The following is a 288,358-nucleotide window of genomic DNA, read 5'->3' on the forward strand; positions in this document are numbered from 1 at the left end:
CTTGCCCATCCTGCCTTGGTTTCTTCACTGCCTCACTAATCCTGATTTATATCTGTGTACAGAAGAGCAGAACCAGCCTTCCTAGTTGGTCACAGTCATTTTTTAGCTTAGTCCTATGATTTTTGATCAGCTTCTCCTTGAGCTAAATGATGATCTGCTGCTGCTGTCTGAGTCTATAATTACAGCGGCCTTTAAGATGCCAGACTAGAGAAACAACAGTAAGTGCTGCTGAGGAGGCAGATGGTACACAGACCCTGTATGTCAGGCTTTGTCTCTCTCTCTGATGGCCTGTTTGGGCTCTGGGTGGAAAGTCCTCCCATGGACAACTCCATAGTACCAAAAGAGAAATACACAGCTGCCTTTCAAGGGATGGATCCAAGCTGACCTGCAGCTGGGCAAAAATGTCCTGACAAATTATGCCTCAGTGAACAGTCTTCCTGCCAGGTCATGGAGGGGCAGATAAAATAAATTGGTCTCCTGGCAAGTGCTGCTCAGATCTGGCCACCTGATCCCAGCCTATCTCCTCTTCTCTCTGTGGTGTTTAGCACACCAGTGTGTGCTCAAAAATGCCACTTAGCAGCGACAGAGCCCACTGCAAGCAGGAAAAATGGAGCTGAGATCCTCTGAAATTAAGGTTTGCAAGGAAGAGCTGAAGAGGCAACATGAACATAGGAGGAAGCGCTCAACATCAAAGGGTTGAAGGGGTTGAGAGGTTTTGCTCTGTTAAGAAGAAGGTGAAAAAAGCTAATGAGAAAAGGAGCAAACATTCTGGAAGGAGAGGGAAGAGACCAGTAGTATGGGGGGAGAAGAAGGAGGAAAATGCAAATTAACTAAAGTGCAAAGAAACATACCTGTGGTAGGTGGACACAGGTGACTGAGGAGGAAGCAAAACTCTTATTGTGTTTTCTCTGCTCTACCAGGAGGGCATGGCTGCTAGAGCTCCTGCTCAAACAACATCCTTGGAGTCACCCACCTGCTCCTCCAGGAGGTACTGATCCTGAGCTTATACTGTGGGACACCATGGTGCTGAAAAAACATTAAGTGCTTAAAATGGTGATACAAGACAAATAGATACTTATCCCTGTGTAGGAAAGCGAATACTGCCTAAATATTAAATCATGTTTTGGTTTACAATAGTTTAATGGTGTTAAAGCATCTAATACATGGTCACCAAAAAAAGAAATCAGCATTTCAAAGCTATAAATTATTCTGGTTGATTCCCACCCACTCCCCTTAGATAAAAGTAACTGTCTGACAACAAGCTCCCTCAAACAATTCAGCCCATGATAGTCTCATTACAAGCTAACATATTCTCTCACATGTCTGAACCAAACCACTGAGAAGGTAATAAGTGATCATTCATAGATGCAGACTGGTAGCTAATAGCATCCTCACTTACCTTCTAAACACTGAGCACAGTTAAAATAAATTCAGGATGTATGCATGTGGAAAACTCGATTGTAGCCGCATCAGAGATGAACCAAAAAGGGAAGCATTCAGAATTGCTAGCATAAAATCCAAATAATGACATGTAATAGATGTCAGCCTGAGAGGACAACGCATGCCCTGTAATCATCTTAAAGGGACTTTGCCAATGTGTGTGGTGTGTTTGGGGCCCACACCCCAGTACATATATGTAATTCTGTCCAAGTAGATGTACTTTACAAGTGAGCACTGAATCTAGGTAGGAAAGCCTGTCCCAGTGAGGTCTCAGGAGCTGTGTGTTGTTTCCTTTTCTAGAAATATCTGAGTTTCAGTCCCTGTTTTGTTACTGGAGAAGAAAGCCAATGCATCTACTGGATAGGAAGAGTATGATGGAAAGCCAAATAAAGGTGGATGTGCCACTCTGTGTTCCTCTACTGAGGCTCTCAAGGCTTCCAGGGCCCACTTCAACAGATAAATATTTTAAAGGTCCATTTCCTAAAAATATTTTTAAAAAACAAACAGGTGAAGAAAGGCCTATTTACACCTTGCGGACTCCTTAGGATAGTGGTGGATGTTTCAAGTCACTGACATTTTGGAAACTAGCTCTTCAAATTTGTCACGCTTGACCTGTGATGGCTTCTTCGCACAGGAGAGCAGCACAGACATGGTGTGGGTGCGTTACATGGGTACAGCCCCAGGTGGCCAGACAAAACAGGAGAGCTGTCACAAGTTCTGCAGTGCATGGAAATGGCGATTTTATGGACAATACTATATGGTGATTTATTAAAAGCTGTGATCCTCCAGCAGCTTTTACTATATCATCATAAACCAACACTCCTGTATAGTACATTAAGCTGAGTAATTCTGTAGGTGCTTGACTAAGGCTGGCAAAAGTATATTTAAGGTCGTGTCATGTGGGCTGGTGAGCTGAAGATGTCATTACTCTAAACTCATCAAGAGAGGGGGGAAAAGCCACCTGATCTGTGCAACATGGATGTTTTGCAGGGCAAAGGAATCTGGTACGGAAGGGAAAATCCAGCTGTCGGCTACACTGGTCAGTGCCAGTGGCTTACACACCTGGAGTGACTCCAGCACCAGTGAAAATAATGGCAGAATTTGTCTCTCTGAGCTTAATAATTAGGGCAGGTAGTTAGAGTTCATTGGTTCCTGCCCCTACTCTGCTACTGACTTGCTGTGAGACATTTGGGTTGTAGCTTGACCTCTTTATGCCCTAATTTTCCCTTCAATAGCATGGGAATACTAGCTGTTCTGTTGAGGTGTTGTGATGCTCAGTTAACCGAGGGAACATGCCAAGCGCGTTAAAGCCAGTAAAAACAGTATTCAGAGTGCAGCATCATTAGTAGGATGTATGCAAGTCTGCATTTTGGGAAATGTTTAAATTCCACCTCTTAAAGATCCTTTGCAAATGGAACTTGCAAAAAAGCAGGGCAAGCACTGCTAACACAGCTTTGCCACACACTGTCAAGTGCTTATAAACTCTATTTATAGCTACAGTTAAAGATTCAGATATGCAAGTACTCCATTAAAAGACCACATTAATGAGCCCTTAGAGAAAATATCTCACAAAGCCTTTTGAGCTCGTAACTGCTCAGTTGTGCAGGGCTTCTTGCTTGTTAACATTCATAAAATATAAATACTGTATACTAAACACCAGCACTTTGTGGATTGCAATGACTTATCTCACCATCAACCATGTAACTTGTGTGAGTGGAGAGGCAGCAGCAGTGTTGGTGGGGCTGTCAGTCTGCACCAGTCACTCGCATGCTGCCTTGTCTGGGGGCCTTTCTTTCCAGTGCGAAACCGAGTGTCAGGTTGACTCACAGGTCAGTATCTGTGAGTATAATTTTGGAGAACAATCAAACCTATTAGCTGAGAGTAGCAGAGCTGGGCCTTCTTGCAGCTGTAGCTCCAGACCGTGGCAGATATTCAGAGCAAAATCTAATAGATAAAAATCACAGGAGATACTTTTTTTTTTGTTTGCTTTGACATAAGCTAGCTGATGAGAAGTGTCATGTGAGAGAGAAGAATGTTGCTGTATTTGATTTGTCATTATTTCCCCATTTTCCTTTCCTGTCTGCAATTATGCAGTTCCCATTTTCTCATTCTCTCCTCTCACAGAATTCCACTTTTTAGGTTGTGAAGGATGCTCTCATCTGAATGTTTTTGATATATGTTTTATCTGCAATTGCTTTATCAAGTCTGCATTGTGTAAACAAACATCATTTGAGCCCATTTAAGAATAATTCTCTGTAACCTTTAATACTGCATTTCCATCCATCCACGAGCTGCAAAGCACTTGAGCACTTGAGCAGACCATTTCTGATTTTGTATCTGGCTCTCCACAGGCTGAAGAAACTGAGGTAGGGAAAGATGAAATTACTTGGATGGTATTTGCTGACACTTGTTACTAACTAATCTATGTCCTTTTCTTTGTGCTTTTGGTCGTGTTGCCTTCCAAACAGAAGGTTCCCTCCTGGAAGGAACACTTCTGCTCCCGTAATGAAAAATAAGGACAGCAGGCTTTAAAAAGCTTCAGGGCAGTTCTTACTGTTCAAATGTGTCATTGATTTCAATAGTGCATTAGCAGGCTTGTTAAGCAGGATCTAGAGTGCTTAGCTTTATTTTATGGTGGTGAGTACCTGATTGTTCAAAATATTAGCATCTTATTATAACAGCAAAACAGCTAGTGCTATAAACTGCCTGGTGCTGTGACTGTTGCATGATTACAGAGCGCCTGATAAAACAGGCCAAATTACCAATCAGTTAGTGATGTAGGTGAAGGCAGGGCTGTGACACCATGGCGGACTTCCCTCTTGCTGCTCCTCCTCATTAATTTCCCTTTATCTGCCTCTGGCTGTCAGCAGAGTGTTGCTGCCTGTCCCACCTCCTGTGCAGGATGTCCTGCTGAATCCCTCACCCTGAGCACCACCTCATTTCTACCCCATCTGTAGGTGAGATTCAGATGTTCCTGTGCCAATAACCTGGGAGACATCAATCAAAATCCCATGGCCCGAGGGTGACTTGCTACGCTGGGAGACCTGAGTGGGCTTCCCCTGGCCTGGCCTGGGGAGCTGGCCCCATGTGGAGATAGCTGGTGGTCCTGGTCTCAGGGTGGTCAACGGCGATGGAGTCAGTGCCTCAGCTGGCCAGATGGACATCTCTGTTAGGGTGAGGTTAATCTCTTTCTTGACTCCACTGACTGTGCTGACTGATCTCCACTAACTAAAAGGGGAGCACGATCCCTGATTTTCAGATTCCTGTTCAAATGTGTGACAAAGCCTTATGGTGTGGAACAGCTTTAACAGCAAAGCTGGAGAGAAATTTGGTCCAGAGTGCCTGTCCTGTTTGTCCCCCCACACGTTGTCAGATAAACCCCTCATGGAGCTGTGGATGAGAAAGCCACCAGGAACAGGCTGTATCCTGACTTCAGGATTTTGGTCAGCCACGGGTGGCCTGCAGCCCTGAACCTGAGCACCCGAAGGCATGGCTGGGGTGGGCTTCCCCTTCCGTCTGTTTTGGCAGAAAGCATGCATCATCTTCAGGGAGCGGCCAGGAGAGCAAGGGCTGGGGAGATGGTAGCAGGTGGGACAGACACATTGCTGTCTTGGCACCAGTGGGGGTTTTATATCTGGGCAGAAATGGCTCTGTGGGGTTTCAGCAGGGGAAGCATTAGCATCTGCAAGTCTTACGGTCTTCCAGGAGCAGCTGGCAATGGAGCAGGGGGCTGGGGGCTTGGGGCTTACAACAGCGGCTGCCTCTTACATCGGCTGGGGATTGAGTGTTCAGGAGGGTCATCCCTCGTTTTTTGCATCTGTGTGGAAAACAAATTCCAGCTGTTGAGGAATGAAATACTTTAAACCCTACAAAGCAAACAGTTGTATCCATGTCCTCCATGCTTTAGGTGGTGTGGGAAAATAAAGCAAGCCGAGAAAAACCCCTGGTATTAGAGTCCAGAGGCTGCCTTGCTGGAAGCGACGCCGGCTAAAGGCTGGCCCAGACTTCAGCTGTCTTAAGTACATATACATTAAGTTTCTGTGTGAGAGCAAAGGGGAAGGCAGGAGGGAATTTTGTGGGCATAAGCAATCAACAAAATGGTGCTGGTGGAGGCAGGACTTGTGTGTGGGACAAGAGGGCAGGAAAGTGTTAGGAAATGGGAAGCTTCTCAGAGGAAAGCAGCCAGGCTTCTGAAAAAAAATAATAACTTAAAGATTCAGAAAACTGTTTATATTTTCAACTGAATTAGAGTTGGGCAGTTAAGTGCATTCACCAGTGTGGATCTTAATTTCTGTACCATAGTTTCCCTCTCCATAAAATATAAATAATAACACTTTATTTACTCACAGGATAGTGTGAAAACAAGCTTATTCATATCTGGGAAGCACTTATTTGCTATATTTGAGCTATAGCAAAGACTATGAATATACAGTTAAAGCTGTGGACTTGCATTGTGGCGCTTAGCATCTGCCCAGATATGCTAGGCATCATGTAGAAGGGCTAACAGAGGAGGATACAAAAACACAGGCAAAATTTAATGAGTTCTGAAATCAGGAACATATGACTCCTCAAAGTTAGAAGTGCAAAAGCTTTGAACTCACAGAAAATGCTAAGAGAGGCATATGTATTCTTAAACAAACAGCAAAAGACAGTGAAGAGGTAGGATACGGTGAGGAAATACTCAAAGGTAGTCCATGGAGTTCAAGAAATCTGTATACCTTTGAAAAATAAATCTACTTGGAGCAGAAATAACCACTGTGGATGACTGGTGAAATGCAAAGAGCAATAAAGAAAGAGGAATATAAGACCTATAAATCAGCAGGGTCAGCACTGCAGGAATGGGTACAAGAGCCTGTTGTGAAAGAAGAATGCAAGAAAATGATCCAAAAGATGAGACAGGAAAAGAAGATGGGAAAAGATGTGAACACAAAGTTTTTTATAAATTTGGTATATAGGAAGCCAAAGGTCACTTGGGGAGACAGCCATCACCTTCCTGAGCAACAGGGAAGATACTTTGACAAAAAGGCGGATATTTCCAGGAAAGTGAATTACTACTTGTACCTCGGTATTCAGCAGGGAGAGGTGGAAAGTCTGTCACAGTTTCTGTACATTTTCCAAGGACAGAAAATAAACAGTCATTAACTCTAAAGGTTACCGATGACTCAAGCAATTCACTAAACCCACAAAAATAAAGGACTATTTAGAAAGTGGGCTGTTTACACCCCAGATTTGTTTTTAAAAATAGATGCCAAAGAAATTAAATCAGCCAGGAAACTTAAGCTGGCTATGGGAGAGGTACCTGGGAAATTAAGATATCACTGTGTCCCAGACTTTTAAAGGAGAATAATGGGGGACGAAGTATCTCTGAGCTCCAGAGAGCACTCAAGACAGTTGATTATCATTACCAGAAAGGGAGATATAACTGGAAACCAATTCTTTTACTTCATTAAATAAAAGAAGAAAAAAAGGATTTAAGAGGAATAAAAAATTAATGTTAGCATTCTCAGATTTCAAGAGTACAGGGATTCAGTGCTCCATGAGATATCACTGTGCAAGATGAGAGGTATGGGACTGGATTCTAGGCTCTATTTCTGAATCCAGGTGGTGACAAAATATATGTAGAGGTTGTTTAGGGTAGAGCTGGTTAATGGAGTGAGATGCTTAGCTACTGAACTTTGTTAGCACTGTACAGCTGTCACTTGCAAGCAAGGACATCAAAGAAAGAAGTGTAACTCAGAGCAAAGAGGGAAAAGGCTTTTGGAAGAAGAGGATGTTTACATTGGTATATGGAATTAAAAAATGTGAAGCTGGGAGAGTGTCAAGATAAAGGTGCCTTAAGGAGATAGTTGGGGCAAGTCAGCATAGGAAAAATATCTGAGGATGGAAGCCAAGTTTCTGTTACTTTTTAAAGTTCAGAGAATGAAAGAAGTAGGTGTGAACATATCAACATCTAATTTTTATATACTTTAATAGAGTTCATAACCTTAACACACTCAATTACAGTGCATGTGGAGACATAGCTACCTAGCAGCAGGACCCAAAGCTTGTTTCACGCTGAGTGGGCAATTTCCCTACAAGAAGTGCTGCAGATACCTGGTGACACAAGGTAGTTCGGTGCCTGTTGCCAAAGGGGAGTTTGCTGCCGTGGAACCGGAGCCTGGCTGGAGCTGGGTCGCAGGCACTCCTTTCAGATGACTTCTCGCAAACCTCCCATGATGACGGTAATCCAAGCATGCAGCTGGAACGTGGGGATATTGAGTTCAAAACTCAGTCTCTCTTCCTGGAGGCGTTTCAGCCTGTAGGTCTCCTGTGTAACGCCTTCTTGGATTAGGTTTTTTGGATTCCTCCTGAGGAAAGCTATTCTAATTTTTGTGTATTGCAATTGGTCCACAGAGAGAACAAGAGCCGAGGGAGCCGACAGCGAGCAAGACCGACCCACAAGGCCCAGGTGCCTTCCTGCTGATGTTCATATTTCAGCATGACAGGAAAAGTGGGAAAGATTGAACATGTTAATAGTGAAGTTTTGGGTTCCAGCATTCATCTGTGGAAGGAGGCAGGCTGAAGGGAGGTAAGTAAGGGAAAATGGGCAACCTTAACTGTATGTAGAGCTTTAGCATAATTTTTGCAAGCAAGAATATTCAGACACATGGAGGTAAAGAGAAATTGGAGGAAAATGCTACATTTGATCTTACTGCAGTAGATTATGCCAGATTGACTGATATCTTTCTTTGATTAAATTAAATTATGTCCCAGATAAAGGAAATGCTTAGTTCTTCTGCTTAGGAAATGTAGATGATTGGTGAAGCTGGAGGACCTGAGGATTAAAAAGGGAACTGTGTGACAGAAAAAAATTTGGCTAATGGGGAAATGACAGTGGGTAAGTTTGAGAGGGGAGGTAATGGAGAGCAGTTTAAAGAGGAGATTCTCAAGAATCATCTTCAGGACTCCATGACCTTGGTACAAAAAGAAGGTAATGATGTCATTTTCCACAGCCACAGCATAAGCAAGAGAGGGAAGGCTGATGCCTCTGTCCCTTGAGCTGAATATTGAATGCTTTGGTATCTATGGAGGCAGCCTGGTGATCCCAGTTAGGCACTGAACTTAGATGTTTACAGTGAGCTGCTGTGAATAGCGTGCTTTACCCTGGAAGAAATTCTTCTCAATGAATTGATTTTACTGTGTCGATGTCCCTATGTATTTCAAATTGGTATTGTTAAGCTGTTACCACAAATTACTTGTAGTCCAAGGTGCAAGGGAAACCATGAGATGCCATCTGCATCCTCATGCATGTTTTGATGAATAAAGCTCCCCCAAAGATGGCAAAATCTTTATTAACTCCCAACTGTGACAAAAACAATAAGGGATCCTAACCTCTAACCTAATTGCTGTTGGCATTTACCTATCTTCAAAGCAATTATCTTTGCATTTTTGTGTGTAGTTAGTGAGAAACAATGCTACAGCTGCATTGTTATGGTTGCAAAGCCTCCTTGAGCATTAAACTCTTCTGTGCAGTCTAGACATTTGCAGTTAAGACCTATATCTCCATCAGCAGATGTGGACTTCTCTTCTACGAGACCTTTACCCTTAGTGAACTTGGGCAGTAACATTTCAGGTGTAAACACAAGGCCTGTCTTACACTTAAGTATTACACAAACCTTATTCTGAAATAGAGTTCCATCATGATGGACTTACATGGACCAAAAGAGCCTGCATTCCTCAGTACTGAGGCAATTTTTATCTCTGAGGGGCTGCACCTCAACTTATTGATCAAAACGCATTACAAAACACTCCAAGCCATCTTCCTTTTTTTTCCTCTCCTCTCATTAATTTCAACCATGTAATAAGAAAACCCCAGTTATGTTAATTGGTATGACTCCCCCTCAAGGGCATTATGAAGCATTAAATAATTCCATTCATTACTGACAATGGAGGGATGTGAGTGTTTCCTTGAGGATCTGTCTTGTCTTGTGATTTGGTGACCATACAGAACAGCTATAGGATTAGGGATATACTGTTTTACAATTTACAGTTTGTTGGAGAGGTGCTGGAAGATGATGGGGAAAGAGGAATCTTAAGATTCCAGAGATGTATGTTTGACTTGGAGGTTCTTGGAGGCCGATGCATCTAACTGGTATTTATCAGGCAAACCCAGCTGGCTGAGACATCATTAGCCTTGGCCTCTATTTTTTTTTTTTTTTTTTAAAGGCAGATGAGCTGGTGTTTGAAACATGCCATGGACCAGCAGGAAACTAAATCGATGTAAAACAGGTCAGATTCATTTCTCTTTTTTTATTTTTGGGAGTCAGAATTTCATTTCCCTAAAATGCAATAAGTGTTCAGACACGAGTCCCCAGACTGTCCCGAGCTCAGTTTGGTAATGGAGCCGCTGCCACTGGCTTGCTGGGGTTTGTCTTCTGCTCTGTCATGTAGCCCGTAGCCTGCCGAGCAAACACTGCAGTCCTAGTGCACAAACGTAGGTGATTCTAGCTGAGGAGGGAGGAAAAACCAATACTTTTTTTTTTCCTTTTCTTTTGCTGAGCTAGCCAAAAAGCATCTATCGCTGTTTTTGCTGCACTTGCAACATTTTCATTAGCAAAAGGGTTTTTTTGGAAACCAGGCTGCCTTTGTGCGGAGGAAGTGAACCTCCTGATGGCTATGTCATTTCCCTTGTTTCTAAACAGCTTCTTGTCTGAGCGTACAACCTCCACTTGTCTCGCTTAACATCTGGCTATAAAAGAGCAGGGAAGTTTCTGCCAGCTGTTCCTCTGCTCTTTTCCTTGCTGTTTTCAGATGATGTTATCAAATCTTTACTGCAGCTTTAATTTTGCTGGATTAACATGCATACTTTTGGGTATTGTTCCTTCTGTGCCCTGGATAGATTTACTGGTTTGACAACATCCTTCCTTACCACTGAAGAATAGGTCCAAGACAGCAGTGACCCTTGTTGCACGGGTGTGTTCATTAGCTAAGTGCAAAATACTGAACAGCGTCAGACACGTAGATTGTTCCATCTCTTGAGCAGCCCCTGTGCTGAGGATTACTCATAAAAAATAATCAGTAAAATGTGTTGCAGATGAAGGCTGTGACACTAGAGATAACCTTGCCATTAAAGGTCCCATAATGCAAGCACATCTGCCTCACAGAAATGGAAATGAGGATAACATGTCTTTTAACTGAATCGATAGAGATCAATACAAAGACAATAACTCAAGAAATGGATGCATTAACCAGAGAGTAAGAACCAATGTCCTCCCAAGTTGAACCATGGCTCTGGAATTAGATGTACTGAGAGGATGCAGACCATGTTACTAACAGTGATTGAAATCATAAGTAAAAAACTGAAACATAAAAATAATTACAGGTTTTCATTCTGATCATGTTGTATAGCAGAAACTGGGATTTGGGGGAGGGAGGCACAGGAATAAATTAGCTTTATGATCAGGAGTGAAGGACCTATTTTCTTCTCGGGGTTATCTACATGTCAGCCATCTGTAACAGAGGATGTGACTAACTGACTTGGAGGAAAAGGAGCAACATCAACCAGGGACCATGTAGTCACCTTCACCAGGCTACCCTGTGTTGAGGAGAGAGCAAGCTTTTCTATTTCATCTGAGTAAAGGCTGGGAATACATATTTCATACTTCTACCCACATGTTTTCAGAAAGAAAAAAAAAAAAAAAAGACAAAACCCCAAAACAGTCCTAAGGTTGACAAGGATTTTGGAAAGGTTTGTGCCGTTGGAAGAATGACATCATACCAAGCTAACGTACACGTGAGAGTGCCAAAATCCCCACTGGCAGAACAGTGGAAAGAAAAAAAATGCCGGGGAAATACACAGTAAATGTGGCATCTGACAAGTGCAGCTGCTGACACTGTAGGTACTCTGTGCACAACAGAACCGCTGAAAATAAGGTTGGATAGGAGTCTTCCCCAGGAGAGCCGCTAACTGTATGCAGCTCCCACAGTAATCACTGGGCGATGTAACTGCTTAGTGTTGCTGGAAAAAAACCAGCAGGCTATAGACTTGTGTCTAAATATACTGCTTGCCTGATCTTTTCTGGGTCTTTCCTTTGTCAAAGAATAGACAAAGTTACCAGGAGCGTATGTTTGCATTCCTCAGCCCTGCTATCACACCCACGATTGCTCTTTCAATTTCAACGCCTTGCTCATTGCACCACACTTTCCCATTGTTCTTGGCAAGCTGGTGGTGAACAAGCCGGCCACGCTGCTGTGTTGCCACCCTCCCTCCCTGCCTACGGTGCAGCAGAGAGGCCTGGAGCAGGGCAGCTGTTTCATGGACATGACTGACCAGGGACCATAAGGCGCAGCTGGCTGGGAGCAGCGTGCTGTAGAAAGGAGGGTCCCCAGACATTTACTTGACTCTGAAGAGGGCTTCTGCTGAGACTGAAAGCAAAGGCTGTGGAGCACAGTTGGTCTTCTAATGGTGGTTGCTGTTTCTCGGGGACTGACAGAGATCCCAGCTAGGGCCCCGTTACAGATAATTCCTAAGGCAGTACTTTCCGGGATGGTTTCCAGCATACAGGCTTAGTAGCCCACTTGTTGGGGATACCTGCGAGATTATAGTTGATCACTGGGAGACCCCACAAGAAACAGAAGAGGTAGAAGCCAAAAAATAGAAATCGTTTTCTGGAGCTGCAACTACACCTTTGAAGTACTTGCTCTACTGCCATAGAGCAAGTAGGAAAATCTTAGTAAGAGACACTTGAACCTTTTAAGCACATCTCTTGGCAATAATGACCTCTCATGCATATTTATGTACAGTACTTAGCTTTATAATGGCCACTTGAAAGACATTTAATTCTTTTTTGCCTAGGAATGAAGCTATGTGGAGTGTGACAAAAATGTTCCAAGGTCCAAATATTAAAATACAGAAATGGTCCTGGTATTTCCTGCCAGCCAAAACTACCTCCTGGGAGTATACAGTTTAAGAATTGATGTACTTCTTGATTAAATCATTATGTATTTGCAAGCATATATACATACATACCCGTTGGAGTTAGTAAAATCAGGTAGTTGCTACAGGGCCCCAATCAGGCTTTCCTGGAAGAATTTCAGACAGGTCCTAGGGCTTGGTTTGGTTTGTAAAACCTTTTTGTTGCACAGAACTTAATGTTATTCATTATGCACTGAAAGCAAAATCATATGACTACCATTTCCTAAGTAACATAATTATCTTATTGATTCTTATGGGGCAAAACACTACTTTTATTGTTAATTAATACTGCCAAATCTGGTTATGCAATTCTGGATATAGGAAATTCAGTTTAATATGTGTTTAGGGTGAAAAAATTCTAAAAATAAATGCCTTAACTTTTTTTTTTTTTTCCTTTCAGAATGTGAGTATAAATATTCCTTTGTGTGACCCTTGTTCTTAACTACTACAGGAAATACAGCCTATTATCACTTTTCATCGGGGAGAAAGAAATATAGATAATGAAACATAAAAATGCCCTGTGAAAAACATTTAATAAGCCTTAAATAGCTGAACAGAAATGCACAATGTAAAGGAACACAATCCTGCTGTTTCAAAACCAAAATAATTTTATGGAAAATGAAAAGAATACTTGCAATAATTTCAAGGGCTTACACTTTATTCTTATTTTGAGTGGAAACGTATAAGGAAATTCTTACACAGAGGGCACATAAATAGTATCTTGTCTGTCCCACAGAAAAGGCAGTATGAAAGATTTATTAGACACTAGGACATATAACAACTTCTCCATTCTTTCAGTTCTTAGCCAGTGCTCTAATGAAATTCAAACCTGCTACATCTGCCATACTACACTGTTAATTAGTTTTCTATTTATTTAGCAGATCTAGAAGTGGAAAGCAATCTATTGCCAGTGAATTGTTTGACTTCTATGCTAAGTAGGCTGCATTCCAATCCTCTGATGTTGAAACTAGCATGAATCCAACTTTCATCTCATTGCCATGTCAAATTAGCACCCAGCAGATTCTAGATACAAAGACCTTCACCCCCCCACCCCCCCACCCCTCACCCCCCCGCCTCCCCTTCATTTGTAAAAGACCAACAGTTCTTGGAAGTCAAGAAACAGAAGCTAGACAGTTTTTCTGCAATATCTGTTTCCCCCCCCCTACTTGCTACAATGGATTAAATATAGGAGTTATAGAGGCTGTGGTTTGTTTATATTGAAGGAGAAACATGATTTTAAGCAGACCATGTTCATTATGTAAAACAAAAAATATTGATGCATATTCTGCAAGAGCTTGAATAAAATACTACCCAGCCTAAGAAAAACCCAGAATGCCTTGGCAAAGTTACGAGATTACTTTTGCACATGCTTTGCCATTTTCTATTTCTGTCTGTATTCTGCAATATATTGCAGCATCTAAACATGACATTCTGTATGTGACTTACTCCTATCTTGCAGTGTCAACAGAGACACTGGATTGTGAAAGCATAAAACAAAGCCAGATGAAATTAGAAAAGAAATTGGCTAGAAATGAAGCCATTAATCCTAGCATACTGCACTGCAGGAGATACAGTGTGTTAGAAGGGAGTGTGAGAATATAAACTTACACGACTTTGGAGTTTTCCTTGAACTTTGAGGGTTTGCTGAAAACTATCTACAAACTCAGAATGTGTTTTTTAGATCAGACTAGTCCTAAACAAGCCACTATTGTACAATGAGTAAGCAAAATGCTGTACCAAACTTTAGCAAAGCAATGACAAAGCTGATCTCCTACAGTACTGTTATTTGCAGAGCATCCTTGGTAAAATTCTTATCATGGGCAAGGTGTTGGTTTTGAGTAATTTACGATGTAAGTCAGAGAAATACAATATATGGCACAGGACAGCAACATACAAAAGCTGGGTCCAAGAGCACACTATTCACAGAAGAATAGCTTTCAAGAGGGAGGAAATAAATCTCTTTTACCAGACTGAATGATATTTTTGGAAAAATGTGTTTGGATTTCAGGTCTGAAACAGAAATAGTGAACTCTGGGTTAAACATTGGTTGAAACTCAGTCTATGTGAGTTTAACTTTATTGTGTTAATTGATTAGATGGCTTGAGAGTCATAGAAGAAAAACTTTTTAAAAATAAAGATGTGATACTTGGAAAGAAAGTTCAAAGCCTCAGACAACAAGGGTGGAAAGGAGAAGAGATCTGAAGGAGGCAATGTGTGAGAGAAAGTTGAATAAGAAGGGAAAATGTGCTGAGTTTTGAACTGATGGAACTTGAACTCAGGATAAAAAATCCAGGAAGAGTCAAGACAAGTCAACCCAACTTCTTTCCTTTCAATGCTGTCTGTCTTTCTGTTGATTGGGGTTGTGGGAATTTTTTTTTTTTTTCCCCAGTGATATTGTCTTTATTATTTTTTAGTATGTTCCCCTTTTCCACCTTTAGGAAGAGCACCCTAAAACCCAGGTAATTCTGAGACTGGGGGAAAAAAAAGCAGCACAGCATAGTGATATTTTTAATGGATTCAGCAGTGACATGAATTCCTTAGTGCTCTGTGGGAGCCTCCATTCTTACAACTCAGTGTTTTATCAGGGTAGAAAAAAGGAAACAAACCGAATGAGTCAGAGTAATTTTCCTAAATCTTTTTTTAAGTTGTTTTCCTGGGTTCCTGGCATATTCAAAAGGACCGAACAGTTCTACTTAACAAAGCATGCCATTAAGTAAATGTTGCATTTGTAATGGTTGGATTTGAATTTTTGATAGTCAGGAATGGGATAGAGTATAAAATAGGATTTATTCATCTTTTCCAGCGTTCATAGAGCTGAATGGACTGAAACAAACAGCTGAGGCTGGAGACAGAAACATGAAGGCTAGAGTTCTGATAATGAAGCTCTGTGATGTATAAGCATGTCTTCTGATGATTAGGAATAAATCCATGAATTTCAGGAGTCTTAAATATACCTGGTCTGCAGTTTTTCCAAATCGATGAATTATCTGCATACACATAGGAAACTGTTGCCAGAAAGACTTCTGCTTATTATGAACTGTTCATAATCTTCCTGTAAGTTGCCTGTCTGAATCTCAGCCACAGCTCCCCTTGTTTCTGTCCAGCTGGGAAAATTTGGCTTTATCATGTCTGTCCCTGAGTGCTCAGGGTACATGATACAGGTACATCCTCTCTTACTGATTGCTTCTGCCCCAGTTTAGAGAGGGCAGGGAGCTCATCCTGCAAACAAAGCTGCTGTAGTGCTCCTCTTCTTGATCAAGTTATGTGCTTGTGTTGTCTTTTCTGCAGTAGCATAAAAAAAGGAATTTGTCTAAACTCCCGTATGCAACCGACAGATGCTTCTGACCATGGATGTTGCATAATCAATGAATGCTAACTTATAAAATCTTTAAACCTGCAGAAAGAATTCAGAATTTCAGCAAATTTCTGTCTTGTCTGGCTGCTCATTTCAACTGGCTGTAGAAAAAAAGCCAGTTGTGCATAAACTCCATCTGTTCTTATGGAGTAATATGTATGTGGTTGGTAGGGATATTTGAGTGGTGTTATTGGAAAAACAGAAACTGAATATGGGACCAGGATTCCATCTGATGCACAAAGGAGGTTGCAATAATCAACAATTCAACCTTTCGCAAAAATAGTCAGAAGAAATTGATCCTTTAAGTGTAATGTACACCTCGACAGAAGTTTTGTAAACTGTTTAAATTAGGCCTCCACTTTACAGTGCTGTGTAATCTGATTATACAAACTACACCTCTAATTCTTGCCTATGCAGATGTTGCACTGAAATACTTCTCAGTATTCAGTAGAGCAAGATAGACTTTACTGAATAGACAGAGATTTAAGGTGCCATTTTATAATGTGACTGACATAACTCAGATTAACTGTTCTTCTGGTCTGTGATATACAGACACAGTACTTCTGTAAGATTTAACTGAGAATCACCCAAAGTGTGAGCCAAGATAGTAAAGTGTAATTTTAATTGTAGGAAAGATAGGTTTGTGGAGGAATAACATGAAGCATATGACTCTCCTAATTTGTACTCCTTACTTCCCCATTATTTAAGTCCTTTTCAGTGGGGTAGCTGGAGTTAAGACGTGAACTTAAATTCCTGGTGTGCTAGGACACAGCAGCCAGCAGGCTGTATTAACATAACAGGCAGTAACAGTCACTCCAGAAACCTCTGCAATTCTTTGGGTCTAATGCAATTTTACAGAACTGCAGAACAACTCTGGTGAAATAATATTTGTGCCAGGAGATCCGAATGGATCGGAAGAACAGCAAAGAGAAGACGGGGGAGGAGAGGAAGCACTGAGCTCTACTTTCCACAAAATAAGGCCTCTGGAAATAAGGTCGTGCCAAAAATCTCTGCATTTGTTGTTACGTGCTTAAAATGTCCTTTATTGTTCAGGCACGAAAGACCCTTGCCCTGGCAAGCTTACGTGCTAATTGAAACCCTTGTGTGTCCACACAACATGGCAAAGTGGAGAGCTGTAGTGACAGTGGAAATACTAGGACATTGGTTGGGTCAAAATATACATTTCAAGAGTATCATCTATAAGAAAAGGGTGGATATTACTGCAAGACAGGGGCACATGTGGCATAGGGAAGCTGACTGGAGTAGCACAGCTCAGGGAGAATGGCACCACAGGAGAAGTCTGGATAATTTAGGTGGGGAAGAAATTATGCAGAAAGCTTGGAAAGTCAGAATTTATGAGATAAATGAACAACAAACTAAGTAGATTTGGTTGTCTGAGTTATGTGTTTGAAGGTGGAGTAGCAGGGGAAAGGAATAAGGAAGATGTAGCAACCTGAGAGGCTTTACAGGGGTCATCTGGAGCTCAGAGGCAGAAAGAAGGTGAGAAGCTGAACTGTGAAGTAGTAGTAAAATAAAGTTAAGGAAATCTAAAGATGAGGTATATCTGATCTGGAGGTAAGCATGGTAGTGAAAGATAAGGGTAAGGGGGAAAAAGGGAACTTGAAGATGTGAGATGTGTATTGTGGGGACAGGAGAAGGAACAGAAGTGTGAGAAAAGGGAGGAAAAATGTCCCTTGTAGGTGGGAGAGCAGAGAACTCTATATCTAGTAGATTATCCATGCAATATAATAAGCAAAGCAGTAGCAGAGGATAGAGAGCTACCATCGCTTTTAAGGGTATATCCTCATCTATATGCAGTACGGAATCTCATAAAGTTTATTTACGGACTTGCTAGTAATGGAAGCACAGATAAAAATATTCAGTTGGAAAGTTATAGGCCCTTTATACTCAGCACAACAGAAGCAAAGGAGGCAGAAAGTTTTAGTGACGTGTACCAGCATATGGTCCAACACCAAAAAAAGTAACTCTTAAAGAAAAAGTGGGTTAACTTTTCAGAGAGGAACAGTTCCCAGACCCTCTGGACGTTGTGAGATTTGCACTGTTTTCATGGAATGAATGCATTCTTAAAATGTCTACAGTTACAAACTTTCTTTTCCACAGCACATGCCGTCATGCCTCTGGCACTCAGTTTATCTCCTGCTTACTGTGGCTGCTCTATCCCATTCACAGTAAGTGTTCTTCACCACCACCCTCTGAATTCTGTGGGGTTCATTTTTGTTATTTGCTTCAGTTCTTTACATTTCTCTACTTCCATGTTACATTTTTGGGATGTGCTTAAAGCTGTATGCTAAATCCTTTCCTTCTGTCTGTAGATCCTGAGTCCTTATCACACAGAGGTATGTGTGCCTCCTTGTTTTGGAGAATGCTTTCTTCTGCAGGTGCTTTTGCACTCAGGCGTTGGTTTGCTGCTTGCTTTCTGTCTTTTCTTTGCAGTTCTCTCTCCTTTTCCTTAGATACATCACATATTCTGATGAATAGTTGTGTTTTTCTGGCAGCAAGAGAAAAAAAGGCCTACTTCCCATCTGCTGACACTGAGGCTCTCTCTGAGAAGTGGTAAAGTCATCTCAGTGGTTTTTAAATTTTAGAAGACCTGCACAGGTCAGGGGTGGTGGTGAAGGGGAAAGAGAAGAAACCTCTCTAACATTCTGATCCTGGGGAATGTCCTTTCTGCATGTTATTTTTTCATTTACGTTTGAGAAAGCAAACTGTCCAGCAACACTGGCGTTTTCCCCTAATATTTTCAAAGGATAGAGACCTGGAGTGAGAAGCACTGAAGTTACAGGCCTTTTCTTCTCCCACCCTGCTTCATCAAAGGCCTTGTTATGCATTGGCCACTTCTGTGTCCTACTGGATTGAAGGGAAATACACACAAAGTCCAGCACCACACCCAAAGTATTTAAAAGACGTTACCTACTAGGAAATCATGCAGTATCCATCCTCTTCCAGTGAGCACACAGTGACAGCCTGGGCAGCTCCACTGATTTTAATGTAGCAAAAACATTGCTAAAATGCAAGTTTTTCTTCAATGTTGTATAATCAGTAATATAGTGATATAAAAAAACAACTTCAATTAACTTCTTTCATAATAAGTTTGAGTGTCCCAGTTCATATCTGCATGTATACACACTTCTAAATGTGTTTTGTGCTTCTGATTTTATGTCTCTTTAGAAAGCTAGTTATGTCATGAAGAAATACAAAATGCTGAGTTTGAGACTGAGTTTATTTGCAGTTAATGATATTGTGAACTTTTCTGATGTCTTAAGTTCTGTGATTTCCCTTGCTGTTTATTCTGAGGTCTTCTATTTCAGCATGTTTAAATGCCTGATGTAACAGAAACAATAATACATATTAAATACCTGTTATTTTTATTGTACAGGTCAGCCACCATTTATGCAACACAGTTTTAAAACCTTTCAAAGACTGTCTTTGGAATTGAAAAGATTGTATTTTTTTTTTTTAAGAAAAGCCCCTTTCAAAGGGAATACTGTAATTTTAATCATAGTTCTGGAAAATTAGGGATGAAATCCAGGCATCAGTGAATCAAAATATCCACTGATGTCAGGGGGGCTTGAACCTTCCCTCTAGTTTAAAAAACAGTATTACCTGATTTTATGAACTGACTGCAGTATAAATCCACCGTTGACTTTATGGTCAAATATTCTTACTTTGGAATTACAAGAACCTGAATAAAAGTAATTGTTTGCTTCACATCCCATGACAGCAGAATAACTGAGGCCATTTACTTTCACACAGGAAGAACTAGACCCCACCAATATTCAGGAAAACGTTTTGAGAAAATAAAATAATGTTGGCACAGAATGCAGGTAAGTGTTTTTTTCACAAGTTGCACTCGTGTAGGACTGCTCATTCACCTCTTTGCTGGCAAGAACATCATCTCAGAGTAAAAGCTCTCCTTGTTCTGCAGCCCTGGGCTTGTTCACAGAACAGTTATGGCATGATGTGAGATTTAAGGATCAGGTCACTACATTTTGCACCCATTAACTGGCTCCAGGCACAAATCTTTCCTTCAACCTCCTCCTGTGCTTGGAGACACATTGGGTCCTCATCTCACAGATCTTTCTTTGTGACAGATTTTCCTTCTATCATCACCTCCGAAATACAGCCAGCAAGCCACTGTTCAACACAAGTTAAATGCTCTGTATCTAGATTGGAATAGAAACTTTTATGAGAAGAGATATTGGAGCTTTGTTCTTGACAGTATTAAGCAAACTGCAACAGCTTTTCTGTGCTGTAAATGGCCAAAAAGGAAGTGCAAGTACTTCTGTGAATGAACACAGAAGACTTCACTTGAACTTGCTAAGTGTGCATGCCATATATTGCTTGCTTCAAGGTTTCGTAAAGTGCTAACCCAGCTGAGAACTTGCAGGGTTAAGCTGAACACCGTGCTGTTAACAGATAGCTGCACAACACAAGAGATCCCATTTCTGACCTCCTTAATTTTGCTTCATGCAAAGGTAGAACAAACAGACAAAAAACATTCAGGTGGGGACTGCTGTCTTCAAATTTATTTTCTAATTAATTCACTGTTAAGACCTAAAGCATCCAACACATTTTGATGCTTATGTAGCCTTCTGTGAATGAAGATACCAACACTCAGAAGCTGTTTCTCAAGTTTCAAAACCAATTATGCTAAAAACAAGGCCTTTATTGTGTTTGGCTGAAGCTAAATAAACTTGAAATTCAGATATTTTTTGGAAAAGAATGGTCTGCTAATTGGTGTTGAGTTTTTAATATTTGAGCTTGTTTATTTCTGCCACTTCCTTAAACAATGTTTCAGAAACATTCCCCTGTTATTACAGTCTATTAAATCAGACTTATCAAAAAGGAAACGTTTATTGATATCTTGAGAGACGTGTGTATCTAATTGAGTTTGTGTTGCTATGCATACTTTATATTAAAGTAAATGTTTCCTGCAATTTGACTTTAATCAGGTCTGAAGGGCCTTAATAAGTGTTTAGCTCCATCACTTATTTTTTCTCCTTTCCCTGGACTAAGGGAGGATGTACTGTATCAGTTTGCACATCACATCATTTACCATTGCTTGAAGAAGTTCTGCCACACACTGTAGTATTTATTCAGTACATTTGTCCCTGGAAATGTTGGCAGCTGGTACTAAAAGCACATTCTTGATAGAGCTTCCAAGTGCTGGTAAACCCAGAAGAAGTCTGCAGTATTTGTAGACTGTCGTTTTGAAGTGTGATTAGAGAGCTACTTCACTTATTTCTTGGCTATTTCACCCAATTTTACTTGGAACAATGATTACTAGAAGAAAAAAAGATTTATAGGTTGCTGAATTCCTGGTTTAAAGGTGCCAATGTACAACTCACTTTTAAAAAAATTTTTATTGTTGTGCAAGGTCCCTCTTTCTGCAGTCACTATTGTCCTTTGCTGTTTTCTTTACTACCTTTCTTGTTTTATGCACAGCTACCTCTATTAGAAAGGAAATTCAGTCTCAAGTATGTAGCCTTTGAAACACCTGTCTTGTGCTTAGCTTCTACTTTTCTTGTGCTGTCCCTCTTCTCTGTGGTTAAATTCATCCTTCATAAATATTTTTTTTCATGCTGTGATTTAAATGATATGATATGTAACCTGATCTTAAAAAGTCATTTAAAAGATTAACAGAAAGAGACTAGCTACTACTATTTTCTCTGTGAAACACCATCACTTTTGAATGAAATGTTGTATATACCTACATGGACATGTGTCCAGGTTTTTAGAAGAGTCATTCATAATGCAAGAATAAGTTTATGTAATTAACATTTCTGTCAAATAGCTGTGTAATAGATTCTTATCTTAATTCTGCTGGCAGAGGCATGCAGTAATGCAGAACTCTTTTGCATGGTATACTTATATATATACACACATGAACAGTACTATATATCGATATATTTACAGATTCACACTTACAGAAATATATATATATATATATATTTGTGTGGGGAGCCAAATATTTCCTTTTCTTTTATCAGACTTTTCTAAATTTTGGCAATCCTTTTGTTGCTACTCTAATTAGTATACTATGTAATAACTTTAAAATAAAGCTATGATCTTACTGTAATAGATGGTTTACACATAACAGAAGAACAAAATTTTTACCAGTGACACCATAATCCAACTAGATGTAGCAGATAAGAAGAAGAGGAAGGAAAAACAGTTATTCCCCAGTAATGGGGCACTTATTGATAGAACAATCCTATGCTCTGCTCACACAAGGATTACACCTATACTGAGAAATTAAGCAGTGTCCGGGAGCGTGTCCCTGTGTTCGTCCTGTTGAAGTGTCAGAAGAGCCTTGGGACAGTTTCCCTCCAGTGCCAACTAGCACTTTCACAAAGACTTCCCGGGTACTGTGATAGGTGACCATGATGTGTTGGATGATATCTTAACGGTACGAACATGCCAGCCCAGGATGCCCAGTGTTCCAGTCACAGCTGGGTCCTGGTCCTGTTTGCTTAACTTTTCTAAAAAGATGCAGCCAGAAAATCTGTATCAAAAGTTGACTTTAAATCCAGATTCATTTTGCCTCATTCCCGTGCCTTTCTAGATCATCGCCCCCATTTATATGACATTATTCTTAAAAATCACCCTGGTGAAATGACTAAGGCAGTGTTTAAAGACCAAGCCCTTTTATTTTCCTCAGACAAACATCATAAAATGTTAATCAATTTGTTTTCAGCTTTGACTTTTTTTTTTTTTGTTGTGAAAACAAAGACGAAGAAAGAAAGCAAAAGATAACTGATTCAGAAATTAACTTTTAGAATGCTCAAAGATTATATCATGTAATTAGTACTCAATTTATGAGCATTGATATTTGGTAGAATTACACTTGCATGAACAAATTCAGTTCACACAGTTTAGGAACACTAAATGATCTATAGGAAGGAACGATGCTTGAGGTTTCTGTAAGCTTCCTTGATTGATTTAATTCCTGATACTGAACAGTTCTTAAAACAAGAAGTTCTCACACTTTGCTAAAGAAAATCCTTGACAAACAAATTAGCAATGGCTATTGCTTAAAAAATGGCAGAAATAGAATTGTGCCAAATTACTATGTTCTGATATAGGGAATATGTATTCTTGAAATAACAGTACAGGCCCCATGTTTTATCTGTATTCTTCTTCAAATAAGTCTTCAGGTTTTGCCTATATCTTCTTTTGCTTTTCAGATAATCACTTTGTATTTATAAAATGTACAGATGCTGCAAGGCAAAAGTAACATTTAAGAAAACAGTTATCAAACAGAAGCCTGTTCTTCTGCCCTTCCCCCTCTGCATGGAAAAATTAAAACAGGAAAAAGCAGGGTAAGAAAAATACTGTGCTTGGAGAGGAAAACTCTCTAAAATCCACTTTCCTTCTTCCTAAGTCGGCACTGTTGATATTGGAAGCTGCTTGCCTGGAAGAACAACCGCTAACCTCTTGATGATTTGTGAAGAAATCTGGAGTTGATTTGTATAAGAGGGAGGAATGATGTTCTGTTTTGCTCCACCAGCATCTTGCAGCCTTCCTCTTACAACACTCAGCCCTTAGAGGAGTTCTGTACTTAAGGTAATACATCTTCATGTCTAGAGGCAGGCTCAGATGCCTTCATCAATTAATTCATGAAGGTTAGCTGTCTGAAGGATATTCCTGGAAACTAGATTTGCCTGGAGTCCTAATAGAACTATGCTCATGAATCTGAACTATGAATCTGAACATTGCTTATGTATGAGAATAAAAAAGCATGCATGTCCCATAATAACCTGAGAAAATTCGTAGACCTGCAAATGCTGATATTCTCAGAGATGATGAACAAACTTGCCCATATTACTATTATTTTTTTTTATGTTAGGAGAGAATGTCTTTTGAGAAATGTCTTAGTGCATCTTATGTTACACCTCCAAGTACTTTGGTAATTGTGGCTTCAGCACTTTCTAGGATGTCTGCTAGGAGCTCTAGGTCTATCTATCAGTAGAAATTGAGGCATCTGTTGAGTACAGAAGGAGACAGATAATTTTCATGCTATACACCTAAATCATTCAGGCACCAAAGAGGAATACTTTAAGCATGTACCTCAAACTCACAAAAAAAATGAATTGCCTTTCAGATTCCCTTTCAGTTCAGTGCCATCCTTGGAGATATACCTTCCATCTGTGCAATGACTCAGTTACACTAGCAAGGAAGCAGCTAGACTTCTTATAGCTTAGGCAGAGTGGCAGCTTCCCTTTAGAGTGCTGTGATTCAGCTGTAGAAAATTTTGCTTGGAAGGAAAAAAAAAGGTAAATTTATGCAGGAATTCATTTGGAAAAATCCCAGCCTAAAGATTAAGTGGACTCAAGAAAGTACTTTCCTGAAAACACATGGCTGCACCCCACTGCCGTCAGATAAAATGTGAGGCTTCAGAATCAGCCTTAAGGAGGATAGTTCATTTTTTGTGTTCGCCGCAAAAGATGAGGGTTGAGAGAACTTACCTGCAATTTCCAGTGGTGTGTGGTTTTTTTGGCTTCTTTTTAATCCTTACATATCTCGTGATTTCTGAATTTGAGCAAAATTCAGACAACTGAAAATAGGAAAAAATGTGAAGAAAGTTCTTCACCTAGAGTAGACCTAAAGGGCAGTTTCTACTGTTGGAAGCCTTAGCCTGTTTGGTAATTCTGACAGCACTGTGATTTGGGGCCTTATAATCAGTTTCATGATTCTTTTTTTTTTTTTCCTCCAGGAATTAGGATTTTGCACTGGGACCTAAAGTTCGCATCCATGTTAGGACACTCTAAATGAAGAATGTGCTCCTACCCGTGGTTATTTTTGAAGCAAAACTTTTCAAGGCAGAAAATCACTAGGTAGGTTTGTTGTCTTGCCTTTAAGAATCCACTGAAAGCATTGCTGTTTTATTTGTGCAATTGCATTTGTGCATTTTCATCTTCTGGAAGCAGAGTTTATTCTAATAGGTTAGAAATCTGTGATTTGCATTTGCATATGGATTTCAGAGGAAAATTATAAACACTCATCTTAGGTAAATAATTTATGTCCTATATTATACTTCAAGAATGTGAGCTAATATCTAGGCCAGAAGTCCTGTTGGTGTAGGCAGGACTTTCCATCTCCTCACACAGGTCCCTTTCTACATGAACTTCTGAGACTGGAGGAGGCTTGTCCTTAACGTCAGTTAAGGGGAATATGTGTATGATATCTAGCTCAAGATTGTTATTTCTGTAAATTCTTGTATTTTCTTGTGCAATTTCCTTTTGGGCAAAGGAAAATAAAAAAATAAAGGAGCTCAAGAGCCTACCTGATCCACTGAAAAATTTTAGTAAGTACTTGTTATTTATAAAGACAAATTCAAGTACCTCCTCTGTTTTGGAGTATAGGGGAAAGCACCGGCCCCAGTGCTTTCCAGATAATTGCTTTCTTCATCATGAATATGACACTCCTGTGGGCTACCACCTCTTTGGCTTGTGGGATTTTGGGTTGGTTTTTTTTTGGGGTATGCATTTTCTTCATTCACCTATTTTCTGATGTTATAAATGAAGGTCTTTTATAGGACTTTGACGTATCTGGTCCCTGACCTAGGCCTACAGTTCAACCCACCTTTCTTACCCCAAAAAACTACTTTCCATGACCTTGGCTTGTGTGTTGCTTTTTTCCTCCCTTTTTTGGGGATTGTTAATAGCTTAAAGGGAGCTAAAAAATCCCTAACTCAAGCCAAGGGTAATCTCAACTTTGGTTTTTCCTTACTGTCCTCCATATAAAAGCTTTCTGCTATGTCTGCCTCTGCCACTGCATCACTCTTCAGTGGTTTTCCCCAGCTTTTCTGTTCCTTGCTTCCAGTTGTTCCTGATGCTTTTTTCTTCCAGTGTTTGCAGCTTGATGCACTTTCTTCATTCACCTATTAATCCATTGTGTCCTGTACACGTGTATATAGAAGGAAGTCCTTCTTCCCCAGCCTGCAAATCCACCCACAGAAAAAAGAGGTAAGTCATTAAACCGATGTGGAAATATGTTTCACTAAGATCCCACATAAGTGCTTCAATTTGCCCAGGCCAGACAAATCCACGTAAGTTTGAAATCTCCCCAGTTAAGAAACAAAATTGAGATTTTTTTAAAATCACTTTTAAGTTTAAGGGGCTTAAGTAGTTCAACAATATCTAAAATTGTATCTGTGGTCACAGCTAGCAATGTAGACTTATAGAAAAAAAAAAACAAAACAAGAGGGAGAAGATGCAGGTTAAAGGATGAAAGGCTAAACAAAAGTGATGCAATTTCAGTTGTCAAACAGCAATTTTTTATTAGGTTGTATACAACTTCAGTGTCTTCGGATCTGCTAAGCAAGATTTGTTTCACTTGACCTTTGGGTTATCACAGGCAAAGTTAATCTTTGAAGATCATAAAAAATAACTTTAGAATAAATGAAATGTAGATGGCTGTATTGGACTCAATTACATATGAAATTGAATACTTTGAAAACAAAGTACAATAAAAACACGAACATATTTATTAGAGCAATGTTTTATAAAATTCAGACGGGCATATTATAAATATGAAAAAGAGCCTAGACAGTGAAATCCAATTGCACACAAAGAGCTAAGAGTTAACATTCTGCAATTGCTTCAGTAAGTTTTTAAATGATAGCACAAAAGCACTGTTTAAGATCTCATGTTCTGGTTCATGAATGTGAAAGAATTTACTGTCCCACTTGTATGAGTTAGGGCCCTGTCTCCCACAGCAATGTGTGCATCAGAGAATAAAAAGGGGTAGAAGGAAGGTAGAGTTTAAAGGTTGAAGAGATGACTCTTCTTGACAACATACTATTAAAAGGATTACTATATCTGTATTTCAGTTCTAGTATTTTAATGCAATATAGTCTCCATCTATAAAAAGCATGTTGAGTTACAGTTTTGAACTACCCATTCTGAAAATGAATTCGTATTCTCGCATATTTAGATATAATCTCATCATATATTCTATGATTTAATTTTAAAAAGTCGGTTTAGTTTCCAGAAAAGCCCTGTCTCATAAAATCTAACCCTCCTAAATAAATGTACTTATGTTAGCAAAATCATAACAAAAAGTTTAAGTATTTGACTTGTAACTCAGATTAAATTAACTGTACCTTGTATCATACAAAAAAAAAAAAAGCATATCATGTTTATTACTACTGTTAAAAGCAAACTTCTACAGGACTGAAGCTTTGCCTTTTCTTCATTACTAAAAACACAAATCCTGTTAAGACTTTTTAGACAAGCTTTAATTTTTCAATTAACATGTTTTATTTCAAATTTATTCAGAGCTGAAACAAGAGTTACATTTGCAGCTGAGGAAAGCAAAGATGAAACTTTGTTCTTTCTTTTGTGCTCAGCCATACAATTTATTTTTCTCCTGGCAACAGATTTTAAATCTTTGCTTTTTTTTCATGGGAACTGTTTTAGTAAGTGCCGACATTAGAGCTGACAACGCTTTGTGTGGGTTTTTTTTTCCTTTTGCCTGGTTTCTGTGTCTGTGTGTGCAGGCATGCATTCATTAACGTAATTCCTCAGCATTCAACAAGAGTGCATCATAAACTAGACGAAAAAAGCCTCATAAATATTTAGATCCTCCATCTACCTTCCAAAACTAAAGTGAAAAAGAGTATTTAGTGAGGACTTGGTTTGAGTTAATCTGCATATGAACTGAAAGGGGGTACAAAAGGATGAAAAGGTGGTGGAAACGAGCATACAAACCCCATAGTCTCCAGGGGGCCATTCATCTTGTTCTTGTCAATACAATCCCAGTCTCGCTGCTTGGCTGTTTTCTGCGCATGACCCAACAGGCTAGCTTTGCAAAGACAATGTTGCAAAGGATGTGCGTGCTTTCTTCCTAGTTTTGTTCTCTCGTGTAATTTTTCGAGAGGAGAAGCAAAATACTTCACGTTCGGAAGCTGGGGAAATTTCTCTAAATGCTTCTCTACTCGTTTGTGGTCCACACACTGACATACAAACTTAAAACACTGACATAAAAGGACAAGTAGGTTATATGAAAAGAAATTTTAAGTAATTTGACAATTAATGACCAGTAATCAGATCACAATGTAGCTTAAAACATATTATCTGCTGTACAGATACAAAACCATACAATTTGGACCAAGCTATTTATATATAAAGTTCCACTATTTCGAACAAACAGCACTGTCAAAAAGTCCAAAATTTCAGATTAAAAAAAATTAGCACACCAATAAAATTTGGTATTAAATGTATTTTCATAATTGAACAGTCACAGAATTGTTTAAGTTGGAAGGGACCTCTTGATCATCTAGTTCAAACCCACACATTGAATTCTGCAAATTTTTTATATATATATATTTATTTTTTTTTAAATTAGGGAATGTGTAATATATTCAATAATTATTTTTTATTTAATTATCTAAGATCAAATAAATTTTGAAGGATCACATCCCATTACCTGCATACAATGACTTGCGATCTTTGACTGCTGTGCTTAGATATCTTTTTCACTCAAAAGAGCATAAAGACCACTAAAGCCTGTAATTAGACCAAAATAATGATTTCACACATAACAATTTTTGATCATAAGCAACCAAAAGAGCAGTTTTTTTGTTTGTTGTGAGGACAAAGTTAGAATGAAATAATGTAACTCACTCAATTCATCAAGCTCCACATCAATCCCATGAATTGAATTACAGGAAAATTATGTCAATGCTATATGCAAAATGGTCATTTTAGTCACAATATATTTATAATATTCACTTATCTTACTACATTGCTAATCTTCTATTTTGTATTTATGAGATAAGGAAAGTCCAAGAATATTTTTTTCAAGTCTCCTCCTTAAATGAACTCAGCTGGCGTTTTTTTGGTCTGGTTGGGTTTGGGTTTTTTTTTGTTAACAGACCTCCACAAAACCCTATTACTTGAGCAACATAGTGAACATATTAATGTAACTTCAGGTATAAGCCTGAGCATGCAAGCTGCTATAACTCCCCCACTAATCACCTGTTGTCAATCTAACAGAAAGGACTCCACGTACACTGACAAACTTCTAATAAAGTACCAAGATATATCTGTAGCCAGAGGGATAATTGATTTCACTACGAACCTGGGAGACAGGTGCATACAAACTTCAAAATGGGACAAAAGATCAATTATGCCTCTAGTAATGAAAATCAGATGGATAGCTATAAATAGACTACCTAGAAGGAAAAGGAAGGTAGGGATGTATACTTTAATTGACTTGCCAAGGGGAAGACCTTCTTCTGGCATGAAAATTGGCCATCTGATTGGCTATGTCATGACTTTTTTTAAAAGCAAGTAGAAAAATTCTAGAGATGGGGAAATGCTTTAAGTCAAGCAGCGCTTCCTCTCCACCTCTAACAGAAGTGGTTTGCCAGCTTCGCAAATAACAGGGACTTTCCAGACTTTTCTAGGGTGGGAAAAAGGAAGGCTGCCTAATTTGGATTACTTAATACCTGTTTTCATGCTGACCTTTAATCAACTCAGAATTACAAAAATTCAAGATAATTTTTTTCCTGCCTTGCCTCAAGTAGTGTTTTCTTCACAGTTCCTGCCACAACCTGTTGGTTTTTGAGCATATTGTCAGACCAAGCCAAATACTCGTTTGTTAATACATAACAAAATGGTATTGCTATGCAATCTGGATAGCAGAGTACGCTCTCTGGGAAACTTATTTTTACATTTGTCTGCTCCTTAACCTGATAGGGTAGCAGTTCTTTAGTCGTATCAGGATTTGGTGTGTATAGGAGATGTGTGTGTGCTAAAAACAGAGGCAACTGTCACACCTGTTTTGTAAAAACAAAACCCTGTCATCAGTGTAAGTGTAGTATAACTTTTCTTTCTTAGTTTGACAAGTTATGTAAATACCTGAAAGGTGGAGAAAACTGCCCATGAAACTTTCAAATACGTATCTTTAAACAAATACAATAGCATAAGAGATAGCTAACATTTTAGTGATAATCTTTATTTATGAATGATACAATAAATTCCATAATATAAACCTGCCTATTAGAGGAAGTGGCTTAAAAAAAATTCTACAAGTTATACGGAAAGTTGTAACATATACATGGGAACTTCTCACGTTCTAAATGAACAGAAATATCTAAACTCATGTGAATTGGATTTGTATAAGTCATTTGAATCTACAGGAAATGTGTTACGTTTCTCTTGCCTATATTTCAGTCACAATCGGAGACAAAACATGAAATATTTCAAACTAAGAATAATAATAAAAATTTGTGAGAATTTGAGAGATGGCCAGCAGAGTAAAGTGTAATTTTCAGACACTTCAAATTTAGTTGCAGTGATTTTTTTTTAATCAGACCACTGTATCTAAATCTGGGTGATTACTGCATTTTGTGCATGTTTTGCCTCTACAGCATGGTGAACATTTCAGCCTACTCCCACGCCCCTCTACTCTGTGGTCTATCCGACACAATGACTTGATGAATGTAAAATACTAACACACTTCTGAAAGCCAAAGCTAGGGAATGACCGCATTACCTTCAACAGAGTAATTCACTTCAAAATCCTGAATCCAAGCTGTTGTTCAGACTATTCTGAGAGTGAAAATGGTTAATAGCAAAACATGAGATTGCAGTGAGATTCAGATGATTGTTCAGCAGTTCGCAGTGGCCACTCCAGATGTCCAAAAGGTGGAAGAGACATATGCACAGAGCTGGCAGATGTGATACAGGAACTGTGAGAGAAAAGTGATCTTGTGGAGATTCAAGTGGAATACCATAAAGCAAGTTAATCCCACCCTTTATGGTGCTTATAAACTTGTAACACTGAATTACTGTAATCAAGCAATGAACTGATTTTAAACAATAATCAGATATAGTATTAGCTAAATAAGATCATATGATCGTGTATGAAGTGACTGGAGCTCAAAGTGAGTCAGATCTCCTAGATTAGCTAACAACTCAGAAACCTACACCTCTTGGCTTTGAGCCCAAGAGTCATGTTTTACTGATTGTTATGACTTGTCCTTTGACAAGTGACAGTCAGATAGGCACTTATGATGCATCGGCCTACAAATGCCAACAAAGATGGCATAAGATTTGGGATGCTTCCTGTTTCTATGAGGAAATCCTGAATTTATCCAAGTGCTTAAGCAATAATTCTCTGCATTTTTATAATGGCTTTCTTCCAAGCAACTTGAAGTAGTTTACTACAAAGTGTTTCATAGCTTCTGAAGAGTAGAAAACTGTGAAACGGGCTCTGGGGCATATCATAACTACAATGTATGAGGCTACTACATTCCAGGAAAGATGTCCCACACTCAACAGTAAGACTGGGAGTAGGGGGAGCAAATGGGAGACAGTAATTCATCCACAAACAAAACAAAGTTTAGGCTTCCTAAAGTGAAAAGGGACAATAAAAAAATATTAAGAGATTGAACACTGCTGTTTGCTTTTAGAGAAAAGGCACAAATACCCATGAACAGATAAAGCAAAGAGCAAGCCTCTGAGCATACTATAGCACAGAAGCACAATGGTCTTTGTGTGGGTAATCAACAACCACTGTAGCACTGCTCTCTGTCCTTTGCTTTGGATGAACAATGTTGAGCAATTCTGTCTCATCTCCAGAAGTGTTTAAGTTGCATATTGCTTGGTCCCTTTCTTTTCTCACAGCTTTGTAACAGCAGATATTTCTCTTCACCACTGAATACGTAAAAAGATTTCTAGTCAAAAATAAGATTCAGGATTTTTCAGACTGATTAATTACACTTCATTAGAAGGCCCAGCCAATACAAATGTTTCCTGCTCGTTACCAGAAGGTTTAAAAAAAATGCAAAGTTTTCTTATAATTTGTTTAGATGTTTTCTGTCCAGTTAAATAGAAGCTCCCTGGGCAAGAAGTGCAGCTCTTTCGGTAATGATCATTAAGAAGCGTAAGCAACACACCACTAGCAATCCCTCGGTGTAAGTTAATATACATACACATTCATATTTCAGGTATGTTAGGAGAAAAAGTTAATTTAATGCATCAGTTACACTTTTAGTTCTACTTGGTTTTAGTAGTAATTGAGAAGAACGGTTAATTTAAATTTGTTTACAAAGTTAAGGCTGAAAACATTTAATTTACATTCAACAGTAACCAATACACTATGGTATTTTACCAAAAGATGAAACACCCGAAAAACAGAACTTGGCAGTTTCTTTAGCTGTCAGCTCTTTGACACTGCAGCTGCTAAAATAAATCTGTAAATGTCCCCGACACAAACTTGTTTGGGTTTGTTTTTTTTTTTTTTAATCCTATAGTGAAGGTGAAAACACTTTTCACTATGGTAAAAAAGTAAAAATATTCTGATTATGTATCTTATGCAGAAATATGTCTTTCAACATTTTATTTGAGTTACATGTAGCAAATAGAAGAGCTGCTGAGGGCAACTACTGTAGTCAAGGTGACTGCATCGATTAAAATGCAGAATGTCATCCTGGATAGTTTTGAGGTTAGATACCTAGTACAAACCTGACAGAAGGTATGTCTGAAAAAATGGCTAAGATCTCTTAATATTCTTATTTTCCTGATATCGTAGTCATTTAAACTAGAACATGTGTTAGCTGGACTCCAATGTCAGATCTTATGTTGAGCAATGGTCAATTCAGTGCCTCCAGAGTTAGGCAGCACTTACAGTAATACGCACTCGCTGCTACTCCCACTTCTGCAATGTGTGGCACAGGCTGGTTCAGAGTGTTTCTGTACACGAATCCTCCAAAAGGGAGGCCAGAAGCCATTTGAAATTCTCCCGTATGCAAGCCTGGAGCTGTATAGCTAAGGTAGTAATTTTGTGACTGTAGTACAGTTGAAAAGTTTTAAACAATAAAACGCATGCTAACCAAAGCTATAGGACTCTGCATAGGATTAGAAACACTGGAAACATGCATGGTGTATTTCAGGAGATTATTTGGCTTCTTTTAGTGAGCTAGGAAGAGTATCAACTACTCAGGATCCAACAGGAAAATGCACAAAACCAATGCAAGTGTTTTTAAATTACAAAACTTAGGGAAGTTTATGAGCTTAGAGGTACAACATACCTTCAAAGATAGGATTCAAGTATGTTCTCTTAATAATTACTTCCCCCCCCTCCCCCCAAGCTTTTAAATGTAAGTGCTGTTATAAACAAGATGATAAAGTGCCTAAATTTTATGTTTACAATGTAGTACCTCGATTTAGTTTTCTTTAATTACTGGTATTTTTTTCTTTTCTATGCTTTTTCGGATTGCTTTCCTTTCCCTCCTCACCGTTTCCTGACTTTCTCAACAACACTGTTAACAAAACTGGTATACATGAGACTTCATTTGCATCTCCTTACAGAAGAGTCTGAAATGAAACCAATTTAAACTTTGTTTTTAATGCACAGAGATTTCTCAGGAGCCTAGCAGAACTACACCCTCTCTAGATAGACACATCTTTTCTTGTTGCTAGAATGCTATATTTCTGGAGAAATGTCTACATAGTAGTACATAAAGAAACAGCATGTACAGACATTACTTACCCATGGAAATTATCTACTTAAAAATACAATCTACTAAGTGATTTATCTATGGCAATCTTGAACATTGATGCAATAAATTCTACTATATATTGATTTACTTCTTTTCCATGCATAACTGTGACTATTTGGTAGTTAGATAAGGTGAAGCCCAACATAGAGATACCCATGCCCTCCCTAACTACTGTGAGCTAAAGAAAATGTTTAATATTTGATGAAGCAGAATTTAAGCCCCTCCATTCATATCTGTGTAACAGTATCCTACCACAGTAACTTAAGGTATATGGAATACATACCTTACCAAGAAAGCAGCCAGGTACGAGGTGTAGGTCAAAGGTGGAAAATACTTTTTTTGTTTGACTTAGCATTTTCTTTTCTCCCCAACTTCATGACTGCATAATTAATACACAACTACAGCAACAGTGAGAATGGAGCTCTTCCTACTCTTGTGTAAGTAGATGAATCACAAAGATCTCTCTTCTTCTGGCTCCTTTATTTCCAACCTGAGGAATGGCCACTTCTAACAAGGAGTGATGCTGTGGGTTATTACACCCTTCACAGTTGTTGTACAGCTCAAAGTACCTTAAGAATAAAAGATACGAATCTGAATCCTTTCAGGTACAAGGTGTGCTTAAAACCTCTATCTTCCACTTTGTCAGCAATCACTTAGCATCAATTGTGGACAAATTGAGGCATTATTTCTTCCAAGACTACACACAGCACTCAGAAATGTCCCTTTTTAGACTGTGATCGCTGTGCCATCTGCTTATTACTTTGAATGATGCACTACTATGGCTTCTCTTTGAAAAGTTACCTGTCGGTTTGGTTTAATGTCAAAGGAAATACGTTTTCATTGTCAGATACATCACACAATTTCAATATAATTGGTTCTTGAGACTTTTAGTCTGGCTCCAGACCTTCTGTCCACGTGTTAATCACCTTGCAAAGATGAATGGATTTCAGATGTCCATCTGCTTGCTAGTGGCCTCGTCTGACTGCTGCATTACAGTTGAAGCAGCTACAGCCTTGTACACCATGAATGATTCAATACTGAATCACAAACATAGTATTTTTTTCTTCAGTGACTGTGATGGGTAAGTGATTAATTGCTTCTTTCCCTCAAGAAGAGTAGTATAGTACATTGGTACCTTTCGGTTATAGACAGTGTTGCAGAAGGCTGATGACATCCAACTGTATATGCCTCTGATTTGGTCAACAGAGATGCTTGAAGTAACAGCCAACACTCCACTAAAAGACTATGTTTCCCAGTTATCAGCCTTCAGCTCTCATGTTTCCTGAGGTGCTATCAGCTATGAACATTATAGCAGCAATTGAATTTGCTTTTTATGATCATTGCAGGGCTTTACTGTAATATACCAAGGCTGCTGCTGGCATTATCATAATTTTTCTTACTTCAAGATTAGATTAATGCAATAAAACTTCACCTTAAAAGAGAAGCTGTTAGGGAATACTACAGGTTACGTGATACGAGAAGAACTACCTAGATGAAAAGACGAGAGTTAAAGATAGGGACTTCTGTCTGTGTCCAGACAGAAGTTAAGGCTGGAGAACCTTACGTGACCACAGGACCTGGTTACCTTGACACAAACTCACCAACCTCCCTCTCTCCAGTGACTCCCTCCCCCCAATACCACACCACCTCTACACCTTACCCACAGGACCTGTATACCCAGCCCTGTATCCACAATCCCACACCCCTTCCCCCCCCCCCTTTCTTCCCCGATGGGAAAGCCACAAAGTTCAATACAGTGCAAGAGTATTTCTAGGGCCTCTGTAGAGCTGTAGACACACCCATCCAGATGGGAGCTACACCTTCTCACAGCTCTTTAACCAGAACTAATTCAATTTTCATCTCCCAGGCACTTTTAAAACACCCTTTGCTAGGATGTGGAAGTGTGAGAAGGTAAAGGCAGAAAGAAGAACATAAGGTATGCTGAGAGGGGCTTTCAGGTTGCATTTTGGTTTTACTGTATACTTGGTGAAGAAAGGTATCATGCTGATTTGCTTACTTAAAACTACTGGTGAGTGATCTACATTTTGTTAAAGCATTCAGCTCCTCCTAGGGTATTTTTCCAATGATTTAAAATTCAGAGTCTTGAAGAATTTATGGAAAAATGAAGGATGAGAATTTTTCTTAAGTCGTTTCTGCCTAATTACACGGGCAACTTCAGCACATAGCTTTGCCTCGATTTCCGTATTGTTCAGATCGAGAAAATAATTCAGATTAACAGAGAGTAAACTAGAGCTTGAATTTTGCATTGCACTGCATGAGTGATTCCTCAATAACTGCTGGTGTGCACCATCTTATTCTCCAGTAAATAAGTGGAAAATTGCTTAGGATAAGCTATATTCTTCCTGTCAGTCGGCAAGACAACTGATAGCTACTGCAGGATGACTTGTGCTGGTATTTCTCACCTTATATTGTCTCTCATAGTCAAGCACTGGAAGGATTTTATGTGCAGGAAGCAACAATGAAGTGGTATGGGAACAGCTGCACCAAACGTGCTGAAAAGAAAGTCTCCGTATGCTATTTTTACTGTGAGAATCAGCAGTCCAGAACAATTATTCTACCATTATCTAAGTTCATCTAATTTTAAGATGAAAGCCTGCCGTCTGACAGATACCCTTAATTAAATCGAAGGGTTCAATAACAAGTTTTCTCGGGGTTAAAAAGAGCCTTCAGTCAGTGGTTAAAAATTAGCAAATAAAGGGCTACAAAAATGCATCATCTTTCAGACTGATCTACGATGAACAAAAGGATGGCAATTTTGTTAAGCATATAAGGTTGTCTTTTACCTTGTCACAATTTTAAAACAAGGTTGGGAAAGAGCAAAGACAATCTTGTTACTAAACAGAAACTGTATTGTTTCATCATCCATAGCCATACTGCGGTGTGCTTTGGGCATGCTATTGATGGACTAAGAATCTATATTGAAGAAAACCGCTTGTAACATTGCTACTCTTTCTTTGATACCAAAGATAATATTTTCTTGCTGAATATACATTTTTTAAATGATGGAAGCAAAAATCTGACTTGTCTTACATAAACCATTCATTTTATTTAATGTAAACAAAACCTTGACATTAAATAAAAATTCTCATGTCCAAATAATGAGTTCTACATGTTTAAAGGGGAAAAATACAATAAACACTAAAAGGAATGCAATAATCCCAGGCATTTTTACTGTTATGAGAACTACACTTTCTGTACGTTTTCGTCGATGCACACCTTTCAGGGAAAGTAGAATAACACTGCTTGACAACACCCAATAAAATACTGTGCGTCTGTCAAGACAACAACGGGTCTGTGCTTCATTCTAGTTTTGGAAGCATCGTTCCCTGCGATTCGCCTACTACTTGAAGTTTCTTCAAATACAGTGCGCAACGCTTGAAAATATATTTTAATTTTTACAGAACTTCAATTAACAGACTTTACACATAGTCCTATTAAAAATGGCTGTTTTCAGCGAACTAAATGAAGCGCGAAGCGATTTTTATCTAGCTTTACAACACAGGCTCTCCTAAGCTACTAAACATCGCATCAAAGCTTTCTGACGACCTCCTAAGTAATAAAAATCAAGTATGAACACCAAGTAGCTGCGTGGGGAAGGAGGAATACGTACAAGCAACCCCGTCGCGCTGCTTTGCATCTGCGGCTACAGTGGATGGAGCACGTTAATTTTGGTTCTGGCTGCCGGGTACTGCTGCTCCCATCACGTCTCCCATCCAAACCCGTCAAACAAGCCGCGGCTGACGCCAAAACACGGCGCTGCCCTGCAAGCGACAAGGGTGTCTGGCTGCCTGCCGGCGAGGCTCGGGCAGAAAGGCAGCGCCGCGACCGGGACGCGGAGGACGGCCCCGGCTGCGGCGGGGCGCCGAGGCAGGCGGGCGGGAGGGCGGTCGGGCCGCCCGGCTGGGGCCCGGCGCTGCGCAGCCCGGGGGCCGCCCTCCCTGCTCCGGGATCGGGAGTGGGGGGGGGAGGGGAAAGAGGCGCTCGTACGGCCGGGCCACCACCGCCCGCGTTTCCCCTCCGGCTCCGGCCAGCCCAGGGCCCGCTCCGCGCCCCTCCGAGGCCGCAGGCGGCCGCCAGCCCGCTCCCGCGGCACGCCAGGCAGGGGGAAGGCGGAGAGGAGCGCGGCTCCCATCACCGCCTCCGCGGGGCGGGCCACGGGCGGCCGCCAGGGCGCTGCCCCGGCCCCTCCGCGCCGCGCACTCCGCCTGCCCCCGCCGCCCCGTTACCGACTAGAAATTGCTCCTCGCGCCGCTCCGACGCCCGCCCCGCCCTCCGCCTCGGCGCATGCGCGGCCCAACCAACCGCCGCGCGCACCACCGCCCCCCCCGCGCGCGAGCACGCGCGCCCCGGCGGGGCTCTCCCCGCCCCTGAGGGGGGCACGTGACCCGCCCCGGCCCCGCCCCCCCGCGCGGGGCAGGTGAAGTAGCGCCACTTTGTTTAGCAGAGTTGGGCGCGCGCGTGCTTCCGCGGGGGGGAAAGGCGCGCGGGAGCCGCACGCGACGCTGCGCGCCTGCGCCGCCTGTCCACGCGCAGACGCTCGGAGGGGGCGTGGTCGTGGGGAGGAGGGGCGAGAGAAAACCCCCTTCGGGCCAGCGGCGCCCCCCGCCCCCCCCCCCCGCCGCGCCGCCGGCGGCCGCCGGAGCGGAGCGGAGCGACAGGCGGCTCCGCCAAGCGGCGCTGCCGCCGCCGCCGCCGAGGAGCGGCCGCCCCGCCCTCCGCCCCGCCCCCCGGCGTGTCCCCGCCCCCGCGGGCCCTGCCCCCTCCCCTCCTGCCGCCGCTGCCGCTGCTGCTGCCAGCGCAGCCTGAACTGAAGCGAACTCCGGAGCGAACTGAGGAGAAGTGAGGAGGCGGCGGCGGGGCTGAGATTCACCAGCCACAGGCAGCAGCGGCGGCGGCGGGAGGGCGGGCGGGCGGGCGGGAGGCGGAGAGGAGCACACGCCAGGCGCGGCGCGGCGGCAACAACAGCGGCGGCGGCAACAGCGGAGAGACACCGGCGGCGGCTCCTCGGAAGCGGCAGCCGCGCCAGCAGCGCCCGCCCGCCCCGCTCGTCCCCTCCCTCCCCCGCCGCGGAGACAGGGGGCAGCGCCGCGAGGAGAAGCCGGGCTCAGCGTGTGTGTGCGCGGGAGGAGGAGGAGGAGGAGGAGGAGGAGGAGGAGGAGGAGGAGGGGGGACACACCGAGGACTGCGCCGGCCGAGGGCGCACGGAGCAGGGAAGCGGCGGCACCGAGAGGCGGCGGCGGGTCCTTGTGCCCGGCGAGGAGGGCGCAGCCCGCACGGGGGTTTCTACCGAGTTTCCTCTTTTTTTTCGGTCCCTGGGACTCGGCGGCGGGGCTGCGTTTGTCTCCGGATTTGAATCCTCCTCCTTCTCCTCCTTCCTCGGGGAAGGTCCCCTCCCCGCCCCCTCCCCTCCCCCACCGCCTCCTGCCCGCCCGGAGCCAGCCGGGCGCCCCGTGCCGCGGTCGCGTTGCTCGGCGGAGCTGCTGCGGGCGCTCGCCGTCTCTGCGCGGGCTTGGAATATGGTTGGGGAAATGGAAACCAAGGAGAAGCCGAAGCCGAGCCCCGATTACCTGATGCAGCTGATGAACGACAAGAAGCTGATGAGCAGCCTCCCCAACTTCTGTGGGATCTTCAACCACCTCGAGAGGCTGCTGGACGAAGGTAAAGGCGCTCGTCTGGCCGCCCCCTCCCCCGCTCCGCCGCCCTGCCCTGCCCTGCCTCCCCCCCGCCCCCCCTCCACCTCCCCGGGCCTCCGCGCCGCTCCCGGGATCCTGCTCGGCCCCCCCGCCCCAGCCCCGCCGGACGGCGGGGGGAGCCCGGGGCCTGTTTCCCTCTCCCCGCCGATCTCCGCACGCTCTCGGCCCCCGGCTGGAGAGAGCCTAAAACAAAGGGGAAGTGCGGGCTCTCCCCGCCCTGGCTGCTGCCGTGTGGTGCCGGGGGACTCGGGGAGCGAGTGGGAGGGGGAAGAGACAGCCCTGGCCGCGCAGGTCCCCGCTCTCCCGTGGCTTCTTTTATTTATTCCTCCCCCCGCCTTATTTTTTCTTTTTCCCTTCCCCGCACCGTCTGCTAAAACCGGGGGAAGGGTGACTACGGCGCGGAGGGGAGGGAGCGAGGAGAGGAGCTCAGGAATGTGCTCTGGGGGAAGGCAGGGAGGAGGGGAAAGGCAGGCTGGCGGCGCGGCGCGGCGCTCCCCTCCCGCGGCGGCGGGGACCGAGGGGTCCTGGCGGCGGCCTCGGGGAGCGCTCCCCGGCCCGGCCGGAGGGCCCCGAGCGGGGCGGGGGGGGGGGGCAGGGCTGGGAGGGTGTTTGGTTTCGAGATTTGGCTGTTCTGGAAGCTGCTTGAACTTGAATGACTAAGACGGGGAGGCGGGGGGGGAGCCCTTTCTTCTGCTCCTGCTCTACCCCACCCCAAACTGGCCACAAACTAATTATGATTTTCTTATGTTGCGAGGGAAGCGAGCAAATTCTGCTTTCAGCTATCCTTACCTTTTAAAGAAACTAACTTGAAAGATTCCTACGTGTGACTTTAGTGAAGGGGAAAAAAAAAAATTACGAAATTGCCTCGTCTGCTCCTGCCAGACGTCCACTGCCTGCCGCCCCCCGCCCCGCACCCCGCTCCGGCCTCTGAAGGGCGAGGGGCCGCTCCTGTGGGTTGACACCCTCCCCCCTTCTTCCCAAATAGCTCACTTTAGGGTTGCGTTTTTACAGATAGTCGCATTTTAGAAAGAAAAATAAAAAGTATATGGTGGGAACTTTGTGCGTCCCATACACCTTCCCACTACAGTAGCCAGACCCGCTGTGTTAAAAATAAGGCGATACACTTGTTCTTAGTATTGTAAAGTTGGTTTATGCTTGGTTACACACGCTTTCTTGGTAAAAGCATTTACTTTCTTACCACCTTAAACCTAGACTTTCTGGAGAGTTAGAGAGACCTCTTTGTTTAATCGTATTTGGTAGCTTTGTAGAGTGTCATAAAACCATAAATTATTTATACAGCTTCAACTTGTTGGGATTCTTAGCATGAAATAATGAATTTCGAGATTTCGAGTTAGGATTCTTCTTTCTGGATGTATTCTTACTCACTAAAAGAAGTTTGGGAAGTTGTTGACCTCGGAAGATGAAAGAGCTGGTTATATTTGGTAAAACAACTCCCCGCCCTCTCCCAAGACTGTAGAAGTGAGATAGTGACTGTAGTACAACAAAAAATAGCATATCAAGAAAATGTTACTTTCTGAAATAAATGGTAGAGGAGTAAAAAAAAAAAAAACAACCAAAAAAACAAACCACCAGTGAAGAATACTGAAAGATGGACTGTGGGAAGCGATATAATGAGAGATTCTATTTTTATTTTCAAGACTCTTGGTGAAGCTTGAATTTATATTGGAACAAATACGGATGTGAAAAGTAAAACTGTTTAAAACTTATGTTCTTGGTCATCACAGCAAACAACCTCTTCAGAATAGTTAGATTTACAGTAAACATCAGGAAAAAACTTGACTAAGAAGACTCTTTCTTAGCACAAATGAGCATTCCAGAGGTATGATGTTGGATTTTTAAATTGCTGAATCTCTTCAACGTAATGTATTTGGCCAGAGGAGGCCCAAAACGTTTTGTTTTGTTGGGGTTTTTTTGTTTGTTTATTTTTGTCAAAGAACAAAAGAAAAACATTTCCCCGTACAAAAAGGACACTGAAAAAGGAATGTCTGAAATCTTTACGTCTTTTGACATATTTTTAAATACTGAAAGCTCTGGAAATCTGTTTTGTGAAGTATTGGAGTTCCAGAACGAGAGCTGTGGAGACTTGCTGAAAAAGTTTAAGGATTGTATTGGAGCTATTCTTCACACTCTTTTTAAAAAGACAAATAAAATTCAATCTGTGTTTCTAAATAGTCTCAGGAAGAAGTCTGCTATCCCTTTAAGCTTTTCGGCTTTTCCTGTTTACGTTGGCAATTGGGTGGAAGTATTGTGGAGGCAGAAAACTTTTTGGAATGTTGAAAAAAATGTTTCATGCAAATGTAGTAAATTGCTTCAAGACTTCAGAACTTGAACACTAAGGGGCGCCAGTTATTTTTCTGAGGCGTGAGTCTGGCCTCTGAACACCATTACTGATTTGAGTAGTGAAACTAAGAAATCTATTAGAAGATACCAAAGAGTGACAAAATACTTGTGGATACGCAGGTATTTATATTTGCATGGACTTACGTATACGCTATGCTTACACACAGTATTACATAGGTGGAATAGTCAATAACGATGAACAGTTGAGAAGTTGGAACAACTGTTGTGCTGTAAAACACCTCTCCTGGTTACCAGAGGAGCATTGTGTTAAATATCTTGAACTATATGCTACGTTGACATCCTCCAGAAGGGTTTAGCAATAGCAAACCAGAGGTTTGCCAGGAAAGTCTGCAAGGTTTAGAACGCTTACTTAAAAGTATAATATTTAATAGTTTCATGAGTTGTTTCATGGCACCTTTGAGAATGCCAAATATTAGGGGCAGGTGCGTGTATATGTAGATTTATATATCTAATCTAAAAATAAAGTTACAGTGTTCACGTTCCCTCTTTGCTCCTTCCTCCTGCAATTTGGCTTGCTGCTTCTAATTTATTGTTCTGTGCTTTAGGTACAGAGGTTTTTTTTTTAGTTACTGTACAACTGTCTTCCTGAAGGTTTTGTTTATGCTTGAGAAGAATAATACTAGGATCAGCTTTTGTCTTTTATTTTGTGCTGATGAAATTGAAGAAATGAAGTCGCAGCCCTAAGAATTCAAACAAATAAAACATGGGATTGCTTCTTCTACTGGAATGCTAGGGGTTTTTTTATTTATTTGTTTTTACGTGCCAATATTTAGAAACAAAACTCAAATGGGCTTGTGTTGTGATTACTTCTTGTAATTGTATACAACAAGAGATGGAAATGGACGTGTCGGTTTAGATGAACAGTACATCTAATCTGGTTAGGTTTCAGAATATACATCTACTTTTTTTGGCCCGCTTCTGTGCTGTGTGTTTTAGACAAAACACATTTTCCTTTCTGAACTCTATCCTAGAGTTTGACGTTTGAAAATTTTAGTGCTTAGTTTAGTAGATGGTCTCTGTCTTACGGCATTTGAAGATCAGCTTAAATTTGAGAGGTATAGAGAGGAAGCTTTTTTTAAAAGAGCTAGTTTATAATAAAATATGAAAGACACACTTTTGTTTAGGTTACAGATGTTTTTGCATATGTGTGCTTTCAACTTCTTATGTGTAAATAAGGCTTTTGTGGATTAACAAGGATGTTTAAAAGTGCACATCATAATAACTAGGAAGCCGGATTGTTTTTATCAGACTAGTGCAAACCTGTGGGAAGAGAGGGCTCTTCCTGAATGTGGAATAGGCTGTATTTCCTGTAATTGTTTGCACCATCAAATGTGACCCGATTTTTTTTTTTTTTTTCTCTTCAGCTTCTCAGATACTAACTTTTACGATTCTAGCCTAGATTGTTTTTTCTGACAACGTATGTATTTTAATGATCCCCTTTATGGAAAATGAATAAAGTTGTGCCTTTTGGCTTGCACTGTTTCTTTTGAAGGTAAATTGGACATTTCAAACTGGGCAATTGCACTCTGACCTATTGAAAAAGGTACTTTGGTTTTATTCTTTCGGCAGATTGTGAACTAATATGCTTAAACTGTTAACTGAGATTTGTATAGTGTACTTTTTATATTTCTTTTTTTCTTGAACTTGTAAGTGGTCAGAATGTTGTACCTAATTGGAATGTACACAGACCAAACCTGCACTCTGAACTTTTTTAGAAAGCTTTTGATGCAGGCTTTATCAGGAATTCATTTTTCCTCTGTAAACTATACCTCAAAAACTTCTGCCTTCCTGTCAAACTTGTGTTGAAGATAACTTAAAAGTGTGTCTACTTTTAAATGTAAATTAAGCCATGCATCTAATTTTTGAAGATAAAACTAATTTTGTGTCAGGTAGGCTGCCTCTTTCTGACTAGCAGTTATAACAAAGTTAGCTATAAAAACATCTAGGTAGGGATTAAGGAGGATAATTTTTTCTTAGATATTGCAGTCTCTCTCTAGTGTACTCACTGAGAAAAGCGCATGAGAACTTTCAGAGCCCAGTGCCCAAAACTGCTGTTTTCATGTCAGTCTCATCTCATTGTCTTAACCAGAACATCTATGTGAGTGAGGACTGAAGAACTGTGTTCTGGTGTTGTAAATAAGTTCTCTCTGAGAAGTTACCTAGTTACTTTTGTACTTATTGTTTGTTATTATGTAAACTTAGCCTGTGCTTAGCTAGGGTTTTTCTGACTTGTCAGATTTGATGAAGGGGCATTGGCCAGTTGTATCAGATCTTGCAGTAAATACCCATTATTTCATTACAAACTGTGCCTCTTAATGCAAAGTTAAGAGATTAATATTCTTCAGGATAAAGGCTTTGATAGGTGTTTGTCCAGAGAGTCTCAGACTAATTTTAAAATTTTGAGTTCTAATGTTACATTTGTACAAAACAGCATGTGACAGGAGCACTGAGTATTGTTTGTGTGCTGTTTATCTATAGTGTTCTTTTGAATCTGGTTCTTTAATCATCTCTAAATCTTAAGACGATGGTCTGAGGCGTTTTTCTGATTTATGATTTGTCTTGTAATAACAAGGCTGTAAAGCTTCTAGAACTTGTGTGTTCAAAAACTTCATGTAAGTTGTTCTGAGGTGTGGGTTTTGTTGTTTTGTTTTTTTTTCTGTAATTCCTTGGCAGCTTCTTATAACATCAAAACAAAGGCTCCATTGCACTTAAACTTTATTTTTTTTTCAACTGGGGAAAAAAATATTCAAAACTCTTCCCCCCTCCTTTCAACAGTTCAGTTCTTTTTAAAACAAGTTATTTTTGGAGCTCTATCTGCGACCTTAATAGGATTGCAGTCACCTGGCATGTAACTTAGAGTGTTGTTTTGATTGATAGAAGTTTTAAGTTAGTAAAGCAGTTTGTTCACTGTTGCTTACCAATAATTATGAAAATGTTGGACATCAGAGGGTTTTTTTAAGTAACAGTAGTAGATTTAGTTCTGTACAAGAGCTACTACTGACTTGTCTTGAAGTTTGAACAGATCTGTTTGAATTTTGTGTCATTTTTGTTTAGTGTTACTTGTTCCTAAGGTTGGAATAGAGTTGCATTTTCCTCATCTGAAATTGTATGCAATAGAGTCCAAAATTACTAGTGTCATATAAAGATTTCTTGCTGTGGTTAGAAACAACTGACCGAGTGCTGATTAGATTAGAGTGACACATGATGCTTTCCTAAAGCACAAAGGAAAAACTGAAAGTGTGTTGATTGGTGTTATAATGAAGTGGGAAAAAACCCGAAAATGGTCATCAGCAACTGTGAAACACTTCATAGATTTTGAGAGCACTGAGAATGTCTGAATTATGAAAGTGAAGTTTACATGCACCAAAAGAGAAAAGCTCAAGTCAGAAAAAAGTTGCTGGTGTTTGAGCGCTGTGCATGTGAGAGAAGGCTGAACATGAAATGAGTGGTTAGAGTTCAGTAACTTTTTTGACCAGGGTATCTGTTTCAGCCCTCCTTCAGTTAGAATTTTCTTCCTCTGAGTATACTGAACAACGCCAAAGCAGCAATGGGATGCTTATAATGATTTGAATTGTGTAGACCTCGGTAGAAAAGCAAGTACATTTGAATTGTCTTTAATTACTGTCTGTAACCTCAAAATGCTCTCCTTTTTGGATGCATACCGATGCAGATATCCTGTTAATTAGATGTTATTATTAGATGCTGATCTGGTATATATTACGTGGCTGACAGGGTAGACCTGTGTTAACATTAATTACCAGACCGTCCTGACAGCTCAGGCTGATTGAAGTACAGCGGGATTCTGCCATGGAGACCGATGGTTTATATTCGACTGCTTATATGGAATGTCGGGAGGCAGGAGAGGGGGGAGATGGGGGAAGTGCCTTGCCAGGAAAGCTGTGAAGTAATGAAATGCTCTCACTCACTGACCCTTGTCTTTATTGAAACATAACTCACAACTACTAATTCGGATTGTGTGAATTTTCCTGTATTGATTTTATTCAAAGTGCGTCTTATGAATATCTTCTGTTGACTTTGACATTTTATTGAAATCTAATAACTTAGTGCTAAGAAAACTAGTAGGAATAGTAAAACTGCTGGTGTTTTTAATCTCATTATGATTACTGCAGTTGGTTAGGTCAGTAGAAGTACCATGCAAGATAAATCTGTGGCTTTGTAGCAGGAGCATCTAGCTCTGCGAAGGACCTTGGCACTGTTGTTTGAATCCTGAAACAGATGATAGGTGTAGTGTTTGTAATCTGAATTACATCCCTTTGCTCTGGTAAAACAAAGAGGTGGGTTGCTGAAAGTTAAGCGACATGACATTTCTACTTTTGGCTTGAGAAACCATCCTGTGTTACCTTGTGCTGTGCAGTTAAAGTAATTTCTGGGTTTGGTTTTCTTAACGTTGTTTTTATTGGAAACATTTAATAGAAGTGGAGTTAGCTTTTCATAGCAGTGCTTAGATTTTTGAGACAATTCATGCTTGAATGAGCAAAGCAACCATGACACCTTTAAAGAGAAGAGAAATAATACCCAGCTTCATTAGTAGAGTTGTCCCTCCATGGTGTTATTCTTGTTTCTGTTCAAAAAGTGTCGCTTGCAGGCTAGTTGGGTATCTGAGATGACAACAACATGGTGCAAGTTAAAGTGCTTCCATTCAGACAGCTGTGTTATTAAATCGCTGTTGTCTGGGTCTGGTACTGGAAGTTGAAGCTTTTTTGATACTCTGCAGTTATTTTAGCAGGTGGTAGTGCTTGGAATGAGTGTGGTAATGCTAACAGGTTTGGTTTTTTTTTTTTTTTTTAAATTCTCATGGTTTAAAATACTGAGTAAAAATTGAAAAGATACTTTCAATTACTTTTCATTTGGGAATTGATTTTATACTTGGTATCAAAATAATAAATTTTGGTTCTCAGTTCATTGCAAAAAAATCATTCTCTTGAAGGGAAATGGCAATAGGTAGCTATTAATGGGTTTTCTTTCAGCATTTTTTGTGATATATAGTTGATTGAACAGCATACTGGAAGTCAGTTTTCTTGAATAATTTTTTAAAATATTTTTGACTGTTTTGCAGCTGTACCTGAATACTTGTACTTTACACCATACTGTAGTGGATTAGAGAAGATTTTCTGTGTTTTCAGCACAGGGTGTACCAGGGAGATGCTTCGATACTTTGTAACTTGCAATGCTTCAGGAAGTGCTGGAGCTGGGAAGGTCCTCAGGATGCCAGTCTCTAGAACCGGTAAACAATGAAGCAATTTGATAACTGACATCTGAGCGTATTAATAGTGGGGCTGTTAACACTTTTAATTATATATAACCTTATAAATGTTTATGCTTCTTTAAGACTTGATTTGAAAAAGAAAAAAAAAATTCCAGCATGATAATTAAAATCTTGCTACTTCGCTGGAAAGTTACGTCGATGTAGTTCTAACGGGTAATGCGTTAGAACGGCTGCTGATGTCAGAGCAGAGGCAGGGGAGGATAATACAGTATTTTAAACCCTTATCTGGTGGATCAGTTTCTGGATTAAAAGGTCAGCTGATATTCTGGACTGGTCAGGGTTTTTTTGAGTTTGTTTTTGTGTAGTGTTGGCTTTCTTTTCAGACAGATCAGAGCTGTAATCGAACTTGCCATATGTGATCTCAGAGTAGTTGTGCTGCCACAATGGCTGAGGTGGCTCAATACTGAAGATGTAGAGCAGAGCCTTGGGGAGAGAAGTACATTTACTTAAAGCATTTGCTTTAAAGTCTGAAGCTCCTAATTGATGTCAACTGACTGTGCATCTGGTTCATTCAAAATTTTAAGGATGTGACTATTTTCAGACTAGCTGACACTAGATGGAAGCCAGACTTTGCTGAATTCTTTAAATCCTTCAGCTGTTGAAATAACGAACCTTATTGCTTTGTCTAATTCAGATTAAAGAACTGTTTTAGAAATCTCTGTAACCATTACTTGGTCAAAATGCCCTATCTTAACTGCAGGATATTTTCTTCATTAGTGTCTAGGAGATGGAATATGCCTGAAATGTTAAAAGTAAGCAACAAATCCATCTAGCAAAAGTATTCATAAAAACTTAATGTTCTGGTTTATGCGTTTAAATGTATTTAAACTCAACTAAAACATTTAGCTGATGTTGCATAATGCTTCCATTTATTTATCAGACTTTGAAACAGTAGCAAATTGGTTAATATTCTTCTTAATGCAGCTTAATCTAATAACCTGCAAATAATTGTATCAAAAGTTAATGCATAATTTTTAGATACAGAGCAAGCCAAATCCACCTCTGTTTGATGTGGAGTATCTTTGGTTTCTTTGCAGGAATGGGGATGAGGAGAACACAAGGAAAAATTTTCTGACCAGGTGCAGTTTGCCTTTGAGCAGTGTTGCTCATCTGTGCATACTGCTTTTAGTTGGTTTCCATTTGTCTCATTTTGAAGGAGCATGAGCTGTACCCCTACATCAGAAATTAACATAGACATGTTTATATTTTTGAAAAAAGTTGCCAACTGTCCTCATTCCCCCCCCCCCCCCCCCCTTTCAAACTAACTTTCTCTAAACACTATATTTATAATCTGTAGACAAGTGTGTTCTCTAGCTGTTGGTTCATGTATTAAAGTTGAAGGTTAAAATGCTGTAATAGGTCCAGCTGTCTTGTTTAAAGTATGATGCTTTTGCTGTGGAGATTGTGCAGTGAGAAAATGGTGCATATTAGATGATGGTAGGGGCAAGTTATTGGTAGTTCTTAATTGCTTAAGTATCGTTATCATCTGTAAAGACAGGTATAGTCAGAGAGGCTCATATGCAGTCGGTTTACGAGGGAATTACTACTTCTTTAAATCACTCGAGGCTTTTATGGAAATCTGATATGCCTCTGAATCAACCTGAAGCAAGACTCCTTATACAGATTCTTTTTTTCCTGTTTTTCACATAGTTCTGTCAACTTTGTGCTCAACTAGTAAATAGACTTGGACAAAATCTGGACAAAGATGATATGATAGGGATCAGAAATGAATTCTAAGCAAGATTCTATCAGGAAGACTGATTATATGTGTATTAAAATATCTTGAGAGGAAGAATGATACTTTAGGATCTCTCAGGTATAAAATTTGTGACTGCAATTGCATTTAGAAGGGAAGTATATTTAGCTGTTGTAATAACATGTTTACAGAGATTTGAGTGTCATATTTTGAAATTTCTTGCAGTGTTTTGTGTTCATGCCCAGTGGATAAATTTTCATTTTATGACAAGACTAATACAATCTATTGGGAAAAAATCTGGAGAAAATATCTACAGATAAATCCACCTTGGATTTATCAAAACAAACAAACAAAATACAACAAGCTTTCTTGAAAAAAGCTTATTAAGCTTATGAACTTTTAAGAACTCTTTAGACACATGTGGCATTTAAGAAATATACTGATATTTTGAGAGGCAGGAGGGGAAAAACTTACCTATATTTACTTAATATATTTTAATTGAGGTAAAATGCTATATGGATCCAGGTACTTCCAATTTCTAATAATTTGGGTGTAGCTTCCAGGGAAGCAAGGAATTGTGTGGAAGCTCTGTCTGTAGGTAATGGGGTACATAAACCTAGTGCCTATTGATTTAGTAACTGTATTTTATTCATAACTATTCATGAGGAATCTTGTTGGTTCCAAATGGGAGGTTTAATGCACGCTGAGGGCACTTGGTAGTGCCGAGTTTTAATACTGTTAAATGTCTTCAGCAAGGTATTCTTGCGTCAGCTTTGGATTAACATAGGATGAATAACAGAGCAATTCATCAACTAGGCAGCTCTGAAGAGTGTCAGCAAGAAAGCTGACGATGATGAATTGGAGAGAAATGGATGCTGTGGTAGATAACCACTACAGCTAACACAGGACTGTTGAGGGATGGCAGTTGGTATTTAGGTGTATGCTGGGTAATTAAGTGAGGAGGGACTGCACTCCTTTGCTTGGCTGAGTAGAAAAGAAACATCCCTTCTGCAACTCAGGAAGGTTACTAAATTGAACAGCTTAAAATGACAGATGGACAACTAGTTTGTACTTTATTGAAAAAGGTTTGCATCAGTCTTTAGGACTGATAAATGTTGAGTTATGTTTTGAAGACAGACACTCAAACTTCCCTTGATGTTTGCAATCTCAGCAACCTTGTTTGGCAATAAAAATTTGGATAAGTTAACTTTGAGGCAGATTTAGTTTATTCTGAACTTAATTTTGCACCAGGTTTTGCGTTAACCTTTCTTAAATCCTCACAGCTTTTGGTTAATTCCAATTACTTCAGTTACTGGTTACGTTCAGTTTCAAGTGTCTTTTTTTTTTTTTTTTTCAGGATAAAGTTGTGTATTTGAGGGAGTCAACCCAGAAATAAAATTGCCTTTTTTTTTTGCTTCTGTCAATGTAATAGCATAATTAAGTGGGTTTTGTCATATGCATAGGTCTTTCTAATCCCATTTAATATGGTTTGTGCTAGAATTGTTTTTGACCACGTGTTGCTATATCAAAATATTGACCACTTGATACATGGAGAAAGGTTTTAAAGTAATAATGTTCAAGTTTTTTACTTTATGCGAGCTGTTTGTATGGATTTTTTCTGTCTGTTTAGTTACTGTAGATAACTAAGCCTACATGTGCAGGTTACAAAGTATGTGTACAGGCTTTCTCAGCCCTAAGCAGAATTCAATACTGAAATCAGTGTTGAAGACAAGTATTTCAGTATGTTATACAGTAGGCATAACTAGTATACTGTAAGGTATGTTACAGTATAAATTGCTACACAGATCAAACTATATTTTTACTATATTTTTCTCTTCTGGATTAAGCAACTTGGTTGCTGGAAGTTTTGAGCTATTGTTAATGAAGGGTGTTGTGTTCTTGCTTTCTTCAAACTTTTATTTTGTGCTCTTAGTGTTAAATTTCAGATACAAATGCAAGATACTAATAAAACGCTAACCTTTAAGGAACCTTTTTCCTAGTCTAATTGTGAATAGTTTCTCATAGTATGTAATATATATATATAGTAGAAAGAGTTTATGCTGCTATAAACATTTCTTTCTTTCTTTTTTCTGGGAAGGTGAAGGAATGAATATTGCTAGCAGTGAAACCTGGATAATTTCCAGGCTGTTAAGCTAATTAATGAAACTTAATGCCACAAATATGGATGCAGATACTATGCACCTACCACTGTTAGTATCATGAAAAAATTAAGACAAAGTAGTGCATTTTGAGAACATGTTACTGAATAAGTAACTACAAAAATGGTATTGTATGTTGATCTTGAAAATGTTAATCAGATCATTATATGAAAGGAGCAGAAAAAACAGTATGTTTTCTTGAAGTACTTGCATTTTGAACTGAAATGTCTTTCTGCTGTCCTTCTGCTTCCAGTTTACAAAAGTAATACAACAATTTAAGTTAGTCTTCAAACAATGAGATGATATGCTACTGTTGATTAAGGAAAGCAGAATAAAGCTGAGATGTAAAGGTGTCAGTAAGTGTTGTAGTGTGAGTTTTGAAGTAGCTTGTCATCTGGTTCGAATCATCTGTTTGACGGAACATTTTCTTAAGAGAGATGGAGATACTTTTATATTGAAGTTAATGTTTGTACAATCTAATCAAGATTTCCTCTGCATGTACTGTCTTTTTCCAACTTAATCTATACTATTTTTCCTCATGCTTGTCACACTGAGCTACTCTAGCCACTCTTTGTCCTAACCTTTTCTGACATAGCTAAGAATTACAAAGCAGGCATATTTCATTTTGCAGCAACCATCAGTGAAACTGCAATCACTTGCACAAGAAGTAACATCAAAGAGATTTTTTTTTTTCCCGAAACCTAACTCTTAAGGGTTTATATTTTGTGTGAAAACAAAATAGTGTTTGGTATGAGACCTCAGAGACCGTGTTCTTTAAAGTAGACAGCATCTTTTTTTGTTTGCAAAGTTAATGGAGCCAAGTGAAAAGAAATGAGAGTTACCAGAATGGTGTTTTTCAGTCAGTGATTTGCAGACCCACTGCATATGAAGAGTTGATGAAGATAACAAAGAAAAAGAAGTCTGTTCTTGGGAGATTTAAATAGGCTACACTGAGCTTTTACCTCTTTTGAGAACTTTTTGTTAGTAGTCTACAAGTAGAAAAGGTTGAAGACCACTGGTTTAAAGTAGTTTTCATTATAGCAATTGTCCTTGTCCATGGGCCAAAGTAAAGTTTTGAAACCAGAAGCTTCAAGGAGATCACAAAACTAAATTGTGTTTGCCATTATCTTTACTGAGCTAGTGAGTATGATGGAATTTTCACCAGATGAGATGTAGAGAATCTAACTATATTTATCAATAGAGTCCAGTTTGTAGCACTGGAGCTCAAAAATATTAAGATACTAATTGCCAAGTGTAGTTATAAGAGATGTAACCTACTAAATAAATTGTTTGATATGCTATTATTATTAATTAATTTCAGTAGTAAACTGTCTTTAAAGGGCATCTGTAGCTTTCAATTTTAATTCCATTAAAATAGCCACACGGTTGTCATTCATGAAGAAGGATATTAAAGCAAGTTCCAGATGCTGAAGTACCTTTAGCTGTAAATATTTCAGGAAACGTTTTTTTTTTCCCAACACCCCCACACCCCCTCCCCCTGATGGACAGCTCTGTGAGCTGATAGGACCTGTTGTTTGGTGTTAGTGATGAATGAACTTTGAGTAAAAAGGATGTAATTTACAACCTTGTTTAACACATAGTAGTCCAGGTGCAGATCCTGCATATGTAGTAAATCCATTCTTTAAATTAATCCTGAATATAAAGTCTTAATTTATAAGGTCCTTTCTGGTGGATTTAAGATAGATGGAACTAGTGTAATTCAAATCCATAGTGTATTAAAAGCTTATAAAATTTTGTTAAAAAAATTGCATGTGACTTACAGTTAAGAGTTCATCTGAAATATTGGATGCTTAATTTGTGTGGTGGATTGCACTTTTTTGACTCGTTAGTTTGTTCCTGAAAGAGCCTGTTCTTAAACTCTCTGGAATTTGTCAGCAAAAAAGAGAACTGCTGTTTCTGTAGCTACTGTGTAAAAAATTATATTATCCTCAACATTTTAATTCTGCAGGTAGCAGAGATCTTGGCTACCAGGCTGGTAAAATAAGTACAGTTTTGTTTTCATATTCTCTGTTTCTACCATGCATGTATATAGACATGGATGCACACTTCTCCAATCCCCCTCCTTTCTCTTGTAGTAGTGGTATTAGTTAATACCTCTCTCTTGTAGTATGAAGAGGTTACCCAGTTATGAATGTTGTCGCTATAGACAATATTTAATATGATTATAAATTATGTTTTTTCTAAGTTATACATAAGATTGCTATAGTTATAAAGCCAAAGGGGAGGGGGGGGAGAGTCTACTGTTTTAGACTTCACATATCTGACAGTTTAAAATGTACTTTAACTGAAATGTTCTCTTTATGAATGAAGAATATTTTAATGTAGCTTAGTAGTACCAAAATTACAATTTTTACTTTTAAGTATTTTCATTAAAACTTCCTGAGTTTAAAATAGATTTACTTTACATTTATTACGAAATTTTGACAGCAAAAACGAAATTCCAATTTTGTTTTTAAAAAAATTATTCTTAAAATACAGTAATTGAAACTTATGGAACATGGTAGATATCATCCTGTAGACTTGCATAAGCAATTTTTTTGGCATCATGCAGAACACTTTCCCTTATAATAAACCACGTTTTGGTTAATTCTACAGATTTTGATACAACAGTAATACTTCTCTCATCGTGGTTTCAATTAGAAAAGCTTCAATCTCAGCTTTTTCTGTAATAGCAAGAGGTAAACACTGATTCTGCATTATCTTATCTAGTTGATAATTTCATCTAATAGTCCCGGAACTTGATGTGCCAATTGTTAAAAGCACTGGGCTGTGAAATCATCGGAACTTCAGCTTGCAAATACCAAGCTATTGTTTTCAGTAAAGTTGAGTTGAAATCAGCTTTCTATGCTGCATTGCAGTGGAAACCAATTAATTACACTGTGACAAGATGCCATTTTTTATTGTCAAAAGAAAGTTTTTAGTAGTATTCTGCAATATGAATAAATGTTTGGCGGTTTTAGTTAAAATGTAAGTTAATTTTATAGACAAATAGGCTTAAAGAGCCTTTGGTTGTTTAACTTTGATTTTTAGGGTTCATGTTTATGAAATGGCTTCTTAGATGATTTCTCTAATTTACGTTGCTGCTAATACAATGCAATACGTCCTTGTTATTAGCTATTGTAAGTCTAGATGGCACTTCTGTTTTATGTTGCCCATCTGATATGGTGCAAAACATCTCAGTTTTGCAAGATGTAATGATTTCTGATATGTGCCCATGATTTACCTATTTTTTTAAATCAGAGATTTATGATTTAACATGTGTTTCTTACGTTTTAAAAAGCAATGTAAGAATTGTCCAGATCAACAGTACTGCTATTTCCAATGTTGTTATCCTCACTTAATGTGGCCGCATAAAGTGAAATGGTGTTAAGATATCACAGGATAGTTTTTGACTGTTGAGACATATCAGCTTTGTATGGGATACTGTTTGCTTATCTGATAACAAAGTAGTTTTGAAAAACAGTGTGAGAGGAAGGTAACTTTTGAAATGCAGCATTGGTTAATACAACTGAGTAATACTTAAGATAATGTGAAATTAAGTCATACTGTGCACATGGTTTGGTTACTTCTAACACAATTTGATTACCTTTCAGTGTGACTAATACAGCTATTTCACATGCTAAAATGTCATTCTTGTGCTTTTATATAGAATACTAAGGGCTTAATATTTTTAATTGCTGATTGCATATTATCTTTCGTGGTTTTACTGTAATTTATAGTCTTTTATTCAATGAAGCACAAACCAATACAAATTTAACTCCCCTACTTTATATGTGGCTTTTAGTTGACTGTTATTCCTGTTGGTAGCTTCACTGCTCTGTGTTTCCAGTAGTTTAGCTTTGGTTTTAAGTACAAATTTTATATGACATTCTCCTTAGCTCAGGTAGCATTTATAAAAATAAGCAAAATGAAGACAAGATATTTCTTCTGATTCTTAGCTGAGGATGACATTAAAACATATAGCGTAGTTTGCTTGAATTGTGTCCACTCCTATGACTTCCATATCAAGATATAGCGAATATTTAGTATTTTTTTTTTCCTATGTACTTCTCAGACTTGCCCAAAAACTTCTAAGGAAAAGTAGGTCATGTTGAGGTGGGAAAAATCAATGGAAATTTGAAAACAACATTTGTGTGAAAGAAAGGGACACTTAGTAGGCAGAGGAAGTGTACATAAAAAAATTCCTGTGGAGTGCTTACTAAAAAATACAAATGTTTTACGTCAATTTCATATATTTTAGTGAGGAGCACAAGGTGTATGTGGAGATGTAGTCAATATGAGGACTGATTTTATTCTCAGAAATGTTTTGATTAATGCAAGTAGACGGCCAATATATTTGTTTTTAAACTGTTGACTTCTAGAAACACTTAATATAGGAGGTAATGATGCCTTTTACTGAAAAAGTTGAAGTAAAGGTACCACCTGTGGAGAACTTCCTTTAAGGTATACCCGCCGTTAGGGCTTTTTTCGCGTGAGTGATAGGTCCTTGCATTACATTGGAGACGCTAATGTTTGAATGGATGTGATGGCTGCCTCGGAATGATGCTGCTGTTACCAGTGAAAAATGTCTTCCTTACGATTCTTGTGCAGCAGGCCGTGGAGTGCAGCACATTTTTATAATAAAGGTGATGAATTTAATCGCAAACTGGCAGCCAAATGGAAATTGCAGACCTTGATACTGGGAGAAAATTGCCTATAAAGCAACTCCTGAGAGAGCAGGCTTTAAATTTATCCACCCATTTCGACATTGAGGAGAACATAGGAAATGCAGGGTATTTTGCTTGGCCTGTTTAGTTCAGATGGATGACACTTCAGTCTTCCTTTATTTAAGATCTAGATACAGTGTTGTGTTGTGGTGGTTTTGTTTTTAAATAAAAAAATTGACCTTGCTGCTTAAACTTTGCATGCTAAGGCTTTTGGAAAAATCTATTCCTTTATTAGCTTGAAGTTTGTTCCTGTTATAAAGTGGGACCTAATATAAATAATTAATTGAAACTTAACAACTGCCTCACAGATTTCCCCTTATGTCAGATTTAACCCTAATGTGATTTGAGATTTTAAAGAAGCGTATCCATGTATTTGAAGGCTGTTTGCAGCATTACGCTGATGTGAGAAGCAATGCCATAAATGATTTAACCGGTCTTGAAGTCCCACTGGAAATAGGATACTTTCTCTTAATAGTATGTAATATAATTTGTGGTAGAGGCACAGCAATTTTACAAATTGTTGGTGCTGATACATTTCAGTGAATCATCCTCTTAATCTCTTGTTTTTAGGAGTGCCAAATGCTGATGTTATTCCTATATGATAACTAAGAACTGAATTTACAAATATGATTCCCATATATGGTAAGCAATATATTAAAAAAAAAAAAAACAAACCCAAAACATTCTTTAGGGAGCTTACTAAAAGATGGTGTGCTTATCTGTTGACAGAAATAATTGCAAATAAATTCATTTAGGGATACATACTATTATCGCAAACTTGACTGAATGTCCTCACTGCAACACTTTTGGACTGCTCTTTTGGGTGCTTTGAGAGGTGATCATTGTTCGAGCAGAATAAAGAATTAATAGCATTGGATTTTGTCACTGTCTTTAAGGTGAAGAGAATAGGAACACTTAATGGCAAAACATTAAGTGTGGCATTTGGAAAAATCTGGTAAGAATGTTCTTTCAGATATTTCATTGGTCCAGTTTCTCCTCTTAAATCAGAAGTATGGTCTGTACTAGAATGATTCTCTTAGTTATGTGATCCCTAGGGTAAAACTCTCAAAGGTAAAATATGACCTGATTTCAGGGCCAACGTGAAGAATCTTTTTAGCAAGTACATGAAAAAGGCACTGCTTATTTCTTGCTCTTTATTTAATTTTGTTCTGCCCTTTAGAAAATCAAACCTGTTACCAATCCTGTTAGATTTAAAAAAAAAATATATATTATTTTTTTCATTTTAAAATAAATTAAAATAAAATAAAGCTTCCTAAGAGGTAGTGCCCTTTATTACCAGAATACATAAGGATTATTAAGTAGTTGTGTGGTGAAAGCAGTTGAGCCTCACTCTGGCAGTTTACCACATACGTTTCTGTAGTTGAGTAGATCATCCATATTCCTTTGCTTAAAGTATATATTTATAGCAAAATAAAATGAATGGTTGACCAGTTCTTTAATGCGTTTGACCATTTTCAATTATTTCCATTTTTCTATAGAAAATACAGGATAGAATTTCTACAGAATAAATATATTTTCTATATAAATTTCTGTATTATTTTCTGATCACGGGAAAACCATGGCTTAACTTGCTTGAGAAATGTGCAGTAGCATTTATAACATTTTATGTTGTGTTAATTTTTTGAGACTGCGGTAGATTCAAATGAATGCATTAACTGGACTTCCTTGCTTTGTTGTAAGAGGAACCAACTTTTCCTTAGCATTCTTATTTTACTACAGGTAGACAAGTTTGGATATATACAGACATCCAGTGTTAGCTGGTATAATTTTCACTCCTATTCCTATGCTTTTTTTTGCCTTCTGACTGTAAGCATTCAGAGGCACCCATTCAATTAGGAAAGACCAAATACAGGTCTTGAGTAGAGTTGAAACTGGAATGTGTATGCTGAGTTAACAGAAGAAGAGATTATGTCCAATCAGTTTACTGCAAAATAACTGTAGGACCTGTTTGTTAGGGGGTGTGTGTGGGTGGTTGGTTGTTTTTTAAATTACTGGAAAACCTTGGAGAAAAGTTATGGAAAATGGTTTTGAACTACTGTAGTAGCTTGATGATGCCAAAAGGAGATTCTTGTTTGGGAAATTGTCCCTGTTACTTTCTGCTAATTCTGTCATTCAGTGGATTCTTCAGTAATCTGTTTCAGCTCAGTAACCTGGAAGAAAGCTAATCAGAAGGAAAAAAAAAAAAGGGAAAATGTATGAATAGTCTTTTGCTCGATCAGTGAGTTGAATTGGCTTACTTAAGGCAGAGCTGGTGAGAGATGTTAAGGAACTATGCAGCTGGGTGAACAAACATGATGACTTCATTTTTCAGCAGCAGTGTGCTGTTAAGATTAGTAACTTCTTTTGTGGGGTAATGCTCTTCTGGTGGTCCAGATTTCTGACTTCTGGACTTTTGTGTATAATTTGGGATATCCTTTAGAGCAGTGAACTTTCTGGTAGTGTCATAATTTTCTCTATTTTTTACAGTTTTCTCAAGATCTGTAGTTCTTTTCTGGGATCAGTGGTGTGCTGCCTTTTTAACTATGTAAGTTTTGCTTCTGTAAAGGAGAGCAGGAATAATTTGATACCGCTCACTGTGATAGTTCTTTGGATCTTCCATTTGGTTAAGATTAGCCTTATTCTCACTGTTCTTTCTTCCTCTTGATGAAATGTCTCTGTAGACATAAGCTTTTTTTGTTGCCATTCATCTTTCCTAGTTTCAGATTAAAACCAAACAGGCATTAAAATCTAAGAAAAACACAAAGAATGTCATAGCCTCTTAAAAAGGAGTTACAACTCCTGTTACAACTAGTGGTAAGGTGTAACAAAATGGCCAGGAGAAACATTTTACTCAGAACAATTTATGATTAAGATCCATTTTCTTTGAGCACTGTGGTGTAGATCGATTTTTCAAGTTAATTTTTTCATACTGGCTTTTGTTTGTATTGCACATATGAATGCAGAGCAAATGCCCATCAAGGAAAGAGAGGGAGGATATTCTAACTTCTTGTCACTATTTCTCTGTGTGTGGGGTGCACTTATGAGTTTGTATGGTCTGTTTCTAATAACATGGGTTACACTGGTGTTTATGCACTGTAACTGCATAAGTCATGTTCGCAGTTTGGCAGTTTTGTGTGTATGTTACCAAAATGGCTTTCCTTTTGCTGCCTTTGTTTCGTCCACTGTGATCTTCACCTTGCATTTCAACACAGAAAATTGACTTCGTCTACTTTCTTTATGCCATTCATCCTATCTCGTCTTCTTTATCTTTTGTGTAAACTGTTTTTTTCTTTTAGGTCTCTCCTTGTAACCACATGCATTGCGCTGACTATGTTCATCTCATTTTTGTACTTGCCATACTGATACCTATATTATAAGCTTTCAGAAAGAGCTTTTTCTTGAGGTAAAACAAGAGATTCTCTGTACAGTGCCCTTTACAAAAAGTCTTGATGATGTGATGTTACAATATAAACTACAGTGAAGACACCAGGTGTCTTAATTTAAACTTCACGTGTTCTGTGCCTGCTCACTTACTCCGTAATGGTAACCACTTCTATTTTCAGCATGCTCTATTATTTTCCATTATGTTTCTTTAGGGTTCCCAAAATTATTTTTTTAAAAAAGAAGTCTTTGTAATGCTACTTAGAATGGTGTGGACTTTTTTCTGAATTCCTACTGTTGAATGTTAGTATAATGTATAAGTGAGCACATAATTTTTTTTCATGCAATTTACTTTTCATGTAGCATTGGATTTAATCGGCTACATTTTATATTCCCCTCCTCCTGAAGAGTCTCAATCTACTCTAACATTTCATAGCTTTCATAAGTATTGTTTACTGCAACCTCGCCATTCATAGTTTATCTTGTTTTGCTTTGTTGACTGAATTTTTAAAGCTCTTATTTTCAGTTTGTCCCTAAATACTTAACCTTGGCATTTGTTGATAAGGAAGACTTTTAAGTAGGGCATCTAGTCATTCCCGAGTTTAGGAATTGATCTGTGCATCAGATCAGACTTTTGTGGACCATAATCTGTTAAATTGACAATTAACGTATTTTGAGAAATCTTCATGAAAACCTCGCGTGTCCAATTTTACTTTCGTTTTTGTTGTTGTTAGTATTTAATTGAGATGTTTTTAAAACCAAAACCACCTCCCCCCTAACCCACCTTAAACTTCTTACCTTTCTTAACCAGATGTGAAAATTGTTTTAGGACCAGGCGATTTATGAAAGAGAACATTTTTTAGTACTGTTTGCTTAAAACTAAAGCATTGGAGTGGGGGTATGAAATTAGACTTGCCTTTTGATTATTTTTCTTGCAAGAATGGAAGGAAATGGGAAACTGAGTTTACTTCCCAGTTTTACTGATTGCTGCTATTTCTCTAAGTGGGCAAAACTCAGTTTACTGAAATCCAGAAACAAAGTAAATTTTAGTAAGTTTCTCCAATGCAAGTTATGTGATTCACAGTCTCGAAACAAATTGGCAGTCTGAGTAAATATGAGAAGTAGGTTGCTTAAATACATGGGTCTCTTTTAATCTTGTTGCAGAATGTGCTTTCATATCAATACCAACTAAAAACTTTAATTTATGATCTCCTCCCAGTATTGGAAGGTCTGAAAACATGTGCAGATATCTAAATAAATTGCTTTTCCTCCTTCATCATGCAATCACTAATATCTTCATGCTTCACTTCAATTTCATTACCTGATCTGAAGGGGAAATGTTGCTGGTGACAGAGATGATTCCCCCAAAATATTATGTGGTGGTGTTTGGTGTTTCTGTTTTTTTAAATTTACTCCTTGAGAAGTTGGGGGATCATGGCAGCCACTTACCTAAATAGAGTGCAAAGCCCCCAGTATTTATGTCCCTGTTTGAACTGCAATTTGCAGTTACTGTTAATTTTTATGATTTTTTTCTTTTTTTTTTTTTTTTTTTGAGAGGGGAACACTACAGTTGATACCAGAAATGCTGCTGCCTTTCAAAGCTGAAGAAATATACCAACCAAGATCTTTTCAATACTCATCATATTAATGAGGAAAACTTAATAGAAATTACTCATGTAATCTTGTCCTGGCAAGCTGAAATGTGTTCAGCATGTATCCAGGCTGTTTTGAATAGTAATTACATCTGGTGTTACTCATTGTGTTTCTAGTTCCTTGCTACACTGTATGGAGTGTTATAAACTCTACTTAGAATGCTTGTTGGTACTTTTAAGAACACTTTATGGTGTGATAGTCTGGTTCCATTTTCTGTAAGAAAATCACATTGAAACAAGTTTTTTTAAAGTGTCAGTGATAGAGGACCCAAAAAAGCTCTTCTACACTCTTCTGTTCTGTGGGGTTTTTCTGTTTGTTTGGTGGTTGTTTCTGTGTTGTTTGTTTTTTGTTTTTTTTTTTCCACAGCACAATGTAATTGAAAGCTGTCAAGCTCTTACTAGATGCTCTGCAGGTCCAGTGGCAGGAGGAGATTGACTATTTGCCTATGTTTTTTTTCTTTATCCTTCAAAGATTATTTCAAAAGACAATTGCTTCTCCCTGCAGCCAGTATGTGGGAACAGGTGGGTGAAAGAGAAGAGTTAGAGAGAAAGAGACAGAGACTACAAGAAAACATAAGCCTGAAAGGCTATTTCAGGTTTTGGCTGCTTTTGTACTCGGAGCTTATAAAACCAAGTCTTGAATGTTAAATGGAGGAAGATGATGAAACTTTCCTACTCCCATTCCACATAGTAGGTGTTAAAATTTTATTTTGCTTCTGGTAATGTAGCCTCAGCTATACGCCATTAGTAGTTGTGCATGGCTGTGATTTAATGAGCAATGGTTCATCTGCTCGGGCAGAATATAGTTCTGGATAATTAATGTTGAAAGCAGTAGTATAAACTGCTGCATAGTTGAGACGTCATCTTTGTTCCATTTTGATACCTTTTACTTAAAGTTGAAATAAATCTTAGCATGGTGGTGCTGGTGTTTTTTGTGTGTGTGTGAGGGTGGGGCGGCTTGTTTGTGTGTAGGTGTGTTGTAGTTTTTTGGGGGGGTAGGGTGTGTGCTTCCTTACGATGTATAAGATAAATCATGAAACAACATTCAGATAGTGATTTTATGGACAGGCTAGCAAATGTAATGTTATCTTTCACTGTAGTATCTGCTACCGAACATTACCACACTGAAAAGAAATATACTGTTAATATGATACCAGTAATCATAGTATTTTTGGTGCATAAACTGAAGTTCTATTTCAGTCATCCAGAATATGAGCGTGTTTCTGAAGAAATATATGAATTATGTAATGTAAAGCTGCATATAGGACCTCCAGAATGTGCTGTGTTGTCATACATCTTTAAAGTAGCTCTGATAAAACTCTTGATTAAGGTTGCATTATATGTTCTGCTAAATTACCTGTTGTATGTAACTCTACAGAGTTGCCTAAAACTTCTCATGACAGGTGTGTGGTTTAGGCTGAACTGTACTGAAAGCTTCAATTAAAACGGTGAAAAAGTCTTCAAGAATGAACATGGGCAAAAAAGTCTTAGTATTTGAAAACAAAAAATACATTTAAAAAATTTGCACTGAGAGGTTGCTAAAACAAGTGCTTTTATCATTTTGTCTAGCAGTCTACCTAGATTCAAATGAGACAAAATGCACGTTTGCATTTGAGCACTTAAATGTCCAAAAAGACTGTCCTGCTGAGTATGTGCTGTACCTCCATCCAATTTCTTATATTGAGCTATCTTATAGTTGATAGATATTTTACTCCAACCTGAGATGGCCATGTAATTGCAGCTATCTGTTTCTGTGGGTCTGGGCAATGGACTTGAGAGAAGGAACTTGCATCCCTGTGTTGTGAGTAATTACTTTGCTGTCTTCTGAAATTTCAGCTTTTAAGAAGGGAATTTTATGGATTTTTTTTTTTTTTTTTTTTTTTTTAAGAAGAGTCAGGAAGATGGTGTGTTTGGACAAAAAAGTCAGGTGATGTAGCCATCCTTCATGGTTTGTGAACTGTTTGGAGGTGCAAGGGAACGTTAGGTGAGATCTAGAACTGATCGAAGAACTGAAGAATCATATCTTCCATAGGTAAAAAATGGGACTTGACTCTGGAGAAAAGAGTTTGTGAGTAGGAGAGGGTTTGGGATGAGGAAAATGGGCAAAAGCATATGTCTGGTGAAGGAAACTGCTTTCCAGAACCTGGAGTATACCCGAAGTTTTGGGAGTCTTGCCATGTCTTTGCTGTCAGGAAATGTCTGTGAAACCCAGAGGCAAATTTTCTCATTTCTCCTCTGCTGCTGGACAGTATCTTTTTTTTGCTGTCAGTTAAAACCTTATTTCATGTGGCAGTAGTCTTTGAACGTAGAAATGCTAGCATAGCTGACTGGTTGAATTTAGCAAGTTGCCAGATATGAGTGCAGTTGTTTTGTGGCAGCAAAACTGATCCGTAAGATGTACACAGATGGGGACTTTCAGGCATGCTTTTTTTTCCTCACAGAAGAGTGATGTTTCTGATACTGGGGAATCTCAGGCAGCGGTTTTCTGAGTGATTTTTAATTTTTTAATTTTCTTTTTTTTGGCAAAGCAGTAAAGACCAGACCTGTCTCTGACAGTTCAGTATCCTACCATCTTGCTCCTGGATTTGCGTGACTATCACGGGTGACTTGTAGAATAATGATGAGCTTATTAAGGAAACAAGTGATAAGTAAGGAAAAGGAAAACATGATCATACTTCTGCTTCATGAATAATAGTCACAATTATCTGAGAATCTGGCAATTATCTTAAATACATTGCTTAACACATCTGTGGCTTTGTCTGTGTATGCATATTTTGCTGGATTTTGCTATCTCAAAGTAAACTTCTTGTAAAAACAAAGAAAAATCCACCCCCAACCCCAATCATCTATGTAGAGAAGATTTATTTCATAAAGGGCCTGAATGCTTATTAAACAAGACTTTTGTGCCCTCAGGTGCATTATAAAGTTATATTGGCTTTTTTGGTAAGGTACACCAAGGCATGCTATAAGTATATTCAGTTTTCAATTTAATTACATTCAGCGAGTGTTTTAACAAATACTCCACCTCAAGATACGGGTTCTAGAATCAATTGTTTTGAGTATTATAGGGGGGAAAACAAATCCCATTTGCAAGCACTTTCATTGATTTCTTTATGGTGTTTCAGGAGATTGTTCATGAAGGTCTACTTCCCTGAAAAGTGCAATTCCATCAGAGTTTTTAGAAAATACCTCTTGGTGTTGAACAAGAGAATATTGACTTAAAGATGTAATAAGGTATAGATAGACAGTGTATATTTATTTACATGAAAAGATGCATTGTGCTTATTCTTGAAGATGGTACCTCATTGATGTGTTGTCTCAAGGCAGGGCCTAAATGTCTGGTAGTAGTAGTAGTTATTGTTACTGATTAGTAATAATAGTTGTGGATTAGAAATCTGAATAACTATTTCAACTAATAATGTCATTTTTGGTATGTATTTTGAAATCAAGGGTCTGAGAATACTGTCATAGTTCCCAGGATAGTTACATTGTTCAACTCTAAAAGAAATTTATGAAAAAATACTAATCTCTTCATGTTCCTGAAGAAAGTACATTGATGTTTTTTGAGTAAAGTCTGTGGTTTTGTTTTATTAGGTTTTAGTTGATTACTGTTGTGACAGCCTACATTACCATGCCACTTGGGATCTTGTGGCAAAGTGCATAAGTTACCTTTGATATACTTTTAAAGTGATGTACGCTTACAAAGATGACTTCGAGGTAGTTTTGACTTGAACTCACCAAAATACTCTGAGGGCAGTTTTGACTATGGTTACCTCACCTGTCAAGGCAGATCTGCCTAGTGGGGGCTTGATGTTACATGAAATCAAGTATTGTGTGTAAAATGGAAAAGGATGATGATCAGAAGGCCCAGCCTAGTCTATTTTATTCTGATTATTTATAGAGGTAAGAGTAGTATCGCTAACCAAATATTTGCTACTGTTTACAGAGTAGGCAGGCCATCTACAGTCTTATTATTCTTAGTGATAGCTCCGTTATGGTTGAAGGGACCGAGTGTGGTTCTGTGTTTATTGAAGTAAGAATCCACCTAATAGAGCAGATAACAGTGTAGTTTTTTAAAAGTGAGTATCTGTTTATCATATAGAAGAGCAAAAAGATTGTGAATCTACCTGTACTTCTGATAGTCAATGGGATTTTGTCATGGTGTAAAAATAGTCTTAATGGATTTTTTTGTAGTTGAGGAACTTTACTTTTTCTTGAAGGAAATGAAACTTTGAAAGATGGAAGAAGTGTATTTTAACATACCCAAATGCAAGTCAGATTGATCATTCCTTTCACTCTGTGGAATAACAATAGAATAGGACAAATAATAGCTAGCACCTTTCATTGCAGTAAAAGAAACCTAAGTAGCAATGTTCTTGTTCTCACTTTATCAGAGGTTGATGCTTTACTGGTAGTTGATTCTCTTCATTAAAGTTTTGCTGGCTGTGCATGTTTAGAAAAAGTTAGTTGCCTTGCTGATTTCCTGCCTGCTGGTAATGTGTCGAGTCAGATGGCTGAACTAATGCATGGTACAAAAGGATGGATAACAGTAAGATTAGTATCCTAATATGTCTCTTCAGCTTAACTTACATTCAAGTCTGGAAAAATACTCGGGTTTAGTAAAAATGACAATTACAAACAGACCATTTTTTTAACCTTGAAGTGAGGCCTCAGTCATGTAAGATTTAGTTTGTTGACAGGTTTCAGTTCCCTGCAGAACCATGTTTACATAGGTATGTTTATCTTTTAGGAAGATTATTCAGGTGTATGTGTTTGCAGTGAACTCAAGCACACTGTTGTTTGGGGTTTATTTTCCTTTAGGTTGATGAAAAAGGAGCAGCTTTTCAAAGCTGACTGGTTATCTTAATCACTTCAATGTGAAATTAAAGTTTAACAGTTGTAATAGAGGGACAGTGACAGTTTTTAAGTAGTGCTATTTCTGTATGTACTACCTAGCATAAATACAAGCATTTTTTTGTCCTTTCAACACCTTGGTTAATGTATTAAATGATATTACTAAAATTTTTTACTTTTATTTCTCATATAGAAATTTCTGTCACTGATTGTGCTTGTATAATAATTTATATTTTGCAGTAAGGTAAAAGTGAATTTATTAGCATATCTAGTGTTCTTAATGGGTTCTTTTTAACACTGGCGCTTGAAAAAAAAACCCTTAACCTTGCTGTACTTATGATAAGTGTGGGTCATACAGCAGTTTGATAAACCATTGGCATACAGAATTATTTCTTTCTTGGTGTGTGCCTGTCTAATCTGTGGTAATTTGAAGGCTGTTTTCATAAGGAATTCCTATCCCCAGCTATGTATCATATATGTTATCTGAAAACAGATCATGTTTTAATTTCCCCCCCCCCCCCCCCCCCCAAAATAATAATTCACTATGGTGGGTCCTTCCAAAACCATGTGTCTCAAATTCAGAATTTTTCTTTTTAACTGATAACAGTTACTTTTGGCCAGTTAAAATCTGTTTAATTTTACAGTGCATTTTGCTTTTTAAACTCTTATTCTGGTGGCAGTTGTCAGTGTCTTGATAATGAACAAATCTCTCTTGGGATTTCTTGGGTTTTATTTTTTTCAAGTCAACCTCTTCATCTCTTCCTGTGAGTGGATGTCCATTTTTACATGATCGAAATATCCTTTCATATTTTCAGTATTTTTTTCGGAATGAGGATGACCTAAATTTACAGCATTTTAACAGAGTTGTTCATGCAATTCTTCCATTCTTTACTGAAAATATCATACGGAGCTACATCGGTTAAGATACTTGCTCTTCCACTCTTGTCACTGTTTGGTCCCTCTTGATCGGTGTGTGACTGATAAAGGGTTTTGCATCCTGTCAAACAGAACATTCTTTGGGGGTGGTGGAGTGGGGGGAAGGAACCTCCTAGTTGTGCAACATTAACAATTCACAGTGAGATTCCACTTTCACTAACTTAATTCTTCAGAGATTAACCCTTTATGAGGTTTTTCCATCACCTTTGGTCAACCTCCTTTTAATCAGTTCTACTTTTATCACAGTTGTCCCTTTGTTTAAGCCTATACCTTGAAGAATCTAGGAATCATCATTTCTTTTTAGTTCAATTCCATGTGGAGTGTTGCATGGGAAACTCAATTTAGCACAGCTCTGTTTTCTTAAGCACTATCGTAGTTATTATGTTAGCCTAGCAGAGTCTAACTTGGGTAAACTTGGAGCATGCTTTACAGACTTTAACTCCAGTATTTTAAGTTTTTCAATAGTTCTGAAATTTGGCATAGTAGTACCAATGGACTAATGTGTCTCTAACATTTATTCTTGAACTAAGTTTTGGAGCCTTTTTCTGCATGAGTACATGTTTGGTTATCATAGTTCCAACCCCAGTTTCCAGATTTTCTCTTTCCAACATTGATCTTTGACCTCTCTGTTGAGAAGATTTTGCTAACAAGTTCCATTGCTTCATCAAAGTCACCTGTTTTGAAATCTAAGCTTAAATAAAATCTGTTGTTCTTCTGTTTGTTTAAAGATTATAACTTGATTTGATGGCCATCTCCTTTGAAATCTTCTTGACTTATGAAGGCCAAATCTAAACCAACTTTGGTTCATCAGTAATGTAATGGATAAATCTGTCAGTTTACCACATGCAGGAATATTTGACTACTGCTATATTAAGTATTGATGCCTGTGCTAATTAAGCTTTGTAATTTAATAAATATAAGCTAAAATATATGTTGGAGATGTATAATCTCTTAACACAGATGGGTAATACTTATTTTAGGGCTGTAGTTTGGTCAACTGTGTTATTGTATTTCTTAAGTTACAGTGTTCCTTTTGTGTTATGTAGAGATTGTGATTAAGTAGAAATTTTGTTTATGTACTGCCCAACTCTGGGAGTCTTCCAATACTTAAAAATTAGTTTGAAGTTGCATGGTGCATCTTGATAATGTATTTAATATCGGAGCAGTTAATGTATTTAGTTAACATAGTTAATGTATTTAATGTGGTAGATGACTAACTTATCAATGTCAGTGTTGGTGCTTGTCAACCAAAACTTGTTACTTTCTTACAGTCTTGTGAATAAAATCCTGACAGAACCAGAGTAGGGCCGTGTGTTTAAAAATGGGACTGTATTACTGTTGTATATGGTTGGTTTAAAAAAGATCAGTTGGGAATGAGAGGAACTAGTCCTTTTCAAGTGAGTTAGATTCCAGTTGAAGTGGTGAAAGCTGTCAGGTCAGCCTCTTATGAAATAGTACTTTGTATATGTAGAGATACTGATTTTACAAATATTGGAATAGCTTTATTTTGATATGCTAGCAGGTTAGCATTAGAGATATTCACTTTATAACTAAACGATTTGCTTATGATTATATATATTTGCTTTCTCAGTTTTTTGGTGTTTCATACCTTGCAGTATTAGGTAAATTCCTTGGTTGATAACCAGTGATCACAGTTTTTTTAGATGTCACAGGCACAAAAAGTTAGTGCCAAAATCCAGTTTTTTTCTGATTATAAAGTATCTTCATCAGCATCTCAGTAGCAGTATAGTGTATTTTTTTAAGTTAAAAATGCATAATGTTAATTCTTTATGACTAATCAGCTAATGTTGACTTCTTTTTCCTCTAACTCACTATGTATGTATGGTCTAGATGGCTAGCTTTTTTAATATATCAGGTTATCACTGTGCGCATATACCATAGAAGATTCAGGTTTATGACAAGGAAAAGACTGATAGAGAGCTATGTGAAAAATTGAGAGAGCATAGAATATACATCTTCACTTTGCAACAGTTCCTGAAACACTTTAGCGACAAAGTTTTTTGTTCCCTCAGATTTCCTTTGTATGTTGAAGATGTGGGAGATTTACTTTGGCCTTAAAACAGTAGAACAGGGAGAAGACTCCCATGACATTATTGTGTTAGTGAATAGTTAATTATTTTGGGGTGATCATTGAAGTAAAAAAAAAAGGCCTTTACTCTTTTTGTACAAAAGACAAAGAATGCATTAACAAATGGAATGTTTTCTTGTAATTGCTAACTCTGGAGGATGGTTGTGGATGGTTTCCAAAAGATTGAGAAAATAACCTGAATGTGCTTTATGTTGTTCTTTGTAAATGGTGACTGTTAAGATGCACCCTTGGAAAGCAGGAAAGAATCTAATGGTGCTGCTATTCAGTTCTTTCAAGTAGTTTGTTTTTTAGTAGTTTTCATTATTTGATTTCCTTTCAGTTTCAAGAATAAACAAAACTGAAATTTAGATAACTCCATTAGAATTTTTAATTCTCCACTAAACTTCAAAACATTATTTTGGAGGATCTCAACCAGGAATTTGTTTAAATCAGTTTGTTTTGTTTTAAGGGTTGTAAAATAGCACCTTGCCTTTCACTTTTAGGCACTCCTTGCACGTACTGGGAGGATAGCACAGGGTGTGGTATTTCTTTGCTGATACAAAGGCGATTCTGATGTGAATTAGGCTATTGTTTTCTGAAGTATACTTTTTGAGAGAATGTCCTTCTGGCTTTAGATGAAGAGCTTCCCATTACATGACTTCATAGTTGTTCAACGTAAACACAGTTTATTTCATATGCTGAAGATACCTGTAGAAATTGGACAGCAATTGACTCTGTTGTTAATGAAGGATTTAAACATAGGGATCATGGAATAGTGTCTGGGTAGAAAAAGTCCATTGCAGACCAGTCAATCTTCATTATTCACAAAGGACAATTTACAAAATGGATGGTAAAACTAGATAAAACATTTTTGTTTGAGAAATACACAACTGAGGAACTAAAACCATGGAAGTTCTGTCTGTTTGAGCTGATATTGTTAAGCTGATGTTTTTAAATAGCAACAAGTAGTGTTGTTGTTTAAATCTCATAGAATGGATGGCTCCTTTCTTTAATTTTTCTGATCACAGTTAGTAGTTTGTACAGAATTGTATTACTGCTGATTCTCCTGCATCAAAGATATTAAAGTCATTTATTATTATGATTAGCTGCCAAATATTTGATTCACTCTGCCGGTATGGAAAAAGCCAACCAACCAAAAATCTTAAATAAATTTAGTAACTTGCTATATGTGTAGCTGTGCTACTGGTAACTAAATATTTGGGGGTAACTTGCTGCTAAAGGAAGCTAGAGTAGAAGATTTTTAAAGGTATAATAGTTAAACCTGGTTATGAATGTGAGCGACCAAATCTGCTTCAGCAGTCATACTGTGCTGGTGAACTTTACTAGTGGAAAAAAATTTTGAAGAGTTGGAGGCTGTTAATCTAACCCATGTTGTAAGGAAATTCTGTAACAAGAACAGTACATGTTAATTAAGTTTATGTGAGTGGTTGTGTAAGACTGATGTAATGCTAAGACTTAACAAAGAGATGAATATTCTGGATTCAATTTCCTGGTTTTTAATGTTGACTTTTAAGACACTTAATTTTCATTGACTCTTTGTTTAGTTGTACTGTTTTCTGTCTGTTCGCTTATTACATCAAGAAGCTTTCAGTTTTACAAAGATACTCATTTGAATGTGGATGGATAGTGTATGTCAGTTGCTAGTTGATATAGTTGAAGATACCAAGCTGACAGGCTTGTTCAGCTATTCTCTGAGGAACTTCTCAACTGACTTTCATGTTAAAGATTTTTAGCTTTTTTGCAGCATAGTACTGAGATATGAGGAGACACTTAACTTACTTTGAAATGTACAGCTTTTTGAGTTTACCGAGAAAACAAGGACACTGTATTTAATCTTTGTATTATTTTTTTAAGTGAATGCAGATTGCCACTGTCAGATGTAATGCAGGGTTGATGGACTTTTAATCAGACCTGTCCTGGCCATTCTGACATATCATTGTATTAAATAACGTAAACGCACATTTTAGTAAGTAGAAACAAATGCATGACTTGAAATTTAAAAGTCAGAGTTCCGTGTCATGCTCTAAACCAAAACTGCTGAAGTATGAAAATTTGTCAGAAGTGGACTGTCTGTTTTATCAGCTTTCATGCTTGATCATATTGGTCTTTTTTTTTTTCCTTTTAACTCTCTATTCGTTTTTGAAAGAAAGATGATGGGAATATAGTTTGCCTGATGCTCAGGCATTTCACTGATTAATAGTAGGGGGTGGATAGAGTAAGTGCTTGCCAACATTTCAGTCTGTACACTGATGAAGCATGCGGGGTACAAGTCCATGTGGCACAATATTAAAAATGACTTGGTTTTCTGCTGGCGTTGCTATTTCTGCTGCATCAGCAATAGTAGCGAACAGTGCTGGTGTTAACAGTGAAGACTGCTAAAATTGTGATGAATAAAAACAAGTATTTCTTTGCCAAGCAAACATACTAAAGCTGCTAGATTAGAAAACACGAGTTGCAATGTTCCACCAATAATGAAGCACTTAAAAGCTTTCTGTTGACATTTATACAAAGAGAACAGATGAGTGTGCTCTATTGGGTTTTGAAGTCTGTTTGAAGCAAACCTTAAACTGCCCACAACAGAAGGAGTTTTGCAGGCTGGTCTTGCAATAAGAAATGACTGAATTTTGATACCGAGAGTGCTGACAAATTGCTGAAAGTGCTGCCCACTTATCAGTGGACTGACAGTTTAATCATCAAAACTGTACTGCTAGACTGGCCTCAGAGAGAGACAAAGGAAAAGCAACTAGAGTTTTTCCAAGGCATTAAAAGAGGAATTGAAATTTGAAATGCAAACACTTTTCGGGGCCGGGGGGGCGTGTGACACTTGAGTCTGCATGACTTGTACGCTGTGTTCTCAGTGGTGGTGTCCAGAATGTACAGATTCTCCTCCATTTCTTCTGAGTGAAAGTGCTGATCTGTTCAATACATGAATGGGGTGAAGTCACTGTTTTGTTTATTTTTAAAATTTTTTATAATAATGCTTGTAAATAAAATTTAGTACATGCTGTATCAGTAAGATTCTTTTTGGACAGGGGGTGAATATCAGCATGCTGCTCATCTTGTAGTTTGAGCACATGCTCTGTAATAGCCTCCAGAATGCTTTCAAGAGATGTTATAATCCACCTGTCTTTAGAGATTTTTTTGATAAGAGCAGAATATAATAGTTATACTTTTTCTGGTGTTTTTTTGTGTGTGTGTCCGTCCCCCCCCCCCCCCCCCTTCTTAGTTATGTTTTTCAGGTTCTTTTTTTACAATATTATTGAATGCTGTTTGAAGAAAACATGGTATTTTATACAAAATGAACTGATACCTAGTTGCAGTTGTCTAATTGATGGGTACTGCTTTAATGGAACATGGAATGGATTGTCTGCCTGGATAAACCCTGGATCCATATTCAGTAGATTTGGATCCTCCAAAGTGATAATTATATGTTAGAAAGTTTGTAACCTTTGTTTACTAGTTTGGGGACTTATCTGATGGAAAAAGAATTGGAAAAAATATGTTTTGTTGCTTAAAAGTACCTCTTAAATTTCTGAATTGATGATACACTAGCAGTTGTGTGCAGTAAAAATAGTTTATAAAAATATTAACTTTTTGCAGACATTTTGTTGCATTTCACATTAAAAAAAAAAAAAAAAAAAAAAAAAAAAAACAAACAACCACAAACCATGAAACTTTTTAGTGGTAAAGAACGAGAAGGGACTTGAATCAGTCGTTTTACCCTCTGGCCCTCTCAGCGCAATGCATGCTGATCTCATGAGTTTGAGTGGACTTACTAAAGTTGTCTCTGATAGATATCAGAATTTTTCACTTTTCACAAAAAATTGTCATGGAAATACTGAAGGCATTATTCACACTTGTTTCTAGTGCCATAATATATAAAAAACAAAGGTATTGTAGGAATGAACTCTTCGTGTCAAAATATATAAAATTAACTGTAAAAACACTTGGTGTCAGTTATATTTTGGGCATAACGTGATTTCTGTGAGAAAGTAGAAAACTAAAACAATATTCTGTGCATCACTGAGATCCAAGTACTGTGCAGATTTTTAGCTATATGACCATAACTGTCTTTCTCACTGTACCTCTTAAGTTTTTAATTTTAAAAAATTTGCTCATAACATTTTTTAATATGGACATTAGCTTGTGATTGAGAATCTTTGTGTGGTGTTTTGTTTTCTTAAGGAAGCATGCTGACTGTTATAAGATGATTAGTGTTTTGATTCTTTCTGAATCTCTTGCTGATTGTGGCTACTGGTTTGTTCCACCCCTATTTGCTGTGTATTGTAAAAATCAAGAATGATAGATAAGTGGTTTTTCTGTGACAGATAAACACTATGTAATTTTATCAGTTTAAGGAATTAAATTCTGTGTGCATTGATGACTTAACATGATAGACTTAGGAAAGGAATGTAGGCTGAGAGTGATAACAGTTTAGCTCTGTTTAAACAGCTGTAGCTAAATTGGAGAAAATTGTTGATAGAAGTTTTGTTTCATTTTTTCAAATTCTTACTTCTAGTTTAAAGTGCAATGAGGAATGCATTGGTTTAAAAACAGTGTCCAAGTCTTCTACTCTTTCAAAAGCTAAAGTTTTGTAATTTAGAAGCCTCCGTGATGAGAATTTCTAAAGCTGTGGGCACTGGTATGAGGGTGGTTTGCAACTCTGGAAGTGATAGGAGAGATTTTGAGAATTTGAACCTTTTCAGTCATTTCCTACTTTGAATATGCTTGCTGAGTGGTTTATGTAAACCCATTTTACTTTGCAATCCAACAGTCTTAAACACATGTGCACAGTGTTGCTTCCTCTAAGGGAATGATGATTGACAGCTGAAAAGCAATAACTTCTTGGTGTTTTTTAATGTGATGACAAACATTCATCTGAACACAGTTCTTAATGTGCTGAAGAGGAATGAATACTTTATTGTTAAAGTGTCATGAAGAAATCAAAAAAGTACATCTCTGTAGGCAATGTAGTCAGTATAAACACTGTGTCCTGCTTCAGATGGTATATTAGGAAGGTGTTAAGAGAGTTTGAAAAATACTCTCTGTAAATGAAGGAAACAAAAGACTACATTACTTGCATAGTTTTCAGGAACAGAGTAAGACAAATGTTCTCCTGGACCAGAATGCATGTCACTGCCACCATAGGTGACTATGTCATGCCATGTTAAGGTAGAACAAGATAATTATATATTGAAAACAGTTTGTCTTTTTTTGAGTCTGTACCTCCACTGCCCTGTTGTGAGCAAGACAAATTTGTCATTTACTGCTAAACTTATTACTTAAAATGAACAGACCAGAGTGGCGTTGAAGGTGAATAATGCGAATTTAAAAATTCTTCATATGAGTTTCTGCTTCTATTTACAGTACAGTTGGGTACTTAGATATTTTTCAGAGAGAGGCCTATTACTGCATTTGCAGAGCTCACAGGTGTTAGAGCTATGATGAAGCTGCTGCAGGGTTTTTTGAGCCATGTCTGCTATTATCAAAGAATCATAGAATGGTTTGGGTTGGAAGGAACCTTAAAGATCCCCTAGTTCCAACCCCCCTGCCATGGGCAGGGACATCTTCCACTAGACCAGGTTGCTCAAAGCCCCGTCCAGCCTGGCCTGAACACTGCCAGGGAGGGGACATCGACAGCCTTTCTGGGCAACCTGTTCCAGTGCCTCACCACCCTCACAGTAAAGAATTTCTTCCTTACATCTAATCTAAATCTGCCCTCTTCCAGTTCAAAACTGTTACGCCTCGTCCTATCACTACACTCCCTGATACAGAGTCCCTCCTCATCTTTCCTGTAGCCCCCTTTAAGTACTGGAAGGTTGCTGTAAGGTCTCTGTGGAGCCTTCTCTTCTCCAGGCTGAACAACCCCAACTCTCTCAGCCTGTCTTCACAGGGAAGGTGCTCCAGTCCCCTGATCATCTTCATGGCCTCCTGGACCCACTTGAGGAGGCCTATGTCCTTCTTAATGTTGGGAGCCCCAGAGCTGGACACAGAACTCCAAGTGGAGTCTTACGAGAGCAGAGCAGGAGGGGAGAATCACCTCACTCGACCTGCTGGCCATACTGCTCTTGATGCAGCCCAGGATGCAGTTGGCTTTCTGGGTGGCAGGCACACATTGCCAGATCATGTTGAGTTTAATATTAATTATAATTAGTATCTCTCCTTACTCTCTTTTAAATCCCAAGTGTTATACAATGTCATTAACCACTGGTGTTAAGATGGAGGTAGAACTGTACTTAGATGTTTGTTCTGAAAGTGAAGCTTTCCTTATTTTATCAGTTGTTTTCCTGTGAGATGCCATGGTGGAAGAATTTGTAAAGAATTATAAATGTAGAGTAGCTAAAGACTTGCAAATGAACTTCAAAAGTGTGATTTCATGAGAGACATGCCAAAGAAGCTTTTGGGAAGGGTGGACCAGATACCTGCTTGGTAGTGTGTAAGAAATGAATATAAATAAAAGGGTGTTTAGTTGAGTTTCTCTTATTTTTGATATGTGGATTTAGTGGTAAAAAATAAAAATGTGTGCTTGGGAGAGGTGACCTTCCTACTTTTGTACTACTGTCCTCAGATTTTTAAGTATTTTGGAACAGAATAAAACTGATACTTGCTAGAGGTGAAAGGAGATTAGAGCTTTTACCTTTTCTAATGTGCTGCTTGGTGAGGCTTTCTGTAATATTACTTCACTTCTGATAAACTCTTGAGGGAGGTGCTGAAAATACAGTAGCAGATAGTTCTGCAGATATCTGTAACTGCTTAAAGAGAGTAGCAAGTCAAGACAGTAGAAGCTTGAAATTGGTTTAATGATGACAGTAAAAGGAAAGTTTACGTTATTAAAATTTAATATGTTGTACGGACTCTAGTTGAGACACAAAAGGTGTAATTAAACAAGAGGCAGGTATCTGAGAAAACTGGTGATCATAAAAGAAAAAAAACATCTTGGACATGTATAAAAAGATTCAGCAGAATCTGGAAAAACTCAGGGTGCATATTAAGTAGCTAAATAACTTGAAGGGTTGTGTATTTGGCAGAATGCTTGTGGTCGACTGGGTTAACAGTTTGGGGAGGAAGATAGGTTGTGTTCTATCTATAGATAGAAGTGAGAGAGAACGGGTGAACTAGAGATTTGATCTCATTATTTTATAATTTTAGCAGTAGTCCTTCACTTCTGCCAAATACAAGATAAGTGAAAAGAGAGGCTTCTAGACAGTGTGTTATACTGAAAGGGAGTTGAGAGACCTGACCAGCAGTTAAAAGAGAAACTGGGAATACATGCTTGTTATTTCACCTATTCCTTCTGAATGTTTATTCTGAGGTCTTAGGGAAAGTATCTAAGGCAAGAGAAAAGATAAAATGCCAAGAAGCAGAAAGAAACAGTAGGACTTGAGCAGCCCATGATAATGCTGTATTGATGTAGCTGCCTATCCCTGTCCTGATGTTTGTCAGTGTTACCAATGTCTTAAAAAAACATACATATGCAAAGAAAACTAAATTCCAGGTGTATGGTCCTGTAGTAGAGTAGAAGATCCTTAGTTGGTAGGTGTCTTCGTTCTGTATGATGTTTGAGGTGTGGTAGATGGCTTAGGTTTCACACAAGACAGAAATTCAGTGGTAGTCCTCAAGTCATGGTATGCTATCTGTGTGTGTTTTGAATGCTTGGCTCTACAGCATCATGAATGTGACATATGAGTATTTGCAAGGGAAAGATAAAAATAAATGTTCTTTCTCTCCTGTGAAAACTAGGATACCTAATGTTAGTGATTATATTCTACAATGAAAGATACAATTTAAAATGAAATTATCTGTAAGACTACTCTGTAGCTGCCAAATATGAATAAAAATGACCATGTTGCTACTCACACCTCAGGCAGACTGCCTAGCTTGTTTCACTGTAGTGTAAGTTAATGGAAAATCTGAAGAGAATGAAAAGGAAACAAAGAGTGCCAAAAGATAATAATATTTGTTCAAAGTGATGTGCTAAAGAATTTCTTTATATACTGAAGCCAGTGTAAATACTGCTAGTAGTTCGAAGGATTTTGTGCCTGTTGCCAAGATTGTCAGTGCAGAAGCAGCTGTGGATTTTTTCCTTGAGCTATGATTATATGATGACAAAATTTGTGTTCTTCATTCTAAACAGATGTTAACCACCAAATCATTATATAGTATATATGATTGAGTATGTCAGTTTTCAGTGGAGAAACAACTTGTTCTTGAATATGCAGAGTAAGTTTGTTAGAATTAATTTGGACTAACTTGATTGAAAATTCGGTCTGTTGCCTTTCAGAGATTCTTTTCTGATGCTCTCCCTCTCCCCCCTAACTTTTCAAGTGGTGAAATCTCAGCTATAAATTATTTGCTGGAGAAAAAAGAGGTGATTATGAAACAGAGGTTATATTAATCACTTGTCTGCTGCTGAGAGTTTCAAGTGACTTCTCATTTCTGTGGCTTCCTGTGGTCAGATGAAAACATAAAATTTTTGTTTTCAGTTTCATTTTAATTCCAAAGCAGTTGTAACAATTCTAAAACTGGAATTATTGATATATGGTTTTGCTTTACAGCCTACACTATCATAAGTCTTAATGCTTTGGGAACAACGCTTGTTTAAATGTTAGTTTTTGGTTTGGAACCTGGTTAATACATTAATTTTAAGTAATTCTTTAGTGATACTGAAATAAACTCATTGAGTGATGAAACTTTATACTAGTAGGGATTCCCTAACTTGTGAAATGAGGGTTTTTTATTCTTATAGCACCAATTTAAATACCAGTTTAAGAGTTCTAGAATGAAATATAGGTTCTCGTTAAATATGGTTTTTCTGTTAAATAAGAGAAAGGTCTTTTCGTTATAAGATTGTTATAGTTTAGTGAAACTAACCTGGATTTGAATCAAATTATCCATTAATTACCTTGTTTGTAACTACTCAACTGTATCTTGCAAGTACCTAAGGTTGTGGGTAATGCAGGTGTAATTGGTAGAAACAGTACTTGTAAGTCCACTTGTTTCCTGGTGCTGTTGAGGAGTTTTTCATTATTTTTCACTGAAGTTGTAGGACTTCTAGGTGTGTATATAGTGGTTGCCCAGGTCTCTGATACTATACTTAATTTTTTCATTACCTCACTGGGAGTAGTTAGAACAATATTTATGAGTTTGTTGTAATGTCGGGCACTCAGTAGCTGTGTCCTTGAGTTGTCAGATTTCTCAGTACTGAAAGATGTACCATTTCATTTCCAAATGCTATAGTTAATCTCATAGCTAGCAAATAGTACTGTAGAGATGCATTTTTGTATTTTTTGTTAGGTACAGATTTCTAATTTTTTTGCTTTCTAGATGCTTTATTATAACAAATATATAAAAGAGCTGGTTTTATACACCTTTTAAATGATGTGAACAATCTTGTAAGTGTGCTAAGGAGCTGCACATAACAATAGCTGAACTCCATAAACAGGATGAGTAGGCAGCAAATTTACAGACATGAAGAAAACATTTAAGATTGGTGCTGCAATTTAAAAAAAACTACCAACATGCCACAAAGAACTAAACAATACCAGAGTACTTTTTTCTTTAAAGTTACCATGATGCTCATAAAAAGAGGAAGAAAATGGCATTAAGATTTGATAAAGATTAGAAAGAGAAGACTGTCATGCTAGATTATAACCTGTTACTGTATTTAATACCTAATATACGTTTTTCCCCCCACAGAAATTAGCAGAGTACGGAAAGACATGTATAACGACACATTAAATGGTAGTACGGAGAAGAGAAGTGCAGAATTACCAGATGCTGTGGGACCTATTGTACAGTTACAAGAGAAACTATATGTGCCTGTAAAAGAATATCCAGATGTAAGTATATCTTTTTAGTCCCTAAATTATTTTTTGATCCTTGTGGTTGTTTTTAAATGTAAATTTCATGTGATGCTACCCTTGGATCACTCTGAATTGCTTTTGACAAGATACTACTTAGGGAAGCAGTGTATGTTCCACTTGGTGGCTTGATTTGTAGTGTGAGTGGAAGAAGGTTGTGTTAAATACCAAACTAATATGGCTTATAAAGCTGTAGATCTAAAATCTGAATTATCTTGTTCATTCAGTACTGTCATTCCTAAGACACTGTGTAGTGAGTTTTATAAGGGAAGTAGTTCTTGGGACAGTGTTTTTTCCTCTAACTGTGTCTCTAAGAGTCAGTTGAAGAATATTTGGAGACATTTAGAGACCTTTTGGAGACTGTACTTAATTACCGTTTGTCACATTCTTATAGAAGTGTCTTTATCTTGGGGTTGTGGGGTTTTTTTTACCTTCCTTAAGCAATGCTCCTTGCTTGCATGCCAATTTTGTTCTCCCTTGTGTGTTCTGTTCTGTTGTACACGTATCTTTTTGAGAGAGAGTGGTTTATTTAACTAGAAGAACTATTTAGAACTTCTGTGGTCTGAATGGTTTGTTAAAAGAAGTCATGGAAAAATAGTCCTGTCAAAATCTACCCCAACTGTTTTCATTGATCACTGATGAAATAAGAAATTGTATTATTCCTCCCTAATAGAATTTAGAGGTCCTGTTGCAGTGGAGAAGTGCAGGGTCAAAGTGAGGCATTTGCACATTGAAGTGGTATAAAGTGGAAGACAGTATAGAACAGGAAAAAATGGAAGTAACACATCATTTCTGTGGCTTTTCTTTATATCATTAATTAGATTAAGCTCTCTAAATTGAGCTTTATTTTAATGGTGCTTACAACATACAGGTCTCTAAATAAAACTTGATTGTTCCATACTCTAAGACTATTAGGTGCAAGTCATTATTCTGTTTTGAATATTTAGACAAATGTGTCTCCCTTTTCAGTTTTCACACAGTTGTTTTGATGCATTTGGGTTAAAATACCTGTACTGGAAAAAGTGTTCATATAATCTGCATTGGCAGTAAGGACATTTCTCTCCCCTTTCCTTCCATTTATCTTTTAAATTAAATATATGCATGTTTATATACATATATGTACACGTATGTATGTGAATACATATCCCAACACCAAAACCAGTGATTCTTTTGAAACTCCTTGGAATTAGTGATTTTTGAGACGAACTGTGCTATGCGGTTATTTAATAAAGAAATGTAAGTAGCTTTGCACTTAGTTATTTGTGTATATCTTGGTGTTATATTCCTTATTTGCTTTTTGAAACATAGCTTAGTTGTTGAAATCTTGGTTTTATAACTCGACAATGCATCCCTTGCAAAGAATTGTCTTGATTATTGGTTGTAGTTTTTACAGAACTTGATGCTTGCTGTATGAGGATCATGAGATTAGGAGGAAGAAAAAGAGGTTGGATTTCCTAAAATTATTATTAAACTTTTCTTCTAGAAAACAAGGGTGTAGTAGCTTAGTTTTTTTCTGCTAGTTAATTATCAAATGTAGTGTAAATAAGGAGGAAAGAGTTTGTCTAGTTTCTGTCAGAGCACTTGTGTACCTTTGGGTGTATTATTTCTGTAGTTACTGCTAGCTCTTTGTGGGTCTTCTGAAGAATGACCTTGAAGTGGTCACCAATTTAATAAACTTTTACAAATTCGGAAGTTGGAGAGACTTGTGATTTGTATACATGTGACCTAGAATAAGAAGGTAGTTGATGCTTGTGAGATGATGTGAAATGTTTGCTAGAAAATGTACAGCTTCTACCACTATGGTGGTACTTGGCAGTTGAAGCTTTATGATGGAGATAAGCCCAGCTGTTCTCTATGTGCTCCTCCCTGCCTGCATGTTTTCTGTATTTGTTCCTAACTACTTGGGATCTGTACAGCCTCAGTAATTGGTTAAGCAACTAGAATGTACCACTACATTAAAAAAAAAACCCTTGTATGTAGGCCCTTTCTAAGATCTTTCTGCAAGTTAGAAATGAAATAACCTGCTTTGCATTCAAGCTAGTACAGCATTCAGAAGGTCTCGAGTATAGTGATTCCAACTTGCTTTTAAAAATACCCTGTAAAATTCACTTGTAAAGATTATTTTCGCCTGTAAAGATAATTTCATTGTAATCACACAGTGTTATGTGAAACTTCTTACTCGTATCTAGCAGTTGATTTAATTGTTATCCAATGCAGGCAGACATGCTGTGCAGACTATCAGAGTGAGTTTGTCAGATAAATCCAGTTAATTCTTTGTTGCCAGCATTCTTTTCCAACCGACAGTCTTGTATACCTTACCAGGACATAAAGATGGATGAACTTAAAGATTATTCAGAGAAGAGTGACCAGAAGCTATTTTCTGATGTAGACTTAGTAATAGTTTTATTACTAAAATATAGGGGGAAAAAAAACCCCACACCACCACAAAAAAATTTTATGGTGTTCTAATAAACTTTTTTCCTGGTAAATATTTTTACTTAGTTTTAAGCATATAGATTAGCTGACTGTAGTAAATACTGAATAGTAGTATAGTGCCGTTTTCTACACAGATTCCTAAATTAATTGTGAGCCATAAAAATAATGGTCTGTCATAAGTTTAAACAAACTTATGTATTCTATATGTATATATAAGTGTACATACATATATATAGAAAAGATCAGGGAGTAAATTTTCATAGCCTGCATCATTTTGATATTAATGTTTGACTGTCCTTTGAGTATATACAGAGGAAATAATATATAAAGAATAATCAGAGCTACAATAAATATATAAAAACCCTGTACACTCTTAATTTAGGTTTTTATATGAGTGCATATTGAGTATTTTTATTCTGATTTTTATTCTGAGATCATAGTTGATGCAAGATTCAGTTTTCCAAAAAATCGATTGTCTGAAACAACCTGTAGTTTTTAAATGCTGACTGTGTAGAGTCTGCATTTCCACTTCTGTACTAGAAAGTAGAAGACATGCAAAAATCTTGCTAAGGTGTGAGTAGTTTTCTTTTGTATGTTATATTAATAAGGAGCATTTTTCCATGCTGTAATCTCAATCTGGTAAATTGTGTAATTGTTGGGGTGATCTGCTTTCTGGCTCATTGTTTTTCCATTGCAAGCTAATTCTGTATAGTTGTATGTATTATTTTCTTATAGCACTCTTGGAAGATGTTAGATCTTTATAGAAATTTTAATCTTAAAACTGAGATTTGAGCTACTTAAATTTTCTGGATCATGTATGTGCTCCTGAAACTTTAAATTGTGCATAAGGCACTCAGAAGATTAAATTCCATTAGTTGTCCATAATTTGCCTTTCAGTTAAAAATGCATTCTCTCTACAGTTAAATCTTTGTATGCTAATTTAAGTCTTTGGTGTTACAGTTGGAAGGCATTTCCAATTCATGGAGAAATATCTTCCATCAGAATTTAGAAAAGTAAGAAGACAAGATATCATGAAATTTACCGAACTCTTAGCAAGCAAAGGAATGCTATTGTTTGTGGGTGAATAGTTAATAGTCTTTAGCATCTCCTATGCTTCAGATAAATGATTAATTTTCTTGAATTTCCCTAAAGAGCTGAGACTAAACTTTTTCTGATATCAATTTTAACAGTTTTTGGAATTAGCACCTACAAATGTTGGACTGAATAAATGTTTTTCCATTATAATCATGGCTTTATTATTAATAAGTACCCTGTTAGCTCTGATTAATGTGAAATTCTCTGTTGGAACTCTTCTGTGTCTCTTCAGTGAAAATGTAAGAACTCAGTAATTATCGCATCTAAAGTAGCATGTCCTTCGAGTATACTGAAGCTCAAAGGCCAGCAGTGATAAACAGCTTGTGCGTACTTTCTGACCATTTTAGTCAAAACTGTTTAATTAATACAACAGAATGATGAACACAGGGATTCATTTTACTATGGGGAACTTACTGACAAAACGCTTAAATCTTTTTTTCAATTTGGTAATATCAGAGTTTAATAGCATTCCTAATATGGATTAGGAAAATGATAACATCATCTTTTATTTATTGTTCTGATTCTTTTAGTTAAGCTCTTCATTCCCTAGTGGTAAACAGAGAAGGAGGCTAAAAGAGCTGGCCTTGTTTATCCTTGCAGTAGGAAGGAAAGAGAATATAATTGGTCCCTCTAAATAAACTTGGGCTACAGAGTACCAGCAGGGCTGAAGGAAGATTTGGCAAAAGGTCAAGTACAAATGTATGAACTAAAATAGTTTGATTACTAATTTCCAGTCTGAATTGGATATATGGAAAAATATTTTTCTAGTAGAATTAGTGGGAGCAAAAAAGTTAATTTTGAGCTTGAACTTTATATATTTATGAGAGGTTTTACACACTCTGGTTGCAAATGGTAAGGAAATGGATCATTGAGAAAGGTCCCCTTTGTTTAGATGCTAATAAAACAGAGACATTTGTATGAAGTGTTTTTACCCTTTCTGTTCAATGTTTTATTGGATATCCTTTCGTTACTGGCCATCTGATTCACCTTTTGAAAGATAAATTTCTTTTGACCCCTGGTTCACACTCAATAGCTTACTATTTTTGGTAGCACCTTGCTGAAAGATGACGTACATTGCCATGATTTTATTCAGAAATAAGCTCACCAGATATCCAGAGCATATTTGTCCTCGGATGCAAAAGGATGGAAGACGGTCTAGAATACATTGGAGATAAAAATCCTGTTCTTCAGTCTCTGACAGTAGTCATGCAGGCTCAGCATCAGTTTCAGCAGTACGGATGAACTTGATGTATATCTCATCCTTGTGAGAGTTATTTCTTCCCCATTTAACACTTCAAACATTGAGTGAAATTAAGTTAGGTGATTACCTAGTCATTTATCTGTTAATGTTCTTGTTCCCATTTCATTCTTACAAATTTTGCTCTTTGTATATATTCTGTTTTGTATGTGTAAATTAAAAAAAAGGAAGACAGGGTGAAGGTAAGAGAAGTAAAGACTCTGTAAATAGCACTTGCTGTTTGGCTAGGGACAGTGTTTCCCTTAATGTTTTTCAAGGTAAATTTGGAAATCTGAGAGAAGGAACGATTTGCATCTGGTACTGATTCACAAGTTGAACATATTTGTTAGTATACTGGTTTGTTATGGTGATGCTTGTGTTAGTAACTTCTTAAAATTAGCATCATAGGTTTAAATTTCTAATGAGGTCCAGCATATATATGACACTTGTAATAGAAAGTAGTGGATTATTTTCCTCGTTTAGTCACTATACAGGTTTGACTCCTCTAATCTAACAGTTAGTGCTAGACATCTGGGTGCCTTCTATACAGTCTGGATGAAGAGGAGTGTGTGTGGGGAAGCGAAGAGAATGGTAGGCTAGAAAATTAGTCTAAACAGTTAGTTTGTAGATGCCTATTATTTTTCTGTAAGTGAAATATCTAAAATTTTAGTTAGAATAAATCTTATAAAAATGAGTAACTTGGGAATTACAAAATTTGAGGTTGCAAAGTGTATGTCCAGCTGAACTTTTTGAAGAACAAGACCGTAGTTGTCAACATCTATCATGCTTATTTTTGCTTGCATGGTGCCTTTTGTTGTGGCTTGTCTCTCAATTGTAACTGTCTCTGTAGAGTTAGCCTTTCATTGGGCAATCTATTTGATCAGCGCTGTCTTAATATCCTCTTTTATTTCAGAATTCTACACCTTATGTGCATAAATTTCTGTAGTTCATGGACTACAAAAATATTTGAGTGTGTGACTTCAGTTGATCGTGTAATACAACGCTTGTGCTTCCTTTTGTTGAACTGTTTTCCCTCAGAACTTAGACTTTGCGTAGTAGTTCTTGCAAGACTGTGTACCGAAGAGTTGTGTACAAATACAAATAATGAAAGGTCAGTTGTGGGGCAGAGAGATTTGTGGAGTATTGATTTTGGTTTTCACTGGGTTTTTTTGTTCAATCTGTTTTTTCAAATGTTTGTCACAGTAAAGAAGGGTTTTCTAGAGAGAAGAGGAAGTGCTTCAGCATGACATTTTTGCTTGCTGTTGTGAATAGGTCAGGTACACTTGGGTACACCTGCTGGTAGTTTTTTGTGAATTAACATGCTGTTCACTTTAACTATGATTGGGGACTGCAGTAAATATTGAAATACATGAGTAAGGGCTAAAACCATACTTAATAGAACAAGGTAAATCTGTGTTTAAAAATATGTATGTGGATTTGCAAAATACTGTTTAGGCATCAGCATCCCTAGTAGATGCACCCAGTTATTCAAAACCAAAACCAGATCTTCCTTTTCGTTCAGAGACCTGAAGTTGACCTCTGAAGAATGGGATTTGTGGTTGAGATGTACAATGTTTTAAGGAGGTAGGAGATACAGAGAGAAAAATCCTTTCTTGATAATGAAGAGGTCTTAAAACTTTTTCCTTCTGGTTAGTTGACAAAGGAGACCTGTAACACTGATCTGCTATACTTTACCTAGAAACTTAACCTGGCAATTACAATACCATGCTATCTTTCTGCACCCCCCACCCCGTCTGGGGTCAGTAAACTTTTGACAGCTATATTAGATATTTCTTCCCTTTTAGTAGCTCTGTAGTTCAAGTATTACTGTTTGTGCAGTCAGATTTTATGGAATTGCCACTGCAAAAGTAATTCATTACTTTCTTGTAATAGGACAGAATGAGTTCTGTAACTTCATATAGGTAGATCAATGAAACACAAGTCTTCACTAACTATGCTTGCTCTGTGTTTCACTGGGATAAGAAGGCACCAGCCTGAATTGGTATTAAAAGTATTTTTAAGTACCATTCAAAATATCAGCCTGGTACTTTCCCTGTATCTCCTATATCGTATACTCCGGTAAAAATCAGCTTATATGTCCTCAGTATTAAAATGTCTTGTCACTTATTACTAGAATAAGTGCCTATAAGCCTTGGAGGTGCGTATTAATTATAAAAATGTCACCTTTTATGCAAGAACATGGACTATTTTTTTTAAAGAGTTGTGCTTGTTTTAGGTTCTGTTGTTTGTGAAGTTATTAACTCATTAATACATTTTAACGTGCATTTCATTTGTTAAGGAAAAGTCTTCAGTGTAATATTGCATTTACAGCATTCATTTCTGATTTGAATTTGATCCATAATTCTAAAGAACAGGATGATTGTTCTTTGTATTTTTGTCTTGACAATGTTGGTCACTTGTTTTTTTTCCATGGTTCTGTTGAGAGGAAGATTGAACACAAATACCAGCTTGTGAATGAATCAGCTTTAGAACTTCCTTTTCTTCTGTGTTTTGTTTCATACCTTAGGAACTGTTGTTTACCTGCCTTAGTTTTGAATGTTGGGATTTAGAATAAAACACAAATGCTACCTCAATAGATATTTCTGTAGGAGTTTCTGAGATTGTGTAGCTAATAGGTATTCATCTATTGTATGTATCTACTAAATTTATTCAATTAGTCTCTGCTGTTTTTTAAAGCTGATAAGAACAGTAGTTGGACACAGTTGTTTCAGTTACTCTGGCATAATATTAATTCACAATTCTAAGCTTGTATATGTTTCTTTTCTCTTATTAAAAGCAGTGTAAAATAGTTATTCTGTGAAGGCACCTGTTCCTTTTGAAATTTCCTGTACTACTTTGAAACTATGTGCATTGTTTTTCTTTCACATACACTCAGTATTTTGAGAAAAATAATTCTGATTGATAAGCAGCAGTTCCTTTTTACACCTTACTTGCACTCATTTGAGTTGTCTCTTATTAGATAGTATAGTAATTATCTGTCTTCTGGGAAGGCTCATGTACCTGTCCTAATGGTGCACATTAATCCACCCAACACTTAAGTTCCTTAGGTTGATCAGTGGTTATTCGGAAGCTTCTATTTCTTTAGAGTACTAACGTAAGCTTGATGAATATTTTTCAGCTGTGTGGTTTATAAACAATCAGAACATACAGACCTGAAAATTAAAGTTCATTCTAGTTACAAACGTCATGATCTTTAGTTTCAAAGGACCGAGGGCTTTGTCCAGTTGTCACTTATACAAGGACTGCTTGCTTTGGGAAGATTGTCCATTGAATTATGATTTAAAGTTGTCTTAAATATGCAGCAGTTCCTCAGGTGATTTTTTTCCCTGCCAAATACAAGTGGGCTGAAACTGTGAATTCTTCATGAAATAAACATCTGTGTATTGCTGTTCCAAATTTTTTATCATGATTAGGGGAAGTGACCAATTGTTATCTTGTTAATGTGTCTTAAGTACTGATGATAATAAATATATTGATTAACAGATTAAACTTCTGGGTCATACTATTTAACCCAGTTGTTTGAATTTTGTAGTTTGAACTCATTTGACTGAAAAGTGACTTTCACTTGTACTTGTATTAGAAGTAAAGCAAAGTTGCTGTCATTCAACAGAAATACTGAAACAGTATTTCTTGGATTTTGATCTCTTTGTATTTTTACAAGTTTGGCCAAAATAACATTTTGCAAATTTTTTTGTCTTCCACAAGAGCAACTGTTGTCCTTGAGACCTGGAAAATTGTAAACAAAGGCTTATAAGTCTTTCTTAATGATTTCAGTTTCTTCAGGGAGTCAGCGGATGGGCAAGCTGAATGAGAGACCTGGAACTCTGGCTGGCGAGCACCCCAGCCAGCTCCTTCAGCACCCTCGGGTGTATCCCATCTGGTCCCATAGACTTGTGTGTGTCTGTGTGATGCAGCAGGTCACTGACTGTCTCCTGGATTGCAGGGGGGTCCTTCTCCCCGTCTCTGTATTCTGGCTGTGGAGGCTGGATTTCATCAATACATCTAATCTTGTTATTAAAGACTGGGGCAAAGAAGGCATTAAGCACCTCAGCCTTCTCCTCATCACTTGTTACCACTTGTTTTGCCTCATTTGTCTTTTTATGTATTACCTTCTTACAGATAGAGCAGAGAGTTAACATTTGATAATATAACAGCTTTTAAGCAGAAGTAATTTAAAATGAACAAGGTGGATTAGACCTTAAAGCACTAAAGGAAATACTCAGAGGGCTCTAACTTGACATATCTTCTGCATTTCTGACCTGTTCTGCAGTTCTAGGCTTGAATTTTGCCGATTTACTGATTCTGGAAGCTGTACATGTATATTGAATACTTTTGTATCAGCCTTTTCAGAAGATGGAGTTGTTCAATTTTTCACTCTAAATATGGTCAACATCGAGAGACTTATTTATCATTTTTTTAGAAGAAATAGTAGTTCAACAGCAAGTAGACAGCTACTAGTCTTTTTTTCTTTTACACTTGCTTGAAGCGTGTTTCTTGAAATCTGTAGTGGAATGACTAGCACTGCTAATTATATAGCCCCACTGATTTTTGTTCTAAGCTTTTGGGAGGGGCAAGATTGCTTTTGTTTTGATGAAACAATTTAAAATTACTTTCTGTAACTTGTTTCAGTATTTTCATGCCAGGAGATTCTAGACCTCTCTTGGTAAATCAGCTCCTAACTGAATCTAATGCAGTGCAAACTAGGTACATCGAAATTGTTAAGTACAAAGCTCCTATGGCTAAGCATTATCATTATCTGTTTAAATAGTGAGTTTTTGTAGTTCTGATTGTTGAAATACTGGAGCCTTTTCAATATATTTAAAGATACAAATATTTCAGAAGTTGATTTGTCTCAAACTAGGTAAGAATTCTGATTTCCCTGCCCCCCACCCCCCTCCCCAATTTATATAAATCAGTTTGTTTCTGCTAGAGAGCTTTAATTCTGTGAAACAGATTGCAGTTGTGTTACCAGTACTTGGATGTCTGTAAAAGTAAAGGAGCAAAGCAAAAATATTTAATATTGGTTGTGATGATAAATTACAATTTAGTCAACTAAGTTAGGTAATTAAAATCAGCCACATGAATGGAAAGCATGTTTATGTTTTGGAAGGTTAATACCTTAATTTGTCACTCAAATCAGGAATTTAATAAAATGTCTTTTCCCCAAAAATATTTTGGTTGAATATGGAAACTTATTACAGCTGTCATTGGTAATGCCTGCCTTTCTCCACAAAAGAATACTATACATCTTTATCATGGGTTTAGTTGCTCTGTTGCTTGGTGAGGTCCTTTACCCCTTTTTTTTTAAAGAAAAGTTAAAAAAAATAAATAAATTGCATGCCAGAGTGCTATTTATGGAGGAAAAAACAGTGATTACTATTTATATAACACAGTTTTAAGGCCTTATGATTTGGGAGTATTCAATTTCTGTGTTTCCTTTCACCTTGCAAGGTAACTAGTAAATTTATTTTTGGAACTTAGAATTATAAAACACTGAATAATTCTGCATAAAATCTATTGCTTGAAAGGGATGCAGAACTTTGACTAAAGTTCTATTAACTAATAAGATGAAACAAAGGGGTTCCTGAGCACCTCTCCTTTGCATAAACTTAAGTGTACCCTCAAAGCCCATTTTTGTTTGGTCCACTTTTCCTTTTTTTCGGGAGGAAAAGTGACTGCATTTCTGTGATAACTTTAAAAAAGAGAATGGTGTGCAATACATACAAGAATTTTAATTTCTGCAAAGTATTTGTAACAACAGTATCACCATCTGCAATGGTGCTCCAATTTAAACATATCTTTCTCACTTCTAATTACTGAGAATTGGAAGTAGTCTGCAGCAAAATTGCCAACTTCAAGTGCCTTGGGTAATGTCACATGTAGTCACATCTAATTAAAAGGTATTATTATGGAAATTAGTTGTTGGACTGTATATCCTGAGGATCCTTTGTTATTGGAATATGAGTTTAATGATATAAACTGTGAGGCTTAAGAGGGCAGTGCTGGAACCTACAATTAGGTTTTGGAGACCCATTTACACACAGCACAACTTGTTAATTCTCTAGATAAATGTGTCACAATTCCCAAGTAGAGCATGGAATTGAACAATTTCTACTCATCTCCTGGTGTTACTGAAACTGATGTCTTGTCACTGTTCTAAAAACCTCATCTTTGTGAATAGGATGAAACAGATTATTCACTATCTCACTTAGGCATGCTTACTATTAGATTGTTCATGGGATCTGATTTCCTGAAAGTTTCTGTTAACAATCTTTCAATTACTGTTTAAAGGTTTTTATGACCACTTAAAGGAGGGAACTACCAAACTGTACTGTGGCCTTTAAATCATTGCAAATGGGCCTCTAACGATAACAGAGATTCCTATTTTAAAACCATGAAATTGTTAATTTGTCTATCTTTACAGCTTTCTCACTTATGTTGATAATTCTAAGCAATTTAAAATCCAATTATTTCCAAAATATGACAGTAATTAGATTAGTGTTTTTACATGGACAGAACATGTAGCATAAAATTCATTTTGAGGGATATTATTTTATAGCTACTTGAAATGGAATTGAAACTGCCCTATTAAGATTTTCTTTAAACTTGTGGCATGAGGAAAAGGGTTAATGCTTAAAACAACCTTAAATGGAAAGCAAATGTGACTTCTGTCCACAATTTATATTTGTATGAAAAGCATTGAGAAAGCAGAAGTGAAGCAAATAGTTTAAATTAATACAGTATAAACAGAAGGATTTCTGTCCTGTCAGGTGAAGATAGGATAATGCTAATTAAACATGATAAAAGAAGTTGTTGCTGTTTCTCTAAAGTAAAGTTAATATTTGTAGAAACAATTACACAATTCATAAACAGTGGAAATGAGATAAGAAATTTGGAGAGGGGCACCAAAACCCCAAATGTTTTTCACCTTGAGTATGTTTGACAAGGCATGGCTTTTGTCTGTGATAACTGATAAGGTCTCTGCTTTGTTGTTGTGTGTTCTTGTACCGCCTGGCTGCTGATCCAGCCTGCAGTGTTGTCAGCTCAGTGAGGAATGTCAGTAGACTGGAGCAAAAGGAACATTAAATAGTTGACACTGAGAGATGGCAATAAATGAGAGGGGAGCTAAATATATAGGTTTGTGACATTCTAGCAGCTGGCTTAAATCCTGCTGTTTGTTGCTTGGGTATACTAGCCTTAAAAAGGAAGAGAATGCATTGTAGCATGAGGAAGAAAAAAACAGCTGGTGCCTTATCAGTCAGCCCTAATGACAGAGAAGGTTAAAGAGTTTGGAAGGACAAACTTTGAAAGAGTGCTTTTATTAGTAACATAAAATTCTTAATTTTATTTAGATAGCTTTATAGAACTAGTCTAAAATTTTGCAGTTTTCCACGGCTTGTTCAGTGCAAAAAGAAATGAATACTTCATTTACCGTCCAAAGAAATTTATTTTTAAAATTAATGTATTTACTTTTGATTCAAGTGGTTTGTTAGGTGATTTAATGTTCTTTTGTTGTTTTCTCACTCCTTAATGGGACTCTTTGGAAACATTTTGAGACCTGATTAAGAATCTTACAGTTTAATACTTAATTTAGGGGGAAAAAGATGTTTATTTTTGTAATAGATGAAAGCATGAATGCTCTTGAGTGGTATAAATTCTACATATCTGAATCCGCTGATTTATTAGAGATGTAGAAAAGTATTATGTGATTTAATTGTGATTTTATATTAGATGCATTTTCAAAAGGCATGTTCATGTTTGAAAAAAAGTGTTTAATTGCTTAAAATCGTCATATTTGATACGTAAGTTATAACTGCATCTAGTTCTTTTGCATATGGTAAAGGCTGTTAGAATGTAAGATGGAAATGAGTCCAGTACCTTAGTTGGAAAATTAATCCTGCTTGATATTGTTTGCTGCTTCTGACTGTTTCTTCTCAAGAACTTTAGTTCTTGAACCCAAACTTGATTGTTTCTCCTGGTTTACAGCTGTCAGTTGACCCAAAGAGAAGTGAATAGCAGAACCTCATTTATAGCTTCTCAACAGGTAAACTAGTAATGAACAGGCTTTTCTGTCCTCTCTCTAATATCTGTAATAAGTGTCTGTGTTGGTGGGGCACCCTAGAGGCTGTCCTCCGTTGGGTTTAACAGGTGAAAAAGAATGGGCCCAGCCTTTACTTGAAGTAAACTGTGGGCTAGAGAGTGAAACTGTACTCCAGCCTAGAAACCTTTACTGGAGAGTACTTTGCCATATTTTTGTCATTGTATGTGGACAGGCTCCTTGCGCAGCAGCATAATCTGACATGGTGGGAAGAGATCAGGAAATTCCAGATTTCCTCCTCTTAGAAGGAGCCACTATGTCCACTTAAAATTTGTCGGAGCCTTTGTAGAAGAGAGGCGTAGCCCAGGAGTTTAGTGGCATCTTTTAGAAGACTACAACAATGATAGATGGGTCTCACTTGTTTTAGTGTTAAGAGCTATTTTTTTCCAGTCGTAGGAGCAGTTTCTCCTTGTATTGTTAAGACAGTTTTTCTATCAGTTTGAGATGGTCATGCATTAATTTATTATCTTTGTATGTGTTTATCTCTTCTATGGGGAGTACTAAAATAAGTATGTGGATTGTACATAGCATGATGATGTTCCAGGTAATGGTTTTCAGGCCTTGAGTAAAAGAGGTTACAGAAATTTGAGCTTCTTTGCTCAGAGAATTTGATATACTGATTAGTCAGATTTACTTTTTTTTTTATATACCTCTGTATTGAGAGATTTATGGCTGTGAAGCTATATAGTAATTTGAATCATAGAATGGTTTGTGTTGAAAGGGCCGTTAATGATAACTCCCTGATGAAGAGTCCCTCCTCACCTTTCCTGTAGGCCTCCTTTAGGTACGGGAAGCCCACTATGAGTTCTCCCTGGAGCCTTCTCTAGGCTGAACAACCCCAACTCTCAGCCTGTCCTCATAAGGGAAGTCCTCCAGCACCCTGATCACCTTTATGGTCCTCCTCTGGATTCATTTCAACAGATCCATGTCCTTCTTATGTTGGGGTCCCCAAAGCTGGATGCAATACTCTAGGTGGGTTCCCACAAGTTGCAAGTAGAGGGGAAAAACTGCCTCCTTTGATCTGCTGAACATGCTGCTTTTGACACAGCCCAGGATACAGTTGGCTTTCTGGGCTACAAGCACAACTTGAAGGGTCATGTTGAGCTTCTCGTCAACCAACACCCCCAAATTCTGAAATCTTCTCTTGCATTTAGTACACGATACCATTTGTGAAGTGCTGGTTACCTTTTGAATTAGCACAGTAGCCCTTTGCGGATGTCCGTTTTGAATTTTGTAAGTTTTTTAGATCAATGCAGATGTTTCCTATGTGATACATTATAGAAAAAGATCAGAGGAAATACCAGCAACATTGTAGCTAATTTAATAAACTTGCCTTTCTTCCTTCTACCTATCTAATGCAAGTGCTGATTGTTTATATTACCTTCTTTCCCAAATGATTATTTAATTCTGTATAGGTAAGAACAGGACACAGCTTGTAGTTTTGTGTTAGAGGTCCATAATTTTACTCCTAAATTAGTTCTCTTAAACTCTGTAGTCCATTTATCTGATTGACACTGTTTCTATTTAACGCAGTTGAAGCAGTGCAACTTTTGCAGTGTTTTAAAGTTTCTTGACTCTATGACAATATCATGTAAGGTCTTTATGGTGGCAGTATATCATTAATTTTCACAAAAAATGTAGATCTTCCTTTGGGTTTGTTTGGATATCTTCCACCTGAAGGTTGTATTATCTAATGCCAAAATTACATGATAGAGGTGTAATTTTGCTACAGACAAGTTGTAAAGAAAAAATCTTGTACAATTCTAGGATAGTAAAACTGTAGTAATCAACTTCATGTAAAATTAAGTGGTAAATGTCTTGGCATAAATGTTTAGTTCTTGAGTTAATTTTTAGAAAACTGAATTGAATATTGGTTAGATACTGTAATTTTTCAAATCTGGTAGGTTAGGCTATTTTCTTTTTTGGTATGCTGTTAAATAGAATGACCTTCAAATTAGCCAAAGAATTTGTGAACAAATTATGTTAGCTCTTTAGCAGCTAATCTGACAAAACAGTGCCCTTGAGAATAAATATCCTATCTTTGTGTTGGACGGTTTTTTCATCTTTTCCACCTTTGATAACACATGTACATGTTGTGTTTAAAAGATCAGGTGGAATCTTCTGCCCAGAGGAGCTGAAAATATAGTTTCTAGGAAGTCTCTGTTATATTTTGTGGTTGAATATGTGGATGAAAATTACATTGGGACAGTAGAAAACAAGAGGAATATATTTTGAAGATTTTTATTTTTTTGAATGTACAGAAATTATTGCATTCTGAATTCTTATGGCTGCATTTTGATAACAAGTTCTGACAGATAACTAGTTCAAACTGATAACAAAGAAAACTATTTTGCCTTCTATGACTAGTTGTAATGCATTCAGTTAACTAGATTTATCTACTGCTGAAGTGGTTCTGTTGTGTATCAGAACTTCTGTGCTAAATATTGTTACTTGGATAAATTTCTAGCTATCGTTACAATATTTCATTAAAAAAACCTATCTGAACGAAACACTAAGGATTTAATCTGAATACTTGATAATTTACTCAGGTTCTCTTAAATTAAGAATTTGGAGAAAAAAAAAGTATACTTCAGTGTGTTACTTCTAATATTTGTGCTCTGGGTTTTCTTTTTTCTTTAATAATAAAGCTCTATTAACATTATTAAAATGACCTAGAAAGCTAGCCTGATTTCCCCCCCCCCCCCCCCCCCCCCTCCTTTTTTATAGATCTGATCCATTGTATTTACATGGGGTTTTGTAAAGCTGTTTGTCAGTTAAAGAAGCTCTCAAAGCCTTCAGGGAAGAGGATATTAGAGGTGAATAATGTAGATTTAAAGGATTTAGTAATTCATTCTAAATCCCAGCTATACTTTTAAATGCATTTTTACTTTTTGCCTTTTTTTTAAAGGAGCATTTTAAGCATTAGGATGCAGTCATCTGAGTAAAGCTGTGTTTTATTGACATCACATGGATAATCTGGTTTGCCTAGTATATAGCTGCAGCGATCAGAAAAAGATTCTGAGCTTTTTGAAAGATCACCAGGTGGCTGATACTCTGCTCAGTCAGAAACTAATGTAAATAATCTGGTAATTGGCAAGTCAACTCTAACAAGTCAACTCTAACAATAAAACTAATTTTGCAGAGTTGTGCTTTCTTTAAATGGAATAAGTTGATATTTTTATTTTAAAACGATTATGTTCTTTAATGTTGCTGTGCTGTTTTGGGGCTTTGTACAGTACTGCTTCATAAAAACAATTCAGTTTTCATTGTAGCAAGCAATTTATGTATTAAAATTTATCACCCAATTAAAACCACCTTAGTTTTCTATCTGAAATTACGTGGTGTGCTGTTTATTTTGACATACTCCAGAACACAATTTGAAGCAGGTTTTAATTTTTTGAATAATGTTATGTTGCCAGTATATAGGTACTAGCAAAGAGAAGTTTATAGTTGACTAGAGCTCAGGGTTACTCTTTGCAGAGTGTGATACTTGTGATTATTGTAACTAATAGGATTACTTTAAGTGAAAAAGAAAAATGAAATACAAAAACCACGCTGATTTTTAGTATTAAAAAAATCCTAAAAGCTCTTATTTATTGTACCACCTGTTTTGACGTTACTCAAAGAACTTCTAATAAGAAACAGTAATAAATGAGCAGTTCTTAAGGTAGAGCAAACTGTTAAGGTAATCTGTCCTTGAAATCACGAAAGCACATTTTGATGGTATCCAAGAGGGAAAGCTGCAATTCTTAATCTCACAGGAAGAATGAGGTGTCACTGTTCATTGTGGATTCTTTACTGTCTTGTTATTAAAGCCTTACCAGAAAACATAGATATTCTAGGTCAACATTTCTTACTTAAAAGACTGCGTGCAATCTCTATAGGCAAGGTCTGTTTACTAACTGGCCAACAAATGCTAAATATTATGTTCAGTTCTTGTCAGCCTACTGGCTTGCAGCATGTGCATGTTCATTCAAGAGGTTTTAATTCTGGACATAATGGTAACTGTTCAGTGTTTGAATTGTACTGATGCCATTTTTTTAGCTTTCTAGATGAGGTGAGTTAGAGATTAAACATCATGGAGGACTGATGCATGCCATGCAACATAAATACCCCAGTACTTAGAACTGAGATCTAAGGTGTTCAACCCTGCCCCCGGTGCTCACTAGTGAGCTTGAAAAACTTTCTGGACATCTCATGAGGTCTATACTGTTGCAATTGACATAAGAATTTGCACTTAAAAGAATTAAAAACCTATCTAATTTAAAGGAACTTAAAATGTTACCAAAATAACTGCATTATGTAATACCTAGGTTAAATGTAGATCTGGGAAAGAATAATGAAGATATTTATATGGAGAGAGCTCATTTACTCTTTGTTACTAGCTGAGTTTTTGATTGTAACCTCTGAGATGTAGAATATGCAAAACTTCTGCACTAATATGTTATTTTCATATTCCTCTGGATCCTGATATTTTTGTATAATACATCACAGGCTACAAACCACTGAATGTTAACTTTGTTCTGCTCCCCAAATACTGTGGTTTAGTATTATATTGCAATTATGTTCATATCCTTTAGTTTTGTATTAATAAATATTTTACTTACAGAAGTTTTTTAACTAGACTAAGCTTGTCTTACTCCAAAGTAATTATCAGTTCTTGTCCATAACAAGATGAGTTACTCTATGGCTTTGATGTTGAAAAGAGATTATGGTAACTGAATTAGGAACCAAAAAAAATATAGCCATAATTTGTGTTAAAAAAGAATACAATGAACTAAATAAAGATGGAACCAGTCAGTGAATTACATATGCACTGAAAATTATGCTTGGCCACTTACTAAACTAAGAAAATTATTTTCATTATCTCATTTTTTCACCAGTGATAAAGATTTTGCTCTTTGTGATTACTCAAATTTTAGAGAATTTGAACTACTTTAAGTATTTTTAAATGTAATAGCCCTTTTATTAAGTGTTGGGATTAATTTTCTCACACTTGAAGTAATCTCAAGAATATTTCAGATGGTGTCCTATGGGTTCTGGTTTTGTTTAATCCAGCACAAAAGTACCTAATTGCAAATATAACAGATTCTAACTTTATGAGGGTTGATACTCTGTATTTTGTTCTTTGATACCTTAATGGTTTTTGGTTTGTGTTTAAGTGATGAAGAGATTATTTTGTGATAATTTGTGTGAGTTTCTTACAGCACAGCATTTCTAATTTACTACTTCATCACTTAAATGCTTCAATAGTTCTCATTTAGCTTTAATAGTATTAGAATAGTGTATGTCAGATATACCCAGTGAATGTAAGTTAATGTATCCGATACAAGTAGATTATACATGTCATGCTGGTATTCCCTACATATGTACTTTGGCATTTAGTTGGTTACTTTGCTTAGAAGAGAGACTGTGTTAAGGGTTAGAGGGAATGTTTCTTGTGCATTGTTGTCTGCAGCCTCTCTTTTATTACCAGTAGGTGGTCTTGGAAGAGACTTCAGGAAACAACTTCACTGTTGTCACTAACAGTCTTAACTATCTAAAGTTAGTGTGTGTATGAAAATCAACTTCTATATGTGGTTACTATTATCTGTATTCGCTGTAGGGACAATCATAATACCATCTGCTTTGCGAGCCTCCTCTCCCTCTAAAATCTCATGTAGATAGTCTGTTTTTCTTAACTGTGCAAAATACTTGCCAGATTCCACGGGAGCATATTTAATCCTCAAAATACATGCTAATGCAGTTAATGAAAAATTTTGCAATTTCAGGAGTATTTTATTCCTAAATACTCTTTTCACACTTAATTTCTTAAATGTGTACAAGTGGCTCTATATGTAAAATTCTTTGTTTTCAGTTAATCTGTGGTGTGGTCACTAAGTAATCAGTGTATGAGATGCACTTGTTTTTATTTGGTAGCAGTTGTTATTACTGCTTTTCTTCAACAAAAGCTGTGTAGCTGTTTTCTGTGGTGAGTGTGGTGTTGAATCACTGGAAATTCCTAAGGCATGAAATATATCTGAGGGTTTCTGTTAATAGAAAAAGAGACTTTCTATTTCCTTAATTGCCACCTATCAAAAATGTAGTGGTACATCTTTGCACTGTATGAGATAGTGGCAATAGTTTGAAGTATTTCAAGAAAATATTTTGACTGAAAAAATGGAGGGGGAGGGCTGTTAAATGTGAACTGAAAGGCCATGTCTTTAATCGATTCCTGCTGTTATCTTACTTCCTGCTCTTATTTTACACTTGGTGGCAAATTTATTTGTGGTCATTTTGAGTAAAGAAAAAAGGTGTAGATGTTTTCTTAAAAGTATGTCTGTGTGTGTGTTTGTATATATTCGTACATGAATATAGATTACTGCAGCTGCTCTTGAAAAAAAAACCCAACCAAACAAAAAACCAACAAAAAAAAACCCCAAACAAAGCCAACTTCGTGACAGAGTTGTTACTGTGAAAATGGATATTTGGTCATGATACATTAATTGAATATACTAGAAAATGTTACTGCTAGAAAACATATTCAGTGTAAGGGAGGGTAAATTGCCCATTAAGTTATTTCTATTCTCCTATAAAATGTTTCAGATTAAGCTTCTGAAAAAGTAATCTCAAAGCTACCTATCTATAATGTTTTGCTACAAGTTCTGTTTTCTTTATTAAACACTAAACTACCTAACTGAAATTATACGATCTTACCTTCATAAGGTTTAATAAGCTATATTTTGTTTTCCAATACCTCAAAGAGTTTTATTCTTGTTTCAAGTTAAAGGCTTTCAAAAAATAGTTTTTTCTAAAAGTCGGATCTATATCTGATGTTTTTCATGATTATCTGCAACTCAGCATAAAGCAATTCAAGCTATTTCTAATAAATGCAGAAATGTTTTATGGAAAAATAACTATATTACCCATATCATAAAACAATGTTCCTTTAAGAAGAAAATTAAATAACCCATCACCCAACAAAACTGCTAATTTTTGTGGGTCAGTGAAAGCTTTTGTTGGGTTCAGAGCCTTGTGCTCTGAGTATTTATGACATGTTTTGTCAGCATGGTGCTATTTTTTTTATTTTCTACAGTAGTATTTCCAATTTAAGTTTTCATTTAAATATGTTTCAATTAAATGCATTAACTGCTTTTCTTCATCAAAAACATCCATGAAAATAAATGTAATGGTAACTTTGAAAAATTTATTAATACTTAGAAGTAATGTTAATCTTGCTCACAAAAAGTACTCACATTTAACAAACAACAAAATTTTTTTTAATGCCTTTCTCTTCTTGCTGCGGTTCCTTTGTGTGTCTTCATGACTTCATTTCTACAGTTAGTACTTTAGCCTGTAACTCTGTCAGATTAAGTTATCTTGCAAATGGTCTTGGAATAGGACTGTTATGATCCAGAGACACAGAAGGTTCCCTCCAAAATTACTAAACTGTCTGTTAGCATTGCTGTTTAAGATTAAAATTACCAGATGTTCTCCATTATAGCATTCAGTTTTCAGTTGCTTCTTAACCTTGACGTATTTTAACCACTGAACTGTGCATAGTCTTGGTTTTCAGCTGCTTTTTATTTGGGGAAAAGCATACGATAGTGAAGTGAGCAGGAAATGCTGCTCTCCGTGTCTTTAAAAAGCAAACTAAAATGCCAGGACATTTTCAACCACATGTTGGTAGTGCTTTATTTTAATATATTAGTATACAATCTGAAAGATGATATGGGTATGGGAAGGGTTGAATAAAAGGTAGTTTTCTGTTTTCATGAAAATCCACTTACAGCCAGCAGAGTTATGTCTAACACTGAACTGTAAAATAAAACACAGTAATTGGAAAAAACTGGCTAAGCCTTTTTCAAACTGATGTAGAAGTCATCTGGAGTTTTTGTGTCATTAGGTTAAAAAAACAAAAGGAATTCATGATATGTAAAGGTGATCTCAAAATGGAGAACGTTTTTTCTGTGTGGCATAACTATACTGAAGCTGATTTCTACAGGCAGTTAAGAGTTAATGTCATCAAGCGTGAGCATTTATGGTTATAAGTACTCAGTTGTAGTAATTACAGTGTTTTTTTAAGGAATTCACAGGATTTATGTGATTTTTCTAAGTTGGAGATCAGAAGGTGAGACCAAATGCCAGATTAGTAGTAGAAACCTAGGCATACTGCAGAGCAAGTGTTGTGGATCTTTGGTAAAGGAAGAGCTGGGTTTTGTGTGTTTAGAATTTTTGCTGAATTTAAATGTTTATTACTGTGTTTTAAAGTTGTTTTTTTAGTTGAAATCAACATGAAGCATAGAGTATCTTTTGGTTTTGGTATAATGAGGAACTACATTTTTTTCTGAGATTCCCCTTAATATTTATGCTGTGTATAAAATGCTTGTACTGAAATATGCATCATATCTGAGGAACATAAAAGCTTTCAAAGACCTTTCTTGATTTCCTTCAGTTGAACTAGACTGTAAGAATAGCTTGTTTCGGCTTTTTTCCAGTGGTAAGTAACTAGCTCTGCAAATTTTGTGTATAGTAAATCATTGGCACCTTTGCTAATAAGTTACTAGAATAAATTAGTTTTAATTGAGCGAAATAATTGTTTAACCAAATGCATGTGCTAATGATCTTTCTTGCAGATTTGGATATTTTAATCAAATCAGTTTTTTTCAAATTCTTCTCCAATAATGAAGGAAAGAATTTATTTTCATCAGCTAAATTAGATCTTGCCATATCTTACTTTCAGGTTTCAAAGGAGAACACAAAATACAAAAGGCACAGTAATAGTACTACTGGACTCCCTCAAGTTTCTTGGATTTTAATTTGTACGGAAAATTTCTTAAACACTGTATTTCCCATATACTGTAAAAATCAAACACCCTTCTTTGCAACCTCTTGTTAATCAGCAGCTTTGAATCTTTAGCATAGTTCATTCCTATTTTCCTTTACTGCTTTTGTTGTGGGTTGTAGGGGCTGGTGAGGCATAGAAGGATTAAAAGCATCTGGTCTGCTTGAGAAATAGTTGTTCTATGCATAGGGAATACAAGCTGTTTTTATCAGTAAATTTCTGATGCTGTGGATTTGTTAGGTAGGACACCATATAGAAATTTTGTCAGCTCTTAGGAGTGTCAGTTGCTTCAGAGTAATCATTAATATCCTAGAGTATGTGCAAACATTAGTATTTAGAGCAACTTTTTTCCTAATAGATTTGTTTCTGCTTAATCACCTTCAGTAACAGAGATTCTTATGTACAGAGTCTCACAACATACGCTGTCTGTCTCTTCTTAAGTGTGTATTTAGGGCATCTTCTCAAAGAAAAGCAACAATTGTCTTAGTACAGGACCTTGCTGGTCTGTGTTTTGCACATGCTGGGAACTTCAAGCTTGTAAATTTAGCAAACTAAGGGAATGGGAGTGAGAGAAACAGGTAGAGAGGGAGAACAACATGGTGTAACTGGTTGGAATTTCTTTAAAAAAAAAAAAAACCAAAACCAGAACAACAAAACTTCAGCATCTGAGCTTCACTAGATGCTCTGATTCTTGGCTTTTTATGAGTTTGTTAGTGTTGTATACTTACAGGTGTAAATGTGAAGGATTCGTGGTGGTGCATAGGATGCTTTTGTGTTTATGTATGTCAGACACATTGTTCTGGAGGTTGTTTCTTGAGTTCTGAATCTGAGTTTGTATAGGAAGATATGAGAACACAAAATTAAAATCTAGTTCAGCCCTTCTAAAAAACCAGGAACATAATGCTGTAAGTGAAAATGTTAGACATATAAAAATATATTGACTATAGAGATATATTGATTTTGAGTGAAGGAGAGACTAACTTGATAAAGGAAAATTAAGTATTTGATTCACTTTTCTGTATAGTTGGTGTAGGAGCAGTTTATCTTGGCATGGGTCACTTCTACTTTTAACATATTCTCTTGATTCCAGCATGTGTGAGGTTGGATACCTCAAAAGTAATGCAGTCTCAACTTCGTCAGACTGATTTGTGAACCACCACTGCTTATTTTCTAACAATTCACTGGGGGTGAGGTGGATCCTAGAGAATTAGACAAGAGCAGAGTCAGAAAATCTGTCAGAAATTAGAGGGTAATATTCCTAGCTTTGGCTCTGTACAGATGTTAGAGCAAGCAGTATTCCTGAGTATAGATGTGTTATTTGTAAGGAAGTACAAGGCAATGAAGAAGAGTGTGATTGGGTGAGAGTATAGGACAGAGAGCATGAGAAATCTTGAGTTAAATGTGGTCTTTTGAATTTGTCATATGTATATGGTTCTGATAATTTTCCTTGGTAATCCAGCTGGCCTGGCAGGTAAAAGGAGAAGTAGCTGCTGATAGTTTGATTCTGATAAAATTTTTGAGACTGTCGAACTAGATGGCTTAGTCTATACTATGTTCCCTAGGTGTGGTCTGCTGGTCACTACCTAATCCCTTCACGAGAGAGTCAGAATTGTTTTAGTCTCAGCTAGGACTTTTGAGACGGTAGTCTGAGGAACTGAATACTGATGGTGATCTGTCTGTACGAAAGCTTAGGAAACATTTGTTAAAGCAGTAAGTAGTTTAAGCTATGATACTTGATTACTGATGACTCAATTAGACTGCACCTCAGGTGGGGTCTTGCAGAGTTCTCTTTCAGTCTGGATCTCTAACACATTCAAGAATAACTTGATTGGGATAGAAAAGTATGCTTAGAAAACAATTAAGTCATACCAAATGCCTTTAAAGACTGTTAAAATTCAAAACTGTCTTGAAATTAGTGTGCCTGAAGTCAACAATGTGGAATTCATTACACAAATGTAGAGCAATATGTTGTTGTAGGAGGGTGTACAAGTTGCATATGAATACGAAACTGGAAAGAACTGGCAAGGCAGAGCTAATGGAGCAGAGTATCTGGGGTCAGCGAATGTTGAAACAACCGTAAGAACTGAATTTTTTGAGGTGGGAAAGAAGCTGGGATGTGTTAATAGGAATGCAGTTTGTAAGTTATAAAACTTAACCTTACTGAGGTCTCAGTGTAAGTATTGCCCTGTCCAGGCATCCTGCTTTAAGAAACTAACAAATAGGAGGACTCAAGAGAGGTAAGAGGAATTATCAGAATTTTATAAGACTGATCCAAAAAGATTCAAGATGCTAATAATGCATACAGTTTTGAAAGAAAAGACAGGGGGTTGAGCTATCTTGGAAGAATTTATGAAGGCTCTTTATAAGGAGAATATTCTGGGAGTAGCTGGAAAAGAAACTGGTTTAACATTTAACAGAATGTGTTGCAGTTTGTTAGCAATTTCTCAACTAGAAACCACAATTCTAAGTAGCATTTAGACAACATGAATAAAGTTGCAAGCTTGAGAATAATACAAACTCGTGCTTTTTTTTTTGTGTCATATGTTGTTTTATTTAAATTTTTTATCCAAATTATCATATAGTTTGATTATACTTTTAATCATGATCCAGGTTAATAAAATATTAGAGGCTGCTGTTTCACTTGGGAGATAGAGAATGTAATGATAGTCACCTTGTGTGTTGGTTAGAAGAGTGGTTTAAAGTCTGGTTTGCAGTATTTTAGTTTTACCAGTGAAATAGGATAGATACCTAAAGATACAGTGTGCATGAGGTGTGGTTGTGGAAAAAAGGCAAGTAAGATGCTGTTTATGTAAGATAGGGGTGTGATTTTGGTATCGAACATGAAATGCATAACAAATGCAGGATTTTGACAATATTTCAAGGCTGAACTTTATCATTTGTAGCTGGTTCATTGCTTTATCCGGTCTTAGTGAATCTTCCTTAATTTCCTATGATTCACAGTTTGTGTCTGCATTCACAAGTGCATTTAATCTTTATTTATTTCCCCTGATAGTTGTTTCAGACTTCATAATATGTCTTTGGTTTTTGAGGTTGGAATACTAAATAATTTTGGGAGTGTATCTTCCCTATGAACAGTTTATCTGTTGTGAAACACAGTTATTTTTGTTGAAGAAATTTAATTTGCTTGTGTTCAGAATTTTTCCTCGCTCCTAAATCATTGCTGGCCTTTGCAGTTTTATAAGAATTTCAAATATGTGGAGTTGTAGTACTCAAAACCAATTCTAATTAGCTAAGGAAATGAAAGCCAACAACTTCTTCATAATTCCGTTGAATAGCTTTGTTTATCAGGATCTAAAACATCCAGACTTCTGTCCTTACTGCAGTGTTCCTGTTCTCTTCTTTGAATTTAATCTTCAGTCTGAAATTTTTAGGGTCATGTATCCTTTGAGCCTGGTGCTTCATCTTTGCACAAAGTTGTCAGAGTACTGCTGTATGTTCTTATTGCTGCCTTCACTTAGTGCTTTATTTATGTCATAATTTCCAGGATGTGTGATTGGAAATAATTAAAGGGGAAAAAACCCCCTGGAAAATAACTAGGAAATAACACTATGTATGGCTAAATGGCAGTGTAACTGTTAAGTGTAGGCTGGAGGTTTGTCTACTATTAATGAAGTTAACCAGTTAAACATTAAATACTTGTTCTATCTGTATGCACAATTGTGCGAAGGATACAACTTACAAAAAATTACGTGCTCTTGTCATGTGTCTTTATATAAGCATACATATATATGCATACATCTGGGAGATATGTATATATATGGTAAAAAGAATGTTTTCCAGAAATGTTGCCCATGAAACCTAAATTGGATACATAACAAGCCTCAGGTTTTTTTTCTGAAGGAAATTCTGTGGCATGGGTAGATAAAGAAGAGTTCCTGTAGATGTTGGTGGCTGGCAAGCCACGCACTGTCCAGATTGAGCCCACTAGAACAGCATGAAAGGATGAAAAATAATGTTTTCAGCAGGCTCCCTAGCTGTAGGCAGAGAGCAAATGAATAGTGGGCCTAGGGGCCTTTCCTGAAGGCCCTGTGTCATTATGGGACTGGACCTACAGCTGGCACCCAGTCGGTCCCACCACATGGAAGTTGTGTGTGTGTCTGGTCGTGCAGCAAGAACCTGTGTGTTTCTGTGATGTGATGCACGTTGTTGGACTACTAATGAGCATGTCTGGTCATGTTAGTGGTGAGGGGAGGTGGTGTGTAGTTTCTGTAAGAGCTCATATATCTTAAAGAGGAGGAAATTAGGACTACCACTGTCCTACACTACTGGATGTTAAACTTCAAAACCTATTTTCACCTGAAACCTGGTATCCCCCAGTGTAGTAGGGATCACATAGGTACCAAAGGTATGAAAATAGTGCTTACCTCATTCTTTACCCTCAGGTATTTAGTGTTGTGCTCTAAATGCATAAACGATGATATTTTAGAGACAGAACTACTCTTGTTAAATTTTAAGTTAGTTTTTAATTACTTGCTCTTATAGAAATAATATATTTTTTTTTTTTCCCCCCCCTCTCAGTTTAACTTTGTTGGAAGAATCCTTGGGCCCAGAGGACTAACAGCTAAACAGCTTGAGGCAGAAACAGGATGCAAGATAATGGTCCGAGGGAAGGGCTCTATGAGGGACAAAAAGAAGGTAAGCTCTTGAAAGGGTAGTGTAGTTTCAGATGCATAGTTTTGTTTCCTAACAGAGGGTAAGCTTATGTCTCTCTTAATCTTACTTGTTTTGTTCTTATTACATGCATTTTCATTATCCTGTGTTTTTTACAGACTTAGTAAGTAACACAACCTACTTGAAAGAAGCTAAATGTGCATGCTCTATTATGGTGCAGTTGGGATTGGGATTCTAACTAGCAATTAAAAAGTATTCTTCAGTAATAACTAACTTATAATTGTGTCATGTTTCACAAGGTAAAGGTAAAAAAAAAAATTAAATGTATTTTTTCTAAGGAAGAGTTGTTAACCTTAAAGGTGTTCTTAGTAAGTTTCTTTTATTGTAGTACCAAAATAGTGATTTGTTCAAGTAGTATGGGTTGGAAAAAATGTTTAATGTGTTTCTGGCAGGGAATTTTGTCTGAGTGAACCAGGAAGCACTATGTTTCTGGATTTATTTTGTGTTCAGGTGGAGTTCCAATGTAGTTAGGGCTGTTCCTAGACCTGTCCTGTAATATGCTTACTCTGCCCATATAAATACGGAAACTGCACTTTTCAGAATAAAGCCATCCTGAATGTCAAGTTGCTCTGGTGGTAACTCCTGGAAGTAATTTAGTTTTGCAGATTTATTTTCTAGCTATTTCCCTCTACCTCTATTTCCCTCTACCTCTAGGTTGCTGCTGCTGAAGTTGCACCAGCATCTCCACTGCAGTTTTGAAATGTGTGCTTGAGTACTCTTTTCCTTTCATTACTGAAGTATATATTTTGGTTCTTTCTGTAGAAGGACCCCCTCTTCCTTACCTGATCAGCCACATAATACATTCTGTTGATACTTATGTAGCACATAACAAGTAAAATAGAAAGCTAGCGTCCACCCAGTTAAAAATGTGACTTTCCAGAGCTTGACCATCTCTCTTCCAGACTTCATTTGATATCTTCTGCTTTTGTTATTTGCTGTAATACTGTCACCACACTTTCCCTTATTCTACCTGTAGCTATTTTCAATGTTTAGATTGCCACCTTTAGAGCAAAGATCTATCATAACCTAGAGATTTTTTTCTTGTCTAGGTTCTGTAGAATTAAAAGGGTGATAGTGTCTTAAATGCTTGATTTAGTTTTTTTTTTTTTTAAAAAAAAACCAACATCGTTTGTACTGAATTCCTTCTGCCTCTTGGCTGGGCAGACATTTAACATATAAATGAATCCTACTGTTATGCTGTGTTAAACCATAAATAGGCAAATAGAACTTGTAGAGTTGATATTTTTGTACAGGATTTTGAAATACAGATTTCCTGTAACTCAGAGATGTGCTTCACCCAGCATACCAAGTTGTGTGAGTGTGAATGCTGTATTTCGAATCAAAATGTATGGTTGCCAATACATGAACAATCATAATTATATAACTTTGTGACTGTTAATAGTAGACAAATTTTTACATATCCTATACTATTGTTTAAGAAAAGATATCCAGGAGCAGGAAATTTAGTGCAAATATTGCTTCCCTTTAAGAGTTTGCAAGCTTTACCTAGTTTTTATAAGAGTCAGACTATTCAATCTATTCTTAAGCTACCACTTTTTGGCTGATAGATCAATTAGATGTTAAGACTTCTTATTACGTGTGTAACAAAGTAAATCTTCATTATGTGGAATATACTAAAATTTAGTTTGCAACGAATGAATTCTCAAGCTGTTAATTCGGAAAAGAAGTATTTATACCTTAAAAAAAAGTGAGTACTTAAAAGTTCATTCAGCTTTTTTCCTATTTAAACATGGTTTTTAAAAGACATTTTTATCAATATACATTCTTATCTTCATTTATGGGCAGAATTTAAGTTTATTGCTGCTCTCTCTTTGTTTTAAGTGGTAATTCTGGGCCAGGGTAGTTCATCAGGAGTTAGGTTATGTAATTTTTTTCTGAATAGAAGTGTTAGTTCTGGTTCATTTATGTTCATAGATATTATAAGTGAAAACATTTAGACATCTATTCTTCAGAAAGCTTTTAAGTACAGATTGAGGCCCAAGCTTAATGGTCCAGAAATAATGTCTCGCTGTTAGTAGCGAATGTATGTATATTTAAGATAGTCATTAACAATAATGCTCTGATACATCCTTAAGTTTTGCAGATTGGTTTTGCCGTGTGGAAAAGCACAGTTAGTTGTGTTAACAGTAGCTATACTTGTGGACAGCAGAAGTAGTGTGTGTAAAAAGAAAGCAAAAAACTGCATCCAAGGCCTCAATTTTTCTTCTGAACAGATCCATTTCCCTGTAAGTGTTCCCGAATGCACTTAAAATAGTAAACTTTACTTCAGATTTCTTGAAATTGCTGTGTGTTCCTTGGCCCACATGTCATAATCTCCCTGACTCCGTCTCTTCCCTGTCCTTGTCCATACTAGCCTGAACAGAAATCAACATGGCCCAGTGAATTCTGTATCAGGTATGGTAGCCATCTTCTAGGACGTGACTGACAGTGCAGTTTTGTTAGAGCTGTAGAGCCTTCATTCTTTGAATGCTTTTTGTATTAGGTCCCACTGAAAATGTCCAGCTCCCAAAGACATTCTGTTTCTATGCTATCAGCAGGGCAGGCACTTAGGCACCACCGACCAGTGTAGTACATGTGCATGTACCATGTCCTTCGTCACTCTCAGCTGCTAGCTTGGGATAAGCACGTTCTCTGCAGTGTTGTTGGTCACCACTATGCGTTCTGACCTATCCATTCAATGTTCATGTAGGTCTTGGAGTTTTTGAAATGTCTGTTACAAAATCACAGAATGGTGGTGGTTGGGAAGGACCTGTGGAGGTTCTTTTGTCAAACACCCCTCCTGAAGCATGGTCACCTAGAACAGGTTGCCACAACCATGTGTAGACAGCTGGTATGTCTAATGCCCATGACCTCCCACCACTGTGCTTCAGAACCTGTCCTCTTCTGTGGGGAGACATCTCTCTAGATAGCTTTATTGTTTATTGTCTGGGGAAGTGGTATTTTTGAACAGATTTCCCCAACTCCCCCCCCCCCCCCCCCCTTTTTGTTTTTGTAGCTGTCAAAGGAGAATAGACAATGTGTCTTACTGGGCTTCTGTCTTTGAGAAAAATCTTAGAGGAGCTGAGACCTGAGTATGAGTCACCTGTTTTTTTTGAGGTTTAGTAAGAAAAGGAAAGCTGTCTTCCACAAGGGCAAGCTCTGTATGGCAGATTAGCGAGACCTTTGTATACATTAAAAGCCACAGACTGATTCAGTCAGCACTTTAATGCCCATTACCTCTTCAGAGTTGACTGTTGTTTGATATTTTTGGAGCACAGACTACTTGGCCATTGATGATTTCATGAGATAATACTGCAGTTAGTGTTCGATATTAAATTGTGTAATATATTTGAATACCGAATAGTATAATATTGGTTGTAAACCAGTGTTGAGTACCAAATAATTTTCTTGATAAAACCTATTTTCATGCCATCCATTTGTAATCTTTCTATAGCTCTTTTCCTCTCCTGAGGTGATTGATATTAGTCAGTAATTCATCTTTTTCAGACTGAGTGTGTTGTTGCTACACCATTGTTGCTGCAGTAGGAAGAATTTAATAATCATTAATTATGTTGCAGTTTGTGATGTATCCCAATAAGATGTTTCTTCTGAAAAATAAAGATTTCGAAGCTCTATTCAAGACATGATCACGAACAGACTAAAGTAAGAACAAGTGACATCTGTCCATTTGGGAAGTACACCTCTTGCTATTGGTTCTTACCGCTTTTCCTGATGAATTATACTTACAGATGAACTCTTTAGCCTTGCAGTGCAACATGACCAACTTTTTTGGAGTCAGTGCCTTCTAATGATAATTTTCTCTTGTTTTTGAAGGGGCTTCTTTGCAGGTTCTACTTCAAAATGCTAATACACTTCGAAGTGTAAAATACAGAAGTAATAGTATTCTCATGGAAAGTTAGGCTATGCTAATTGTTTTTTAAAACCCTTTTCTTTCATCTAGGGTCAGCATTATTTAGAAAAGTGAGTATTCAAGATTGTTCCAGTATATGACTGAATTGCTTTGAAATTTGGAGGCGATAAGGAATGTAGGTTAATTTATATGTATATTTTATAAGTATATTTTATATCTCCAACCCTACTTGCCCAGTGGTAGTTATAAAAGAAACCTTATTTGATGTGGAAGGGAATTAGTTACTAAGCCAATGTCAATCTGTAATGTGACAGCTACATGGTACTAAATACCATCTCCTAGAGTAAGCTGTCATACACTTTTTTTCTCTTCCTACCTTGCTAGTGGTTGCAGAATCCAAGAGAAAATATGAAGACTGACATGCTGGAAAATAAACCATCCAGACTTGCTCTGTAGAAAATTTTACTCTCCTGTATAAGCCTATGAAGACAAGTAATATATTAGAAATCTACCATATGGCCAGATCACTTGAACTAGGATCAAATCTTGAAACTTGCTGACAGATTTACCCCAGAAAGCAAGGGAAATCCTCAAGTCGTTTGTATCAGAGGCTCAGTTGTCAGATCATCAGAACATCTCTCTAGGCAGCTTTAGACAAATTTAAAAGCAAAATCTTAGTTAAGGAGAATGCTGTGATTTAGAGCCCGGAGGTACTTGAAGGAGATTACTGGAGAGGGGAGAGGGGTAGCAGGCATTCATCAAAAGCTAATGAATGTGTAACTGTATTAAGACCAAAATCTTTTTTGCTTAGTCTGAATGCACCTCTCATTGGGTGGTGAGGAAAACTAGCAATTTCCACACCTATCAACGAATACTGCTTTATACAGGGGAAGACTATCCAATGATGGATAAGCAAAACGTTTTTTGTCATCCCCGTTGTCTTACATGAATTTTGTAAAATGGACGTTGACACATCTGTAGGGGAGTCAGTTCTGTGCTCTTGAACACATTGACTGCCATTGTCTCACTTAGAGGGGTATGCAGCTTTACAGCATCAGGCTTGGCTTGTGGCAGTTGGTCAACTACATTGTTGCACATTTCTTCCTATTTTTAGTCAAGAATCTCCTCTAGAACTGTGTGTGAAGAGAGGGTATCTCTGATTTTTACTTCATGAGGAAGCATCTCATTGTGATACACAGAATTTTTTCTTACAATTGGTTATTTCAAAGAGAAAGACAGGCAGCTGTGCAATTCTGAATTTGAAGAACTCAATGCCTTCGACTGCAGCAAAAATCAAATCTGTTGCACTTTGCTCTGTATTAGGTAGTTTGAACTGATTTGTGGTTCCTGACCTACAGCTTGCTTGTTCCTACGTCACTGTTCACATTGCAAGCAGCAGTTACGTAAGGTTTCACAAAAAGACAAGCTCTCTGTTACTACCAATCTTGACCTTTGGCTGGTGCAGACCTGTCACAGTAAGAAGATAATTCAATTTCTTTGGACTCTCCAGTTTTGTTTTTTTTTTTTTTATAGTAAGGCTAAAAAGGAATTAAAAAGTTATCCTTGGTACTTACACAAAGCTTGAGGAGAAGATTAGAGTGGAAAAAATTAACTGTCTTGTGATCAGGATATATTTCTACACTTACATGCTGTACAGAATTGGAGTATTATGTGTTTGTAATATTTTAATAGTTTTAGTTTCTGAAATACCATGAGGTACGCTTTGAATGCCAGTGGAAAGTCTTAACAAACATTCAGTTTAACTTATGAAGTGAAGCTACTGACATTGAATAATACATACTTTGTAGTGTGTCTTGTTAAGCAAGCCTTATTATTGCTACCCTAATTATGGAATGCTTAACTTCTACATTTTGTGAAAAGTACTATGTGTGAACAAATAATAAAGTTATGGTTCTGACACATATGTTGAAATGGAATATATTTAACATGATAGCAAATGAAATTGTTTGGTGTTTCAGAATGAAAGGCTGACCAGCCATCAATCATTATTCTTGTTTTCTGGGAATAAATTGCATGGCTCAGGCCTGTTGTCTCTAAATCTGCCTCTAAACATAAGCATGCAGCTGCTGTTTGACAGTTTCATACATCTGTGTGGAGAAATCATGGCCATGGTTTGGAATGGCAATAAAAAAAAGAAATCTGTAACTAATTGCAAAGGTGGGTTTTTAGTATTTGTCAGTACCAGTAGGAATAACAGGAAAAAAAAAAATCTTTAAGTGATTGGGGACATTAGCATGGGAAAGTGAAAAGCAAGTCCATACACATCATGTGTGACTAGAATGACTGTCCTTCTGTTTAAAACAACAACAAAAAAATCCCTTTCTGACAATGCCAATGGAGTTTTTTGAGGTCAGATGCTTACTTTTACGTTTAGAACTCTAACTATCAGAATACTTTGTCAACATCCATCATTAAGGGTACTATTTGTTAAAATAGTTAAATATAGTTAAATAGGTAATTTTCTGTTAAAATGACTTCTACTTACAGAAACTCGCTGACTGAGGCAGTGTGGAGTGGCAGTTCAGTTTGTTCGATAACAGGGATTATGCTTTCTTAACTTTTGTTACATGTAAAAGCGTCAACTAGTCTGTAGGAGACTGCCAAACTGATGGTTACATTCACTTGTAATTGCCATCAACTTCTTTGACTGTGCATTAAAAGTCATCGTATGAGCAGGCTGCTCAGCTAAGATTAAGATACCACCTATACAGCATGTTCCTGAATCTACTGTATTCAGGTTATAAAATGTAATAGAAAATAATTTAAGGCATTCAGAATGCAGTATTTAAGATACAATCCTTGGAACAGTTAACTTCAGCATCTAGCATCTTCTACAGTGGCACTTCCTCTAAACACACTTTCTCATAAGTGTGCATGTGTGCATTGTTTGATTTCTCAAACTGATTCATCAAACTTGGGAGGCTTTCTTCATACTTAATTTTTGACCACTGTAGTAATTAGCCTTTTATTCTTTAACAAAAAAATCATATTCATATAAAGGTACTACTGAGCTTACATGTTCAACATATCACAACTGCAATTTTAATACACAGTGAAGAATGTACCATACTAAGCTGTATGAGGACTTCTATGTGTCTGTGTGGTGAAGAAAAACCCTCTATCTTAGAACCCAAGCCTGTATACGTGGGGCTTGATACTTCTTTGCCATCCTAGACGTTCATTGTAAAACATAAGATGTAATGAAAATAATTTTGGTTGCTTATAAGCTAGTATTTTTTTTTTCAGTAGTGAATTCTTCAGAAAATAGTCTTTTCTATTCCAATTGTAAAACCTTTATTGTGTTTGTAACCACTTACTTTGAATTCAGGGGAAGTTGTAAAGCTGGATTTTTTTAGTATTATTTTTTATTAAAGAATTTCTGAACCATGACCTTTTTTTCCTTTCACCCACAAAACAGAAGTCTCAAGTTACAACCCTGGTAGTCTTGAAGCAGTGACCCTCTGAAAAGATTAAGAGTTTAAACTAATAGTATATAAAGCTAATAGTATAAAAAAGAAAAAGTCATCACAGGAAAAAAAACCCAAACCCTCCTCTTAGCAAGTTACTCTGATTTAATTACTTAATTAAATGCTAAAGGCTGCCTAGTAGAAAATACACTTCAGGAAATTCAAAAGACAATGTTGAAGGTAACAGATGTTATTTCTTGAATTACCCCTCACTGAAGATTGACAGTTTTTTAAACTTGTTCATGGGGGTTTTGTAATCCAGAGACTCAGGAGTATCATCTTTGAAATCTTACCTGCATACATCTCTTCTTTTAAGTAAAGAATTTTCAGTTCACATTGGCAGTAGTGAAGAATACAGTGTAGGTACAATTAGCTAGGTTATGTATGGGAATGTGAATTTTACAAGAGAATAATGTTTCCTTAAGTTTTATATAAGATTTGACAAACAAGAAGTATTTGAAGTAATTTATTGCAAAAGTCTTTTCACTTAACAAAGGAATGCTCTTATTTTCAAGAGCAGAATGATTTTATTTTGAAGGACAGAAAATTTAGATGCCCGAGGGCCTCAAGAATTATTGGAAAGTAATATTAGTCTTTCAGAAAATGTTACTGATATGTATCTGATGCAATGTATTTTTTAGATAGGTTTATTTCATGCATACCATTGCTTTTTACACACTGAATATATTCAGTATATATTGGATATATTTCCGCATGTGCTCAATACAAGGTTGCAGCTTTGAGCACATTTTAACACTGTTAGAACACGCACTGTGTAATGTGAAAAGTAGCTGAAGCCTTTGACTCTGATTAAATCACTTTGATATCAAAACTTGATTATATGTCATTTTGTTCTTAGAGCAGTTAAACTGGTAAATAGTTAACTGGTTATTGAGCTAATTGGATATGGAATAGCTGACTTCTGGTATTAAAGAAGTATTTTGTTAAAGATGCTGAAAGCTGTACATTGGAGGGGTGTAATCAAAGCCACACTAGTAGAAACTAACTTGTATTATTTTTCCTTTTATTTGTTTTCCTGTCAGTTTGCTGTGAGCAAGAAACCTTAATGATCAAGAGGCAAGAGAATCTAGATTATCTTGAAACTGGAGTAGCACCAAGTGTAGTGGAAAAAGTATATATCAAGGAATCTTGAGTCGTTGCCTGGACATCTGGGTATAAGCAAGTCTCTATTTTATAAATTAAAATAGAATGGTAATTGACTCATCTTAATCTCTACTATAGTAGAAACTGTCTTTCTGCAAAATTAACTCCTAAGCTTTTGTTAGGTGGGAAGCACAGAGTGTTGTGTTATAAAAAGTTGACTAGGCTACAGTTTACAGCTGTTTGTATGTAGCATTTGAATAGAAGTTTTGAAAGGCTTGGGGGACAATTCATACTGAATTGTTTTGAGGTATTGACAACATTGTCTGCAAACATCTATCTACATTTTACTTTGTCTAGCAAAGTAGTGAAAGTAGTGAGTGGTTTAAACAATGGAAATCTACTTGTGGTTTAAACCTGGCTGGTAGCCAAACACCATGCAGCTACTTGCTCACCTTCGCTGCCTGGGCAATTGGGAGGAATTAGAGGGGTAAAGGGAGACTTGTATGTTGAGGCAAAACCAGTTCAATAATTGAACTAAAACAATAAGAAAAAGTACAGCTGGGGGGGTTCATATTGTGATGGCTCACCACCCACTGACTGATACCCAGCCTCTTCTCAGCTAGCAATCCCAAAAACCAAGATCCCTAAACCACAGTCTCAGAAGCAAGAGAGAATCCCCTCCTTGCTGGCTGCCCCTCCTTTACATACTGAGCATGAAGTTACACGGTATGGAATGTTTAATTTGTTAATCTGGGTCCAGTGCTCTGGCTGTGCTTCCTCCCAGCTTCTTGTACACTTGTGCACAGGCAGGATATGGTGAGATGGAGACTCCTTGATCTCTTAGCAACAATTGAAAATATCAGTATAATATCAGCATTCTTCTCATACCCAATCCTATACTGAATCCAAAACCTAGCACTACTTTAGCTACTAAAAAGAAAAATTAACTCGATCCCACCTGAAACAAGGACATTGCTGTAACCTCAAATTTTTTCCGCACTTACTCAGCAGAAAAAGATGAGAAACAAGTTCCTAAACTAGGTGAGACTTCGTTTTAGTAGAGTATGGACATTCTTATATACAGGCATATGATTTCACAGAATCATCTAGGTTTGAAAAGACCTTGAAGATCATCTAGTCCCACCATTAATCTAACACTGACCATTCTCAACTACACCAGATCCCTCAGCGCTATGTCGACCCAACTCTTAAACACCTCCAGGGATGGGGACTCCACCATCTCCCTGGGCAGCCCATTCCAACGCCTAACAACCCCTTCTGGAAAGAAATGCTTCATAATACCCAGTCTAAACCTTCCCTGGCGCAACTTGAGGCCATTCCCTCTTCTCCTTTTGCCTGTTACTTGGTTAAAGAGACTCATCCCCAGCTCTCTGCACCCTCCTTTCAGGGAGCTGTAGAGGGCGATGAGGTCTCCCCTCAGCCTCCTCTTCTCCAGACTAACCCCCAGTTCCCTCAGCCGCTCCTCGTACGACCTGTGCTCCAGACCCTGCACCAGCTCCGTTGCCCTTCTCTGGACACGCTCGAGTCATTCAATGTCCTTTTTGTAGTGAGGGGTCCAAAACTGAACACAGGAATCGAGGTGCGGCCTCACCAGTGCTGAGTCCAGGGGTCAGATCCCTTCCCTGTCCCTGCTGGCCACGCTATTGCTGACACAAGCCAGGATGCCATTGGCCTTCTTGGCCCCCTGGGCACACTGCTGGCTCCTGTTCAGCCAGCTGTCAATCAGCACCCCCAGGTCCCTCTCTGACTGGCAGCTCTCCAGCCACTCCTCCCCAAGCCTGTAGCGCTGCTGGGGGTTGCTGTGGCCCAAGGGCAGCCCCTGGCATTTGGCCTTATTGAAACTCCTCCAGTTGGCCTCAGCCCATGGCTCCAGCCTGTCCAGGTCTCTGCAGAGCCTCCCTACTCTCGAGCAGATCAACACTCCCACCCAACTTGGTGTCATCTGCAAACTGACTGAGGGTGCACTCGATCCCCTCGTCTAGATCATCAATAAAGATGTTAAACGGGAGTGGCCCCAACACCGAGCCCTGGGGGACACCACTAGTGACCGGCTGCCAACTGGATTTAACTCCGTTCACCACAACTCTTTGGGCCCGGTCGTCCAGCCAGTTTTAACCCAGCAAAGCGTGTGCCCATCCAAGCCTCAAGCAGCCAATTTCTCCAGGAGAATGCTGTGGGAAACAGTGTCAAATGCCTTACTAAAGTCAGGGTAGGCAACATCCACAGCCTTTCCCTCATCCAGTGAGCAGGTCGCCCTGTCGTAGAAGGAGATCAGGTGTGTTCAGCAGGACTTGCTTTTCATAAACCCATGCTGACTGGGCCTGATCATCTGGGTGTCCTGCATGTTGTGTGATGGTACTCAGGATGAGCTGCTCCATCAGTTGTCCAGGCACTGAAGTCAGGCTGACAGGCCTGTGATTTCCTGGATCATCCTTCCCACTCTTATTATATGTGGGCGTCACGTCTGAGTTGCAGCCAAAGCTCCCTGTTGAGCCAAGCTGGTCATCTTTGACATTGGCTTCTTTTACAGCACCTGGGGACAGCCGGATCCTGTGCTGTTAAAACTTCCTTCTTAAAGAGTGCTCCACCTTCCTGGACCCCTATACCGTTCAGGACGGTCTCCCAAGGGATTCTGTCAAGCAGATACCTAAACAAGTCAAAATCAGCCCACTGAATGTTCAGGATGTCAGTTCTGCTACCCCCTTAAAACTTCTGTCTTTTCTTGCAGGAGTAATAGTGTTGTGCATTATCTAAAAATACTAAAGTGAGGGAGTTGATTCTTGTGAGATTCCACAAATGATAGATTCAGTGATATTTCCATGTCTTCATCATGCTCTGTGAAGGGCAGCTAGTGGTTTTGCAGACTTAACTACCCTTCTCATTTATTAGCACCAATAAACTCTTCTGGGATTCTAGATTTTTCTAGGTTATTACATTAAGCTATTGTGCTGCCCTTCAGTGAATGATTCCATGTTTGGTATATGGCTGGGTTTTTTTGAACTTTCTTAAGAATTAGTGTTGCGAGATTGTAAACTTGCTTACCAGAAATAATTTGTGTTCAAGGTTCCATTTTGAGTGCGTTTGCTGAGTATTGTTAAACTGTGCTTGGATTTCTATATGGGAAAGACCACACTTAGTTTGAAGCTCACAGGAATTTCCCTGTCCTGTGTGGAAAATTGAGTCTACTTAAATGTGGGAATGCAGGCAGAACCTGTTGATTCAAGGAAGAAAGCAGCATGCCTGTGTATTTCCCAAGTATCAGTTCTTGGCAGCTCCTGGTTCTCCATATTTTTGAGGTGACTGCCAGCAGGCAGAAAACAGGTTCACCATCCTGGATTATGGCTCTTTAGGGTCAGATTTAGCAATTTCATTGAGACTGATAGGAAGGTTCTTTTGCATGGAGCAAAACAGTAAGCATAAAATAGGATACCACTATCACTGAAACTAAATACTTACAGTACTAATTGAGCGTTTAGAAGATAGAGGTACTTGACTTCATTGTTTTCCAGATAGAGACAAATAATCTGTAGTGTTTCATTGCGGCAAAATACTGGATTCCTTTTCAGCTTGGAAAAGTCCACTGTATGATAGGAATCACAAATTGTAATTCCTGAAATGTCTCAGTGGGTTGCCATTTCAACTTGTTTCTACATGGTGACAGTTATCCCCTTTTCTTAGATCTGCTGGCTCTGTGTTAGCCTTTGTCTTACCTAGACTTGGATTAAAACAGGTGTTATTAATCACAAATTACCCTTATGCAAGGTATGGCCTGCAGTATAGTACCTTAAGGATATGAATGAAATTCAAGTAGCTGTGTGGATGTTAATGGGTTTGCAGTGGGACAGTATCCTTAATTTACAATTTATCCAGCTACAGTTGCAAGATTTGATTGTTGGTCTTTACACTTTTCACATATAGAGAAGGATTTATTGACAGACTGTTGCACATTTATTAGCCTTTTCTGAGAATAATTAGCAGCTTCTGTCTGCTAATTATTTACATTGTTCACATCTTTCCGGGCACTAAATGGGGAATGTTTTGATTAATGTAGGATTCACTGAAGTACACGTGCACTGTGAATATATCTTAAAAGTATTTAAAACTCATAACAGCTCAGTTTAAAGTATGTGTTGAGTATCTGCATGAAAGGATGAAAGCTTATTCAAATGTTGGTTAAGGCCAGGTACACAAATCTGTTTTTCTGGTAAAGAAAACTTGTAACTCTTACAATAGTAGAACACTCAATTTAGCAATGGCCAGTACTGAATTTGCTTGGAGGCTGTTTAACTTAATAGAATTTGACATTCTGTGTAAATTATCTGATTTGATTGTTAAGTGCCACATACTCGCTATGGAACACACACAACACACAGTGTTGATGCTTGCTTGAATGATTTGTTGATGTAATTCTTTAATGTAATTTGGATCATAAATCTATATCTAGTATTGTATTCCTACAAGATAACCAAAATCATGTCCTCTAACCTTAATAGCCTGAAATGAGGCTGGCTTTGGGTGTTGAAAATAAAACCTGCAGAACAGTGACTTTGTCCAGGCTATAGCTCACGTGTGCCTGACAGAATGGTAGCTGAAGTAACAGGAGGACGGGCTGTAAAAAGCAATGGGAAAATCAAATTCTTGTTTGGTTTCATTAGAAGATGTTATGGAATTATGTAAAAAACTTAATTGGAATGGGTGGAATCAGTACAGGGAGGAGGTGTATAGTTGGTACATACAGCCAACTTTTTTCTTCAAAACCCAATTAGCCTGTTAATTGAATGCCTTGATATGGCATGTGGCCGATGACTGCATATAACCTAAATGTTTGGATGTAATACTTACTGTGTTAAGATAATAAATTTTTCTATTAGTGATTAGTAAGTCTGGTGCAGGTGCTTTTTCCCCAATATTTCCCTACTATTCTGACCATGTGTTGTGACACAAGATTGATATGACTATTACCAGTGAGGATAACATTTCATACAGGCAAAAAGATATGGGATATTCTGGTGTGGAATTATATATTTATTTGAAGGTCTTTTTGAAATTACTTTCTTTGAGTGTTGGTATTGTGATGGGTTTTTTTGTTGGGTTTTTATTTGCCACTGTTGATAGCAATTTATCTTAAGAAAACTTCTTCCAGCTCAATAGCCAGCAAAACCAGATGCCAGCATTCTGAATGAAAAGCTGAAAACGGGTATTTCTTTTCTCCTGTCCTCTCGTGGTACAGTCTGAATTTTGTACATGTATTGTCTCTGCAGGTTGGAGCTATGGGAATAGTTTCTAAAAATCCTGTCCAAGGCATGGACAGGGTCTCCTAGATCTCAGTTCTTTTTCTCTTCTGCCTCCCACACTTCTCCACATTAAAATGCTGGTTCCTTTTCTATCCATAGGATCTTAAAATCCTGACATTTGGGCCTAGATAAACTGTTGTTTTTTTCTTAGTAAGTGTTATCATGTACCTTATTTTATTGTTCCTTAGTGTTTCTGCTGTGGTGGTAATCGAAGATAGAAGGAAAGAAGTGCTGACAGCACCTGGTACATTCTGTAGGAAAGCTGCTGTTCATTTCAGCAATTGCATATTTGTCTTGAATAAGGAAGAAACAGTTTTTTGGAAGATGGGACCCCTAGCACATTAATAGCAACTCTGTTACTGCTTATGCCCAATTTGGAGTATTTTTATAAATGGTTATCTGGAATGTTTAGTCCTTCAGCCATATAGAATTGATTAATGCTTCCTTGGCAATCAGATGTTGCTAAAGGATTGGAATGCCAAACCACATTTAACTGACTGTCTGAATCCCCCTGAAGTACCTGACTGATTTAATTGATCCACTTGACGGAATTATTTGGGAGCTATTTAAGATGCAGTACTATTGATTTCAAATGTCCGACATATTTACAACCATATATATTCAAGGGAGTTTAACTGTTAAGTTGCTGGGGTTCCTGGGGGGTATTTTTTTTAACTAGCTTGCTGAACTGACAAAACATACTGTAATACATAATTTGAAGTAACAAAGCTAGTAGTTGACAAAGAAATGTAAGATTTAGAATGAATTTTTACAGAGAAAAGTATAGGTTGTTTCTGTTCATAATATATCTTGTATTCACTCTCCATCTACTGAGTAAATGAGCTTCAAATGACCAAGCAGTCTTTGAGGTGGCTTGGAAACAATCATTTCTGTTTCAAGTTGGCAATGCTGGAATTGAATATTCACTTATCAAAAAGACCTAGAACTTAAATCTGTTAACTCACGCTGACTTGTAAGAGCATTAATCAGAAAAGGTCTTAAGGTAAGCTGTGTTACCAGCCAAAATAAGTGATAAATTTTATAGTTATTAATGCAATTTGGAATACTGAAGCTGATCTGGAAATGAGTCAATATGTGGTGAGGAGACAAGGGTATTGTAAATGCCCAAATTGTTTTTTGCAGCCTGACTAGTGGAAGTTTTCAGTATCTAGCCTTTTACACGGTAAGTTCAATTTAGCTTGAAATGTACCTTTTGGGAAGAGTTTAATTTAGTAGTAAAATTAAACTTCCCTTAACTCCCCCCCTCCCATTTCTCCATTTCTAAGAAAAATCAGATAATCTGAATTTACCATGTCTTCTATATACACCTGAAGAAACAAATGTTTTGAAGAGAAAAACACATTTCCTATTGATTATGTGTTTCTGTTCTCTTAAGGAAGTCTGATTTTATTTGGTTACTGCAGGTTTCAAACCTATTATTTGCAGTCTAATTGAATGCGTGTTTCATGACTTACGGTAGAAGAATCTATCATGTAGTATAATGTGTCATGGTTTAAAATGAATCATATTTGGCCTATTACTTTTGTTCCTATTAAACATACTTTCACCTGGCTATTTTTGCAAGTTGGAGTATTAAGTTGTGGTGGTTTGACCTTGGCTAAATGCCAAGTACCCACCAAGTCGCTCTATCACTTCCCCCCTCCCCCCCCCCCCCATTTCCCCTTGTTTTCTCAACAAGGGAAAGAAAATAAGATAGACCAACCCTAGTGGGTAAAACAAAAGCAGTGTTAATATAAGCAGAGTGAAGCAAGGTCCGCATGTGGAAGAAAGAAAAAAAGACCAGATTTATTCTCTGCTTCCCATGGACAGGTGATGTCGGGCCTTCTCAGGAAGCAGGGCTCTGATACATGTGGTGGTTGCCTCGGAGGACCAAGGATGACCCCACCCCCTTCCTCCTTTCTCCCAGCTTTATCCTGAGCAGCCGTCATATGGTCTGGAATATCCCTTTGGTCGGTTCGGGTCAGCTGTCCTGGTTGTGTCCCCTCCCAAGATCTTGCCCACCTCATCCCACTGGGGGAGGGGAATGTCAGAAGGACCCTTGGTGCTGTGTAAGCACTGCTCAGCAGTAGCCAACACACCTGGGTGCTACCAACACCCTGCCAGCTCCCAGCATAAACCACAGCACCGTGAGGGCTGCTGTAGGGGAAAACCAATTCCAGCTCAGCCAGACCCAGTACATAAGTGTAGTAAATTTGCCTAGTTAATGCTGTACCACCAATCTTGTCAGATGCAGAAAACAGCAAGAATCTGACATTTTGAATATGCTTTTTGATCCTGACATTTTACAGTAGTAGATACAGTATTCTTCCAGTGTCTTCCTTGGAGAACAACCTAATAGATGGGTGAGTGTTTGCAGGGGCAACACTGGGAGGGTATATTTGTGTTCCCCTGTCAGCAGTATCATTCCTTACATCACGCTGTAGTGGGTAGGAGTTCAAATACACAGGTTACATTTACTGCTCAAACAGTTGTTTATAGTGACCTTTAGGGAAGAAGCAACAGAAGGGGTATAAATGTTGCATGGTCACAACAGCAAGCTGACAATCAATGAGATTTTGCCTTACTATCTGGTTAAATAAGGCTCTTTCATTGCAAGAGGAGAGAAAGATAAAATCAGGTTGAATGTTTAAAGGAAAAAAAAAAAGCAGCAAATTTGAAGACCCTCAAAATGTCAAATAATTTGTCACACACATTCATCTGTTAGCTCATAAATGTCAGTTCCTGTAAAAAAGCCTTCCTAGCTTTTGCTTGGATCTGAGCTTCCAGAACGTTTCAGGGCCTACAGCTGGGTTTCAGAGTTAAACTGGGTGGGGTTTTTTTCAGGTTTTTAAACAGACTTCTGATTCAGGCATCTCCTGTAATTTTTGTTGCTCTCCTGACCTTGAAAATGGATCTGTGCTCCTGTGAGAGACATCTTGAAGGGTGGTTGGCAATCATGGAATCAGCTGGGAAGGTATTTTATTTACTTCAGTTACCTGTCTTGAAAGCTAAGCCTTAGGAAAGAACGGTTTCAGCTTCCTTTGTTAGTGTAAATTTCTTCACAGCTGAGTCACTGAAAACACAGGCTTGCTTTTAGGGATCTTTTTTCCCCTCTTGTTAGCTTGGAGGTAATTTTGTAATCATTTGGAGAAACAACCGACCAGCCCCTGCTCCTGTTCTATTTTGTTCTTGCTTCTTTAGAGGTTTGCAAGAGCAAGCTTTCAAACTGTCAAAGGCAGATCGTAGTTGTGGGTAAACAAAATATTTAATAGGCAAAATATTTTATAGACTATTCCATCTGATATTGCAGTAGTTCTGCTTTTCTGGGCTTTTCAGAGCTGCTGCCAGTCATTCTTTCCCAACGTTTTAACCTGTGATCAGTGGATCTCTGAAACTCTGGGCTGCTTCTAGAGGTTCTGTGAAAAGTGTCGCGAAGAACCAAGCTTGTGGTGTAGGTGCATGATAATGTAAAGTCTGCACTTCTAATATCTTGCTGCCTCCCCCGCCCCCCAAAAAAGGGGGAGGGTAAAAATGGCTATTCTTGCCAAAATTACACTAACCACATGGTTTCATAGTGACTTTCTTTATATAAATGTATTTTCAATATACAATTTTAAAAATGATATTCAATAATTCTGCATTTTTAGCTGTGAAATATACTGCCAACGCAATATCATTAAATATACAAACTAATGATTTTTTGTTAATTCGAAGATGCAGTGAGCTTAGGTAACATAGGTAACAGCTTAGGTAACAGTAAGTTGAAGTAAAATGTGGTATTTAGTTCCAACTTACTTAACCACTATCATGTATATATTAAAATTAATTGTAAGATCGCTTTCATTCCTAGATGAGCCATGTTCTGGGTAATGTGCACTCCCATATTTGCTTCTAAAACCCTGATAAATGCAATCTGTTGGAATGTTTTTAAGACAATAGCTGTTTAATGAATAGCTTATGTGTACAGGAGGAAAGAATGAGCTTGATTACTTACAATCTGACATTCAAAAAAGCATTTTTTTAGATCTCTTGTATTTGCATATCTAATTGCTATGTAATCAAAACTAAGTGAACTGTAGCTACTTGAAACTAAAAAATGAAAGGCAATCATCTTACAGGGGGGAAATATCCTACTCGTATGCAAGCCTGTCTGAATATTAGAATTATATTCTTCTTGTGTTTAATTATAGGTGTCTGACTGAGCAGTAAATTTATGCCTGTGTATTAAAGAAGTGAATGTGACCCTGAAACATCACTTTCCTTTGTTGAAGCAAAGCATTGGCATTGAGAGAACTTAACAGTGTTGTGTATTTTGATGATAAGGGATTGTGCCAGAATAGCTGTTAATTACCTGCTTTGTTTGATATGGAAAGTAGTAGTTCCACACTTTTCTTCCCACCAGTGACAGTACTCAATTAAAACTTGTATTAAACAGTGATAATGCCCTCGTTTATCTGGTGGAGAAGACGTGAGGTGAAGAAAATTAACAGGATTTTTTCAGCTGTTTGGAGACGGTTTTGATTTTTTTCATGAACCTAGTGACAGCAAAGAAAAATTAGTTTTGTCTTTTTGGTGTGGTGGTGTGTTTTGGGGTTGTTTGTTTTTTTAAAATTCTTTGACTCTTACATCTTGCACTTCATTAATTAGAGGCTACAGTGGAAGTAAAAAAATATCTTTAATTTGGAAGACCCTTGCCCTATTCTCTTCCGTGGTATTCCTCCATGTGAAGTGTCTGTTGCTATGGGTCCTTCCGTCACTGTTTCTTGAAATTTTATTGCAGTGCTTACGTGTCAGAAAAAGAGGGGGGTTGAAATTAAATTTATTGCCTGGGCTTTTCTATTCCAAGTATTTGAAGCATGTTTTCTAATGTGGTTGGTTTTCTCAACTTCTGTTAGTATTTCTTATTTTATGACGAAATGTCCTCAGATCTGAATTTGCAAGATTTTGTCATTAGCTTAATATTCTCCTCTTAGATTTCTTACGTATGTGAGAAAACTATGAATGCAGTAATTTGGATGGGAAGCCTTCATTTTGAGATAGGATTCTCTATGCAGCTGATATTTTTTGCATATCTAAACAGAAATAACGAGGAGTAAGGCAAGGAAGTTAATGTAGAAGACTTGGTATTCTGTGGGGTCTTTTATTTCCTTCAGGTAACAATGCTGAGGAATATTCTAAAAATGAAAATTTCTTATTGTCTGCTGATGTATTTTGTACAGAGTATAGAGTTGTGACAGTAACACTTTAATGCTTTTTGTCATTCATCCAAAGAAATTAAGGAATGGCTGGCTTGGTTTAGTTATGAAGTTTGGAAGGTCTGTGTTCAACAAGCATGAACAGCTTTATTCTGGAGTGGAAGCAGAATGTTTGATGGTAGACTAATTTGGCCAAAAATGTGAAACGGTAAGTGAAAAGGAGTAATTACTGTAACGGCTTTAAAGCGTGTACGTGAAATTCTTCAGTGGTTATGGCAATGCAGCGTAATTCAACTGGAACTTCAGAGCTTCAACTCTTAGGTGAATAGAGGTCACATGCAGAAAGTAAGATTAGTTGCCTGCATTAGTTAGGCACAATTAATAATGTTTTTTCAGAAGACATATTGCACATACTGTATGGTTAGCAGTCATGACTAGTCTTAGATACAAACAGAATTAAACAACAACAAAAAATTGCAGGTAAAAGAATACCTTAAAAAGCTTTATAGGGTGTGGAAAACTTGAAATATTTTCTTGTTTTGTTGAAAACATAAACAGTGTTATTGTTGAAGAGCAGAAAGCCGGCTTTTATTTGGAAGTGGAACTTTATAATTTCACAGGACACAAGCAAACCTCAGTGAAAAGTCAGGTTTAAAAATAAAAGTTTTAATTGTGTGAATTTATCATGGTTTACAGAAAGAAAACTATAGAAAACCTTGCTTAGATGAGATTTCATAAATGGCATGTTTTTGAAGTAGTCTGCTTTTCTTTTGAAGTAAATGTTTTCCTGGGTGTGTTAAGTGATAAATTTCATAAAATGATTTAATTGCATGTAATTAGCAATAAATTTTCACATGAGTATTGATTACATTCTCTTTAGATAAATCTTAAAGTCAATAAATGTAAACTTGTATGTACTCATCACACAATTCCCCTTTCAGACAAAATAAACAGTGATAAGCATTAAATAAGGATTTGATAAGGTGTTTTATGGTCTGGCATTCTGAAGTGGAATGGTCTGCCCTTTTCTTTAACCTGGTTTTCCAGTTTTCTTTCTTCTGCACTGTAAAAAAAAAAGTGGAATGTGACTTTGAGATGCATTTAGATTAGTAGAATTATTCCATGGCATAGCAGTGCTGCAAGACCACGTTACTATAACTGTTAGCTCACCCATGTAGGATTAGATTAGTTTCCTATGATCAGACATGCTCATTGAATAGTCATTTCACTTTATTAGGTGAGAGTTGCAACCCACGCTGCCTGGTCAGAGGTAGTTTTTTCTAATATCAAAGACAGTTTGTTGAGGCTTCCTTAAACTTTCATGTATTTAGTATAAAATCCCAACTTCAGATAAAAATGAAGACTGTGTTCTTCCAGAATGAATAGATTGAAATGGACATATTGTATTTTTTGTTCTCTGTAAAGCAGAGATAATGAGCCTATCAGAGTCTTCTGTTTACATTAAATTGTTCTGATTGCATTCCATTGACTTTGGTCACTTCAAAGTAATTTACTAATGTTTTTTGAGGATTTGCTTCGTTACTCATTTCAGTTACATTTTTGAGGAACTATTTAGTGTGTTTTAGAGAAATCTTCTCCTTCCGTATACAAAACTTAAAAATAATGCTTGATATTCACTTTTGAATAGGTATTAATCTGCTGTATTATCACGTAATCTCTACATGCAGATCTTCTTGCAGAGATGAAAATTTCTTTGTTGAAATTATTTGCAGCATTAAAAAATGGAAAAGTAAAGGAACTTTTTCTCCTTAAGCAACTGCTTTTCCTAGACCCATTTTGCATGAGCAGGCCTTCCCTTTATGTTCTTTACTATTCTTCTATGACTTGCAGTCACTTTTGGGGGGAATTTCGGTATATCTGATTGTGCCCTAGATTGAGATTCCTAAATCTAAGACATAATGGAAATTCTCTTTTCTAGCCATAACTTTTTCAATTTGACAAATGACATCTAGAATTTACAAGTTGGGCGATTTTCTGGACTCACCCCATCAACAATTTCTCCTCATGTTTAATTTTTAAGTTAGACAAAAATGTTAAATCATACACATTCAAATAGCAAAATCTCACTATCTCAGTAACCTTTAAAACCCCCTTCAAATTTCTTCTACCAAGAAGCTTTAGGATGTGAAAAACCTAGAAGCTGAGAGTTGACTTTCACCTCTCCATAAAGTCCTCCAGAAGAATACTGTTTGTTAAGCATCCTGGTGACAGGGTTTACGTACCTTGTGAGGAAAACTCAGACTCCTTATCTCCCCCTGTAATCTCAGTTGATGGTACTTGTAATTTGAAATACATAAATACACACCTACTAAACATGCTTTTTTCTCTCTGATGAAAACAGTACTGCTGAAACCATTCATAAAACTTGGTTTTATTGCAGGTGTACACAATAACTTATAATTTCCAGTAGATCTTGCCTATGTAGGATCAGCAACTAAAACACTGAAAATGTGAACAACATTTATGGTTGGTACATATAGACGTCTCACACTTGTACTTCTACCTTTTAGCTGCATAACAATGTACGTGCATGCATAAGATTTTTTTTAAAATCAGTTTTTGAGTGATTCAGAGTTCTCTTCAAGAAAATGTGAAGAATCCATCTAGAAATAAACTTTAATTCCATGTATTAGCAGAGTCAAGTTATGATGACCTTGGATATGCTCTAAACCAATTTGTAATGATTACTGTCAGAGCAGTTCTTTTTCTGTTGAAAAGTAATGGCCTATGATATATTGGAGGCCGGATTAGATCAAATTTGTGATTCCTTCTGGTCAAAATCTCTGAACTTGGAAAAAAAATACTTGGAGTTAAGCCTAGGTATAAAAAGAGGGATTGACAGTAAGATGTACTGAATAAAATGTCAATATAGTATAATGGAACATATAATTTATCGAAGTTTTGGACAAATCACAAAAACTTTCATTCTCCCTATATATAGTGTGTGTATACAATTCTACAGTCAGGCTGAATTTAAGGATTTGTTTTCTTCATATCAGACTGTGCATCATGGATTTCATACATATACTCTTAGATGGTAAAATGAAAATAGCTCATTGGTGAGGATCAAGCTAAAATTTTGGGGCTCCAGTATGGTTTGGCTGCATGTAGTCTCAGAGAATTTACGTTTTAATTGTATAGATTTTTTTGTTGGTTGTATCAAGTTCTGTTGCTTTAGTTATACAGTGAATAGGGCACTTCTATAGTAAGCAATGCCTCATTAATCCTGAATTCAAGAAGAGTATTCAGCAACAAATATTAGTGTACTGGACTTTTGTTGTGTGTCTTTGTCACTGACTTCAGCTTAGAAAAACTTCATTTAAACAGGCTTAGGGTTTTTGGAGATTTTTTGTTTGTGTTAAGAAAAGTGGTAAAGTATGTGCAGTTGTGTGACAAATTTGAGACTGTCCTCAAGAATTTTTAAAGGGAAAAAAAAAGAAAGTGAGGCATGACCTTGCTAATGGGGAACAGGAAATGAAAGTCTGCTGCAAGTTTCGAGATGAACAAGATCAGGCCTGAGAGATCAGGAGGAAACTGAGAAAAAGGTGCTAACTTTCAACAAAATAGTGACAACAGTAGCAGAAGGCGCTTTTTTTCCCCCTAAATTTATTCATAAATAAATGCTGATTTATTTTGTGTTATTTGCAAATACAGTTTTTATGATGATAAACAATTTCTTGCCTTCTGCAACTCAGAAGGGTAATTTTCGTATGTATCTAACTAGATGTTTTACCACTTCCTTGCATTCCAGTCTGTTCACTCTGTCTTCGTACCAGTAGTTACCATGGTTATAGTGTTAAGAGCGAGGTAATTACTTGGAGGTGTAGGTGAATATTAGGACATATACAGAACTTGCAGAATGCATGGGTTTCAGTATCCTGGGATGACTTAGCTAACAGGACTGTGTATGGTTGTCTACATACCACTAAAAAATAATGCTTATCCTCTTATGGAAGGGAAACATTTCAAATACACAAAAGCTCGGTATGTAGCTGTGTGCTAGTTGTTTTCTGTGCCTGGAGTTTCAAATGTTATGTACTTAGTCAGAGTTAATTGAGCTGCTTTTTGGACTCCCAATGAATATACAGTACAAACTTCATTTCTTAGTTTAGTTCTTTATTTTCTTAGTGCCTATACTTATGTATGTATCTTGGGGAAAACCTGTGTGCCTGGGTTTTTGAATCTTCATGTGTGGCATTTTTACGTACTATTTGATTATCAGATTTAAGAGTTTATATGTTGGTATCATCAGAGAAAAGAATTGGAATAACACCTTCTGCCTGTGGTGGGGCAGTGTTTTAAAACTCTAATAGGGAAGTTATCCTGCCTGTTGTATTATGTTAGAGAAAGCTGTTGAAACAGTTTATATATACTTAAGGACCCAAATAAAAACGTTATACAACTTGCTTTCAGACACCTCATGTCTCAAAGGTGATACCTTTTTTTAAATGCTTTGTTCATCCATTGCTTTATTCTGTGTGTTTTATCCTGTTGATGTTTTAACTTCTTCATGGAAGATGAGCTATGCCTACTTCTTACTTTGCATACACTGCAACTGCAATATATCCCTTTCTTGCCTTGTGGAACTTGAGTGCTGGTGTGTTAAATAGTTGTATGTTTTCTACTAAGTCAGTTTAGTCACTAAAATTTTATTGCAGGTGGTTTCAGACTTTTATTATCCCCAAGTGGGATACATCTTATTAACCTTGCCTGCAGCGTAAAGGTTGGGGATGGGACAGGGAGAATATGGAGGCTGTGCTGTGTACACTGGGCTGAGCATGACTTGCACTGAAAACTGTATTTACTCTTGTTACTGTAGTTTGTGAAATAGTTAAAATGTGCTTTACTAACAGAGGAAAACAAATCGTATCAGCAACTTTTTCTGATAATTTTTTCTGACTTTTCTGAGCACTTTATAGTGAAGGTACTTTTTCCTGTGAGACCGTATGCTTTTGCAGCAAGAACTTAGAGTATATGGTCTGTTATTGTTTGTAAATTACAGCAGAAGATAAATTTCTTTCAGATTAATGTATCACTGTGGAGAATAGCATTGAAACTGGTAGTCGGTATACTTTAATTCTCAGTTCTTTTCAAAAGTCTTTTAGTCACTTCTGTTCCATAATACTTAAATGGGATTTAATGCTTTTTATGAAATTTTGCATAGGTAATAGGGGTATCAAGATAAATAGTTGAATGGGTAGGATATGTTGTATAGTAAAAATGCTATTTAAAACATCACTAAAAAATGGAAGATATTTTTGTGTCATGGCTATGTTTGGTAATCTTGAAGTGAATTAAACACAATATAAATACAATTTTCTTTAAGTGGGTGGTATAATGAGTATTGAAGTAACTACATATTTCCTTAAATCAGAATTTAATTCAAAGGGTGTTTACTTACATTTTTGTTGAATTATGCAGGATTGAAGAGGCTCACACACTCTTAAGCAGAGTAATGCTTGAGCTCTGGAAGTTAATCATATTAGTAGTCCTCAAAGGACAAAATCTTCTTGCTATCGCAAATTATTGAAGGTTATTGTGAGTGCTATGGCACTGTTTAGATTGATCTAATGGTCATTTACTGTTAAAAGCCTTAGGACGTCTGTTCCCACTGTTTCAGGTGCATTCTCAGGAGTCGGTTGACTTTGTGAGTTTCTTAAATTGAGTCCTGCACAATTGTCTAAACAGCAGGGACAGCTCAGGGGATGTAGCAGTCAGGACCACTGTTTTCAGTGATAGGTGGTTGTTAAATGACCTTAACTTGCAGAGTTAAACTTCGCCACATTCCATGATATGAGTGTCTGCATTAGAGGGTTTTTACTTTAACTCCTAGTTTGGTATTTTGCCATTAATTTCACCCAGTAAAGTAAGAAGTTTTGATGAAAAGGATTCTTGTTCACAGAAAAGAGAAAAAAATACGTAATTTTGTGAATTCTTTCTTCATAGCTTTGAAACAAGAATCCTGTGTATAATCCTGGAATTTTATGCTTTGTAGATATTTAAGTTACTTTTCTGAGCTAAACTTAATTTTCTTGATTTTGACTTAGGTTCTAATATTTTATTTTCAATACTTTAAAGATTAAATTTTCTCTTTTTTTCTTTCTTCTTTTTCCATTTTTTAAAAAAAATAAAAATTGTTCTATTCTTACAGTTCATCTGTGGAAGGAAAAAACCCACACCAAACACCCCTCTACACCCCCCACCCCACCCACGCCCAAGGAAATCCAAACCCAAAAAACCCCTTGAAAAACCCAAACAACAAAACAACTCACCTTTGAATTATGTCACTGGAACACTTAATTCAGTTCCAGTACTGTTTGAATTGCTGCCTGCTGCTTGTTGCAACTTGAGAAGTAACGTTTTAATTGTTAATAGAGAGCTGAATTGAGGAATCAGGTCCTAGGGTAAGATGCCCAGGTCTATTGCCTGCTCTTGTGCAGAACTCAACATTACCTAGGTTGCTTAAGCCAGTGCTGTCCCTGAAATACTTATTAAACTGTACTTTGTGTCGCCAGGTGTTCCTATCAGAGTATATAAAAATAAACAACTCTTTTATTAGAGAAGGGTGTTAAGGCTGTCTAATGCAGGTTTAGCATTTCAGCAAGATCACATTCCATGTATGTAATGCTGGGGAACTTTCACCCAGTTCATTGGTTTGATTTTGCTTAAAAGTCAAGTTGACAACAACTGTGTACTGGTTGAGCATAGCTTATCTGTGATACATAATTTGGAGACAACACACTTAACCACAGTAGTGTTTTAAGTATGTATGTTATTTGGGATTTATTTTTCTTAGTTTTGGGCATCCTGCTTTTGTTTTTCTTGATGATTGCATGTTTTTCATAAGCAACAGTTTTTAACTTCCCTATTTACCAAAAAAATGGACTTTTACTGTTTCATATATAGTAATTATGTAGTTGAAGTATAGATGGAAGGAGTAGAGAAGGGTCTTTAAACCATTTTTTGACTTGATTACATGGTACCATCCCATCTTGCTTAAAATTAATTAGCTGTTATGGTTGCTCCAACAGTAATGGGTGTTAGTTAAAATAAACTAATAAAAAAAATAAATAGGTTAGTTAAAATAAAAATTGCCTCTGATATGAATTTGACTTTTAATTTTTTTTTTTTAATTAGCCTCCCGCTATCAGATGAAATGCACTATTTTTTAGAAAAAACATTGCAAGAGCTTTCATGTTCTGATAACTGCATCAGTTATAGCATACATGCAAACTGACTTGCATGTTAGTAGTGGAAGGAAGTCATGTTTGTCTCCCTTTTATAACTAGCTAGCTCATGTTTTTTTCACTCCCATTTGCAAAGAACTTCTAAAAATAATTTGTCTCCTTATTTTGCTAATTTGAAACACCCTGAAAATGACTTGAGCTTTTTTCCCCGATTTCTTTTCATCTTAAAATTTTAAAATACAACGCCAATCAAATTTCAAACAGGTTTTTTGTTGCTGTGGTGGGTTTTTTTGGTATAGCATGTATGATGTTAATTCATAAAACTGTGTGCAAATCACTAGTAGTGCAGAAATACTTAACTTTGGAAAGATTTTGTTATTCGTCATTCAAATGAAGGAGAATTTGGAGGTGGAGGTGAGGGGAAGAAAACTGGTTTGCTCTTTCATCTGTGATTTAGCTTCTGTTGATTCTTGCATTGTTTTTCCTTACCTAGGTTGTCTTGTATTATGGCTTCTTGGGATTTCAGTCCCAAGTGTAAATAAGGAATAAATTGTGTCCATCACAGGATAAAATAAAAACCCTCATTTTAACTCTTCATGCCTCTCTTAAACATCTTAAAGAAGCAAAATAGGGCACAAGCCCAATTATTTTTTGCTTTTCAGGTCTCCTTTAAGAGCAGAGACAACCATGATCCAGCAGTTTTGGAGGTAGAGGCAAGTAAATGATTTACTTCTTGTAAACGTTCCAGTAAGTTTTTGCAAATCACATGTAACTTGAGGAGACGCTGCTGGTGTTCAAATCAGCTCTTCAGCATTCTCACTAAAAGCAGTTCAACCACCTCTTATGTACCGGGTCTAAACTTGTAATTATTTCTTCGCTGGGGACATTTCTGAGTGCTCATGTCAAGTTTCTGCTGCAGGTATCACTTGTGTTCTTAAATTAGTATTTTTGCTCTTTTCTGAAAGCTGTATTGGAGTTATAGGAAGGAACTATCCATCTGTATTGCTGAGGTAAAAATCAATCAGCCTCTGAGTGCTGGAGATTTGACTCCTTCAGGTATCTCAGGCTGCAGTTCCAGGGCTGGTCTTAGGACAATTTAAGTCAACACTTACTGTTCAGTGCCACTTACCCAGCCCTGGCTAGGTATACTTCCTCCCATCCTCCTGACGGTTACTGATGATTTAAATGACTATGACCACCTGCTTCAGTGCTAAACCAGCTGGAAACTTCCTCTTGCTTTTCAGAACCATCAACTGGATTACAAACACTTTAGTACTTCTAGGTGGGACTAGCAGCACCAATTTAGAATGGTTTAAATTGTTGGTTTAGGCAAAGTGCTGTACTGTTTTTTTGAATTAGTTGAGCTGGATGACTGGCTTCTTGATATGCTGTGGAGATGCTGCTTCTTACAGCTTCAGATGATAAATGCAGGATCCCCAACTTGTTTTTTAGATGTAAAATATGGAACATACAGGCTTGACATATCTGTTCTCTTTTGCTGTGTTTAATTTTCTCATGTAAAGATGCAGACATTTGGAACAGACTGGGTTTTTTTGACTGTGAATGATACTAGATGGGTGCTAACTGACAACTGGAAAGCAAAGTTGTAAAACTGTACACTTGGGTTTCAGTTCTTGGAAATATCAGAAATGTTATTTGGGAACGGCTGGAATTTTTCAGTGCTATTGGTGTCTTTGAAAGTAGTGAAGTTCATTTGGGACACATTTGAATGAATTCTTAAGTCAATACAGTGCAAATGTAATAGCGAATACTTAGAGGAGTTTTAATTTTGGTGGCAGCCTGCAACTGTAACATGGAGAATGTTAATGGTAGGTAGCATACTGATGCTGTTAATTCTTTTACTTTCTAAAGAACCTTCAAACCTATTCAGTTAGGAAACTAGGTGGGTTTTTTTTGACCTTCCCTCTCCTTATTATCAATAAAAAGAGGCAATTTGCATAATTTCATAACAATATAGGATTACACGTATTTGTGAGAGTGTTGCTCAACTTGTCTTTTGGGAGGTGGGGGGAAATTCTATTCCATGTTAGAGGGTTACAGTGAGGACAGGGAAGAAGTTAGATTTTGGTCAGCTATTGTGAGAGTGTACGTTCAGTGGAATAAAAAATTCTGCTAGTTAATAAGATGTATTGACCCAAATTAATACCTGTGACATTTTGAGAAAGGAGAGGAGGGGAAAAAGGAAGTGGCAAGGTCAGCACCTGTTGGTTGGCAGTAAATCTTTGTCATCTGTTGAAAATGCATTTTGAACAAAGGGATTATGCTTGTGCTTTCCTGAAGAGTAGGAAACATTTAGAATGAAGGAAGCCAGCCTCTTGTAGCTATCTCTAGGATGTGAGCAGAGCGTGTAATTATTCTTGTCCTCAATTCATGCACAATGCTGTCTTATTTTCTAAGATGGATGAAACCATTGTAGAATGTAAGAAAGGCATGCACATAATGACCTTTTCTTCCCAGCCTTACCATCTTTTACTTTTGTTATTCAGAACTATATTAATTTAAACTGTAAAACTTTGGTTTGCTTTTTGTGGGGCCAGATAAGCATGCAGTCTAAAACTGTGTATAATAGACATTTTAACAAAACAAGTTTGGAACTTGTCTTCTGAAAAGTAGAAGCAGTTAATTTTTCTAATAACTTTTTGCATGTTTTTGATAATGTACTGGAATCTATTAAAAATTGCTCAGTTTAAATGTATTCAGACTTGGTTAACCCATCAAGGATTTACTTTGCTTCTGTGGCTTCATACTGTAATGACATTCTGTTTGTTTCTTTTAATCTGTCCAATATTTATTCACAGTATTTCTCTCTTCATTAATATTTTTGTTTAGCTGGGGGAAATGGCTAGACCCGTGCTTTGGACACTACGTTGAAATACAGAAATTGAAAATTTGCAGAAATACATGTCTTAATTTTTCATATTACAGTGACTTGCACTTGAGCTGTGATAATTTGGGTAGTTGTGGTTTTTATTCAGTTTGTGCTCTCAGTTTTACTCAAAATCTTGCAAATGTAAATGTCAGCAGTTTCACTATTTAATGAGATTTTTAAAAAATTATATTTGTTTGGTGAATGGTTTTGTACATTTTACCAAAACTTGTGGGATTCAAAAAGTTCATGTGAAACTGGACTTTTTTTTTTTTAAACTACATTTTAATCTGGCCTTGAGAACACATGCCACATGCTGGATACCCTTCATTCTGCAGTCCTTATAATCAATAGAGTTGTTGAATGAAAGTGGTCATAAAGAGGGTTTGGAACAGTGATAACACATTTGAGTTATCTAGGTGGTAACTTGGGTGTGTCTGAACTGGTATAATTGTAGCAAAGATTTGAGGCAACTGCTGCAATAAAACATTGCAATTACAGACCGTGCAAGGTTTCAGTTGTAAATACATGAAAAGTTTGTGTGCTGAGATCATTTGAGGCAGTAGTTCTGAATTCGTTCAAGGACTCAACTTTAGTCAATTCTGTACTCAGTGACAAATTTGTGGGAGTTTTCTGTGTTTTATTGTTTTATTTTTGAAGTAGAAATTAGTTTAATTTGCATTAGTATCTTATCTGTTACTTACCGTTTGTCTTGAACTGTTGTCTGGGTTACTTGTATACAAATATATTTGTTTAGTAATTGTTGCAACTGAGTAAATATGGAAAAAATTGAAGTATTTCAGGAGGAGGGAGTAAAATGATTACAACCCAGAGATATATAAATACATGCTTGTGTAATCTCCATAAGATGAAAATTGCTATAGTTTTAGAGTAAACTTTCTAATAGCGAAAAAATAAGAGAATGGAAATAAAATATAAGGATAGACTATTACTAAATGTGTTAAAATCGTAACAGCCTTAGCAGTAGTGCTATAGAAATGCTATATTCTTTGTTCTCCTCAGTACTGTACTGCTGTTTGTGGGTGACCATTGAAGAAAAAGTTGAATAAATCATGGACACAACATACTACACTATTATTTATGCACTGCTTGGAAGTATTAGCATAGTATGAATCCAAAGCAGACAACACAAAGCCCACATAGCCCATTCCTAAAAAAAAAAAAACAAACCCAAAAACCCAAAACCAAAACAAAAAAAAAAGAGAAAAAACCAAAAAAACCCCAAAAGCTGGGAAAACCTGTATGTATGGAGGCTCAACCTGAATTGCAATTAACTGGGGAGCTTTCTCGCTATGGAGCAAATCAGTTAGTATATGGATTTAAGTGATCCTGAAATTTAGCTTTTCAGTTGTTTCCAACTGGTAAAGAACCTCTTACCCTGTCTGGACAACACAGTACATTTGGTAACACGCTGTGAACTTATGCCACCTGTTGCACAATGTCTATTTAACAACAGTATTCTGTGGAAAACGAGTTTGTTACATTAGACAATGAATTTGACTGTTTGTCTTCTCCAAAAGACCCACAGACTGTAGAGGGGGTCACTAGAGGAGAGCAAGCCACCATCTAAGCAGTGGAATAAGAACCGTGGGCAGTTGTCTGCTTAACAGTATCTGGTCACTAAGATAAAGCTCTTCTGTAATAGAGTTTCACGAGGCCTGCCGACTATAGAATTAAGTGACCATTATTTCTGGTCTCACTCCTCTCTAAGCAAAAATGCAACACAAAAAACTTAGTACTCCGGGAGAAATCACTGTGTAAAGAAATGAGAGAGCGAATAACTGACAATTATATAATTCATTAGGGGAAAGCACTCCTAAGCGATTACAAAAGGCTTTTTTTAAAAAAACAAACAAACACCACTTTATGTAATAAGGCAGTATTAGTGCTGCTGTATGATGAACAGGGAAACAGGGCCACTGAAACCCAGCTGATGTTTCCTGTGAAATTACAGATTTTTATAGAAGGGCATTTAGATTGCAAATTCCAATTATAATAGAAGATGCTAGAATTAAGCTTGCTAATTACAACCTTTTTGTATAAATGAACTTTTCCTTGGAGTTAATCACTATTCTGTTAGTGACCAGGGTTTTCCTTGCCACACCTTTAAATAAATGGGACACAGTATGTTCATTTCTCAGGCAGGCAACTGAGATGTAACATTTGAAGTGGAAAATGTTGATTGCTTTGCATGTCTAACTTGAGGTGAGTGGAAACTTGAGTTTTCAGAATACATAACTTTGAAATAGCAATATATGCGTTACAGTAAAACTACGTTGGAGTTAAGTGCTGGGATTGGTGTGGAACATGGCTACAGAGTTGGACGTCAGGCAGTCAGAGCATGGAGCTCCCTCATCCTCAGCCCCCGTTGTGAATGGTTTGGTAGGGCAGGGGAGCGGCTGGGCTGCCTGCTGAAGGTGTGACTGACAGCTGGCAGCTTCCCATGAAGAGATGTGCCTGTGCCCTCCTTTGTGCTCAGTCTGCTGCTTGTGGGATGTGTCACTGAGCCAGTTCAGCTCGCTAAACTTGCAAAACCTATTCTGACAGCAGCAGTGTGTTAAACTGTGTTAAACTCTAGAATGGCCTTGTGAGGGCTGTTGCTGCTGCAAAGAAGAGGGAAGGGCTCTGCAGGCAACTGAGAGGAAGGAGAAGGGAATGGAGGCACTTGTTTTGGTGTGAGTGAGCAGTTAACATTTCAGCTCTATTGAACTGAAGTCTACAGAAGAAAGCCTTCCATACAAGAAAACTCAGAATAGTTCTGACTTGTGATTTGGGAGAGTGTCTCGGAGGTGACTATGCAAGATCAGTATTCTAATTATAAGCACAGATATTGTGTTTAAAGCTAGCAAGATTCGCTTAAGCAACCACTTATAAAAAAGTTTGGTTTATGTTTAGCGCTACATTTTCTTGTTGGTATAAGAGGTGATTTGAATCTAATTATTCAGGATAGCATTTAGCTGCCTAGGCACTTGAATCTTCTTGCCATCCCTGCAGACCTGCAGGAAGCGAATGATTCAGACACCTGCTCTTCATTATGCATCTTTGAGGAAATCTTCAAGGCACTTTCATCCCAAGGATTGAAATAAGAAAGGGAAAATAAAAATATTAGGTGTAATCGTATCAGTGCTGATACCCTATTTTTCATTAAGGTCAGAATTCGGCAAAGCACTTTAGCTTATGCATGAGATCTGTTGTAACATCAGTTACTCCTCCACCTCTTGTTTTTTGCAGTCTGACTATGTATGTTCTTGTCAAAACTCTTACTTAGAGAAAGAGCCATTCCCAAGCAGTGCAAGATACCAGTTTTGAGCTAAAGCTCTGGCATTGCAACCATGTCAGACTGGCCCTGGCAGTAAAAACAGCTTTGCTTTTCTGTGTATGGCCTCTTCCCTGAATTTTTCTGTGTTCTTGTAGCTCAGCAGTAAAAGTACTGTTGCCAAAGTGTTACTGGCTAAAGTACTAAAGTTTAAACTGACTCCCCTTCTAGACCCTTTCCCCTCCCCAACCTGCCCCTGAACCAATCTGAAAAAGTAGAGGTGATGAATGTTTGCTTTCCTACTTTTAATTTTTTTAAACTTCACTGAACAAGAACAGTTTCTTTATGGCTCGTGAAGTTATTCGAAGCTTAACTACTACCTTGGTATGTTTGGTTTGAGTCATGAGTCTCTTATTTTTGTTGCTTTGACAAATACTAAAAACCTAAAGATCACTATGTCCTAAAATAAATCTAACAACATATTACTATAAAAATAATGTTATTTTACATTACAAGTCATTCAGTTTTAAAGAAACAGTGTTAACTGTTCATATTCTTAAACAGAGGCCACTTTTTTGTGCATATGAAGAGTAAAAACTATGAACCTGTTCTTTTTTACTTCAGTTTGGGGTTTTTTGGGGGGGAGGAGGGGGAGAGCGTAGTGAAGTTTTCTTTCTGAGTTTCTTAAATTTGGCTGGCAGTTTTGTGTGGTTTTGTAACTATCTGAAACTTGTCTATTACATTACAAGTTAAGAGGTGGTACTTTTCAATTTTCTTGGCACACTGAGGTTATGTTAACATCTTCAATCTGAGTTTCTGTTAATGTTCTGTAGTGACATCTTCATATGCATTTCTGCAAAGATTTGGAGTGAGTGGAATTTCACTTTTCTTACTAAGTGTTAAGAAGTTTCTGAAAAGATGTTAAGAAGGTTACCAATAATATTATTGTAAATGTTAACAGCATGAGAAAATGGGGAGTAGTAGTTCTTTCTTTTAAAAGCTTACAATTATTTTGTAACTTAAAGTGAAGGGTTGGCGTGACTTTATTGTCATTTTACAAAGTTGTCTTTACAATATAATTCCTTAATTAAGACCTTCACCAATATTTATGCAGACGAATCCCTACTAATTTTTTTTTTTTTTCCATATATATATGAGGCATATATGCGCCTTATCCTTGAGGAAAGACTAAAAGCATAATGGTTGGATTTTCAAGCAGAGGCTGAGTTATGGGGCTCTGGAAGTGATAGGCAAATTGAGATTAGGAAAGTAGATATGTGGGTATGTTGGCATTAAAATACAGGGTGTAAGCAGCTCTATCTATTCTGATGGCTCCAAAAGGTCACTTAGCTATTACATTTTTTCTTTGTATTTCTTTCTACCCCTTTTCTCTAACAGTCCTGTAAATTCAGTCTGAAATAAATAAATAAAAAAGGTCACTTATTCCTAGTTGGATTTTTTTTTTTTTAAATCAAATTATGTGTGAATTAATGTGGCTTTGTCTGTTTCTTAGACTTTTTTAAAAAATAGTGAAAATTGCTGGAATTCATGCTTAGATTAAGTAGGAATAGCACCTGAAGAAAACTCTGGGTTTATTTTGTTATTTCTTGACCCTCATGGTTTGTTTAACATGACATATATGTGGAGCTGTCATAGAAGAGCTGGAGCACAGGTGTTTGAGGATGAGTTTAACTGCAAAATTGATCAATCCAACACTGAGCTCAAATTATTGAGGAGGGGAGTGTTCATGTGTTGACCAGGTTTGCTATGCAAAGCAGCAATCAAATGTAAGCAAGGCAGAGAGGAAATAAAACATGTATTAGAGAAATAAAAATTTTTGAAATACAGTAAAGACAGATGCCACAGTTATCTGGGGCAGTTACTGTTGTTGAAAGTTACATGATAGTACTTCAAAAGAGGAAAGAAAATGTTTCAGAAAGTGTAAAATTATGCTACCAGGCTAAGACGTGATCATGTTCTCCATTGAATACAAAAATACCACTTGTTTTATTCTTTTTACTTTTAGAAGTGCTAGTGACTAATACTACATTGATTACAGCATTCAAAATCCAGTATGCTGTAAACGGTTGTCCAAATTGCAGAAAAGAACAGTGTTTTGGAATTCAGTTTTTGTCCTTTCTTTTGTCCTTTTTTTTTTTTACTTATTAAAATATCTCCAAAGAAATACTTTAAAGTACTCTACTGTGTAGACGAGAAGACTGAGAAACCAATGAATGCACACTTTTCCCCCTTAAATACAGGTGAGAAGTAGTGGTATACAACAATAAAGTACTCAGAAATGTGAAACCACAGGTCAGGTATTTCCATATGTTCCCAAATCATTAAACCACAGGCTCTGATCATGCTTCCCATCTTTTACTTTTATCTGTGCGGTGAATGCAAAAGTTCAATATGAATGGAAAAAGGAAAAACTAAGGTGCTTAACACTGAAGTTGGAAATAAAGCTGCTTCTTAAAGTAGTGTTTACACGTTTTACCCAATCATTCGCAACTGCAAAAAGCCTCCAGTCCTAAGTAGAGGAATGGGAACCCACCTCCTGGTAACATCCTTTATCATGGGGCTGGAGATGCCTCCAGCACTTCGTGTATATATTTCTTATTTTTCTCCCCTCCCCTCCTGGGCAGTGATCTGCCTTCTTAAAGGACAAAGTGGAAGGTGCCTTGTTACACTTTTCTTTGGTCTGGTGTTAGGGCATTCCTGGAACATAGGCATGGTGATGTTGATGCATTTTTGGCTGAGGCAGTATTAGGATCTTGACTGTAATTCCATGGACCAGTGTACCAACCTCTGGACTGTTACTTTTGTATTTTCTCGGAGTTGCAACTTCTTTCTTAAAGCAACTTTCTTGAAGTTGCGGTGCCTTAAGAGTTGGAAAGTTGATTAGATTAGGTCCTTTCAGATGTCAACACTTTGAACTCTCCTAGTTTGAGAATCCCAGATGAAAAACAGGCATCAGACTTACAGTTTTGTTAAGACTATTTTGCCTTTATGCATGTATCTTATGAGAGTTTTAGACACCTTGGTAAGTTTTTGGGTGAAATACGAAGGCATGTGTTAGCAAGGCTAATACCTTGTTGTGCTAGTCTTCCTCCTGAGTAGAACTATAATAGTAAATTAAAATATAGTACAACTAGAATATGCTTAAGTAAAAACTGAGATACAGAAAAAAATCTTTATGTACTTAGTGAATTTAATAGTATTATATAGTAAAATATGATGTTACTAAACACGTTGACACTACTTCAAGAAATACATTTTTAGAGAATAACTAGTTCATAAAAACTGGCCTATTCTGGATATATTTTCTGTTTGTTTTTAACATCCTGTTAATGATCGGTAAAATAAAACTTCTAAAGTATGTTAAGACTCTGTAAACTGAGTAATATCTGCGTGTATAAAAGTGCATGGTGTATTAGGTGCTGCTTGATACTAAGGTAGATGAAAGAATACTTATTTTTGTCAGCTTTTATCAAGCTGGATAGCAGAATCAGCTTTACACTGATTAATAAATGCTCATAAACTTAGAGGCAGAGGGGTTTATGCAGAAACGATGTTAGAAGCATTGCAGGTTATTTTGAAGTTAATTTCATTAGTGAGTGCTAATGAATGGACTTGAGTCATGAGTTGAAATAAACTTACTGTCTGTATTTTCTGATTAGAGAATGCTCTGAGGAATGTGTCTGCTGTCACAGATTAGATTTTGTTGATCTAAGCCTTCATTTAAAAACGTCTTTCGTACCTTGAGATTCAGAATATGGAGGTACTTCTCTTCAAAAAGCCATCTGAAGATAACCCTGAATCAAGAAGACATTGCATTCAGGTTTTATTGGTTATTAATTTTCTTTCAAGGGAACTTGATACTTGTTTACAGATACTATTACATTAACAGCGGTCAGTGTGTGAAAATAATCACAGTATTGTGAAATGCCTTGTACTGCTTACTCCATTTTCTGTAGGGGAATAAAATTTTACTTGGATACCAGCGTAACTCTGTCTCCATATGAAACTTCCTACTTCAGGATTACTGGTAAAGTTAAAAATATTAAAACTCACCTGTAGTTGAAAGTCAGAGAAATGAACAGCCTTATTCTGACTAGATAAAAGTTTGGCACTTCATGGTGATGTTAAGTACCAGTATTAATAATTGTATTCATTTCTAACAAGTATATCCAGGTGTTTTGTTTATGCTGCGCATTTCATGTGCTAAATTCTCATTTATTCCGAGAATACCAATGCATAGAAAAGTTTCTTACTTTTATCCCAAAACTGCAATATTCAGTCTTAACAGGCTCCTGGGTTTTGATAGCGCTTGGCAATACAACTCATTCCACAAATCATTGCTTTTATTTTTCACACTGGCACAACTTGAAACAAATATGCAATAAGAAAATCCTGGAGAGATGCAATCCTGTTGCCTATTTCACAGAAACTACCCTTTGCGATGGAGAGTGTGTGCTGGCTCTGCTCTCTGCAGCCATTCACTGTCCATCTAGAAGCAGGGGGCTATGAGTGGTGACAGGGGGCTGCTTCTCTTGACAGCAGACCATCGTGATTATTAGATTGCTTGGTTGTGCTGTGAAGCCACAGCTTTAGAAATATCCATTGTGGTGTTTCATGTGTGTTGGAACCATTTTGATTGCAGGGCAATCTGAACTTGGGGCGGTGCTTGGTTTAAAGTTTCCTGAACACAAAGTCTGTGTTGAGGCTCTGAGACAGAGAACAGAATCCTTTTCTGTCTGTTTAAACATTAGGTGGTTTCATGCCATCAGGTTTTTTCAGAATAGTTCTTAAAAGGTTTTTTAGATACTGCCCTTTGACGATGTTTGACAGCTGCTAGCTAGTTTAATGTGAGCTGGAAGACATGCACTTAATGCAAGATTTTCTTGAAGGGGACATTGAATACAGTAATAATGGATAAATAAAAACATACTAAATAATACTAACTTGTCTGACATTAAAACAGTAAGTATGTGACAATTTAAGCAATTGATTTGTTGCTTTTATGGGAGAAAACTTCAACCAGAAATTTTAAAAGGGAAGTAAGCTACAGTGTTTTCCCTGACCAGGTGTTACTCCTTCAGTATTTCTTTTGTTGCATTATTTTTTCACAGCTTTTTGCTTGTGAACTGCTACCATTAGAAGCTCAGTAGGAGCAAAAGTCTATGTTAATTTGGCTGACTGTAACTGCACAATTAAAGCAGTTTATCAGCAGGGGTTAGGACAATAAGTGTGTTCTGATGCTTCATGTTATAAAATTACTTCTGTTGTTCAAACAGATACTGTAATTAGTGCATCATTTTAAACTGGTTTTCTGCAGGGCTGGCTTGGAGTCTCATCTGATAAAAACTTCTATTTTTGCTACTTAACTAATAACTAACTTTGTTTGCAGGCCTCTTCTAAAGTAACAGCTTTCATTGAAATGTCAGGAGTATATCATGTGAATGCAGGTTGGGGGTGTGTGGATTATTTTTCAGGGTGGTTTTTGTTTGTTTTTTTTTTTTTCTCCACTGGACAGTCCTGTCAAGACAGACACACTGGCAAAAATGGAAGTAGAAAACTCGATGCTTGTATTTACAATTGTTCTTACATACTAGCATTTAATACCTAGTTCTTACATAGATGAACAAGTTGCTTCATGTCAGATAATAAAGATAACTGTGTGTTCCATCTGTGCCACACGCATAATTAGATTTTACCTAGGATATTTCATGAGACATGGTAAAGCCAGTCTTTAAGTGGCAGTTACTTGTTAAATTATATGGTCCCTCATCTTCTCCCTTTCTCAGTTACAGCACTGGCCTTGTGTTGTGACTCAGTAGCCCCTTATGATCTCATTCAACTCACTTGTCCAGCAGAAAAGGCGGGGGGGGACGGGGCTGTGGTTTTGCTGCATTAGCATGCTGGCCTGGCTCTCTGAAAGGCTGGTGTGGTGCTCCAGCCAGTCCCAGTGGAGGAATAACTGCCCGCTAAGGGGCATGAACCCTTTGAAGTTGTTAGATTGGTCACAAAAGGATGCAATTAGACAACAATAAGAGACGATTCAAGTGATTTTTGTTTCATTAGGGCTAAAGCTCTCATAAATATGTATCAGCTGATGTGGAGTTATTTGTATATCTGAGACTTCGAAGTGGTTTATTCCTTGCACAGTATGTTACAGAAATCCTCTGTCTTCCAAATGTTTGTTTTCAACTATCTCTGCAGCAGAGATGCCAAAACCTTAAAAATAAAGTTCTGTAGCTGAGGTTGGCAGAAAGAATAGTTACGGGAACAAAAGTTACGTTGAACAACACAAGATAGACAACTCTTTTGGCCCATGAAAGGTTGGGAGTAATGACTTAGTATAGGGAAAAGAACATTCATCTTAGATTCCTCTGGCTTGGTTTTACTAGTTCAACTGTTTTGACAAAAGGTTAAGTAAGGTGTAATCCATTCTGAATGGTTGAGTAATGTTTCTCTCGGACTCATTAATTCAGACCTGACATTGTTGCATGGCTACAATACGTATCAAGCAGGACTACAGTTTGCTTACAATGACCTTTTTAATTTATCACTTTTTAGTAAGTTTAACTTTTGTTTCAAATTTGCTTTAAATCAGCATACAGATTTTTTAAATTCACACAGCTTCTTTTAAACAGCTCTTCCAGTTATTTTTAAAACTTTGATACATATGTGTGAATGTTTTCATTATGGAAACGTTCACCTAGAACTACTGTCAATTGTACCTATAGGGTGTTTTATTAGAGAAAATATATTGCGGTAATTTTACTAAATAGCTGAATTTCTTCTCTCCACATCATACCTCCTCCTGTAGGAGGTATATTTGACTGTGAGAAGTGGCTATGAATGATTATACTGTTTCATACATCTTAGGGTAATTTTAATTAAAGTTCTTAGAATATACTTGAATTAAACCTCTGTATGGTTTAAAGGACTAAAGGTATTCTGATGCCTATTAATTTTAGCATTCAATTTGACATCATATGAAAACATTCTTCTGCTTTACTCTAGCTTTTCTGTGTTTCTTGTCATTCAGCAGGGAGAGCAGCTTCTTGTAATAGGTTGGTGAAAACAAAATTTAATAACCTATCACTTCAAGATGAGTGAGGATATTAAGGTCCATTCTCAACATTTCCTTGAGCCAGTGGCTTTTTTTTTTTAAGAGGCCCCTGCTGTTCATTCTGAGCTATGTTTGTATTTTCTAGTGGACATTACTGGAAATTGTATGAGTTAGAGTGGAAAAAGTGCATAGGATGGGAGTTGCACTTTTTTTTATTACTATGGGCCATAGCTTTCTGAAAATGCCATGTGGAAAATTCCCTTCCGCTCTGACCACGTTGCATTCATTCTTTATTTATTGTCTAACTAATATATCCTTGCCTGCATGTAAACAGATACTAGGAAAGTATTTCTTTTCAGTGTTTTATTTAATTTTCCTTTTATGGCATTCTGACAGCTGGAAATAACCGGATTCTACTTCATCATTTTTTAATTTGTCAACTTATTTTTAGTCAGTTGGCCATACTGTGAAGATCTTTAGGCCTTTGCGGTGAGAAATAAAGTTTGAGATTTTTTTAAAAGTTCTTGATAAAATATTTTGATGGTTTTCTTTCTGAAAATATTTTCTTCTTTCACCATTTGAATCTTTTGAACAATTTTGGTCAAGCTTGACAGACATTTCTTTCCTTTGAGTTTAAAGTTTTTGAAAATTACTAGCTAGGAGAGGAGAGGCCTAACTTAATACCTTTATTTGAGGGAAGATATGTACTGAGTTTTCAGTCATCTGCATTGCATAGCTTACAGAAGCTAGTAAATTGCTGTCTCGTGACGTGTATACTCAAGTTATTAAGAAGGAAACTTTGGGTTATAAAGATGTAAATAGAAGTAGCCTTAAAGAACTGGGATGCAGGAGGTATAAGACCCTGGCTTAGAGTTACTGTGGTAGGTAGGGTAGGGTAGGGTGTATGGAAAACACAACACACAAATCAACAGGGAACTGGACTTCAGTATTTTTCCTCATGGAACAACTTTTCTAATACTAAAGCATGGCTGTATATATGAAAGTCCGTTGCATCTTTTACCTGCTTTTTGGCTCCCCCCTAAATCCCTCTCCAAGAAAATAAAAAATAGTTAGGAACTACTTTTATTTTTGTGCAACTGAATTTCAAGGAGTTGTAGCAAGATTTTTTTCAAAAACTACCTGATCTATTGACCTTAATAGCAAGATAAATGTTGAGCAGTTTCAAGTCCATTATTGTGTATAGGTACCCTGAGGATAATGAGTGCATATGCACGGGCAACAGAAAGAAAGCAAAATCTGTTTACAGAATTAGGCTATATTTAAGGATACTGAAATTTCTGCCAAACAAGGAGCACAGTGAAATTTCATCTGCCAGTTATGTTGCTCTTAATGTTCTTTAATTTAGCAGACAAGATAGTTTGGTTGTAATTAAGCTTTTCTAATATTGTTGTTCCCTAAGGCTGTAGCATAAATCATTTTACTCTGTAGTTTCTTGCATCTTCACTGCCTCCATTTTTCCTGTATAATTCTTCCATAAACAATCTCTGGGATGCAGGAGAACTTCATGCTGTAAATTACTTCTTATGTACGCAATAGAATGTTGAATATATGCAACTGAATTTATTTTTCCCTGAGTATTTTATTCAGGTTTTCTGTTTTTCTTGGTGATGTTTCTTTCTTCTATGTGCATACCCTTCCTGCTGTGGTAACAAATTTTTTTTGCCCAAAATAATTCTCATGACAATTTCTGTTCCTCTTCGCTGCTTTTTCTATAGATAGGCCTAGCAACCAGGCTGAATTGCTCAACACTTTGTACTGAAGGACAAGAGGCAGTGGGCACACTGAAATAAATTAAATTGCATTTAAACATAAGAAAAAGTGCTTTTTTATTGTGACTGAACACTGGTTGAACACTGAACAGATTGCCTGGAGAGAGGGTGGAGTCTCCATCCTTGGAGATACTTAAAACTTGGCCCTCAGCAACATACTGCTTGACTGAGCACGAGGGTTGAATGGGATGATGTCCAGGGTCCCTTCCCACATCAGCCATTCTCTGGTTCTGTGAAGTAATCTGGTTTGTCATAGCTGCAATTCACTTCAAGATAGCAACAGTTTGTAGGTTTTTTTCTGCACTGTACGCAACAGGACAAGTTGTAGTCATTCTCTCTTGCTCTTCTTTCCACCTTTTTCTCCCCAAAGAATTTCAAAGGAAAACCCTAACTAATCCTTAAAGTCTTGGACCATATTACACGAGTCTTAAGAAAGGACACCCTCCAACTTGAATTGCAGATATGTTCAATTTAACCTTTTCTACAATAAAACAGGGTTTGGAAAAGATGCTTTCGAGTCTTGTTGAACAGAGGACTAGTCTTTTTCATTTGGGGGGAAAATGTGTTTTTTCCAAACCATTCTCTCAGGATTTAAAAGGAGAATGAGGTAGCATAAAAAAATTGCAGCTCTTAACTGAAAGAAGTCACAGGGTGTCTCTCCTATGAGCCCTAGCCCTGTCATACATCTTGTATCTTTGTTTGCATGAATGACCTAGTGTAGACCTGAATTTCCAGCTTTTGATGAAAACAAACAAATAAAAAAGTGAACATACATATTGGTATGATATTTAAATAGCATTTTCAATAAACCAAAAGACATTTCTTGGAAAACTGTTAATTTTTAAACTTAAACTAAGAAAGGCACCTCATGGGACAGTACTGAAGCAGTGCAGGAATTGGAAGCCCCGGTGCACTGAGGTAGAACTGAAGAAATTAGAAGCCCATTACAAACTCTGTTCTCTTTTTTGACTGATTGTTTTTTCAAAACATATTGCATGGACTTTTATTCTTCTTAGTCTTTCTTTCAGTCTTACCATTTGCCACACCAACAGGACTTTTATTAATGTATTTCATGACCGCAGAAGAGGCATATATAGAACTAGTCACATACTAGTTAATTTATCTTACTGATAAGTATTTGTATGATTGTTTGTGCTGTAAGGTCTGACCTTAATAATATGCGTAATTATTGACCTTATACACAGTGTGTTCCACTAAAAACTAAATCAGGGGTTGTGGTAAAAAAAATCTACAGTATCAATACCATCTGTTTGTTGTCCTACATGCAGCTTTTTTTTTTTTTCCAATTGAACAAAAAAATCCTCATGCTGAAGAAAATAGTTTGAATTACAGCACCAGTAGTTGAGATTATGTTATTCTGAAATATTTAAATACTGATTAACAGAAAGGCAGCTACTTGTTTTATATAACAAAGGAAATATTTTTGTGTGTTCTAAAAGCTAAAAATCAGGCATACATCCACTATAACAATATGCATTCTTTTTTTCTGCTGATAGGTGGTAATTCCTCCAAATCTTCCAAGTTTTTGAGACACTGCACCATATTATTTTCATTATGAAAGAAGTCTATGCAGTGCACTAAGGCCCCTTTATGTTTGCCCACCCTGTATATAAGTGTGCTATTTATGGTAGCTAAAACTGCCTTTAGACATTCCTTCTATTTTAAGAACAGAACTTGCCGTTTTGCTTGGGAACACCTTTCATTGTCATTTTTCCCGGCTTTTTTTCTTTTTTTTTTTTTTTTTTTCCTGTGGTGCTATAGTTGTGCAGGTTACCATGCATCTCGTGTTAGTAACCGGTACTTTCCCATTCCAGGGTTGTGTCAGCTCACCACCAGTCAGTGCAAGAAGAGGTAGCAGCATGTTTCTTGCTCTGCCCTCTGCTGGTTTAGGAACCTTCTCTCATTCATCATACCTGAAACATAATACTACTACCTCATATTAATATAGCTTGTCACCATCTTAAAAGAAAACAACTTACTCCTGCTTTGGATTAAAAATAATAATAATAAATTGAATTGTTTAAATAGTAATAGTGGAGTTTTGATCATGATCGATTGAAATAAGCTGAAAATACCTTGTGGTAGATAGTTCTTTCAAAGATTAAATTACATCAGAGAACTTGTTGTAACTCAGCTGCTCTTTGTGTCAGATTCTGTTTTATAAATGAGGACTATTTTTCTCTCATTTTTCAGTTTCTGAAATTCACAGATATTTTCACAGCCACCATTGTTTAGGAAGTTGGCTAAGATAACATTTAAAGAAAATAACCACTGTAGCTGACAGTATGGAGTATGTACATGTTACATGAAGAATAGTGAAAAGAGATCTCCTTCAAAGTACTGATTCTTTTACATAATTTTTCTATACACCCTTCATGATTATTTTTTCTCCCCATTTTTATCCTTGTCTATTCCACAAAACATTTCATACTTAAAGCAGCTCAATTAAAGATAGAACGTTTGAAGGAACAGTGCTCCCTCAGGTATATATGAATATAAAGTACTGCAAGTATTTGTTAGTATTAAATCTTCAAACATTTCCTCTGCATGTCTGATTTCCTGGAGGAATTTTAATGAAATTTTGGGAAAAAGACACATTTGCAATTAACTTCGCTTGCCTTATTTTTTTTTTAAATATGAATTGTGGTTAAGCCACAAATGTTTGTCTTGCAATAGGAGGCTCAATAAGTGGGTTTTGTCTTAGGGCCTTTATTTAGATTCAAAGGTTATAATAAACCTTTTTCATTTAAAAATTTTGATCCCCCTCCATTACTTGTTTTATTACATTTTAAATATTGTCAGACTTAAATTATGTTTCTGGGAAATTTAGCTAGCTTTATTCACTGTTTAATAAAAATGGAATTGGGAAGCTGCTTCTGTGTTGTGTTCATTATCTTATTATTTGAAAGATCTGATACTTGAATGTGTTACTTAAATTTACTGATAGATGTTGTTTTAAAATGTTTACATTTAAAAAAAAAGTCTTAGTATGCCCTCCTTTTATGAAAATTGTCTTTGGGATTATTAATACTATCAACGTAACAGAGTACCTGTGTAATGGTGACAGTCTTGTTACATGTTGTTCCATGTCTTCAATATTAAAGCCTTCTCATCTCCTCCTCCCTGCCCTTCATCTAGTACATGTCGCTCTGCTTTGAAATTAGCCTTTTCATGAGTATTTAAAAGCAATTTTTAACACTGAAGAATTGCTCTCTTGTCATTTGGAGTGATTCAGATGGAGTTCTTATGTATGGTATCTGTTTCACTTTTCTTGAAATTACTGGGTTGCTTAACCACCAGTATATTTTATCTGCTTAACCCTTGAAAGGCTTCTAAGAATATTGAAAGCAATACTGTGTTTGTAGTACTTGTTCTGGTTCCTTTGGTTGGTTGGGAATAAGAAATCACATTTGTTTTGTAGTCTGAAAAAAACTGTATGAGGTTCCAAAACACAAAATCCCCAAAAAGATGTTTTGAAGCCTGAGTTCTTGTTAAGTAACCACATGAAACAAAACAATCTCCACAGTATGAAGAAGTCTTTTCCCATCTAGCTGAAAATACAGTTCATAGTACTCACTGTTTGTCTGTTGTTTATGTGATTGTTTTATACAGAGTGTAACAGTGCTTCACAGCTTCCATGTTTTCATTTTTTTTAGGAAGAACAGAACCGAGGCAAGCCCAACTGGGAACACCTGAATGAAGATTTACATGTACTTATCACTGTGGAGGATGCTCAGAACAGAGCAGAAATAAAACTGAAGAGGGCTGTTGAAGAAGTCAAAAAGTTACTGATACCTGCAGTAAGTATTTGTATGCAAGTCTTCAATTTCCATTTCCAGAAATTACTTCTGAAATACAATTAATGCTGCAGCAGTAAGAGTAAGCCTGCAGAGCGGCATCCTAAAATGAAGATTAGATATTATTTTGTAATACTCTAGTGATCTTTAAAATGTCTCATCCCAGATTGAATTATTCCTCATAACAGAGTAATATTTTTAATATATTTTTTGGCCTGTTTTAGATATAGTTGCAGGAATTTCTTGTCACCTTTAAAAGGTGATGCTGGACTGTTACAAACACGAGCTATCGCTTTAAGTCTGGGGAAGTATGTCATGCTTTGAGATGAATCTGGTACTTTAAGAAAAGAAGGCATCTTTTCTTAGATCATCACATTAAACATCTTCCAAAAAGAACAATAACCTTCAGGAACACAGTATCAAAAAACTTTGCTGTCAATATATTGGGGAAAAATAAATACAGTGAAACTGGAAAATGGGTTTCTTTTCTCATTTCTTGATAATATAAACTGCCTTCTGCTCAGCCAGATGACTTAAAGCCTTTTTCAGGGTCCAGAATTAACCTGTGAGAGCCCTTCTCTTAGATCTGCTTTGAATTCTCACTCAAAGCAAGGTGATTCAGTGTGGCTGTATAGTGCGTCCCATGCCATTAAGTTACATGTTGTGCTGATTTTTACCACCACTTTTGTGCCATTATAAACGGATAAAAAATAACTATCTGTTTCAGTGGAGGGAAAATTTTCCATGTTACAAGGAAAAATTAAGATTATTTTGTGAAAGAAAATAGTAGGTGGTATTAAAATGACTAAGGATTTTGGGTGCTTAGTGGATGCTGGTTGTGAGGAGACTTGTGGTGACACATGCTGTATAAGCACATTTATTCAGAACACACTTTTTAAATTACCAAAGATTGGGAGAGAGACAATTTTTGAATTCACAAAATATGGTAGAGTATTAAGCAGGAGCTACAATAAGATGCAATTTAGACTTCTTCACATTGCACACTGTCAGTCCCTGAAAGCAGAAGACAGCTAGAGAAAGTAGATCTTCAGAATTTATTCATCCACTAAAGAGATCTTGAGCACATTAGGATTGAGTTTATAGTCAGGCTTAGAAATAGTAATAAGAAAGACTTTTTATATGGGTAAAACTTGAAACCCTATGTTCATTCTCTAACTGCTATGCAGCAGATAATTTTAAAACCACACAATTCAAACTTCTGTGTGATACAGGATTGATTTTGTCAAATATCTGTTGATTATTCTACCTCCCTTTTATTGTTGAATAAAATCACTGAAGGGTCATGGTCAAGATGATCTGATAGGTCACAAAACCCCAATACATCTTAAGTAGTAATGTATATATTTGTGTATACTTGTGTATATTTTTTGTTATACTTGGTTTCCAGAGCTGGTGAATGGTGGTGTTTTGAGCCAAAAAAAAAAAAAAAAAAAAAAAAAAAAAATTTTAAAAAATAAAAAATTGATTAGTAGTTTTTCATTGTGATAGTGTCAGTCAGCTCTTTTGTCTTGAAAATATTTTGCCTCATTTAGTAACTTAATCAGTGGGGGGAGCTCTGTAATTCTGATTACAGATATCATTTTTTTCCCTTTAGAAAAAAAACAACAGAGGGCTAATTATTGTCCAAACATAGCATCAGTTGAAAAACACAGTTCATTCCATTAACATTTCTATATATTATATGTACGCATAAGAGATTTGGGCAGTGCTTATTACTTACATGAGCAAGAGTTAAAGGTCTGTTGGCTCTCATTTCTGAAAATTATGCCCCGTTGAAACAGGCATGTGAATTAGTATGTAAGTGAACTACTTGCACTACTTTATTGTATCTGTTCAGTTAGTAAGAAAAATGACTGTTTAGTAGAATTATGGTTTCAGGCAGTTTGAGAGTTGAAAAATTCTGCTCTAGGATTAAAAGATATGAATTGAAAACTTTCATGAAGGAAGCCATAAACCTTTACATAATCAGGGTAAGCATGAAGAAAAAGAAAGAAATCCTAGCTAATTAGGATAAAATGGGAGAACCTGTGGATGGTGGAAGATTCCAAAGATGCTCTAAAATGTATGAATGGAAAATTGGAAATTCCCTTTCACGTGGTAGAATACCTGCAGTTATTAATGTTTTTCAAATAAAAGTCAGAGGATTAAAATTTATAAAAATATAATATATGTATTTCTATTTTATCTCCATCCAACTTGAATAAAATTTGAAATGATGTAGGAGAAAAGATTCAGTCTCATCTTTGCCATATAGTGGCAGTGCCTCAGTTTTCTGATATAGGTTTCAGAAAAGCAAGCTAGTGTTAAAGATGGAAATGAGTTACCAATTTCTTGGAATAATCAGTTATTTTTATACTGAAGATATTAAAAAGCCTAATTACAATTTATAGCAACAGTGCACATATAGGCACATTTCTAAAATGGATTTCCATTTGAAGATACTTCGGTAGTGAAGTGTATTTCTTCTCATCTCTATGGATCTAGATCACTAATTTGTTGTTTGTTTGTTTTTTTTTTCTTGTGGATGTGAATTGTTAATTTCCCTTTCCACTTGCTCTTGTTTTTTTACCAAAATGGTGGTAGAGTCAAACAATTTATCTTTAGAAGTAAAAAGGATAACTTGAGGCACATCAGCTGAACAAGCTGGTTTTTCTCCCTAAGGAGAAAGGCCAAAATCTTTTTTTGTTTGTTTGTTCCTTTGGTTTTTTTAAGGTTACTAGTTTGGATTGTATTTAAATTTCTTGGAATGAAACTTCTTTTGTTTTAGCTATACTTCAAGTTCAGTAGGACTAATTCTTTTCCTCTTCCCATAGTTTGAGATACTGGTCATTATCTAGACCTGCAAGATCATGGTACTGTTTCTTTCATGTTTTTCTCCAAAGAAAACCAGGAAGAATAAAACGATCTCCAGACTTTTGAGATCACATTGAGCTAAATGGTCCTTATACCTCCTTCAAAAGTGAATTCTACAGTTTATTGATCTCTCTTGATTGTGAGGGCTTTGAGAGTTTGTGAGAATCCAGTAGGAATGGGCAGTTCTCTAGTAAAGGAAAGACAAAAGGTGCTCTGGACTGGGCACTGCAGAACGTAAGAAAAAATGGAGAGCCTGTGTAAGGAGATGTACATAAATAAGTATAGCGTACTGAGTTACAGTGTCATTAAGGGTTTGCGATTATTCCTTGAGATCCTGGGCAGTAGGGCTGAAATCCTCTGCTAGAAATATGTAAGCCTTCTGCATGTTCTAAGAAGTGTTTAATGAACTTTTTCACCTGAATGTGTTTTCTAGATACTTCTCTCATCATACAGATGTCCAGGTCTCTAATTACTAATTCACCTTTATACTATCTTTGTATAGGATGAGGCACATAGAACAGAATTCAGATTTCAAGCAAGTACTTTTTACCTCTTTTTCCTTTGACTCCACATTCTTCCTTTCTGAGGAACAGGTTGGCTTTTACTAATTCTGATTAGGTCTGGAATCAGTGTTTTTCAAATTCTTTGTATTGCTTTTCTGACATTGGGGCAGCTGTAGCTTTACTTGGTGGCTGGCTGCATCTTGTCTGAAGACAACTACAACATAGTAGTCAGTAGTGTTCTCTGTCAAACTGTGTATATCATTTGCCACTACAATAATGGAATTTTAAGGTTGCGATGGGTAGGACATATGTTTCAGTAGAAGATCGTTTAGTTTTGTTAGTACATTTGGCTGTTGCCTATAAGAGTGATTTTTAGACTTTTTAGTCTTGAATATCTTTAAATTTAGCTGTATGGTATGGGGGAAAGTATCATTAAAAAAAAATTGAGCTTAATTTAAATAAATAATCAGTATTGATTTCATAATGTCAAAATCCTTAGTCGATGAATGGTAATGATTTTTTTTAAAGGTAATTCAAACACAAAACCATGCTATATATGTGAGATAATTATTCCTTAATATGGAATAACATTAATTATGACTTAAAGTAGATGGGAGTCAACAACCAATTTTATCATGGTCATTTTTGTGTATTTTGTAGCAGCTTTATGCATTGAGCAGCAATTACTACCAGTCTGTGATAACAGGATGAAATGCTTGGGAACGCTTAGTGATAGATGTGTTAGTGTTGTAGTTGAGGAACTGAAAAAATGGAGTAAGGAAAGGATGCAAAATAAAGGTGTTACTAGAACACACTTTCCACACCAAGATGATCTATAACATGAATTCACAGAGAGTCCAAATTACCAAAAGCTAATAAGGCGCTTAGTAAGAGAGGAAAGTTTGGATAATTCTTGATGTATGGAGGAGCTGAAGTTGGAAATTAATTTTGCCAGTTGGCAGATAAACCCAAACAAAGCCAACTTTGCAGAGCTACAAGTCCTCAAATGTTAAAGCAGAAATACCAAACTGGTCTGAAGAGTGATGGATAAACTGATGTTACTGTCCTGTAACTGTATCATAATTGCTGTTATGACTGTAGTCCATTTCCAGCAAGCTGTTTAGAAGGGTAAGCGAATTAGTGGAACTATGAAATAAAGGAAGTAAATCATACACTCTTGCCTCTAAAAATTTTCATAAACAACAGAGAGAAAATAGCTATGCTTAGCAAATTATTAATAGAGTAGTAAAAATCAGAATGAGAACAACTGTGGAAATACTTGAAAATTGCCCAAGAGGCTGAAGCAGTTGCTGAAAGTGATTGATTGAATCTTCTTGAGTTAAGGTTTTACTATTTGGTGGATTTGGCCTGAGGGGCTGGTAAGGTTAAATGCAAGGCACTACTGGAAAAGTAAAAGTTAGGAGTGTGGATCTGAATGTTTAGAAGATGTGTTAACCAGGGCAGTACAATTAAGAAATACAGTCTCATTTCAGAGAAAGGAAGCAACTCAACTCTATGTAAGATCTTGTATTTCATTTTACTTGTGCAATGAAAACAGCCTCACCAAGTTGAAATTGAATTGTAGATCATGGAGAAAATGGGGAAAACCTGTGCTGATGGTGGCTGCCTTCAGTATCAGCTGTGACAAAAGATGGAACTGGGAGAAACCTTACGAATTATTTTTTTATGTCAAAAGATTAAAACAGATAATATACACTGTTTATAAAATTAAGGATTATTATCTTCTGATTGTAGAAGGCAGAGGAATTATGAATAAAGAAAATAGTGGAAGTAGATCTGGGGATGTAGGATATGATTTTTACCTTGAAGATAGCCATCTCTCTGCTATGAAGAAAAAAAATAATCGAATAAAAGAATCAAATAAACTATTCACTGTAAGCATCATGAAGCACGATACTGTTTACGTTCACTGTCTTGAAAGATAGTACGCCAACAAAAATATCTACAAAGCTTTGTATGAAGACGTAATGCAGACAGCTACAGCAAATGTATGTGGCCCAGTGGTTAAACAAGAAAATCTGTGTTAAATGGGATACAATCTCTTCTTCTTTATCTGTTGCTTTAAATTGTGAAGAGATGTTGGGGAAACACAGTACAAGCATTTTGCTGTTACACTGGATGGCTTGCTTCATGAAAGAACTGAGCCTTTTCCATGGTAGTCCAGCTAATGTGCAAGGATTTTACTCAGACTTTCTTCTTCCAAATGTTTGCTGTACTCCTTATCAAAACAGCAGCAAGAAAATGACATTCTAGTATTTCATCTGGTTTAATGTGATGTTTACTGCATGATTTTTACAAACTCGAGCATTCTTTATAGCGATGCTTGGTATGTAAGTACTCACTAGCTGTTCTTCTGTTTACTCCCTGTTACGAGGGATGTTATTTTGATGGTAATTCTGGTTTTAGTCACTCCTGTATGCAACACATTTTCTTTATGTAACAGGAGAGAATAGAATGAAGGGGCAATAGTATTGGCAGAATGTTTTGTTTTTCAGCTGGACAAATTAAAAGCATTTCTTTCTCAAAGACAGCCTTCAGCAAGTGTGAGAAGGTGGTGCTTATTAAACTAAATTTCTAATACCTTCCTTGTAAATGTAGTTGTAAATTTCCATTGTGGTGTATTTTCAGCTTCTTATAATAAACTGAAAGATGGCTTCATTTTTACCCTGAGAACTTTGTGTACTGTGAATTACGTAGCACAAACCTGATACGGTAGAAAGAATTCTAGTTTAAGAACTTTTAATCATGCTTCAGCTTTAATAAAAAAAAGGGGGGGGGAGATATTGTAGTAATGCTGTACATAGTTTGTGGCTCTGTAGCTAAGACCAGCAAAAGCTTGAAATCTGAAAGATACTAGGACAAGATTTTGTTTTAGCCATCTAAAAAGTCTCAATAAATTCTGCATGCAAGTTTGACTTCCCTGAATAGCTCTTTCTAATTCATTCCTGCATGGTGTGCTGATTTTACATTTTTGCTTTCACAAGTGAGAATATAGTGCTGCCTTCTATCGTCTCCATGTTGAAATGTTGGTCATGCTGTGCAATCCATTGTTTGCTGCTTGTTCAATTAAAATTATGAAATGAATAAGTGATACAGTAGCCGAGAAAGAACTGTGCTGTCCTTAAAAGCTTTTTAGGAAATTCCTGCATTACATCTGTTTTGTCAGTACAGATTCAAGTCTCTCACAGGGCACATCATGTAAGTGATCAAAAGGGAAGCTCTGTAGGTAGGGTAATGAAGCAGCCAGACTTCTTGGGAGTGACTGCTAGATGACACGTGGTAAACTTTTTGATGTGGAGGAGAGGTGATAGTATGTTATTTTTAGTAGTGTGAAGCAGACTTAATGTTTCCATGACAGTATAAACCAAGGGTTGCTGCAGTCCTGCCATTCCTTCATGATTTGCTGTTCCTGCTTCCTGTTTTGCATCTGGAAGTACTGGCCTTCATCTGACCGTGTAGTAAGTCCATTTGGTGGAGAGCTTAACCTTGGATTAGCTGACTTGCTACGGAATCAGTTTTGGTTTAGCACTGACAGAAGTGACGGAATGAGAACAGGCAGCTAGGGAAAAAATGACATTGCAGCAGACCACCCTTAAATAAACTTCTGTAGAACTTCAAGTGAGTATGTTCACCTCCTGATAGGATGAGAACAAAACCAGAAACAGTGTAGCAGAATTTGACAGTGGAAAACAGAAGAGGAAAGCCTATAGTATGTAGGTTTTCCTCATCTGTTTTCCACTGTCCAGTATAGTCTAGTACTTCTATAACCCAGGGAAATGAGGTAGTTGTGCCTGCATACAGTTACTGTGGAATACCCTATCTCTTTTCCCCTTTTCCTTCTCCAAAATATTTATTGGAGATGTATACCACCTTCCTCTGTTCCTTTTTTTAAGGTGTTACAAATGTATAACTTGAGAAACGATAGATCATAGTATCTGAAAGAGAACCTTGGGAAAATTTCAAAATAGTCTCTTCTCAAAGAGAAACAAAGCAGCTCTGTTGCCTGAAACTCAGTAGGCGCATGCCCTTCCAAAGCAGGATTATGCATTTATTAGGAGATCTAATTAGGTTCTATGTGGGTTTTGTCTGCCTTCCAGAAATGTGCTTAATCTATTTGTTTTTTGGTACACATAGCTGTGGAGGAAAAAAATAACATTGCCCTATCCTGGTAATTAATTTCATGATACCTGTAACTTTTTTTTTTTTTTTTTTCATCATCCCATTTTTAAAATTTGGTTCATCTGTTCTTGGCTATTTCTAGTGTTTCCTGTAGTCTTTTGTTGTTTTTTTGTTTTTGTTTTTTTCCCCATATCTTTTTTGTTGTTCTGTTGATGGCCCTGGAGCAGAGCGTGTAAGGTGGGATAATATAATATCTTGTTAAAGTATTTCTTCCCTTATTCGAGAAGTAGATGTTGAAGCTATGATTCTTCTTGTCTGTGCATCTTGATAAAGATGACAAGAAAATTGCAATAAATTACCCATACATTATTTTCCTTATCCTTCATTTCTAGTTACAATTGCTCTTTGTTTGTTTGGTTAGTTTTCTTTTTGAAATCACAGCATAATCCCTAATTGAAAAAAAAATGATAATTGTAGAATTGTGATTCCTGGGGAGATGTAGTAGGAAGAATAGAAATTTGTTGTCCAGCACTTTTAACACGTTTTCATACTAAATATTAGTCAGACTACATTAAGGGGGTCAGATCACTTTACGTTTCGGCAGTGGTTTCTAGACAGATCTTAGCAATGTCAAAGATTTTTGTGTAAAGTAGTAGTAAAGTAACCAGTAAACATTTCCCTTTCCCAGCTATTTAAGGCATGCTTTATTGCCAGTGTTAGTTCTGAAATGTAGATTTCTAATCATATAAAAATAAGGTTTGTCATACAAACATCTGTGGTTTAATGCTGACTTATGATTTATAGTCATCAAGTTGTTCTACATTATGCTATTTTTATGTCAGAACACAGAAAATTCTAAACTTTGGAAAAGTGCCCAGGGTTTTTCACCTACCATTCAATAGAAGACTTAAGTGTTTCTTCTTTAAAACAGTACAGAAATGTTTGAGCTTCCAGTAGAGGACTCATAAGATTTCTCTTTCTTTCATAAGTTGTTTATAAACTGAGGCTTTAATATGGGAATGTTTTATACCCTGTTATGAGGAGAAACATAGGTGAGCATGATATAAGAGATTTGTGCTAACTATTTTAAATAGCATGTATCATTTACCAGGCCGAGCCTTCATCCCCTGCTAGATGCAGGACAAAACATGGTAACAAGTGATGAGGAAAAGGCTGAGGTGCTTAATGCCTTCTTTGCTTCAGTCTTTAATACAAGACTAGTTGTACTGAGGGAATCCAGCCTCCTCAGCCAGAAGACAGACTGGGAGAACGACCTCCCCACAATCCTAGAGGAGACAGTCAGTGACCTGCTGCATCACACAGACACACACAAGTCTATGAGACCAGATGGGATACACCCGAGGGTGCTGAAGGAGCTGGCTGGGGTGCTCGCTAAGCCGCTTTCCATCATTTACCAGCAGTCCTGGCTGACCGGGGAGGTCCCGACAGATTGGAAATTGGCCAATGTGACGACCATATATAAGAATGGTCGGAAGGATGATCCAGGAAATTACAGGCCTGTCAGCTTGACTTTGGTGCCTGGGAAGCTGATGGAGCAGCTCATCCTAAACACCATCATGCAACACATGAGGGACAACCAGATGCTCAGGCCCAGTCAGCATGGGTTTATGAAAGGCAGGTCCTGCTGAACACACCTGATCTCCTTCTACAACAGGGCAACCTGCTCACTGGATGAGGGAAAGGCTGTGGATGTTGTTTACCTTGACTTTAGTAAGGCATTTGACACTATTTCCCACAGCATTCTCCTGGCGAAACTGGCTGCTCGAGGCTTGGATGGGCACACGCTTTGCTGGGTAAAAAACTGGCTGGATGGCCAGGCCCAAAGGGTTGTGGTGAACGGAGTTAAATCCTGCTTGCGGCCGGTCACAAGTGGTGTCCCCCAGGGCTCGGTTTTGGGGCCACTCCTGTTTAACATCTTTATTGATGATCTCGACGAGGACCCTCAGTCAGTTTGCAGATGACCCCAAGTTGGGTGGGAGTGTTGATCTGCTCGAGGGTAGGGAGGCTCTGCAGAGAGACCTGGACAGGCTGGAGCCATGGGCTGAGGCCAACTGGAGGAGTTTCAATAAGGCCAAATGCCAGGGGCTGCCCTTGGGCCACAACAACCCCCAGCAGCGCTACAGGCTTGGGGAGGAGTGGCTGGAGAGCTGCCAGTCAGAGAGGGACCCGGGGGTGCTGATTGACAGCCGGCTGAACAGGAGCCAGCAGTGTGCCCAGGGGGCCAAGAAGGCCAATGGCATCCTGGCTTGTGTCAGCAATAGCGTGGCCAGCAGGGACAGGGAAGGGATCTGACCCCTGGACTCAGCACTGGTGAGGCCGCCCCTCGATTTCTGTGTTCAGTTTTGGGCCCCTCACTACAAAAAGGACATTGAATGACTCGAGCGTGTCCAGAGAAGGGCAACGGAGCTGGTGCAGGGTCTGGAGCACAGGTCGTACGGGGAGCGGCTGAGGGAACTGGGGGTGTTTAGTCTGGAGAAGAGGAGGCTGAGGGGAGACCTCATCGCCCTCTACAGCTCCCTGAAAGGAGGTTGCAGAGAACTGGGGATGAGCCTCTTTAACCAAGTAACAAGTGACAGGACAAGAGGGAATGGCCTCAAGTTGCACCAGGGAAGGTTTAGACTGGGTATTAGGAAGCATTTCTTTCCAGAAGGGGTTGTTAGGTGTTGGAATGGGCTGCCCAGGGAGGTGGTGGAGTCCCCATCCCTGGAGGTGTTTAAGAGTGGGGTCGGCATAGCGCTGAGGGATCTGGTGTAGTTGAGAATGGTCAGTGTTAGATTAATGGTGGGACTAGATGATCTTCAAGGTCTTTTCCAACCTAGATGATTCTGTGATTTTTGAACTGGGCCATACTTTAAATTAAACTGGAGACTGGTAAATGTTCTAGAAAGTGAAAGATTAGAGGAGATGTTACTGGAAAGTTGAATTTGATTAGAACACATTTATTAATGAGAAGCATTTAAAACTCCATCAAGTAGTACATTTTTTGTGTTGTTTGAAATGGTCTGGGGGGGGGTATATTTTTTTATGTATTCTAATAAATATTTTTAAAGCTCTGCCTTATTTTCAAACAGATTTTATTAGTAGAGGTAACTTAGTGAAAGCAGAACTACCTTCTATGTCTTCAATATTACCATTATTACCTAATTTTTAGTATTTCCACAACATCTGTGTAAGTAGTGTGTTAATCAAATTCAACTTGTGATGGAAAGTGAAATTTGAACAGCAGCAAATCTTAGGAAAAAGTCAATAGTCTCTAACACTATATCCAGTCCTTTGATATTGTAGCCTCTTAAAAATAGATTGGAATATGTGAAGTTTTCATTTTGACCAACCACAGCTGTAGATGCTAAGAATTTCAGTTGCTTTGTTTATAAATAAAGAAATCAGCCTTTCATAGATACTTTTCTATAGTCTCCATAATTGTACATTGCAAATCCTTTTTTGTGAGACTAAAAAAATACATCAATCCCCCCAAACCACCATTAGGAGTTGGTGGTCTTAAGATCATTTGTAGTTACTTTAAAAATGAATTTTCAGTCATGTAATTGCATGCACCACTGTGCTCTCAGAAGTAGCTTTTTCAGGATTTCTTCACTCTCTAGCTTATGTGTACTAGTCTGGGGGGAAAAAAAAAAAAAAAAACCACACAAAAACCAAACCAAACTTTGACTATGCAGGCTTTCCTGGGAACCATAGTAATGATATAGTTGTACTAATGCAAGCAAATGATACATCTGGAAAGGTGAAATGAAACTAGAAGGAGGAGTAGTGATTTGTCATATGTAGTCACGGGCACTTGCCTGATGTAGTGATGGAAATTATGCATGTAGGCAGTTGTTTGCTAAGCCTTTTGCCTACGTTAGGCAGCCAGGGGCCTTACTTTTCTGAATCTGCTGGTCTGAGCTTTTAGTTTTTAATGAGTACACATATACCTGCTCAGGTCTTAAAGAAAAGTTTCAGAGTTTTAAAATGAGAGCTTGCTTGCTTAGTTTGTATAGAATTTGTAATCAGAATCCGTTCTATCGGCAGATGTGTTTTGAATAACAAAATATTCATGTCATATTGTACACGAAAGCTGTTTGAGAGAGTATAGCCACTTGTTTTGTCTTGGAAGATAAATAATGAAAGACAAAGGGAGCTAAGAGGAATGTCTTCATTTCTTCCACATTTTTAACCCACCAATATTGTGCTAATAAGAAATAGTTTCATTGATTTCAGCTTAGAACTAATTTTAAATTATCTTGAAAATTGTTTTGTGGCAGCATAAGCCTTCATGTAAATTCTATGTAGTACTGAAATATTTTTGTAGAGGAACTTTAAAAATTGTATATATATATATCATCCAGCTATGTAGTCTTTGTGCTGTAAGGCTTTAGTAAACCAGGTATTAAAGGTATTAAATGATACATCTTGTCTTCCTTAGAAAGTAAATGGGAAGATTAGCAGTTTTGCAGAGTCACCTAGGAGTTGTGCTCAACTGGGCAGCCTTAAAGGGACTCTTAACAGTATGATTTGAGAAAATGTCATATCTTGTTCCTGTGTAAATCATATTGCAGTGCTTGGAAAATAAAGTGAAGCATGTAAAACACTAAAGCTGAAAAGTAGTGCAATTTATTCTTACTATGCCATGCTTTACATTCTGTGTATTTTGCAGCTGTTAGAATTAATATGTTTGTAGCAGTGCCAACATACAAATGGTAATCATCATTAAATAAGACTTTCACTATTTACTGTAGCTGGGATTTCTTTAAAATATCCTAAGTGAGTCCAGTAACTAGAGCCCATTAATAGTGCTTTGTACACATACCCTTTCAGACCAATCTTAATGTTGAGGGGAACCAAGGAAGCTAGATATACAATTAAATGTCATTTAATGAAAAGCACCTGTGGTTTAAGGCATGTCTTCTCTTACTAAATTCTGTAACCTCTTTCAGATGGAGGTGGCTCTAGTAACTCATGGTGAAAAAAAAGAAAGCGCTCCTTATAGTGTTCTGCTATCAGTTTGGTTTTTTATAAGCTTTACTTTTCACTTCAATAATTTCTTTCACAGAAGTGTCAAAGGAGGATCCTGTTCAATTAAACCAGTTTATTAACAGAGAATCTTAACTGGCATTAAAGTAGTAAATATCACTGCTTTGATTTCTCTAAATAGCTTGTATTTCAAGGGAAGCTTATGTAAAAAGTAGAAAAATTAGCTTTGTCTTTAAAAGTCTTTAGAACATCAGCCTGTTTCTTATGATAAAAAAAGTAATTTCAGAAAAAAGTCTTAGTTTGAGTTGTAATTATAGAAAGTAAACAGTAAACATGTGTCTATTCCTCTAAAGCATTAATATTATCCTCATGTATTACAAGCCAAACAAGTTAAATAATACACTTAAAAACATAGAAATAATGATTTACAGTGGATTTGAGGGGAGGAGAATTTTTTTTTTTCTTTAATTATCCTTTCAGTGCTCCTCTATACATACCTTCACACTTGACTATTAGGGCATCCTTTAAATGTCTAACTAATTAGACCATTTCTTTTCCTGGCTTTGACGTCAGGCATATGGCTACACCTCCTTAACTTTATCAGGAGAATTGTTGTGTTTCTGTGGTAAAAGGTGCTTTTTTCCTCAAAAGAATATGGATGTGTTGTGATTCTGGCAGAGAACAACGTATGTCCTGTGTGGCGCACAATCCACAGTTAAGAGGAACAAACAATAGCACCAATAGTGTGAACCTATAGTTGCACAACCTATAGTTGCACCAATAGCAACAATAGTGTAGTTGAACTTAAAGGCTTTTTGCATTGAGTTTCTTGGAAAAGAGAGATCAGTACAGGTGACTACTCCTATCCTTGTATCAGTGTTTGTTGATTCAGAAGAATCAAAAAGACCCGATCATGATGTAAATCTCAGTTCCTTTTCCTACAATAAGTACTTAGTGTTATAGTGCAGGGTCCTCCTTTGTCTCTTGATACCCAAAGTGTGGCATCTTAGGGTTGCTAACCAGAGCATGGCTTTCCTGTCCTTTTTTGTAGATTTTAGTTCTGCAGAGTTTCATAAAGGAGGACAGGAATGTCTTAAAACCAGAGGGTCATCCTTCTTGGATTGTGCTCATAATCCTGAAGGATCTGATGTGAGTGAAATTGCCTCTCATCTCAGTAATGAGCACCTTCCTCAAGCACAGTTCTTTGGTACATAAATCTATCCATACTTGCTTTTGGAAGTAGTCTCCTACGTCTTCTGTAGACACTCCATCACCTTCCAGATTCTTTGCTATGCACTGTTCTGCTGCCTCGTCTCCAATACGTTGCTTTTGGAAAACTGTAGCAACTGGTATTTCTGAATCCTTGCTGAGACCTTCAGCCTCCTCCAAAAGATGCTCTGGGTAAAGAATTCTTAAAATTGTATATGAACCAGTCTGTCACTTAGACCTCTGCAGTTAACATCCAGACCCTGCACTCACAACTGTGAAATCTACAAAGAGTACCTTTGGTTGTTTCTATATTCTATTCACCCTCAACAGTTTTGTGTACCGACCTGCACAAAAGCCTCTGCTATTTGCTGGTTATCTTGTCTTCCTTCTTTAAGTAAACCAGTTGGATTTTCTAACTCTTGAGATACCACTTACTCTCCCTAGTAAGGCCGACAGTCTGTTGTACCTTTCTGCCACTCTCAAATATAAAACAGATAAGTCTTTTTTTGCTGTGATTTCAGGACTGGTTCCTCGATTTAAGAGTGTCTTTTTTTGGTGCCGACAGCATCTCTGCTGCTTCGCATACAGGCACATAATGATGAATATATCTGTGGATCCTGAAAAGACTCATAGCTTTAGCAACCCCACTTTTCATCTGTGAGAGTATTCTTATCTGGACTCTAGCATTTGTGGGTCTGTTGCTTTGTGAAGGAGTTAAGAACAATATTTAAGTCAGATTTGGGATTTGGATATGTTTTGACTTCTTCCCAGCAGGCGAGAGACTGTCAGGTCAGTGCAGACTTTTAGTCTGTCCGTATGTCCAAAGATCCTCAGAGAAGTGCTGTCTCCAAACAAAGGTAAAACATCACATTTTCTCCTTATCTCAATGATGAGCTTTTAGAAGATGACTGTTAGCTTTTTGCAAAGGGCATGGTTGATCCTGCTTTCATCATTGTATCTCCACTAAATTTCAAGATGAATTTTATAAAAATAACATGTTTCCTACTTACTGTGCAGAATTCACAGAGCAATGTTGGATTTCTCAGAAGCTATGCCACTTCTTTCTCAGAGCACATTTCATCTATTGACCATAAATGTAAACTTTCAGTAATACCAGCAGCTGTTTTGACTCTGAGACCCAGGTGTCTTGGCACCCATGTGCTTAGATGACCTCAGATGCCAGATTTTGAGTGATTTATGAACAGTCAACTTTCCAAGTTTTCACATCTGTTGCAAATCCTGGACAGTGTTTATAAAGGGGTTCTATTTCGGTATTCTTCTTTGTGCAAAGGATAATTATTCCTCTGATAGGTGAACCAAGATCAAATGATACAGGTCTGCAGATTTCAAATTGGTACAGGCTATACATCCAGAACATGGAACTGAGGACTATCATGGGTGTCTTCCACCTGCTTTCCCTGGGGTAATATATGCTGTCAGTAAGGGAAAGTGTGGTAATCATGGTTTCATGTCAAGAATAATTAAACAGTGGAAGATCCTTCAAAATATGCAAATGATCAGTCAGCACCAGTAGTCCTGACTACTGTTAATTTCTCAACAGTCCTTTGGAAGCTAAAAAGAAAAACTACTCTTCTCCATCACCAGTCAGGTTCATGTCTGATTCAGTTCTTTTAACACTGAATCTCTTGATCTCAGGAATGACTTGGACATTTAAGATAAAGATGACGTTTCTTGCAGCAGCATAGCTCAGCTGATTTTTGGTTTCTGAACTGTCATACTAGCCACAGAAAGGAGGTGACCTTTTTCGTAGAAAAAAAAGTACCATAATTGAAATATGTTATTAATTTGATTTATTGTTTTGACTTTTTATTCCTAAAAGAATTATGTCACTGTAATACTTGTGAAGATTTTCCTGACTTCTAAAATATAAGAGATGGCTCTAAATGTGTTTTGGATTTTGTAGTTCACAAGACCACATGTCTCTTCTGCATCACGTAGTTAATAAAAAGTTACAAGAAAGTCATGTTCTTTGGAGGAGATAATTCGTTAGGAACATGAGTATACTTCATCTTTACGCTATTTAACTTTCATTTTTGGAAGCTACATGATTTTTTCTTTACAGATAATTATTTTTAAGACAACTTTCTGGGGAAAGTTCCTCCATTGTAAAGAAAAATTTCAAAAATAGTTTACATTAATGTCAGTAGATTCATATTTTTGAGCACATGTCTTTATCAAATGTTGGTTTTTCTGTGATGAACTTTTCCCAGAAATTCCTGCTTACCCATTACCTTACTATGAAATGCTTTCAGATTTTGTATTGAGTCTTTAAACTGTGGAGGGATAGTTAATTTATCTTAGTATCAGTACTGCTAATTATATCTCTCTAACAAAACTCTTGATTTAAAATTCTTATTTAATCCATATGAATTTCTTTGTAAGGCAAGAGTTTGAGATCAAATGTACTGCACTGTAAAACATACAAAAATAAGTTTGTGGTAGGGAATAGAGTAAGCGGCATTGCTCTGATTGCTGCTGTCAGATGGTACGGTACCTGTTTGCACTTATTTTAATGTGTATTTTCATAAAGCAGTGGAGATATAGGTCCATGTACTCTCCTGTGAATTGGGAAATTGTTTCAAGGCTTTCTTTATAATAGATGTTTCTACACTCTGAAACTTAGTCTTTGTAAGTAGGTATTGGAAGAACCAGCAAGAAACCTTTCAGATATGTGAGTATAAATAAGTTCAAACTAAAAAGGGCAAAGAAAACTGTTGAATATCACCTTTGAAGATCTTCTTTAGGATGCTTAATTATATTTTTAGGCACTAATTTCTTTTTGCAGTTACACTTTTATGTAAGTTATCCATGTAAGCCTTAGATCGTTGAAATAAGAGCTTCCAGAACGGTTTAAAACTGGGGCACAGATGATAGTAAAGGTGACTCAAACCTTTTTAATAAATGGATTCTCTACTTTCATCACAAAACTGACGCAAACTCAGATTTTTTTTTTTAAATTGTTTTTTGCCTCATGGTGTATCTAAAGAGGGAAGAACAAATTTACTGCAGTACAAAATATGAAAACATATAGTGATTTCAAACACTGTCCAGGTGGGACAATCAGCTGTTTAAAAGTACTTTAAAATGATGAAGCAACATGAGGAAGTGTTGGTGTTAATCTGTGTTTTAAAGTCACAATAAGGCAAATGGAGCTAGCTTTCTGTTCATAAGCTGCCAAATGCCACAAGCGTATAGATTTGTCTTTAACCTAGAAAATGATCAGAAACCCCAAAATGAAAAGGTATACTTATTTAAATATTAAGTAATAATACCAGGCACTCAATTGTATTTGGTTTAAATGGAGACAAATGCTATTTCTATAGTTGAAGTTCAATGTCAAGCTTGAAAGGGTTGAAGTGGCACTTACTCATCTGTAGGAGAATTTGTATGCAGTAATTGAACATACTACATTTAATATGCATAGTTGGTGTCCACATGTAATACACTTGTGAACTTCAATAACTGTCTAATGTGCTGAAGAGAAATTTCATACAAAATACTTGAGAGCTGCTTTCTTGTGTGGGCTTCTGCACTGTTGCGCCTTTTTAGAGGAGCTGATCTATTCTGGTTGTAGTACTTACACTGTATCTAAAGTAGCATGTGCAGTGTTTGATGTTAGAGTACAGGTACATGTTGAATGTTTTACAGGCATATGAAAATATGAAACAGACTTCTAGAACACCAACAGGTACTTAAGAAAACAATGAATATAATTTGGGCAAGCATAATTAATATAAGTAATGTGTCAGTAGGGTTTTATGTCAAATGCTCCTTACATCTTGAAGTACATTACTTCAGACCATTTGTACCTATTCTTCAGTACTAGTTCTGACTTCACTAGCATCCTTATAAACCACTGAATGAATTGCATGTAGAGGTCAGGATAGAGCAATATATGGAGTTACTTTTTTTTTTGCTTTTCTGTTGATAGAAGTTGTAGATTCTGCTTCACTAATTGGGCCAGATGGATCTGACTGCTTTCTTAGATGAGTCAGCCTACATTTAAAAGATGTTTTTAACAATACGGCTGCATTTCATTAGAAATGTTTCATGATAAAATTTCTTTGGGTTTCCTGTTTGTTGTTGCATATAGGATTTTAGAACTAAATCTGTTCTTAAAAATGCAGTAAGTTTAGAATATCTCAGTAATTTTTTTAATGAAAGATACTGAAAGTTTAACTTTCTCAAATGTTATGAATCAAGCTAATGTGGAATTTAAAATACTTTGAGAAAACAAATATGATATGTTAGCTATTATGACATTTTAGATGAAAACAGAAAGCAGACAATATGTTTTGAAATTAAACATGTTGCTTGTTGTCTCTAACATTTTAAAAATTGGTTTTGCTTCCATTTTGTGAGACTTTCTAAGAATGCGTTTTATTTTTTGTACATCTAGTTCTTTACTGATTCTGGTGAGTTTTCATTTGGAGAAAGGAAGAAAAGTTGTGAAGTTTACTATAGGGGTTCTTGCTCTAAAATAAATGTTCTTGCTTGTTGCAATATGACCAAAACTAAGTAGTTTGCAGAAAAGGTCAAGAGTTCATCATTGTATTTCAGCTTTATAAGTTGTTCTTAGTCCTGTATTTTACGTAAGAAATCTGTCTTTTCCAGCTACATTTCAGATTTTTCCCTCTAAAAACATTGTCCTCACTAATGGTCATAACTTTTCATGCAACAGTTTATTGCCTTTTTCCTACAACAGTTTATTATATAGTGTAACTCTCTTACGCTCACACCTGTTGTTTCTTTCCTCGCTTATCATGTCCTGGGCATGAACTGAAACAGCTTTTAGACTTGTATTCTGTGTTCCCTGAAATGACTCAGAAAGCATCAAGTCTAATTGATTTAATCTCATCAGTGAAATATTTAGTGACGCCACACCATGATTTTCACATAGCTTTGAGCTGGTGCTTCTACATTTTCTTAAGCTTTTCAGAGACATATTCTTGTTGTTCATTGCTGCCATACAGCCCTGGATATGCTGGGCATATTACAGTTATCTTTCTTGTGATTAATACCTATTGAACTTACAGCTAAACTGAGTATTTCTTCTATGACACCTCAGCTTATTGTTCCAAAATTACAGTGCTTTTGTTTAAAAATAAGATAATAAATGTATACATGCATCCCAAGAATTTAAAAGCTAATACAATAGTTGTAGTATGAAAATACTTAATTTCAGAAAACATTGTTGCAGTGATGTGAAAATGTCAAAACACTTTGAATTGGAAAAGTATGTTCTTTGCTTATGGCAGTAAATGGAGGCCTCTGAGTGGAAGCTGACACATTTTTTTCAGCTGAAATGTTTGAATGAAATGTGATAAATACAAGAATAGCGATCATGGTGTAAACAAAGCTTAACTAGGGTTTTATATATATTTATACATATATAGTAAGTCTGAATGTCTATTTCTGATGAAGAGTGTTCCAAGAGACAGTCAAACCTCAGAGCAAATCCTTGTAGCTTGTATGACAGATTGGCTATCTCAGTGAGAAGCCAGTAGCAACCATATGAAGTTAAAATAGTACTTTAATTCAGACCATTTAAAATATTGTTCATGTGAACAGATTATTTTAAAACTATTTATGTGTAATAGCTAGGACTAGAAACCAAAGGTATTCAGGTCAGGGTCAATGGTGGAAAACATAAACTGACCAAAGGTGGTATTCAAGTTTGTTCTTTTTCCTCACTGACTGCCTTGCTTTTTAGAAATGTCAATTAAATGCTTAGCTTAATAAACATGTAGGTGAAGCAAATGTGAAAGTCAAGTGTAAATGGGGAAAAAATTGCAAGAACACATCATTGAAATAAATTACTTGAATCTAGTGGATCTTTAGCGTTCAGGAAAAAGGATGAAAAACTCCCCAGCTGAGAGATCACCTAACATTGCACCAGTTCGGTTTCTCAATGGACAAACCAATGTAAATATCCTGATAACAGATTGTGCTGGGCATGCTATATCATATGAAAGTCACAGCAGTATGCATTATTATGAATATTTCTTCGTAAAAGTCTTAGATAGTGATGGGGTGATTTATAAGCATCCTTGATATCTGTGACATCCTTTTTCTGTTTCTCCAAGCTGAGAAACATGAGAGGGAGTTAAAAACAAAAACAAGACTTAATCTGTAGATATGAGCATTTTTGGTTAATGTGGGAAGAGCCTTGGTATTGATGTGTATCTGAACCTTGTAGAAATGTTTTTGCAATACATTTATGACAATAGCCTCAACCTTTTTTGTAGTAGTGAAGAAGTCAGTTTCATGTCTGGGTTTACAAAGGTTTAACTAATGCATATCAATAATTTTTTTTTTCTGTGGGTTATAAACAAGAGATGAAGTAGAATATTTATATAAATAGAATTTCTGTAATCTTAAGGTTATGCAGGTGAAAGGCAGAGAAGAAAAGTCATTCAAGATAGGTCAGTTATTAAATCTAGTATTGAGAAAGAGGGAGGTCAGGTTGGTATCCAGAGCATTCCCAGCTTTGGCAGTCATTGGGAAGTAAGGACCTATTGGAGTCAGCACTGTCAGCATATACAGTAACCACTAACCTTATGATGTTTCTCAACCTGATTCTTATGCAAAAGGAGAGAGGCTTTCCTGAAAAAATTAACAAGTTGTTGTTTAGAGAAAACTTATTTTGAGGTTGATATTTACCTTCCTGAAAAGGGTTATGAGGTAATTTTGCAGCCATGGCCATATCACTTAGTTTCCGATTCTTTAAAAATGCTTGTTTGGTTAACCACACACCTGGGACTTTCTTCACTGATGAACAACAGCCTTGTGCAAACCAGCCACACACACATATTCTGAAGTGCAGCTCACTGGCATGGATGTTGCCCTCTAAGTTAAATACCCTAGAAGTCCTCGAATTCAGTGCCAAAATGATCTAGCGGTACTTAGACAAATACCTTTCCTTATGCCATCTAATTCTTTCACTGGGTGGAGCTGTAGTATTTGTTGGGACCTGAAATTTAGGTTGATCAAAACTAACTCAGATTCATTGATACAGTCCATCAGTAGCTAACAAGGATAGATTATTAAAACAGATTGTCAAGAGATGACCCCATAACACCGAGGAGTTGTAGGTTACTTATAAAGGAACTATGGAAGATTTAAAAATAAATAAAACCATACAAATCTATTTTCATGTGCCCAGAACTCTTGGTAAAGAGGTCATTGCCTCCACTAGAAAAAATATTTAAGGGTTCATAAGTTGGTAATCACAGTGATCCTAGAGCATTTGTTCTCTCCTCCTCGCTTTGAGTAACTCCTGGTTTTGGTGTCCATGTTAAACCATTGGGGTAGGGTAGTTAGTTCTGCCACATTAAGGAGGGAAGAAGGTAGGTGGTACGTATAGGAGAGCATACTAAAATTTCATCTGAAGATTTAGTGCTTGTTTTTGTGATCACTTGTGAGAGATGCTAATGTATTTTAAGATTTTTCCAAGAGAATTTCTTCAAAAGAGTTGGAAGTTGCTAGTCTAGGGAGGATGGTGGTCTTGTTTAATTCATCTTAGGGTGGATGTCCTCTGGTCTGATTTCCCAGCCGCTGTATGGCATTTGTAATACCCATGCCTTCCCTTTTTTCCAGTTTTTCAAAAACAAAAGCTACCTTTCACTTCTTCAGAGTACTAAGAAAATACATCTTATGGGAGGATAGCAAGACCACCATCTTCATTCTTTCTAGAAGACAAAATTAAGACAGGGTTTAGGCTTTTCCAATATGATAAATGTTGTTCCAGAGACAGCAAATGTTTATTCTATTCAACATTGAGCTGCTGTTTACATTTCAATGGAAGAGAGAACAGCTGGGGCAGAAGAGCAAGGGAGCAGTCATCAGTTTCCTTAACATTTTCTTGATTAACAGTGACAGGGGAAGAAAGCATTGTCACAAAAAACCTACACACCCTTCTCAAAATAAATAACCCTGTAAAAGGACCTGGGTGGTTTTTTAAAAATTGAGACGTTCTGCTGACAGTGAGACAGTTGGCGCTTACACATTCGGTATAATGACACAAACCACAATATTCAGTTGCGTTTTATGTAGTTCCTTGATCTGTAGTTTTGACTATTACATGCAGTACAAAATAGCAACAACAGAAGATGAATGAATTTCATTTTAGAAGTGACTACATATCTTCAGTAGTCAAAACGCTTAAGTTAGTGATTCAGTTGTCTAGTTTGCTGTCATGCTCCTTGTTTTTTTCCTGTCTTCATGTTTGTTCTGCACAACTTAGCCTGTAGAAGATTCTTTGTCTTTGCAGTCATGGAGCCTCTTGTAAAAGCCGTAATGTGAGAGCACATCCCTTCCTGTGCACAAAGGTGTTGCTACTGTTCTCTGCTGTGCACAGCCATTTTAATCTGAATGGGAAATCTGTCTAGGGACCCGAGTACAGTAATTAGCAGTCTCTTCAGATTGTCAGAGCAGAATTACCATTGTAATGGTTTAGCTGGAGGATAAAAGGATTGAGTTTGGGTCTGCCTTCCTGCCAAACTAAATGAGTTGCCATGGGAATTTTCAAATATAAGAGGCGTTTACTTAAAGCAATTTGGCGGGTTTGAATAAACTCATAAATTACGGGTTTTAGAGGAGAGATCCCTGCTTTCTCTGGCATAGGCTGAACAGCAAAGAAGGCTGTTAGAAAGCTGCTTACATTCTTAATGAGAATAAGTTGATCCATGCTCCCGTGCAGACTATCAGCTTATTAAGGCTAAACTGTTTCTGCTAAATACAGTACAGTAAGCACATTTTGAGAGACAGAGTTTGCAACAAATCCCTGGAGTAAAAAAACCAAATCTGATTCTCTAAACGTAAATTGAATTTCCTTTGCTAGATTAGATCTATTTTCAAGTAATGCTATTAAAAATGGTTCTCTGTATTGTTTCAATAAACATTAACCTGCTATTGATTTCAACTTTCCTCTGTGCATGTAACATTTATTACAACACTTGTCAAATCTGCTTCTGAAAGGGGAGGAGGGCACTGAAGGTTTCTTTCGAAAACAAATAAGGTGCTGTGGCCCTTCGAACTATTTTTTTCGGGTCACATGTAAATGTTTTCCGAGCTCAGGCCTGCCTTCTCTCTGAAGGGAGTTGGGCTTTGACCTGCTGACTTCTTTGTCAGCACCAATGCTATTGAAATGTGAGAAGATGGACTTGGTGCTTTCACAAATGCCTCAAGTGATGAACATCACTTATGCTTGTTTAACCTTCAGTTGTGCTCAGGAAGTCAGCTGTAGTATAGTAAGAACTGATGGCCAGTGTTTTGCACTGCTTGTTTGGAAGCATGTATTAATATTCTCCTAGCCACTTAAATTTGATAACTTGCAGAGAAACAGGGAAGCTTCTACGTGCTTGAGTACTTCGATACTAGATTTAAAAATATATGTTCAAGGACATGTCATACTTGAAATAGTATGCAATATTTTTCCCCCAAATAATTTCTATTTGGTATATAGCTCAAGGCTTACATGTTTTCTTGTGATGCTGTTAGTATGTACCTCAAATCTTTACTCATCATAACTGTTAGGATTTGGTGGAGCAACTACTTAAAGAGAGAGCAGTACTGCCGTAATGGCAGTAATTCAGACTTTTGTTTAAAGCAGTAAAAATATGCTTAGAACTTCTTGATACAATCTTACATTACTAGCAGGAATCCTGTAAATTTGCAAAGGAAAATAGTAAATTTGTGCTGGTGATTCAGTAGTTGAACAGCTGTTAAGTTCTAACAAATTCCTGAACTGTTACTAATGATGCAGCTGAAACTCTGTTTGGTAGCCTCAGGGTACTGTTTCTGTGAAACTTTAGAACTATCTCCAAAGAAATTAGTCGAAGACAAGAGCAGCATTTACTATTACTAATACTCAGAATTTTAGCTGTTCATTTAACGTTACTTGGAGATGTATTGGTTCCTCATATTAATTGTTAGTGTTCCAGAGTGTTTGTGCTTAAAATTGCCAGCGAATTGATTTCATCAGACTTGATCCCCAGACCCATACTTTCTTAGATGAGTTAGTAGAATGCGACAGCAAAATCTAAAGGTATTCTCTGAGTGTTTGTGAAGCTGCTTGCAAAACTGAAACTGTGAATGCTTCTACACTCCGTATTATAAGAAGAATGCTAAATGATTAGAGAACATTAACAGCATTTTAAAAAGAAGTATTGAAAGGTGCTGCAGAGAACTGTTTGGAACATTTACAGAAACCATGCAGGGGAAAAAAAAAAAAAAAGGCTTATTGGTATTACAGTTTTCAAATTTCATACTCTGCGATTTATTCTGCATTTTAGAGTTTTGGTGCTGTAGATTGGAGGGGCTTGATTGGCAGCTGTTATGTTGTCTTCGGTAAAACTAAGTTGGACCTTCTGAGATCTGAATCCGATTCCAACGGCGGTATATTTTTATGAGATCCGATGAGCCTGTTTAACAGTTAGAAGCAAAAGTCCCCTTTCTGCTTCACTGTTGAATCCACCTGTCGACTACTTGTTTTGTGGATAGATGTAGTAAAATAGTAGTTGTCAGGCCTTTCCATGAGCTGATTTTATTTGCTAAATGATAGAAAAGTAACCCATAACATTTTCTGGTGATTTTTGAGAGGTAAATCACTTTGCTGAATGTCTCACAAGCACCAGAGCACACAGGAAGTGTCGGGGACATGGACACAGAAAAGGTGGGAATGCTGTAGTGGGGAGGAAGTGGAAAGCTATGCAAAGTACTTGTTCTGTGTGTTTAATTTGTTATATTTCGAGGGTTCTTGGCTCCTGCTGGTCCAGGAATCCAGAGAATTAAAGAAATGTGCATTCTGCTAGACCAGTAGGGATTGCAGCTGTTTCTTTTGAAGGCACTCCCCCTTTTCTGATAAACTCTCAAAGTGGTTTTATCCACTCTCCATTTAATTTTAATTCTTCTGGGGCATTGTTACATTGGCCTCTGATCTTTAGATTCCAACGGTGTGTACTTTCCGCGGTTCTTTTCACTTAGCCCCCAATTTGTAAGCTTTTGTGAGCAGAAGCCATGCCATGGGTATTGCTGGTATCTGAACTCCAGATCAGAAAAGCGTTTATATACTGTTATGCTAAAATTAACGTTGCATGCAGGGGCTTGAAAATAAAATGCATCATCCTAAATCATACAATTCTTTGCTAAAGAAAATCAACAATTTTCACTTAGCATAGTTGCATAGAAGAATGTAATACAGAAAAAGGAAAAAATATTAGTAGGGAAATTGATTTTTGTAGGTTCCTCACGTTGAATCATGCGTTATTTTCAATTGGCTAACATGAATCTTTGTAAGTATTGCATATACTATTTAACTGGTATGGATTTAAAGTTGGTGGTCTAAGGTGTAAAAATTCTCAGTTTAGGATGATGCAAATACAAAAGAATCTCAAAGCTCTCTGCAAAACTTTAATGTATATAGACATTTATAGTAGTAAGTAAATGGTTGAGACTGGAGCCTTTGCTTCTGATAAGCAAATCTGCAAATGGAGTAAGCGTACTTCACATAGTTTAAGGTAACCATTAGAGGAGCATAATTAGTGGTCAAGGAAGCTATTATGGTATTCCTCCACTGAAGCTCAGCATCAGGAGAGAAGAAAATCAGAAAGGAGAGTGATTTTAAGCAAAGAGAAATGGGCAGAAACTGAATAAAATAAAAAATAATATTGTAGGAGAAATAAAAATGAAACTAAATATTTTAAAATGAAAACAATTCAGTTGGTTGTGAGGTGGTGGATTCCAGTTACAAAAGAAAAATCTGTGCTTCTAGTTTGGAAATTAGACTGCTGAGTTTCAGAATTAGCAAGACTAAGACTCAAATTCCACATGCAGCTGAGTCAATTGACAGCTCTGCACAGAGGAAGTCTCAACTCCCCTCAATCTCTCCTTCCTTATGCTGGCACACATTTGAGCCTGCAGTGAGCTCTTTCAATTTTGAAATCTGGCAGAAAACAATTCAGATTTTTTTAAAAAAAATTGTTCTGCCAGATTAGCAGGTTGACATGGCTCAGTCATGGATACAGTGATGGATACAGGAGAGCAACAGTGAGGAAATAGTTAGGATTGTGACCACCACAAGTTAAATTGACTTAAAGTACTACAGGAGTGCCAGCTGAGAGGCTTTTTACATCTTCAAAAATAATTTCTGACTACTTTGACAGCAGTGTAAAACTTCTGCCTAATCGTCCAGAACTAATTTGTAGCCTGGGAAAAAGTCTTAAGATAGCATTTTAATTTTTTACATTCTAGCATCAGCTGTTGTATTTTCTAGGTAAGCTTGTCTGAACATGTTTCCTCTGAAATTATTCTCCGTAAGTTTTCCATCTGATTGATTCCCATTCCATTCTGGTTTTTAAAGGTCTCAGCTTTCTGAACTCAGTCATGTGCAGCTACACAGCGGCTTATTTTTACACATTCCGGAAACAAAATTCCATTCATTTTTCCATTTATTTGAATGACTTCAGAATTGCCGTAGCTTTTCAGGCTGTTCAGAACTTTGTTGTCTGTATTTCCCTTGACTTAAAGAAAAGGACTTACTTTGCTTCTTCCCAATGATGATGAGTGAACTCTTAGATAGTGTCCAAAAATTTGCATTCCTTTTTAGGTTTGCTTCTTAAATTTTCAGCTATATCTTGTAACTGAAACTCTAATTGTACTTTTCTGTGGTTTTTTGGGTTTGGGGTGGGGTTTTTTATTTCTATATAGAATTCTACACACATTAAAGGAGGTTTTTAATGCGATATATTATGTATAAGTATATAATCTGTAAAGTTAGAGAATATGTGAATTTAGGTATTATTTTGAAATATTCATGAGATTTTTGAGTTCAGGAGATTAAGAGGGACTAAGTTGATTTATCCTGTTGTAGCAAATGGATTTTAAGCTGCTTTTGCTTTTGGGTGTGCACCTTGTCTACTGGAATATGAAATCATAATTCTGCAGTCTCTGAAAGGCAGTTCGACTGTACATATTTCAAATACCTGTATGTGAGGAGTTGGTTTCTCCTTATGATTGGATTAGAACAATAAGTGTTTAGGGAACCAGAGTGTCTGAACAATATTTAAACTGATCTATACAAAAAGATGTGGAAAACAATCGAGGATGAAATCTAGAAATGGGAAAATGGGAGAATTTTACTGTATAGCAAGGACTCAGGGATCATTCTGAAAATGGGTGGAAACTGCATATCAATATACAGTTGACAATACAATATGGAGTGAGAGTGATGGGCAAGGCGCTGGTAACAAATGTGTAGGAAGAAAATAAGTTACCACTTGAAGAGTGCGGTATTATTAGGGCTGATTTCTTTTTTTTTTTATATTGACATTGCTTGTTCTCCACAAAGTTGATAAAATATCCATTTGGCATTTAAGGTTAGTTGGAAGGCTACAAAGGAGATCCTACATGGAAATATTGCAGGATTATCCTGTCGAGAACGGTTTCCTGGGCATGATATAGCAGTATTGATCCAAAGTGGCTCGGTGACTGCAGTTTGCTTCAGCCACAGTTCAGGTACTCAGCTGCTTTGTAAATGAAATAGGAAAACTGTTAAATGAATTTCTGGTGTAATATGTGATCCAGAGTCTGCAGCAAGCTGTTCAGATACAACACTATAAAATATGCAAAGATCAGCAGCAAATAGAACCACAGAAGTCTTGATTATTTCTGTCCCAGTATAGCCTTTAACTTGCAGAGAAATTTGATCAAATTTATACAGTGAGTCCTGCTAAATGGTTACTTAAGTACAGTGCCTGGGTTTCTGCTGAAGCAGCAGATTTTTAAAATAGTGCGTAGAGCAGCAGGGGAAGGATGGTGAAATTAATTATTTAAGATAGGCCTAATACATACTTCTCTCATTCTAGGACAGAAAATTAGACTTAAAGAATTTGTTTTATCATCTAGGTTCATTTAATTACTATATAGAAAACAAATGCTAATTAGTTGATTCTGGTAACATAGCATTTTAGGAAAGAAGGGGTGAAAAAATTCCGGTCAATAATTTATTGGGGACTTTCCAATAGGTTAAGCAGTCCTTTATTTTGGCTAGTCCCTCGATATTCAGGTATCTTATGATCCTGGCCCCTTCTGGAAAGAAGACTACATCGTGTTTGTTATACTACAGTCTCTTTTCAGTATGTGAACTATGTTATTACCTATAATTGCTTGTGGGAGATACAGTTCTGAAACATGGCCTACATGAAAAATGGTAGATTCTGTTATTTATGCAAGGTATTTGAAGTCTTAGGTGGAGGGGAAAAAAAAATAAAATGAAAAATGTGTGGGTTTTTACCCCAGACTCCAGAAAACACTTTTTACGGAAACTGTTGTTTTGTTGCATTGTTTTTTTTCTTTAATTAAACAACAACGATTTTAGGAGAGTCTCTCTAACTATAGGGTATATATATAAAAATTGCTAATATTGAGATTTTTTTCTTATTGCAATTGAGTATTTTTTTTCAGAATGTAAGGGTTTTTTTTAAAACACTACTAGTAATTTCAAAACTAAATTACTGTTGCTGTCTTAATTTTAATATTCAGTATTTATAATTGCTCTTAAAATATGCAGCAGAATTAAATTTTATATACAAAGTTCAATATCATAAGAAACTTGTGTTACTAATTTATGAAAAATAAGTGGTTCTTATTTGTCAAAATCTGGATGTTAAATACTGACTTTTATGTATGTGATAAACTCCCAAAGCCAGAGGTGCATAGAGGTGCATATCTTGAAGCAAGAAGCTGGTTTAATTTCCTTTAACACGAGCAGTGGATCTTACTCCAGCTTCAAGTTCCTTTTTTTTTTTTTTTTTTTCCCCAAGAACTATAATGAATAATTAAAATTAGACTTATGTATGTTTGAATTAATCTGGATGATTACACTGGAAAACTGTGACCGTGTTGAAAAAAGTCAAATTATTATAATTTCTGCTATTCTGGAGCAGTTAGAAGAAATTGAATAATGTTGTATGATTTTTAATGATTGACTAAGAATCCGCTAATCTTTAGTTACAAAAGTTGCTAATATTAAAAGAATTGATTACAAAATGAAAATCTGATGCATGTATATTTTTCTGTAATACTTATGTCAAAAGTCTTTTGGCTAAATTTATGAGACTTTACCTTATAAAGCTTTTAAAATTATTTTTAATGCTAAATCCATAATACATAGAAATAAAATGATGGTGCAAACTGATAGAAGAAACTTTCATGCCTTCCCTTGGCTCTCTTGTGTGACAGCATGAATAAATGCTCAGGGCTAGCTGGAGTCCAAGCTGCTTTTTGTCAGTTTTATCATCAAGTGAGTGCTTGAACAGCTGATGCTCTTACCTGATAGACAACTCAAGAGTACACACACAGGGTTGCTTCTCGGCAGCACATGCTCCTAATAGGAGCCTTCAACAGCAATACTGGCTTGCCTTTCATTCTTGGGGCAGGAAGGGTTACTTGCCTGCGAGATAGCCACAGGTTGCAGCTCTATTTGCGGATAAGGGAATGTGTATAGTTGGTCAGGTGGGCCCAGCGGTGCAGCTCCTGGGGAAGAGGCACTCCTTAAAGGCCCTTTGTGCCAGCCTCTGTCAGGCAGCACTGAGTTCTTGCTCCTGTCTCTGGAAAATAAGCATTGGCTGGCCTCTAAAAGCTGAAAAGAAAGCTCAATAAATAGCAAAGAAAGCCTTCTCCCTAGCAACACACTGCCTTGAGCAGCTTGAGCCTTCAAATGGAAGGTCATATGATTGACATATTTGTCCCCTAAAGAGAGTGCACACAATTCGTTTTTTCACTTCTCTGTATTTTTAAGCTGTGTGAAAGCAGGTTTTAGCCAGCCATACACGACAGGAGACTGGCCTGTTGGAATACTACCTCCCCCTCTTTTTGGACTTCATCAGCTCTTGAGAGCTCAAGAACAGGAGAGACATATCTTTAGAGTACCAGTAAAATGCACATAAGACATATATGTGATATTATATTCAACAGAGCTGTGGGTTGCTTGTATACTTGTAAGCAGCTGGAAGTAATTGTGATCTTTCAGTACTCATTCACTTTTTTGCAGCTGTTGAGAATTTCTGAAAGATACATACTGAGTCCATAGGTCCTTTTACACTTTCAGTGCTGAGTTTCCTCAGTTGGACTAGAAATTTAAAATTTGGTTCAATTTTAAATGTTTGAGCATCTTACATTTTAAAAAAACATTTCTGTATCTGGTACCTTTATACAGAGTTCTAAATTAAACAGTTATTAGATGACTCCTCCTTAGGGGTTGTGTGTGTGTAGAAAAAGAGTGTAAACAAAACTGTGCATTTTCTATTACTTTGAAAATAAAACAATTTATGCAAACGTTTCACAAAAGAGAATGTATGTGAAATGCAGAAACAATTTTTTAAATCACATTTAGCTGTTACAATTCTTGTTGAAGATTGTTGAGCAGTAAGTGTGACAGTTCAAGAAGCTGTTGGAAGACCACTGCTCCCTGAATACTAACATTATAATTGGATAATCCTAAACGTTCATGTTTTTACTCTGTATTGTAATACATGAATTTATTTTAATTAGTCTGTATTACCTTTTCAGGACATCTCAAGCTGAGGATAAAAATATCTTAAAAGTTACTACTGCAGCTTGAATTCCCATGTGGTAGTCTGCAGCCCTGAATCCTGTGTTTAATGAAACCCGTAAGAGAAGGTACACTTGAAAGATGTGTACTAATTCACAGCAACAGTCTTTGTACTCCTCCTGACCAGCAGTTAGTTTTCTTTTGTTGCTCTAAAAGAGACTTCTCATGTTCTTCCTAAATTTGATATGAAATGTCATTTTTCTTATTTTATTTTCTGTGTGGGAACAGATTAAAAACATAATGGACATGTTTTCCATATGAAAACATGGGGTCATATTTCAGTATCATTTTGAGAATAAAAGGCTTTGTTTATGTACTAAAACATTAGCATAGCTGGAAACAAAATCACCTGGCACTGGAGTCTCTAGAGTTTGCAACAAAATACTAGTTTTGAAACCCCTTAATGAGGTTTGTCCCATCCTGTCCCCTGTGCTGTCTGAGTTCAGTGTCTTTGCACTTAAAGGAAATTTACAGGCATTCAGAGTGTATAAACTCAAACTTTGAATAGAAACCTCTTGGGATGACAGAGGAAAAAATAAATGTTACATGTCAGGCCAGACTTACCTACAAATATTTTAATTAATTGTTCTGTTGTTGTATTTCTAACAACTGCCTCTAATCTGTACCTGTTAGAACAACCACCTTGATCGTAGGTAGTTGCATAGCATAAGTTGGTTAAATTACTTTTATAATTCACTTAAAACTCAGGATGGGTTGAAGCATTTGTCACTATTAAGTGGAGTGTGTCAACGCAGTCACATAGTGTTTGGGCACTGCTCAGTCTGCTCAAATGGCTACAGCAGGAATAAAGACCTACATAATGTAGGTTGTGTTTGATTTTTGCTCTGTTCAGATTCCTAGGATGTTCATGGTACTCGGGATGTTGCTGGTAGAGCCATATGCAGGAAATTCGTACCAGAGGCTTGCCTGGTAGTATCTCATTAAGCATGCATACAGTTTAGCTCTTGCTTTCAGAATTAAACTAACCAGTGAGGAGGAATTTTGAATATCTAGCATTCCAAAATTAGAAATACCAAAAATAGTTTAGCTCTGAGAGGTTTTTTTAACTGGATTGCACATTGCTAAAAATAGCTCTAATGCTTTAGATTGCATTATTGATAGCTATTTCATTTGAATCTTGATACAAATGTTAGCAAATGTCTATGTTAATAAATCTTAATGTATTTTAGTATAATTCTGCCTTTCTGAAAACATTTTAGAAGGTACTGTATAAATGTTTTTTTCTTTTTGAATTTTTGGGGGTTCAGTCTATATATATGTCATGAAAGATATATTGCTGTTCTAGAGCTTTATAAATTGCTGAAGCTGTTCTGTGTGTTGTATAGAGGTTCTTGTCACTGATTTTATTAACACCATTAAAGGTCGAGGTGTGAGGGAAAGATGAATGGTAATACTAAAAAAAAGACTAAACAAAAAGAAAATTCTGGAATTAAGTATTGTTGAGTGTCTAGTACAATTGATCTGAGGGACCTTATTTCCTTGAAAGCCCAAAACCATGTGATTTAAATACAAGCCTGTCACATCTGTCCTAAAGAAATGTTGGGACAGACATAAAAATCCCTTAAGGTCAAGCAGAATGCTACCGGTGATTCCCTCTGCTCCCCCCAATATATTAACAACTAGTACCCAGAGGGTATATGGTGAAGCAAGTCTGTACGTTCCACTGATGCTGTATTTTGGTCTGGCTTATAAAATGCAGTTCATGTTGATTTTCTGTACCTTATCTGTATTTTCTTCTTGCAGAAGTGTAAAGTGGGGGAGGGAGGGCATAAGGACTCTCAAAAATATTACTGGTAAGCCAAGTATCATGATTAAACATGGATATGTCAGATAAGGTGATGGGGAAGTGTAAAAAGATACACTGCCTTTTCCCCCTAGTGTATCTTTAACATTATGACCAATGAATTTGTCAAGTGAAACAGCACAGTCTTCTTTGCATATCATTTGAACTGAGAGCTTGCTTTGAAGAAGATAAGCAGACTGTATTGCCCAGAAGAAATAATGATGCTAATTTATCTTTGCCTGTCCTCATAGACATAACAGTGTGCGTCAGCATTGAAAAGGAAATGGAGAAATAACTGAGCTATAGCTTGCCACGTATTCAGTGCTACAGTATTGTTGATGACATACAGGGCTCTAAAATACAGCTGATCTTAAAGTAGTGATTTATTTTACTTTGTCTCAAAAGTATTTGGAAAAGTTACCTCTGATATAAGAATAGCTGCCAAATTATGCCAGAAAAGACCTCTTTGGCAAATTGTCCTCAGCATGAACAAAGCTGTGTTGTAGGCTTTCTGCTTCATCGCCATCAGAAGTGTATAATCAAGGATGAGAAAATCTTAAGTAGCATAGGTTTACCAACAACTTCTAATTATCAGTATTTACTTCCTGGGCATGGGAAACTTAAAGTCTTGGAATTTTTTGAGGTGAAGGTTAATGATGGGATGTTTTCCCTTACACTGGGTAATAGAGTAGTTTACCGGAAGTAAAAGCCTTTGCAAAGTTAAATCTGATGTCTTGCAGTAGGTAATTGATTAATAGTTTAAGTACTCACATTCAGATTCTTTTTAAAAGCTCTTTTTTTGTGTGTTTTACATATGGTTACTTGTCATCTTGCCTAGTATTTCATTGCCATGGGTACTTCCATCTTTTAACAACTTAGATATTAAAAAACAAACTTCCAAACGTAGATTAGATTTTAAGTGTGTATAACTTAGCTTCAAGAATTCCAATGTATTTTAGCCTACGATCTTTTATAATATATTTTATAATATATTGATGTCCGAGATCTGGGTTTTTTGTTTAGTACATGTATGTCTAGGAATTTGTAGTATATTGTTTGTGAGGTTTTTTGTTTATAAATTATGAATGGAAGGTTTTTGTCCATGAATGGAGACATTCATGTGTAAAGGCTGTTTGACTGGTGCATGGTATGTTAGGAATACTTACTGATCTACAAGTGAATTGCAGTGGAACATTTTTCTTTGTCAGGGAGATAAAAGCATTCTAGAGCTGGGAGAGTCCGGCTAGTATCACAGTGCAAGCCTCTACGCTGCAGCTGTGCGGCTCTATAGCAGCTGGGTGCTGTGGGAAGGCAGGGTGACAGACACCTAAGCGGTGGCAGTGCCTCCTGGATAAGTAGGAAAAGATCAGTAACAGTAAAATATTTCAGTGGTGCTGTTGTGTTATACCAAAATTTGTATTAAATCAATGAATTGAAGTTGGCTTATATAGATACGTAGTTTCAAGAATAATGAAAGCCTTTGTATTTATTGTATTTCCAGAGATGCAGTGGTAGAAAAGTTATGTTTATTGTATGTGGCAACTGTAACTGACTTTTGTATTTGGAGAAGTGTTTTAAGTACCTATTTTTGTTCATTAGTGTAATGTTCTTCCATAACTGCGAAGTTCCCTGCCTTTCTCTTTGGAGTGTGTGTAAAACTAGTTAATGCCTTACCTGTGTACTAAAAATGCAATGTGTTACTGGAAAAATTCTCTACGTGAAGTAAATGTGGAGCAAAGCATATGGCCTTAGACAATATATGGTAGCTGTAAGAGGTCTCTCTGAGAGTGGCCAGAAAGATGCCAGAATGCTGTTGAGTGTTGCTGTTTAACCAGAGGTGGTGTGGGGCAGACAGGAAGGTCGTCTGTATGAGAAGTTGATGAGGTGCTTGGAAGGTAAGTGCTGCTCTTTGGTGATCTTGCATTGCTGGTGCTGCCTGGTCATTCTTTCCATGAGCCTGGTGGGACAGGTCTGCTGCAGTTGTCCGGGGAAGATAAAGACTGATGTTTGGCCTCTGTATTTGCAGTTGATTTATCTATCATTTTGCTTCACCATCACTTCCTCTTCCCCCTTGCTGCTGCTTCTCTGATCCTGAAAGGATAGCCCTGGAAGAGCTTATAAAGGACTGCTCCCTTAACCAAAGCCAGACTTGGGTGCATTTGGTGCAAAATAAAACCATCTGCAGCCTTTCCTAGGGTTGGGCTCAGTTCCGTTCATGAGAATTCAGCTGAAGTGCAGGGATTTGTGACGGAATTGTAAAAATGTCATCCAAAATGCATGATGTTTGGAAGCTAAACTGTCAATGACGGTCACTAACATCACCTATATAAATGTATCTATATAATTATGAATGTAGGAAGAAGGTGTATTTGTTGAATTTTCCACAGAACTTACTTTAAAAAGAAAATAAGCATTGTACAGGAAAGGTATATATGTTTGTACAGAAATGCTAAAAGCCTTCCCTGCCTGCCTTGGTAATAATGAGAATCAGAGTAGGTTCTGAGACTTAGCTGGGTAAGACTGTAAGGCTCGAGGAGCTCTGTCAGGATCAAGATATCATACAAGTAAGTGGATTGTTTGGTTTGTGAATTAACTCAGCTGCAGTCACCTCCTGTGTGGGTTAGTTGGGGTCCGGCAGCAGTATGACAGGGCAGTATAGGCACTGACTGGCTCCACTAGACGTTAGCTCATGGATCTCTGCTCCGTAGCAAACATTACTACTTGATCCTTCTTTTCTTTTAAGATAGTATCTTTCTTCTCTACTGTAATTTGTTATAGGGTTCTCAGAGTTGACTGTACACAATCTACCTGTCATCTCTGAAGACTGTTGTCATCTTTTGAAGTCTTTCATTGACATAACACAGTGAATGCATTTCTGTTTGGAGTCTGTATGTCTGTCTTACACCTTGATACCGTATCTATCCAGTGTGTGTGTTTTGTGTATAAATAGGAGGTTAAACTGTGTAATGCTCTTAAGGGCACACTATATGCGTATGAGAATCTGAGGCATTTATAGTGCCTAATAACAGTTTCAGAAGCATTAGTTAAACAAAAGAATTCTCTGAGGGTCTTGGGGTATCTGAGGTTGAAGTATAGCTAGAACATTGATATCATTTAAAAAATAAAGTGCTTTATCTGAGCTCCCTGTTTCATGACATGAAACAAGCTCTTACTAATAGTTTATTACTTACTGTATACTCATATGCATTATTACAATCTGCATAGTCAGTTTATTACATAACTGTTTCTTGTTTCCTCCAAAACAGACAGTATTGCTCAGTGTTAGAGACAGAATTGTGGTTTTAACTGAGCATCAATGTGGTCAGTGTTCTGTATTTCATTTGAAATTGTTTTATTTTTGGAAGTGTTTCCTCAGAGACTTCACATAGGTGGCACTTGTAATTGTTACTAGTGTTTTGAACCTTATGACTATTAATCCTGCTCTGATAAAGATTAGAAAACAAGTTACTTAAAAATATAGTGGTCACTGGCATTTGATCTCCTTCAGGTCTTTTTATTGCTAGCCCAAGTAGAGCTGAGCTGCTGTGAGGAGTTCTGACTGTATGTTCACAAAACTATAATGCCAGTTGCCCGTGCACTGTTGGCTTTGTTAGGATTTGCTGCTTGCATCTCTTCAGTATTTGTATTCAGTGAGCGGTTGCAAGTGCTTACATTTAAAGAATTATGTTTCAAGATACCATTTAAGTTTTTTTATTAATCTGCATGTTATATTGTACATGAGATATACAAGGAAAGCACTGGAGATTTAAGAGGATGAGAGGCTTGAGTCAATCACTTGAGCTTCAACTTAGTAATGCAAATCTAGCTTTAAGTGACCTTATTGATGTTTGCTCAAAGTAGCTTCCTTTTGGTACAAATGACTGAGCTTTGTTGTAGCTATTGTACAGGTAATGTACTGTCCCTTTAGAGATTGCCTTTGTATCCCTGATGCAACCTCTCTTTGCTTTAACAGAGAGCGCCTGCAGAAATGCCTGGAGCTAAGATAGATTGCATCGGTGTGCCTCATTTGATCAATTGTCAGCAACGGATAGAGAGGATAGGGCAGGCGAAAACATGCGCCCATTCTCTAGCCCAGCTCCTGAAATTTGAGGGTTTGGCTCTTGGTGAATGATGATCAAGTTAGAGAGATTGATACCAGAGAATGAAGGACATGACAGCATATCTGAAAGGGTCCTGACCACTTCTGTGACTTAGGCCTTGAAGAGAGGTGGCAAGCGACCGTTGCAAGTTTAGGGTGTGAGGGGATAGCAGGATTTTGAGCAGTACTAGTAGGGTGGTGCAAATAGTTCTAAGCACCCATGTCTTGAGGAGATAGTATTGTATAATAAACAGTGCCATCTTCTGGGAGGAATCGGAATGATGCCCTAGTGGTCAGCATTAAAGATGTTTTTTAAGTGGGGTGGGTTTTTTTTTGTTTGGGTTGGGTTTTTTCCTATCTAATAAATACTTTGAAAAACAAAATACCAGAAGTTGAAAGACAGTGTTAATGTCTAGTAATGCAAGTCCACATCCTACATCTGTGAATTATCGCTGATACAGTCTTTAAGGAGTAGTTTTGAACTGTGCTTTGAAGTCTGTTTAAAAGAACAAAAGTTTATCAACTGCTGAGCAGTACTCCAGAGAAGTAAATCTCAAAAATAAAAGTTAAGGACTTGGTCTGCTTTGTATGCTGAAGTCCGTTATTATTTTTGTAAACATACTTTGTAAAACCTAGGTAGCTGCAAACATGTTTTCTCATAGGAAAGATAGTGACCTATAGCAAAATGTTAAAGATCCAAAGTAGAAATGATTACTTTGTCTTTTATTGCTTTTAAGTTGTTATAACTCCTTTTTGAGGGGATGTCAGAGGGGGAAAAAAAAAAAGTTTTCTATTTTAAAATTATTGTCCTATAAATAGTTACATTTGGGAAATATTCACTGTGATGCAAAATCTGGGATTAGAGTTACTAAAATTATCCTAGCAAGTGGAATGTAAGATTCAGCATTTACTGTGACTCATTAATGGTGTCAGATCAATCACCTGAACTCTTTATTTGGAGGAAGTGAGCAATTTTAGTAACATTAATGGAACTATATGGGAGACAAAGCTGACATGGTGAGAAGATTTTTGTTGTTACACGCTTTCAAACAAATAACTAAAGAAACCCAAGCAAAAAGCCAATAGCAAAGTATAACCATAGGGGGGGAGGGGAAAAGAGGAATCAATGTTCAAAATTTTTATTGCTAAAATAAGTTAGATAAGGTATATCCAGAATGACAAGAATTTGTGGGCTCTGGATAGACAGATTTGGAATTGTTTTTATTGCATCATGATTGTCTAGGTAATTTACCAGCAAAGATGCAATGGAATAATATTTCTTAAAAAAACCCAAAATTCTGTTACATGTAATTTGTAAGTCTGTTCTGAGTATGTAATGTTAAGCATGCTATAATCGGTATGTTTTGTGTTCCAGAGCATCTCATTTTAATGACTATGGTGTCTGAGGTTTCTGGATAATACAATACTTAACTGTACAATTAATTTGTAGTTAAAATGGTAATTGAATGTGTATTTACTTTTTCAGTATTCGTGTTAGCTTGGTCTGTCACGGTATTTAATATATAAAGAAATTGTCTAACTTTCAGTATATTTTGAATGTTTAACAACAACATAAATTGTTACTGTGTTTACTTTTTGTGTTTACGCAAGTCCTCAGTTAGGACTTTCATTTCTGACATCTGAAAGTAATTTAGTGTTGACCCATCTTACCATGTTGATTTTAAGTCGTTGATAAAAATCAGATGTTAAAGTTTCCATTGCAAGGGGTGGTGGTCCTTGAGCATACCTCACACTAAGTACTACACTTGCTTAGATACAATTAAAAAACTTTTTTTTTTGTCTTGTAATTTAGTAAATTACTTCTCCACAGTTTGGGAGTGAAGTATGTAGAACAGTATTTTGCTTCAAACTACCTGAAAAAATATTTCCATATACATTTGGAATACTGTGTGTATATAATCCTATTAACTCTAAAGTACTTTGAGACGATGTTCCACCGGTGCAGTGCTGTAATGGACGCAAAGTTATTTAATAGGACGTTTTGGTTATTGATGGTGATTGCTATTCTTTGTGGCTTTTAATTCTGTTTTTTTGTAATCGCTCATGCTCTTGGAAGTCCTAGTTCAACCATCTGTAAGAGTTGTAGTTTAAGACAAGTGAACAACTCTCTCTGAAATCAATCTTTAAGATTTTCAGAGTGGATATCACAGTATGTTATTATCCAGGTCCCCATTAACTTGGAAAATGCTGTTCCAAACATCTGGAAAACATTGTTTGAATAGACAAGATAAATAAAAATATAATCAATCCTGTTTAGCAAAGGAAGAATGCAATACAGCTGACATTGAAGCTACCCTCTTTTCCATCAGACTGAGAATTTCAGCAGTGGCTTTCAATACAAGAAGTAAGGTGGTAACTTAAAGTGGATGCTAACCATCTCTCTTGGGTTTCCTATATCTTATTTTTCTGTTTGGTAGGACATAGACTAAAGAAATAGTAGTATTACTGGAAAGACAAGTCAGAAAATGTCTGGTCTTGAAAATTGTACTAATTAGAAATTTTTGTTGGTAACTGGAGAAACAAGCTTTTTTACTGACTGCTGTGTAATATTTATGCAAGTTGCAGGATACTAATGGAGCAGATAACTTCAGGGAAGTAATTTACATTGAAGCAAAAACAAGAATGATGTATACTGTGTAAATAGTAGTTATATCCTAATTGGAATATATCTACATGTGCCAGAATTATGAATTCTGTCTTATACCATTTGTTGATGTCCTGTTTGGAAAGCCAGTCAAAGTTTGTTGTTTATTTTTAGTTTGGCCATCCCCACCCCCAGTAGTCGGTATTGACTACAGTGGAGCAAGTTACAATAAATTGAAGTTGCTCAAAATTTGTGGTGTCTATGCTTCCTCTAGCCCAATAATATAATTTTTTAAAAGATTCCTTTAGAGTACATGAAAACACTTACTAAAACTTTCAAAATTTCCTTAAACAATTTCTGTCAAACACAACTTACACTTACCTTACTTATTTTCATAATTTATGGTATGAGACTTTTTCAAAATTCCTTTATCAATACCACTTAATGATAAACAACAGGCAACTTGCACTTACTTGTAAGTAAGACAAAGCTTATTTGTTTTGTGACTAACAGTAAGCCCGTATTTTGCTTCGTTAAAACTTGAAGGCATTTTATTCTAGGTCTCTTAGATCTTGTGCACTAGTGAATTAATAAGCCTGACTTTCTTCCCATCTTTTTACACACAGGCAGAAGGAGAAGACAGCCTTAAAAAGATGCAGCTGATGGAGCTTGCAATTCTGAATGGCACCTACAGAGATGCCAACATCAAATCACGTAAGTATGTCATAAGCTCGAGGGTCAATGCCGTAGTAATGTTTGCAGGTTTTGATTTCTAAAGCTATTTTTTAGCAAAGAGTAGCAACTGTGTTGGAGAATGGAAGGCAGTAAAAAACCAACAAAACAGTAGGTAGCTGTTGCAAAAGATATTCTGGAGATAACTTATGACAGTTCCAGGGTTCTTTTGTTTGGGTTTCCCCCCTTTGTTTTTTTAAGCAGTATGTCTGAGTTGAAATATTTACAAATATATAGTTTAAAAAAATTCAACCCTTAAGCTAGATTTTTCTATTTTACAGTCTTTTTTTTTTCATTAATACATGTAAAGGACAATAGACTCCTTTTCAATTTTATTTTAGAGATTTAATTTGAAAATGTTACAGATGTTCAGGATACTGTGAATACATTTTTCTGTATTATATTCCTTCCTTTCATCTTGCTTGCATGTGTCCCCCCAATGTTATGTTTCTCCAACAATTCATCAACTGATTTCACAGCTGAGTTCACAGGGATCAGTGATGTAATGAGCCATTTTTACAACTTCTTCCATTATATTTATGTGAAAATGCTTTTGCAAATGCATGTATGCACAGGTTTACACTTGAAAATTAATTACATACACATACTAATGAGAGCTTATACCTATTATGTGTGATACAGATTATTTTCTCTACTTGAAAATCTAATTTCTCCTCCTGAAAGTGTAGTTGCTGATATTGTTCCAAAGTAAATTTTTGCTGTAGCTGTGATACAGATGTCAAATGTAAGCACAGTTAAATCAGTCTTTTCACTGAGGGGCCTACTGATATTTGCAAATTTGTTTCTCCACACAGTCACCATTTCAGTGTTGAATATGTTTAAAGGTTGGAATGCAGTTAGGTCAATTTGATAGTGCTTACACCAGTGTAATTATTCTGATTTGAAAAGAGACATAAGCAAGGGTTTTTACCACTACAATGGTAGTAGTAAATCTTTCAGCCCTAATGAACACTGTAATACTTAAAGCTAGATCAATTTTAAATATATTTTAGTCTCTAAAATATTGCAAATTTATCAGAAAAACAGCTTTCAAATTAGCTTAAGTTGGTGCAAACTGATGCATAGAAGCCTTTATATTAATTTGGGCAAATTCTTTGTCTGATCTATTCCCACTGGTCTGTTGTATCTGTATAAGTGGGAAGATGGAATTTTTTTTAAAATATTTTTTGACTAGAAATTTCCACACTAATATTCAGTTTTTGATAATAAGACAATGTCACTGTTTGTCTTTTTTAATTTACTTTTTTTTAAACTGAGAATCCGAAGATGTAGAAGCCATACTGCTTTATTTCCATTTAAGAAAGGACATGAAAATGTTTGAGGAGGGTGTTTTAATTATACACTCAGACTGAGCACTTTCGTTTAAAAAATAAAAATAATTTTAAAACTGCTAGTTTCAAATCTGAAGAGCTTCCTCCACATTTCTCTTTTCAGACCACCTGTAAGTCAGTTAAAGCAATGTAGATCAACAGTAATGCATAGAAATCTATAAATTAGAACCCTTTAGGATTGACTGTTACCAGCTGATGTGTGTTTAACAAGTTGTTAGTTTTGTGTGCCAGCAGGCTTCAAATAACACTTAGTGAAATGTGCTAGCACCATTTAAAACAAAACCAAAAGCAAAACCAAGCACCTCTTTTCTTTAACCTAAGCAAGGCCACAGTGAACTTCTAATACAAAGGAAGTATTTTATTTTGGGGAATTTGATATGGAAATCACTTTTGAGTCTTTTAGTCATGCTAAAGTGGGAGAGGAGATGCATTGTGTTTCTAGGTCATCTTTAACTCCACTGATCTTGAAAACTGGAATTGTGTATATGTATGCGTTTAAGTACAGTCTCAAGATGTATAAAAGCTGTAGACTCATATGACAGCTCTGCATAACTGAGTTTCTGTGGACTCTGTAGTTGCACTAAATTTTGTACTCTGTATTTGATTATGACAGTATTTTCCTCGTATCTTCTGCATGCATTTCAGTCTCATGCAGTCTTGATAGCATAAATGAAGAAATGTGGTCTAAATGGAGCTTTTGTGCTGTGTAACCTGTTTGAGAAATCTACCTCACTGTTTTACAATGGCTTTTTTATTTTGCATGTTCATACTTAATCACACTGGAAAATGGAAAGCTGTTTGCATTTGAATGGTGTGCTTTGGCACTGTGTGATCAGCGCATGTACTAATGATTTCCTTTTATTTTTCTTCTTTCCTACTTTTCCCCTTTTTTCCCATTCTTTCCACGTTTTGTACTGCTATCTCCACACTTTCCTCTGAATTTCTTTGCTTACTGTAGCAGCCCTTGCCTTTTCTCTTGCAGCGACAGCCCAGGCTCCAAGGATTATTACTGGGCCTGCGCCTGTTCTCCCACCAGCTGCCCTGCGTACTCCTACGCCAGCTGGCCCTACCATAATGCCTTTGATCAGACAAATACAAACCGCTGTCATGCCAAACGGAACTCCTCATCCCACCGCTGCAATAGTTCCACCCGGACCCGAAGCCGGTTTAATTTACACACCATATGAATACCCCTACACGCTGGCACCAGCTACATCAATCCTTGAGTATCCTATTGAACCTAGTGGTGTATTAGGTAAGATCTTTGTACACGTATGACTGGAGAATATGTTGCCTGTGCTTTTATGATATTTACAAGGTAGAGGTCATGGGGCTCAAAGGAAAAAATTTGAAGCAACAGTCTTATCTCAGGTATATCAAAACTGCTTCAGAAGACTGCTGAAATGTTGTAACTCTTAAATATTTTAAACATGCTTTTCATTATTAAATGTGTGTGTTTAGTATATTAATAAGATTACTGAAAATAAAACCTTAGCATTTTTATGACCCTAGATGGTGGATACATAAGCAAGGAAAAAAAAGTTGATGTCTATTATATGTCATTTGGGCTCCCATAAATCCCAGATTTGTTTGTGCTCTCTAGCATAAATTAATTTCCAGTAATTTTTGGAAGAGAGAACTTCTATTTTGCTTTACCTTTTTAGTAGCAAAACTGGAGAGAATGGAAAGGTCATTTTAGTTCATTGTGAGTTTTTGTTTCTTTGGTACACAGCTGATGAATCTCTCTTCAGTGTCAAAAAATTCTGAATCATTTTGTAAGCAGAGAATAGTTTCAGTTAATAACTAAAGGGTGATACAATTAGCAACTTTACTGGTGGTTTCTATTTATATCCATCATTCCTAATATTTAAGACCATTGACTTGCTCTGTGAAGGCAAGAAATATAAAGCAGCCATGACAATTTAAGTTAACTGGTCAATATGGAAAAAGCAGTTTCAGTAGTTTCATCCTTCGCTACCCCTTACAGAATTTAAATGATCTTTTCTCTTCAGCTTGTTCTGAATTGCATATGACCTTGGTGCTGCATAATGTTGATTTTATAGGACTTTGATCTTAATTTGTTCAGTGGCAGTTACTGATTTACACAAATTCTAAACATCTCTAATAAACACTGGACAATAAAGTTCAAAGTCAGTATTTTGTGGAATGTATTGCAAAAAAAAATCAGTGCTTCACTTACATGACAAATACTTGTTGAGTTATCTGCATGTGTGCATGTTCCCATGCTTGAGCAGTAAAAAAGAAAATATATTTCAGACTTCTGCCTTTCAGGATTAGTGAATCAATAATAAAAATTTTTAGTAGGACAAAAGTATGCAGTAGGTCTGTCTTTGAGCAGCTTATGGTTGTTGTCCGTTACCCCATAGCCAAAACTCAGTGAGCATGTGATAATGTCATCATTTATTAATTTTCCACAAACATGTAAATATTCTTCCCAGTTACTCCACCCCCAATCTGCCAGTCCACTTACAATATGTCCTGGGGTAAAATCACAGTTACAGGCATCATCAAAGAAGCTGTCAGTTGCTGGTTAGTGGCAAACCCCTCTCCTGCATTCAGCTAATAGCAAGTAAAGAAATACATCATTCTATATTAATAATGTAATACGATGCAGGGAACTTTGATTGCTTGCAGGATTTTCTGTAAAGAGAGAGGAGGGGAAAATTACTCCTAAAATGGCATCTGTAACCATTGCATACTTTGGGCTTAGCTGTGAGAGCACAGGTGTATTGCTCAAAACAAATTTCACCAAGTAATCTTATTTAAAAAAGGAAGAGAGGATGGAAAGGAAGGCGGGGGGGGGGGTGGGGAGGCGGGGCGGGAAACCCACACTCCCACTTAGGTGGCATAGAATCAATAACTCTTAATACATCTGCTCTATTATCTGAGCAATTGTATAGAGTTAATTGAATTAAGTCAGTTTTTCATTGAGTTTTATTTTGCAGTACACTAGTTCTCATTAATAGTACGCTATATTTTGTCCATTTTTGTGGTGGACCTTTAAGATGTCTTAAAATAATTCTGTTAAAAATGGGATAAATGCATCCCTATTAGTATTATTGGGGATATTGATGTTGGGATCAAATTTTAGTTGGTGACTAACTTTAATTCCCTTCCTTTTATCTTCAGGTATGGCTTTCCCAACGAAAGGCTAAGAATTCAAGAACGGTCTTAACTGATCCTTCATCAGATCTGAATTTTAACAAATGCTTAGTTTCAGCAGCCTTGAAAAAAGCTTGGCCTAGCAGTCAGTGACTTACTTGCACTTTTTTGCACATAGATTTAAAATAAAATAGTGCTATTAATTTGGATTAGCTCCTATTATTACAGAGTAGCTGTAATTTATGAGTGTATAGTGGTATACTGACTGCTAAGTGTTCTATATAGTGTTTGCTTTACTAATCACCTAATTCATTGCAGTTCATACTTATTGACTTAAATTTTAAAATCACAATCTGTAGGCTTGAAGAATTGCTTTAAAACTTTTTTTTTGTGGTAGAACTGGAAGTGATCTTAAGGTTAGCAAATAATTGTCAGTATTAAAAGATGGCATTATTTAAAATAGTCCTGCTGCAAGAAAGGCACTTCAGTGAATATGTGACTAGTAAAGCTTAAATGTGCTTGGGTCTAATAGATTTCATGAAATACTGTAATTTTGGGATTGTAAATGAATGGATTAAACAGGTTAAGGCCAGGATGTTTAAAATAAATGCAATATTAATCTGCACAGATAAACTTCTTTTTAAGATTAAGATTTGAAACTACTGTGCCTTAACTTGTTGCTTTTCTTAAAATGAACTTTTGTAGTTAATGATCATTTAAATCCATTTTGATAAACCTGCTGTTAATGTTTTCTTTGAATGTTTTCTAACTTTGTCTTGGTAATTGCAATTTAACTAGGTGCGGTGGCTACTAAAGTTCGAAGGCACGATATGCGTGTCCATCCTTACCAAAGGATTGTGACCGCAGACCGAGGTTAGTTTAGTTCTGCAGTTCTTGTTTGTAAGAAGTGCTTTGAGTGTACATGAGATTTGCAACACCACAGCTGGTTAACCAAATACCCTGTTTTGACCCATTTATTATTTTTCACGAAAATATGAATAGTTAATATTTTAAAGCTGTGGGAATGCTTGTGTTTTTGAAAACATTTTGTGAACTTGGCTTTCCCAGCTCAATTAAATATATAAACTTTGTGATATATTTAATATAAATTCTATAACTGATTCCCTTTTAAAAAGTATTTAAAAATCCATCTGCATCAGGAAACACTATGAATTCAGTGCTGCAATGATTAATTCGGTTGTGTTCCTCCCCTCTCCCCCCAGTTTGTTCTTTTAATTGGTGTGGAAATATCAGACTGGTGTTGCAAAATAAAATGAATGGATGGTTGCTTAATGAGAAAGAAGTAAAGGAATAAATGCCTCCTGTCTGTGTCTGGAGAAATCTGAAGATTTAGATTCCTTTTTTTCCAATAAACTTTTGAGCCACTGTACTGTATATTATGAGGAGGATGCATGTTCTCAGATACCTGACTGAATTCAGAAAGGTAAGGGCTGTGAAGATAATACTTCAAAAGTTGTTTGAGTTTGAATTACTAAGGGTGGGGGAAGGGAGGGTGTTTTGGGTTTTTTTTGCCAAAATCTATTTCTTGGTATTTGCCTTTTGCTGCTAAAATGTGTAACCTGAAGGAGAAGCAACTTTTGAAGTTCTGTTGGTGAGATGACATCCAATATTTGGGCATCTCTCTTTAAGCCTTGAATGGAAAGTAAATCTTCATTTTTCTCCTGCTCCTCAAGTGTAATGCCTTTGGACCCCTGAATGAAGTATTTAAGCTTATTGAGAAAAGTGATATTTTCGGTTTATTGACATTGGCTAGGAAGCAGTGTGTGGGCTGAATTCTTATCCCATCCCTGCTGCTGACTCACTGTGGGTTTCGGCAAGTCATTTAATCTCTCTGTGTATGTTTTCCCATCTGTAAAATATGAATAATAATACTTCCCTACCTCACAGGGGTGTTGTGGGGTTTCTTGTTTTGTACAGGGCTTTGAGGATCCAAAGCGTTATGTGCCAAGTATTATTATTCCACTCTCATCAAAACCAGTGTTGTGTAGGCTTCCATGATACTGTAATATTCAAAAGCCAAATTCAGGTGACAGATCTGACATCTTTTAACATTGACTACACTTCACTTCTCACAACCTTCCATAAATTAACTGCAAGAAACAAAACAGATTTCAGTCAATACGGTAAAAAGAGCCCTCCTGGATATTTGCTATATATATATGTAATACTTCTATCTTTCATATGATCTTACGCTTTACAGAAAATGTAAAGCATAGTGTACATAGTGTAAAGACACTAAAGTTTTCTAGAAGACTGCTGCTTCTTTTGTACCACCACACACTATTTACAGCCCATTGGCTTGTTCTTATTTCTTGAGAACTCTTCAGTGGACAACAGGGTATAATCAGAATAAGGTCATAGCCCATGGTTACAAAAAAAAAAAAAAAAAAAAAAAAAAAAAGCGCAAGTGGGGAAAAAAGGAAATGGAAGAAAAAAGAAAAAATAGGAAAAAAAGATGTAAACCTATCTCTGTCAAGAGTAATTAATTGGATGATAAGGATTTCATTGTCTTTGAAAGTTTGACCTGATGTTACAAAAGCATTTTTTGCTAATGGTCTTTCATGATCTGCAATGGTAGTTTCAGGTTAGAGGTGAGACGTGAGACTACCTTTTTGTTCAATTAGATAATTTGTCTGAGACAACTAATAAATATAATGATAAAGCACAGGGGAGGGAAATACCAATTTGTAGTTGAAGTTCGTTATTGTAGTGTTTACTCAACCTAGATTTTAAATACTTTGTGAAGGACCTAGATGTTTCATCTGGGTCACTTGTAAGTAATTGAAATTAATTATTTGTATAATTTCACCTTCTCTTAAAATACAGCCATTTTCTGATAACACAGTGTTCATGTCTAGCAATATTGGAAGCCCACTGTCTTAAGTAGCTAAATAAATACACATGGCTTATCTCCTGTGGAATAAGTCATGCATACCTCTCCTTTGCATGAAAACCATGCTGATATTTCAGAAGAATGTTATTTTAAAGTCTTATCTAAATAATCCCAATGTGTATTAAGAAACATAAAGTTAATTTTACAACTGTACTTCATTGTATTTTGAATTGGAAATCCTAGATTATCACAGCACAGATTTAACAGTTTCACAAAAGGTTTTGAAGAGAACTTTGTTCAGCAATAGAATAGTTTATTTTCATGTGCTAAAGTTACACTGTACAATTAAAATACTATCAGTATTTACCATATTCACCCATTTGGTTATTCTGTCACCAATATAATTCTATACCTATAGCCATGAAAAACAATGTCAGCAAACCGAAATACTTTTTTTTCAATGTGGAAACTTTTTTTTTTTATATATATATATAGTTAAATGTCACTAAATCAATATTCGCATTCATTGGGTCTAAAGTTTTTTTAAAATTATAAATCAACTTTCAGATTACTTTGTAGTACTACTGCATTCACTTTGTAAGTAGGTTTTTATTCTTTGCATAGGTTTTTTTTAGAGGTAAGCACTGCATTTAAAGCAAGAATCCCCAAATGTGTAAATGTTTTACTCTTACAACTAAGCATTTAGAATTGGTGAAGGGTTGAAAAATATAGCTCATTTTAACTCAGAATAAACCCCCAGTTTATAAATAATACAAATGAATCTGATGCATATAACAGAGAGACTGACTGATTTAATTGTAATAAACTGTAAATGGTGTTGCACAGTTGACAAACCTGTGTGTACTGTAGAAGGCCAGAGACTTGGCAGAGGATGTATCACAGGTGTACTGGTATTTTTAAAAGGTAGCTTGCTCCACAAGAAATATTAATGCTGAGAATTTTCTTGAATGTTTTATCCAAACCAACTGTCACATAATTTATATATAAATTTTAATACCATTTAATCAGAATTGTAATCAGTATCAAAATGCTTTAAGAGTCTGTTTCTAGTATACCTGTAAAGTGGTGAGATTGTGCCACATAAAATATTTATTTTTATTTTTGCTTATTTTTGAAACAGCTGGTTTAACGTAAACAAATCCCACTTAGCATGATTCTGAAAAAAATCAGGGAGTATGTGGTCTCATTTACGTTACAGTAGTAATTTTTCATAGAGTTATGAACTGTATCCTAAATGATAGGCCATTTTTATTATGTGAAAGTAAATCAGCCCATGAGAAAGATTGCTAAATCAATGCTATCTGTGAATATTACACCTACTGGACTTCATTTTATGTAATGGCACAAATCTGATTTTGCACTGAATACCTTTCTCACTTTCATCTCCTCTGCCTTAGTCAAAGTGGCAACAGTACAAAAACTTTATCAACCTCAGAATTTATTAGCTATAATTAAGCTGTTGAATGAGTCTTAAAAAATATATTAAAAAAAAAAAATCATACTACTGTTAAGTGGACCAAGTTTGGTGAAGGAGAATGTGAGAGAATGATTAAAAGAAGGAACAGCTCAAGAACATTGGGAATGATAACTTTCCACTTGAGAACTTTTTTATGTTTTACTGTAATTTGTTTGTGTTTTTGGGTTTGATTTTTTTGTTTTGTTTTGTTTTTTTGTTTTTGTTTTGCAAAAGAAAATAGTATTTACAGGTGGCTTCTTTTAAAATATAAAAATATAAAGCAGGAATGTATATGAAATGTCAGATTTTATTGTATTTGCAGAGTATTAGCTTTGAAAATGAATAAAGAGAGCTGTTTGTAGTTTTAAAATGCCTTATTAGTATCAATTAGATATTTTCTCTATTTTTTGATGTACTTAGAGCTTTTTAAGTATAGACTTTAAAATGGCAGGACTTTTACAGTGTTTACATGCAAGTGCATTTTATAAGTGTCCTATATGTGTAAAATAGTATTTTGAATGGGAAAATGCTGGCTAAAGTAGCAGGCTGAGCGTTTTCCTGGTTCCCACGATGATGCCTACGTTGCTAGACTACAGTTTAGTATTGCTTTGTATCATGAGGCCAAGAAATTCCATGTTGTTTGTAAATAGAATAAATGAAAGGCAATAAAAAATTTATTGAACAAAAACCCTTTGTTTGGCCCATAGTTTGTTGAACCAAATTGTTTCTCTAAGTCCAGAATTCCTTAGATGACTCCATTCTTTTAACAACCAGTTATTAATAATCACATCCATCATTAATAGTTGCTTTAATGCTTGCACCTGGGGAGGTACTAATGCTTAATAGCAGTCAGATACTGATGCTGTGCACTGACTGTTGTTCCAGAAATCTTCTGCCCAGTTCCAAAACTGTTCATCGTTTTTTGTTTTCCAATTTCCTTCATCGACTGCTACTAACCATTAGTCGTTAGTCGTATTTTATCTCTATTTCTCCTGTTAACCGGTTTTGTGGGAGCGGGCTTCTCCTTCACGTGTCCAAATCATGATGGAGGGCTGTCATGATTTTAATGCATTCTGTAGATGGTGTCGATCAGTATGTCAGAATTAAACATGCTTGTTTTTTTTATTAGTTGTGATTAGTTTTCATGTTGTCATTAAGCCGTCACTAGCTGGAACTAATCTCTTCTCTATCTTTTCTTTCTTTTTTTTGTTTTGTTTTTTTTTTGTTTCTAACCACCCAGCCGCCACCGGCAACTAACCTATGACCTTCTGACCTCTGAACTCTTCACCCAATGATGACCTGACCATGCCTGCCTGCTGATCAGTTAACTGGTAAACGCCTTTGCTTGCCTGTCTTCAGTGCAGCGAGCTGGGGCACTTGTCCGTTCGTCTTACCATCTAACAAAACAGACAAAGAAATTGTTGTCCTCCAACTCCGCTTTTTGTTGTTCTCCTGTTTGGGTGAAAGTGGTTCTAGAACCTGCACTGAATAGTAGTAAAGCAATAAGGTCCAACTCATCCCTCCGCACTGATCATCCTCTAGTGTCCTGCCCCAAGCGAACGGTAAGGAGGCCTCGCACGAGATGGAGACAGATGTCCCTTAACTACCCGATGACAGAGGCAGTTACTGTGAGAGACTTCTAGGAATATTTTTCTTCTCAAAAAAAAAAAAAAAAAAAAAAAAAAGTCAAAGCTCTCTCTGAATGTACTGTGTGATGATGCATCATGCATGAACCTTTGGTCAGGGATATCATTGGGGAAGGGATTCCAAAAAGTATTCAAAATTTGATATGCTGTTTAGTCACTACCGGTGCCCTCAAAGGGCAGACGTTGCAGCCTTTTTTCTATTGCCTGCCAAATTGGACGTTTTAAAGGAAAGTGTGCCATGAAATGCAGATTACAATGACTTTTCAGAACTATGTTAATGCAGAAAACAAAACAGCAACACTATTAAAGCAAAATCTGAGTTTAAATTATTTTAACCATATTTTAATCTCCTCAGAAGATTACATGAGAACAAGGTACATGCATTATGTGTCACATTACTGGGCAAACTGTTCAAATATTTTTTTTAAAACTCCCTGTATAGAAAAAAATTCATTAAGGATGTAAAAGCCATGCTTGCCTATTTGCTGTATACATGTAATGAAATTGTAGATAAAGTGTAGTGCATTGAAACAAAATGAACAAAAAAGTAGATACTTTTACTATACAAGGGTGCTGGTGCAGAAAAAAAAATATATTTTTGGAAATGTAGCATTTTATACTTTCAAGTGTTATAAAAAAAGAAAAAAAGAACAAAGAAACCCTTTATTTCATTAAATGATTTTTTCTGGTGGTTGTCAAGAAACAAAAGACCAAAAGAGCCTTTTAGTCTTTCTTTTTTATTTTTTAAGTATTGGAATAAGTCTAAAGAAAAGGAAGTGCCTTATTTTCTTCATGGTCATTTAGTCAAATGTCTTGTATAATCAGCTTCTCCCTCAGACAAGTTACTGCATGCCACTCAGTCGCCCAGTATGTGAAAGAAGCTGTGAGGAAAGACAAATGATGAGTTGACCATATTAATTACCTGATTTTTGCCATACTAGTGTGATGTGACTTTGCCAAAATCTCATTACATAAAATATTTGCTAAGTTTTTGTCAGACCAGCCCATTGTTATTTCAACCACTCTACTTTTTAAATCATAGCAAATGCCATACTTGTGCAATGTAAACCAAAGGGTTCTGTGATACAGACTGTCTCATGCTAAATGAGACTATTAGCTGACAGATGTTTGTAGAGCTGGAAGTATGTCGGTTTTGTTCAGGGATGGAGAGGAGTTTTGATTTTGGTTGGAATAAATATCTATCAAATATAGTACGCTTTGGTGTCACCCAGAAAACAGATGTTCTGTGGATAATGAAATTCAAAGTGCTTAGCTAGTTTTCAGTTCTAGTCTGAGCATGTCCCCAGTTTTCACAAGCAGCTCCTGCAGTGGCAAACAGCGTGCAAGTCACTTATTTTTCAGCTCTTCTTTGATTGTTGTTAGATCTGCCCGCTGAGTTTTCTTTGTAAGATAAGCAGGAGAGGGACATCAGCTAATTGTTTGAAGTCTAGCTGTACTTTATTTTTAACTCTTATTTCCACATGAGATGCATATAGCTGGGCAATTGCAAGAGCTGAAGCTGTTGAACGCACAGGATTTAATTCTGAAAACATTAAATACTACATTGTGTGGGGCTCAGTACTAAACTTGGCAAATATCAGGTGATAACTTTATTCCCCTCTTGTCAACTTATTCTCCTCCTGCAAATCGTCACAGCTTCCAAATGAAAGGTCAATAGTAAGCTAAGAGGGCTTACATTTTTAAGCACCTGCATGGTGACCTCATCTAACATCTTGTCTCACCTGGAAATAATTATCAGTTTATTTACTATGCAATAGACATTCATCCTTTCGTATTCAGCTAGCTTTTTGTTTATTGTGCCACCGGCTTTGTCTTCCTGTTACACATACAGTTGCGTTGATTTTACTTACAGTATATGCTGTGCCATTTTGATTTTATTTTGGTTGGTTGGTTGAATAAACTTGCGACACTCGAACATTTGAAGAAAGATTTGTTAAAACAATACCAGTATTTGATCCAGTGTCATCTCAAGTATGATAAAACCTGGACATTTTAGATGTTTAGCAAAGGTCTTTTACTGGGGGGGAGGGGAAGTGTATGAAATAGATGTGTGACATGTGAAAGTAATGTTTGCTCTGAACAAATTTCTGAAAACTTAGTTGACAAAATTTTGGATCAACTTAAAAAAAAAAAAGCATGACTTTTGAAATCTCTGAATGCCTTGGTTCTCAGTATTATCATTCTTTAATGACTTTTTCTTTATTAAAATAAGTAGTTTTAAGACTTCTTTCTGACAGTATTATGTAATTTTTTTAGAGTGGGTAGATGGGAGTGTCGCTTGTATGTAACCGTACAGATGACATGTATTTGTCTATTCTTTATTATCTTAGTAGTTTCATGCTATGTATGTACCATAACCAACCTATTGCCTATGAGAAACATGTAAGATAATGTATTTACAGCCATTGTTACAAGTTTATAATGTATTTTTCTATCTTGTTTTATATGTATGTTATATAACATTCAAAAGAATTTTTTTCCTGATTGAGAAAAAAGGATACAAAATGCAAAACCCACAATTTTGATAACTGAAAAATTGCCAATTGTTTTGCAGTACTTTATTATATTGGGAGTGTTGTCTTTCTTGGGCTTTTAGTTAGCTACTGGATGAATACATTAGACATATTTGGGTTTTAGTTGGGTTTTTACATAGCTTGCATTTTAATTCTTTGGTTCTTTGCTGTTTCTATTAACCCATAGCATTATTTTAATAAATGTTATAATACCAACCTACTAACTCTGGACTATGTCTGTTTATTAACCATTACATGTTTAATTAAAATAAACAAATAAAGACGGAAGAATGTAAAGTCTTGAGTTACTGGACTAACCCTGAAGAACGTGACCACAGATAACACAATGTGACTTGTTTTTATGTTGTTTGTCGGCTGACATTCTGCACACTACTATATTAAGTTGGCTTTGGTCATTCTGGCCTTTTACCTTGAGGAATAGGTGCCAGTAGAAATGGGAACAAAGTAGCATTTTTTGAGGCATTCTTCTTGTAGAGTCTTGCCACTTGCCTTTCAGCATCTGCATTACTAATTCCACACTTTCTCTTTCTCTAAAATAATTACTGTCGGCTCACAGCAAAAGAGCAAAGATGCCAGTGTATTGGAAAATTGTGACGGTGTACAGAAACCAGTTTGATTCTTTGTTGAACCATTCAGAGGTTGCAGTTAATCTCATAGTAATTTGTGATTTGTTGGTTTGGGCACCTGATTCACTGTTGCATCATGTGATGTTTCTAAGCACAAAATGCTTCTAGATAGAATTACTGTACATCAAAATACAAAATCTGGGGGTTTTCCTTGCCAAAAGTGCCTTATTTTAATCATGCCACGCTATTTTTAAGTAACTTTTTTTTCTTTTTTTTTGTACTTCTGCTATAGTCTATCAGTATTGCCTAGCTCAGGGGAGTACAATTTCTGTAAGCCAAAGGTCAAACTGGATCATATCCTAATGACTGCAGAAAGTGCAAAAATACACCTTTCACTAAAGGTATATACCAAGCAACAGCCATTTCAAATTCCAGGGCTGCCTTTATGTGATCTTTATCCCTGTGGATGACTGTAGCAACATGAATGCAGGGAATTGAAATGGTGAAAATGCTGGTTTGAATGTACATCTATGCAAATATTTTTACAGAAATGTTTCTCTTCCTTAAAACTTCTGCTGTCTGAGGCTACTTTACATATCCCAGGTTGTCCTCCTAGATTTGTAATCTTAAATGGACAGTAATTACAGCTAATGTCGAGGGAGATCCTCAATGTAGATAGCTCTTCAGATATCAACAGTTTTTGTGAAAACCCAATTATTTCCTGTAGATAGTAAAAGTTCAGATGAGGAGCCTTTGCATCTGTTCAAATGCCTTCTTTAATTTATGATGTTTCAAACTACGTATCTTGAAATCCATGCAATATAAAACTTTAATTTTAAAAAGTTCTCACAGTATTGGTAGTAATTAAAATTATATTTTATGGAGAAAAATATAGTCTGTCTCTGATAAAGATGTTTGTTAGTTTTCTAATGGCATGCAGCTCTTTGTTTTACAAAAATGTATAGGTACAGCTGAAATATCAGTGCATTTAGAATAGTTTCATTTGTACAGAAATATTTTTTAATTTAACAGATCATTAATATGTTGCTATCCTAAAAGCCACAGGCAGATGATTAAAAAATTAGATGTTTACAACAGATAACATCAATACCTTTTGTTTGGATAATGGCCCAAGTGCCATTTCAGAGCCAATGATTTGTATTCCTAAATAATTTTCAGAAACACACATGTAAACTTGGTGAAGTACTCTCCAGTTTAGGTGAAACTATTCAGATGGGACAAAAGGTTAGTATTTTATATTGAAAAATACTTGTATTCCCAGAACTACTGCTTTTCTGTTATATTTTTATTATTTTGTATTTTTATTACATATGAACTACTGTTCTATTTTGCCCACAGTGCATTTTCATCTCATTCTTCATTATATGCAGTAGTGAAAGTTGCTGTGTTTTGAAGTACTCTAAAGCTGAAGAACAGCAAAAAAGGGACAACTTCAAAATCAAAGTTTTATACTAATTGTCTTCCACCAAATACATTTCTCAGTTTACTGAAGTGCCTGTCTGAAAAATTAACTATTTTATACTTTGCCTGCTTATAGGAAAGAAACAGGCTCTTTTTAGAACTGAATTTGAGGATGACATCCATATTGCTATATCACTGAAGCTAGGTTTTCTTTTTCTTTGTTATTATTCTGGGGTTAAATTATCCTAATTATTGAAAGAATCATACCTTCAGGTCAATTAGAGAGTTGCTCTTCCATGCAATAAAGTGAGATTTATTTTAGGCTATTTTTTTTTTTTTTGTTAAGTAGGTCAGAATACAAACAAAAACATCGTAGAGCATTTCAAAGTAAAATCTGAGCAATGCTATTCACTTCTTAGAAGTAAACTGTTGTACTGAAGTACAACAAATTTGATTTCTCCAAGTATGTTTTTTTGTTCATTTTATCAATCCAGAATGATTTTGTGAAGAGTCTTCAGGGACACCTTTCAAATGTTTTTAATGAACATATGTTCAGTATATACTGACAATATTTTATTTGAACATGTCTTTTAAAAGTAAGTCCAAAATCTGCATGTAACGAGTGGTTTATTCCCAGATGGTCCACTAAAAGTTTTCTGCCCTGAAAATGCAGGGAAATACTGACGTGTGTTGCCATCCATTAAGAAATTACTTTAACTTGGGGGAAACAGGAGTATACGAAACTTAAATCTTTGTATCTGAATAAAAATAGAAGTCATCATAAGTAGCACATTGTACGGAATGGAATCTGAGTAACACATTCCTAGGGTTGAAAGTACATAATTGTTATTAGAATTTTTATTTTGTTTTTAATATATTTGATATAGTTTTCTAAAACACTATTAATGGGATACTGTCCAAATAACACATGAGCCATAACATTACACATGGTAATCAATGTTGAATCAAACTGGTTAACGAAAGTACAGTGCTTTTCCTTCTATGTGCCTGCGCACTAATTGCAGGTGGTATGGTTCTGCGTAGGAGGTGGGGGTTAGGCACAGAGGGTTGCAGTGCTAATTTCTTGGTGCCAGCAGTTCGGACATCTGTCTTTGACAACAGACTAACTGGGAGGAACCTCACTCCCAAGGCAAAGATTAACTCTTAGAAGAATTAATTGAAAAAACAGCAACAACAAAACAACATCTATACATATATGCTTTGACTTGTATTACGGCAGTTTGTGTGAAACATTTAAGGTTTTGTTTGTGCAAAATAATGTATTCTGAGGGGAAAAACAAGCATGGACATTGCCAAAACACATGTAAATAAAACACCATTTATGACTGTACATTATGTGCAATAAAGTAACTGGAAAAAGTGCATGTACTTTATCCTCAAAAGCAAACTGACAGCTCTCAAAGCTGTAGCTATAGTTTTATTTTCTGAAAAGTTAAATTTTATTCTGTATCTAAACAGCAGAATAAAGAATGTACATTTTTCACACTTCAATTTTCATTAATGCTTTTAGCAGTGTTACAAGAGATGTTAATTGTTGAAGAGGCTAAAATTTTCATGGTCATCTAATTAGGGTATTTTTTGCTTAACGGTTTCTTACTGCATATGCTGTTGTTTGTAACTGTGAATGAAGCAAGTATGCGTTGCATACTGTAAACATGCGATTCACACTTTGAATTAGATTTGTGGATGCACCGGTTCTATAAATTTCTTAAAGATGACCAAGTGATTTTGATGTTAATTGTACACTTATAATTGTTTAGAGCAAATAAGGAAGAGAAGTACTATATAGTAAAGCTGACATACTGGACTGAGGGGGAGGTTCCTATAGAAAATGGAAGATAATAAATCTGCCACCTGACCTAGTGTGAATCTAGTGAGAAACACACTGGAGAAGAACTAACTAGATTATGGTGTTTTAATGTTTTAATTGATATTTATGTGATGATAGTTTATAATTTCTTTACTAAGGTATTCATTGTGAAAAAGTCCTTTTACTTTACACTGTTTAAATAAAAATGTTTTGCTTCAGAAGTGAGTGTACAACAGATAAGATTAAATGTGTCTTTAGGAGCCTGGTAGGATAGTGGAGAGGAAGCTAAATACAAGTGTTCAGGTATGCTTCCTCTCCTGCACTCTTCCAGGAAGGGAGAAAAATTTGGCATAATTAGCGTTCGAAGATACCTTCAGTGATGAGTCTCAACAAAGTGGTGGCGTATACTCATATCTGAGCTAGCTTTAATCTTGGTAGTTCATGGAACGTAGAGATGCTATTCAGCGTGTGCCACTGGAGGAGGTAAAGCAGCCCTCAACATCTTTGCTCTTACTCTGGGTGCCAAGGCAAGCACACCTGTGCCCTGTAGGCCTGGCTTGTGTGTGCACAGACTCACTTTCTGTGCTGTCTTTGACTGCACTGTGCAACCCCCGTCCTTTATCCATCTAGATCCCTAGAAAACAGAATTGTGATAATCTTCCTTATCTCGCACCAAGTCAGTAATATCTATTTATGATCAAGTTCATGCTAGGAATTGCATTTATTGGTCTACAAATTAAAGTTAGATGTGGAATTTAATGACTGGAAAATTTCTATCAGCAGACTTTACTACTGTTCTATCAGTGCTTTTCTGCATAAGTGTTTTGGTATGTTTATGGAGGATAGTCTAACTACTAGATGTCTCCTGAATGTTTTTACTACAGTTACTGTAGTTCCCTTGAGGAAATACAAACAATCATTATCTGTGTCAAAATAATGAGAGGCATTCATACCAAAGAGTGCAAAATGGAGTGTCTGAAATGACTGTCTTTGGCATTCAGGTCTACCAACAAAAGTAGAGAGATACATTATCCAATTGTTTTCTCAGTATGCATATCAAGTTCTCAAATAGTTAAAAATAGACAAGTGGCAGCTGCTTCCTGTTTAGTTGAACTCCTAAAATTTATCAACCTCAAATAACCAGTACCTCCCCAAACCATACGTTTTAAAGTTTTAGTTACACAATAGCATAGCTTAAATTTGCCTTTTTAAATTTCTGTCACTGCATTTTCAAAGTGTTTTCATCTTCAGCAACAAAGTTGACTAGTTTCAACAGTAAACTGGATAAACTCAAGAGATGAGGTTCAAGGAAAAAACAAGCAATAGCACACCTCTCAACACTGCATCATTTCAGCAGCTCATCAGTAAATGAAGGTGCTTTCTCTAAATTTTATATGTAAACCCCTTATGCAGACAAAAGGCTAAGCAGAGACCTTTTTAGAATGAATTCTGTGATTTTCAGTTCACTGCGGATGGCCTTTCTGAAACGGGTGTACTGCCACTTCCTGAAGCTAGGAAGATTCTTGGTCCTCTTGCCAAAGGTCAGTCATTCAGCAAGCACTTGCCTCAGTGTTACTTCTGGTTTGGTTTCATGGTCTCTTAAATTATTAAAAGGGAACCCCAACTTCTGTATCCAAGCCTTTTTAATATCATGAAAGATGTGTCAGTCTCTACCTTTTAGGACAGTGTTTTAAACAGATAGATTCTTAAATGAAGTTATTATGGTAAAAAGGCAGGTTGAGTGAGCAGGAGTATTATGGGAAGCATGTTAATACACAATAAATATACTAAGATTGCTGTTTTCGAGTCTCACTGTATTATGTGCATTAGACATGCACAATGTAGTAATAGTGTAATGTCTTGTCAGTTGTGTACACTTTTCCAGCTATGATTTCCAGACAATGGGGTTTTCATGGGACTAAGAATGTACAGTTCACAGGTAGTGAAATGACAAGATACTGCAAATCACTCCTATGTATATACCTTTTTATAGAGCACAGCATTTTTCAAAGGAGGGTTTTAAGGTCCTGGCCTCAGATACTAGGTTATACATGGTAAAACTGATGCAGGGAGCATAGTTTGTTAGTCTACCTGTTGCTCTCCAAAATTTTAAATGTTACCAATTCTGAGATGTTACTGCCTGTTAATTGCTATGGCAAAATCCATGTCTTTTAACATGGGTGCAATCTGGAGACCTTCACATGCATACTACTCTAGTAAACCTCTGGATCATTTCATAGAAGGGGGAACCAATACTGCAGAGGGGGCCACAATGCCATTACTTGCATGCTCTTGTGTGACCTCCCCCATATACCTTAGTGATGAGTCAGTTTTAATTCTTTCCCTGAAAGGCAATGAATGAAGCAGATCATCAGCTTTGTTTCTGAGAGAAAATAGGAAATGTATACCTATCTGGAATGAGAGAAGATAAAGAATAAAAATAAAGTCAGACCTTTGAATCCTGTCCTGAACAGATGAATAAAATTACTTTGGACTTTATATGAGCCAGGAGGAGGAGACAAACCTAAACAGGAGCAGTGTTGTCAAGAAGCCCATGCTATGTTGACAAGAAGTTGATCAGAGACTGTAGGCTGGAATTTCAAGTGAAGGAAATTCAAATTATCTCAGTCCTTGAAGAGCTGGTTTGCTGTATCTCCCTGTTATCTTAAGCAAACTTCTTAATATCTCTGTTGGAAATCTTTCCCTTCTTCAGTCTAATTTGAATTTCATGTTCTTCTAAGGTTCTGCCCTGCCCCCTTCTGTGCTGTCTTACATTTCATAGACAAATTCTCCCTTCATTAGGCTGGCCAGGTGGCACAGTTCATTCTTGGTATAGAAAGACTACAAGCACAACTTCGGGTCTATACTGGCATGTGCAAGTGTGACATTATTTAGAAAGCCTATTTTAAATATATGTGACTGTGTCAAGCAGATGGAAGAGGAATGTCTCGATGGTGAGGGCACAAATTTTAACACTTGGAACACCTGGGTTTGAGATGTTTCTTTCACTGCTGATGATTTGTGCAATTTTCGGCAAGACCCTTGAAGCCAAATCCACAAAAAACCACAAGTTACCTGAAGTTGGAATTAGGCCTTATTCAGGTGTCGAATTATGGAGTGTGATTACCTAGGTTTTCATCAGAAAAGTCTTTTTATGTTATTTCATAAAAGAAAACATCATCATTTTATCTTCGTTTGTCTGTTCTTAGCAACAACAAAAAAAGAAAATCCCTGGTACCCAGAGACAGCATACTTGCTCGAGTGTAGAGGGGAAAGTACTGGTCAGTAATTCCCATCTTTCAGCCACACCCATAGTAACTGGGTTAGCAGCTCAGCCACTTGGGTATGTCTCTCACCATTTTCATGTGCACAGTGTGTATGGTTGTAACGTAACCTTTTGCATTCCCCAGCTACCCATAAAGAAGCTCAGTACTGTTTCACTCAAGTACCTTTGTTGCTGTTCTGAATCTTCGTACCTCAGTTCCCTGTCAGTGCAGTGAGGTTAACAGGAGTACCCTGGTAGAGTGTCAGCTGTGGTTGACTTCATTCAAGACTGTGGAGGGCTCGAACAGTACAATGCTGAGTGCTCTCTAGTATCATTGCAGTGTCCAAGTGTCTTACGATCTTGAATGTACTTAAAAATAAAGCATGTAAACAAAACAAAATAACTTTGACTTCTTACTTAGTCAAGCCCATGGTATAAAAACATTATTACAATGTTGTAGGCCAGCTGAGTCCTAGCCTCAGACCAGATTACCTCAGAGGGTACCAGCAGGGCTAGAGCTGGCTGTCTCTTGTTCTGGCTTGATTTGTGTTCCTAACTTTCTCCATGCTGCAGGCTCACTGGGTGGACTGAGCTGCGTTCCAGGGTCTCATAATCGGCAAGTCCAAGGAGAGGCAAAGGGACAGAGCTGCAGCTGCAGGGAACAGTGCTGCTTTGTCTCTTCACCGGTGGAATGTAGAAGCAGGGATTGCTGGTTGTGCTTGAACCCAGGAGGACAGACAAAATGGGACTGTATTGCAAACCTGCTTGGTGGAAGTCAGAATTTCCCAGTACAACATGGGAGATGGGCATGAAGATAGTACTAGAGTATCTTACACACTGCTTTTTACTTGTTGGATTGTTAGTATTGTCAGACAGCAAAACACCAAGAGTGTTTAAATTTTCTGCTGGCTTTTGAGAAAATGTTTATCTCCTCTGAGAACTCCGGTGTTCACAGAGCCTGCTGGAGAGCCCAGCAAAAAGATATTCTCGCTGACCTCTCTGGGCTGAGATTGAGCAGCTTTGAGCTTTTGACTATAGCAATCTCCATACTGTTACAACACAGTGATGGTTTAACTTAGGATGTCCATTACAAATCTATGTTATATAGATTTTCTATATTTATTACTATATATTATATACACAGTAAATTCAAGGGGCTGAAAAAAGATGGAGCGAGGCAGCATTCTGCATTACTGTTAAACAAAGGTGCACGAGTGTTGTTGGATGTGGGAGAAGATACTTGTGACATACACCATCTCTATTTGAGAGCTGAACTTAGAAATTGGGCGACTTTTAAAATCCAAATCTGGGTGCTGGATGTTGCCTTTTGTTTTGTTAGTATGGCTCTTCCTTGACAGAAAAGTTAGCATACAAACACCACCTCTCCTCTGCAATCACGTGAGGTCCTTATTGTTCAACTCTCAAGCTGCCATATGATTTTTGAAACTGAAATGCCTTATAATAATTAACTTTGATGCAAGAACAACAATGTTTGCAGCCTCAGGCTAGTAGCTGTGAATGGTTACATTTGAGATGCCAGTTTTGCAGTAAGCTTTCTACTTGCTTCTGAAGGAAAGAGATAAATGCTCTCTGTGAGAGACAGAGCTTTGGGTTTCTCAAGCAAGAGCCAGCATTATCAGTAGGTATAAAACAGAATCACCTCATCAGCCATACCACTAGTTCCAGCAAAGCCCAATATCAGCTGATTTATCCTTGATCACACTCAATCACACAAATCAGCTGGCAATCAAACACTTTTGACCCATTGCCATGTAGTGGAAGGTGGAGAAGTGGGGATTTAGCCTCTCAGTCAAGACTCTTCTAAGATTATCTTGGTGAAGTAAACAGCTGCATTTTTATTAGTTGTCATGTACATCACTGTGTAATAGTAAATTATATTCATGAAGTAGGACTTTCATCTACTCTGGATTTGTCTTCAGACTTCCCTGTGTGAGGGAACCTTGAAATAAATGATTTCCGCTCTGGCGAGTGCTTGGTTTAAAACAAAAGTGAAACCAATGAATGAAATAGTCAAACTTCTGACTCTTTTTAGGAGGGAGGGAAGCATTAAATAATGTTGCCTCAGAGCAATTTCTCCCTTGTCATCGCTTTTCCCATTGCAGTTTGCCGTCACTAATCACTGTGAGCCAGTCTGTGCATGTTGAAGAATCCTTCAGACAGAGTTGGTGGGGCTGCTCATGTGAGTAATTTGCAATGCACACAGACAGGGCCATCAGGCCCTGTGCTATTAGACTCATTTCAGCTATAAATTCTCTGGACAAGGACTTATATTTCTTGTCAGTAAAACACTGGGTGCAATTTTGGTGCTGTGCTTGTTTTTATTTTTATCTTTCTACATCTCCTTCTCATTTTCCCTCACCTTTTTTCTTCATGCACACCCAGAGCACTACAAAAATGAGAGTGGCAGCAGCTCTGACGACCAATCCTAACATGCCTTGTTCCTCTGAGGGACTCCTTTGAACAATTTAGCAATGTCACTCTGGCTCGCAACGTTCCTTTTGAGTCAAGAGCCTCAACGCTGATAGCAGCTTGGGAAAAGGAGAGCCCAGTCGCAAAGGCAGGAAAAAAGTTACATCAGTAGCTGGCGGCAACAGGAGAGTCTGGTTGTGCCGGTGAGTCAGCTGAACCACTCACTCTACTTGCTTATTCCAGCCACATACGGGCATGTGCAGGCAGGGAAAATTCCTAGCTTTGACTGTGTGTGAGGAAAGGACCTGCTTATGCTGCCACAGTAAACTCTGTTTGCTTAGAATAAAATCTCATGAAGCCTAATTGCCAAAATTCTGAGACGAAATATTTCTGCTTAAACCCTGACACATCTTGCTGTTTTGACTGGGTGAAAAGTAGTCATTTATGGGTTTTTTCCCCCCAAATTTAGTTACCAGCTTTGCTGGTAGTTTGCTATAATGGGAATAATGGCAGAAAATACAGGGTCTTCTGTCTGCACTGCTACCTATACACTTGCATATAAACAGCATTTTTGTTTCACGGGTTGGAATAATGGCTGGAGACATACCAACAGTGCAATAACTCTTTTCCTTTGTACTGGATCTAATAGATCTGCAGTACAAAAAATACCACTTGTGCTTTACTTTAAAGCTGAAACACACTCTGTGCAGATGTCTAGTCCAGGGCAGAGTCTCCACTTACATCCTGCTAAATCCTCCAACAGGCCTTCTAGGTTCCCTTAGGATAGGTACAGGGATCCAGAGGGTTTTGCAATCTGTTCACGGGTAAAGGCATCTAAATAATACCTTTATGACACAGGTATGTCTTGAAATATGCAACCTGATAGCAGACAGTCCTACTTTATTGTACAGATATTTGCTCTGAACCATATGGCTGGTAAATCATGAAATATTAATGGCCATGCAAATATTCTCTTCTGTATCACAAGCTTTTCTGTGTTCCTGACCCTGACTTCCTTTAATCATCTCCTGGGTGTGTGGTCTGTTACTATTCTGAGGTATCTTGTGAACAGGGGCAAAGTAATTACTTGATCCCTGCCTGCTGCAAGAATCTTTTTGAAAAGAAAATGGATAACTTCAGAGACGCTTCCTCCTTTCATTAAAATCAGCCCCGCCTGCTTGCTTCACAAGATTTCTCTTTTGATGGCCTGAGTACAGACCTACAGTGTTTAGTGTTATTTTCATGACTGTAAAAACAGCATTCTTGGCTCTCCTAAGTCATCACCTGCTCCTCCATAGATTAAATACAATTTCTGGTCAGATGTTTTCTCCCCTCCTCTCCTACTGATTTAACTTAAGGCATCCTTACAAATAAGCTACAACTCCAACCACTAGATGTTTTATTGTGATTTGTTACAGGAAGGCCCAAAGATCTTTCAACTAGCAGCTGTAGTGCTTGTTAGTTACATCTCCCTAATAATTAGCGGCTGAATTAATGCCTGAAACATGAAGGGTTTTTAAGAATCAGGGCATGGATTTTTTGGCAGAAATCCCCTTTCTCTACCTGTTCTCTAACATCCCCAGAACTAAAAATAATATATTACCATTGTGGGGAAATATGGAAATGCTTCTTAGCTCCCTGCCAAACATAGGAGAGGTCCGTGGTTTGGTGCTATCCAGGTCTGACAACCAAAGGAGAAGCAGCTCTTCAAGCACTACAGCTGTAGCGATAAAACTAATCATGGAAGAGCGTGTGCCATATGGGAGCTATTAAAATAGCAAGGCAACATCATGAAAGTATAGACACGAGTATTTTTACAAGTGAGCTTGTAGTGACTGCCAAGAGCATAGTGCAACACAAGGGCAATAATGACCACAGTTCCATACAAGGTTATTAAATGTTGATCTACAAGTGGTTTCTGATTTCTGGAGCAATTTTGACCAAGTTCAAGAGTCAGCAATGCAGCACCAAAACCAGTACTTTTAAAATGGCAGTTTCATACAGGGAAGGGGGTGGGGGAGACAAGGTCAAAACATTCATTAATAGAGTAGAGGAAAAGGAACCGGTATACTTCAGGTGTTTGCAATATTTCACTTTGTGATACCTGGGATGAAACAGAAGAACCTTCCTGGGGCTCTGTCCTTCAGTCCTCAGTTAGTTTGTGTCATTTCTCAGGTGCCAGCTTGGGAGAAATCCATACCCTGAGTTTTAAAGGTGCAAATGTAGCTACCTCACCCTTTATTTCAGTTAGCATTTAGGTTGCCTACATGTCTTTAAGGGCATAGATGTCTGCCAGCCACTACATTTCAGACCTGATGTCATTTGTATTTTTCCAGCTCTTGCCTCTGCTTTCCAGCTGTCCAGAATTGTTCTTCATTTTTTTTTCTTTCTTTCATTCACACTTTTATTGGAATCTTTTTTTCTCCTGAAATGATCTCATTGACTTCTGGGTCCTGTGAGAAAGGCAGACCCACAGCTTGGCTCACACAAATGACAGTCATCAAGCAACATTATTGAGTGGCTTAAAACCTAGCAGCCTCCAACCTGGGGACCACCTACGACTTGACTGTGTCATGTGCAGGGAGCGGGAACCCCTCACCCTGTGCAACTGGAAGCTGATGTGACACTAGCCAGTCAGTCAGAGCTACAGAGAAAGCAGACAGCCCAAAGAAGCCGTAACATCCCTCCCAGCCTAGATGGGTCTAGATGAAGATGACTTGTTCGTGTCTAAACAAAGGTAAAATGAGTCCAGCTGTAGGTGCAGCCCTCCCTTAGCTTGCAAAGGTGAAGATTGCTAACTCTGGTTTTGGAAAGAGATGAGCTCTGATCAGCTGAAAGGAGCAGTGAGTAATCCTCATTTGTGTGACTTTGTAACTAAATTGTGAGTCACTCTAATGAGCAATACCAAAAGCACTGACCTGTCCATCTCATGCTTCTTCACTTGAGACTCCAAGTTAACCTGCAGCCTTGGTGTGTGGCAGGGCCACCTTTTGGGCTGACGAGACCATAGAACAGTGGTTTTAATGCAAACCTTACTAATGGAAGAAATGCTTTTGTAGTATGCATGTATGCCCAAATATTCCGTATAAGTAATTAGGAAGCTTTACACGGTTTCTCTGTATTTGGCATTTCCCTCTAAAGCTGCAGAATTAGCTTTTATTTCAATAACCCCTTCTTAACCCTCACCATCAGGATTTCAGCTGCAGAACATTCGTGTCTTGCGCACATAAACCTGGCCAACTGGAGCTGGTTGGGGTGATGTGCAGCAACCGGGGAGAGAAGCCCATGGGATTGTTGCTGTGGAAGTCTGTGCCCTTGTGTTCCTGGGGTCAGCATGAAGTATTCCAGCCTACTTGGTACTGGCTGCTTTCCTATGTGCCCACACTGCAGGGAGGGACAGTGCCCCTCCTACCACTTCAAAGGCTCTGCCACCTTCCACTCCCTTGAGTGCAATGTCCTCAATGTCCTTGCTTGGCTTTAGGCTTCACCTGTGGTACTGGCATGTCAGGGATTATGAAAGCTGTTTGCCTCTGGTTTGAATGCAGGACATGGGCTGGCTTGGCTGCATGCAGAAAACTGCACCACTGGATGTTTTCAGCAGTTTCCTCTGTGTGCACAGTGGTATTTAAAGTGAAAGCACTTTGTTTTGGAAAAGGCAAGGATGAAGGTGAAGGCTAATAATGGAAGTTTATAAATGCAGCTGATATTCTAGCACTCTGACTTTCATGCCATCCTTCATTTACTCTCCTGGTGCTCTCTCCTTCTCTTTTAATGTTCTGTTGTTCCCCCTGTGAGCATAGCGCTGCTGAGAGTAACTGGGGTAGCTGAGTTTGATCTGTTTATGTAACTAGGGGTAGAGTGTGTGCTGTTGTTTTAACCCTGTAAGTGAAATGATCCATGAAACCTCCACGGTGAATTGTGCTAAGGGGACAGACTTTCATAATCTGTGGACTATACAGTTTCAGGTGTTAAGAAATATGAGCTCTTATAACTCGCAGCTGTTTAAAAAAACCTCTTATAGTTAAGAGCTTTTAATAGAGACCCATTCACATAACACTCCTATGTGGGTGAGTGTTGCTGGCACCAGCAGTGGGATGCCTGCCTCTAGTCCTGTCTGGGCTTCTCAGCTAGGGTCCCTCCCTTGTCAGCTGCAGGACATGGGCAGCTCTAAGGGCAGCTCATTCTAGAGTAGGAGAAAAGTCTAATACAAACAGGAGGAATAGTTCTCCTCCTCTGTTACCTGCCTGCGCTCCCCATGTAGTTGGCTTGGCTGGGTATGAGCCCTTCAGACAGCAAAACCCATGTGAGATGGATGTGACTCATGCTGAACCTCTCTCAAAGCCCATGGCAGGTGAGGTAGACAACGAGATCCTAGTCCTGTAGCACAGCCTTGAAACTGGACTATCCCTCCTCTGCTGTCTATGAAACTTCTTTGTCCCTCCTGCCTCTGCTTTGCAGAGTGGAAGTCCACCTGGGAGGTATACAACGTTGTGCACATAAAGATATCTGGTTTCTGCTGAAGCCTGATGTATTTGTAAAGTTGATCTTCCTCGATGCAGCTCACTCATTGCCTTCAGGTCCCTAGGGATTTCCTACCTCACAAGAACAGGGGGAACTCCTCTGCCCCAAAATCCTCATCAAAAAGAACTTGCTCAGAGGTAGCGAGAGGCAAAACTGTGAGTTCTGCAGCTGAACTCATATTAGAGGAATTTCAAGCAGTCTGTACATACCTTCCACTTATAATTTATTATTAACAGTCTGAGAAGGAGAAAAATAATTCATTAAACAATCAGCAAGGCATTCATAAGACATTATTGATATCAAGTCTCAGGGAAACACATGAGGCTTCACAAATATATTAAGTTTTATCTACCCAGTTAAGTCATTTTACATAGGAAAGTGAAAACTAATCCAACTGCTCTGTCTCTGTAGCTGCTGCTCAAGGGGAAATGAGTTCAGATCCACCATAATCTGAGTAATAGGTTCAACATCAGCTCCCTCTTATCAGAGGGAAAGGAGCAGTTTCATGTCATAGTTTCTGCAGTCTGCCCCATGCTTATCTATTCCCTGGCGGCCAGATATCAGAGCAGACCAGTTAGAGGAGTCCCCTTCCAGGAGCTGGAAAGAAAAATGCCTTGCCATGAGACCCTTCTTCCTTCCCTCTTGCTGCAGGCAGTTTGCAGGTGCTTTCTTTCCCAGGTGGGAGTTGTTTGTATCTAGACTTGAGAAAAAAGTTTGAAAAAGTGGTATTTCTCCCTTAGCCCAGATCTGTATCCTTGCTCTAGTCAGAAATGAGCAGTAAGGCACTGCTTGATCAAACTTGCCCCTCAGAAAGCCCCTGCTTTCTCTCCAGTATTGTACATCTGGTATACCTGCCTTCTAACCATGCTACTGGTGGGATGATTTGGTTTTGTTGAGAAGCTGAAGCTCACCAACAGCCTCACTTCTCACCCCCATGCTTTGCTTTCTGAACCTCTACCATTCGCCTGTGGTGTGTGGTGATGATTCTGTATGGGAAATGACTTTAAAAACATCATAAAGATGTTTCTGGGAGTAGTGGAGTCTTCAAAGGAAATTCTTGGGAAGCTGGAAATATTGTGGGAGGGAAAATATAATCTTTCTCTCATTTCAGATGAACTTCTGCCTTCCTTGAAATTCCTGTGAGTTTCAAAGCCTTTGATAGTCATGAAACATCAGAGGAGCCTTTATGCTAAGCAAAACCTGTGTGAAAGCAGTGCTGCTTCTGATCCCACCAGGAGCAGCTGCATACCCTGTTCTTCCTCCTTATGTTTGTCATCCTCTCGGCCGATGCAGTCGATCTGCATTTGTTTGGGTGGTCATGGCTGTGTCATTACTGTGCTGGGTAGGATGATGCTGGAGCAAAACCCATCTACAGGATTTGCCTGCATGTCCAGTGGGCCACCCCAGCTGCTCTCCTGCAGGCCAGCCTAGCTGGTCCCCGTGGATGGCATCACTCTGTGCCATGGGATGCCTTGCCTGCAGCAAGCACAGCACAGCTGGCTTTTATTCCAACCTCCCTTACAGGGTCAACATCAGGCAGAGAGGCCATGACAAGAGGCTTTCCTGGGAGAGCTCTGATGGCACCAGGCACAGGTGGCAGATTTCTAGGCAGCCACAAATCCCTGTGAATGCAGGTTACTGAGAAGGACAACACCACCACCATGAGCTGGGGCAGCCACTCCTTGGGACAGGTACAGCTTGTGTACAGCCAGTGTGGTGAGGTGGGGAATTCTGGTAGCACAACCAGCAACAGGAGACTATGGAGGGGATGACATAGAAATTGCAGGGGCTGCAGAGTTGGAAAATATCTTCACAGGTCCCCCCTAAGGGGGACACTGATCTGTGTGAGAGAAGATACAGTCCTCCCATTTCTCATGCTCCGCTTCCCAGATGGTTCAGCAGCACTTGCGGGTGTCCCACCACAAACTCCTTCCAGAAGTGCTGCTGGCAGAGAACAGCATCTGATCAAGCAAAGGGGGAGAGAGAAGAACCGATAGCACAAGTCCCAAGGGTGTGTGTTTTCCACCTGGGCAACAGTTATCCTGTGGAGACTGATGCATTCGTGTCTTCTTCATTCAATGGGAGGGAAGAGGCTGCTGGGCTGGCTGGGCAGTGGCATGGCCAGGCTGGTTTCAGGCAGAAGGCGGCCCCTGTGATGTGCCTCTGCCTTGCACTTCCCTTCCCTGGGCACCAGCCAAGGGGAGAAGCTAATGGGGCAGGCCATGGTGTGGGTACCCCTAGAGGAAAAAGTCTGCACAAGCTGAGCAAAGAACATTGGGGCCCTTGTTAGAAGAAGACAGTAAGAGCATTGAGGAACCTTCCTGCCACTACAGGCAGACTTCAGGTGAACCACAGTCTGCAGCATGAAGAGCTGCAGGTCTGAAATATCATCTAATCGTTGTGGTGTCATTGTCAGTTTAGATTTACGTCACCTCTCACAAATACAGTCTTATTTGTATTTGACTCACCCATCTAATTGATTTGCATCCAGACATATCTGATTCATGCATGTGAGCATACACAAGGGCTGTCCACAACTCTCTCTTGTCCTTCATTGTGTCCGTTTCCTTGCACTCCCCAGGCTTCCTATGTGATTTATTTCCCCTGCCCCCTCCTGCTGCTGCTTTGCACCGTGATGCTTCTCAGGAGCTAGTTTGTCTTCTGCCTTGCTCCAGCATGCTTCCTGCCTGTAGCTATAGCTTTTCTCTCCAACAGGTAGCTCGGTTGTTCTTAAACAAGCCAAAGAAGTATCAGACTATTTTTTGGAGCGTTGCAATGTGTTCCACAGAAAGTGAACCTTATGCTTTCTGCTGCAGTGGTTGTGGAGATGGAAATTCCTCCCGATGTGAACTGAATGTAGTTTCTGAACATGTGACTGGCACGAAGTAAACAGGCAGTGACTTTCTGCAAGGATAAGATGAACTAAGGAGTGGGGTAAGTTGAACCTTTTGGGTTTTTTTCTTTTTTTCTTTTTTTTTTTAAGCTACCTTGGGTGAGTTGTTGCCTTTGAACAGAGATGGTGAGGTCCCTGGCAAGTGTGATACACAGCTGTACAGGGATGTAGGGAGAGCTGTGAAGAACATCAAGAGTGACCAAAGACGTTAATGACTTTTTGTTAGATATAGCACAGAAGGACAATGGTATGACTGACGTTATATGGACCAAGGTCAGGTTATGAATTTGTAACTGAGGCAGAAGGCTGTAAAATAAAGCAACGGCATTGTCCAGTTCTTCACATGACTAATGAAGCATCACTTGGTAATGCTGATCCTCACTGCCAAACACATATTTAAGCACAGCAGTGTTTATCAAGCTGGTCCCCTCCAAAACGAACTCGTGTCTGCAGAGCCAGCAGATATGACTTAGCGATTAGCCAGAGGCCATGCAGAGGACGAAAGAAGAGTACCAGCTCGAATTACTCCCCACCCCTTCTATGGGCAACATGCAATGGTTTTGGACTGAACTGTGTTTGAAAGATGGTGCACTGGTCTCAACCCAGGGGACAGAAACAGTACAGCTATCTAACACAGGTGCAGTTACGGCAGTAGAGCTACCTTCACATCATGCTACTTGTTACTGCAACTTTTACTAACTAACATTTTTTAAAGAGTATGATAAAAGAGTTTAGTATCTGAGGCAAGTGTGGCAAGGGGAGAGAAAGGGAAATCATGCTGAAATCTGGGAGTATGACAGGGTGTTTTGGAAGACAAAGCTCCTAGAAGAAAGAAAGTAATTCCGGAAAGCTTTATTGTAAGTGAGGAAATGAAGATCTGTAGGCTCACCAGAAAGGCTCCAAGTGATACAATCTGAATATAAGGCAGAGGAGGCTTTTGCAGCAGTAAAGCAGCACGGCAAGGAGGAAAACGCAACATAATAAAGTGGCATAGTCCAATACCTAATCCAAGCCAATATCTTCTGTCTTTTTCAGGAAAGAGAAATCCAGTGTGAACAAAGCTAGGAGGGAGGAAAATTAGATACAGAAGGTAAAATGTTAGTTGCCTCCACTCTTTGAATTTTGCAAGAGCTAACAGTTGAAGAGGTGAGAGTAGCTAACCAGAAAGTATGTATAAGAGAGGCTTTCCTGAGAACCAGTGGCCAGGGTGGAAAAGCAGAACCCTTCAAGGAATGGTCTGCTAAAGAAGCTGAACTATTTTGGGACATTTGTCTTCACTGCAGACTAAGACAGGGAGAGAGATGCAACCCCAAGCTACTGTTCTTAAGCAGTAAAAATCAAGAAACTGTTGGGCTTGCAGTAACCAGATAACCCACCCACCATCTGACTGCTATCAGCCTCCCTACAGAAAAATTCATTGCTGTTTCACAAAATCCTCCTACGGGGCTTCTCATTCTTTCCTGACTCTCAAGCAGAGATTCATTGTTTGATCTGTGTGATAGTTTTTAGATGTTTTGGAACAGAGGTGCCGTGCACTTAGCAGATCTCTATATGGAGGCTGCTGGACTTCACACCCACTGCAGAGCTCTGGGAGAGGGCAGGAACAGCCTCTTCCCCCGTACAGAGCTGTGTTGCTTGGTCATTACCAGGCAGCGCCTCCAGAACTGAAGACACAGAAAATCACAGAATGACATTTCAGTTGCAAGGAGAAATGAAGCCCTTGTTTTTAGTCTAATGTGGTCATTTTCCTTCTTCTGCCATACAAGAAAGGTGTTAATCTGCTTTGGAACCCATTGAAGCTGGTGGTAAACACCTCCTGACTTCTGTTGGGCAAGTTAAAGCACAGCTCCTGAAAGAAGAGCTGGTTGTACCCATCTTGCAACAAGTTTTAAGGGGGTTTATTCTTTACTGAAGCAAACATACGTGATTTCAAGTATTTTTATGGGAGATGTGCATTGTCAAAGTCAAGTTTTTTTGATTTGCACCTTTTTCTCTCCAGATACAACAGTCTGTCTCCACTGGAAACATCACATCCATAAAGCCACAGGGATATGCTTTAGCCCTGGCAAGACAATGGATGCAGGCGATCTATCCCCTCTCACCTCCCCAAACAAAATTTGATCACAAGTAGTCTGGCTGATTTCTAGTGCCACCAGGAAGTGGCAGATGAAGAAAAAGCCTTCCTTTTACTGAAAACTTCAGTGACTTCATGTCAGCCAGTACAAAACCTGATTCTAGCTCTAGATTTCAAGGCAATGGTCAAATCTGGTAGGTGGTACTTGGAGGAAATGTGGGGGAAGGTAGGTTGGTTGGGGTTTGCCTGTTTTTAAAATCCCTGTATAAAAGTCATCATGTACGTGCTTCATGATCCCATAGTAAATAGCCATAATTTTCCCATTTCACAAAGTTAAATGCCCACATGCCCACTTGTGCACAGAAAAATTGATCCAGGTGCAGCGTGCGGACTTTAGAAAGGTCATGTTCAAGAATGGGGAGAGATTGAGGGTGTTGCTTTTAGTCAAAGAAGTGATGTTTAACATCTTTGTGACAATAAACAATGCAAATAACATTAGTTCCACTGCCATCCCTCTGGCCTACAAGTGCTGTTAAGACAGTTCTTGTACATAATACAAATATTAACCATTACAGAGTCCTCTGTTGTCCTGGCTGTGTTGTGCAATCAGTGGTGCAAAATTTCCACCAGTGCTAGCTCTAGGTATCACACTACCACTTCAAGTCTTGCCTTTTTTGCACTCAAACTTCTTTCCTCTGAAGCCAGCTGCAGTGACTGTAGGCAAGCAGTCCCACCTTCTCATTCCCCCTCCCTGACTCTGCCTGTGCTTTTAGGCAAGCTCAGATTACCTGCCATCTCCGGATATATCTCCTTCCCCGCTGTCCTGTAAAATCAACAAACATCCCCACCTTCCTCATCCCCGTTTCCCTTCTCTGAATGCTTAAATATTTGGGAACTCAGCACTGCTGGTGGGATTTCAAAGCCCAGCCCAGGCTCAAGTGCCAGTTTTGGGCTAAACAGCTGCTGTGCACTCTCAGATCTACACACTACAATGATTTGTACAGCCCATTGCTGAACCAGCTAGAGCCATTTGTTTAAAAACTAAAGAGACAGATAAATTCAACTTTCCCTTCTCCTAGCAAGCTGGTATCATGTGCCTCTCTTAAAAATGGCTTGCTCCAGAATGCATTAGAGCTAAATTATCATTTATGTTTGTCACAGGGATTGCTAATGTGTAATGAGATTTTAGAGTTAATGTTTTGTACAAAGCACTTAGTGGAGCTGGGATGAAATTGGTTCAGGATTCTGATGTGGTGTTTTAATTAAAGATATTTTCCAATCAGGGCCGAGCAAACGACTTGTCAGAAGATTTTGTAACCATCAGCCAATATACCAATGCAATGCTGGTCTCGCTTTCTGATTTTGGGTTTTCTTCAGGGAATTAGAGGAGAGAGCCTCTCTGAATCTCATGCAGAAGAGCCTTTCTTAGCTGCAATCCTTACAGGAGAAGAAACACGTATTTGATGCTCCGAAACTTTCAACTGGATGTCAGCAGTCTGGTTCAGTGCAGCGTGATGCTACTTTGCTTTTGTTGAACTTTGCAACTGCAGATTGGTGCAATATATGCACACAAACTGAAAGCAATAGCAAGCCAGGTCCTGTGAGTCGAGTCCTGAGTTCTTGTCTGCCATAGCAGGGTCTTGAGCTCTGACTGCAGCTCCTCTTCCCTCTCCTGCTCTGCTGTTGGGCACAGGAGCCAGGGAGGAGGCAGGAAAACAGGTGATATAGATCCAAAAAAAGGAGAGGAAGGATTTCAAAAAAATGTACCTGGTAAAACCACCATCATGATGACCAAGATGTCTCTGGCTTAAAAAATCAGGCTTCGGTTGTATGGTTCAATGCAAGCATCAACATCATGTTAATAAGCACAGCTTTTATTAATTGTTGGACAATAATGGTCATTATTACCAACCTAAGACGTTGTTTTCTTAGCTATCTCTGGTCCATGCAGGGAACTTCAACCAATATCAGGTCTTAAGGTGGGTTATCTGCTTAAAACAAAATCATTATAACCAAGCATGAGCTGCAGCACACAGAGCTCGTTTCAGGCATGGGTAATGCAAGCATCTGGCAGAAAAATGGTCACCATCCGCATCATTTGCTTTGCCCACCCTACAGCCCTGAGACGCTAAGTTGGATAAAGCTGCTGAAGAGATACAGGGGGTTTGCAGGGAAGTGGCTCCTGCTGGGATGGGACAAAAAGAAGGCGTTGCCCTTCCCAGTGCTCCTCACTCTTCACCTTCTTCCCCCCTCCCCTCCCACCTCTGCAGTCATCAGAGCTGTGACCAAGGCCCCCTTTTGCCTCCCATGCCCTGTTTTTTGCCCCATCCCCACATTCCTGACAAGGAAGGGCATTGGCTCCACAGCCTTGGGCAGCCCCTCTGGAGGCTGAGTCAGCTCCACAGATGTGAAACAGCACTGCTGGAGACCCACCTGACATGGGTGCGCTGCTGAGACATTGGATAATAGGACTGAGCCATAGCAGAACACCCTGGATTTGTATAGTTCCATGTTTGGTTTTCCAGTTTTTCTGACATTAACCCCTATAGAGCTGCATAGTTGTGAACCTGTCAGCAGTATGTATTGCATCCTACTTGCTACAATAATAGAAATAAATCCTTCTTTATATGCTAATGATTTCACATACATTTGGTTTGTTTGTTTATTTGTTTTCCTAAGAAGAGCAAGGAGAAATCTTCCATTTCATAGTCAGTTTTGATGTTTTAATATATGTGTATGAGTTTTTTCTTGTATTTTTCTTTTGCAGGTTTGCCCATCTACAGGTTCCGTAACTGTTTGGAAACAGATGAGCGCTAAGTAGAGATTTTGATGCCCAAAGTAAATTGTAACATTATCTGTTCATGGGAATTCACCTGAGCTGTGTAAAAGGATGTTACTGACTAGAACAGAGAGGTGAAGGTGAATTTTGCAGAAATAAATCTACAATTTACACCTCTACTGTGTGGTGGATACGTGAATAAGCTGGTTATTGTAACATTTTTTTTGCATAAACTTTGTCTGTCATCACAGGATCTCAGGAAATTAGAAAGACAGAAGGAGACCAAGCTGCCTGTTCAAGTCAGCCCCTCAGTGAAACAGCATCCTCCTCCATAAAACATAATACACATCACAACTTCATTTACATCTCTTGTTCAGCTATGTGGGTGCTTTATCTGCAAGATCATTGACACACAACTTAATGAGTGGTGTTGACCTTTTCAGAGACAGTGAGGTACAAACATGCATAGGGCATCTTTTGCTGCCAATCCCCAACGTTCGAAAACCATGAGTCAGATCTCCCAAGCTCATAAATTATAAGACTAGCTGAAAGAAATGTTCATGAAAATGCCAAACAAATGTGTTGGTGTTCTCTGCCATGCATTTTATTGAGTCTATGGTTTTGAGCCCTCAGAGGTCACTCAGGTTAAATTTTAAGTCTTTTGTTCTCTATAAGCAATAAAAAATTCTGCTGACGTTCCCATCCATTCAATTACAGGACTCAGTTACAGAAACTGGGGAATTACAGTGAACTCTAAGAGAGGCACCTTCATGGTGCTTCTGACACACATCTCTGCCATGTGCCAACCTGTATGAATTAAATTCTGCATGAGGTTTAGGTTCCTATGGTCAGAGATCACCCATCCATGGAGACTGTGGTGTAGAGAAAGAGGAGGTCTGAGTTGGTGGAGAGGCAGGATAGGGAGCCACGGAGGGACTCCCATCCTTGGTATGATTCGCACGTGGGAGGAAAGAGTATAGTCTACAGGAACTGAACACTCCAATGGAAATGCTGAGGAAGTATTTACAGGGTACTTTTGGTAATGCAGATAACGCATGCCAAGCACCCACACATCCCTCACTCTGGAGGGTGAAAAGTCCAGATTTTTAATACTTGGCAAAGGCACCATCAGGTACACTGAGATGCTGAGTGATGGAGCATAGGCTCAGGCATGTTGTTCTGCGTTGCAGACATCATGGCTTTACCATTACCAAAACATATTCAAGTCTTCTGAAGCAGTTTAAGCACTTGGTTGATCAGGTTCAACCATGTGCCCTCTTCTGACCTCCCATATCTCATCATGCTTCCACTCTCAAGGGCTCATGTCTACATTTTGAAGTCTGGTTCGAAGTCTTCATTTGCTGCTCACTCCCATAAAGTGAGTATTACCCTCCTTTGCACTGTTGGTTTTTTGGGGGTTTTGTTTGGTGTGGGGGTTTTGGTTTTTGTTTGTTTGCTTGGTTTGGTTTTGTGATTTTGTTTTGTTTTGTTTTGTTTTTTCTAGAATGCTTTGGTAACTTTGGTTTGAGATGTGTTGCTTTTGATCACAGAGCAAGTGCTTTTGGACCCTTCAGGTGTCTGGCCTTGAATTCTGCTATGTGTTGCATATGCCTACCAGAGCTGTTCTGGAGGCTGCAGCCATCAACTCCACAGTGCAACACTGCTTTAGCACATTTGGCTGTGCCTCTGGTGTCAAGGCTCCACTTAGTGCCTTGACACCAGAGTTTTGATAACTAAAAGTGGTGTTTCCTGGGAGCAGCTCTTTGATTCTTTTATCACTGGTACAAAACTTCTTATTATATAAAGCAGTGTATTTTCTAAGCCTCTGTAGCAGGAGTCATCTTGCTCCAGCCATGGATTCATGGGCAGAAGATGCCAGTGGGATGCCCTGGTTGCAACAGCTGCTCATAGAAGTGTGTCTGTTTAGCAAGTACAGATGGAAAATGCTGTTGTTTTTCCCTCATTGATCACTGTCCAAAGCATCTGAGGCTCCAACAGAAGAGCCAGAAAGAAGCAAAGTTGCTGTTCCTACAGCTTTGGTACTTCCTATCACATTTCAATTTCTTTAGAAGTTACCATGCTGTACTTCAGGCTCAGCATTGTAGCTGCATTGGCCCCTCATGACAGGCCTGTTCTGGCATAGGGGTGGCTGCAGGGACCTGCAGCAAGCTGTTCTGCTCAGGTGTAGGAACACACAAGTTTCTGCAAGCCTAGGGACCTGTTCATCCTTTAACTATGCCTTTTTTTCCTTTTTCTTTCTTTCCCTGTTGTAGGTGACTGGAGTACTCTATGCAGTTCTTCTGTTTCAGGCAGATAAAGACATCTGTAACTGCCAATATCTACCGGCCCCGTCCCTCTGCCATTTTTCTTTTTGTTTCACACAGACTTTTACAAGTGGCTCCCTCTCAAATTTCTGGTGAAAAAAATAATGTCAGCCAAACCTGTAAATCTGTTTCCCTCTGAAGGGGGAGGAAGACACCATAGGCACAGGAACGCCGCTGGAGAGGCTGAGGAGGGCACGATCGCAATTAGGCTGAACAATTACGGCAACTTCCCCCGATTCCTCATCTCCTCTCTGGGTAGGGTGCTCCTCCACTGTCCATACAGCCTTCCCAAAGAGGGTTCTCTTTGATGGTCCGCTCTTTCCAAAAACAGTGAGTTTGTAATGGGAATTAGCCCCCACTTGAGGGGCCCCGTTTGTCCACTGACACTTCATCAGCTCAGGGTGTCATTGCATTATTTAGTCAGCTCGCCAGCTAAGGCCTTTTTCCTTCCCTTTTCTGCTTTTGCTCATGATAAAGCATCATTGCCAGGAGTGATGTCAAGGTGCTGCCTGCTCCAGAGGCAGCTTCAGCTGAGATGTTTCAAGGGGACGTTGCCACTGGCCAGCCACCCTCACTCCTCAGTCACAGCCCAGCGTGCTGGTGCAAGCTGCCATCCCTTCCGGAGGACTGGGTACACTGGACCCCATCCCCGTGCTGGAAGCACCACCGCATCTGTGGGGTGGTGGAGGCAGCCGGGCTCAGGGTTGGCTCTTGGACTGCTGCTGGCTTCTGCGTAGGAGCTAACAACCTCTCATTTATGGACACCTTCCCTTGGAAATTGCCCCCGAAACCTGGCCTGGCATCAGCCACTACCCTGACAGCTCACTGTGATGGGAACGTTGCAGCTCTCTGCTTAAACGGGCACCGTGGCACAGCAGACAGCCTCTTCTTTCCAGGGTCCTCCGTTTGCACCTGTGCCTAATTACACCTGCAGGCAGAAATGCTGAACAGAAGGATGTGCCTGAACAGCTAGGCCACGCTCTCAGAAAGCTGCTTAAATTGCTATTTTGGTCTCTATCACTCCTCAGAAACCTTCTCTTTGTTTAAAGGCAGTTAAGATCTCGCTAAGTAAATCCAGCAGGTGCCTTGCTGCTGCCTCTGTGGGTAATTGTCTTTCCTTTTCCTGCCTGTGATGAGCTCACTGCTGAGAACTTACCATGTGGGGTGCCATGGAGGGCTGCACCAAAACCTCCTGGTCCCCGCTCCCCTCCTCTTCCACCCCACTGTGCTTGCCTTCTCATGGGCTCTTGTTACAGGAGATGTGTTATTTTTCCTTGTGTGCAAAGCTCCTCCTTTTCAAAACCCATAAACTCACGACCGCTCACATGGTGGGGCCCAGACTGGCTGTGCAGCCAGGAGTGGTTTATTATGAGAAATCGTCTGTCGGCTGCTGCAGACTCGCAGCAACATAAACGTGTTGTCTGCAGAAACAACAGAGAAGCAAGGGGAGGCAGGGAGAGATTAGCTGTGAGTGGGAGGGTGAAGATATGGGGAGCGGAGGTCAGAGGAAGCGTAGGTTTTAAAACAAGACCAGAATGTAATGCCATTGCTCTGTGATATTTTCTTTTTAAGTAAAAAGGCAGATAAAACTGGCAGGTTTTAAGATGGGCAAGCGTCCAGGAACTCCTTCCAATGCTAGTAACTTATTTGTATCAGTTCTGTCACCCACTTCCCGTCACCACTGTTCACTGGGGCATTGGGAGAGTGCCGTGGCGGCGCTGGGTCGCTTGTATCTCAGCTGTCAGATCACGAATAGTAGTTGCTATTTTTTGAGACTCGGTGTAAATTGGACAAAAATCAGTGGGTCCTTGTCTGGCCGCTGACCAAATCAAAGCCTCACCTTGGTGTGGGAAGCCTCAGAGAGGGTTTTAAGTACTGAATATTTGTCACTGACTTTGCAGGCTCCATTGCTCTTACCCCTAATCTTCCTCACTTGCTCATGCTGTGCATGCAGAGGCAGGGAGGGATGATAATGGACTTGCAGTTGTACTTGCTGTTCCCATAACAAACGGCAGGATCCTCACATAAATTGTTTGAACATGTAACACTGCTCTTATTTCTTAACGATAAGGGCTTAGGAGCTGCCCTTTTCCAAAATGAAAGAAGCGAACTAAATGTTATCTCTTTGTTTTAAAAAATGATCCCTGCAAGTACAACAACAAAAAGCCATTACAATGATTCTTAAAGGTCTTGCAAGCTTTTATGGGAGAGATTTTCCACTCACCAAGTCTGGCTTTGCTCCTGCTCTCTCTTTCTCTTCCCAGCCCACATGGCTCAAGATTTTTAGGGCAGCTTGAGCTCCTAGATACAGCTGAGTTGAACAGGCTTACCCTGGAGGACATGTCAGAGGTCCCGAAGGGAGAGGTAACTCCTTTGGATACTGTGTCTAAAGCCGAGTGCTCTAGATCTTGCTCCAGTCCCAAGTGCATCCATCATCAATTTTACATCTATACTCAGTGTTTACACAGGTTTCTTGTTTATTATGAAATATTTACTTCAAGGCTCTGTATCTGCTGTTAAGCCCAACAATAGTATCTGTTGCTTATGTCAAGGAAATAAAATTTCACCATAACCTTTTGGTGCTATGGCACAGATCTCTTAGGTGGTGGGCTTGTGCCAAGCCAGGGCAAGCTGCCTGCTGACTCTTGCCTGGACCAGTGAACACAGTAGGGGTACATTATGAGCCTAAAAAAATAAACCCATCCGTTAACATGCATTTAACAGATCTATGTTTCTGGAAGTAGTAGGGAGAAATTTTAAAAAATCAGTTTGAGCAGCATATGCAGACATACACATGTATGCACATACACGTACACGTTTGCACTGATGAGTCTGACGTAAAAAAATGTGATGATGTGAAATCACTTTACTGCCATCTCAAGGCAGAGCTCGAGCCCTTGGAGTTAGTGTCACGATCTCTGAAACAGAAGGCCTGGAATCTTAACCCATCTGATTTCTGCATAGCCCTCCTAGCTTAAACATGCTTATGTAGGTTAATGCACGCACCCATTAACTTTCCCACTGTCAACTGAGGTTAGTGTAGCTGCTAAACGCCCTGCTGGGAGGGAGATGGATAGGCTCCTCCAGATGCCATCTTGATGCTGCTTTTTTTAGTTTAGCCCTGGGGGATGCAGATCCTAGATAGCTCTCCTGGAGCTGTGTGTGGCCGTGCAAAGCAGTCAGTAGACATGCCTCTCTCACACTTTAGATTTCCAGTGTAAAAACACCCCATGCTATTCTTAGCTATATTAAGTGGAAATAACGTTTTTCTCGAAGTAGATAAGCATAGCTGCTTCACAGGTGGGGAAAAAGAGCCACTAAGGGCTTCAGTGATATGGACTGAGCCAGCTGCAGAGATGTGACTTGGCTCCCCAGTTATAAGAGTTGCTAGTCAGGCCTATGCCCAATCCCCTAGATCATGACAGAAACCTGAAGTGGGCACAGGGAGGTGCTAGGAATGGAGGGGAAGACAAGAGAAAAAGGGTGATGAATGAGAAGAATGAGGCATGTGAAGGCAAAGTCTTAATCTGTCTCCAGAGGCCTTTTGAACTAACTGAATGGCTGCTAATAAGAGTGACTTCCTTCAGTGTGTTCTGTATCATGTGTATACCATGGCTGTGACTTAGCGAAGTTTTTCCCCACACAAGACTGTATGGAGATGGTCATCATGCTGCATGTAGTAGAAAGCAGGTGGATTTACTTAGCTCTTTGGGTGGCAGAAATTGGGAGCATTTTATATTGTCCAGGTAGGAGTTACTATTCATGTATTTTTTACTGTCTTCCTTTGGATGTGTCACAGAATTGGTCTGTGCAAGGAGGAGCAGGGGGAGGAGGGGAGAAAGCGAGACATCTAGAGCCAATGCACATGGGAGGCATGGCTGAGTGATGAAGAGTGAAAGATGCTGACCAGGCTCAGGCCACACATGAAGGGCTGGCTGCCCTCCCTGACCCTCCCTAGCTGTGGAGAAAGACAGACCTCAGCAGAGCTGTGGCTGGAAGGGAGCACACTCTTTTCCACTCACATCCATGTGTGAGCACCATGAAACTGTGGGGTCAGTGCCATCTTCCAGAAGAAATCTCCTGTTGGCAAGGAGGAGAAGTGGGTTTTGTTTGGCCCTGTACTGAGTTGCTGGGAGTGCTGTGTTCCCAGCACTGAGCTAGATAGTTGAGTGGAAAGTCTTCCGGCTGCTGGACACCCGCTGCTGGAGCAGTTCCACCTCCCCTCCTTGAGAAACCAGCCTGTCTTGGAGGTGCAACCCACAGGTAGAGACAGGCTCTTGTGGGCTGGAAGCCCTTCCAAAACCTAAGCAAATTCTGCTGTGCTGAGGTGTTGCCACTTCATATGATTAATTTCTGAGCTCTTATTGACAATTACCCTAAATTAAAAGGAATTGGCCACTGGCTGCAGCACAGCGTTTTTACGTAGAGCCAACGGTGTTTTGGCAGTGGATAAGGAGAGGAAAGGAGAGATGTGCTGTGTCCTGACCTGGACCTCACTCCTTACTGCTTAACCTAGGTCTGTAGCGGGGAGAGCTGCGCTGCCCACCAGTGCTGCTCTGGATGTCTTCAGGGTCTCAGCACAGCGCTGTCCTGTACCTAACCCCTGTGCAGCCCAGGGGAGGACTCACCATGGTGTGGGGACATCCACCCGTGCTGGCCAGAGCAGACTACGTGGCTTCTCAGTGTGCTCAGTTTGGATCTAAACTCTTCAAAGCAGCTGCAGTGGGGTGGAGGTTTTGACTGTGCTGGCCTGGCCCTGGGGTGGTGCTGGGCTGATGAACCTTGTTTTCATGCACACACAGCCTCGGCTGCGCCTTGGGACTGGCAAGTTTTGGCGGCAGGGTGGCACGGGGAGGAGGGAAGCCCAGTGGGTCTGCCCGAGTGGGCCTCTCTTGCCTCTACTGACTCACAGGGCTCCGTGCTGGATGCCTGGCGTGGAGCCTGCTGCCATTCAGGAGAGAGGTAGTCATCCTCACGCGCCTGCACCTCCCTGCTGTTTGCACAACCACCTCATTCCCAGGCTGGGGGAGGTGAAGGCTGGACAAAAGCGCCTTGGACGGAGCCATGGCATCCCGAGCTCGGGGCTGTGCTCCCAGGGAAGCTGCTCCGTGCTGTCCTATTTAGACACTTTCCATTGCCTAATTGGAGTTGCCAGGGATTGCGTGTGTCATTCAGCAGAGCATGAAGGGACATGACAGCAACTGTCACGTGTATCTGGTCTTCCCTCTTCACCCTGAAAGAAGTGTGGACAGAGGAGTACCTGGGTTTATCGTCCCAGAGAAACGCAGGTGCAGACGTGTGTGCGTGCACCCGTGATGGCACGTGTTTAGAGGAGACACAATCAGATCTGTGCCCTTTGTGTGCAGCTGGAAAGGGGCAAACCTGAAGCAGCCGCTCTCTGCAGGCTGAGCTCAGGCTTGAAGGCAGCTCTGATCCTAGCCTGTTCCCCTGTGCTCTGCAACCAGTGAGCACAAACACAGGGGTGTGAGGACACGCAGCGCAGGCCAGCGTTTATTCGGTTTGCATGGTGGATTTTACTGGTTTTTGAGAGCAGGAATGCCGCCTGCTCATTCGCCTCCTCTAGTGCAGCTGCACCTCTCTGTCCCAGACCCAGCTGCCACAGCTTAGCTTTGCCTCAAAACACATTCTTGTGCTGGGTGCAGTGCCTCTGCGCTCTTGGATGGAGATTGGCTTTTAACTGCCTCTGCCTGCATGGCATCTGCTTCCCTCTGCCTTTTTAATCCTCTGCATTTTCCATAACCTAAAATAAACCAGTAACAAATCTGGGATGCACTTCTCCAGCCAAGGGGATGGATCTGGGGCTGTGGTGTTTTGCACCTACTGTGATTTCTGCAGCAGTCCCTCTTTCTTTTTCTTTTCTCTTCTTTTTTTTTTTTTTTTTTTTTTTTTGTTGCACAGAAGACTTGTGAGAAATGTATTCTTATGTCAGTAATACTCAAAGGGTGAAAAGAAAACCTGCCAGAAGAGACCCTTAAGAGTCTGACATATTATCATTCAGAGGAGAATTTTCAGTAGAATTATGCTGGAACTTTTCCAATAAATAAATTCTACAGACTTTTAAGGGAGAGCTTTTAGATTAATGGAAATATTACTTAAATTAAAATTCATTCCATTAAGCCATCAATTCCATTGACATTGCAGCATCATGTGTTAAATGTTAATGACATGCACAAATAAAAAAGGAAGAAACCTATTTGTTTTATTGTGCCAAAAGCTGAGTGTGGTCCATTGTGGAAAGTTAAATACAAGCCAGAGCGGGCACAAGGCAGGATCAACAGAATCATGGTTAAAATGCACTTGCAAAAGGTGAATTGCACAGTACTGTGTATGGAAATGTTAAGGAACACGTTTGGGCTTGTATTTTCAGTGCACTGATTTTTATTTTTTTTTTTGTCTCTTAGTGACTCCAAGAGAACACCTTCTGTGGCTTACAGGCTCTGTTCCTTTGTTTTTGGAGCATCACATAGAGGGGAGTGGATCCCAGACTCCAGATGGGACACGTCCTAGGCTCACTCTTGTGCCAAGGAAACTGTGGGCAGCTTGGAGGGGAGCTGCCAAATTCAAACCATGTCTTGAGCTCTCTGCACTTCCAAGATGAGCTCTCACAAGACTAGGTTTCATGCCACCTGCATCAGGACCTTCTGCTTCTAAACAGTCTGGGCAAACTGAGGGACAGCCTTTGGGCCTTTTGAAGCCTCTGCTTCCCATCCTGGTGAGGGGACATGGGCAGAGGGACAGGTGAGTGTGCGCAAGGGAAAAGCTAATTGGCTTCCACCTCTTTTGCCTTTTGGTATGATTTATGCTGGATTGCAAGAGGGGAGGCAGCAGAGGTTTCTACATTTTCTGGTATATCACTTGTCAGCAGGTGAGAGGGCTTTTGCTTAGGGTGGACGTGAACTTGGCCGATCTCCCACTGTAGGGGTTTTCCTCTTGAGCCATCCACAGTGGCACAAGTGTGTGACCTCGGGGGTCACCCCAGGTGTAGGCTCTGCTGTTGGTGCCCAGGGAGGAGGTGGGTCTCCAGCAGATGGGAAGGACTGTGACACTTCTGGAAAGTGTGGCTCCTAGTAGCAGGGCCACGGGGAGCAAAGACGTATTAGGCTAGCCCATGGGAATGCTGCCACATCAGAGTCACTGGTGCTCCCCACTCCTGAGAGTCTGCTTGGGCTTCTCATGACAGCTGTTGTATTGCAGTACACTGGGGTACCTCATGGCCTCACGTTGCTTTGGAGAGCCTGGCTGTCGTTTTGGCATCCAGGTGCAAATAACACTGGGGATTTTCCCTGAATCTTTGCTGGAAAGCGGGTGGGTTGCCAACTCAGGGGACAGAGTCCAGCATTTAAAGCATCACTTACAAACACAGCCCCCTGCAAACCTCAGGACTGAGGGCTCTGCATGGGCTGGAGAAGGATTTCAAGGCAGCATCTAAATGTGCCTAACTGCAGTGAAGCTACTTAGTGACTCAGTTCAAGCTGCAATCCGTAGACTGAAGCACACTATTCAGCAGAACAAACCAGCACAGAGATTGAAAGGTGAGAGGGATCATTGCCCATTGGTATCTTCAATACCCATATCAACACCCACGGTCAGGATAGCTCCAGTAACAGCAATCTAGGTGATAGCTACCTCTCACCTTTCAGAAGAAAAACTAGCTGCTGTTATTGTGGATACAGGAGCTGCATCTCATGGAAAGCTCCATCTATCCCATGGAAAGGAATGAGCAGGTTTACCTGGCGCTCATGGCAGGCTCCTCTTGCTGCATTTGTCCTTTACTGAAGGTGAAAGGGTCTTAGGGCAGGAGGCCAGTTCCCAGTTAAAGGCTACATGCACTGCAAGGCCAGGCATTAGCCTCTCCCAAACCTGGAAAGAAAGTTTGACCTGGAGCTTGTTCCATCATTCCTGACTCCTTGGTCTGCGCAGCAACAGGTTGGGAAAAACACTGGATCAGATTTCATGTCCCCCATGCAGTTTGGGGAATGTTTGTAGCAAATGGAGAAATGACTTAATTTGATGTCTAAGGTGGCTTTAAGTGAACAGAAAACCCAGGTAGGTTACTAACATCCCTGGGTTTCTCATGCCTTCTTCTCAGGCGTTTCTATGCAAAATGAACAGTGTTTTTCTTCCTGAGACTAAGGATACATTCCAGGCCGAGTTCCAAGGTCAAGTCATTCATTTGGCCTTCTCCATCTATATGAATTAATGGTCTTCAGCACAAATTTGAAACAGTGCAAATGCATCATTGCTAGAGCATGTTTTGAGAACAGCTTCAGGAGCACCAAACATATCGTTACTTGTACAGAGGCAGGGTTCCCAGACATTACATTGTGATTGCTATTTCTGCTCACTTACCACCGCGGCTTCCCAGTCTCTCTTTTTTTCCAGGTTACTCCTTTGCCACAGAACAAGTATTTATTTTTCATCAGTAGCATAAGATGTATTTTTCCTTGGATTCCCTTGAGTATTCCTTGCTTGTGGTCAATGAAAGGGAAGTTCTCAGCAAGCCTGACTGCTACATGTTGTCACATCTACTATTGCATAGCTCGATTTCTCAGCATCCTGAGGGTAGGGGTGGACTTTCACTCACTGGTACTAGAGTTCATGTCCAGTGGGTTTTGTTCCTCTTTTTGCCCTTAGCAAAAAGCTAAAGGCTCTTCTCCACATTCTCATGAAACTGTTCTTGCTTTCATATTTCCCTCTTGCTCTCCTCGGGTCCTCGGTTTTGGTTCAAAGGGACCTTGTGCCAGCAGACTTCTTCACACCTGGTGCAACCCGGGGACAATTCACTCCCAGGGAAAGAATGGGCAGTTTGTACATTCCCATCATCACCAAGGGCTTCCTGCAATGGAAAATAGCTCAAGGTTTCCGAGGCTCCCTTCTCCCACAACAGAATTAGCCTGTGGGCAGATGTACAGTCAGCACATCTCTATTTGTCTTGGCCCTGAGCCCTCTGCAGGCAGTATTGTCATCTTTGGGAAACCACTGAATCGCCTTGTACTACCCTCTGCTTCCCTGCACTCAGACTGTCTGCTTTGCAGGACCCTGCATGCTCAGTGCAGTCCTAGGGTGAATTTAGTCCTTTCCTTTTGAGCAGAGTCTTTTCTCCATCAGGCCCCACTTTTTTGGCTGTAGTTGCCATTTGTCACACTCACAGTGAAGGGCCTGCTTATAGGCCTGTACTGGTACATGCAGACTGTTTCTCGTTTAAGAAATGGGCATGGCAATTCTTCCATCTCTCCTAGGGGCATTCTGAAGAAAACATGTTAAATTATCCTGACCTCTGGTCTGTATGATTAGTATATGTGATTACTGCATGTCAGCCAGGTAGACATATGTAGCAAGGCAGTGTAGGATGGCCCTTCTAGCTATGGGACGACTCATCATTAAAAAATGCTCAGTGGTAACTTTGATCTGAGAGCAGGGGCAGACCTTGCACTTTCCTGGTTCATCAGGAACACCCATACTGCTTGAGAGCAGGAAAATATCTCCTGGGGGTCATGCAGTGGTGGGAAGCCGATGTTCCATGGGGGAAGAGCTCGGACTCCATCCAGTTCATCTATGCAGCAGTCACTTGTAATCATTGCTAATCCAATGAGAGTAATAAGTAGGTATGGACTCCTGCATGGATTTATTGGTCTGAGGGGATACCACTGGCAGAGATAAAGCAAGGGACAATATTTACCAGAAATAAATGTTGACATTTATGGAAACCTAGAGTGTGTGTTCACATATATTTTGAATGTTTTTGTGAGAGTTACCTAGGAAGCCTCCATTATGGGTATGTTTCCTAAAGGGTAATAAATTTTTCTTTTAATCTAATAATCTAAAGGGATAGATTAAATTAAAGGTTCATTTAAAAACTATTTCTTTTCTCCTGGAAGGTGAATAATATTTTTCACTTACACTGCTGCAGTCCATCATAATGTGTTTATTTGAATGTGTAATTTGGTTATCTGGCGTTACTTCAAACTCAGTATTATTCATTTCTGATGAGCAAAGAACAATTTGGGCCCTAGTCCTTTATATTAGTCTCATAAATTAATCCCAGTCGATAAAATTTTGCGCCACTGATGTTGACAGAAAAACTGCCATGGACGTCATTTGGGCCAGGGTTTCACCTGCTACTTATATGCTTAAACACACATCTAAGGGTTTACAGAGTCCACATTTTACTGACCTGCTGTGTGCCAGGGGCTCTCCTCATGTTCAGCCAGCAACTCCTATCCTCCAATAGTGATGTGAAGACCTCAGCAGAACAAGTCTACTGAAAAAAATCAAAGTCCTGTTGTAAAATCCTGACCTGCTTTTCATCTTCTGAGAGTTGAACAGGTTAAAGGAGTGAAATCTAGGCTGTCCACACTGTTTGCACGTGGTGGTTCCTCAGGGTTAGTGTTTCCCTGTGCAGTCAGGCAGGGATTGATTTTTGTTTGTATAGGTCTATCTCACAGCAGCAGAGAAAGACATTATAAACATGGGAAAATCTGATACGGAAAAGCTGGCAAGGGAAACTGTTCAGTCTTTTAGGACTAATATATATGCATGCATTTAATGAATGGTATATTATGTAGCCCAGAAAAAATGTATTGAAACATATCAGAATTGTGAAGTGAAACATTGGGCTATGGATGGATGGTGTTTCCTGACTGAATAAATATCCTTTGTGGTTGGCTTGGGTTTATTTTATCTCTTTATTTTTCACTCTCACTGTTCAGTAGGGGGTTTTGGGTTTCCTGAACTCTGCAGAGGATCAGTCATTTTCTCCCTGTGGCATTCTCAGCAAAGTATCTTTATTCTGTGCATATTCACAGCTGACTGGGTGCACTGAAGTGCTCTTATTCTTTTGGTTTCCTGAAAAACTTAGTTGTAGAGAGGAAAATCAAAAAAGAAGGTCAGCTAACTGGGCAGGTCCCGGTAGGGAACTCAAGGGCCTTGCTTTTGTTGAAATTGCTTGGAGCTTCATGATGTTAATCTTTTCCACCTGATAAGTTAGCCAGATACAAGAGGTCATGCTTAGTTTTTACTGAAAGGAGAAAATGGTTGGTTTGTTGTTTGGTTTTGGTTTTTGGTTTTTGGTTTGGGTTTTTTTTTGAATGCAGGATGGTCTTCTTTACAAAAACATACAAGTCCTGACCATAGCCAGAACCAAAGAGCAAATGACAGTGTCTTTGCATCCAGATTTCTGCCAGCACTAACATAAAATAGCCTTTTTTTTTTTTTTTTTTGTCTGTTCTGGGCATCAATTCCCAGTTCTTCTTTCCTTTTTTTTTTTTTTTTTTTTGTGTGTTCTCTGCTTCCCTGGACATTTGCCACTCTGCTGCAGACACAAAGCAATAACCAGATAAGCTCTCCCCTTTGCACCTGCATTTACTTGCCTGCATTTAGGATGGTCGTGGGGAAGACTCTTTTGCAAGGGCTGTGTGTGAAGGACAGCAACTGCATCCAAATATCAAGAGTCTGTGTGCACAAAGTAGAGATTGTTTTCCCTCTGCTTCCAACAGAACCTACCTACTCTGCAAATTAATCTTTGGATGTCTGAAGATGGGCACCCAGAAAATGAGGTACAGGCAGTGGCAGTGTGTGACCAATTAGGAGGAATCTGTTGCAGCCAGGGACAGTATCCATTTCTGAACTCATAGGCAAGCAATACTCACTGACATTAGTGGGAGCACAATGAGGGCCCAGCTTGCCCACAGTTACTATATTAAAAGACCTGTAACTCAAAAGGTCTTGGATGAAATTTATTATTCTGCACCCAACACATCAGTTTGCAGTGACATTTATCTCAAGACAAACTCTGAAGAAGTGATAAGCTAATGGAACGCAGGGAAGGGAAAAAAAATTATTAAATCTAGGTAATTTTATTAATTATTTTTTAAATACCTGTGGGTAATTTTGTTCTGATTCCACAGAAACAGCTCTCTTTTGCAGAAGGAATTGCAGATCCCAGAGAGTTTCCAAAACAAACCAGTCTCTAGGAAGATTTTATCATGGAAACCGTTTTCATTGTTAAGTAAAGAGACATTTCCTCTTATTTCTTATCACCGATATAGGTCCTTAGCTGGCCTGCCAGAGTTTCCTAGTACTCTATTGATCTGTTGATGGTGCTAGTCAAGAATATTGCCCCCTCTGCTATCTCCAGATACATGTCTGTGTTGAACATGCATGTGAAATGGCTTCTTCGAACACTGTTCTGTTGCTTTTTTAGTTTAAGAATTAAAATGGAAAGCACATTCACTCCTTTGTGTAGAAAGAAAAATGGAAATGTTATTTTTAAATATTTAAAGTGGTTAAAATAGCAATCAGCACAAAGTGACTTTGGTCCATTTTTTAAAAGCAACCCCCCAGTGGCAGGTGAACTACAGGCCGATGTACTTGGATTCAATCTTCCTTCATATTTTGATGAGATTTTGGGGCTTTTTTGTTCATTTATGGTAATGCATCTAATTATGCTTTAAGAAAGTTAGAAATTAAGACAAGATATGCTGCTTGTTTAAAAGTATTTTGCATAAATGCAGTGACTTAATTTTCTGTAATGCCAGAGATTGATAATGCAGTCTAGAAGCTAATAAAATGCTGGCATATCCTCTGAAAGCTTTTCTTCCATTGATAAATGTCCTTGCTGCCACAGATATGTGCATCTTTGTCCAGTTTTGTCCAGCTGTGTGCTGTAGTACAGAGCCATCATTTTATTCTTTAGGCAGATAAAAGTCCTGAATGTATAGGCCAGTAATTTGTTATACTTACTGGCCTGATAGAGATTTCTGAATGTTACATAGACATATCAGGACAGGGCAAAGAGATTTGGATAGTCTGATGATCAAAATCAACATGTGTAAGAGCACTTACTGTGCAGCATTTTGTTTTTTTTTCTAGCCCAAATCTAGCTAACACTTCAGATGTGTATGTAAGTAATAACTAAGATATGCTTTCATAACTGCAAATGGCAACCCTGCAAGGATTATACTGCACTTTTGGCAAATGATGTTTTCTCCAAAAACAAGTCGTTTAGAAAAATCATGAATTATTTAACTTGTGCTTCTACAAACAAAACACACTGAAATTATTATTTTCTCTCTTCTTTTTGATGTTTTGTTTAGAAGCCTGTTTTTTGTCATATTCTTCCTTCTAACTCGGTTTGGTAAGTGTGTTACAATATCCTCCATTTGACGAGTCTTCTACAATACCCGTCAGAGAAATGGTGGCTAAAAGGAGTCTGGGAAAGTACTTAGGGCTGTGAGAGTGTTTTTCTTATTTGCTGGGCTAGCTTATTATGTGGAGTTGAGGCAACAAAGGAGATTTCACTTCTCCGGTCCCTCAGCTATTTCGAGAGTACAGGCAGAAGTGCCGCTGAGCCAATGAGAAACCCCACTGCGTAGGGGACACTAGGACAGATCTGTCCATCCTCATGTGAAGATGTGGCCTCAGATGCCTTGGGTCAGCTTTTTGGGGGAGCAGGGAGCTAACAGCTCAGCAGGAGCAATGGTGATGCCCAGGTCTGTAGAGATCCTACTCTCCAGTGGTTGGGGAGGGGCACACCCCCTGAGCCCCCTCAAAACAATAGACCCAACCCTGTGTGGGTTGGGAGGTTGGGTGGTCAATGTCCATGGAGGTTGAGTGACCAACATTCAAGGGCTGCCGGTGATGAAATGCTGCAGTATCTTGAGGTCAGACAGCGACCTATTAACCAAGAATAAGTTGAAGGTCTTGATGTGCCATAGTAGGGGGCCAAAGTACACATCAGTGATTAAAATCAAGTGTTGCTTGTGGTAGCTCATAAATACACCACTTGCCCCCTCCCAGTAGACCTAGATACTGGGCAGTTTTAACTCTGTTTTAATACTGCTATATATATGACTGAAATCATAATATTTATGCAGGGTAGTTTTTCAAGAAGCTTACTGGATGTGAAAACAAGTTCCTGGGTTTTCCCCTTTCATGGAAGCAAGCTGAAGGTCAGATTTACAACGTTTCAAGCTACATTCTGTGCTCATTTACACAGCTGTAATCTTGAGTTATGCCACCGAGGACAAGCAATTGCTCCAGACTTACAGGGATATAACTGACAGCAGAATTTAGCTCGGGGTTGCCAAAGCTCGACAGAAAAGGAGCTGTGAGGGTGGAATTTGATGTTCAAGAAGTAGCTTGCACATATTCAAGGAATGCAGGAGCCCAAAGATTTATTAGCAGTGTTTCGCAGCATTATTGAAATTAGGCTTAATTATCTGTGTAATTTGCTGGAACCAGCATTTTAGCATTTTTGATCAAGTATATGCCATTAATTTTAAAAAGGGATGTACCAGGCTACTCTCAAAACATGAAATAAAAAGATTTAAAAAGAAAGCTCATGATTACTAAGCTGTATGTCTCAAAAACTTCAGAGGTTGTTGGTGGTGGAGTCCCTCTCCCCACTTTGCAAACAAATAGTCCATTTGCAGTTTATTCATATGGAAGAAAGTTCACATCACCCGAGAGGGTTATTCCAGCAAGAAGGGAAAGGAAACATCTCCTCATTCCCAGGCTTGCCAAGCTCTGCCATCCCTCTCCCTCCTGTCCTTGCTCCAGCCCCATGAATACCACCTGGAAACAGTGCTGGCCGTCCTTTGGAGGAGGGAGCAGAAGACATGGACCTCTGAGCAATAACCCACCCACTCCTTTGCAGTGACAAAAGCGCAAGGCTCCTGTTCAAACCCGTACTCCGTCCTTTCCATTCAGACACGCTCCACAGGTACCACTCGGTTCAGAGGTATCAGCTCCATGCCTAAACCTCTGTTTCTGCACTGCCTTCTTGCCAGCCCTCTGGCGAGGTGTAGTCCTTGGTTGCCTGAGCTCCCGGCAGAGAAGGATGTTCTTGTGCTGAAAGAAGCAGCCACACCAGACAGCGGACCTTGTTTTTGTGCTGGTTTCTGTGGAAACTTTGGAAAAGACCCTTAGCCACTCTCTGTTATGTATTAAATAGCATTAATGATGATTCCCTCTTTCCAAAAGAGTGCTTTGAGGATACAGTCATTAATATATATGAATAGCTTGAAGCTTACATGAACACTGTAATGTTGAGGGCTAAAGGAATGCCAACACAGCCAGGTTATTAGCTGTCATTTTGCCAAACCTCTGTCCAAGCAAGCCTTTGTTTTTGGGACAGCTGCTGAGTGGTGGTTTCCTGTAGTCAGCACTTCTCTAGTTCAGATTTTTTTTTTTTTTTTTCATTTATATCTTCTCACTCCCTGCCTCCATATAAGTCTCCAGCAGCACTGAAGGTGGTCAGTATGTCATTTTGGGAGGCAAGCAGTAAATACAAAGAGGGGCAATACTGTTACTGAAATGTTCTATGCCCTGGCTCAAATGACAGAGAAGCATCAACTCAGACTTTCCCAGTAAATGATTAACTTCTGTTTGTGCAGAGGACAGAGCCATGGTAAGAATGCAATTAATTACGCCAGCAGCCCAGCCAGGCCAGCAGTCAACGGTGCTCTCACTTGCAGCTTCTGGCTCTGCAGGTCTGATTTGAGAGTAACTAATTAAACGCAGGTGCAGGCTAGAAGACTTGTTGAATTAATGCACAGTGTCTTCTTTTCTGTGTTTCCAGGCATTTGTAGCTCACAGGAAAAGAGCAGGCGCTTGATGCTGCAAATAATAATAGAGTGCTGATGATGGAGGTAATTAATCCTTTATTATTCTGGTGTGATAGGCTGCTGCTAGGCCTGTCATTCAAGTACTTCTCATGCAAAAACGTGTCTCAAAGGTGAAAGAACACGGAGTAGGTGAAAGACAGAATAGCGTTTCAATGGATTTTCTGGTGTTATGGGCACAGATACATCTTCAGATTCTTGGCAAGACTGTCAAGACCCAGTAGTTAAAACTCAAGACTGGACATTAACTGCACTATGTTCTGGGCTCTTTGACTTGCCAAGGCAATTTCAGCAGGCAGCTGTTTAAAATGAAAATTCAGGCTGGTTCAAATGATGCACAGACATGGAAGAGAAATGTAAGGCCATAACTGTGGCTCACTGAGGTCTTTCTTTGCTCTTTTACTGCTTCCTGGACATCCTCTGTTGGCCACTGTCAGTAACAGGCTACTGACTTCAGTGGTCCTTGGATTAATCCCAACACTGCTCCTACTGATGGTGCAGAAGCTGATGGTCTTGCCATAAGGGATACTGGCTTTGAGTAAAGGTAACATGAATGTCTAAGGAGCTGCAAAAATAACAAATATTATTTCAGATTATATATTACCCATAACAAATGCTGCAAAATGGTGTTTGTTGCTGGTACCTTTCTGTTCCCCAAATAACGATCCCTACTGGTTCAAATCAAACTCCAGGACTCAGATATCTTTTCCAGTTAAAATTAAGCGTGAATTATGAAGATGTTGACCTTCTGCTCTCTCTATTGTAATTTACTTATTTGTAATACTCCTTCCTCCCAGGCACAGGAATTTTGCGAGTATATGAGGTGGCAAGGAGGAAATAACTTTCTGTGGTAGAAGCTCCACGGAGTGCCAAGCATTAGGAGACTTCAGCCTCAACACAAGGAAAAAAACCCAAACATAATGTATATATTCATTTTAAAGACAGTAGTGATTTCATGCTCTTCTTATTACTTCATGATGAGAATGGTCCCAACTTATTAGGAATGTTTGTAGTGAGAAAATAATGCTGAGTCTAATAAATGGATCGGATAGGACAGACTGTTATTCAGTGTGGAAACCAAACACTGCCATATTGTACAGATTTGGTGATCTGGAAGAATTGTACTTGCCTTACAGAATGCAGCTCAAAAGCTGAGTGCATGAATATGGCAGTTCTCTGGTTTTTAATGCAGAGAATTTTAAGACAGAAACACTGCTTATAGAGTTTTCTAAAGGATTCTGATCGACTTACCTAAGTTCAGGAAATCATCAATAATTTACTATCCTGCCATATTTTCCAGTGACTTTTGTTTTTCTTGCATCACAATTCTTAATCCATTAGAGTCAAACTGTATTCAAGTATCTAGATGAGGGGTTTACTCTGCTACAGATTTTAATGCTTACTCCATGTTAGGGGGATAGATGAGGGCTGTTCTTAGGGCAAGGATAGTTTTGATTCTTCTTTTCCTCTTTGCTAGTTACCTGTGGTCCTGACGGAAATTTTACACAGTGAAGTGTTTGCCCTCACTGGGCACACAAAAAGTTTGAAAAAATGTTTTTCTACCACCATTTGTATTTTACAACATCAAGAATCTTTGCTGATCCACTCCTGGCTGTTGGCCCTGACGGGAGAGAGCTTGGGAAGGGTGAGGCCCTAAATTACTCCTCAGCTCATAGGAAATTTAGTTGTAGTGCGTGTGTGTGCATAACCATGTGTTGTGCCTATAACAAGTATGATTTTTGTTTTCTGAACACCATGCCTCTGAAATGTCCAGGAAGCTGCTCTTTGCTGCTGACAGTTGCTACAGAGGCGATGGCAGCAGTGAGATGGGTTTTGTTCATGTCTTGTCTTCATTAATTTCCAGTGTGTCGTTTCAGCTGAAAATATGCAGTTGCTGTTAATGTGTTCAAAAACATGATATTGGCTAGGCGACTATTTATGTCACAGTAAATATTTGATGAGGAGGTGTGTTATTTTTAGCCACAATCACAACATATTATTGGGATTTATAGGCCTGAAATGTCATCTAACACATGATCATTTGTTACCTTTACAGTTTCCTGAGGGTTTTTTCCATTTTCCTTCATAATTTGTGCTGGAGAAGTGGTGATTCAGAGATTGTTGGTATGAACAGTTGCACATAAGCTTCATAGTAGGGGAAAACGTCAAGCCTCAAAATCACGGGTCCCATGCTGATGAGGGATGCTGCAGCCACTGAAGCAATAAACCCAGAAAGGCTGTGCAAATATGTGAATGTACAAACGGATCTCAAAGCCGTGATTTTCATATTCCAGCAATCACTGCTGTAGGAGTGTATGACTGACAGCACAAAGGACTTAGATTTACTGTAGAGAGATGTAAATTGATAAGCCAGTAGACAGCCATCATTCTTCCTTTATTCTCTCTCTGCATCCCATGTCTTTCTCTGCTGGCATAATCAAAGCTGACATAGTGCAATGCAATACCAAGTTATATTTTTTGTAATTATAAGACAGTACATGAGATCTGAGGGTGTTATTCAGGAAATGGCACAAAGCTCACTGAAATACAGGTTTTCAGAGTGATCCTCTGATAATATTGTTTTTCACATAGATTCTTGGTACTCAGACTCTACATCTATGTCTTTAAGTTGTCTGGGTGCTTTAAGAAGGGATAAAGACAGTGGAAAAATTGAGGTTGCTTTTCCTTTTGCACAGAAGAAAATGTATGAAGCATGAGATACTAGTTTTCTTTCCCTTCATCCTCAGCTGAGCCTGAAGCATTCTGCTGCACCATACATGTTTCTAAAAAAGTGGGGGGTAGGTGGATTTAAGGGGAAGAGAGAAAAGAAGTCAGGAAACCAAAACATAGAGATCATCTGTAAAGGCCTAAAAGAGCAATCAGCCTCCCCCTTAGCACTGGCTGGTGTGGCAACCTCTTGTGTCTTAAGGTCAAAGGGTCCTTCTCTTCTGATCCATCTCATTAGTCTCAGCTGCCTCTGACGAACTGCAACATTATTAGATCTAAAGAGAATGGACTATGAGATACAATAATGTTGTTATGATGCAGATACACTTGGAAATCTCATTTTTGCTCAGGCCTGAAAAAGTATGGTAAAATCTGAACTCTAATATTGCAGCTCTTTGACCTCAAACACATACACTGAAAATTCAGATCCCATCTGGATTCAGTGAATGTGAAACTTGGAAGAAGGCAAATGAATGAAGCTTTCCTCGCTCTGGAGCTCCAGAAGGGAGGTACTGCAGACCTTCTGGACAAATCCCGGGGCCGTGAGTAATTTTCCATATACTTTCACTTAAAAATTCTCTAGTTTTTTTATTTAATTAATCAAAAGAGCAAAGAGAAAGAAAAATGACATTTGGATTTTTTACTTTAGTCATATTAGATTGAAAATAGTAGGGAAAAGGGGATTATTTCACTTGTTAAGGAAGAGATTACTACTTTCCTTCCAAACACTGTTATGTCCTTCTGTGTCAGCCTCCCTCAGACTTACTTGCACTTCCAGAAACAAACTGAGAAACCTATAGCTATATGTCATGGACGTTTACGTGCAGGCCTCGTCTCCTCACTGGTGCACGGAGTCATCCCATGGACAGGAAAGCACATTTCTGTACAGTACCCGTGCATAGGCTAGAAGCCCATAAAGAGAGAGTAAGTGGGATGAGCTGTATACTTTGCATGTAAAATTTGATGGAGTAGTCTCATACTTAGCCAGAATGCAGTTCAAGATCTTCCTCTTGCCTTTGCTAAATTTGGGCTGCCTTTTGTGCTTGTTTCAGTCCCCTCTACAAAGATGGGAAAAACCTCCCTTCATGATAGCGTGGGTTAATTTATTTATTGCTGTGAAGGGTGCCATAGAGTCATCGGCAGATACCAAAGCAGAACAAGTCCTTGTTATTCGCACAAAGACTCTGATATTTGCCTTGACCTACTCCCTGCTCATTTGCCTAAATGGATTCTCACAGACTACACCATTGGCTTTGCTCACTGGGATCTAGGCTCACGATATCTCAAGTCTTGCTTTGCCTCGCCTACTTACATGCACAATGATCATAAGGTAGAAAGCAAGGTATTTCTCTCCCTTTCATCTTTAAACAGGGAACTTCTTACATCCAGTAGCTCCTCTGCTTAAATATAGATAACAAATAGTTTCAAAGAGGCAGAACCGATTTATTTTTATTTTTCTTTAAGCAATTAATTCAGGTGCCAGAATTAGGAGCCTGTTTGTGCTAAATTGCCTCTGTAGTTGAGGGAGAAGGAGAAATGTTTCCGAAGGGAGATTTAGATCTTAGGTGCCCTTTGGAAGTGCCTAGTTCCTGATGCAGATGGTACGTGATATCAGCATCTCAATTTTAAATGCTTCCAATTAAGCAAGATGGACCCAGTGCTCTTCATAATGTTGGGAACTTGCTGAGAAGATGTAAGGAAAGGCTGGTCATGCACTCCTGTCAAAAAGCAGCTCCTTGTCTTATGGCAACTCATGGAGTTAAAAAAGAAAGAAAAGAGTTTGAGCTAGTGAATAAAGCAGCATGTTGAACTACTAATAACTTAAATGAGAGTGGCTGTCTGAAATATTCTTAGAGATCAACCCCACGTGACTCCCATCGGGCTCAGGGCTGTTTAAATCTTTCGCTTGCATGCATTGATGCATTATTGCTGCTGTCATTGTAGGACTCTTCACTGGAAACTGGATTTTTGGAGGATTATAGAAAGTACTTTGGAAAAGGACAGAAATTTCTCTGTAATTCTTGCACTGCATACATAGCTCTGTAAGAGCTGCCCAAACGGACACTGCCAAATGGTTTTGCATAGGTCACTGAAAAACTCTTTGGAATAGCTATGCTGACTTGTTATGAGCACAGATTAGTTTCAAATGCATGCAGAAAAGATGCAAAATCTTATTACCAATTTCCTAGGCCATCCAATTCACAGGACACTCATGCCAAAAATGTGTTTACTGGACTATTTTCTTAACAGGGTCATTATATTTCCTTCAAGGTAATTCTTAAAGAAAGGGTTTATTTCTTCTCACTTTTTCTTATCTGTTTCTCTGGCAGGAATAGGCCTTTGGGAGATTCTTAGGAATGAAAGTGTAAGAAAACCATCTTCCAGAATGTGTACTGCATATTTGTTGCTGTATATTCCTTCAGAATTTGCTTTTAAAATGCATATTGGTTACAAAATAAACCCGAATGAGCCATTATACTCTGGTGTGTAATTATGTATTTAGGACACATAGTACACACAGCTTTAAAAGAAATCTGTATGGAAACAAATTGCATTACATTTGCAATAGCTGAAGGTAGTTGAACAGCAACACCTCAAGTCTTTCAACATACTGAAGTAATTTACATCATTTTCTGAAGAAATTATCTCCCAAGCCTCAGATTCCAGTTTCAATGCCTTTGCTGCACAGGAGCTGTAGAGGTCTCAATATAGCATAAAAGACCTGGGCTTGGCTGTATAAAAGCCTTGATGTAGATTTAGTGCTCCTGTGTGACATACCATCTTGGAGCAGGATTGCTGGCCTATGGGAGGGAGCATTACGTGGGGCTAACACTGTGTTGAGAGTGAAGACATGTGCCAAGGAGAGAGGTACCCCCAGGTGCAAGGGTGAAACCCAAATTTCTGGCTCTCCAAAGACTAGCGTGGAGCAGGGATTTAAGTCTTGGATAAATGATTCCGGGATTTACCTGAGAGACAGGGGTACCTATATAGCTGGCCAAGAAGGTGGAAAGGTCTCTGACTGGTAGTTTCAGGTTTTAAACTACCGCTAAAGCAGTGCAGTGGATCTCCCCAGCTTTGACAGTGTCGTACCACATATTCTTCCTCTTTAACCAGCACTTGGCAAAGTACCTGCCTCTCAGGGTGCTGATCCTTGGAAATAGCCATGTGTAATAGAAATGGCAGCAGGCACCCATAAGAAAGCTGTGTGCCTGCCTGGGTCGATGGTATGGAGCAATATCAAGCGTGCTTCCCTGCCTTGAGACAGCAGTTCCTGCATTAAATCTACAAAATGCCTTTCTCTGCACAGTACAGTTGGAAATGTTGAGTCACCTTATTAGCACTGGCACATATAAAGCAGAGCTGCAGTAAACGAGTTAAGTGTCCTGAGGATTTGAGGACTGGCTTGTTGTTTTTCCTTTTTGGGAGCTGAGTACTCAAGAGACTTTTGTTAAACCCGGGACTTTGCAGATCCTCATGCTGATTCTGCCACTTATTTATTGTTTGGCCTCAGGCTAGTCACTTAACCTCTTGCTGCCCTAATTTCTCCATCTGGAAAATTATATTTACTTACTTCTCCTGAGGATTGCGTGGGGCTTAATGAATGCCTGTAAGGGATTTGGAGATCCTCAGATCTGAGCTGATATAAGACTGCAGAAGATTCACTGCACGTGCAAGGAGGAGGGAGCAGGTGTCCAGGTGGGGGAGCCTGCCTGCATTCCTGGCCTGGAACGGAGCCTGAAAGTGTAATCAGCAGGGGAGGATCATACAACCTGTTTTTAGATGGACTCCTCTTCCTTGTGGCCTTTTCAGATTTGCTGGAAGAAAAAGGAGGCAAGTGTCTGAACAGAGAGGAGGGCGGCTGAGGTTAACTGCTTTTTCCGGTTGGTCCCCTGGATCTTCTTGTCAGTGTGATAACAGCTGGATCTCCCAGGAAGGTAATGATCTTCCCAGATACTCCGTCTTGCTGCAGGCTATTAGTGAAGCCAGGCAGCCCCTTTGCTGCCCATTTCTTTAGCAGGGAAATATGAATCTCTGACCAAAAAAAAAAAAAAAAGTTCCTCCTTATAATTAAGCAGCATTAGAATGAGGCCTGTGCCTTTGCTGATGAACTTCAGTGAAAGCAGATGGTCACAATGGTATTAAAAACTAAAGACTTCAGTCAAGCTTTTAATTGAAAACAATTGGACCCTGCTGGATGGTAATTACCTTGGCTGCTTGCAAATAATATCACAGCACTGCTACCTATGAAGGAAGAATGGAAACTGAGTTAATAAGAACTGCTTGATCTGCATATAAGAAACAAGGAGCATCCAAACCTATTTTCTCTGGTAGCTTCTCCCCTGCAAGATACTTTCAGGTGGTTAGCAGTGTGAAAAGGAACACAGAGTGGCAGAAATTGAAATGTGTGGAGCATTTGCTGGGTTCATAAAATAACTTGAAGAGCCTGTCTTCCCCGATCTCACTCCTTTTTTTTTTTTTTTTTTTTTTTAACAGCTGAAATCCCAGGCAGGTCTGAGAAAAACAGCAAAACAAAATAAAGTGGAAAATCTCTAGGTTATCCAGCATTCATCCTCTTCTGAATGGCAATGATATGACAAGCTGCCTTTATCTCATTTTATCCACTTTCTCCTTCCCTTGCCTGATTGACTCGAAGGCTGGGGCCCTCTAAGGACCCAGAGCATTTTTTCCCCCTGTTCTTAAACAGATTTTAATGATCATTAACTTAATATGCCTCAATCTCTAACAAAGCAAAGGTAGTATGTGGCATATTTGCAGTGCTTCTAAAAGTGACAATTTTCTCACTCCTTTCCCTTTACTGTCCTGGGATCAGGTGAGGTTTCATGGGCCAGCCCATCTAAAGGGTTCCTAAATCCTGGTGTGCTATATGTTTGTTGACACAACATGACTTTAATACCACTTTACAGTGTCTTTCCTGCTGGGGAAAACGACCTCTTTTGCTGTGGATGTGCGTGGGAAAAACCAGTCCTAATGTTGTCTCTTTCAAACACGAGTCCTGGCTGTGTATAGAATGAACCAAATCCTGTCACCTTCCATGTAAACATTGTTTTTCATGTGGCTGTACTCTTGGGCATCACTTTTTGTCCCCTTCCGAGCAGGCAAGACACCGCTGCTCCAGAAAACCTCAGAGAGTAGCAGCTGATGCAATTTTGCAAAATTAATGAGTAGCTGTGAACTGTTAGTAAAAGTGATGCAATGATTTTCCGTAACATATCATTTTAGAAGCAATGACTTTACCCACTCTTTCTTTTCCTATCCAAATATTTGTCTTTTCAAGGCAGCAGCCAAGAGTTTGTCTTGTCTTGTCTGGCAGCATGATGAAATGGACTTTTCCAGTATGCTTCATCTGGATTTGATGATTTTATGCCTGGAGTTCAATTTTCATCTACTGAACTCACCACGATTAACAGAGAGTGATTCCTGGACTCGTGGAAATCAGTAGAAATTTCCACACTCTCTTCAGTAGGATTTTGCTTATTTTTATGTAATCAAGATATGCTTAAAGCTTTATTGATGTAATGTCTCTGAAACCAGTGGCTGAGCGTAGTCACAAGGCATAAGCATATGTCATAGAATCATTAAAACTGATGGTTTTAGTTGTTGTACTTCCATCTAAGTTGAAGTATTCTCACTTGTGCTTAGGACTCCTGACAAACCCTTGGCTTTCCCTCTGCTGCTGGGCTCTTGGAGGACAGGTCTGCAGTAGATGGGGCAGGAGTCCTGCTCAGTCTCGTGGTCCTTCTGTTCAAGCTGATGGCAGGGACTGAGCAGAATTTTGCTCACAGCCTTTCTAGTCCCTCCTTATCAAAGAGCTTTGGACAAATTTCCAAGTAGGAAAGGCTGCTTTTCAAAAGTGTCTTACGCTAGTGGCTGTGGTGATTTTATCAATTTTATAACAGCTACGTACTTTTAACTCTACAGAGTATGAACACTTATTGTAATTACTGCTTGCAGCTTCAAGGGAGCTGGTATAGAGCAAACTATTTTAAAGGTATAAGTAAGGCATAAGCTCTATTGATCTAAAGTATTCTGAGCGATAAACAGCTGCTGGGTTTGATTAAAGCTGAAGGGAAGCCAAAGCATTTAATCAATCTCTAAAGCTGCTGTGAGTATATTACAAAGCAATTGTGATTATTGCTATTATATGACAAGCTATAGCATAATAAAGAAAGGGGGATCGTTTTTCTTGGAAGCATTTAGAGATGTTGTGGTGCTTCTTCTCAGCCTGCCTGATGCTGTCACCTCTGAAGCTCAGCTAAGTGACAGAGTGTGCCAGCTCAAGCTGACTAATCCTGATGGGAAAATGCAAGAGCCAGGCCTTTCAGCTCCCCAGAGTCTTCTCTTCCCTGTGCCTAACTGTGGCTGACAGCAAGTGCTTGGGGAAGGAGTAGAAGAAACAGAGCAAATGTACAATAATGATGGCCACATCAGAACCCTCTCTGATCCCTGCATCCTGCACATCTCAGGATGTTTTGAGCTTTGGGATATGTTTGTGCCTGTCTAACAGCCCTGAAGGGATGCTTCTTCCATTATTTTGTTTAATTACTTCTTGAACCTTTGGACAGTCTTGAGCTTCACAACATCCTGTGGTGGTGCCTCACACAGTGCTGTCACATGGCTTTGTAAAATAGTACTTTTTTGTTCTTGTTTTTCAGCTTTCTACCTGACAATTTCTTTTAGTACTTTCTTACTTCTGTGTTAAAAAAACAATGGATAATTGTTAGCTGTTCACTTTTTCTATTTCATAAACATAGAGATGACTGCCTCATCCTGCTCTGTTGTCTCCTTCTTTTCCAAGACTTATTTAGTCTCCCCTTTTCTGAAGCTGACCCATTCCTCTGACCATCCTTGTCATCTCTGCATCTGCCCCTTTCCTCATTTTGCTGCATGCATTTTGAAAGGGCATATCCAGAATTTTATACATTAAGATGTGGGCTTTTCTGAGTTTATTATTCTTCCTTTTTTTCAGGTGTTCAATGTTCTGTACTTATTACATAGCTTATAAGCAATGTGTGTCATGCAGTTTTGAAGACATGAATATAAGAAGGATTTCTGAAAACTAAGAAGCTGAATGAAATAATCTGCATGAAGTTAATAGTCAAATTAATAAATAAATTTATTAAACCTTGCCCTTGCTGTATTTGCACAACAAAGAAGTTATAGCTCTTAAGCCTGGCGAGGATAGGATTTGCGAAGGCTAACTTCTGAGGAGGGTATCTTGTATTAGTCCTCTCAGTGGTTTCTTCAGTTTTTCTCCACTGAATATAGAAAAATATGAACTTCTGTGGGCCATTGTTGAATTGTCTCTCAAAACCAGAAAGTAAAAAAGTAATACTTAAATGACTTATCTGATTTTTATTATTCACCTGGAGAGAAACACCAAAAGTAAAAGGAGCTTACATAGTGATAAATTAGATAAGGTAGAATGGCATTAAGAAGCTATATGTTGTGCTTTCAACTATATTAATTTAAAATTGACATTGTTCTTCTGTGGTTTATTTCCTTTCGGGAGAAGGTGACTTGCACTGAATCTCTCGAGTCAACTGCAGTTTGCTTGTCAGCCCAAATTGCCAGCTGCTGGTGGAGATGAACTTCTTTGAGTTAACACTTTGAACTAATTTTGGAAAAGTAATCTGTTTCTTAGTCTGTCTTGCTTTCACTCCAGCGTGGTCCATGCTGTGTGGAGAGATCTCCAAAGACACACTGTTGCAAGCTTTGCTTTTGCTAAATAAATCCCATACATGCAAGTTAACCTCTGGGTTAGCAGGCAAATGCAAGACTTCCCTGGTTTTGTTACTCTGTCATGATACCTCTTTTGAAACTCTCAAACATTTGAAGCTTCTCATGACCTTCATGTGAAACCCTATGCATGGCCCTAGCGTGCTGGAGGCTAAGCCTGGTGCAGCCATCTTCGTTGCATAAGATTCTTATTGCAACAATCATCAAATCTTCTTTATAGTGGTTTCACATGAGAGTCACAAGTCTTCTGGGAAACTTATCCTGAGTTTCACTTTATAATAGTATGAGAGTCTTGTGAGCCTTGTGAATGCAGGTTTTTAAGTGAGAGTTTATAGCCGTAAATAAAATTTCAATTGGGAAATCTTGAGGTCCTCCATGGATGGCTACAGCTGGCACACTTGCCCTCTGAGGAGAGGCTGCGCAACCTGGTCCTGTTCAGCCTGAAGAAGAGGGAGCTGCGGGGAAACCTCACAGCAGTTCAAGTCCTGATTTAGCTTGAATATCACTAGTTTCAGTGTGCTGAATGGGTTGGACAGTTGAAACTACAGACCTAGCTGGAAAATGTTTCCCATTGGAAAGTGGACCATAGCAATGTACTGACAAGAGCCTTGCTTTCCTTAGGATGCAATTTGAGGAGCATTTCCCTTGCATTCCTGTGTTGTTAACTCAGTGTGCCAGCAAAGGTCTGGTATGGCTACATGGCAAATCATCAGGGGAAACCGTTCAGGTTAAAACTAATCCTTGATTGTTTGTGTTCAAATGTTTTAAAATTGATTCCTCCTATGGTTCCATGAAAATTAATCTTGGTGTAAACAAACAGCGGGGAGTGCTTCAGCTGATGCTGGGTTTCAGAGGCACTTTTCAGACTGAGGTTTTACAGTCAGTTTTCAAGAGCCTCTTGGAAATAACTCACAACTCCATGGCTCCAGAGATCACCAGTTGAAGATGGCCATTTGTGAAACCATATTTCAGGCTAAGTTTGTGGGAAAGATAGACTGCAAAGAACAATGAAACCCAACTAAACACTGGTGTACAATATTTCACTTATGCTGTTTTGACATTTTTTGGGTTGCAATCTAACCATTTGTTAAGTGGCCTCATTGCACATTGTTTCTGGGCATTGAGATTCATTGTCTCCTGAGCCATTCGGGATAGGACCTTGCAGCTCTTTTCAGGTCCTGCCTCTGTTCTATTTTGACTGCACTAAGACTGGTTAGCCTGGCTGCCGTCCTCTATCTGATTGCCTCAACCTCATTGCTATTTTATAACAAGAGATTGTGTCTGAGCAGAAGGATGTGAATGCATCACCCTCTTTCAAGAAAATCTGTTTGTGTCAAGGAGAACAGGATTTTGAGGAGTTGTGGCTGTCAGCTGACCTCACCTGGAAACAAAGCGTGATGCTTTGTGTGAAGTAAGTCTGATCCTGCACCCCAGTTCTCAAGCCGGGCATTGCTTTTGCTGGGATCAAAGTGAATCCTGGCCAAATTGAGACCCACTTCTGTTTATGTTCCTTTCTAAAGCTAATCTCTCTTTTCTCCACTATGCATATTTCTACCTTTGTGCTAATGAAAGCGCTGGATTGTTCCAGGGGATTGCATGGAAAATATCTGTGAGCTTTGGCCATCTCTCTGAAATACTACAGTCGATTTGGTGTTTGCTTTGGCATGTTGCTGTGAAAGATTGTAGAGTGCGTGTGTTTATATGCGTACAGGGAGAGAGGGCTCCCGCTCATTGTGCCTTTGTGAGGCTGCCAGACTGTCTGGCCCCATTTATTCTACAGTAAGTGAAAAGGGCCTCACAAGCGCTCGCTGTGCGCTTGGACTGGGGCTCCACTAGGCACTACACTTGGAAGCAGCTCTGTCAGCTTGAAAAATCATCTTTCTGCCTGAATATTGTTTATTCCCCATTGTTACAAGTAACACATAAGATTACTTGTCAGTGGAGAAATTTTTCCTTCTTCCCTTTGTTTCCTCTGTGTACTGGGCCACTTTGCATACAGTGCATTTTGGTCGTCTTCCCATACCAAGCAGCCAGTTCCCTTCTGGGAACATGAGAGAGGATCTTCCATACAGAAGAATGAGAAGTAATGCGTGAAAATCAATAGTAAAATGCAGCCTTGGTGGAAAGACCTGGAAGTTGCTCTTGGCAAAGGACTTATTTTCCTCCTGTAGCCCAATGCCTTCTGAAGAAAGATGACACAGAGGTTTTCAGGTGGAAGGCATTTCTGTCCAAGCTAGGATTTCTCTGCTCTGTGTAGAGAGATATTGTCTAGCTGAAAGCTCCCACAGCACCCTTTAAGAAGATGAAGGATGACTCCAGCAGCCCATCGGTGAATTTTCCTGCCTATGAGAAAGCTCATTCTAACATTTAATGATATCTGTGAGCTCCTGCTGAAAAGTCACAGGCTGCAGGACCTGCACTTGACTAGTAATTATAAAATACTTTGATATTGAACTTGGAGTCTGAACAGCAGTTTATAGAACTCAGGACTCCTTTCCTTTTTCTAGTGGCAACAAGCATTCATCTCAGAGTCCCTCTTCTGGAAGGAATAGCTGGAAAACAAACATGTATTGGTGGGAAATGCCAAGTACCTGGACCCAACCTGTAGCCCATCTGGCCTTGAGACCTGTTTGTAGTCACACTGAGTGTTTGGAGGAAGATGCAAATGTTGCCAGAATGGATGACTACAAATGACGTGCAAACAAACTTGTCTACTGCTTCCTTGAGAGCTCTCTCTCAGCTTTTGTTTCAAGTGGTGGCTCTATTAATTTCAGCAGGGGATGTACAGTAACTGATGCTTAACAATTGATTTTTTTTTGTTTCACCTGTCAAGCTTTGCTGGACAATTTTGCTTTACAAAATCTGTAAGTAGGGAACACTGGTGTTTTCTTTTGTACTGGAGACATGAAGGAATTAAAGGATTCAAGACTGTAAAGCCTTCATGAATAATTTAAGCTCTGTTTCCAACAAATATTCGCTCTGCTACATATGCACTGATACTGGGCTCAGACATTTGTGGTATCAGCAACAGTGCCAAACCCCCCTGAGCCAAAAGGAAATAGGCTTTTATTTAGTGTCAGCCATCAATCTGTTTCCAACCTTCGGGACATACTCTTGTCAATTAGGGGCTTCTGCTTGAGAAACCTGGCCTGTTAGCTCGCAACAAAAATAGATAGGCCCAGGCACTTTACCTTTACAGCCTTCCCTACGATACGTTGTGCAGCTCAGCCAGCCTTGCTCCTCTTACTGCTCTGCTTCATGTTGCTCTTGTGAATAAATATTGCTGTACATACTTAGGCCAATGTGCACGGTCACTCAGCTTCTCCTGCTAAAGTGATTGAACTACCTGAGACAGAAATGTCAAGAGTCTTCTCAAGAAAACCAGTCAGTGAGTTTCTCTGGGTCTTGGTCTGATGGTTTTCAGGGATCTTCTTGGTGTTATAAAGACTGATGAAAGCCTGGAAATTTATAGTTGAGAGCTAGCTTGCATCACATTCTCTTAGTTCTGACACTGATGCAGCGCGAGATCTTTAGGCAAGGATTTTCCCTATTATAGCCCTTTATGGTTTCTTGGATTTGGGATTTTTTTATTTGATTGGTTTGGTTTTTTTTTTTTAATGTTTGGAAACGCTGAAAGCGAGCACACTGCTTTTGCAGCAGGGTAAGCAGGCTTGCTTCATCGAGAAAGAGTTACAACAGCTCTGCTAGTACAAATGGATCCTCTGACTCAAGTGCTGTTTCATACATTGTGATTCTAAGTGTTGACCAGCAAGTTGAGGAATGACCAGCAAGCCTCTGTTTTTCTGTAGCGCCAGGATTAAACGTTTGTTTCTGCTTCTTGAACCGCAGTGTCTGAGGGTTCAAAATGGTGCTGCGCTTGTTTGTGTCCCCTCTGCCAGGGCACAGGCACACAGGCTTCTGTAAAACTTGACAGAGGTAAGCTGCTGCTGAGAGCTACATGGCATCAAGCGCAGCCCTATGCATTCGTGAAGATAAGCGAATTGGGAGAAGAAGCGCTTTTGCTGTGCTGCTGTTATTTCTATGTGAAAGTGAGACCCTGAAATGCTCTGTTCTACTTCAGTAGCTCCAAGAGGAGCCTTTCTCCAGAGGTCTCCGGGACTCAGATTAATTGAAATAACTCCAAAAGGCTCTTTTAAATCTAATTCCCTCCCCCATGTTTGCAGTCTCTTCTCTTTTTTTCCCTCCTGTCTACACCTTCTCTTGAACAAAAAGCTTTAAAATGCTTTTCTGGAAAGGACTTGAATGTAATTCAGATGAAGTTAATGTGAAGTCAAGGTTGATTGCTCATCTCCCTGAAACAACCAGTGGTGGCTGAGTGCCGGCAAGTGTGAGATGGGAGTTCAAACACAACTGGGGAACTTGTGAGCAAACTGAACAAAGAGCGGGCTGGAGGCTGAGGATTGCTGCTCCCCCTCCTCCCTGTGTGACTTTCTCAGCTCATGCTGAACCCTTTGATCCCTGTCCAGCACAGGGTTACGTGGCAGCCTGGGCCAGGGCCAGGGATGTATACATGGGTGGAGGCTGCTGTAATCTGCGTACGTTCTTGATCCACCCTGTACCCTTATTTCCACAAACACTGCTGCACATCACGGTGGGGTGCATCCCTGCCAGTGGTCCTTCAGTTGAAACGTGGGACTGTCCCTGGCACAACTCCCTTTTCCAGATATCCCTCTGATAACAACATTTTGAACAAGTGTGCCTGTATTTTGTGACCATTACTCTATTTTTGCCAGGTGCATTTCTATTTGACACTGAAATCTAAGACACTGAGTACAATAGTGCTATTCAGCACCCAGAGTTCATGTCTTTCAGAGGTGGCTGCCCTGAGAGAGCTGCATGGCCAAGCATGGTTAGCTTGGGAAGGTGCTGCTCATGACAAGATCACTGCCAGGACCTCAACTCAGGAAGTACGTCCTCCAAACCACCTGCTTTAGGGCAGTATTTTAGCTCCATATTCCTCTAATAGGGATTTTAGTGCTGGGCTTAGTGGCTGTTGATAACTCATGAGTCCAAGATGAGTTCTTACAGATGTACTACCACGATCATTCATACTTAAATATTCACATGGTAACATGTAAAATGAGCTGAACCTCTTGAAGACAAAGGCTATTTGGCTGTAAGGTAAAGTGGATGGGAATCAGTGGTGGAGGCGCAAACTGTGGTCTCTTGTGCTTTTCAGTTGTATTTATTTGTGGACATTCATCCAGCAGCAGGTGGGAAGAGGGACCTGGTTCCTACTGTCTGCCTCTGCCGTTGTGTCATCTGATAAGTTCCCTGCAGCACAGCGGCACAAGCAGACTTCTTGTGACTGAAGACTGTCAGCAGCAGGCTGCGTGTCGGCTCTTATGAAAACCTTCGTTTTCTATTAGATCCTACTGCAAACCTGGTATGGGTTCCATTCTTCTCTATTATTTCCATGAGATGGTCAGAAGATCCTAGAGGGATTATATCATTCCATATCAAAATCTCTCTGGCTGACTCCTACAGTACAGTCTTGCATTGCCCTCTTATTAAATGACACCAGGTTTTCCCAGATGGTAGATCCACTACCCCTAGCAGGTTGCACAAAGGATGTTGCAACCCTGCAATTATAATTCTAGTGCAAATGCTGAAATTGGTTGAAGAGGATTTAGAAACCTATTTCTTCTCTCTTCAGTTGCCAACCACCCCCAATTACTTCAAAAATAAGTTTTGCCCAGACAGATGAAAAACAGTGTCACAGCATCTCCTCATTCCTGCAGGCTTCTGCGCAACAAGGCTAAAATAATACACAGGCAAGTGCCTGGAGCAGAAGACTGAAACTGCCACGAGCCTCCCAGTGCTGCGGCTGAGTCCAGCTGGTGCCACTGAGAAGGGCCAAGACATGCTGGGGACAATTGCCCACGACTTGGGCACGGGTAGCGGCGTGTGCCGTGTGGTGCTGGCAATGCTGAAAAGCAGGTGTGACTGGGTGGTGGGGCTACCGACTGGCACCCCACAGGAGCCCTGCCCTCCCTCCCCACTGCCTGCGGCTGGGCAGCAGCCGGCTGGGCTCAGCCCCAGCCCTGGGGCAGCACTCAGCACCAGCTGCTCTGCCAGAGCATTCCTGTCGCGTTACTCTGGTGTGGCTCGGCAGTTACAACAATAAAAATCCTCTGTTGTAGATGCAGATAATCTATTTGATGCTCAACCAGGGGATGATCAATCTCTTTGTACAGGGTAGAAGACAAAGCTGTAGGAGCCTAGGACACCTTTATATCTATTTACCTATTACTGTATCCGCACTGGGGACTGTGTTGCCTCTGAGGCAGCATTAGGAGACAGGACAATTGCCCAGAGCTGCTCCTTGTAGAGTGCTCTGGAGATTGATGTCACCCCTGGCACAGCCCCCAGATTGCTCAGCAATGTCCATCAGCCCCAGAGAAATGGGTGAGGATGCGGCCCTTATCCTGTGCCTGAACTGCAAGACTGCCCTGAGGTAAGATGCTGCAGCGGGTACAGCTTGAGGGAAAAATTGGTCTGGTTTAGGAGAGCTACCTGTCTTTAAGATGATTTCAAATGTTCACATTTTTATGCAGCATTTTGGAGTGTTTCAGCTACTCCCATTTGGAATTCAATTCCTCTCCCTGTTAATCAATAGCAGGCCTTAACAAAACAATATCTCACAGGAGACACAAGCACACAGTGCTGAACAAAGCAAAACAGCCACTGGCTTACAGCAACAATTGCTGCTACACAATGGGTTTTCAAAGCTCAGTATATATTTTGTCCCTAGTGGGAAAACCATAACAAGACTGAATTAGTGGCTAGGCTTGCCAAAGGGAGAAATTAAAGTGCCACGGCTTGTCTGACACCTTGAAGTACCTTTATTTATTTTGGGGAGAGGACAGTGTGAAGAAATGAGATGCCTCTTAGGGAAAACTATTTTCTGTTGCCTTCCAAAGTACACAGCAATTCTACATGCCCGAGGGCTTGGTCCAGGTTGGGACTAGCAGTACTTCCTGGTGAGAGTGCTCCAGAGAGGCACTGCTGAGTATGGGGACACTGTCCATGGAGCTGGGATGGCACAGGGGTGGAATGTGGCATTCGAGTGGAGGGTGGGCTGGGAGACCCCTTGTCCTTGCCAGCGGAATCCTGGGGCTGATTTGCAGGTGACTGTTTGGTGAGGGAGTAAAGGGAGAGACTAGGTGAGAGCAGAGCACATTCCCTTCCCTGCACGTGGTCATCTCCAAGCTTGAGAACTTAACTGCTCATCTGTGGATCTTGACAGCTCCTTGCTCTGGCACTAATGGGCTTCAGGAGTTCCCAGTGAGCTGCATTCACCTCGGTTCAGGGCTCAGCTTGCACCTTTACAAGTGCCTTCACCCCTTGCTGTTAACCTGTGGTCCCCTTTATTTGGCCACGAAGCTTGTAAATTCATGTAACCAAATAGCTGCGCTGTTAACTGCCGGCACGAAAGTGAACAACACATCCATCTTCCAGTGCTCAGCCGGCAGCCTAATGACACTCCTCGCCGTGCTCACGGGTACCTTTTCAGACATAACTAACTCTGTCACTGCAAAAACAATTGTTTCGGTGCTTGCACAAGACACGTGGCTCATCTGGGTGGAGGAGGGAGGTTTTCCAGGCAGGATTTTCTCACTGACGGCCCCTGTGCACCAGTGCCCTGTACCATCATCACCTCATGCTGGCGAGGAGAGAGCTTCACCCTGCCGATGAGCTGTGCCTCATGCCCCAGAGCAGGGGCATGCTTGCACTGGTTTTATTTTGGGTTGTGACCGATGTTTATCAAGTCACTTGAAAAAGATGTGCCTCAGTTTCCCTGTCTGTAATCTGAGTGTAATTTCCTGAAGTAAAGCACCACTGGGAGGACAGCTGCTAATGAAACACTAACAGGTGCTGAGGTTTTCTGGCCTCTCTTAATTCTTGCCAAAGTCTGTGGCTTGAATCCTATAGTCTTAAAATTAATCTCGGCAAGAAGATTGTCTGATTGCAGACCCAGTTTCCTATGAAACAAGGCTTGTGTGATTGCTCTGTGTGTGTGTGTGTGTATAGATGTGTTGTCCCCATGAACTAATTTCAGCCCAGTGAGGCAGAGAGGTGCAGCACTCACAGACAGTAAATCCTACAAGCTCTGAGGAAATGGTCAATGCAAGCTCCTTCTCGTGCTTCCACCATGGAGGAGATTGTGCTGCAAGTTCACCCTTTGTCAGAGAACCCACACAGGAGCCCAGTTGAGGACACAGCTCATGAAAAACAAGGCTTGGCTGCTTCTGCTGTTGCTTGTGTTACTACTTGTTATTGAAGGAGAAAAAGTGCAGCTTTCTGTCTGCAAATAACTTAGACCTGCCATTGGCAGAGAACTGATATGTTCCCTTTCTCACCCCAAAGCAATCACAAGCAATCAAAGTTGGAAGCACGTGAGCTGGCAGGGCTTGAACGGACATTGCTTTTCTTTATTTGCTGGCTGCTTACCTGGTGCAACAGGCAGTCCATGAGAATTTCTTAATTAACCAGGCTCTGTCCTGGGTGGCACACGTACACTGCCAGTGGGCATTATAAAAGTGTAGTTATTGCACTTTGGCTTGGGAAAGGCCGCAGCATAGTTGTATTGTTAAGGAAACAGTCTTGGAGGAAGGGAAAAAGGAGTCCGGGCTCTGGTCTCCAGTCCAAAGGCTGTTTGTTGTCTTTGTGTTAAAACATTGCTGGATCTAACCTCAGTGGAGAGTGGGTGGAGGGTTAATTTGAGCTGCCTTTGAAAACAATTTTGAGCAATGCACAGCAAGATCTCAGGGAAACAGTGTTTATAATCTATATCCTGCCTCAAATTGCGTAGGCACCACGCTCCTGCCCCACTGCCAAAATTAGCTGCAGTCATCAGGAAGCAGCTGGTGTCCCAAGCATGAGCTCTTGTGTTCAGCCATCACTCAGTAGCTTTTATAAAGCTATTGAGAGAGTTTTGCCTGGTTATTGAGCATCACCTACTTCCCGCCTTTGCAGCAGCAGCAGCAGCAGCAGGAAACTTCTCATACTTGGAGCCTGATCTAGTGTCCTTAATCATGCACAATTCCCACTGATTTTAGCAGGAGGCTTGTTTCATGGTGGGTAGTAGAAATGTGTCCCTCAGGAAGCAGGCTGTCTTCTGTCCTCCCTGAAAGAGGGTGGGGCATCCAGTGTTCTGCTGGCTGTCTGCCTGTATGATACACAGTCCTTAGAACTAAATAGCAATATTAGGGATTTTGCCAAGCTAGGTAATACTGAGTCAAGAGTGTTTGTCAATTAGCCTTTCCATCCGTTAAATCCAGGTTACTTTCAGTTTTTAATTCACTCTACATAAATTAGTGCACCTCTTTCATTAGTCCTTTGGAAAATGAGTAGCCCCTTCTCCCTTCAGTCTGGATTTGGGAATATTTGAAAACTGGCAGTGCATTAATTTCTGCCCCAGAGGAACTTCACAGAATAAAAAACTCTTTAAATTGTTCAGTTGCCACAATACATTTGAAAGAGTTGGTGTCAGGACTTTTTGTAATTATTTAAAATATTAGATAAAGAAAACTAACAGGAATAAGGCCAAATATGGGAGGGGGGGGGGGGGGGCATTCCTCTGCTCTTGCAAGTTTTATTCTGACAGACCAGTTTTGTATTCTCCAGGGTAAAGACTTTTATCCTGTCTTTGTGACTGTTTTACTCCCTTTTTCTCCTGGACTGTGGAGAAGAATAATTCGTGCTTTCCTTCTGTTTCTTCATCGCTGACGGCTTCTTCACCAGGAAAGAGGAGACAAACAATTCCAGGACCCTGCTCATTCTTTAGTGTTTTCCCCTTTCTCTCTCATCACCAAAAGACGGAAGAGGGAAATGATGTCAGGCACTCAATATCCACTCATCTTTTCAATCCAGCTCTGTAACTGCTTTTGTTATCCAGTGGCATGATGGTCTTTGGCTCATTATTTACTGGCTATTTAATTTAAATGTATTCCCATCAGAGAACCAAAAGATCCAGCCTTAGAGCTCTTTCACCTGATTTGTCTAACCATCTCTAAATTATTTATCATGGCTCTGAACTGTCTGGAGATTTTTTTTTTTCTTCTTTTAAGCACTATGATTTGATCCAAAACATCTGTAACAAATCACTACTGACCTCCCATCTGGGCAACAGCTCAGCTCTGTCCTGAGGCTGGGTAGTGTCAAGTATGTGAGCTCCATTTCAAAAGCCTAAAATTCCTGACATGGTGAAATTCTTTTCTTACATGTTTGTTGACAGAAGGTAAGAAGGGAAGGGAAGGGAAGGGAAGGGAAGGGAAGGGAAGGGAAGGGAAGGGAAGGGAAGGGAAGGGAAGGGAAGGGAAGGGAAGGGAAGGGAAGGGAAGGGAAGGGAAGGGAAGGGAAGGGAAGGGAAGATCAAGCTGCTGTGCCACTGGGCCAGAATTGAGTGGAACATCTTGTTACAGCAAAGGCCATGAAAATGCTCCTCCCTGCATTAGAAAATTAGCTTTTTAAAGCAGGATCGATTACCAGTCCTCTTTGCTGCTGTTGTCATTTGGATGTGGCATGTGTAATATTTCCTCATGAAAAAATACTTCCAGCTATGACAGCACTCCTCTGGCCATGTCCTGTCCCAAAGGGGATGAATAAGCTTGTCCCTGGAAACCGTGTCTCCTTCTGAAGAGAAAACCCAGGATCTATGTCTTGTCTTTCCTCCTTTAGACAATGAATTTTGACTCTCAAATGCCATCAGAGTGGCACTAATAGGGCACAATTTCTAAGATACATTTAGGCACTGGAGAAACATAGGACAGTGCTCATGTAAAAGTAAAAATACATGGAGAAAATGAACAAAACTATGTGACTTAGAGTAAAGCCCACTTTCCCTTAAGATCTGTATAATCAAAGTGGCAATACGTGCTTTAAGGCATTTCTTAAAAAAAGATTGCTTTACTTTTACCAATGTCAGTGAGCAAAAATCCTTTAATTCTTGGGTAATCACAATTCCTGACTCCTCAGGGGGTGTGGTCACATCTTTCATAAAACTGGAGTTATCAAACACACAGAGATTCAGACTCGCCCCTCTATGTTTTGTTAACTGTGTTTTGCTTATGTTTTTTCCTTTTCTCCCTCTTAATTTTTGATTTCCAAGGAAATTAACCCACGCCTGTCTTAAATACCCTCAAACTTTCCTCAAGTTGAGATGCACATCTGGATCCCAGCTCTACAGTTTAAGCCTGTTGCTGTTTGTTATTGTTTGCATTGCATCACGCCCAGCTTAGGGATTGTACAAAGTGTTCTTTTAACAAAAATAAATACAGAAGTGTCCATACAGCATTTGAGAGAAGTGCACTCCTTCTGTAAGGTGCTGTCACCTGATCATTACAGAAGCACAGAAGAGAAACTTTGGGGGCACATAGGGCACTGGGGCATTGGAAAAAAATGTTTTTACAATATTAGGGGTTCAGAGTCGTCCTTATTTCTATGTAAACCCCTGTACCAAGTGAAGGGAGAGCACCAGGCCTTTGAGGAGCATTCAGATTTCCTGTGTAAGGAAACTTAAAGATGTCACTCGGCAAAGGGATTGGATGAGATCTAGGCCAGTTGAGCCTTGCTTTTAGGGGTAGGGATCTTTTCTCATGCTGACTAATGAGTCCTAGCAGAAAAAGAGTTGTTGAGCAACCCCATTGCTGATTTCTGAAGACTGTGGAGATGCAGCAGAGCTGCCAGAGATACCGGAGGTACAGATCATCTTTTTGTCTTTCCTGTATTAATCCCCCTGACCCCAAACTCCTTGTTTTATTTTTATTGGGATTTTCTTCAGATGAACTCTATTAAACACATCACTAGCGTTGAAATTTGCCGATGCCAATAAACCCATCTGTTTTATTAACTAACAGAGGTCTCTGGAGTGTTTCTCACCGGCTGAGACATGAGCAGCCCTTTCTGCAGTCTCCAGTGCTCTGTGTCAGCTCCCCGAACAATGGGAAGGGACCCAGGAGGTCGCTGGCAGGAAGCACCACTTCCCCTGGATAATTAACCGGCTGGGAGACTGAGGAATGAAGATAGCACATGAGACACACACAGTACAAACTGCTGAAACAATAAACAAACAAACCAATGACCAGCACTTCCTTTTCTTATATTGTTAAGGCTGCTTCCTTAACTCAGGTTGCCCCAAACCCACCCCTCAAAAAACAGCCTTTTAGGCTCCCTAATTCTTAACCTCTTCACTGCCAGTTCTTACTGAAGGTGTAAGCCTATGTTTGCCTTGGTGACGACCAGCACAGGGCCTACTGCTCCTCTTTGGGGCTTGCTGAAGAAGCTGGAGATCCCTGTTTCTGGAGGTCATAAAAGCACTTTTACCAAAAAGTGAATGAAGGGACGCTTAGTTTGTCCATAAGTCTGCATGACCATAACACCCCAGTACCAGGACTGCACCCCATGTAGGTACCAACATCTGGAACGGCAGGTGGCTCAGTCTAGCTATTAAACTGTTGATTTTCAAATTAACCAGCCTCAGAGCCAAGACCTGGAGGAAACCTGGATCAGGGCTTCGTGGCTCAAACCCAGCTGCCATATCACCCCTTGCAGCCGTCCTCCAATGTTCTGTTATTTCACCGTCTCTGTTAAAAGAGGGTCAGCTGCACCACTGGTGCTCCCTGTTCTCTGTGTCAGTGAGCATCTGACTGCACATTTCCACCGAGATCTTCTCCTCTGACTCTAGGGTAGACTTCTGCCCACGGTGTCCTCCCCCATCCAAACCACTCTCTGGACGTGTTGCTGTTTCTGACCTGTTAACACCAGAATTACGACAGCAGAAATCAGGCAGTGGCAAACCCCTCACCCCAGGTAATTTTTCAAGATGTCCCACTGAATAGCAGCCAGAGATTTTCTTTACTTTTGTGCACAGAGCACCATGTGCATATTTTATCTTTCAGAGGCCAGTGCTAGTGGCACCCGGGAGCTGAAGTGACAACATTGTCCCACATCTGTCACTTGTTGATGCCGGTCGATGGATCTTGTTCCTCTGTGTCCTCAGCAAAATGTTACCAGGAAGAATGTTCAGCCAGGGATGGCTGGGGAGAATTAGGCTGATCCCACTTAAGACAGGAAATTGCTTTTCAAAAGAGGTGCTGATGTTTCTCCCCATCAGGCAGATTCAGAGCAAGGTGGGAGCAGGGGTGCATTGGAAGGGGGCCCGTGGCCTGTCCCTGGACTGGCCCCCCAGCAGCACTGGCAAAAGTTGTCTTGGGGCAGGTCCTGCCTGCTGCTGAGTGCTCCCATCTGACAGCTTATTTGTTATTACTTTAAATACCCACTGTTTGTGTTAAGCACAGCAAGAAGTCTAGTAAACTGAAATGGTGACATTTAAAAAATGAAGTCTCTCAAGTAGATGTTTAATCTTTCTAATAAGGAAGTTATCAGCTAAATACCAAGTTTAACAGTTATGTAATAAGTCCATATCAAAACACAGATAATGACTGGTAGGGTATGGTTTAGCAATTGGTATTTAATTAACCTATAAAGGCTTTCCTGCCTAATCTGAATTACACTTCTAGCCCACAGACTAAGGTGCAGTGATGGAAGTTTTGTCAGTAAAAGTGCTGTGGTACCTGAGGCTACGTGGTGACTGTGAGCATCAGGGTGGCTTTGTGCAAGGGCATGCTGCTCACGGACCCTTCAGGCTGGGCTGGGGCCTCCTGTCTGCCCTGCCCTTCCTGACAGAGGGGCTGTGGCTGCTGTCATCCTGCCTGCCACCCCTTAGAAAGTCCTCCTTAGTGGCTTTGTCCTCTCACTGGAGCGTGGTTGCAAAATCTGCTGCACCAAGCCATGCACAGGCTGCTGCTAGCTCCAGCATACCTGGTGCCTGTCCCCAGGTCCCAAAGTGGGGCCCAGCTTTGTCACCTCGGGTGGTGTCTGTCACTTTTTTTAAAGGAGGAGGTCACATTTGAAAGAGTAGAAGGTCTTAGTTAGTTCTGGATTGGGGTTTTGGGGAAGCCAGGACACAGAGCAAAATGAGAGTGCTAGTATACAGTCAAGGATCATGCAAGTCTTGGCCAGGACATGAGGAATGGTCAAAGGAGAACAAAGTAAACTGAGACAAAGTCCAGGGGGCTGTCTGAGCAATCATGTAGACAAAGTAAGGTGTACAGTGAAAACCTTCAATGCTTCCTGTGCCTCTAGGTGAATAAAAGAGGACAGGCATGGAACGCCACACGGAGGCATGATGAAAACCAGTTATAGAGATTAGGCAGTGTGATAGGAAACCTGTTACAATTGTACGATATCACAGAAATAAGGAAGATCCACTATCTTCTGCCACAGACACTGCTGAATGCCCTTCAGCTCTGCTCAGAGCTGGAGCTCCAGCAGTGCTCTGCAGTTCCGTCAACCGTGATGGGCCACCCTGGCTCAGGTCCTCTGTCACCACGCAAGAACTGGGCACCTGGAGAAGTGGTGAGTGGTATGGAAGGGATGAGGGACAGCGGATCCTGCAGCTCTACCATGACTGACATCTGTGTGCTCATGGCATGCTTTGCTGAGGGGTGGGAGTGGGCCCTTGAAAAACAGCTCTCCTTATCCTTCTTGGGGAGACCAGCCTCTCTCTGAGAAATGCTTCTCCCTGGCAGGTTTCCATCCTAAGCGCCTGGTATATTTTGGCACGTTTCGGGCCACGGTGAATTGTTTTTGAAGCTTTTTCTTTTCTACTGCCAAAATCCCTCTGTGTCTCTGTTGTGTCTCTGCAGCATGGAGTCAAGTGGAGACATGACAGATTTGCGCATCCAACCTTCATCATAAAGGAAGAAATGTGGAATGAACTCTTCCTGAGCACAAGTCCTTTGACTTCAAGGGGCTTCCAAGACCGAAAGTCACTTGTATGGTGCCACCCCCCTGAAATCTGTGAAGTGATGCTCTGTTCAACCAACTGCTGAAACCCAAGGTGGAAGAGTGGTGCTGTGAGAACAGTTTCGAAAGGAGCTGGGAAGGGGCAGGTGTGCTGGTATGACAGGGATGTACTGTAAAAATCCAGTTCCTGTTTTTGTGTAATGTATCAAAACTTCCACCTAAATTTCCTTGCTAACTGATTCATTACTGTATGTCATGATAATAACAGGCTTCTGCTATATGCCTCTTCACAGTGGTAAACAAAAAGATGGGTTTTACAGTTTAGATAAAATATCTTTATTTCTTGTGGAAAAGTTAGGATGTGTGCTCTTTAGGACTTTACGTATAGCATGAATGAATCATGCAGGTGATGAAAACTTTTTTAGGCTTCATCAGTCCTCCTTTGCCCCCCATGTAAATGGTCAGCGATTCTGTACAATGAAGTTGCTCTTTAAAGAACAGGACAAGCAGACATGGAAACCAGCTCCCTGTTCTCAAAAGGCCAAAACACAATCCCTGCCTGGCTGTGGCATTGAAAATAATATAACTGCACTTTCATCAGAAACCCCTAGACTCTCACAGGCTGGGCCAGTGGGGAGCTTGGCTTGCATGCCAGCTCTGACTGTAAACCTTGTGGGATGGCTGAACAGGAGGGAAGAAGGCAAATAGAAAAATACATCCAGGCGATGTATGTGGTGACTTGCCTCCTTTCCAGCTTCAGAGAGTGAGACTGTCCTGAGTGCTCCACATTTGTCTTGGCTGAACAAAAACCATGTGAGTGCTCAGATCTTGCTTCCAAAGAGACCAGGTATCAAGATGGTCAGATTGGATGGCTCTGAAACCTAATAGAAAATATTTGGGAGTACTATGCAATCCCAGCGATGTTAAATGTCAACTCATGTGGCATGCCAGAGTATTTTGAGACAGACAGAACATCGTAACATACTTCTTGATTTATCTACTCTGTATAAGGTCAATCTGTCCTTTTAACTACACATCTGCAAAAGGAGAAACTAAGTCATAAGTGGAGAAACAATAATGTCCTGGACAGCAATAAGTCTGATGGAGAGGTAAACAGACAAAAAAAATCCTATTCTAACTGACGTGACTGTCCTTGTCTAGAAGAGATGCACCTCCTTTTGTGCAACATCTAGCATAAAGAATTGTCCATGCAATGGTCCCAGACTAAATTTTACTAGCCATAATGTCTTGCACAGATGCATTTTGTGTTTGTGAAGTCAGGCAAAAAAAGGACCTGGTTTTGCAGCCGCTGATATGGAGGAACATTCAGGACCAGTATTTTGGTCCTAGCTTGCATTATATGTAGGCCAGTAGTAAGAATCAGTCTCATCTCAAAATGCAAAGCAGCAGCTAAACAGCATGGGAAAGGACGTACCACATTTATGCTGGTGGTGGATGGATGCAGTGGTCCCCCCAGTTCTTCCCCATATCTGTACCACAACAATGCCTGGCTTGCACAAGAGATTTTTGAAGGTCTTGGACCTTTGGACATCCTTTTCTTCCTCCATGGCAGATCTTGCAGTGCTGAGTGGACAACAGTGCTTGGTGTTTGTAGGTGCTGAGTAGCTGTTCTGTGATTGCTCCAACTGCAAGGGACTGGCCTGGAGCTGCCTTCCCATCCTGTGCTCCAGTGACGGTGAATGCAGAGACCAGGATGCTCACACCAGGCTCGGGGTGTAGGGAATCATGTAGCCAGTGTGGCATGTGGGGGTTGGTACTCCTGAAAAAAATGGTTGTTCCCTGGTGCTCCTGGCCTCTCCCTAATAGTGAATGGTGGTCTGTTGCAGACCTCTGAAGCAGCTGCGACACTGACCTAAGGACCACGTGTATTCACAGGAATATGTAGACACATGTAGAATTTGTCAGAGCTGGTATACCTGCAGGCTGGGATGCAGGAGGGTTATTGGAGCTGTGTGTGCTGGAGGATGATTTCATCTGCTTTCTGCAGTGTGTGTGACCACAGCATGGTGGTGGGCAGCAGAGAGAGGAGACAGAGGCAGGAGATGAGCACTGTGTCTTTCTAGGTTATCCCCTATGAAGACACAGCTTGATTCAACTAATGGCAGTAATTAGGGATAATACTTTGGTAGGGGTTCCAGATTTCCTTTATAATTAACCCCAGGGAGCTCATATTTTTTTTCTACCTACAGTAATCTGTCATATGTGTGATAAGAATTTATTTTCTTTTTCTTCAGATTTTGGTGTTGAGTTGTTATTTTTTTGCCTTCCCTCCCCCCCTCCAAATTCCAAGACACAATTTGGCTTTCTCCAATCGCAGATGGAAACAGCTCCCTTGCCACCTCTTATATCTGGGAGCTGATAAAGAGGAAGGGTGTTTTGGGATCCTGGCCAAGAGTGGCATCTATAAAGTTACTGTTAATAGCTGTTGTTCTAAAGGCATAGGTCAAAGGTGCCATGAATGCGTTAAGTGGCTTGGTGATACTGCTACTAGAATTAGAAACACTTCAGGGGCTTGATATGGCTAGTCCTCAAAACACATCTGAGAAGAAAGTTTTTACAGTTCCTGTTTTCCCAGTGGGGAGATTAGCCAGGGCTGCTAAAGCAGAATTTAGGTTTAGATTTGGGTATTTATGCCAATTAATCATTTGCTCAGATTGCTAGTTCCTTACCTGAATAAGCATTAATACACCCAGAGCTGAAATGAGACCCAGTCAGGACTCTGCTCCTCTTTTGCCATATCTCTCTGTCCCTGACCCGTTCACACCAGCCACACAGTGAGAAAGATGTTGTTAGCAGATGTTGTTAGCAGATGTAGGTGGATGTCTGCTCAGTGGCTGTGTCTGTCCTCCCAGGATATCCTGGGATAACCTGAAAGTTTATGAATTTCCTGAAATACAGGTTAGGTCCACATCTTTGTATTTAGCCCCAATTTGTGGCTCTTTCCTATAAATTTTTATAATTAGCACCTGAATCTGCTTGTGCTTTTGGTCCTTGCACTATCCAGTGTCAATGAGTTCCGCAGTTTAACTTGGTTCTGTGTGAAAATGTACTTCTTCTGCTCCTTTTTACCCTGCAGGCTGATAATTACTGTGACAATCCCTACCTTTTGCATTGTAAGGAATAGTGAGTAATATTCCCTGCTGAGTTTTTAAATGCATTTCTGATAATCTTTCCTGACATCCTGCATGGTTTTTTTCAATCACGTATCTAATTTTTCAAGCTAAGAAGCCCTAAACTAAGCTGTTTAATATTTTCTTATATGCCAGCTATATTGCTGATGGTAGTTCCATACTTAGTGAAAAATCCAGGTACCATCAAGAACTAATAAATTGCCCAAACAGACTGAGAGAAGAATTTTGTTTCCCAACCTTGTCCCATGGAAGCCGCATTCAAGACAGGAGAGGCAGCGCAAAACGTAACTGAAGCTTCTCTGGAAGATGACTGCCTTAACATAGTGTAATGCATTGAACTTTTTAGAAGCCACAGTTTTCACTGCCATTTCAATAGCTCACCCTAAATTAAAGAGTTCTGAGCACTTTTAATGGTAAGAGCTGAAATGAGAGTATTTTTCAAGTCTTTCGTATGACACATGCTCATGAGAACAAATTACACGTGTTATACCTACAAATACCCATGGGCATGTATTTTCAATTTAACTCGGTTCCTGATGTCAGTAACCAGAAAGGCAACACAGATGCTTTGGGTCTCAGACCCAGATGTTTTGGCCGCTGTGACAACACCTGTGCTGACTCCATTGGCAGCACTAGCAGTCCAACACAACTGCTGTCGCTGCACAGCCCTCAGAGGAGCAAACAAGCCTAGTCCTCCCATGGCAGGGGCCTGGGCAGGAGCCTAGGTGGGATGCAGAGGTTTTTCTCTGTTGCAAAGTTACTTCAGAAGCTCAAAGGAAAGCATAAATGAAGTTGCTCTGAGAAGTGGGGAAGAAGAACATAGCTTGTTGTTGCTTACAACAAAGCTAGTGGGGTTTTTGGTCTTTGGACTTTTCCTCTATTTACATTAGAATTTGCAACACGGGAAGGGTCAGAGATGGGGCCATCCCAGTCAGGCACCTGTGCCAAAGGGTGGAAGAAGTGGCAATGGCTCAAAAGTTTTGGCAACCAATGATATGGGGAATTCATCTAAACTGTAACTTAGTGAGCAGGCTCCCCTGCGTAACTGAATCTTTCACAGAGTCACTGGAGTGATTGAATCTCTGTGGTTTCTTTTCACACTTGTTAATAAGGTTAATAAGTTAGTCTTTCATTCAATGACTTTGCAACTATACCTTAAGAAAGGATGAAGGTGGAGAAGCACTTGAAATACACTTGTTATAGACCACTTCTTTTTATTTGTGTGTTAGTAAACATTTTATTTAAGTCTCAGTGTATTATAACTGCATGAACACTGGTGCCAGGCTGTGCTGTTCATACATACCTTCCAGAGAGGAACAGTGCTTGATGATTTGGTGAGACATCAGTGCTTTGTTAAAATTCTCCGTGTATAACTGGAGACTTCCCTGTAATCAAATGAGTAGGTAGAGGATACAGGGTTTTGTTTCCAGGATTTTTTCCACAGGCAGGTTGTTATTACTGCTGAGAAGATGGGAGATATAATGCAAATGACAAAATCTAGATGATGGCTGTGTTACCAAGAAGCAGAAAACACAATCAAACGGAAAAGTGAAGTAGGACAAGTGTATTGACAAGGTCAAACAACATGCCAAAGGAGCCGCGTGGTCAGTATGACACATCACACCCAACCCAATTAACAAGGCTATTTATATTTTAAAAATTATTGGTTCAGTCAAAATTTGACTGAAAGCATTTGAAGAAAGGTGGCCATTAAACATTTGCAATAGAGAGCAGGAAGGAATATGTATATATATTTTCTTTGTCAGTAAAGTATTTTCCAGTCATAAGAGTGTCTTGTGCCGCATGCTGATCTCACAGATGGTGCAGTAAATCAGGGCTAACTCTGAAAGTGTCAGTGGAATTATCTTTGTGTAAACGGTATCCGAATTGGTCCCTAGCTGTGAAATACGTGGATTGCCTTGGGGCATAAGCACAGATAGATCTAAAGTTGGTTGGTTTGGTTTTTTTTTTTTCTTTTTTTTTTGCCTTGGAGTCTGACTCACTTTGTGGCTTCGAGCATTTTGCATAATTCTTTTGCCTTGGTTTCCTCCCTGCAAAGTCAGCTGATAGTTCCAGAGGAGCTCTTGAGTGGAGAACTTTGATTATGGAAATTGCTATGGAAATGCTTGTTTATTACTCTTAATGGAAGTAACATAATACATTAGAAAATTTTAGCTCAGCTAAGGGACTTGGAGGGCAAAAGCACCACAGGTTCACTAGTAGCTGGTTGTTGAAGTACCAGTTATTATTCCATATGATGAAGAGAACTTTCAGCTTTAACAGAAAGATACCACCCAAGAGTGAAGCAAAGAATACAATCCCATGACTGCACGGGTCAGACTTCAAAACCCAGTACAAATTCCTTGTGACTGCATGTGAATTCAGTGTCAGGCAGTAGTGACCACAAGCTCTTCTTCTTTGATGTCTGTTCAGCTTATATTAAATTTGAGGGGGTTCTACAATATCTCTATAGTTTCGTAGGATTTGGAAGTCTTGTGTCCTAAGGAGAGACCATGTCCTTATACAGCCTATTGCACCCTTTCCCTCATTTCTCTTCCAAAAGATGCACCTAACTTTTGGTTAAAGATTGTGAGGTGTGGGGTCTGTATTGGTTGTCTGTACAGTGTCAGGAATATTCATTAAAGCGTGTGGGCATGTTACCACAATAATCTTATTTGAATATGAGACAAGGGATGCTCATATACAAAAAAATCCTACCTGTGTGCTTCATAGGCGCTGATGTGCTGCCAGAAGGGTACACTAGTAGCAGTGATAGATCAAAGCCAGAGAGTGATGTTTTTCTAATGTCTCAAATAAATAATCAAGGGCTAAGTAAAGGAAAAGAGAGCTTCTGAATTTACACAGTTTGTGGAAAGAAAAATTCAGAAATCTGCTCACCACGAATGCATCCTTCAGTTTTCTAATAGAAGAGGCTGGGATGTACCAACAACAGAAGACTCCTGGCCTTTACTATGACTCTGGACATTGAAAATAGGATTAATTTTGCCTAAATGTAGCCAGGTGTCTGGCCTCCTTCCACAATCAGTGGAGGAAAAGAAGGTGATTTATCCAACGTCTCTCTGCCCCTGGGCTGTAGAAGAAACCTAGTTAGACCAGATACTAACTTACAGACAGCTAAAATTAGCAAGATGTATTGCTCTTTTACTGTTTCATATGTAACAAATTGCACACTTTCCCCACAGTTGTGTATAAGGTCTCTGTTTTACAGGGAGAGAGGAAAGTGAGGCTGAGGTGAAATGACTTCCCCAGTTATAATGGCAACAGAACTGAGATTCAAACACACATGCCTCTGAATCCAGCCTCCTTGCTGCTTCTCCCCCCACCTTCTTTCACATTGTATTGCCTCCCAAGGACAACAAATAATGAGACTCTGTGCAGGAAACCATTTACACTTCTCCTCATGTGCATAAAGGAGGGTCAAAAAATATGGCTGAGTGGACAAACACAGCCAGCTCCAACAGGCAGGTTCTGAGATTTAGGGTTGCTTGTGGGACATCCAGGGCTCCTTACCAAACTCTGCTAATTTCAGTTTCCTGAAATTGGGTGGCAAATTTCAGGGAATTGGGCTTGTGAAGAAATATGCAGTGATTTACCTGCCTTGCCTGACAACAGCATTGCATTGTTGCTGTTGCTCTCTTTGCTGAGCATATGGGAGCTGAGTGCTCCCTGGCTAGTATCCAGACATCCAAAAGTTAAATTGATGGGAATTGCCATGAGGGTTCTAACTAATGGGAGACATAAAGAATGAAGCCTTGTTTTATTTTTGCTTGTTTCTTTTCTTATAAGAGTTTTCTTCACAGAACAAACCTAGATACGACTGCATGCAACATATTTCTTCTGTGTCTCCCCCCTGGGGATGACTTATGCCAAGTTGTGATCTGTTTTGCTGTTCCAGCCCATTGGGCTCATCAGTTTATTCAACTGACTTTTTAAATGACCCTATTTTTTCTGACTTTGGAAAAAGTGGCAAGAATTTAACTGCACTTCTGGGCATGGGATGTAATGTCAAGGTGGCGGGATGAAGGGAGGGGAAGACCCTGCCTCTCAGAAGGGGAAGAGCTCACTGGGCAAACCTGTTGGGGTGTCTTGGGTGATTTGCACATCAGTCATCAGCATACAGGATACCTTTAAGCCACATAGCTGCTGTCTGCACAATTCAGGCAGGGTGCTTAGTGGTTTCTTATCCACAGGGACAGATGTTACAGAGAAGCTTAGATATGCACCTGTAGTTAGATTAAACGTTTGAGGGCCTATCTGCTTCAAGCCATTAGAGCTTGGGGTCCCTCTTCACAGACTGCTGTATATGCACTCCCTGGACCAAACTGTAGATTAATAGCTCTGCAGATGGAGAAATATTTTTTTTTCCTAAATCGCAGTTCTGTTTCATTTTATGTTGCTTGCTAGATTAAATTTTAGAGCTCTCTGTGGTTGTTTTTTTATGCAAAGTGAGACCAGAAATTTTTACTGTTGTACAGTTTTGAAAGCTTTTCTTTTTTTTCTTTTTGCCATAAGCAAAACTCAGGAAATCAAAGGTGATTCATCTTTAAGCAGCAAGTGATTTAAACCAAACAATGCTTTTTGATTTATGATAATGAAAAAGATTGCAGAGTGATGATGGGTCAGATGAAAACTCACACTGCACCGATTTTTATGATAAGTATCATATTCATATACTCGACTAATCCTTCACTATCAGTTTTATTTGTGGGTTTTATTTACTTTAAAAGTTTTTGTTTTGGGAGTTTATTGGCAGGGTGTGATTGACAGCCTTGGAAAAAGAAGTCTGCTATTTAGAGAATGGATATAAAATTTCCCATGCAGCCCTGCCAGTATGTCTCAGCTCATCAGGACCACACCAAAAGAGTAAAAGAACATGAGAGCATCTTCCTGTGGTCAGATTAAAAGTCTGGTCTGGTATCCTGTCTTCAACAGTGACCCATAAGAGCTGCCTGGGGAGTGCCATGAACGAAGAGGAAATGCAGGATGATACTTTCTCCCAAATATTCTCCCAGTCACAATTTGTGACTCAGAGAGTTCCCATGCTGGAGGCTCACACACAGAGGCATGCTCGCAGCATTGCCGCACACACATGCGGGACCCACAACATCCTGGGGCAAGACATTCTACTTTCTTAATTGCATTTTTTATGACAACAAAACGTTTTTGGCTTTGCTTTTGGTTTTGTTTTCCTGTCACACAGTTTTGATCTGGAAAGGAGGCACCCATGTCCCTATCTCTATGCCACTCACTGGGAGGGACATCTGGTGTCTGAACTTTTCTTTCAGCAACACAATCTCCTTTTTTGCTGACTTCAGGCCTAGACTTGACTTAGAGGATGATCATTAAAAACATTAAACATTAATGAACACTAAAAATTGGAGTCAGTCCGAATCATAAGATTTTTTTAATCAAATGCTTTTTGATTTTTAAGCTAAATAATGTATTTTACTTTTCTTTTGGATTTATAACTGCTGGAAGTACTTCTCTGTCATACTTTTAATCTGGTTTTTGTTTTGGTTTTGTTTTGTTTTTTTTTTTCTGCACCATAAATTTAGACAGCTTTTTCTTATTTAAACTTAGCTTTCATGCATCTGCTTGACTCCAGGAGTCAGAGTTTTAAGAAATGGGCCAAGTACAGTGAGACTGAAGACAAAGCCATAAGATCTTGCAGCACTAGGATGTTTTTGTTGTTCTAGTTGTTTTGTTTTCAGAAAACTCATTCAGAAAACATTTAAACCATGCTGTACTTAACATAGGCTGCTCCAGAGAGTCACAGCTGGATTTTATGTTTAGGATAGAGAATCAGCAAAAAGTAGGTCTGGAAAGGGCCTGTTAATATCATCTGTCTCATCCTGCTCTCTGAGACAGGATTCCTGTGTCATTTGTTTGTCCAACCTGGCCTTAAATTTCCTCCTGTGACAGAGTCTGCAGCCTTGCTAGATAACCTATGCCAGTGCTTAACTATCCTTACCACTAGAAAGTTTTCCTAATGTTTAAACTAGTCTCTCTTGCTGTAGCCTAAGCTCATTACTTCTTATCCAACCCTCAGCAGAGATGAAAAACGTTTATTTGCTTGTTCTTTGCAGCAGACTTTTAGAAAAGCATTATCATGTCCTTCCTTGGTCCTCTCTTCCCTACACTAAATAACCACTACCCTCCTCTCTCACAGGCCATTGTTTCTAGGCCTCTGACTGTTCACCCTACCCCCCTTTTAGCTCCCTTGGTTTGGCATGTGTCTTTATTAAGGCATGAAAGTAGACCCACTGTTTCTTTGGAGAGGAGATCCTGCCTGGGGCAGTGCTGCAGGGAGATGGACCATTTCCCCTTTCCTACTAACACAGTCTCTCTGTCCATCCCACAACAATATTTTACTTTTACCCATAGCAGCACCATGTCGTGTGCCCAAGCCGTGCCCAAGAGCTGTTTTACCTCTGTGCCCAGCCCTTCATGCAGCGCCACTGCCCTGTCAGCCAGCCCCCACCATGTATCCCTACCTCAGGACAGCATTTCGCAGTTACTGCTACTGAATCACACTTTTGTGTGGTCAGGGCCCCCCACACCTGGGTACACAGCTGTTTCACACCTCAACTGGGGGACCTTTGGGCTCCAGCTTGATCCCTTGGGGACAACACAACGCAGTACACAGGTGTAGCAAAAATCTGTCTGACCACAGTTGCTTTATTGTTAAAAACACTTGAAAAATTCTGGGGGCCCTGACCTCTCCCTATATCTTATCTTTCTTGCATCTGGGCAGGGCTACACGATAAAATTTCTTGCTTCTCTCCCACAAGCCATGATTCCAAGTAATGGTCAGTGACTTGCTTTTCTTACAACGTGATGTCTTTGGACTGCTCTCCTGACACCTTTTAGGGATAATCCTCCAATGTGCTCAGGCATTTTTTCTGGGCCAGTCTCTCTGGTGTGTGCTATAATCATGGTCCTTACACATCCCGGACACGTGTCCAATATACCATTGATGGGTACCAATGTATTTCACACTTCACAATAACTTAAATATGCTTGTCAGTGTAAGTCAAAATGGTAACAGTTTTTCACTTCATGCACAGTGGCTTTAACAATGCATTGAAACAGCATTTAAATGATCTTAATGATGGCATTGGCAATATGAACCTATACTTCCTTCTTTCCCGCACTGGTCAGATCTGCCCAGCCCACTGATGTCTGACACACTTTGCAGCTTATGAAAGTAAGGCATTAAAAAGATTTATGCACAACTCCTTTAAATGAGATAAGCTGTTTCTGGCAGTCAGTGGTTTTTACCTCTGTCTGACCAGCATTTCATGAGTAACTGCTCCATGCGGCTCTTGCACTGTGAAGTTTATGCCACACTCAGTACTCCTTGCTACTGTACAGTCCAGGTCTCTCTGGGCAGTCGATGAGTACTTTGGTAGTACTTCTCCAAACTGCTGCAGGTCCCAGTTGTCAGCAGAGCCTCCTAGTAGAATGATATTTGGTGTTTCTGTCAAATCTGAAAGAATTAAATGTGGACCTCTTATTACTGTCCATTGCCAGGACATCATCAGACTGACATGATCTCATTCCTACACAAGCACAGAGCCTTCAACCTATTGTCAAGGATTAAAGGAAATCCTGGACAATTTGCATACTGGTGCTGTCTTGCCATTTCTTTCTTGTTACTCCTTCCAGCCCTCTTTCCTCAGCCCCCTTCCCCTTCTCCAAAGAGGGCAGGACAGAGATGACGAAGATCAGACAAAATAATTGAAATGGCTTTTTGCAAGGCACCTGGTAAACTTTATTCAGTTAAGCAGATAAACCCGTTCTTCGTGACAGGATCTTTAACAGGATCCATCAATGTCAGGTGTGTTGCTCTTTATGATTTTTTGTTCGTTTGTTTATTTTGTTTATTGCCAGGAAGAGCATAGACAGGTAACGGCCAAAACAGAGGGAGAACGGAGAGTGGAAGAGATATTTAGTTTTAGATAAGACTGCGTGGAGTATACAGGTTACAAGTTTCATGATTTTCTGCAGAGATTGAGACTGAGCTGGCTCAGACAGCAGTGTCTTACCTTGAACTAGAAACACCTTATTGACAGTTGTATTCTGCAGGCCTGTCAATTGCTCAGGCTTGTCAAATTACACCATGTCATTTTTATTAGCTTGATATCTGGAGAGCTATCTCAACCATTAGAAAAGGTGGTTAAAACTACATCAAGTGATTTGTATGTAACATAACATTACTGTTGGGTTGCCAATTGCTAGAAAACTTTCTGATGCCACTTCCAGTGCCTCGCTTCCCAGTGAGTAGTAGCTTTTAATATAAAATAAAAGCCATTAGCAATTCTGTGTACTAAAGTGCTCAGAAACTGGCCTTACTCACATTTTGTTTGGTTGCCAATAGCTTTAATCAGTTACCTTTTCTGAGTCATCAGTGTGACTAATATCCTTGTGAGGACACCTAGAATAGACTTCCTCTAAAATCATTTATTTTCTTCCCACCGAGCTACCTCTGATCCATAAAGGCAACTCTGGCAAATCCCTTTGGTCCTACATTGTATCACAATCTATATCACCCAAATAAGACAGGTAAGTAAAAATATTGGTGTGTTTCCTTGGGGACATCATTAAGTGTTCTGCTGAAAGGAGTAGTGTTTGTCATTTCTGATGCAAGATAAAATGAGTAAAGTGACGTGCCTGAACTCCTGTTCTGAAGCAGTGACAGAGCTAGGGTTAGGATCAATCACCTGAATCCCAACACCAAGATTTATTCACAAAAAATAAATAATCCTGGCTTCTCTAAACCCATCACTCTGGATTTTCAGATTCAGTTTAATTGGGAATATTGACATATAATTTTAAATATTCCATTCTATTTATACCTCCCCCCTCTCATTACACCTCGATTACCATATTTCCACATTCATGGACCATGTATTAATTGTCAAAAAAGTTTTAATTCAGCAGAATTGCAGTTTGTTCATAGGTATGGCAAATGGAAGAGGTGTATTACCAGACACCGACCTTTCCTTCAGAGTCAAGAGAAAGATTCTTCAGAGTCAGTCATGATCCTTTCTGTCCTTGGTGCAGAGTGCAGTAGAAGCCTTTCCCTGCAGGTAGGCTATTTGGAGATTAAAGATATTTTAGGAAACATTATATTTGACTGGGTTCAGTTTCTCTGGGAGATGGGTTTTACATGCTAAACCCATGTCAGTCCAGTAGATCTTGTTATAGATAGTCAAGGTATTTGTGTACTATGAGTGGTTTGAGAAATTCTGGTAAAAACCAGGGATTTTATTTCTAACCTTTTATTGATAATAGTGAAAAGTTATCAGTGAGCACTGTAGCCTCATGTGTCTAGCTGCCATGATACAAAAGTTGCTCACACATCTATGTGCAGCTGTGGGTTACTAGAGTCTTAGAAGATCTGTTCTTGTGTGTGTAACAGCATAGTTTCACAAGCATTTATTTTAATGAGAGCATTATGTTAAGCATCCCCCACCTTTGTGTGGGTGCCAGTCAGTGCAACCCAGGGACTACTCAGGCTAAACATTGGTTTGCTTGTGTACTGCGCTGTTAATCTAGCACACAATGAAAATTATTTTTGTTGGATTGGCACATGGCCTCATAAAACCAGCTGGGCAAGCAACACTTAGTCAGGGGCTGCAGGAGAGGGAGGACCAGGAGGAAGTGTGAGGGGTGACAGAGAGGAATGGTCATGGGGGAAAGGTTTTCCACACTCAGGAGAATGGTTCAAGATTCCCTGTTCTGTCACCTTGTGAACACACATTAGAGCAGTTACCTCCTGTATTTTTTCATTATTTAAGTGTTGAAGTCGCTGGAGATCATGGGTGGCACTAGTCACCGGTAGGCAGTGTAGCCCGAGAGACTGCCGTGGCACCCACGCCATGTCAGCTAACAGCATGTGTCAAGTTTTTAAATTTAAATACTTATTAAAGAATACTTCAATATTGTCTGATATAAATGTACATATAAATGTGTATATATATATAAGCCACTTAAAAAAAGCAGTATGTCTTTTCCCTTCAACAATACTTCACAATTCAACAGAAAACTGCAGGTATGTTCATATCTAATTAGTTTCTGATCTAGGATTACCTCTTTTCTTCCCTCTGTTTAATGAGATTCCTCTAGCAAGATCTGGGAAATAGTGTTTTTTCTTTTTTCTTTGTGTTTTAAGTAATTTTTATGCTTCCATATGGCTTGCATGACTCAGACTTTATCATTTATAGATTACAAAGTCACAATTAAAGTCCTAGATAAGACTAACAAGTTGAGTATGGCAGACAGAAGCACTCTTTTTAAAATAAAATTCTAACTAAATTTAAAATCTGCAAATAAGGCATGAATTCACAGCATAATATTGATTACAAAGAGTTAATTAATTACATCTAATGAGCCAATTCTGAAAATTCTATGATGTCTAACAAATGAAGGTTGCATGGTTTGGTGTGATCACGTCTTTCCCCACCCTCGGCTCCATCATGTCATGAAAACTGCATTATTCTTGATAATAATGTTAAATGAATTATTTAAGGACTCATTCTTTAAAGGAGAAGATTTTTTGATTGCATATTACGCTGGATACTTACATGCTGTTTATGCAGTTGTTATTCAGCAGTTTTGTGTTTTCAGCTCTTGGTGGGAAAGGTTCACCCAACTCTGATTTATTATTTGTACTAAAAAATGTGCTGTTCTCCATTAAAAGAATATCTAAGACATGCTTTTCACTTTTATGTTAAACTTTTATTACCTGAGGTCGAGTAATCCTAACCAGGCAGTTACACTTCAGTGCAGAATGAAAGGAGGGGAGAGGGTGTTGCTGGAGGATGAGGCACACTCTTGATAACCTGCTCTACTTCTGTGCATTTGTTTGAACCAAGATATTTGGAGATTGTCAAATGTCTGTTCTCTTGCATTTGTTAAATGTAACCTTATTTATCCCAGTAGCAGCTCTTAGAATCCACACTACTCCTTACTAAGTGGATGGATAGGCTTATTTATTTATCTATTTATTTACTTATTATGTTTTTATTGCAGTGAGTACAGATCAGGATAGGGAGAGAGATTACTCCCACAAAAGCTGGTGGAAATTGCTGTTGTGGAGAAGGTCCTGTGCTGCACAATTCTTTGAATTCCCACATGTGCTGGGTTTTGGCTCCCCAGAATGACAAAAAGCACTAATTTAATTTGAGAAAGGGGAAGAGGAACTACAGAAGAGAAAAAAACTTTCTGGAAAATGCATATGAGTGACCCTTTGAATTGTCAGAGGGCAGAGCTCTCCTCCTCACACAAGTGCAGGTTCTCCCTTGAGGTCTCATGAATGCTCTGGGCCATTTGTGTGATATGGTAGGATCAAGAGCTGCTGAAATTTGAGTGAAAGTTTTGTGGTCTTCCTCCTTCAGATAAGCACGTATTTATACAGGTTGATGTAAATTACTTTTCATTCATCTAGATATTTCATACTCAGGATGTTTCATACTCAGGCTAAAATACAAAAAGGTCACATACAGTAATTAAAAATATATTCTCCTCATGAAAACTGAAGGGGAAATTTAAGCTTTAATTAAGTCAGAAAAAAATTTGTAAAACATAATTTTCTTATTCAACAACTTTTCCTCGAATGTACTTCGCTTTAGGCACACACACTCAAGGATACAGTAGTGCATTTGTTTGCTTTTTAAAACTATTATTAAATATGCTACAATTTCTTTATCCCTGTGTGCAATCAGCAGAGCTTTCACCTTGATCATCTTTGCAAAGTCTTCATTGCTGGTAATGATATGTGAGCCTGGAGGAATTGTGGTAAGAAATTTAAAAATTGCTGCGATCTAAAGAGAGTGACACACATTTCAAAAAATGTGTGTACATGGGTCAGAAGAGGTTAGTATAAAAATTTTAACAGTGGGATGACTATAATATACATGTTTAAAGGGAAATCCTCAGATATTTAGTGTGCTATGTAATTGTTTTATATCACTGTATACAACTTGTCTCCCAGAAAGGAATGGTCTTAGATGATTCAGGGCCTCAGACAAGCATTCTGGAGTATCAAGTCTCCACTCACTCCTAAATCCCTATCTGAGACCATGTTTCCTGCCTCTGACAGCCTCCAAACACTCACTTCATTTTTAGAAAACTGAACCCCAGACCTCATCCAGCCCCGTTCCTCATCCGCCCTGTTTCAACTGCAGGATGCTAATGCCTATGCCCACACATTTTGCTCTAAGAAGTTCTATTCATTTGCTTTGTCATGTCCTCAGTTTCCATTGGAAAATGGAAAAATTCACTTCAGTTATGAAGGAGGTATTTGCCAAAATTCATCTTGGGGGAATTTCTGGAAGAATCACTTCTTCCTTGCCTGTTACCCAGGGACAGCTGACTCCTTTTCCTTATCTAGGAATTGACTGAAGAGAATCTGTTGCTTTTACAGCTGTCAAGTGCATCTGACAATATTTGTCCTTGTATTCACATGTGTGCTGCAGAAGGCTGCAGAAGGCAAATGCTTTATCCTTTTGTTTTCCTGATCTCAGATCCCCAGGAGGTTAAAGAGAATTAAATAAAATGTAGAAAAACTTTAGCATCAGAGGTTTCAATATTGTTAAGGAGTTTAATATATCATAACTGTTCTAGACTTTGCTGTTTCTTTGTGGGTCTGTTTCTTCCTCACTATGATTAAGTTCATGGCAAAGTCTAGATAGATATGACATTTAATGCAATCCTATTCTTGCTGCTATGGAGACATGCCTCGTCGAGTGTGTCTACTTCACTTTGGTCTACCACAGCATGATAAGCTCAGCATGCTTCTGCCAGATCTTTCTAGCTCCCTGTCTTTGTTGTTAATAGCTTAACATGCATGTAAGTATAATACTTGGCAACCTAACACAACATTTGTCTTCATTAAAGTGCTTCACAGACCTCAGTTAATGAAGCCCTGTCAATGTGGTTTTAGGTGGGAAAGGCTTTTTACAATACAGGAAAAATGGTGAAATTGGGAGACAGAGCTTATATCTTCCAAGGTACTCAGGTACCTAGGAGCTGGGTTTTGTACTATGGTCTCTCCAGTGGCAAAGTCATTGAAAAACTTTTCTGTCCTCTCCCACAGCTCTGCCTGCAGTTTGTCCTTTCCCTCAGCCACGGCATTTCTGTTGTTTGTGGCGCCTTCTGGAAAGCAGATCAGTAGCAATGTGTTGCTAAGAGTAAGTCCTGGCCCCATGTCCTTATCCAGCCCCTAATGAGAGCTGATACCAATGGGAGTTTTTGCCTGTTAAAGACAGAAACAAAACCAAACCAGGACCTCAGATTTTGCTCATGGTGACAGGGTGATGATCCCTTTCAAAAGCAGCATGTGGTCCTTGCTGTACATGCACAGAGGGACAGAACCTTTCACCCTGCCTAAGGCGAAGAAATGTTTTGTAAGTGTAAAACAATACACATAGCCTTTTCCAAATTTCTGTGGGGTTTTGATTGTTTGTTTGTTTGTTGTTTTATTTTTGTTTAAAATCTGCATTTGTTCAATGACATCCTTAAGCCATGATTTCACAAACAGCAGACAGGGAGGAGTAGGAATTAGTGCCTGAGATTGGAGGGAGGGCAAGAACTTTATTAACCAGCTTTGCTAATAAAGAATTCATATTTTGGAATAATTTCTGTGAAGATTAATGGGAGTTTAGTATAGAAAAACTAGAGGGCTCTCAACCTAAGCAATGTGCATGCCGATCTGTCCATATTAGGTCAACATGAATACTAAAATCACTTTGTTCTCTAGCTGGTCACAGCTCTCTGCTTAATAACTTTTAGCAGGCTGGCTTATGGAGTCCTGCACTTGACTTGCTGCTTAAGGTTGGAAATGCCAGTTTCCCCAGGAAAGCAAAGCTCCCATGGAGCCATCATGTCACACTGCCTACACCATGGGGTCCATGTGTGGTGTCAGCTTTCTGCACTATTTCTTGTAATTTTTTATTTCTGCCCTCTCTTTCTAGGTTTTAATGAAGGACATGTTAATGAGGACTGAATGGCATTTATTATCCAGACAGCGTATTATGGCCAGTTAGCCTGATGGATTGGTAAGAACATATCTCAGCTCCACACCATTATTTAGTTCTTAATTAGGGAATTTTTCCTTAGTAAGGCCTGATGTGTGTCACTATGCAAGGCTTTCAGATTTACCTCATATTGCTCTTAAGGAGCAAGTGCCTCTTGTGAACACTCTGGAGGAGACAGTTTTCCACCAAGATCTGTGAAGGGCTTTGTACAAATTTCTCATCCAGCAGACTTCAGTGCACAAGAGGTGTGTCTGCATGCAGGAAAAGACTGGAGCAGCTAGTCCTGTAACTCTTTTAATTTTAAAATGTGTCAGAGGTACTTTATCTCTCTAAGTAAGGAAATCAGAGCATGTCTGCATTGCTAGTTAAGCTGTGGTGCATACCCAGGACTCTAGATGGGTTCATCTTCTTTATACCTCTAGGCCTATTAGTTGGGGTTTATTACTTTTTACTGGGCCAACAGACCTCTAGTTGCAAAGTCAGAGATTTGCTAAACTGCTGTAAGAGTTGAGCTCCCTCTTTCAATGGGGTCTGAACAAGATGCTTGTCCTCCCAGAAAATCACTGTGAGCATCTCTGGCCAAAATAAGACCCTGGTGGCATGGCCAGTTACTGCATCAGGAAAAACATCAAAGAACATTTCTTCCTGTGAGCAGGTGATGCAAAAGGAGTGTAAGAGCAAAGTGATAGCAACCACTCTGTGCCTTCTGTCAAGTGAAAGAAAAATGTACTTTGATCCTTTGGGAGATGCATTTGGATGTAGCTAGTCATGGAATATTTAAAGGAGCCTTGGGGGAACTTCTGGTGAGAGAGTTTAGTTTGCAGCCACTACCTGTGGTAGCTACAAACTGTCATGTTTATTTTCCCTCTCCTGGGGAGAAAAAAAAACAATGCCTGTTTTCAGTGACAATGGGGGCTTGCCCTGTAAAACAACTTTCTCTATGACTGTTGTGTAATATTTGTGGGTAAGCAAAACTTAGCAAATCAGATTTGTTTACAATGAATAGGAGTTGCTCCTCAGAGGCTGTTGTGATGCAGCTTCCCCTGTTCAAAATGATGCTAATTGGCTCCCACCTAGTTACCAAAGGGAGGCTCTGTGATTTCAGATGTGTCACCTGCTGGAAATGACTAGAAGACCGAAAATGTATTCATTTCCTCAGGGAGTGTTTTTTATCCTTTTAAATGAGTTTTTGTGTGAAGAAGTATTTGATAGAATATCCCCGGTGTAAGATAAATAGTTTCCCTGAGTTCAGGACTAATTATCCTCAGGGACACAACAGACTGAACAGCTAGATGAGCCAGAAATAAAATGGTATCTTGTGGCTATAGTGGGAAGTAGGCAGTTACACTCCTACCATACACGATTAGATGGCTATCGAGCTTGTTATTGTCGGAGAGGAAATGACCGGCTTTCTCGTACAGAGCCTCCACAAAAAACAAAGCATATGTGTGCTGCAGCAGTAGTCTCTCTGTTGTGCATAGGTGGATGTACATCACCGGCAGCCTTTGCTGGTAGTACTGATTTCAGACCAAACAGGGTCTTTACACAGTCAAAAGAGAGATCTTTTTGTGCATGTGATATTGCACATGCTTTTCATGTTTACATAACATACATATTTAAAATACACATCTCTTACTGAAGGATGAAAGAGCATGCTTCTGTTGTTCCTTACAAATCCAGGAATAATACGAGGTTTTGTCATGTTCATCCAGTGCTTGAAATCTTTTTTGTTTTCTTTAACTCTTCATTTTTTCTCAGATATTTTTAATTGACAGTTTGACATTTGAGGCTCCAGGTTGTGACTGGAAGTAGAAGGGTAAATGTGCATTGAAATTGTTCTCATAGTCTGAACAAAACTGACCAGAAATCTCATGAGAATTTCAAGGAAAAGATAAATTTTGCATCTTAGGGTTAAGGTGTTTTGTTGTTTTTTGTTGTTTTTTTTTTTTTTAACTCCCTTCCTCAGCCAAAACTCCCATTAAGCCAGCTGTAGTTTTGCCTGAATAAGGACTGCAAGATCTAGCCAAATTTTGCGGAATAAAAAGTTCATCTGCTCCTTAAACTCTGGATAAGCATCTGAACTCTGTGCCACATTCCTAAATTAGATCATTCCCAGTGCAAACCTCAATCCAGTGCAACCCTGCCAGGCTATGTTGCTGGGCTGTGCTGGGGAAGACTCCTGTGGGGCAAAGATTTTGGTCTGTGAGGCAAAGCGGGATGTGTAGGGAGCACCGGGACCTCACAGCAGGGGAAAGAGAAGAGGAGAGGGTGGTGGGAGAGGGCAAGGGGCAGAGCGCTGGTCTAAGATGTGTGGTTCACCATATTTTGGGGGATTTGCCACGTGTCACATCACTCAGCAGGGTTGTATCGTGCAGCCTGGAGGTGAGAAAAGCCTAGGGCATTGCAGCGCCGGCCACAGCTGGGAGGGATGGGTGCAATCCCTTGGCTGGCTGAGGGCAAATTTCAGTGAGGCTACTATTTATATCTGGGGGAAAGTGAGTGTGATAGCACACACAGCTTCCATGCTGCTCACCCTAACTGTGGGGGGTTATGCCTCCAGTGGAGAGGGCAATTTCTTTCTTAGCTGTTTCAAGGTGCCACTCGGAAACTGCCTTTTCTAGTGAGACCTCATTTGTTATCAGTCTGCTAAAATGGACTTGTGCAAGAGCATAGCGCTGCAGGAGCAAATACCAGCCTGAGTGGTCCTCCACCCCACCTCCCAGGGTAGAGCAAACATAACAGCAGTAAGTTTCTCCAAAGGAAGTCTTTATTGCTAAAGTTTCCAAACAGACATAAAATGGAGAAAAGTCCCAGCTCTAGCCAGTGAATTCATGCTTAGCATGGTATTTTAACTAACTGTTGAGTCTGAGCACTCAGACTGCCTTGAAGAGCAAAGTGTGCCCAGGGAAGTGTGAAAACAGGGCTTGTCTGTCTGAAGGAGTAACCCTTTTGGCATTATCCCTCCTCCAGGCCTCCCAGACGATGTTGCTTGTAGGACTTGGGGAACTGCCTCCCAGCCTTCCAAGGATTCCTAAATTTTAAACAAGCACTGTGAATGTGAAGGCAGCATTCATAAATTCCAGTTCTCTAAACAGGGTTCTTGCAACTTGTGCATTCACATATTGCAGTCACAAAGCTATGAATTTTCTGATTTTTGTCACACTCTGATAAGATTAAAAAAACACAGTTATATTCGATCCTGCTGACTGAGTTGCAGAAGTAATTTCTTGTTCAATTGAAATCTAAAACTTTGGAGATTTCACGTCCACTGGGATGGAAAGCAATTTATCAATTCCCATTAACTTTGGCCACCAATCAGGGAAGTTTTTCTTCTCATTTTAGCAAAAAGGATAATGTATACCACCTACATTTTATACACTGATAGGAATTTCAGAGAGCAAGCAGCTAAAGCTGGACTCTCTGCCTGTTTAGAAAAAAACACCCTTTTCCTAAGAAAATAGAACTTTCTATTTGGTCTGCAACTTTTATGAGGAAGAGTTTTCAAAAGTCAAAACCTGTATGTTTTGAGACTTGCCCACTTCAAGTTACTTTGAACAGCTTTTTGGGAGATTATGGCCTTTCAAGCCTCTTATTTTTGTACGTGCACATCTGAATTTCTTTTGGGAGTTGCTCTTCTGATACACAAACATTTACTAATGGTCTTACAATGCCTGCAGATTACATTTTTTCCAAGGCCTGCAGTCAGAAAAGGGGAGGTTGCCAATCCCTTACAAAAACAACAATAGTGACATGAACTGTGTTCATTTCTTGTAAAGATAAACAAAACACAAGAAATACAAAGAAGAGGCACTTCGAAGGTTTTAATTCCATGAAATTCCTATGTTAGAACATTTGAAAGAAAGAGAGACTTGCTATTAGTCAACTGTATTGATTTCTGCCACTAAGGAAAGTGGGAGAAAAAAATATTTACTGTGCTAAACCGCTGGAGCTTTCAACCAGTTCCTGTTGAAAACTGTCTCCTCCAGCCTTCCCTCCCTAGCTT

General features: G+C 38.7%; 1 protein-coding gene and 3 long non-coding RNA genes across 6 annotated transcripts; 2 read left to right on the forward strand and 2 right to left on the reverse strand.

Annotated features, from left to right (window-relative positions):
* Positions 1 to 29,780: 29,780 nt before the first annotated feature.
* Positions 29,781 to 37,549, reverse strand: LOC141956269 (uncharacterized). The gene is made up of 3 exons (XR_012632866.1): positions 36,916 to 37,549; positions 33,568 to 33,853; positions 29,781 to 30,470 (listed from the first exon to the last, which is right to left on the reverse strand). It is a non-coding gene; the product is annotated as an uncharacterized LOC141956269 (long non-coding RNA).
* A 574-nt stretch (positions 37,550 to 38,123) lies between these two features.
* On the forward strand, positions 38,124 to 205,574 carry QKI (QKI, KH domain containing RNA binding). 3 transcript variants are annotated; one of them, XR_012632865.1, is made up of 8 exons: positions 38,124 to 38,963; positions 77,879 to 78,021; positions 104,293 to 104,409; positions 149,336 to 149,479; positions 188,962 to 189,049; positions 191,378 to 191,674; positions 193,570 to 194,415; positions 199,114 to 205,574. XR_012632865.1 is itself a non-coding variant. In XM_074896646.1 (8 exons), the coding sequence occupies exons 1-8, from the start codon at positions 38,822 to 38,824 to the stop codon at positions 199,128 to 199,130; spliced, it is 1,023 nt and encodes a 340-aa protein (XP_074752747.1). In that variant the 5' UTR covers positions 38,124 to 38,821; the 3' UTR covers positions 199,131 to 205,574. The 3 variants fall into 3 exon arrangements, 2 of the variants coding, with proteins under 2 accessions (XP_074752747.1, XP_074752748.1); XM_074896646.1 differs by having other exon boundaries at positions 194,341 to 194,415; XM_074896647.1 differs by having other exon boundaries at positions 38,125 to 38,963; positions 191,402 to 191,674; positions 194,341 to 194,415.
* LOC141969270 (uncharacterized) lies at positions 124,064 to 129,881 on the reverse strand. The gene is made up of 2 exons (XR_012635017.1): positions 129,712 to 129,881; positions 124,064 to 124,481 (listed from the first exon to the last, which is right to left on the reverse strand). It is a non-coding gene; the product is annotated as an uncharacterized LOC141969270 (long non-coding RNA).
* Positions 205,575 to 214,354: 8,780 nt separating the features above from the next.
* On the forward strand, positions 214,355 to 223,400 carry LOC141956270 (uncharacterized). The gene is made up of 4 exons (XR_012632867.1): positions 214,355 to 214,431; positions 218,926 to 219,043; positions 221,002 to 221,270; positions 222,360 to 223,400. It is a non-coding gene; the product is annotated as an uncharacterized LOC141956270 (long non-coding RNA).
* The last annotated feature ends 64,958 nt before the right edge of the window (positions 223,401 to 288,358 follow it).

The sequence above is a fragment of the Athene noctua genome, chromosome 1 (assembly GCF_965140245.1).
Source record: "Athene noctua chromosome 1, bAthNoc1.hap1.1, whole genome shotgun sequence".
NCBI lineage: Eukaryota > Metazoa > Chordata > Aves > Strigiformes > Strigidae > Athene > Athene noctua.

Excerpts from the sequence above, each read along its gene's own strand:
- QKI (XM_074896646.1), top strand. The coding sequence starts at position 38,822 with ATGGTTGGGGAAATGGAAACCAAGGAGAAGCCGAAGCCGAGCCCCGAT. Across the intron at positions 189,050-191,377 it reads AGATGCCAACATCAAATCAC|CAGCCCTTGCCTTTTCTCTT; the intron begins GTAAGTATGTCA and ends TGCTTACTGTAG. Across the intron at positions 191,675-194,340 it reads TGAACCTAGTGGTGTATTAG|GTGCGGTGGCTACTAAAGTT; the intron begins GTAAGATCTTTG and ends CAATTTAACTAG.